We start from the raw sequence: 288,358 nt of genomic DNA, 5'->3' as shown, positions 1-288,358 counted from the left end.
AAGAGGGAAGAGGTGGGATGAACCACTTTCTCTTACCCACAGGCATCCCGCTTATGTCCAGAAGTCTACTTAAAGATTCCTAGAGCTGTAAAGGCTCTATCCCCATCTCTAAATGAGGTCATGACCAAATCATCTTCTCTCATTGGTAAAGCCTATCCAAGAAAAAGATTCCAGGATCTCTACTTGTTCTGGAGTTTTACGACCGCAATTGTCGACAAATCTTTCCTCATATTTGCTTTTAATCATGCTGGCAGCCTGGTATTCACAACCTGAAAGTGGGTCTTAAACTTGCTTAAAACTATAGCCCCAGGGCGCCTGGGTGGCTCAGTGGGTTAAGCCGCTGCCTTCGGCTCAGGTCATGGTCTCAGGGTCCTGGGATCAAGTCCCTCATCGGGCTCTCTGCTCAGCAGGGAGCCTGCTTCCTCCTCTCTCTCTGCCTGCCTCTTTGCCTACTTGTGTTCTCTCTCTGTCAAATAAATAATAAAATAATTTTTAAAAAAACCAAAACTATAGCCCCAAGGACGTACTATATATAGGCTGAAAGGGCCTCACTCAACAAACACTAATGAACACCTAGTGTGCTAGGCTGTATGTTAGGCTATAGGCCTTCAGAGGTAATTTAGGATTTCTTTGCCTTCAAGATGCTCATAGTATAGTAAGAAATTAAAGCACAATATTGGAAAGTCTATTATATAATAGAGGCAAAAAGAATTCACCTGCAAGTTGTTAACTGCTTAGGGTTTGGGAGATGGCTCCATGGACAATGTTATAGACGTGATGGGCTTTGAAGGATGAATAGGGGTTTTCCAGGTAGACAAGGGAGAAACTGGCATTCTGGACACCGAGATCAGTAGGTATGAATAAATGAGGGATGGACAAACATCCCCTCTTATTTTCTCCAAGATCTTACAGATCATAAAGTCAACTTATTATAAGCTAAAAGAATCATAAATGAATGAATAAACGCATAAATGGCACAGCGCTTCACAGAAATATCCAGGGGATTTGGAAACCTTAGAGGTACAAGTGCCCATAGGATCTTTTATTAATCACTTGGTGACTAAGACAGTGTCTAAGACTGATGGTGAGGTCAAAGTTCTTAGCAAAGAGCCCAGCACGTGGTGGCCCTTTGACTTTCACTTATTCATAAACCATCTCAAGAAAAGGGATTCCAACTGAGGCTATGAAAGCTTTAGCTAACTCCATGAAAGATAGAATCATAACAAGAGGAGGGTTGATGGGGTTGATGTAATGAAAGGGAGTCATATTTGTCTGCTGTAGCCCTTGGTCTGTTCTCTAGTGTTTCCGTTACATCATTTAAGTCCATTTTCCCTTTCTCGTCGAGCAAGAAAAACACGCTACAATAACAGCAACTATGATGGCATAGGTGACAACGGAGACTTCCCGTGGATCAGGTTCTGCTCCACACACTTTGTATTTATGAACTCACTTAATCCTCATGATTCCCTGAAGTATATGTGATTATTAGACCCTTTTTAGAGACTGGAGAGTCATCTAAAGGAAACTAGAGTCAAGTCAACCAGTTTATCACTGCACTAACTATTGTCAGTGAGTTGAGCCTTTGTGGGGTGGTCCCAGAGCCCAGATCCCAATCACGGCCCTCTGGGTCTTCTTCCAGAGATATAGGACAAACCAGAATTCTTTTCCTGCCCTCTTGATGCCTATCCACCGAGTTTCAAAATATTGTTGTTGTTGTTACAACTGCCTTCTAGAAGTCCTTTCCTACCCTCCCATCTTCACTTCTTCCGAATATCAGAATAGGGGTGGTGGCAGAAGAGAAGTGGATATCCCATTGAAGGATGTTGTTGGATGATTTGAAAGCAGTTCTGGGCATCTCTGTCTCCCTCGTCTTTTCCTTTTTGCTGGGGGGACTACAAGCCCTACTTTGTCCTTTTGCTTCACCTCTCCAAAACCTCAAAAGAAAGATCTCTCATCTAAAGATGAGAAACTGGGGCATGGGGACAAAAATTTGTGTATCACTCATAAAAGCCTGAGAACATCTGAGCAAGACAAGACAGGGACTCCTATTATATAATTCCACTAGCCCTGTCACTAGTCCAGCGCCAAACTGAATGGATGACAGCCAGGTGGCACATGGGCCTCTCTCTCCCATTACTGCTCCAGCAAAGACTTCGAACATTCATAGGATGTTCTCCTCCACTGAGTTTGAATGCTGCCTCAGAAGACTTCTTTCCCAGTTCAGTGCTTCAAGTAGTCACTACTTATAAGTCTGATTTGACCCATGAGATAAAACTCCTTTGACATCCCTAGATCAGCCATTAGCTGTTTGAGGTCTAAGAGGGCCTTGGGGGGCACTGGGTGGCTCAGTGGGTTAAAGCCTCTGCCTTCAGCTCAGGTCATGATCCCAGGGTTCTGGGATCGAGCCCCCCATCGGGCTCTCTGCTCAGTGTGGAGCCTGCTTTCCCAGCCCGCCCACCCCACCTGCCTCTCTGCCTACTTTTGATCTCTGCCTATCAAATAAATAAATAAATAAATCTTAAAAAAAGAAAATAAGAGGGCCTTGGGTTCCCTCCTAGATTTAGAACCAATGTACCATCTCCAAGGGGAGCTGGGCATTTTCTCATTACAAGGCTGTTGGGCTAGCTAGTGTTTCTTTCCTCTTTTACGGGACGTGAGCTAGAGGAGCAAGTGTCTGAGCAGTGGCCTTACCTGGGGTTAGATAAATGAACTTTATTGTGTGTCAGTGCCTATTAAAAATAAGACCTAATTATCCCCAAAGCTGCTGCTTAGGATTGTACAGCATATATTCAGACTACAGTGTGAATGACACCCCAGAGGGTTGAGCAGTGCACAATCTGTACTACTATCCCTCATTATTCTTTCCCCAAGCAGCTCATCATCTACTTGGGGTAGCGATATCCAAGCAAACAGCCATAATTCTGTCTTATCAGCACTAGCACTGTTACACAGCCACAGAATCCAGCAAAGGGAGAAACCAGCATCTCTCCACCTGAGAGCTGGGGAAGACTTTGCAGCACCAGTACCCTTAAACTAAGCATTGAACAATGAAGAGGAGTTCCCCAAGACAGCAGGAAAGAAGCAGCATTCTGGGTAGAGGGGCCGGAATGTGGATATAAGTGCATAGCAAAGAGTTTATTATGTGTCTGGCAGAAGTGGGGTGTGGGTTGGTGGGAGTTGGCTCCCTCTGTTCTCAGGCTACGCTGGTGATGCCTGGGTGCCTACAGTTGAGTCAGGCCCACCCCAGGAATCCTCTCGTCTGCACTGTACTGCGCAGGGCTGCCTGGAGAGGAAAGGTCCTCAGAGACAAGCACGTCCAATGCAGAGAGAAGATGGAGAGATTTACTTTTCTGAAGGCAACAGCCCCACACCTCACTCCCACAGTACATCAGTGTGTGGAAGTCAGAACGCCAATTCATAGCCCGCGCGCACAGGCCAGGGGCGGGAGGTTTTCTAGGGGTGAGGTGAGAGGGAGGCTGTTCCCAGAGGCTCCAGTCTCTGTTTGTGCAGACAGCATGGAATCTTTTCAAGCCATGACCATGTGGTATCCACTGTTTCCCTCCAGGAAAATTCATGACATGGTGAGGAATGGGCCAGCTCAGTCTGCCAGAGAAGGGGCAGGCATTCTGGGGCGCTGCCCATTGTGGTGGTCAGTGCACTTAAGACAACATAACGGTTCAAAGTGTACTCCTGGGCCAGAGGTAGAGACAATCCCCAGGGTGAGGAGAGGGGACTGAGGAAAGAACCCCTTCCTCAAAAAGAAAGAAAGAAAGAAAGAAAGAAAGAAAGAAAGAAAGAAAGAAAGAAAGAAAGAAAAAAGAGAGAGAGAGAGAGAGAAAGAAAGAAAGAAAGAAAAAGAAAAAGAAAAAAAAATCCTCTCCAAAGACGAGTAAATCCACTCTTAAGCCAGATAAAAATCCCCAGGCACCCGGCCACAGAGGGAAGAGTCCAGCATGTCTGACAAGGGCTCTCCTTTCTCCTGCAGCCGTGGGGAGAAGTGCACACAGAGTACCAGTAACCTCAAGCAGTAGGGCAAATGCTGGCTGGCCATCTGGGCCAGGACTATTACGACAAAACTCGATTTGGGGACCATGTCCCTGTTCCGCTTCTGTCACTGTCCTTGCCTGTGAGTAGTCTGAAGTTCTCACTGTTTCTTGTTCAGATCCACGGCTACCTCCCTCTATCTTACGGTGTTCCTCTGCCACACTGTTCTCCTGTTCTCACTCTCCAAGGGCGGCTCTCCATTCCCTGGGGAGCTCCCTCTTCCCTGAGCTCCTCACACCCCCAGTGCTGCTCCTCCCTCCGGCAGAGCCCGTCTCCCCCTTCTCTGCCATTGGAGATACAGCCCACCTCCCAAAGCGGACTGACCTACTGTTCGTTCTACACCCATAAGCCGTGATCCCGCCTCCTGCTCCTCCGTAGGTCCGTACGCCGGCACTGGATTAATCTGTACCTTATTTTAACCTAAAATAAAATCCAACGGATAACATAAAATTATGCAGGGATGGGGATCTTTCACTGAATTTCAAACTTCTCAATGGTTGGAACCAATCTCCCACAGTGCCTGGTGTAAATGTCTCATACTCAGTCATCAGGTGCCTGCTGGAAGGAAGGGGGGAGGGCGGGAGAGAGGCACCACAGGAAGGACAGGTGGAGAGAAGAAATAAGGGAGGCATATATTCTTTTGGAAGACTACTGTTTAATGAGGGGACTTCTTATTCTTGGAAGCAGACCTTGCAAAAACTGCCTTCTAATGTAGGCATAATCAATTCTGTCTGAAAGAGAAACCCTGTAAGCCAAGTGCTTTCATAAAGATATCTCTGTGTGGGGGCGCCAGGCTGGCTCAGGCGGAAGAGCACGCCACTTTTGATCTCAGGGTCGTGAGTTCAAGTTCCATATTGGGCATAGAAATTACTTAAATCAACAAAAACTTTTTAAAAAAGATATCTACATGTGAGGGGGCATTACGTGTTTGAATACATGAAGAATGTTAAATGTTTTCAATTAAATTTTTCCCGATTTTTTTTTTTCCAGTAAAGACTTTGCAAGCACCTTCACTGTGTCAGGCCCTCCACAAAAAGGGACTGAAACATGGGGATGGGGGAGATGGGAGCTTTGTTCTCTCAAAAAGCTCCAACTCTATAGAAAAAGAGAAGGCATGAGCCTAAATATCATATGCAAGGTCAAAATCTTTACACGTGGTAAGGGATGGTGAGGAGGGAAGTTTACCTCCAGCCTGCAGAGATGGGAAAGCAGGGACTTTCTGTCTTGAAGTTCTGGGGAAGAATTGCAAATCTGTTTGTTTATTGCCAAAGAATGCTTGCCTTGGAAACTGGAGAGTGCCTCAGATTCAGACCCAGTGATAGAGTGTCTCTAAACCGGGTCAGGGACAAAGACAAAGGACAGACGATACCATAAATAACGAACTTATAGGGTAGAAGGAGTCAGCTCAAGTATTTGAGGCTCTCTTAAAGAAAGAGGGAACCAGGGATATAATCATTGGGTGAGAGGTGCAGGAAAACTTCAAAACCAGTAAATCAATTAATTATTGAGTTCAGCACATTTCTTTCTTCCCCGGTCATGTTACAACTTCTTCCAAACTGATTTCCCCAACTTCAGTCTCTCCCTCCTATTACCTACCCTGTACAGTACTGCAAGGTTGATTACTGGGTAATCAAGTACTGGGATGACGTGTTGATAACGTTCTTCCTCTTCTCACAAATGTGATAGTTCCACTGAAAAAGCGTACAAATAAAATTTTGATGGGCCTTCAAAGTCATTTTAGTTGCAGTCTGCTTTAAGGAGCCCTCCAAGTGATTCTGAGGCATGCTAAGGTTTGCAAATTGTTGCCATATGGCTTATCTCTTCTCCCAAGGAAGTGTATCTCCTGAGACAAGAGCCCTTCCTGGTATATTTCAGAATCCCTCCACTCAGAGGCTGGCACATGGCAGGTGTTCTAGAAATCATGGAAAGGTAACATTCATCTTCAAAGGTAACTTGTCGAGTGGCGTGCTGGGTGCAGAGGGGACTAGAGCAGAATTAGATGCATTAATGTGCATTTGGTCATTGTATTTTTCCCTTTTACGACTTATTTATTTATTGCATAACTGGAAGCCTGTACCTCCCACTCACTTTCACACATTTTGCTCATCACCCCACCTACCTATCCTTTGGCACCCACCAGTTCTCTGTATTTATGGGTCTGTTTCTGTTTTATTGTTTGTTTCTTTGTACTTTTTTAAAAATTTTCTGTGTAAGTGAAATCATATGGTATTTGTCTTTCTCTGACTTATTTCACTTAGCATAATACACTCTAGGTCCAGCCACGTTGTCACAGATGGCAAGATCTAATTCTTTTTTGTGACTGAGTAATATTTAGTGTGTGTGTGTGTGTGTGTGTGTGTGTGTGTGTATACATGTATATATATATATATCTATACCTTCTTTACCCATTCATTTATTGCTGGCCATTTAAGTTGCTGTCATATTTTGCCCTTGTAAATAACTGCAATGAACATAGGGGTGCACATATCTTTTCGGGTTAGCATTTCTACTTCCTTTGAGTAAATACCCAGCAGCAGAATTACTGGATCATATGATATTTCTATTTGTAATGTTTTGAGGACCTTCCATACTCTTTTCCACAGTAGTTGCTGTTGCACTGGCAGGGCACGAGGGTCCCTCTGGTCCACATCCTCGCCAATACTTGTAATTTCTTGCCTCTATTCATTCTGACTGGTGTGAGGGGGATATCTCATTGTGGTTTTGATTTGTGTTTCTCTGATAATCAGTGATGTTGAGCATCCTCTCATGTGTCTGTTGGCCATCTGGAGGTCTCCTGTGCATTTGTTCGGAGTCTGCTGGAGGAGACAGAATTGACACAGGCAGCAAGTGAGAATAACACAGCGCTGGGCTGCAGGGGGCAGGTCCTAAAAGCAACACAAGTACAGAGAAGGGGACAAGGCCCTGGATGGCCTAATTCTATGTTTTTTTACGACCGAATTCCACTCTTCCTTCACGGTGCTCGTTTTATTCCTTATCTGTCAAAGAGCCGGTGGCCAGCAAACCAGAAGATAGTGATGTTGACAACATAACAGCCCCATTATTACTTAATGTTACTAAATAGCTAATGCTTATGAGGGGTCACTATGGGTCATGCACCATGTTCAGCATTGTAAATATTAGCTTATTTAATCTTCCTAATGGCCCAGTGATAGATATCAAGGAGAGACCGAAGTTGGAGAAATCAATTCAGAAGTCATTGCAATCGGCTAAGTACCGAATGAGATAATCTTATTAACCGGTTCAACAGAGGTGGACACTGAAGCACAGAGAAGTTAAGTAAAAAACTACTGATTTGAAGTGACAGTCAGGTTTGAACCTCTCTGAGGACCACAGGGGTTGAGAAGGGAGAGCTAGGGTTCCAGCAAAGTGCAGGATGGGACTTCAGACTAAACAGAAATCCATGGACTTCAGGAATAGTCTTTCTGGATGGCTGCTGATCCTGATTTGGCCTTCCACGAGCTTTCTGGCTCTGTGGTTAGCTTACTTGCCCACATCCAGGGGAGACCTCTCTTTTTCTGTATTCATTGTGCTTTCTGTATCCACCAGCCTCCTGCCTCTTTAGAAATTCCAGATGCTTCTAGGAGTGAAATACCGGCATCTCATCACCCTCTCTTCCTTTGCCCCTGGCATGAACAGGCTCCCCTTTAATACTGAGGATCTCTGAGGTCCTCTCCACCATCCTAGAACATTCTTTCTTTCTTTCTTTCTTTTTCTTTCTTTCTTTCTCTCTCCCTTCCTTCCTTCCTTCCTTTTTTTTATTTTTTTTGTCCCACAAGGTATGGAACAACAAGGTCCTATAGTTCTTTTTACCGCTAGATTTTAAAAACAGATGTAATGAGAGTTAAAGTTCAGTGTGATCCCGCGGGTCCAATGCTTTAGGGGACTTGCAGCAACTAAGTATTATGCCATCTCTGACTTACTGTGTGACCTTGGGGCCAGCCACTTGCCCTCTCTGTGTCTCAGTCCCCCGCGGTGGGATCATAATATCTACCGCCAAGCAGTGCTCGGAGCATGAATGAATTATTATCCTGAACGCCCTCTGAGCTTCTGGGACAAAGGTGCTATGTTAATACACAGTATCCCTCTTCTTCTTCTTCTCATTAGTATTATTCAAACCCAGATGGCATTATTATTGCTGTTGATTGACAGCCCCGCATAGCCCCATTCACGGGTGTCAGAGAGCCAGGCGGTAGTTAACACAAGCAAAAACCATGTTTAAAACAAAGCCCAAGGAACACTCCAATAGTGTGTGCCTTGGGTTGCTATTAAAGCCAGAGCAGCTGCAGTGGCAACACGGAGGGACAGGGCAAGGAAATGCATCCCGGAGCACAAAGAGGGGAAAGTGGGTCTTGACACTGATCATATAATCGTGCTGGGCTTTTATAGACACTGGGAGGCCTCAAACAGAATAAATGCTTGAACTTTATCCACGGTTTACAGGCAGCGGCTGTAAAGGTCTTTGTTGCTGTTGCTGCCATATTAATGACCCAGCTTGGGGCGCTGCCGCCGCCGGCCGCTTCTTCCAAAGAAAACAAATCAAAGTGAGTAACTCGATGTCCAGCAATGAGTTTTCCATTATATAAAAATAAGTATAAATCTCTCCCAGTTGGGCAGCCGTACTGCGACGTCGGAGGCTGGTAAAGGGGTCAAGGTAGCTAGACACTTTGAACCCCTGAACCAGCCCATCAAAAAGAGGCTCCTTCTCTTTGTTAATTGCAAAATAAACAGATAAAAATAAACCGTGGTGTTCTGGCGCCGTGGACAGGGTTTGCACCAAAGGAGAGAGGATAGGAGGCAGCTGGGGAGGGGGACTGGGGCCCTGGGTCTGGCTCTCCATCCCTTTTCCACCCTGCTTGCCCTGATAAAACCCCTCTGAGTGAATGACCTCAACAAGCAACCACATGAATCTTCAGCTACAGGGCACGCCTTGTAACATTAGAGAAGTTTATTCTAAGTGGCATCTTGGGCCGATACAATTTAGTGCCTTGAAGGCTTTAAAAACTGATTGTCCATAAAAATTCTGATTGTTTTAACAGAACTTGGGAGTCCTTGGGAGCATTAGGCAGCTGAAAAGTGGAAGCAGCCTGCCCTTGGTGGAGGTTTGGACGATTGGATGAATAATGAGAGCCCCAGGACATGGGAAATGGACGAAGTTGGGGGGTGGGGGCGGGGGGCAGTGAGCATGGGAAATCAAGCAGGGTGGAAGTCCAGAAGGAAGAAAACGGGGCACTGAAGCAAGAGAGAGATCTCGGGAGCTTGCCCCTGGTCAGGGGGGCGGTGGTGATGAGGGCAGTGAAAGGGGTGACAAGGACAGAGTCAGCATCAAGGGAAAGAAGTTAGACATCTGGAGGCCCAGGGAGGCAGCTGATTCCTGGGAGGCGCTGGTTATAGGGTCTGGGACCCTTTCCACCCCTATTTGTCCTTCAGACACAGTGGAAAGAACCCAATGTGCTGCTTTAGCATGGCAATCTTCCAAAAGAGAATTTATTACCCCACCAAAAATAAACGTGTTTCTTTTACCCGAAGGCTTGCTGATGTTTCCCATTCGTCTTCTTCACCAACCCTCTTTCCTTTGCAGGACCCCCCCCCCCCCCCAACTATCTCTTCTTTGCCACCAGGTGTGTGTCCATCCATCCATCCATTCCCTCGGTCCCCATAATGCTACCTTCCAGAAACCATACAAGGTGTTCTCCATGCTGATAATGTCCTAAAGCTGCCCTCTTCCCAGGGTCAGAGACAAACCTGTACCAAGATAAGTTCTTGAGTATGGGGTGGGAGGGGACAAGATCAGGTGAAGGAGAGGCCACTCCGGTTGTGAGATGAGTAGACTGGACGGCAGGGTGTCGGGGGAGGACCAGCTGGTTGGGAGATGTTGTCATCGCCGAGGCTAAGGACCGCCTGGCCTGAGCTATGCCAGAAAGGGGCAAAGAAGACAGACCATCTAGAAGGGCAGAATCATCTAGAGAGGAAGGTGTGGGATAGGCAAGGAGATGGAGCTGCCCAGAATTCTAGCAAGTGTGACTAACCCCCTCCTCCAACTCCCTTCTTCCATAGTCCCTTCCCTTGCAGGGCGCCTCTAAAGCTTGCCATGTCTCTTTGCTTTTGCTGCCCCCAAACCTTCCCCTCATGGGCATGTTCCCAGTGATTCAACCTTTCCTCTGTAATCCCCAACTTTCCTTCTTCAAATCTCATTTCACCCCCTTATTCTCTGCTTTTTCCACTTTCATTCTCTTCCCACCTGGATGCTGCAGTGGGACCGTGGGGCTCCTTCCCTCGCCGGCTTCTAGCCTCCTGTCCTGGGGCTGCTTGGGGGAGGGGCGGGGGCAGGTGGGGGATTCTCCTGGGAAGCAGGATGAGGGAGACTCAGGCGGAAGAGGAGACAGACCCAGAGAGATGAGATCAAGGGTGGACATGAGGTAGAAAACAAAAAAACAAACAAACAAAAACCCTAAAAGCAAATTGGTTTTATTCCTTCCCTGACATAGTCTGTTGGGAAAGGATTTAATGTGGTCCCTGGAGATTTCCACATTCCACAGTGAGAGCTTCCCTTCCCCAGCTCCTCTCTGGGGAGTGGGAGCCGGGACTCCTGGTTCGAGACACTTCAGGAAAGACAAGCAGAGGCTTCAGAGCAAGGGCGAGGAGTCGTTTCTGTGGTTTTTCACATTGGTGGGCCCTGAGTGGTTTATTGATCATCTGCTAGACGTTCTGCTTGGCTCTTGCTCATACAATCTGTCTCCTCTACCCCTGACATCAGCCTTCTGAGGTAAGTATAATTCCACCTCAGACCTGGAGACACTGGGGCGTGTGGAGATTAAGAAACTCTGCCCTGTTGGCGAGAAGCCTCAGCCTGCAGCCTTTCACACGAGGACTCGCACTCCTTCCATTGGCAAGCTCACTCGGTTCAAAAATAAAAGTAAAGCAAACATAACCCATGTACATTTAGCCTAATGTATAGTTAATCTCACCTTTTTTTTCTTTCTCTCCTAAAATGTTAGAAATAGATCTCACTCTCTGAAATTTCCCCTGAAGCAGTTAAAAATGTTTCCCACACAATTGTGATATTTTTCCCCAGATGAAACACTTGGTATCCTGAAAAGGGTTTTGTTGGTTGATTGGTTGGTTGGTTTTTGAAGATAACATCAAATAACGTCTTTCATGAAACCTCATCTTCCAGATCTTTCCCAAGAAAGTTCCTCTGAGGAAATGATCTCTGGGCGGATATGTTGGAATTATTTCCCAGGACTGTCCCAAGGGGCAGATGCTCTGGGAGAAAACTGTCTGCCCCCTGACTGGCAGGGAACCAGGAGCAGTCTTGATGAGCAAGGGCTGGAGGTGTAGACAGGCAAGGGAGTCCGAAGCAGGGGGGCAGAAGGTGAGAGACACGTTGAATGCTGCTGTAATAAAAAAAATAAAACCCTAAAAACGATGAGAGCGGCTTTGAGACAGTAGAAGACAAGCTGGAAGGACCTTGAGGAGAGAACTGGTGAAAATCTAAAGGATCTCAAGGAGACTGTTAACAGCAGCCTGAGGTCCCTCAAGAAAGCAGTCAAAGATTAAAGACAAATGAGGAGAGGCACCTGGGTGGCTCAGTCGGTTAAGTGTCTGACTCTTGATTTTGGCTCAGGTCATGATCCCAGGGTCCTGGAATCGAGCCTGCATCCGGCTCTGGCCTGGGCCTGGGGACTGCTTCACATTCTCTCTCCCTCTGCCCCTGCCTCCACTTGCACATGCGTGCCTTCTCTCTCAAAATCTTTTTTTTTTTTTTTTTTTAAAAAAAGGGCAAATGATGGGGTGCCTGGATAGCTCAGAGGGTTAAACCTCTGCCTTCGGCTCAGGTCATGATCTCGGGGTCCTGGAATCGAGCCCTGCATCGGGCTGTCTGCGTGGCGGGGAGCCTGCTTCCCCCTCTCTCTGCCTGCTTGTGATTTCTCTCTCTTTCTGTGTCAAATAAATAAATAAAACCTTTAAAAAAATAAGGCAAATGAGGAAAATATTAGTGGAAACTAAAGAGAAGATAATTCATTATGTGGTGGCAGAAAGTCTAGCAACATTCTTGCCTGCAAGAGTATGGAAAGTAGAAAATGTACCTCAGGAACTGGGTGGCCTGGCTGAGGAGAGTTCTAGGCAGGCTTAAAGGTCATCCTGGCTTCTTTTTGTTGCTCACATTAAAATTTGACAGGAGAGGGATAAGCTCAAGAAAAAAAAAAAAAAGTTAAATATAAAGCAAGCAGAATCCACACAGTTTGAAAACCCCCTGCCTCTCCAGGTGAAAAGCAACATTAAATTAAGAATGGCTTCTGGACAAAAATAAAATTCAGGGAATAGTAAGAACAACATGCCATAAAGATGATACTGAGATTTTGATTATAAAGTCCTCTGTTAAGTTAAGACATAAAGGAATGCCTTAGAAAACATTGTGTCAAAAACAACCAAAAAAACCTCAAGACTTTTAAGAATCCTTGGCAATTTCAACAGAAGCTGGATGTTTTACTGTGAAGACCTTTGTGAACCCAACTTTTTTGGTCCCAGTTGCATGAACCATAATAAGATTCACAAGAGGCTCCTAAAGATTTTAAGAGAATCATACAAATAGAACTATCATCAGTTTGGACTGAAAGGGACAAAGGAAGTATAAAAAAAAATCTCCAAACTTTCATAGGCCCAGAAAACTACTTGGTTGCAAAAGTGGGCTCCCTTTTACAGAAAAGGAAGAATGTCCAGAGGGCAGAATTAAGAGCCACAGTGAAGAATTGCCAGGGCTTGATCCCTGATGAAGGGACTGACCACATGTGGCCTGCTGAATCTCAGAATTGCTTTAGACCTGGGTCTCCTGTATGCCTCCTGTTCTTACTCTTTTCAAACAGGAGTGTCTAGAGCAGCTGTCCTATGCCTAGGGTCACTTCTGAACTCTGGGTGTGTGGGAAGGGTACAGATATCTGGGCCCTTTAATTCTCAGGCTTTCAGGTAGAGATGAGCTGTGCTGGAGGAGGGATGTCTATCTCTCTGTGAAATATCGTACACCTTCCTTGTACTTTGCATACTCTGCTCCCTCTCTCCAGAGTTGTCTCCTCTTACTTCACTACCTGGTTAACTCCTATTCATTCTCCAAGGTCCAGTTCAAAACCTCCCCAGCTTCATCAGTCAAAGTTAGTGGCTAGGTTTTCTGTCATTCTACAGGACTTATCACCTTGAACTGAAAAGGTTTCCATACTCTCGGTTTCCCTCACTGGCCCATGAGTTCAAGAATGGTAGGGGGGTGCCTGGGTGGCTCAGATGGTTAGACATCTGCCGTCGGCTCAGGTCATGATCCCATGGTCCTGGGATTGAGCCCCACATCTGGCTCCTGCTCTGTCGGGGAGTCTGCTTCTCCCTCTCTCTCCCCATTGTACCCCCTGCTAGTGCTCTCTCACTCTCTCTGTCAGATAAATAAATAAAATCTTAAAAAAAAAAAAAAAAAAAGAATGGCAGGGATGACATTTTATCACTGTCTGTATTTATAGAAACTCATTGCAAAATTAATGTAGGTGCCCAGCACATATTTGATGGTAAACAAACATGAGGAGTATGTATTTAAAGAGAGAGCATGTAAACTTTGAGGAAAGAAAGTGAGTTAAGAAAACTTAACAGGTGTGCTTAATTACGGTGGCCCCAGAGGCGAGGAAATTTATTAAGTGTGGAGTATGGTCCTGTCCTGGAGGTCAGTGTCTTTGATTTGGTGTTTGGAAAATCTGAACTTACTTGCCAGGTGATAAGAGTGTCCAGGGAAGACACAGCTTTGTTTTTTGGGGGGAAGTCTAGGTATTTTGTTCTCCTTGATCTACAGTCCGTGACTTATGCCGTAGTCCCTTCAGCACATAGGAACACATTACAGAACATGAAGGGGGAACCACGGATTCAGGAGATGTGAACATCACATTCCCAGAGACCTTCTCAGACCTAAAATGTTCTGTTTGGAGAAGCCAACTTGGAAACAAACCAATGTGAAGCTCTATGTGACCAGAGACTGGCTGTCTCTTTCTCTGTCACTGCAGGCACTGAGTAATGCACTAAGAACATTTTTTTTTTTTTTTTTTTTCATGGTTGCTGATTGGTATCTGGGAAGGAGGAAGAAGGGAAGGGAGAAGGTTACGGGATATTTTAGGAACTTCACAGGTATAGTGATCTCCAATGGCCATGTCCTCAGACTTTTCTCTGACTATCTGGACATGACTCTGTCCTCCCCAACTTAGTAAGGTTCACTTCTGAGAGAGTATGAGACAGAAGCCCGTGCCTCCTGCTGTCATCGAAAACTCCATCTGAATGCCTAGACCAAAGTCTTGAGGGAAGAGGATTCATGTTGGGCCCAAAATAAGATTTAGTGAAATGACGGATATTTCTGTTCTTTTTCTGTTTGCTCCTTGTGAGAATCTCATAGTCAAGATGTAAGAATGATCACAAATACATAAATATGAATATCCTAGACTACACAGAACTTAAAGTCAACGCACGGAGCCAGATGTATTTTGCAAGATGTATTTTAAGAGGGGCTGGCGAGGGCTCTTCTCCCACTCCAAAAGGCCCTTCAGCACAGAGCTGCCGCTGGCCAATACGGTGGCCTTGTGAAAATTTCGAGAAGCCATTCTTCCCTTCAGGAAGATGTAGCTCTGTGCCAGAGTACGTGGTTTAGTGAATAAAGGGCAGTATGGGTCTCTGGTGTCACTCACACCCTTTCGCTTTACGTTCCATAGTGACAACAATCTACACAATCACAGATGAAAGTCTTATTATCATGGTCCCAAATCCCACCATTTAGATTCCATTCTTTATGACCGGAGGAAAGCATTCCTCCCTCACCAGGGCGGAATCACTCTCCCCGACGACAAGGAATAGTCAGTAGAGACCTGAGCCAGTGGAAGGGCCAAGGGGGAACAGATGGGCTCCTAGGAGGACCTGGGTGGCCCCTGAGGCTCTAGTTGAGGGGAAGAGGGTGGGAGTGTGGGGGCGGGGCTGAAGGTCAGCAGGACCAGACCACATTCACCTATTTCCTTTTACTGGTTTAATGTGGTTACCAGCAGCTTCAAAGTTACGTAGATGGCTTGCATTCTCTTTCTATTGGGCAGGGCTACCCTTGAACTTAACACGGGACCTAACACCTAGCAGAGGCTCATAAATGTGCCTTGAAAAAGATGAAACGAAATATACCACAATTGCCTGTCTGAGAACTGTGACTGATGCATTTTCTTTAGGCAATACTTCGTTCTCTTTAGTTGTCGTTCTTTTTATCCTCCCCGCCAGTTCTATTGACATATAATCGACATACATCACCGGGTAAGTTTCAGGTGTACAGTATAATGGTTCGACTTACCCCTATTATGAATTTTGTTCTCCTCTGCAAAAATTCATAGTCGTCTAACATAAACAACTAAGGCAATAAGCCAAAAGATACTCCCAGATATTGTTTCTGTAAATAAAAAAAAAAAAATCCCCATGTCCCTCTCCTTTATCCCCTTCTCTGGGATGTACCACAATCTCTCAAGTACAGTAAAATTGTTGGCCACACAAGGAGAAAAGACAATTTATCAACTCTGGGTCTTTTCTGTACATGTTGAAATTGATTCAGAATTCTAAATTGTCTTGGGGCTCCTGGCTGGCTCAGTCAGTGGAGCATGTGACTGACCCTTGATCTCAGGGTTGAGCGTTCCAGCCCCAGGTTCAGTATACAGATTACCTAAAAATAAGCTCTTGAAAAAAAAAAAAAAATCTAAGTTGTCTAAACTCTAAATCCTTTCTGAAGGCCTACCAAAGATTCAAAGTCTGTATCTACAGGGGATCCAGCTGTGACCAGAGAAAGTAGTTAAAGACTTTAACTGAATAAATGACTTTAAGTGAATTAAGCTTTGAGCTTGAATTAGGAATTTGGTGGGAAATTGAGATTTGGAGACAAATTCAGCTACCCCGAATCACCAGGAAGATTAAAACTCCCATAAGCTTCAAGTTTTCAGAAGGCTGTGAGGATAACGGAATTGGGAGTCAAATCGTGAAGTTAAAGGGGAGGACTACTTCTCACTGGCTTCTCAGCTCTTCGATCCACGGGTCCTCCAAGCAGCTCTGGCCCAAAACAGCCCTGTGTCAGAGAGCAGCCCTCTGTGATGGCTGGCCCAGGTGGGAGGTGGCGCGTCGTGGCACTGACAGGGCCTCCGTGGCGGGGGCGGGGGAGGGGGCGGGGGCGCAGGCAGGAAGCGGGTGTAGACGGGCACCAGAGGAGACTGTGGTTTTAGGGGATTTTTTTGTTTGTTTGCTTAATTACTTGTTAGAATGGATTTAGTTTCTCTCCCCAGAAGAGATACAGATTTGAGATGAATTTTAGATGTTTTTAGAACAAAAATGCTACTCAGCTGAATTTCTGTTTTTGCCATGGCCATGCTACTGAGCTGAAGGAAAAGAAAGCACAAGTATCCTGTCCCAGACTGAAACCCTTTTTTGTTTCTTCGGTGTCACAGAGCCTTCATTCTGTTCCTTAGGAAGAAATAGTATCCTGAAGGATTCCAGTAAAGCTGGACAATTAAGTAAATATTTTTGCTCAAAAAACATGCCATTTGGTACCATTTTCCTTGATAAATTATCTTCTCCTTGTCAAATAGGGACAAAAAAAATATAACCCTTCTCCTGAGATAGAATCATAATAAATAGAAAGATACAATTGGGGTTTTATACATGTTAAAGCATTTAAACATACTAGACCTTGAAGTAATTAAGCTTTTTTCCATCATATTTTTAACTTTCCTATAAAGAAACAAAAATAGAGCTCATGCTAACATCTCTTCTCTTTTTAAAAGAATGCTGTGAAATTGAGGAAGGAAATGAGACAATTTTGTCCCTAATCATCTTGCCTTAATAGTTGTAAAAGCCACACTTTCACAAATGGTATATCGGGTTATCTTAACTGGCTTCATGCACAGTTAACTCCATGACGGTTATAGAGGACACACTTCATGGAAAAACTGTATCCACTGCTTTCCCCTTATTTCTAAATACACTGGGTAAATACAATACATTACAGTTGTTCAGAGCAGACACTTCTGATAAACAGTTGGCCACGGAGGTGACAAAATGTCAGTAAGCCCCTGGTACTCAGTTCTGCCTGTTGTATGATTCATTCATTCATTCATTCATTTATTCAGTTTGCTTGTGTTGAGTGCATTATGCAGAGAAGAAATAAGTAACTTAGCCTGTAGGATCCGGAGCCAGCTTCACAGCTGAAATGCATTTTGTTTTCTTTTTTTAAAGATTTATTTATGGGGCACCTGGATGGTTCAGTTGCTTGAGGTTCCAAGTCTTGGTTTTGGCTCAGGTCATAATCTCATGGGTCATGGGATCCAGCCCTTATTAAGGTGAGGAAATCCATGCTCCACGGGGAGTGGACTTGAGGATTTTCTCCTTCTGCCCTTTCCCCCATTCTGCCCAAAGCATACTTACACACAAGAAAGTAAGGGGAGAGGCACGATTGAGCCATTGAGCCACCCAGGCACCCTGAAATGAGTTTTGATCAGGTTTTAAAGTAAAGGAGTGGCAGGAAGACCATGTGGCAGAAGGGACAGATGTGTCAGGTCACAGGAGAGTGAAACTGTGTGCCATGTTTAAGGAACAACAGGAGACTCTGCACAAATGGAGGGCCCGACGGTGGAACTGGTGTGCACCTGAATTGCAAAAGATGTTGAATGACAGCCTGAGGAGTTTATAGTTTAAGTTTTAGGGGAAAAATTGTATGAAATGGATTTCCTGTCAATTTGGCTTTCCTTAATTTTATTATTTCTATGTATTCCCTGTTCTCTAAGTACAAAGCAATAAAGGACAAAGTAGGAAAAGAAAAACAAATATAAGACATAGCCAAACTCAAAAACAAGAAAAAAATATCTTTATGGATCATGGCAAAGCAGTGAGCGGGGATGAAGCCACTGGACTTGCGAGGCTCTGGGCCCAAATCAGGCAGCAGCAGAAAGGAACCTAGCATCTGTGGGGTAACAGAGGCAAAGTGTCCATGCATAAGACAGTAGAGGTAGGCAAATGCTCTGAAGCCAGATTCTGGCTGCCTAGAACATCTAAGACCCAGCCTCCTAACTAGGAACTGGTACAGGTTCTATGATTGACTCTGTAATAGTCTCATTATCACTGTAGGGTGTTACATCATAAACCCCGTGATGAACTAAAGGTGCAGTGTCCTGGGTAAAGGCATCCACAAAACTTCTCAAGTGAGTGAAAGAGAGAGCAAAACAAACAAAACAGGAAGCCTCAGGTACAAAATGAGGTTGTACTAAATTCACCCAGATTTAGTGCAAAGAGACAAAGAAATATAAAATTAAAAAAAAAAATAGTTCAAGACATGCAGTATTATCAGAAGTTCCAGTGCATCTCCAATTTGAGTACCAGTAAAAAAAAGACTTGAAGGAGTGATGGAGAAACCATTTTTTTTTTTTTAAAGATGTTAGCTTGGGATTTTCCAGAATTAAAGGAAAACATGAGAATTCTGAGCAAAAATGCACTTTGAGTACCTAGTAGGATAAAGGTATATCTATATAACAGTGAAATTGCATAACATCATCAGTAAAAGAAAAATCTTTAAAGCTACCGGAGAAGAAAAATTGATTACTTATGAAGTAATCTATTATTAACAATGAGACTGAAGTTTCACCTTAAGCTTTCATCAGTAGCAATAGAAACCAAGAAATATTGGAGTCGTATCTTCAAAGTGCTAAGGGAATTTGTTAAGCTTACTCTCAATCAAAATGTGGTATAAAATGAAAACATTTCAGAAATGAAGAGGCTGACAATGTTGCCACCAACTAACCCTCACTAGCAGAGCTCATTATAAGTTATATTTTGGCCAAAAAATAAGGAAAAAAATAATGGAGTATACAGTAATTAATGAAATATGTTAACGTAAATGTAGTGAACTATTGACAGAGTAATAACCTTTTTGTTGTTTTTAAATCAGTGAAAGTAAGATTTCAGAGAATAACAAAATGGAGGAGGAAGGAATTTTATAGACAAATATTATGTATGACCAGAAAAAGAATAAAAATATTGAAAAAGTTTAGGTCTGTTCCTTTTTTTTTTTTTTTTTTTTTGAGAGAGAGAGAGGGGAAGAGGCAGAGGGAGAAGGAGAGAGAGAATCAAGCAGACTCCCCGCTGAGCATGGAGTCCAAGGAAGGTCTCTATCTCAGGACCCTGAGATCATGACATGAGCCAAAATCAAGAGTCGGACACTTAACTGACTGAGCCACACAGACATCCCTAGATTTGTTAGTTTTTAAAAAAAGTATATGACTGTTGAATATTTAAGGATAAATGTAATTTAGTCACTTAAAGGATAGAAATACACAGTATAGATTCTGATTCAGTCAGAGAAAAAGAGAGCGATAAAAACTTTATCACCCTAAAAGCACATAGAAAAACAGAAAAAGAAAGCAATGAAAAAAGCAAAGTTAAATAAAGACAAAAGAAGATTATAATAACTGACAGTTCTTACAAATGGATTAACGCCAACTGAAAGATATTATCTAAATGAATAAAAGAGAGAGACACTCAGGACCATATAGGACCAATAAGAGAGATATACCTAAAACAACACCAATCCAAGAGGATGAAAATAAAAAACTGGGGGGAAAAAAGATCATTCAGATTCCAAAATAATATTGAGCAGCAATGTTGATATGACACAGAATAGAATTTATGGCAAAAAAAGAACAAATAGGGAAAAAGAGAGAAACTATATAATAATGATCAGAATCATCCTCTAAGATGACGTAGCTCATCCTGACCTTGTGTATGCTGAGCAACAGGATTCACATTACGCATAAGAGGGAAACTGGTTATTATATATGTATACTAGGAGATTTGTAACATTTTTCTAATAGAAAATAATGGATCAAATGGACAAAAAAGTAACTCTGTAGGACTACAGAATATTTGAAGGGAAAAAATCTATCAGTTTCTCTGATAGCTATATGTAGAACTCTGCACACCATAAAAATCACAATTTATTTTCACGTTAACATGGAACATTTGTGGACATGATTATATAGCAAAGCAGATTTTAACAATTTTCAGAGAATTTATATTATACTTACTTTCTGATCACTGTTCAATTAAATTAGACATGAGCAAGCCAAGGGGAGAGGTTTTTTGTTGTTGTTGTTTTTTAAGATAAAAACAAACAGACATGTTTGGAAACTTAAAAATTCATCCTAAGCAATTTTGGGGTTCAAGAGGATATCACAATGGAAAGTCCAGAATATTTTAAACTAAATGAAATAGCAGAGTCATATATAAACATATGATGCTGTTAGAGAGAAATTAAAGGATGTAATGGTACATTGATCTACATATTAATACATATTCAGTCCCCTCAAACCCATTCCCTATACCCTATTTTCATAATCATTAATGGATTTGTATTTTCATAATTTGTTTTGTATGATATTCCTTATTTTGATTCTGAACTTTTCATCACTGCTATGTAAAAAAATGAATTAATTAAAAATAAAATAAAAGGTACAATTAGACCCTATAATTAATTTCTATGAAGGCGGAAAGATAAAAGGTCAATGAGTGCATAATCAATTCAAGAAACAAGGGAAGAAAAATTCAGAAAGAGCCTAAAAACACCGGAATGAAGGAAATAATAAAGTGAAAGGCACAAATCGATAAATTTGAAAACAAACTGTAAAATAGTTAATAAGAATAAATCGGATTGGGTGCCTGGGTGGCTCAGTGGGTTAAGCCTCTGCCTTTGGCTCAGCTCATGATCCCAGGGTTCTGGGATCGAGCCCCACATCAGACTTGCTGCTCAGCAGGGGGCCTGCCTCCCTCTCTCTCTCTCTCTCTCTTTCTCTCTGCCTGCCTCTCTGCTTACTTTTGATTTCTCTCTGTCAAATAAATAAATAAAATCTTTTAAAAAAAGAGTGAATCAGATTTTTTGAATAAAAGAAAATCCTCTAGCAAAGCTAACCAAGAAAAAAGGCATAAACAATATTAAGAACAACAAAAGAAAAGAATAGAACCACACCACATTAGAATAGAGATTGAGGAAACCGCAGGAGAAAAGAGGTAAATGTATGCAAATAAATTTAAAAATTCAGAAGAAAAGATTAAAGTTTACTTTTACAATGGGATAAAGAGAGAATAAATACTGAGATGAAGTCAACAATCTAAGCCATATGTCCTAGTTAGTCAAGGTTTAAAAAAAAATCACAAGTCAATGATAAACTCTTTCAAGTGTTTTTTTTTTTTTCATCCATTGGGGAAAGCTTACCTCTTCCAACTTTCCTGTGAGGATAGTGGAACGTGAATCCAGGAACCTGAACCTCTCAGACTGTGGTGCCCTATCTCTGTGCTGAACTGATTATCTCTGAATAAGTTGAACATGAAAAATACATTTCTATCATGTGTAATCCACTGCTATTTAGACTTTTTTAGACTTTTCATGTTACTTGCAGCCAAACCTAAGGTGAACTGATACAAAAAAAGAATACCATAACCAAATGAGGAATATTTATAAAAAATACATCACAAAATCATACATGATATGATAATATGATAATAGAGTAATATGACGGAGTACCCTGGAGTTATGCCACGCTGCGTCCTAAAAGGTGAAAATTCCTAAGGATTCCTATCAGAGTCAGGAGGAGATAGAACTGCACACCATGACCGTTTCTTTTCAATACTGTACTGAAAGTCTAAGTAATACAATAAGATAAAGAAAATAAGTGGGGTGCCTGGATGGCTCAGTGGGTTAAAGCCTCTGCCTTCAGCTCAGGTCATGATCTCAGGGTCCTGGGATTGAGCCCCACATCGGGCTCTGCTCAGCGGGAGCCTGCTTCCCCTCTCTCTCTGCCTGCCTCTCTGCCTACTTGTGATCTGTCTGTCAAATAAATAAAATCTTAAAAAAAAAAAAGTAATAGACGCAAAAATTTAAAAGCAAAAGGAAAACTATCCTTATATGCAGGTCTGATAGTCTGTAAGAGATATTCTAGATAAACTTTTGGAATTGATAAGCATGATCACTAACCTGGATATAAGACCAACAAACAAATTGGAAGTCTACCTGATCATCAGTAACAGATAACAAGGAATATAATTTTTAAAATGTCCTATTCATAAAGATGTATAAAATGCCTGTGACAAAAATGAGGAGATAGTACTGAAGAAAAACAACAACAACGAAAGGCCTATTATATTCATTAAGATGCTTTCATATGCAAGTAACAGATACCCAACCAAAAATGTCTTAAATCAGAGAATTCTTATTATTTTGCGTAACAAGAGGTCCAGTATCAGCAGGTTCAGGGTTGGTTAACTCTGCAACTCAAAGATGTCACTGAACACTCAGGTTCTTTCCACCTTTCTCCAACAGGGCTTTTATCCTGAGATTTGTCTTCTCATGGTTGCGAGTTAGACGTCTTAGCTCCAGTCTATGTGCGAAGTCCTCATCACACAACCCTGTTCTGAAGGAAGTAGAACTATCTCTTTACACATCCATTTTTATCCTACCTTTCTCAGAAAACTATGCCTTCTCTCCTTCTGCCCAGGATGAAGTCATGAGGCCATGCCTACCAGAAAGGGAGACTGAGAAATTATCTCGTATCTGCAGACTCTATCTCAAGTTCTTCCACACCTGAATAAGTGGATGGAAGGTCTCCATTCCTTGAGAGAACTGTCAGCTCCACCCCCCCCCACACACACACCAGTTTAAATCTGTGAATTCAGTGCAATTACAATCAAAATGGAAAAGAGGGTTTTTTCCGAGGGACCTAAAAAGCTCAAAGCAAAATTAATATGGAAGAACAAAGGGCCAAGGATAGCTAGGGCAATTTTGGAGGAACAAACACTGGGGGCACATATCCTCCTGGAGATCAAAACATCCTGTCAAGTCATAATAACTAAGATGAAATTGCTTTAACACAGAAACCTAGACCAATAGAAGACAGAGAGCCCAGACACAAGCCTGTATGTACTTAAAAACTTGATACATGACAGAGGAGGCATTATTCCACCCCTGACACCTGTGTTTCTCAAACAGCAACAGCAAAATCTATGGCTCCCTTTGATAAAAATTAAAATTCCATGCACTCCTCTGCCCTCTCAAAATAATATGCGCTCCCCGAAGGGTTGAGAATTACAGTATTCCCTATATATCACTACAAGCAGGAACTATATTTATGAGCCAAGTGCTTTAATTTTTCTTTTCAAATAATGTCTGATGCTTTGAACTGTGCTTCATTTCCTCCTAAGATTCTGATATGTGCACCACTCTCTTTTCCCAAGTCTCCTCCTGGCTAGGTTAAGAGTCATCGTGGGAGGCAATGGGAAGCTAAAGAAAGCAAAACATGGGCTGACGTGGTCAGATCTGCATTCTGGAGACGTCGTTGAGTAGCCAGAGGATAGAATGTAGAAGGAAAATAGCATATAATCCTGCCCGAATGGCTTTTTAAAATCTAGCAGCAGAGATACGAAATACACACAGAGTAAAGGCTAATGACCTTCCCGTGGCCCATAAAATCGCTTACCCAGGGACTCACAACAGAGGACAGGTATCTTATCTTGGAAAGTGCCAGGAGACTAGAGCTGGAGGATTGGGCTTTGTCACTTCAGGACTTCAGACCTCCCTTTTCTCACCTTTAAAAGTGGGATAATGGCAAGACCTACTTCACAAAGCTCTTACAAGAATGAAATTAGAAGGTCGGTGTGAAAAATGCATTGTTGACTGTAAAATGCTAGCTAGATGGGAGCCAGCACAGAGCACAAAGATGTATATTGTTATCTCTGAGCTACAGTGCTTACTCTAGCAGTAAAATTAATGACACCGACTTCTTTGCTCCTTACCTGCCATAAATTCTTCATGGGAGCAAGGTCACAAAAGGGCAGTTTTATAACTTAGAAAGCAACGCCAAACCTTCCAGTTGGAAGGAGCCTTTGATTTGAAGTTATTATTTCAGCCTCCCACTCGATGGAGGAGGAATCTTGTCTGCAGAGTCCTGCCCCAGGTGGCCATCCTGCCTCTGCTCGAGCACTTCCCCCAAAGGCAGTGTTCCTCTCTCACAAAGCATCCCAGTCCACCCGTCTGGTCTGGTCCATAGGCAGCAGGAATCCTTATAAGTAGAGCTGTGATCAGACTCCTTCTACCCTTTCTCCCCTTTGTAATTCCCTCCCTTTCCCCTCTGACAACTCTTCAAGGGTTTCAAGACAACTGTCAGGGCTCTCTCCGTCCATCTTCTTGGGAGAAACAGTTGCAGTTTTTTCTAACTGCTGCTTTCTTGACATGATTTCCAAGAGCCTTCACTCCACTGGCTGGCCTCCCTGAGTTGCTCTCTGCTTTGTCAGTACCCCCCGGGACTGACAAATCTGGTGCCATCTCCCGGCCACCCCTCCAAATGGAAACAACCCCAATGCCCAAGAGTGAGTCAGGGTAAACAAAATAAGACGTAGCCATATGATAATGGATTGTGTAATTATTAAAACTGTGTTTTTAAAGAATATATAATGAGTTGGGGAAATAATTCAAGATGCAATGTTAATTTTTAAAAACATCGAAAACTCTGCATAAGCCATATTTTAAAAAGTCTCCTCCATAGTCCTCCTTCTTACACTGAAAAGGACCAGAAGGACACACAATAAAATGAAATCAGTTGTGGTCCCTAAATGAGAGCTACATCCCTTTTGTGTTCTTCCTTCTCACCTCGCTACACTTCTAGGTTTCTACAGTGATTATGTTTTGATTTTATAACTAAAAAAAAAATTACAAAAAGGGGTGCCTGGGTGGCTCAGTGGGTTAAGCATCTGCCTTCCGCTCAGGTCTTGGTCCCAGGGTCCTGGGATTGAGCCCTGATTTGGGCTCCCTGCTCAGCGGGGAGTCTGCTTCTCCCTCTCCCTCTCCCTCTCTGCCCTGCTCATGCTCTCTCTCTTTCTCTCTCAGAAATTAATAAATGAAATCTTTAAAAAAAAATTAGAAAGACCCACAAAGCTTACTAGGAAGGAAAGTCCAGAGCAAACCCTGATACCCGGATGCAAGTGGGGCAATGGCACCCCCACCACTCGTTGGTGGGGTGTGGTGGGACGGGGGACACTACACTTCCTTCTGTGTTGCCTGATGAACATTAGTCTTTGTAGCCATGTCAGAACTTTTGCCTCACATTGAGCTTTTTGAACTAAAATCCTCAAGACTTCTTCACATTAACTCTTGTTAAGAGTTTGAATAACTGGGTTTCTTTTTTTCCAAATCAAAATGAAAACCTGTCATTTTTCCCCCATTAAATTCCATTTTGTTTGTTTTGGCTCCTTGTTCAGGCAGACCATATCCTGTTTCTGTCATGCAGTATATTATTTCTACTTCATTTTGTGTCAGCCCTCATTTATACATTGGCATATCGTGCATATCAGTGAAGGATTTTTAACAGAACTGGTCCCAGACAGGGACCAGAGGCACCTTGTTCTATGTACCTGTGCTTGGGTGACTTGGCTCAATCATTCGGTGCTCTCTGCCTACAGTGGTTTTCCCCATTGTGCCTTCCCCCAACTCTAGAGTATCTAATCCTTATCTATTCATCTTACCCTGAGAAACTTTGTCAAAAGAACTGCTGAAAGATTCACTCCGTCTGGGACAATCTGGTGAGTTTTGGTAACCTTTCAAAAAAAATGTAAAAGTATGAAATGATGTTAGTATGACGTGGTTTATTCTGCATGAACTTGTGCTGGCTTCTTGAGCCAGTTACAATCTAACTCTTTATTAACCCTGGTTAGAGTTTGCTGGGATCAGAATTAAACACTTCAGTGCAAACTTTCCAGAACCTACATGTTCTCCCTTTTGACGACTAGGACAGTTGCCCATCGCTATTTCTTTGGTATCACTCCGGAGATTCCTGAAAGATCACTGACAATGGCTCTGTGATTAAATCTACATGCTCTTTCAGTCCCTAGGGATGTAATGTTTCAGAACCTGGAGATGGGAGCTTAGAGAGGCCACGTATTTATTTTTTAAGAAGCTTCACACCTAGAGCTGCAATTTCCTCTTCACTGTGTTCATACTACTCTTTCCAGTTTAAAGATCCTTCTTGGAGATAGAGAAGATGGAAGCTAAGTAGGAGTTGAGTAATTCTGCTTTGTATCTCTCATCTGCTAGGATTACACCATCTGCCCCAAGCACTGGACCTGCCCTTCCCTATTCCCCCTGCTCGGAGCATACATGTACAAAGCCCTTTCTACTGTCCCTGAGAATTTTTTGTAAGTCTTAGCTCATTCTGAGCCCCGGACTTGCTAATGTGAAGACTAAAAACCTCTGATACCCTTTGCTTTTCTGTTCTGGTTCTATGCCTCTCCTTCCCACTTTTTAAAAGTCTCTTTGAAAACCTGAGGAGTGCTGAAGAGCTTCTACTCCTGGCTCAGGGACTTCCCTTTGCTGCATAGTCATGATCACGGGAGATTGTATTGTCCGAATTTCATTGGTGGGAGAATGTTTCTTTAATATGTCTTCTGTCCTCTTATCCTTTAAAAAACAAAACACAACCAAATAAAATAAAACAAAATAACAACCACCAAAAAAAAAAAAAAAAAAAAAAAACCTCTTCAGGTTTGCTTCCTGTCACAGGTGCAAGTGATGTTTTTTAAGTAACTGGTATTGCACATTTAGGCTCACTATGTTCGATTTTCCTAGAAAAATGTATGACGAATGATAAAAAAAACGTTGCTTAACTTGCTTAAGATAAGAATGTGGAGGAGCTGTTCTTCCCAGTTGATTGTGCAATGAGAAAGAGGGAAGAGGGCAGAGAATGGAGGAAGAAGGGACATTAACGTTGAGTGCCAATGACACTCGTTCATGTAATTTTTATATCAATCCTGTAAACACTGTCCTGATTTTGGAGATGGAAAAAAAAATGAAGCTTAGGTTAAGTAAATTAAAATAAAATTGTTTGGGATCCAATAGGTAGAGCTAAGAATTGAACTCAATCTCTCTGATTCTACTGTTCAATCTTTCTTCCCTGCGTTAGAGGTTGTAGGTAAAGCAGCTCACAGGACGATTTAGCCCAGAGACATGTTTTGTGGACCACACGACATTTTCTGAAATTTGAATATATTGCCAACATTTACAACTTAGGAGATTTTAAGTCATCGAATTCCAGAGTTCCAGCTTCTTTTGAAAATTTATGGACCCTTATTTTTCCCCATGGCAACCACTGGCCAAGTTGAACAGGGGTGATCCCTTCTGAGAGATCATGCCCTCTCCAGGTCTCCATGATCTCTACTTCTTCCCTCATTTATATTCTCCCCTTGGTCCTGCTAGGTATTTGAGTTTGCAGTGCTCAGGGCCATGTGCTGCTCCATTGTTTTTCCTAGTTTCAGAGAAAAAGCTTTCTGCCATATGGAAAAGAAGGGAGCAAAGCTTATGAAAATCACAGCCCTGTGTCCTACACTCAATTCAGTCTTATTATTCCCCCAGAAGAGGTGCTCCCAGAAACTCAAGAGGTTCCAAAAAGAACGTACTTGTCTTACTCAGCTTGTTCCAGGCTACTCCATTCCCAATAATGTCCTTGCTTTCTGTCCTGTGGTTTTTAAACCATGAAGTCTAGCAAGGATATAATTTAAGGCCTTAGAACCTCTAAGAGTGGGGAAAAGAGTTTGTTCCTATGATCGCCTAAACAGAGCTCTCAGGCCTAATCAAAGCCTATGCTCTCCACGAGTCTCTGGCTAAACCTGCCATCATGGTTGGACACTAACAGAACATTACTATCCACCTGGGTGGCTCGATCAGTTAAGTGTCTGCCTTCAGCTCAGGTCAGGATCTCAGGGTCCTGGGATCCAGCCCCGCATCAGTCTCCCTGCTTGGCGGGGAGTCTGCTGCTTCTCCCTCACCCTCTGCCCCCTCTCCCTGAACTTGTTCTCTCTCTCTCCAATAAATAAATAAAATCCTAAAATATATATGTATAAGCTAGAATGATCAGGCAGTGGAGGTAACTAAGGCTGGGAATCAGGAAATTTGTTTCATAGTCTTGGTTCTGTTACTAGAAGGATACCAGTGTGTCGGGTATTATAATAATACAGACCTGAGGAAATAAACTAGGGCTAGTAGCCAAACTAGGGCTAGCAGCAAGAATGAAGAATATGGGAGGACATCTGAAAATCATCCTGAAGGGAGAAGTCTGTCTATTCATTGAAGTACTTGATACATATTTACTTTACTACACGTCCACCAAATGTCAGAGACATTTTAGGCAATGAAGGTTCAGAACTGAACAAGACCGACAAAAATCCCTGCCATCAGAGAGTTTACATTTTAGTAGGGAGACACAGACAAGAGAAAATAAAAACAAGGAAATATACATAATGACAGTTGGTGATAAGGATGTGAAAAAATCCAAGCAGGGTAAGGGAGTTAGGGAGCTTTGAGTCTGGGAAGGGGACAACTCAAATAGAGTAGGTGGACCGTCTCCAGCGGGAAGGTGATAGTGGAATGCAAACCTGAAGGAAGTAAGGAAGCGAGCCACGGAGATGTTTGGAGGAAAGCATTCGCAGAGAGGGGAGAGCAAGTGCAGACCCCGAGGTGGGGCCATGCCTTGCATGTCTGAAATGGAGCAGAGGTCAGCATCTCTCAGGTGGAGAAGGCAAGGGGGAGAACAGCTGGCCACGGGATGCGACAGGCCACGGGGCTTCAGACAGGGGAGAACACTTGCTGGCCACTGTGGACACTCTGATTTTTTTCAGATCATCAAGGGAGGCACGGAGGTGACATGCTCGGCTTACACTTAAGATGACTCTGAGAACTCTGTTGAGAATAGCATGTACACACCAGGACAGAAGCAGGGGGTTAGGAGGCCATTACACGGAAGCTAGACTAAGGAGGTACCTCGGAAGTGGTGGGCTGTGGTTGTATGATACACATTGTGTGGACGGTGAAGAGAGCAGGATTTTCAGAAGGATCAAAATAGAATCTGAGAGAAGAAAGAGGGGGTGCATGTGGAGGAGGGAGATTGAATTAGAAGATTTTAAGTCTCAGCAGCCAGAGGATGCCATTAACTGCAATGGGGGAGGCTGTGAGAAGGGCAGGTTTGGGTATCAAGACAAGGAGTTCAGTTTTGGATGCCTTGGGATGCTTATTATACATTCAGATAGAGATTGTGAATGGGCAATTCGACATGAGAATGCACAATTATAAACGTGGGCATCGTAAGGTGTTGATTATATTTAAAATCATGGACTGGATGAGATCATTAAGGCGGAGAGAGTACTTAGAAAGAGGTCCAGGGACTGGGCCCTGGACATTTAAACAGTAAGAAGGGGGAGAGTAAGGTGGAACCAACCAAGGAGACTAAAAAGGAGTATCTAGCAGGGAAGAAGGAAAATCCAAAGAGGGTGGCTTCCCAGAAGCCAATGAAAGAGAGTATATTAAAGAAGGATAGAGTGATCAATTCAAGCAAATTCTGCTGGGGTCTGGCCCGATGAGGATTTGGGATGACCACAGACTGCAGGCAATTATGAGGTGAGGCAATTATGGTGGTGATTTCCACAGGAACAATTTTGGCCATGAGAGCCTGTGTGGGAGGGTGTGGGAGGGTAGGGTGCTGTGAGCTCCCAATGAGACTGAGTTCAATGGAGAATATGGGAGAAGATTAGAGACTATGAGTATAAACAACTATTGAAAGGAATTTTGCTGTGTAAAGAAGAGAAATGGGATGGCAGCTGGAGGAGGAAGTGGGGTTAGGGGAGGTTTCCCGTGTGTGTGTGTGTGTGTGTGTGTGTGTGTGTGTGTGTGTTTGTGTGGGGGGGTTATTTTTAAGATGGCGCCATGTCTGAATGCTCATGGGATAGACCCAGTAGAGAGCAGAGACATGATGCTTTGGGATACAGGGGAGAATTTCTAGGACAATGTCTGAGTAAATGAGCTGGGTGGGATCTAGTGTGTATATGGAGAAGGTGGCCTTTGCAAGGAGAGGGGCCAGCCCATCCACAGGCCAGATACAAATGGGGTGGTACATGGAATGACAGAAGTATGTAGCTATAGCTGGTCTTGTCACCAGGCTGAAAATGCACAGGAAGGGAAGAACTCAGAAAGCCAGGCCCAAAGGCGCATGGAGAGGTTGATAAGGGATCGATGTGTTTAATTCCAGGAACTAAATCTGAGAAGACACTGAGTGGGGGCACCCTCTAAACCATGAGACAGAGTACGCCTGAGGGTCACAGTTAGACATGAGGACTGTGGGAACTGCTGTCCGAGCTGGTGGCCACGAGATGGGATGAACTCACCTAATCAGAGAGAAGAGGGAAGAACACAGGCCAAGGGCTAAGCCTTGCAGGACACCTGCATTTAGGGAGCCATGTGTGCACATGGGTGTGTGTTTTGGGGTGAGAAAGGCAGCGAAGACAGAAAAAGAGCATTGCTGTCTTTGTCAGTTCACACCTACTTTCTTGCCCAAGAGAGTGAAGACAACTGAGCACGACAGAGACGGTGGAAAGAAGAGTATTTCCTGAAGGAAGGAGTCTTCCGCTGGGCGACCAGCCTCAGGGGGGCTGAGGGACTGAGGAAGGAGGTAGGGAAGGTGGTGGCTTAGGAAAGTCACCAGATTTGAGAAGAAGAAGGTCACTGGCTCTCAAGGGAATCATGGAGGAAGCTGGGGCAAATGCCCAGACTCAGGGCCTTCAGATGTGATTAAGAAAGAAGTAGAGACAGTAGGTGGGTGTAAGGTTATACATGTTGAAACAGTGTACCCATGAAATGAACAAACATGTACAATAAGTCATATAATGTCTCTAAAAACCAAGCAAAACACTTTATGGGAGATCTAGGATGATATTGAGAAAAGGACCCATGGACAAGGTATGAGGACCTGGGAGGTGGTAGAGTGCCTCCATGGTCCTGAGTGCTTCTGGCTAGGCTTTCCTTGAAGCATAGCCAGAGGCGTCACAGGGCAGGTGGAAGGATATGGCCTCCTGGTAAGACTGTATACAGCAAGGAAATGGGAAAGCAAAGTGTCCTGTGTCCAAAATCCCCCACATCTGTCTTTCATGTTTTGAAGAAGACAATGTGAACCAAACCATGTAGATACTGAATCTTACAATGCTTTTTTTCTCTGCTTTCTTAAATACTTTTCCCACATGGCTCTAAGTCTGGCTGCAAATGCGTGTCTCAGAGGGGTGTCCTAACAGACTTCTAGTCAACATGAGAAGCCCAAGAGTGTAGTCTTGGGGATGACCCTACGACATTTGGGGAATAACAAATATTGTGCTTTGGGTCCTAAAACATGCTGCTAGTACCTTCTTAGGAAGGCCTTCATGGGACACTGAGAACCAAAAATTTCAACCGTAGTAGAATAAAACATGCCCCTCTCCTCTTGTTTGCTCCCTTATCCTCTTACCAAAGGTCTTGTTAAGACTTTAGGGCTGAAGCATCAGTGAAAATTTTTACTTTTGGGAAGAACTTGTGTTTTTCTTATATTTTACAGATCCATGTATTTATTTATTTATTTATTCATTAGTAAATTTCTTGATTAATACGTTAAGGTGCAGAAAATGAAGTTTAAGAAATCACCTCTCCATTTAAGACAAATTCATTTTCATGAACTGAAACAGATATTGCTGAGGATTTGAAATGTGATAGTCACCGAGCCCTGTGCTTGACATGTGCTACCAGATTTAACCTTCAAAAAAGTTGTTGAGGTAGGTATTTACTGGCCCTATTTTATAGATACTGAAAGGGAGCCTCGGAGACATTCATGAGCCCAAGACCTAGAGCTGGCAAATGGCAGAGTCCCAGTCTGTTCCACTGAATGTGTGTCTACACCGTTGGAATCCCCTGATGGAACTCAGTGAGCATTTTTTTCACATGGCTGCCTTGCCTTCACAGCCGTGGTGATGAGGGGTTTCCCTGTAGGAGGAAGACATCTGGGCAATCCCATCCATTCCTCTTCCTCCTGCCCCAGTGTTGCCGCAGTTCCCCAAGCTTGGAAGACCTTGGCGTTCCTCAGCCACACTGAGAATCTCTGTGAGTAGAAAGAAACTGAGGCACAAAGGGAGCCTCCTGCTGGTGGAGGGCAGGATGTGCAGACAGCTCAACGGCTCACCAAGCAGGCCAGGTCACACTTCTGCACACGGTTGGTCTGGGAGCCCAGGGAGGGTGTCGGGGAGGGCCCTTCTAGAAGTGTGACTTTAGACATGTGATGAGGCCTTGGTTTTCTCAGGTGAAAAGAGGAAGTGATCTCACCTTCCTCTCTGGGGAGGTACAGTGGGGTGTAGGAGGTTGGGAGGGGGTGGGGAAGGAGCCCTGCCCAAGTCACAGAGACCAGGCTGGAAGGGAGGAGATAATGTGGGGAAACCATGGTCCAGGCAATGGGCTGGCTTGGAATTTGCCACCCGGTGAAGGCTGGGGGGATGGGGTCAGGGGTTCAAGCATGTGAGAGATAAGGTTGGTTTCACAGGGACGGGATTTGCCAGGTAAAGTACTTACTTTCCTTTATTTGAAGTGACAAGTGCTCTTGACAGTGCCCTTTAAGGGAAGGAGGAGATGTGGCTTAGTGGTGGAATTTCTGGATGACTGTTCCTGGGCAGCAGGAGTTTATGTTCCCACGCCTGATGATGCATCCAGCAATGCATGTGGCTGGGCTGTTTCTTCACACACTTTTACTTTCCTTTCCTGTAAAGAGTTCCAGCGTTATCATTATGTTTAACAGTTATAAACACTCCCATTTATTACAAACTAACTGAACATCGGCTTTACTTGTATCTGCTTGGGAAATTTGTGCTTATCACCCCCAAGCTGGGCAGTGAGTGAGCTGTACAAACTCTGCTTTCTAAGCCTTGGACTGACTGATTACTATGCAGCCCTCACTATAATAGGACATGGGTCAACCCCTGTTTCCCGATCTCTTCCGCCCTGTTGGAAGATTATCTCTAAGGCAGAGGTTGTGACTGCTAGTGAGTGAGCATCCTCTCAGGTGTGTGGGGAGGTTGTGGGAGTCTCTGAGTGCCGCATGGGGTATGGTCTGCAGGAACAAAGATGTTTGCTTCTTTTTACATTCTGGGCAGGCTCCCGGCCCCAGGAAACTCACAAATCACTGTCATAGTGCTTCTCCTATCACACAGTCCTTATCTGTTTCTTTAGTGGTCTCTCCCCCAAGACTGTGACGCTCTCATGAGCAAGATCTAGATGCTTTCTTCTATCTCCTGTCCCTAACACCGATGTCCCCAACAGGGTCTGGTACAGAGTAGATGCTCAGTGTGTGTTGAGCAAAGGAATGACTTCTTTTCTAAGCTCTGTTTCTGACATGCTTTGTGAGCAGCTCATTTTTGGAAGGACTTTCTTTTTCAAAAATATTTATGCATTTATTTGTCAGAGAGAGAGAGAGAGAGTGAGCGAGAGCACAAGCAGGGAGTGGCAGGCAGAGGGAGAAGCAGACTCCTGGCTGAGCAAGGAGCCCGATGCGGGGCTCGATCCCAGGACCCTGAGAACATGACCTGAGCCGAAGGCAGACACTTAACCCACTGAGCCACACAGGTGTCCTGGAGAGACTTTATCTTCCCTCTGTCACAACCTCATCACAAGTCTTTCCCCACAACTGTAGCACAGTTGACCCTGGAACAATATGGGTTTGAACTGCATAGTTCCAGATACGGGTAAACTTTTTAGAATACATTCCTGTATTCTCTTTCTTGTGGTTTTCTTAATATTTTTTTTCTCTTACTTCCCTTATTGTAATAAGACATGCATGTAATACATATAACATGGAAAATATGTGTCAATCAATTATGTTATCGGTAAGGCTCCCAGTCAACAGCAGATGATGAGTAGCTGAGGTTTGGGGGAGCCAAAAGTTATACATGGATTTTTTTCTTGTGCAAGAGTTTGGCACCCCTAACTCTCGAGTTGTTCAAAGGTCAACTGTACTTCTGTGACTGTGGTGTGTGATTCTGAGGGTTCTGTTAACATTATTCATGACAACTTATAATTTACGACAAAGAGTATTTCACAAATGTTGAGGGAAAAGCCAATCCTCCCTTTCCACGTGCTGACATAATTACACAATCCACGTTTGCTGGGATGCCCATTTGAAATTATGGAAGACACACAAAAGTAGTTTCTCCATTGTAAAAGGTAGCTATGCCATTGGTTCGGTGACATGTACACCTGACCTCCAACCGAAGGCTTGAGGCTCTTGGCTAATAGAAGAAAGGCTCAGTTAGACTAGGATGGGCATCCCTGGGGCAGATTTGGTCCTGAACCAGTTACTTGTCCATTAGACAACTTTTCTCGAATCCTTTACCTGTGGTAGCACAGGGATGAAAGTGAGCTCGTTTGGGCTTACTTATCGAATTATACTAAAGTTCTTTTCTTGTCTTAAAATGAAATGTGTTCTAATATGAGACTACCAGGGCTCACCTTTCTGTGACTCCTAAGATCAAAAAGAAATGTCTGTGTATTAGATGCTTACCTAAACATTCTAATTTGGGACAACTGATAATGGCTTGGAATGCGTCCAATATCCCACCAAACTCTTTGGAGTATCCCCTGGGTAGCGCTCAACAGAGAGAGGGTAAGAGGGCAGGAGGGAGTGGGCCATACAAGCGGACCTGTAACAATACAATCCAACAACACGCCTACACCAAATACCCCAGGGATGATCACAGTTAAGTGATATAACATCCGCACTGAACGCATCAGAGATTTCAAGAGAGGAAAGCACTGCGTGCACCTAGGGATGGGTAGGAGTACACTTCCCAGGAGAATCGGTAACTATCCTGGGCTTTAAAGGGGTGGGGGGTGGAAGCTGATGGAGAGGTGGCTGGGGATCAGATTTCACCTTAGGGAATGGCGGGGGCACGTGGAAGAGTGACGTGGTCCATCTGAATTGGAGAGAAGGCTTGCACCTGGGAAGAGGAAGAGACAGAGCTGGAATGAAATGCTGGAGCCAGACACGGTGCTCTCTGAACACCACAGTCAAGAATTTGGATTCTGAACCAAAATATAGCTTTGAAATTAACAACAGAAACAAAAACAAAATCTAAAAGCAGGGGACAGAGTAGAACACAATTTACTGAGAGGAAACTGAAAGCCAAGATAAAGGAGAAAAGTTAGTAAGAAAATGTCCTATGATTTGCAACATAGAACAGAGACGATCAGACCTTGAAGGGCCCTTCCACTTCATCTGGTCCAAATGCCTTATTTCACAGATGGGGACATTTCAGCTGAAATAAAATCAAAACCTGCCCACGTTCACTCAGCTAGTGAAGGGCAAAGCCAGAGCTAGAAACTAGTGTGGTGTTCTTTTCACCCCCCTTAATAAATTCAAATCTCCAGACTTCGACAAATCGCATCCCAGGTTGCTCAAAGAACAATAATCTTTGAAAAAGCATGGAGAATAGGAGAACTGTTAACAGACAAGAGAGAACAAAGTTGTCCCGATTCTCAAAAAGGGAGAAGGGGGCATATTATAAAAACTATAAGCCAGTCAGCTTGACAATTACCCCTGGCAGAATTCTAGAACAGAATTTTAAAAAGCTATTTACTCCACAAACATTATTATAATAATAGAAACGAAGGGGGAAATAACCCACAATTTCACCACTTTAACCCATCAACTGAACAGATTATTAAGTAGACTCTTTGTAAGTCTTTAGAAAAGCAGAGATCACTCAGAGCCAACCCGAAATCTCAGAAAACAAAACATGTCTTCATTTATTCCTTTTTTGATAGGGATATTAGACTGGTAGAAAGAAGAGGCATCAAAACCATACTTGCTTTCAGCATGGTATTTGACAAAATCTATCACAATCACCTTGTGGGTAAGACATGACCTGGCCGATAGCCAATGGGTACAACCACGGCTGGTGTAAGAATTATACCTAAAGACTGCTGATTAGTGCATACGTCAGCCCTCCGGAAAGCCACGGCGGCGAGCCTGGAGGTCTCTCTTTTACACGTCCCTGACAGGATTTTTGTCTGTGTCTTAGAGGAGATGCCTATCAGATTTTCATACGACACGAACAAGGAGGGAGAGCTAATGTGAAGAAGAGAGGATAACATGAATTATAATAGCAAGCACGGAACGTGTGCTATGTTCCATGAGTTGTGTGAAATAGACGTCCCCAAAATTATTACATTTAAAGTGCACCACGCTCTGAGGCAGATGGTAATATATCTCCATTTCAGAGATGAAAAAACTGATGTTTTAAGAGATTCGAGTCATTAGCCTCAGATGACAGTTCATGAACAGGGGAACAAAATTCTGAATCCTGGTATGCCTGGCCCCAGAGTCTGAATTAAATGAGTCTGTGCAATTTTGACAGACTATAGCCATGAGTTGAAATCTATGCTATATCACAGAGCTGAACCCCTGAATTTTATTTATATATATTTTATATATTTATACTATATAAATATATATTTTATATTAAATGTAGCATATATAAATTATATTTTATATTTTATACACACACACGTGTGTGTGTGTATATTTTTTTTAATGGGAAAGGGAGAAGCAGACTTCTGGCTGAGCAGGGAACTTGATGCAGGGCTCCATCCCAGGACCCTGGCTGAGATCATGACCCAAGCCAAAGGCAGAGCCTTAACGACTGAGGCACCCAGGTACCCTGAATTATATTATTAAAAAATGAGTTTCATAGACAAGGATTGCCTGGTCTGAGCCACCACAAACATGTGAGTGACCTGGGAGCTGGACACAGGCTTTAAAAAGAAAACAGTGGAAAGAGAGTTCACCAAATGTAGGTCCCCTTCATAGAAACACAGTGTCTGAATCAAGGCAGCTGACAGTTTTGTTGGCTATGTGATCAGAACACGTGTTAAGTAAGATAAATCAGAAAAAGGCAACAAAAATCGATCCAGAAACCATGTCATATAAAAAATGGTTGAAGAAATGGGTATTATTTTAGGCTTAGAAGGCCTAAACCATTACATATTTTAAAGGAAGTTATAGAAAAAAGGCAGTTTATTCTGCATTCCTGTAAAAGGAAGAATGGAGACCTATGGTTAGAAGTTATAAAGAGCCACCCTTGGGTTCAACCTAAAGGACTCTCTATTGGAATTCTCTGGAAATATAACAGGCCACTTCTCTGAGTGGTCAGTTTGGTATTACTTTAAGCGTTTAAACAGACGGAACAAGTCGTTGTCAGTATGGAAGAGATTAGTGTGGGAGCTGGGAGGAAGACAGAGGCCATAGGAGCTCCTTTCCAAATCTAAAATTCTAAGATTCAACTTAGATGTTATCTTATCAGAACTTAATTAGTGGTTATAATTCAAATGGTGAAGAGTTTATCAAATGATCCACCAACTAATGCTGAAACAGGTGCAAATATATTAAAACAATTGTTTGTTGGGAAATAGGAGAGTTTCTACTTTAATTCCTAATTTAATTTGTAGCTACCTGAATTTATATCAGCATTATTTAACTGGCAAAACCCCATCTGTATCAGAACAAGAATCAAAAACCTCTCACTTTTGATTATAGTGCACAGTTAAGCCTCCTGACCACCTACCTCTTTTGACACTATGTAGTTAAGAGATCTATAGTTCCGTATAAATGCCTTTACTCCTAAGTACACATTATTCTGCTTTCATTCAGTCTTGACCATTTGGTTGATTTAGGGTAAAGCAGTACAATTAGATTATTGCTACTCCAGACAGCTATTCTGAAATGTGCTTGACAAAAGCTGATCTTGCCCACCCAGAAACAAAGGAATTCTCTGGCTTATTAGAAAGTTTGTGCCCGCTTTTTTCTTTTTTCTTTTTTTAAATCAGAGCTCTCCTTGCCTGTGTGCTGGCGCCATCTAGTGATAATATGGTGAAGTGAGCACATTTTCAGCCAGGGAGCAAAAACCCAGTTTCAGGCAATCTATGAGGGACCACCATTCCTTTCTGCACCTCGGAATATTTGGATTGGAAGAAATATCCAGGAACCAAATATTTAATATGCCTGTATTATCCAGGAAGCTCTTCCCCAAGATCCTACCCAGAGATACTGATTTTTAGTCTATTCGCAGAGTAAGCATTCATCCAGGAGGGCCCCGGCTGAAAGAAAGCCTCCATGGGCAAATGAAAATTAGCGAACTGAATGGTAGAGACCTTGGTGATTTTTCTTTTCTATTTCCTTTTAGGTTCCCCCCCTACTTTTTTTTTTTTTTTTAAAGAATTCATGGCAGGTGAAGACATGCAAAGGCATATGACTAGAAACCTATGGAAATGCTCAGAATAGCTTCAGAAGTAGGAACAGATCTGAAATGAAAGCATGAGATACGACAATGCACAAGCATCCTACAATAGAGGGGAAGAACGTAATGTCCTTTAGGGCAGTGATTTTCCAGAAGTGGTTGTCAGGCAAATTTTGTTCAGCTCTACAGCAATAATAAGCCTTGTCTTAAAACCATTCCATGTTTAGCTCACCGGACTTTGAAGAAGAGGATGTTATATGCACTCCTGCTCCAGTTTTGTGATCATCCAGGATTGTGGGTAATGTTAGGAATATTCTTTTTTTTTTTAAGATTTTATTTATTTATTTGACAGACAAAGATTACAAGTAGGCAGAGAGGTAGGCAGAGAGATGGGGGGAGCAGGCTCCCTGTTGAGCAGAGAACGCGATTCTTCAGGGCTCCATCCCAGGACCTTGGGATCATGACCTGAGCCGAAGGCAGAGGTTGAGTCACCCAGGCGCCCCTGTTAGAATATTCTATCAATTAAAAATATAAGCACAAGACAAGCATCATCCCAAATGCTAACTATTGATGGAGGGATTTGGATTACGTGTTTGCTAAGATTCCTTTTCTACTCTGCGAGTTTCTCCTTCTTGGAGAGGTGAGGTAATCCACAAGATCTGCAAGGAGTGCCTTTGCGCCAGGTTTACCTGTCCCAGAGGACCCATGGTTGGGCAGAGTAAGAGCCTTCTTGTTTCTTCAGTGGCACAGGTGATTGAAAGCAAGCTGATCTGGACCCAAGAGCCGATCATCATTCTCAGCTGCTTCCTGTCTCTTGCATTCTTTGGATGGTTTGTGCATTTACTTTATATCTTTATTAAGTCTCATATCTGGCTCTCTTTTTAGTTTTCTCCAGTAAATAAAAAGTCCCCCAAAGGCAGAGAGTTGACCTGTTGCTTCCTGTGTGTCTGGGCATCATGGTGCTGACATCCCTTAGCCCAGCATCTGATTTGTCTCACTATGACACCAAATCATGTGAGATCTGGCAGCAACACTGGAGATTACCTGGTCCAATTATCTCATGTTTTAGATGTGAAATTGAGGCCCCCCAAATGGGATTCGACTTGTTTAGTATCACCCGACTCATTAGGACCAGAGTTTGGATTAGCCCCTGAGTCTCCTTACTGTTCTGGACTTTAACATGGCATTTCGAGCTTCTCTCCCATAATGAGGTGGGGCGGGAGGGGTGCATGCATGTGCCTCCCCATCTTAGCTAGAAACAGTCAGCCACAAGCAAGAAACTGCTTCAAACAGTGTGTGAAGATTGTCTTCACACATATGCGAATTTTGCCTTCTACTCCATAATATATGTCTGTTTCAACATACATATGTTAAAATTACTTTTTCTAATAAGGAAAATTGATACTGAAGGTGTAATTGGAAAGAGTCCTTTATTCCTTGGCATAATGGCATAAACCTTGGAGTCCAACTAAGTTTAACTTTGGGTTGAGTGCTTGGGGTTTAGGAATGGTGGACATCTTTCCCAGTGTGGTTCTGGGACCCTGAAGCTATGTGAAGGGAGACAGAGGAGGTCTCACAAAGTATGTGAAAGCCGAGATCCTATATTTTTAAATAATGAATGTTTTAACAGCTTTTTTGAGACCTAGTTCACATACCATACAATGCCTCCATTTAAAGTGCCTAATTCAGGGCGCCTGGGTGGCTCAGTCTGTTAAGCCTCTGCTTTTGGCTTGGGTCATGATCCTGGAGTCCTGGGATTGAGCCTTACTCTGGGGAGCCTTCTCCCTCTGCTTCTCCCTGTCTCTCTGCTTGCCCTCTCTCTCTCGTGCTCTCTCAAATAAGTAAATAAAATCTTGAAAAAATAAAGTGCATAATTCAATGGTTCTTAGTATAAAGTCGCTGTATCTTGAGAGAAAGCCTGAGAACAGCTAGTGATCAGTATGTTACAAACATACCTGCCCCACACAGTGCCTTTTAAAGTGGAGGGAAAGGCAATACCTCGTTTTTAAATGCAGTGTATGTGCTGTCCTGCTTCCTAAGGAACTGTAGGGCATTATTAATTTACAGAAACACCCCTCTTAAGCTCCCCAACTCCCCCTCCCACACTGAACCAAAGCTCTATCCATAGACCTGATTTGCTGGGCAAAAGCCATGGACTTCGTGGTGAACTTGCAGAAAAGAACAGTCCTTGAGTTGGTGGGGGAAGGGAGCAAGGGGTCAGGGAAAGGGAAATAGGTGATCAAGGAAGGAACTATGCTGTTTTTTTTTTTTTTTTTTATAAAGAGGAACGTAAACGTATCCTAGGAGAGTACTTGAATTCCAACTGCGATTAGGTAATTGGGACTGGTGTCAGAGATAGATGGGTCGAAACCACACTGAGAAATGGCACAGAGTAGTGGAATAAGAGGTGCAGGCTCTGAAGCCAGGCACCTATCTAGGTTTGAATACTTGGTCTTGGGCCAAGGTAACTGATCTCTCTGAGCCTCAGTTCCCTTACATATAAAAAGGGGTAACCTACTTTATAGGTTTGTTGCGAGCATTCTTTTTGTTAATATACATAAATAGCTTATAACAATGTCAGACACATACTTTGCGCCGTGTAAGTATTTGCTGATTTTTATACCAGGCCCTGTTCAATCCGCACATCTTCTCTGCTCCCCACTCACCCACACACACTCACACACACTCCTTAGGAAACCTGCACCCTGTTCCCTCTCTATGGAATACTCTTTGCCCAGATATCCCTTCTCACACTCATTCCCTTTCCTCTTCCAGACTTGTCCTCAAATGTTACTTTCTCAAGGAGGATCATTCTGATGACGCTCAATATCCCTTACCTTGATCTAGGTTCCTTTTTTCTGTGGTTCTCATCACCCTATATCATACCATAGAATGTACTTACTAATTACATTACATTGTGGGTGTCGCCACAGCCCCAGGCTGAGCACTGCCTGCCCCTATCTCCCCACTCCCCCCGCCTGTAAATTCCACGTGGGCAGGGATTTTTCTCTATTTTGCTCACTGACGTATCTTAAAAGGCTAGAGACAGTGCCTGGGACGTGGAGGGAAGTTGGTAAATATTTGTTGAATGAAGAATTGAAGAGCAATTCATATTAGATAATCTGTTGTAATTTCTTGACCTCCCTGCTCATTAGGAACAGGCGTCAGCCCCACACGCCTGGAATGACCTCACGCGGGCAGGACACCCTCCGGCCCGCTCTTTCTACCACCGAAGGCTTTTCCTTGCCTCCCTCTCTCCGGATTTTTTAAAAATTATTTCTTAGGGAAGTGCTTTCCTGCTTTCTGCTTTTAACCTCAAAGCTTCTCACACTCGTTTTCTAAGTCATTTCTGTTGCCCCTTTCCGGATCGGTCCTATTAAGTCCTTCTTTACAATGCGATGACCAAACCCTTAATGTGGCATTCCTGGAAGGAAAGCCCCAGCCAGGAATGTCACAGCTCCAGAGCCTTTTCAGACTCTCCATCCTCTAATTAGGATGGCCACACGTCTCAGCTGCTGCTTTTGACTGCTGCTGTGAGCTGCATGTTGATGCCCATCATTGTGCCTTAGATAATTTCCCTGAGCAGCTAAAACTAATAATCAGTGGTATTTTCAATAGAGCCTGGCCATTTAGTGGGTGAGTTCTTTAGCACTTCATTTTTTTTTTTTTCGGTTGAATTTAATTTCTGGTCATGTTTCCTAATTAGGAAGATTTACAGGATTCATTTTGATTTTTTGAAAAATTCCTTCCCAGGAATGCTTATCTCGGCTTCAGCAAATGTTTCATCTGCTTATTTTACCTCTTAATTCCTGCTGGGGTTGTTAACGCGTCAGACTTCAACAGCAGGGCTGATTCTGGGGCTGCCTCATTGTTGGCTCTTTTTCAGACCGAGGCTGGGTCTTTATATTCAAGGCGATGGGCACAAATGCAGCTTTTTTCTCCTTCACTCCCTGTACCCTCTTGTGGCCCCTCGGCTCTCCTTTTGCGCCTTCTTCCGGTCTCCGGCTCCTCCTTTCTGTCAAATCCAAGCTTGCCTTCCATATGCATTTCTAGGGCTCCCCTATTTCTGGCCCTAAATGGGGCTTTTAATAATAAGAACAGCTAGAGAAAATTACATTAAAACAACAAACGACGCCATATCTTGCCTCTCACCACTTGCTCGGTTTCCCGTTCTCTTCCTATTGTCTGTAGGTAAGATTGATCTGGTTTGCACAAATTCGCTTGGCCGCTCAGCTACTGGTTTTCCGATTATTTTCGTGCTTCCCAGTGATAGGTCTCCACTGCTCCTTTTCTACTCCCCCCCCCTCCTTTCCCCTCAGGCATTTCCTCCCTCCTCTCCTGGCATTCACAGAGCTCATAAACTCAACCAGGTGGAAGGGGGACTGCAATCGCTCAGAATCCTTGGGCTGGGGTTAGCCTGGCTCTAGACAGCTCCACCCAGAACACACAGAGAAAACACAAGAGATAAAGTAAATTGTCTTCCGTTTGTTTGGTCTTCCTGAGAAAACCGGTGACCGTGGTCAGTGTTCATAGTTTCTACTGCCGTGGCTCTGTGCCCAGAGTTGTGATGCCGAAGGGGGCATTCCCAGTGCTGGACTTGGTGTGACAGGGACAATTTCAGACAGAGAGTCATCTGTTGAAAGACTATGAGAGGCTGAGCCCCCTGTGAGTGATTGAGCCTACCCTTGAGAGAGGTATGGGAGAGTACAGTCCAGTTGTTTCCTGTGAGGATATTTTATAAAGTCCCAGATCCATTGGGTTTCCCAGCAAAATAAGAAGTGGATTATCAGTACAATTCCAAATACCCAGAGGGTCCCAGGAGGCAATTTAAGGATGAGAGATACTGGCTTGGCCACTGAGGCAACCTGAGAGGCCATTCCTAGTGGGAAGGGGTCAACAAGACTTTGGCCAGTTGTTGGCGTAGGTGAAAATTCCGTGACTAAGGGCAACTGAAGAGCCACAGTATTTCAGGTGAAATTTCCCAGTTTTGAAGATGGCAGCCACTTACCGAAACAATTTCAATACTCTTGTGTGTGCTTGAGGTATGAGTTTACGACCCCAGGACTAAATGATCATCAAGGTTCCTTCCCACTCTTGCTCTCAGTGGTCATAACTCAGGCATGATAAGGAAAAAATGAATACTAAAATTTGCGCAGCTATTTTCAGTTTACTAAATATGTTCCCTTCATATTACCTTGAGATATAGCAGTTTATATTTTAAGAGCTGATGCATATTCAAATGCGTTGTGTTTTCTCCATTCCATTCTCTGACCACCAGCCCAGGCAATCCCAAGACTTCAAGAAAATGATGGATAGTCCCAACCCCCTGAAAATTTGAGTACTTTGTCCTAATCTTTCCGGTTAAACTTGCTTTGTAAAAATCCCCACCTTTGAAGAAGAACTAAATAATTTAACCTACTGCTATTCACTTAACAAAACTTGTTAAACGCAGACACACACACAAAAAAAACCCAGTAAACACGGACAAATTTTATTTAATCCTAAATAAAAGATTAACGAATTGAATCTGGCAGTGTATTCAAAGAATAATGAATATATGATAAAGCTGAGTTTATTTCAAGAATGTAAGGATGGATTGGACATTAGGAAATCTACTATAGTTCATTATATTAATAAGTCAGAGTAAAAAGGGAATATGGTAATAGAACTTAAGAGACAGTTAATAAAATTTAATCTCCCTTCCTAATTAAAATTGCATGGTAAATTAATAATAGAAAAGATGACAGTGTATTTTTTTTTAAGATTTTATTTTTAAGTAATCTATACCCAATGTGGGGCTCAAACACACAACCCTGAGATCAAGAGTCACATGCTCCACCAACTGAGTCAGCCAGGCACCCCAAAATAACAGTGTATTTAAAGGATATCAAGAATCAATTAGGGGCAAATGCTTGCCTTGCTACATTATAGACTGAATGCCCATTAGCTCGTCCTATATTTTTCAAAAGTTTTCTGAGGTTTTGGCCAATCCAACAGGAAGAGAGAAAACTGCATTATAGGTGATATGATTGTTGACATAGCAATTCAGAGAGATCAGCTGGCAAATCATTAGAACTAATAAGACATTTTCAGTGTGTTAAGATACAAGATAAATAAATGAGAAATAAAAACAAAGTTTTCCTAATTTACAGTAATGAAAAATATCTCATTTGCAATAATAGCAAAAAACCATAAAATCTCTAAGAACAAACTTCACAAAAATTGTGCAAATCTTTGCAAAGAGATTTTTATGTCTTTGAAATATAAAATACCTAAATACACGAAGAGATGTATTCCTGAATGGGCAGACTCATGAATTTGAAAATTTGGAAGAAGAGATTTAGGAGAGAACTTGCTTTATGAAACAGCAAATATATTACAAAGCTACAATGATATAAATGTGACATAGCACAAACCATGAAAGACTATAGACTCTGGGGAAAGTGCATCTGGGGAAACAAACTAAGGGTTTCAGAGGGGAGGGGTGTAGGGGACTGGGTAGCCGGGATATGGGTATTAAGGAGGGCACATGTGGTGATGTGCACTGGGTGTGACATACAACTAGTGAATCGTTGAACACTACATAAAAAACTAAAAATGTTCTATATGATGGCTAACTGAACATAATAAAAAAATTTTAAAAATAATTGTGACATAGCACAGAAATAAGCAGATAGCTGGTAGAAGAGACCAGAGTGTTCAGAAACAGATAGGCACACACTCATACGTTTAGTTTGTGATTAATGGTGCCACTTCAGAGTAGTTGGGAAAGAACAGATTATTCGATAGGTGATATTGGGCAACTGGTTAACCATTCGCAAAAAGTAAAGTGGGAAAAAAAAGGTGAAGAAACCTCTCAATCCATTTACAAGAAAAAATCTGAGATATCAAATTTACACATTCTTCTTGAGTATATAGTTTGGCAAAATATATCAAAATTTGAGATTTCTATAATCTCCGATTAAGTGATCCTATTTATTTATTTGTTTATTTATTAAGACAGAGAGAGAATATGTGCATGAGTATGTGCATGAGCAAGAGGGGGATGTAGGGGGACAAGCCCCAAGTAGGGCTTGATCTCAGGATGCTGAGACCATGACCTGCACTGAAACCAAGAGTCAGAAGTTTACCCAACTGAGCCACCCAGGCGCTTCCAATTCCTAATTGCAATTAGAAGAATTAATTTCAGTGAGGTAAATGGACAAATGCACAGAAACGTCTATACAATAAAGTTTTCTGCTGCACTTTCTAGAGTAGTAAAAAGTTGAAAACCACTTAAATGTCTGCCACAATGGATTATTTCAAGTGTGTGTGCAAGATATACATATAAACCTTGGACTGTGATGAGTGTACTTCAAAATGATGAAATAGACTCACATATATTGGAGTGAAGGCTATCCACATGATAGTAAGTGAAAGAATCACGTTTTATTTTTTATTTTAATTTTTAAAAATATTTTATTTATTTATTTGACAGAGAGAGCGAGAGAGAACAGCAGGGGGAGCAGTAGGAGAGGGAGATGCAGGCTCCCCCACCAAGCCAGCAGAGAGAGCCTATGCAGGGCTCAATCCCACCACCTGGGATCATAACCCCAGCAAAAGGCTGACACTTAACCATCTGAACCAACCAGGTGCCCCAAGAATCATATTTTAAATCTGTAGGTTTTCTTTAACTTTTTTTTTTTTTTTTTAAAGTATGTGGAGCTATGGAAAAGCCCAGTAGGATATATGACAAGTGTTTCTTTTTCCTTTTCCCTGGGTAGATTTTTTTTTTTTCTTTTTTTTCCTCCTAGAAGAATCTCCCCATTTCTTAGAGCTCTTTATCCAGGTAAGTTCAACAGTGCGCCCTTGAGGTCTTGCTTAGTCTCTGTAGGGGGGCGGCGGGAAAGCAGACACCCTAGCCTAGGTAAGCATGCTCTCATTGAACCCGGCACTTACCTTTGTACCTACAAACCATACTGCACTTCTTTATCAAATTACCGAGTTTTAGTTTTTTGTTTTCCCCCTGGACTCTAAGCTCCGTGAGGGCCCGGACTGCGTATGGGTCTAGCGTTCCAGAGCCTACTACGGTGTCTGGGAAATAACTGTCGCTTATTGCGCCCTTACTGCATGCCAAATACTGTGGCTGAGCCACCCAGGCGCCCCTGTAGCTGGTATTTTAAATGATCTCACCACACCCTTAGGTGGATGCCATTATTCCCTCCTTTCTGAAGATGAGGAAATTGAAAAATAGTCAAGTTTGTCCCAAAAGCCATTGGCCCCGCTGGAATTAATTCCCAGGCCCGACTCTTGGCCGCTACACGCAACTATACAGTGATCAATAAACACCAGACGAAACTCAACCAGCCGCGGCTTGAGGATCAGTTGCCGGGGACGTTGCGGTGGGGACGGAGCACTGGAGGGGTAGGGCGGAGGAGAAGCCCTTTAAACTCCCTTACCATCAAGTTACCCACAAGCCCCGCCCATTAGGACCTGCCCCCGCCCCCAGCCCGGAAGGGAGCGGCTGGGGCGGGACGAGCTTCCGGGGGCGGGGCGGGGCCAGCGCTGGTTGGCTAGCTTCGGGCGGAAGTCGGGAGGGTCGGTGGTCCGAAGACGCTGGCTTGTGACAGGGCGGGGTAGAAGGAAGGCCTACATAAAGGTTGCCTCTCCATCCCTTCGCTCCCGGGGACCCTCGGAAAAAACCCAACACCCCGACCCCGCGGCTAGCCCCTTCCCCCAGGCTCTCTCCGCTCGATTTCGCCACCGTTATGTGGGAAGCGAATCCGGTGAGTAGCCGGGCGGGACGGGGCGGACCCAATGGGCGGGGTTGAGGAGAGAGGGGCGGGAGGGGGTTCCCGGGAACTGCTCCCGCTCACCCGCTTGGGGTTGGGTGTTGAGTTCCGGGGCTCCGAAGATCCTGGCCCTTGCGGCTTCTGTCGTCTCTGGCTTTTGAGCGGCGGAGATGGCTCGGTGGGTTGTCCAACGCCTGCTCGCTCTCTGTTACAGTTACTGACTTGACGTGCTGTGGTTTCTCCGCCTCCGCCCCCCGCCTGCGTTCACCGTCTTTTTCAAACTCTGTTTTGCTTCCTCCTCGGAGTTCCGGGGCTGGGGACCGGTTCCTCTGCCGGTGCCCAGGTGTACCTGCCCAGTCCCATCCACCTAAAGCGAGGGGCTTCGCGGGGCTTCGCCCGCCGTGTCTCGAGGGGGCCTAAGAGGAGCCATCCCTGCTCCTTTTCCCTTCACGGGGGGCGGCCGTTTCAGACTTGGGGGGGACCGAGTGTGGGTTCTAAGCCTGTAGAGGGTGAAGTTCTTAGATTTCCTCCCCCAGTGGACGGCACGGAGGACCTGGAACTTTTCAACTGCAAGTCGTGTCTCCCTCCTCCTCGTTTGACCCCCGGGTTGGCATGGCGTCTGCCTGTATTTTCGTCCGCTTTGTTTTTTCTGCGTTCCTTCGGGGTGCAGCTCTCGCCGGCGTGGAACCCGTTTGCCCGGAGCATTCCATCCATCTCTTGTTAGGGTTGAGATCGCCTAGTAACATGGCCGGGCACACCTTGGGAGCGGGCTGGGGAGGCGGCGGAGTCCCGCTGCAGCCGAGCGGTCGGGCTGAGCGTGGGCAGCTGCCGTGGGCCGAGACCACTGCCCAGATGCACTTGCCACCCGGTTTTCACACTCGCAGTACGCTGGCGCTCGGATCAATACTTGGTTTTTGTTGTTGTTGTTGTTGTTTTTTCCCATTTCTGGACTCTTTTTCCAGATGAGTTGGAGTGCTGATCAGTTCATTCTGTTATGTTTTTAAGTTTTTACCCAGCGGGAACTGGTCTCTGGGTCCGCGCTCGTTGCTTGCACATGGTGGTCGCATCCTGGTCCTTCCTGTAACTGGTCCTCCTCTAAGATCTTTTTTCTTTTTGGTTCATCCATGGAACCCTGCAGTAGTATCAAGCCGCCTCACAGGAAAGTCATCGCTGGTCGCTGGTCTTTTTTTTTTTTTTTTTTTTTTTAAGCAGAAATAGTGTGGAATTAATGGGAATGGGCTCTCTCCTTTGGTATTTACTTTGGCTGTCTGTCACCAACAGGCTTCAGTTTCTGTCATTGTACATGTCCGTGTGCGTGCGAGCGCGCGCATCTGGCCCGTGTGTCTTCAATTTTTATGAACACTCCCTTGCGTCTTGGTTTCTCCAGGACAAATTTTTTAGTCGCCTAAGTATGTCTTGCTCGAAGTCGCATGTTTCAGATTCTTCACTATATTGTAAGCTTCCTGTGGGCAGGGATTTTTGTCCATTTTGTTTATTTTGGTACCTTATTTTGGCACTTTGTAGGCACTCAGTAAATATTCTTAGAGTTAGCAAAAGTGACTGGATTAGTGCTAGAGGGAGTCCTTTTCTCCTGCTCTTCATTATCCCTCCTCCATCACAGAGACATTAGCAGTCGCTGTTGGATTATTTGTATATTGGTAGGATTATAAAGACATTAGTCAATGTCTTATAAATTTGGTTTGTTATATAGCATTATGTCATTTCTTTGTGAGGAATGCTGTTTCTTCTGACATCACCCTAATGATTTTGCTGGATTTCACTAGAGCACACTGACCTTTGTTAATAGACGAATCTTCCACATATAATCCCACATTCTTCTTTCGACCCTATTGTGCCACCCTACTATGTCTTTTTTTTTTTTTTAAGATTTTTTATTTATTTGACAGATAAAGATCACAGGTAGGCAGAGAGGCAGGCAGAGAGAGAGGGGGAAGCAGGCTCCCGGCCGGGCTTGATCCCAGGACCCTGGGATCATGACCTGAGCAGAAGGCAGAGGCTTTAACCCACTGAGCCACCCAGGCACCCCCACCCTGCTATGTCTTAATGTGACTGTGTTTTCTTATTGATACTGGTTTCCTTCCTATGAGCATATTAATTCCGTCAAAAAGGGCAGTTTAGTTTTTAAAAATACAGTCAACATTCTGTGTGTGTTTCTTTCTAGTAATCTGTTAGTTTATATTAATAGAAGTGACATCTGGACAGTTTGTCCAGCTGTGCTCATGGAATGAGAATTAATTTTAATGTTTCTGTAAGCCAAACATACTGGGAATGAAAAACAAAGCAAAACTACAACGTATCCTAAAGATAAATGCAGATGACTTTTGCATTACCCATCAATTGAAATTACTATTTGCCATTTCTTACCATTGAATGAGATACTAATAAATTCTAGTTTGTGAAGCAAGACCACTGTGAACTGAGTTAATTGAGGACTTCTGCCTATTTCTCCCTGTTTATTTTGATAGTGTCTATGGCCTTAATGTACTACCCATGAGCTGCAGATAGACCTCCTCTTGCAAATATACCTTCTGTATGATACTGTATTCTTCTCACAAGTGGCTTTGAGAAAATGTTACACTGATGCTGGCCATGGTAATTCTCAGAATTACCTCTCCATGACATGGTTTGAGTGTGGAAAATGAGCACTGAGCTTGCAACATTTCCTTGGGGGAAAAAACCTAAAACAGGATAACCAAGGAGTTATAAACTTTGTCTCAGTACAAAATTTTATTTTATCTTTCCACACAGTCATGAGGTCAGTGATATCTACTCAAGCTTTTCACTGACCAGGCAGCTTGAGGTAAATAAAGCGTAATGTCCCTGCCAAGGCAGATCTGATTGACAGAAGCAGCAGGCACACTCAGTCCTGATATGAGCTCTTGGCAGTTTGCCATCCACCTGGGGGAGGTAGCCCTTGACTAATGTCCCCCAGCTTAGAAAAGTGGCAAAGTCTGGAGAAAGGAATCAAAGGGGTGTGAAAGTCATCAAAGCAGTGATAACTGCTTTGACTGTATGTACCATGCCTTTATCCTGCCTCTCTCTGCCCTCTTGTGTCATCATCTTATTCTTCTTCGCTGCGATTAGAGTAAATAATAACTATTACGTGTGAGGGAGTTTCAGTTTCCTTTTTTCGCACTGATGAAGGAAACTGAAAGAATGACGAACATCTGTAAGATTACAAGCCCATGCATTACAGTATTCAGACCTTACTTCCCGTGATGAACTCTTCCATACTTCCTTGCCACATGCGAACTCATATTATTAAAAGAATCTGAGGAGTTAGCTGAGGGAAGGGAGAACGATTTTCTCCAGATCACGCAGGTGAGTATGCAGCATAATTACATGAGTGCCTGTGTCCCGTTTTACTGCCTGCTGTTGCTGGGTGACAGCGGTGATAATGTGTGTGTATTGCTGCAGTGCTTTGCCTGCTGAGCCATCTTTGTCTTTGTGATTTTTATATTCACAGCTGCTTCCAGACTCACTTGGCACTATGATTCTTACCTCTCCTCTTTCTGTCAAGCTTCTTGAAAGAATAGTCTTACACTTTTTGTCATTCTTATTCATACCTCTATGCTCCAGCCTCACCTCTGCCCCTAACACCTTTACTTGGTAGGAGGTCAATGAGAACTTTTGAATCAACACATCGGTAGTGACTTTCATGCCTCCAGCCTCTTCTTTCTGCAACATGAATGCACTCGAAGTGTTCCTCAGGACCTTCCCCACGCCCTTTCCCCGGGACTGTACTGCTTTGGATTTCTTCTTTTTATGATTTATCTTTGAATCATAATCTTAATTGCACTAATTTCTATCCCTGAAATATTCTACTGTTAACCTTTGTTTTTTCTCAGACTTTTTTTTTTTTTTTTTTTGGTGAGCTCCAAGGCTTCAGGTATTACTGTAGTGAATATGCCTGCCATATGTATCTTTCCAGTCCTGACCCTATTCCTGAGCCCACTGATGGACACCTCTACTGGTTGTGTCTCTGACAGTTCACAGTTGGCATGTCAAAACTGCACTACCAGAGAAACCAGTCACTGATTCATTTTTCCCACTCAACAAGTATTTACTAAGTATCTATCACATATAAAACATTCTAGACACTAGGGAGGGGCATTACAAATATGGATCAAGTCAGAGCCTGCCCCTCAGGGGCCTTGCAGCATAGTTGGGGGAGTGGAAGCGATACCAGAGGATCTTGGGGGACTAGGAAGGTTTTCTAACCTAAGTTACATTTGAGCTAGGTGTCGGAGTTATAGAACTGGTCCTTAGGGAAGGGCAAAGGAGCAAAATAACCACAGACCCCAAAGGTGAAAGAGAATGGCAAGTACAGTTTGGATGAAGGAGTGAAATGGAAAAAGGGCATATCTGATGAATCTCAAATGTCAGTATGGGCATTTTCAGAGAATGAGGATGGAGGGCTTTTGGGTGGTGGTAACTGAGATCCATGTAATATCTCTTCTGAGTCAGGCAGCATCCCGCAGGCTTGGGGGGAGAGTGGAGGTAGAATTTGTTCCTGGAAATGAAAGTTCTACAGCAGGCACAGTGTCTATGAAGCTGTGTTCTTAGATCCACGTATAGTCATAGGTTCATATCCTGATACCTGTGTCTTGGCATTCTTTCTAATCGTCCCAGTAGTGGATTGAGTTCAGCTTGTGAGTAGTGTGCTGTGCCACTGTTTGGTGGCTGAGGCAGTGCTCAGCAGAGCATGCCCACACGGAGGTTATCTGATACCTGTGTAAGGTAGGAATTAACAAATTATTGTCCTCCCTTTTTCAAGGAGGATGCTAAGTAAAAGTTTGGTGATCTTTCCGAATAAGGAGAGAACCGGATTTTAAATCTAGAACTTTCGGGCTCCAGAGCACATACTCTCTCCAGTCTGACTTAGGATATGAGGACTTAAGGGGTAGAGAAGGGCCTGTGGGGAAAGACACAGGGAGTCAGAGGAAAAGAGGGATGCTTGAGCGGCAGAAAACCACGACTTTTTTGTGACACCAGCTCCCATGTTTTTAGGACTTTTTTTTTTTCTAGTGGTGCAGTGTACAAGTAGCATTAGGGAAATGATGTGGCCTCCCCAGGATGGGCAGGGTAGATGCAGCCCAAGGCCAAGGCAATGAGGTTAATGGTTTCTGGAGTTTCAGAGTTTGTGATACAGGCCGGAGGCAGACTTTCATAACAGGTTTGAAGGATGGAGTGAGTGAAATGCTGAGTATGACCCACCTAGTCTAAAATATGCAGAGTATTGAGGTCTGTGGCTTATACAACTCACCTTCTAAGAGTTGGATCTGCTTTTGAGATCCTGATAGCACCAGTCTATTTATTGAGCACTTACCATAACCTGGTCAGTTCTAAGCCTCAGCGTTTACAGTGGTGAATGAAACAGACCAGCTCCCAGCCTTAGGGGCTGCAGTCTAGTGCAGGGAGACAGACATTAAACCAGTAATTACACAAATAATATTTTACTGCACTTGCAGCAAAACCTCTGAAAGAAAGAGAACAATGACAACGTATAATAGGGGGAGTTAATATTAGGGATATCAGGTGTGTCCGCTCTCTGAATTCAAGCCACTTTTACAGCAATCTGAAGAATTGAGCAAGAGTTAGCCAGATAAAGGTTGGACGGGAGTCGAGGAGGGCTATTTAGACAGCAGAAACAGCATGAGCAGAGACCCTGAGGCAGAAAGGAGCTTGGTGTTGGAGGCAGAGAGGAGGCATGTGTGGCTGGAAGCCAGGGAACCAGGAGAGGAGGCCAGGAGGTAGGCAGGAACTAGCTGAGCATGGCTCTGTCACACATGTTTAGGATTTTGAACTTCATCCTCAGAAGTGTGGGAAGCCATTGGAAGATTTTATATAGGAAGGGAAAGGAACATATCTGTGTTTTTTTAAAAAAGACCATTCTGGCTGCTGCGCGGAAACTAAGTTATGTATTAGGAAGTGCAGAATAATGGCCTCCCAAAGATACCCACATTGTAAGCCCCAGAAACTTTGACTATGTTAGGTTACATAGCAAAGGAGGATTAAGATCACTAATCAGCTGATGTTGTGATTGAGAGATTGATTACTTTGGATTTTCTGGGTGGGTTCAGTGTAATCACAAGTATTTTTAAAAGCAGAAGAAGGGGGCAAAAGAAGTGAGTCAGAGAAAGATGTTGTTATGGAAGAATAGTCAGCAGTGCTGGCTTTGGAGATTAAGTGAGAGGGCCACAAGGCAAGAAATATGGGTAGCTTTTAAAACCTGGAAAGGCCAACAAAACACTCCCCCTTACAGCATCCAGAAGGGAATCAAGGCCATGGTGATTTTAGCCTAGTGAGTTCCATGTCAGACTCCAACAGAGGGGTAAGATAATACATTTGTGGTGTTTTAAGCCTCTAAAGTTGTGGTAATTTGTTCCAGCAGCGATGGAAAACTAAAACAGAGGGCCATCGGAAAGGCTGTTGTAGGACCACTTAGGGAGCTGCAGTGTGGTCCCTGGTGAAGATGAAGGTTTTCTGGACTAAATCAGTGTTGGCAGGGAGAGAGACTCCGAGGTGGATGAGTTCAGGCAGCACTTTGCATGAAGGGTGCTAGGTTTCTGGCATGGGCTACTGGGAGGAATGAAATATTTTCACTGAGATGGGGAGATTGGGAAAGGGGCAGATATAGCCGAGATCAAGATTTGGCTTTGGGCCTGCTATAGGTTTAATGTGCCTATGAAGCATTCAAGCAATAAAGTCAATGAAGCAGTTGGGTATGTGGGTCTGGAGACTGGGCTAGAAGTGGCAGTTTTGGCCTTAGTCTGTGTGGATGGCTTTTAAAATCATGAAGTAAATGAGACCCCTAGGATGGTGTTTCTCAAACTTTTCAGCACCCATGCAGATCACCAATCTTAAACAAGAAAGTAGTATTTAAAAAATTAATGTTTTCATTATTGAAAAAGATATTTTTGCAGCCTCATACAAAGTATGTATTTAACTTGTTTACAGATAGCTTGAGCTGTAGTTGGATCCAGACACTAATTTTTTTTTTTAGAGGTTACATATTTATTTATTTAACACGCAGAGAGAGCGAGAACAAGCATGCACATGCATAAGCAGGGGGAGTGGCAGGCAGAAGAAGAGGGAGAAGCAAGCTCCCCCCTAAGCAAGGAGCCTGATGTGGGGCTCAGTCCCAAGACCCTGGGATCATGACCTGAGCTGAAGGCAGATGCTTAACCCACTGAACCACTCAGGCATCCCTGATTTTTTTTCCCCCTGTATTTCTACTAAATTAGGAAATTCCATGTTTTAATTATAGATTGTCAAGATTTGCAACTGGTGTTTTCTGGCTCTGTCAGATGTTTTAGAATGCCAAGATCAAACACATATTGAGAATGTATGAGAAGATTTCTCCCTGAAGACTATTCCTAGTGTTCAATCAGTTGCCAAATTGACACACTTAAAAGATTAAGTAACTGTAGGAGCAAATGTTTCAACCAGCCTGAACATTTGGAAGATAGGAGCAAATATATTCTTAGTCATTCTTTGATTACTTCAGTCTCTGGAAAGTATCTGTTCATGTTTTGTTGTAACATTTGGATGGGTTCTTTATATATCGACAGTAATAAAATAAGTCTCACTCTCTGATGAGTGAAGAAAGCCATCAGATTCTGGGAAGGAATCACACCCTAGCAATCGAACCATTTGTAGCATAGTTTCGTGACTGGAAAATCTGGTTATTTCGTTCTCCTCCTCACTAAAAATTGGGAGTTTTGGCCTTGAAATGTAGATTTAGGTTATTTCAGATCCTGAGTATATTTTAGCTATATACTTAAGCAGGCCTCTGGAAATCAAGAATGGTTATTAGTGTTATCAGCATCATAAAGAAATATTTTTATTCGATCTGTCCTTTTGGAAACTTGTCAGCACTTTCTTTCCTTGACACTCAAGTAGACAACGGGTGATTTTGCAAACACTGCCATTTCTTTCCACACATTTGAGAGCACATACTGAGTTGTTGAGATTTGGTGATACTTAATTTTCATTATTTCCTTCAGCACTCAGTTACAATCAGGAGACATACTGTTTACTTGTAATTGTTCCAGGTGTTTAAAACGCCTTTTGTTGATGCAGCAACACCTTCTCTTGCTGTTTGTGTAGCTTGTGGTCTGTCAGTTTTGAGTGGGTTGCCCCTTTTCCAGCCCATGTCACAGCTCACAGAAGCATCATCATCTAAATGAAAACTGACTTCCCTTGTGGTGTGAGTTTTCACTTATACGCAGAACAAAAATTTGTTGAGTACTTCTGCCTCCTTACAGAGTATATATGCTATAAAAACTGATTTATGTTTCTCCACAAGTAGTTAACTTTTAAAACAAAGTAAATGCTGAAACATTCATGTGGCAATTTTCTCATAACATGCCATTGATAATATGTGACTTCCAGTTGAGTTATTTAATAAAGAAATATTGTCAGTAGCTTGTTTTTTTTCCCCCCACAATTAAGTTGGGCATTAAATTTGGACTGACAGTTTCTCAGAGATATCAAGATCTTTACCTGTTTTAGCTGAGGAGTGCCTCTTTAGTTAATAATCAACAAAGTGAATTGATTTGAGGCTTTGTTTGAAAATGATGTGAAAGTTTTCTTGGTTTTACACCGCCATATTTGCTGAACACTAGCTGATATGAACTGATCAGCACAGACTGAACATAATGACATAGTGAGCTGGTAACTTTAAAGAAATTAAAGTTTTCATAAAAATCATTATTTCTCTTACATTTCAACTTTACAAGATAGATCTGAACATGAATTTCCCCTTGAAAATGCCTGTGAACTCTACATCATAATTCTTGAGGACCATGTTTCAAAGAATCTGAAAAAGACAAGAAAAGGGGCCAGGAATGAGCCCACAGAACTGAAAAGTTACAGGCTGCATAGACATTAAGGTACAAAGGAAATCAAGAACTTGTGGCCAAAAATCCAAGACAGTCTAGAGAGTATCATTTCATGGAAATCAAGAAAAGAGTAATATAGGACAAAGGGTAAACTGTGGAATGTTACTGAGCAGTCAAGTAAGATGAGGACTGATAAAAGAGCATAGGATTTAGCAACATGGAAGCTCATTGGAAGTCCTAGCAAGTGCTGTTTCTTGTTTGTTTGCTTGTTTGTGATGATGTTGGGAGATATTGGGTCAGAAGCTAGAAAAAGTAAATTAGGGTGGGTTTTAGAGTGAATGGGAAGTAAGGCAAGGAAAATTGTGTATATAGACAGAGAGTTATAGTTAATCCACTAACAGAGATAAAATGAAATCCTAAAAGTATTTGATCTAAAAGAAGATTGAAAAGGGTAGCAAAGAACAGATGGAACAAAAGCAAATAAGAGATGATAAATTTAAACCTAACCATATCAATAATCATACCAAAGTAAATGCTGTAGACATGTCAGTTGGAACATAGATTGCCAGATTAGAGTAAAAAGTAAGACCTGATTCTAAGTTGTCTATAAGAAACACACTTTGAATATAAAGACCCAAATAGGATAAAACTAAATGGAAGGGGAGCTATGGCACTGACGCCAGAAGAGAAAGCTTGAGTGGTATATTAGATTTCAGAAATAATGATATTATCAGGGATAAAGAATGTCATTTCCTATGATAAAGAGTTTGGTTAATTATAAACATTTATATACATGATTATAATAGAGCTTCAAAATACATGAAGCAAAACTAATGGAACTGTAAGGGGAAATAGAAAATCCCATTATGGTTGGAGATTTTAATACTCCTCTCTAAATAATTGCTAGAATAAATAGGTACACATGAGCAAGGATACAGAGGACTCAAACAATACTATCAACCAATTTGACCTAATTCACATTTATAGAACATTACACTTAACAATAGGTGAATACACATTTTTCCCCCAACTACATGGGGGACATTTTACATGATAGACCATATTCTAGACTGTAAAACAAGTCTTAGTACATTTAAAAGAATTCAAGTCACGTACAGTATGTTATCTGATCAAAATGGAATTAAATTAGAATTCAGTAAAAGAAAGACCTGTAAAAACTGCAAGCATTTGGTAAGCAAGTACCACTTCAACCCATTAGTCGAAGAGATAGAAAATGTGAAGACAATGTATCAAATTTGTGATATGCTGCTATAACAGTACTTAGAGGGAAATTTTTTTTTTTTTTTTAAGATTTTTTTTTTTTTTTTTTTTTTTATTTATTTGTCAGAGAGAGAGCGAGCGAGAGCGAGCACAGGCAGACAGAGTGGAAGGCAGAGTCAGAGGGAGAAGCAGGCTCCCTGCGGAGGGCAAGGAGCCCGATGTGGGACTCGATCCCAGGACGCTGGGATCATGACCTGAGCCGAAGGCAGCTGCTTAACCAACTGAGCCACCCAGGCGCCCTTAGAGGGAAATTTAAGGCTACTTTGATCCCTATATTGGAAATGAAATGTCACAAATAAGTGATTATAGCTTCCTCCTTAAGAAACTAGAAAAAAAGGAGCAAATTAAATTCAAGCAGGGGCAAGGAAATAAAATTTAAAATCACTGAAATGAAAACCGAGAAACTGATGAAAGCAGAAGCTGTTTTTCTTTTCCTTTCTTTCCTGTTTTTTTTTTTTTTTTTTTTAAACATCCATAGGATTGATAAACCTCTAACCAGACAAATCAGGAGAAAAAGAATACAAATAATCAATATTGACAATGAGAGAAGTAATATCACTACAGATATTAAAGGGTGATAAGAGAATGTTATAAACAATTTAATGTTAGTACCACCACTTAGATGAAATGGGTATATTCTAAGACACAGACTCCTAAAATTCCCTCAAGAAGAAATAACATGAATAATCCCAACTCTATTGAAGAGTTTTCATATATGGAAAAGGGTTATTACCCACAAAACTCCAGGTGTAGATGGTTTCCCTGTAAATTCTATCAAATATTTAAGGAAGAAACAATACTAGTTCTGCACAAGCTTTCAGAAAATTGAAGAGAAGTTTTTACTTCACAAATCATATTATGAAGCCATCATTACCCTGATACCAAAACCAGTCAAAAGACATTACAAGAAACAATAGACCAATATTTCTTTCCTAATGAATATAGATATACACAAGTAGGCAGAGAGGCAGGCAGGGAGAGAGGAGGAAGCATGCTCCCCACTGAGCAGAGAGCCCAATGCAGGGCTCGGTCCCAGGACCCTGAGATCATGACCTGAGCTGAAGGCAGAAGCTTAACCCACTGAACCACCCAGGCACATAGATACATACATTTTAAGCAAAATTTTAGCAAATTGAGTCTAACATATAAGAAGGTTAATTCATAATTACCAGATGATGTTTATCCTAAAAATGCAAGGTTGGTTTAATATTTGAAGAGCAATCAATGTAATTCACCATATAAACAAACTAAAATGAAAAACCCTATGATCATTTCAGTGTATGCAGGAAAGCATTTGACAAAATTCAGTATCCCTGATAAAAACTCTCAGCAACCTACGAATAGAAGGAAACTTGCTCAGCCTGATAAGGGGTATGCAGAAAATAGCAAACTCAGTAGACCTAGGGTACTCAAATCATGTACCGTCTCAAAAAAGGCCTTTTTCAATAACTGTCCTTTCCCTAGCTCCAGAGAACCAAGCTCTTAGAATAGTTTGTCTAATGAATGTATCTGCATGCCTGAGATCTTGAGCTATGCTATACCAGTTTCCCCAGATAATTTACACTGGCAGTGTGATTTATGGTTAACACCTGCTTTCTCTCTGGAGGTCTGGAATGTCAGCAGCTGAGGTCAGTCATGTAGGGTGACTGTCATATACTTATATGACTAACTCCTAGTGAAAACCCTGGACACCTAGGCTCAGGTGAGCATCCCTGCTTGGCAACATTTTGAAGTGGTCACATCTGGTTTCTAGGAGTATTGTTTCCTGTGTGACTCCACTGGGAGGGAATGCTTGGAAGCTTATTCATGGTTTCCTCTGGATGTCACTCTATGCGCTTTTTCCCCTTTGCTTATTTCATTGTGTATATTTTTACTATAATAAACTGTAACCGTGAGTAGAACAATTTCTGAGTCCTGTGAGTCTTTCTCCTATGAGCCCGAGGTTATGTGGACCCCTGACAGAAGGGGCATCTACAAAATACCTATATCTAATATCAAACTTGAGAATGAAAGAGTGAATACTTTCTCACTAAGATCAGGAACAAATGATGCCCATTCTTTATTTGACATTGTACTTGAGATGATAATCAGTGCAATAAGGCAAGAAAAAGAAGGCATGGAAAAGAAATAACAGGCATCTATATGCTAGAAATGAGTCTATATTTATCTATATATAAAATGCCTACTTAGAAAATCTGGAGTGTCCAAAAATCTAGAACATACAAGAGAGTTTAGTAAGGTTGCCAAATACAGGATACGTGTACAAAAAATAATGTATCTCTAAATACAAGCAACATTCCATCAGAAAGTGAAATTTAAATGCAGTTCTATTTACAGTAATATCAAAAATATGGACTACTTGGACATGAATCTTACATAAATGACGTGCAAGATCTATACATTGAAAACTATAAAACATTACTGAAAAATGTTAAGACCTAAATAAGTCAGGAGATATACCTCATTCATGGGTTGGAATACTCAATATTGTTGAGATGGCAATGATCTAGATCACCATGCCATCCCAATTAAAATTGAAAGGACCAAATAGCCAAGCAGTTTTGAAAAAGAACAAATTTGGAGCACTAACACTACCTGATTTAAAGATTCAGTGTGAAACTACAGTCATCAAAACAGTGTAGGATTGGCAGCAAGATAGAGAAAATGATTATCAGAACAGAACAGAGACCAGGAATAGACCCACAAACATAGGCAACTGATTTTTTTTTTTTTAAATGAAAGGACAGTTACCCAATGAGTTCAGATGTTGTTTAAACCCTTTTTGCCAGTGAGGCTACCATCCTGTGATGATCCATCCATGTGCAGTTTAGGAAATGTTGCCAAGTCTGTCCCATGACCTGCTCTGATCGTTCCTTTGTGGATACAACCTGGTGCTTGTACACAGCCTTCCTGACTTTCATGGTTCATTGTAATTCCAGGAGGGCTTTTCTTGGTTATTCCTGGTTCTCTGTATTAAATTTCTGTATTCTCTACCATTTGGCTTGTATTAGGGCTTTGGGCTTCTTAGTTGTTTTTCCTTGAGATTCTATTTTTTTTTTCCCCAATAGTGTTCTTAGGTATGAGGTTCTCTACTTTCTGTTCCAAATAAAGTCAGTCCCTTCAGACAAAGATGTGGAGCTCTTTGTCCTTATGGTAAGACTTTTCCTTCAGTAGAATTCTTGTACTGCTACACCTGAGTTTGGGGGCGGGAGTTGACTTTTCCCAAAGTGATATCTGGATTTTGGATAGAATGGTTATTGGCATCCCTGGTCTTCTTGAATTGGTATGTTGGTATGGAACTTCTATCTTACAAGCAAACTAGGTTGATAGCAATCAGGACTCAGAATTCTTAACCTACTAGGCCTGGAGTAGAATTTCCACCAAATAAACTGGGACCGGGTGGAGGAGCCAAGAGGTCAGTCTCCTCTGTTGCCTGCTCAGAATAGACCTATACCTTTAGGCTGAACAAGATGAGAAACACTAGCAACCTTCCCCTTCAAGGATGACACTAGCCCAGGACTAGGAGGTGGAGGGAAAGGGAGCCCCTGTCTACACATGATTGAGATAGATCTTCTGTAACATAACTTTGGTGGAATGGGGGTAATGGACTATATCTTAGTCAAATGCCACAGACTCTTGCCTGTTCTGAGATTTAGTAAATTTTCTTGATTAAATGTTTGTCCATTTGCTGATGCCCTTAGGACAATTTCTAGAGACTATATATATATATATATATATATATACATATATATTTAATGATGATTGATGATAATTTTGATAATGTTTTTTAAAATAATGTTCACCAATTAGAATGTGGTTTGGTGGGGAGAAGGTCCACTGAGCTCCTCACTCTGTCATTCCAAAAGTTCCTCCCTATTTTTAATATTTTAATAGCAGGCTTTAGATCTTCTTTCTATAGAGAAAAGGAAGTTTTCTCAAGATATTAATTTATGCTAACGTATTTTGTTAACTATAATAAACTTATGAGAAAGCTTTTAACCAGTCTGGAAGATGACATTATTTTTCTTGTATACACTGGGATTTTGACTTTAAACTCATTTTCCACATAGGCTTTCTATTTGATGATCCAGGTTGACTGTTCCCAGGCCCCAAAAATACTGTCTTTGGAATAGGCAGCATTATAGATGGATTCCACCAGCATACCCACTGCACTTGAAAATTTACAAAATGCTTTTTCACTTTATACTACCTTTTTTCTTCATAACCTGGTATGCAGGAAGTATCAGTTCTGTCAATTAAAAACTGAAAATTGGCATGGTGGCTACACTAATTCAGCTAGCATGTATTAATTATCTATTCTATGATAGACAACTTACACACATTCCTTTTATTGCCTATGAATGTGTTCTAATCTAGATCCATTGCATTTTAAAGTTACTAACTTAAACTTGATTTACTCTTTGAGCCTTATTATACAGAATTACCCTTCCTTTGGAGGGGAAGCTTAGTATAGAAAACCATAAGACTTAGTCTTACGAACTAAGTCTTTGGAAAGAGCCACAGTATATATGAAGCAAAACAACCAAAGTAAGCTTTGGCAACAGGAGAGAAGGTGCAACTGTCTTTATATGAAAATGAGGCCATGGGGGTTGGCAGCTTAATGAAGAAGTGACACTCAAGAATCCTTGGGTGTTTCTTTAATCTTCTTTGTACTGCTAACTCTATGATTATGTTTTTTGTTTTGTTTTATTTCAAGTTTTTAATTGAATTATAGTTAGTTAACATCTAGTGTAATATTAATTTCAGGAGTAAAATTTAGTGATTCATCATTTACATGTAATACCCAGTGCTCATCGCAACAAGTGCCCTCCTTAATACTCATCATCCATTTAGTCCATCTCCCTACCCACCTCCTCTCTAGCAACCCTCAGTTTGTTCTCTATAGTTAAGAGTCTGTTCTATGATTTGCCTCTCTCTCTCTTTTTGCACCTATGTTGATCTGTTTTGTTTCTTAAATTCCACATCTGAGTGAAATTACATGGTATTTGTCTTTCTCTGACTGAAATATTTTGCTTAGCATAGTTCACTCTACCTCCATCCTCATCATTGCAGATGACAAGATTTCATTCTTTTTATGGCTGAATAATACTCCATTGTGCATATCATATATATGTGTGTGTGTATTATTTTTAACTTTTTAAGGAACCTCCATACTGTTCTTCAGAGTGGCTGTACCTGTTTGCATTCAACAGTGTGAGAGTTTTCCCCTTTCTTCATATCCTCATCAATGTCTGTGTTTCCTGTGTTGTTAATTTTAGCCATTCTGACATTCATGGTTTTGATTTGTATTTCCCTGATGATGAGTGATGTTGAGCATCTTTTCATGTATCTATTAGCCATGTGAATGTCTTTGGAAAAATGTCTATTCCTGTCTTCTGCCATTTCTTAACTCAATTATTTGTTTTTTGGGGGTGTTGAGTTTGATAACTTCTTTATAGATTTTGGATACTAACCCTTTATCAGGTATTATCTTTTCCCATTCCATAGGTTGCCTTTTAGTTTTGTTGATTGTTTCTTTGCTGTGCAGAAGATGTTTACCTTGATGAAGTCCCAATGGTTCATTTTTTCTTTTGTTTCCCTTGCCTCTAAGAACATGTCTAGTTGAATTTATTTGTGTATATGGTGTAAGAAAGTGGTCCATTTTCATTCTTCTGCATGTGGCTGTCAAGTTTTCCAAAATCATTTGTTGAAGAGACTTTGTATTTTTTTCCATTAGATATTCTTTCTTGCTTTGTCAAAGATTAGTTGACCATAGAGTTGAAGGTCTGTTTCTGGGTTTTCTATTCTGTTCCATTGATCTATGTTTTTGTGCCAGTGCCATACTATCTTTGATGACTACAGTTTTGTAATATAACTTGAAGTCCAGAATTGTAATGCCTCCAGCTTTGCTTTTTCTTTCTCAAGATAGCTATGGCTGTTCAGAGTCTTTGTGGTTCCATGCAAGTTGTTTGTTCTGGCTCTATGAAAACTACTGGTGGTATTTTGATATAGGGATTGCATTAAATGTGTAGATTGCTTTGAGTAGTATAAATATTTTAGCAGTGTATTTGTTCTTCCCGTCCATGAGCATGGAATGTTCTTCCATTTCTTTGTGTTATCTTCAATGCCTTTTAATAAGCATTCTATAGTTTTCACAGTACAGATCTTTCACCCCTTTGGTTTGATTTATTCCTAGGTATCTTATGGTATTTGGTTCAGTAAATGGGATTAATTCCTTGATTATTAATTCCTTCTGCTGCTTCATTATTGATGTATAAAAATATAACAGATTTCTATACATTGATTTTGTGTCCTGAAACTTTACTGAATTCATGTATTAGTTCTAGCAACTTTTTGTTGGGGTCTTTTGGGTTTTCTACATAGAGTATTATGTCATCTGTGAATAGTGAAAATTTGACTTCTTCCTTGCTGATTTGGATGCCTTTTATTTCTTTTTGATGTCTGATTGCTGAGCCTAGGACTTCTAGTACCATGTTAAGCTAACAGTGTTGAGAGTGAACATCCCTGTCTTATTTCTGACCATAGAGAAAAAGTTCTCAGTTTTTCCCCATTGATGATATTAGCTGTGGGTCCTTCACGTATGGCCTTTATGGTATCAAAGTATGTTCCCTCTATCCTTGCTTTGTTGAGGGTTTTTATTGAGAACAGATGCTGTACTTTGTCAGATGCTTTATCTGCATCTATTGAAAGGATCATAATGTTCCTAACATTTATTTTATTAATGTGGTGTATCACATTGACTGATTTGTGGATATTGAACCATACTTGCGGCCCAGGAATAAATCCTACTTGATTATGGTGAATAATTCTTTTAATATACTGTTGGATTTGATTTGCTAGTGTTGGTTAACCCTTGAGAAATTTATATCCATGGTCATCAAGGACATTGGCTGGTAATTCTCTTTTTTTAGTTCCATTCCAAAACCCTATGTCTTCATCTGGTTTTGGAATCAAGGTAATGCTGGCCTCATAGACTGAGTTCGGAAGTTTCCCTTCCATTTCTGTTTTTTGGAACAGTTTGAGAAGAATAGGTATTAACTCAAGTGTTTGGTAGAATTCCCCGGAGAGCCATCTGGCCCTAGACTTTTCTTTCTTGGGAACTTTTTGATTAATGATTCAATATCTTTGCTAGTTAGTGGTCTGTTCAAATTTTCTATTTCTTTCTGTTTCAGTTTTGGTAGTTAGTAAGTTTCTAGGAATTTATCCATTTTTTCCAGATTACCAAGTGTGTTTTTTTCATAATATTCTCTTATTATCATTTACATTTCTGTGGTATTGGTTGTGATCTCTCTTCTCATTCATGATTTTATTTATTTGGGTCCTTTCTCTTTTCCTTTTGATAAGTCTGGCTAGGAGTATATCAATTTCATTGATTCTTTCAAAGAACAAGCCCCTCGTCTCATTGATCTATACAGCTGTTTTTTTTGTTTGTTTCTATATTGTTTATTTCTGCTCTAATCTTTATTATTTCCCTTCTTCTGGCTTTAAGCTTTATATGCTGTTCCTTTTCTAGCTCCTTTGAATATAAGGTTATGTTGTGTATTTGAGACTTTTCCTGCTTCTTGAGAAAGGCCTGTATTTCTATGTACTTTACCCTTATGACCACTTTTGCCATATCCCAAAGGTTTTGGACTGTTGCGTTCTCATTTTCAATTGTTTCCAGGTATTTTTAAATTACTTCTTTAATTACCTGGTTGACCCACTCATATTTTAGTAGCATGTTGTTCCATGTAGCATGTATTTCCGTGTATTTTTGGTCTTTCCAAATTTTTTCTTGCAGTTGACTTCAAGTTTTATAGCATTGTGGTCAGAAAATAAACATGGTATGATATCAATCTTTTTTTGTGGGTGGGGGGAGTTTGTATTTATTTGACAGAGAGAGAGAGATCACAAGTAGGCAGAGAGGCAGGCAGAGAGAGGGGGGAGAAAGCAGGCTCCCTGCTGAGCAGAAATCCCGATGCAGGGCTCAATCCCAGGACCCTGAGATCATGACCTGAGCTTAACCCACTGAGCCACCCAGGTGCCTCTGATCTCAATCTTTTTGTACTTGTTAAGGCCTGATTTGTGACCTGTATGTGATCTGTTCTGGAGAATATCCCATGTGCACTTGAAAAGAATGTATATGCTGCTGCTTTAGGATGGAATGAAGTCCATTGGGTGCAGTGTGTCATTCAAAGCCATTGTTTCATTATTGATTTTCTGCTTAGATGATCTGTCCACTGCTGTAAGTGGGGTGTTAAAGTCCCCTGTTTTTATTGTATTATTACTAATGAGTTCCTTTATGTTTGTTATTGTTTTATGTATTGGGGGCGTTCCCAAGTTGGGGACATAAATGTTTATAATTGTTAGATTTTCTTGTTGGTTGAACCCCTTTGTTATGATATAGTACCCTTCTTCATCTCTTGTTACAGTCTTTGCTTTAAATTCTAGTTTTTCTTATATAAGAATGGCTACTCTGGCTTTCTTTTGATGTGCATTAGCATGATAAATGGTTCTCCATCCCCTCACTTTCAATCTACAGGTGTCTTTAGGTCTAAAAAGAGTCTCTTGTAGGCAGCATATAGATTGGTCTTGTTTTTTTATCCACTCCAAACCCTGTGTCTTTTTTTTTAAGATTTTAAAATTTTTTATATCTTTTTAAGATTTTAAGATTATTTTAAGATTATATTGGGGCTAAAGTCTCTGCCTTTAGCTCAGGTCATGATCCCAGGGTCCTGGGATCAAGCCCCTCTCTGCTTAGCAGGGAGCCTGCATCCCCCGTCTCTCTCTGTCTGCCTCTTTGCCTACTTGTAACCTCTATCTGTCAAATAAATAAATAAATAAATAATATTTAAAAAATTTTTTTAAAATTTATTTGACACAGAGAGAGAGATGGTGAGAGAGGGAGCACAAGCAGAGGGAGTGGGAGAGGGAGAAACAGGCCTCCTGCTGAGCTGGGAGCCCCATGTGGGGCTCAATCCCAGAACCGAAGGCAGATACTTAACGACGGAGCTACCCAGGTGCCCCACCCTATGTCCTTTTTTTTTTTTTTTTTAAGATTTTATTTATTTATTTGACAGAAAGAAATCAGAGAAGCAGGCGGGGGGGGGGGAGGGGAGCAGCCTCCCTGCTGAGCAGAGAGCCCGATGCCGGGCTGGATCCCAGGACCCCGAGATCATGACCTGAGCTGAAGGCAGAGGCTTAACCCACTGAGCCACCCAGGCGTCCCCACCCTATGCCTTTTTTTTGGAGCAGTCCCTTTACTTTCAGAGTGATTATTTAAAGTTAGGAATTTAGTACCATTGTGTTACCTGTAAAGTTGTTGTTTCTGGTGATGTTCTCTGTTTCTTTCTAGTCTGTTGCTTTTGGTCCCCACCCTCCCCACTACCTCAAAGAGTGCCCTTTAATATTTCTTGCAGGGCTGCTTTAGTGGTCACAGATTCCTTTAATTTTTGTTTGTCTGAGAAATTTTATCTCTCCTTTTCTGAATGACAGCCTTGCTGGATAGAGTATTCTTAGCTGCATATTTTTCCCACTGAGAACGTTGAATATGTCATGCCACTCTTTTATGCCCTGCCAAGTGTAGAGAGGTCTGTAGCTAACTTCATTTGTTTACCTTTGTAAGTTAGAGATTTCTTTTCTCTTGATGGTTTTAGGATTTTTTTCCTTATTTCTATATTTTGCAAGTTTTACGGTATGCCTTGGTGTTGGCCTGTTTTTGTTGATTTTGATGGGAATTCTCTGTGCCTCCTGGATTTGTAAGTCCATTTTCTTCCCCAGATTAGGGAAGTTTTTGGCTATAATTTGCTCAAATAAAACTTCTGCCCCCTTTTCTCTCTCTTCTTCTATGAGTCCTGTGATACAAATGTTACTATGCTCTATAGAATTATTGAGTTCCCTAAGTCTACATTTATGATCCAATATTTATCTTTCCCTCTTCTTTTCAGCTTCATTATTTTCCATAATTTTATTTTCTATATCACTTTTTCATTCCTCTGCTTCTTCCATCCTTGGGGTCATTACATCCAGTCAGTTTCTCATCTCAGTTGTAGCATTTTTATTTATTTATTTTTTTAATTTTGGCCTAACTAGATTTTAGGTCTTTTATCTCTGCAGTAAGGGACTCCCTGGTGTCTTCTGTGCCTTTCTCAAGGCCAGCTAGTATCCTTATGATTATTGTTTTAAATTCTGGATCAGGCATATTACTTATGTCTGTTTTAATTAGATCACTGACCATGACTGGCCATGTTCTTTCTTTTGAGATGAATTCCTCCATCTTGGCATTTTGTCTAGGTCTCTGTCTTCTTCTGTGTGTCCGGAAAGTCTGTTATGTTTCCTGTTCCTGAGAGTAATAGCTTTATGGAGAAGAAATTGCATAGTGTCCAGGGCCTGGTGCTTCAGGGAGTGTCTGGTGTGTGCTGCATTCAGTCTGCTGCTGTATTTTGGCTGTTCTATCCTTCAGGCCAGTTGTCTGCAGAGGCTCTCCTTGCCTGCAGTGGACAGTGTTTGGACCTTGTCAGAGTGTGGCAAGTTTTAACTAGGCATGCTCTGGTCTGCTCGTTAAAAGAAGCCAGATCCTATTCCTTCCAGAGCTGGAACTTTGCAGTGCTCAATGGTCAGGAAACTTGATGGCTGTGGGAATTTCTCCTAGTCTTCCTGGGGACTAGCCCACTGCTCTGGCTCGCAAGCACACTTGCCCTAGTAAAGAAGTACCTGCAGAGTGCAGGGGAACAGGGCTTGGTGTAGGCAGTTTAGACTGTCACTGTTGGTGCTGTGCTGCTTACCAAGGTTAGTTTATGAGTAGGGGTGGGAAAGGGAAATTGTGCCAGTCCTCTTCCTTGCTCTGGGAGAGGGGAATTTGTATCTACAGCTGTCTGGAAAGCCCTCCCAGAAGAGCCTACAGTCTCTCCTCCTGTGTCCCAGGTGTCCCTCACATACCCGCCTTCACCCTGTTGTGTCTGGTCCATCTGCCCACGTGGCTGCACAGTGCACCTGTCTGTATCTTAGGGATGCCAACTGATTTTTAAAACTCCAAACTTTAGGGATCCGGTGTGACACAGACCTATGTTGGTCCTCTGGGGGAGGGTCTTGCCACACTGTCACTGGTGCTGGCTTGTCCCAGAAGGGCAGTTGCATGAATGCTCAGGAGCTTGGAGTTTAGAGTAAAGTGCAGCAAAAAGCCAGGGTCCAGATTAGCTGCCCTCAGCAGGTGTCTGTGCCCCTATGCTAATGAACAGGACAGTGTAACGGTGCCTGCCAGCTCTTTTGTCCCCCGCAGGGCAATGTTACCTCTCCCAGATTCACTCCAAGAAGGGGGAACCATCTCTTCCAGTGCATCGTAGGGGATCCTCAGATCATGTTTGCTCTCAGGCCTCTACCCTCCTCCACAGGAGTACCACAGTACCTGCTGGGTTCCATGCTGTCCATGGTGAGGACTTCTAAACCTCCAGTCTTTGGGCCCTGCTAGTTATAAAAACTCAAAATAATCAGCTTTCTCATTTTCCCAGTCGGTGGTTTTGGGGAAGTGTTTTCCTTGTGCAGTTCCCTGTGTGCTCTCTTTCTCACCTCTCTCTGTGACTAGGGCTCTCTCCCCACTGCAGCACCCATGATCTGTTTCTCCCCCAGATTATGTCTCCACACTTCTTACCCTCCACAGTGTGTCCTCTTTTTTTAAATTTTTTTAAGATTTTATTCATTCATTTGACAGAGAGATCACAAGTAGGCAGAGAGGCAGGCAGAGAAAGGGGGCAGCAGGCTCACTGCTGAGCAGAGAGCCCGATGCGGGGCTTGATCCCAGGACCCTGAGATCATGACCTGAGCCGAAGGCAGAGGCTTAACCCACTGAGCCACCCAGGTGCCCCCATAGTGTGTCCTCTTCTCTCCCTGTAGTATGCGGTTTGTTCTGTCAGTTCTCAGACGGTGTTCAGAATGATTTGATATTTATCAAGATGTGTTCAAGGGAGGAGATCAACCTGGGGTCCTTTTACTACTCTGCCATTTTAACTCACTGGCTGACTCTATGATTGTAGATGAAATTATTGCATTTTTTCTGCTTCGTTTTCCCCCTAACTTTAATTGGAGGATAGTGACTTCTCCTGCACATTGGGCTATGGAAGACAAAAAGTTTTATAGAATTTGAAATGTTTCAGAAATGTTCTATATGGGGCACTTTTCTATAGTACTGCCTTCTCCAAAATAGTGATAAATATGAGTCTGTCCTAGGTCCAACCCAAAGCTATTTATGACAGGAAGTTCTGGAAGGACTTTGGTAAAATACTTATACTTGTAACCTGGCTTAAATTGTGATCTGAGGGACAGTGTGACATAGCAAAGCACACATGATATGTGCATACTGTATAAAGGGTATTTTCTGTTTCCTATTTCTTGTTTTCATTTCCCTTTTCTGGTAGAGAAAAGATAGAACTTATAAGCCAAATGTTTATCTTAACTATTACCTTTAAACTCAACCTTCCACATTTGGGGAGTTATTTTCAGAAGAATAAATAAACTAAGGTTTTTCTTGCTTTCTTTCTTTCTCACAGTAAAATGGCCCAAGAGTGTGAACAATATGAACAATAATAGAAGGAAGAGCTGGAGTTGTGAACAGTTAACCTGGACAACTGATCTTAAATTTCAAATTACTGCCTTTATTTTCTGATTAAAAAGTATAAGGCAAATAGTGGGTCCTATACCTGAAGCTCTTCATCCTAGAGTGTTCTATTTTTCATTTCTTAGCCGCCAATCAACTTTAAAACATGAAGGAAAAATCCAGAAAATAATCATAAAGCATTCCTTGGAGAAGTTTCCAAACATGAATAAAATATAACAAGCCCCCTTCATTGAGCTCAGGTACTGTACTTAGCACTTTACTGCATTATCTCACTCATTTCTAACAATGGCCCAGTGAGGAAGGAGTCTTTAATCTCTATTTTGTGAAGAGGAAACTGTGTCCTAGATACGGTAATTAGGAACTTGTGCTAGGTTACACAGCTTCTGGATGTGGAAGAAGGATGGACCTTCTGGAGGATGGACCATTTTAAGTAATGAAATTTAAAGCAATTATTTTCTAAATCACCGAAATAGTGTACATTCTTTGTAAAAGGAAAGAAGATGTAAGAAATAAAGGTTTTTAAAAATCACCAGTAACTCTGTGTGTGTGTGTGTGTGTGTGTGTGTGTGTGTAGATAAAGAATAAGTGATAGTGTTGGTTAACCCTGGAGAAGGAAAGTGAGAAGATACTAGAAAGGAAGGGATGGTCAAAAACGTGGTTACATTTATCTAGAATGTTTTGACCTTTTTGCACAGGGACTGTTTTCATGTATCAGTTTTATGCAAATTTAATTTATTTAAAAGCCCTGAAGGAATAAGGAGGACACATTCCAGATAAAGTTAATCATCTTTGACTAACCTCATCACTCCTTTTCTGGTGACCCTCTCTTCATCACAATCTCTACTCAAGAATGTTTATTTTCAAAGATAGTGTGGACACGAGTTACGTGATATAGGGAAGATTGTAGGATTGTTGATAATGAAGCATAAGACAGTATACTGTGGCAGTACATGCACAGACTCAATCCAGACTGCCTGTGTTTGGGTCCTGGCTTCCGTATTGTATGATCTCTCTGTGCTCCAGTTTCCTCATTTATAAATTTGGGATAATAATACCTATCTAACTGGGCTGTCTTGAGTCCTAAATGAGTTACTATCTGTACAGCACTTAGTCCCTGGCACATTGTAAGAGGCAGGTATGTGTTCCTACAATCATTATTGTTATCCTGACACTCAGAAAAAGCTATCATAAATTGTTGTATATCCATCCAGACTATCTGTATGTGTGTACATATACACATATAGACATGTACATACACATGCATTCATATATGCGGGAATTTTTTATGAGAATTGGATTATACCATTTCTATTTATTGTAACCTTTTTTTGTATTCAACACTATAGATTATAAACATCTTTCCATGCCATAGAATAATGAAAGTTTAAAACAAATCTAAGATGAATTTGGTCTTAACGAGCTGTGATAGCATGGATTCTTTTGATCAAATATGTGGACATATGATAAGACAGAAATTTCTTGGCACTATATTGAAAATCTGGAGTGCTTATAGATACTGACACAGCTTATTTAAATGGTTGAATGGGCATCGATATATCTTACCTGAGAGTATTATTATTTGTCTTATTTGTTAAGCAGTGATATTATATTCAGCCTTCATAAATGTTTATCTTCAGAGTCAATCTGCCAGAGAGAATGGTATTTTCAAAGGGTCACTGTGGAAAGGACACTTGGAATATAGTACTTTGTAGGAAGAAAAATGATGTCTAAATAATACATTGGTTATTAAGAAAAGTATTTCTTCTGCTTCTTTCTGGCTTTTCAGGAGATGTTTCACAAAGCGGAAGAATTCTTACCCAAGCGGACGGATAGTGAGATGGATGAGATGGACACGTCGGACACCCAGTGGGGCTGGTTTTACCTGGCGGAGTGTGGGAAGTGGCACATGTTTCAGGTACCTCCTTTCTAGAACCTACCAGAAGGGTTTCCGGTCCACTTAGCGCCGCCTGGCTGCCGCACAGTGTGCCAGTGCAGACCCTGAAGGACATCCAGCCTTAAGGACATCAGATAGCTTGACTAAAAGAAAAATGAGAAATCCTTTTCCTTTTCGTTTCCCCAGGTTTTTGTCAGTCACGTATTTAGAAGAAGCAGTGCGCGATCACTGCAGGTACAGAGGGCCAGTGTGACTGAGTTGGGTAGTGTCATTACAGCCGAGCAACTCCAAGTTCCATTTGGTGGGCAAGAAGGGGAAGAGAGCAAGCCCATGTTAAGCACCTTGTGTCTGCCGGGTATTATGTTAGACGCCACAGGTACCTTTTCTTCTTTAGCCTCCCAGCAGCTCCAAAGCCCTGTCTCACAGTCAAAGAGACTGATACTCAGAAAAGGTCACAGAATCCATCCCGAGTCACATGCAGCTAGTGAATCTGAACCCAAACTCAAAAGCTTATGGTCCTGTTTTACTTCCAAGCCTACTTAAAGATTTCATTTGAGCCAGTGAGGAAGTTGTAATTGTTATAATAATTTGCAAAAGTTGTATCAACTTGGAAAGAGGAATTCGAAGCAGTTGCTAGAGTGTCTTTGCTGGAAATCCTGACACTGTTTTGCACACGCTGGCTTAGCTGTGTTTCTCCCTGTGTGTGGGGACTAGAGCAGGTGATCAGTCACTTCCCCTTGTTGCTCCATTCTCTGTCTCTGTGACCACAGAACCGTCTCTGTGGCCAAGCCATTCATGTGAACAGCTGGTAAATGAAACTTTCTGGTTTGTCTTAAAGCCGGATACCAACATTCAGTGTTCAGTTAGCAGTGAAGATATCGAAAAAAGCTTCAAAACAAACCCTTGTGGCTCCATTTCTTTTACTACTTCCAAATTCAGCTACAAGATAGACTTTGCAGGTATGTTTTTTTCCCTAATAGTTGTGTGTTTTTAGTATATTGATACGGTAAAATCTATAGTTCTGAAGATGAGAATTAGTTGATATATTTGTAAGCAGTGAAGTAAATCCTTTTTGTCATACACAGAAATCTCTCTATAAAAATTCAAGATTTAAAATCTTGAGCAACATGACCTTTTATAAAGGAGTATTTGAGTGCTTATCGATACTAATGTATGTGGAGATTGTCGTATATTTTGAATTTATGTAACACTTCTAAGGAACACGAAACACTTTTTAGCTGTTTTTTTCACCATCAGCCTTTTGACATAGCTGGGAATCTTTTTATTTTAAGGATCAATCTGAGAGGTTAGTAACACTAGCTGGTGATGGTTTGAAGACAAAAGTTCAGCTGAAGGACAGAAAACTGTTTCTTTAATGGACATTGCCTTCTACATTTTCTGATTTCATTGTCTCTTTCACAGAATAGCCAGCTAATCTGGAAATCAGCCCCACTTTGGATTTCATCCATGATATATGGGCATGGTTTTAGGTATCTCATGAAAAACCTGTAGAATTCAACTCTTTCAGTTTCAAGCTGGTAGTTTCAGCTGTTGGTTGCATAGAGATATAGAACACCTGGATGGGGAGGATTTTTTTTTTTTAAGATTTTATTTTTAAAGTAATCTCTACACCCAGTGTTGGGCTCGAACTCCAAGGTCAAGGGGTCATATGCTCTACTGACTGAACCAGCCAGGCATCCCAGGAAGGCTTTCTTAATAAAGCATATTTTGGCTGCTGCATGGCTCAGTCCTCTAGCTATTGCATCCCAGCTTCTATGAGCAGTATTGTTATGACACAGTTAGTAGTGTGTTGTGGTGCAGTAGGGTGGTGAAGCCTTCAGAAATCACCTTGGAGGAGCTAAGACCCAGAAATGGTGAAGGGGTTTTGTCCAGTAAGAGGTTGATGCAACCAAATTGCTGATGATTATTGTCTCCCCCAAAGCTTGTTTGATTAGCAAGAGTTATATTTTAATATATTCTTACTCCTGGCTAGCCATCACTTTTTTTTATGACATTAGGCAAATAGATTGCCTTTAAGGGACCCTGATAATTGTCTTTTGGCCTCAGTTGAGACAGAAGGCGTCTGTTAGACCTTTTAGACGTCTGTGTACAAGTGCCTGTTGGAAGCAATATGGAGACACCATGATATGCACACACCAGGCTGCATGACTAGGATAAAGTTTATCAAAGCATTCGGTAGATAATTCAACAAGCCACATCTTCTGAAAGAGTAATTTTTAGTAAATGAGATTGTAGAGAGAGCTTTCTCCCAAACAATGCTGTTTATTAAAAAAAAAGTCTTTATCAAAGAATAAGAGTCACATATAATCATTCAATTTCACCAACCCTCATATAATGATACTACATCAAAGTTACAGGTGTCAGTATTTCACGTGTACTGTTTGTAAAATTAGCCCCAGCCATTCTGCCACAGGCCAACTCAGGGGCTCTAGATAAAAATGGTAAAACAGAAACTCAGAGTGAGCTGCTTTAAGATGACACCACAGGCTTTGCTCCCTGTGCTGAGATGATCTTGCTTTTTCCTGCACAGTGGTGATGCCATTGTAGGCAGAACCTAAGAGAATCTAGAAAGGGAAGAACATACTTTATACCTTATAGCCTTTGCCTGGATGGGCAAACCTCTTTATTTTGGAATGAAATAATGCTAGTTAGATAAGACAGAGGGACTAGCATCTCACATTAAGCCTCAATTCTTAGCTTTGTGGGAACAAAGAAATGGACCTGGTGCTAGTGCCATAGCTAAGGCACAGAAGAAAGAAGGAAATGATACCTTCAGTTAGATAATTAGACTTTTATCACTAGAATCTCTTTAACAAGTATATATTGCATCTAGCGGGTTTTCTATTTTTTTGGTTTGGGTATACAGTTTAGAGAGAAGGCAAGAAATGTACCAGTTTTTGGAATTCTGTGAATTGCGCAAGTTCTCTGGTGGTAACGTATCTTTTTACTGGTCCCTAAATTTTTGGAGAAATCAAAGTACACTTTCCCCTAATAAACCAACCAAAAGATTTGTTTCTATAATTTCATTCTCTTCCGAGGACTCTTCATTTTCCAAAGTTTGGAATTCTGGCACTGTAGCATCTGCTTATGGGCAGTGGGATACAGAAAGGAGTGGGCCCTGCCTACTGTGCTGCAGGAGCCCAACACCCTGTGTGTGAGCGCAGATCATGCCATGAAGCCCTACTCCCTGAGTAGCATTTTTTTTTAAAGAGATTTTATTTATTCATCTGACAGAGAGAGGGAGCACAGGCAGGGGGAGGGGCAGAGGGAGAGGAAGAAGCAGACTCCCCATTGAGCAGGGAGCCTGTTGTGGGGCTCGATCCCAGGACCCTGGGACCATGACCTGAGCTGAAGGCAGACACTTAACTGACTGAGCCACCTAGGCTCCTCCTGAATAGCACTTTTATGTCATGGTAAATAGATACGGTGAGATATCCTTGATAGACTGTGTCTGTCAGCTCTTCCCCAAGCCCCAAGGTTCCCCATCGCCAGGTGGTGTGGCTACACATCTTCGTGACTGTTTACAGCACAATATGTTCCTACCACTTACCTAGTATCTTTGTCTTTGTATACAGAAATGAAGCAAATGAATCTCATCACTGGAAAACAGCGCTTAATAAAAAGAGCCCCCTTTTCTATCAGTGCTTTCAGGTATTGTAAAGAGAATAGGAGTAGAAAGAGTGGGCTTTTCTCCTCTTAGTATTTGACAGAGGAACAAATAGTCTGAAAATGTCTGGGTAGGTTATTTCATGATCTTGATACTGCTCTTTCTGTTACTGAAATTCACAATGGTTGATGAACTAACAATATGATTATTTTCTGCCCTTTTTTCCTTCCCTGTTGTCCTCTTCATTTCCCTGTATATTTTGACATGTTTTCATTTCTTTACGACAGTTACATAATGCCACATGGTCTCCACTACAAGTCCTTGAAATAGCTTACTGAAGTAGGCTTGAATTAACTTGCAGATACTCTGACAGAACCATCCAGTTATGCGGGCCATAAATCCTAGGCAGTTGCCCATTTTGTTTCTACCTCCACTTATCCCCACCGGGGGACTCCTGGGAGTGATTTCCAATCTGTCCTGACCAAAGGAGGCCTGCAGGAGGGGCCAGAGCAGCAGGCCAACAGCACGGCTCTCTGCTCCCGGGGCTGGTTGCACATTTTCCTTTTTGCTCTCACTGGCTGCACGCAGCCTGAAAAGAGAGGCAGAGATGCCCAAGAGAATATGTGTTTGTTACTCATGTGAATGAAAGGGAAGGGGAAAATCTTACAGCATACCTCCTATTTTCTGCCCAAGCGAATATTGATATCCCTGCTGTTGAAAGAATATAGAATCAATCAGAAAAAAAAAAAAAAATGCTAGCATGTGAATTAGAGTGGATACATACTCCTTTACTTTTCCTAGGGAGATATTCTGAAAGCATTAGAGAAAGGAAAGAGATGCTTTAAGTTTTTATCCGTTTGTTTCTTAAGACCTTTGGCTTATATTTTAGCATCATGATTTAAATGTTATTTAGGTACTTATAGAATGAATGCCCTAGTACTTCTATGGAATATGGAGAATATATTATTTTCTTACCAGCCACATCATATCTTTATTCTTGAGTATGAGGAATATAATAAAGAAATTACTTAGCTTCCGAGAGTATGTAATCTGGGCGAAAAATGAGATATAATCATGGACAATGTTAGTGAAATTGTACGTTATTATTTCTGGTGTACTTTGGTGGGGAGAAGCAGCACACTATGGGGTCGAGCACTTTGTTCTGTCTCAGACTATAGAAGCCAAGAGAGGGAGAGAGTAACCAGAATGGAAGACAATAAGCAAGGTAATGATAGAGGGAGAACAGTTAGGTAGGCTACAGGAGAGCAAGGAGTAAAGCAAGTGGCCATTGATACAGATATATTCATTTGTGGCAAGAATATATCAAGCATGTGTTACATGCAAGCGGAGTGGTTTACATTTCCTACTGGCAAGGAAATTACAATTTATTAAGGCTATGGGGTACATAAAAAGTAGCAAAAAAAAAAAAAACTTTTCCAAGGCTAGAAGATATTTCAGGGAAAGTAAAAAACAAAACAAAACAAAAACTCCTGAAAAACAACAAGAAGAACAAAACAAAAACAAAAACAAAATACAAACACTGGGAAAAGTACTGACGCTCTTACCTTCAAGGGCTTATCTCTGCAATATCTGAATCTCTGAGTAGAAGACCTATAACCCATTAGAAACCTATGACCTCACTCATAATAAGAGAACTACAAATTATACCAGACTATTTTTTTTTAATTTTATTTTTAAAGATTTTATTTTATTAGAGAGAGAACGAGAAAGAACACAAGAGGGGAGAAGGTCAGAGGGAGAAGCAGACTCCCCATGGAGCTGGGAGCCCAATGTGGGAGCTGATCCCAGGACTCCAGGATCATGGTCTGAGCCAAAGGCAGTTGCTTAACCAACTGAGCCATCCAGGCGCCCTGATACCAGACTCTTTTTTTTTTTTTTTTTTTTTTTACTATCAAACTGTCAGAAATTCAAAAGTTTGATAATACCCCTTTTGGAGAGGTTGTTGGGAAATAGGAATTCTCTCCATTTTTGGTGGTGATATTAATGAATCCAGTGTTCAAGGAGGACATTTGGACAGTATCTGTCAGAATCCTAAATAAATATGTTCTCTGACCCAGGAATCCCATTTCAAAGATGTTATCCTACAGATGCATTAGTGGGTGTGTAAAATGGCAAACAGATAACCTTGTTTTTTGCAGCATTCTTAACAGTAGCAAAAAGTCAAAGACAAGCTGAATACCATCAACAAGGGACCTTTTACAGAAATGATGGTTCATCTGTACCATAGAATTCTGTGCACCTGCAAAATCAATTGCCCTCATTCATTTAACCACCCTGTATGGAGTGTTTACCCTGGGCCAGGTTTTGTGGTAGGGATGGAGCATGAGGATGCTCTCTACCTACTGATACAGAAGGATCTTTAAGAACATAATAAGTGGGGAAAAAATGGCTACAAAGAACCTGTTTTTGCTATCATTTGTGTAAAAATTTGGTTCGTGATAACCTAAAGAAGTCTGAAAGAATAATACACTGAAGTCTAAAAAAACCTGATTACTTATAGCTGGCGCAAGAGGTGACAATTGGAGAGAGAGGAAACTGTTCACTGTCTGCTTCTTCATACATACTCATTTTTAAAACGTATGATTATAGGATCTTTTAAAAATTACGGTCAGCTTTAAAAAGGAAGCTAAAGAAAAACTTGAAATTTATTACTTTCTTCTAGTAATCTCCAGTCCCCAGGAGATCATTATGTTCTTTTCAGCCTTTTGCCATGAAGCTCTCCAACTTACCATCTTTTTCTGTGTTCCCATCCGGGGGCTTCAGCGTGGTGGGCAGGTTTTCAAAGTTTCATTGGCCACACTAGGTGAATTACCACAGGCTGTGTGGGGGGAATAGAGGGCAGTCAACAGAGAAAAGTTTAGGTTTGAGTTAGAGCTTGAAGGACATTGAACATACGGCTGAAGAGTTTGGACTTTATTTGATAGGCAATATCAATCTGTTAAAGAGGAGGTTTTTTAATCAAAGGTTTTGTTTTCTTCTTGGAAATGCCTTTATTTAAAATATTCCTTATATTTTAAAGAACTTCTGGCAATTTTAGAAAAACATGACAATTAAACAACCATTTTTGAAATTTTGATGTTATTCAAGATTGGCTGTTTTCCATCAAAGTTGTCAGTTCAGCACCCAAAATGCAGCACACAGGAGACATTGAGTAAATATTTGAAAATAAAGAACCAAGGGCTTTAGTTAATTGCATTTGTCACAATAACCCAAACATGAAAATTAAGCTTTGGAGAAAAGGTGGAATTGAATCAACTATCACTATCACCAGCGTCTAATACTGTGTTGTGTCTTTTGCCATTTAAAGTTACATCTGTGAAAATGAGGCCATCCCCATGCCCCCACACTGGGAGAATGTGAACACCGACGTGCCCTATCAGGTAAGAGTGGGGCTGGCCAGCGGCCCTGTGCGGGAACAGAAGGGGCCCCTGTAAAACTATGCAAACTTTTTTTTCAGCTGGTTCCTTTGCACAGTCAAACACACGAGTATAACGAGGTTGCCAGTCTCTTTGGGAAAACAATGGACCGTGGCAGAATTAAAAGAATCCAGAGAATTCAAAACCTGGACTTGTGGGAGTTCTTCTGCAGGTGAGGTGGCATCTGGCCCCGGCTCTCTCTTTGGCCTCTGAGGCTTCTGGAGTTTTAGAGAAGGCGAAGCACCAGTGTTCACCTACGTTGTCTTTTGGTGGTTGCTGTGCCAACTGTGTGTGTGTCTCAGTGTTCCACGTCAGCACGCTCCATGGGGGACAGGGTGAAGGCTGGTGACAGAGAGCCACCCTGGAGGTCAAGGCCAGGCTTACTTGCAGCACTGTGGCTTTTGAGGGGCAGAGCTCTGCGTCAGGCTGCAGTCAGAAACAGGAGGGAGTTGAGGAAACTGTTCAGGCTTGTTGGTGTGGCTTTGGTTGGCATAGCCCTTTATGTGGACTTAGAAGTCTCTGGAAACATTATTGAATTTTCAGAAAAAGCAATTGCACCATCTTGACTGTAGTCATTTGCTTGCTTTGTTTTGGAGGACATTGTAAAATACACCTTCAGATATCCTGCTAGACCCAGTATATGCAGTAGATTTAAAATCTTAGTTGACTACTTAATTAAGATTGGAACCACATGTCGGATTGCTCAGTATATGTTTACCCTAAAAATAAAGCCCATTAGAGAAAACTTAAAGGTGTTGTCCAAATTAACCTGCTGTGCTATATTTTTTAATAACAAATACTATTTAAAACAATGGCTTCCCAAAATATTTTTATTAGATTTATGATACATAATTTCTAATTTTTAAAAATATAGCAGACCTTTTTGAAAAATGTATTTATCTTAGAGACAGAAATCACGTGCCCACACATGCCTACAATTGTGGGGGAGGGGAAGAGAGAGAGAATCTTCAAGCAGACTCCCAGCTGAACGCAAAGCCACACGTGGGGCTCTGTCTCAGGACCCATGAGATCATGACCTGAGCCTAAATCACAAGTAGATCACTAAGCTGACTGAGCTACCCAGGCGCCCCTAAATATGAGCAGACTTTTAATATTTACTCAAGAAAATTTCAAATAATAAGAGTCTAATATAATGAATGTAATACATAATATAATATATCCATCATCCTGACTTAATCTGTTAGGATTTACTGCACATAATCTTTCTCCTTCATTTCTATTATTGTTGTTGCTAAACTATTTCAGAGCAAATCGCAGACCTTAACTCATTTCATTCCCACATACCTGACTTCTGTCTGGTAACAATTCGTGGAATTCTTTCATGCTTCTGATAAGTAGTAATATGGCCTGAGTATATTCCAGTTTTATTGCCATAACAGTTTATGGTACTACAAGGAGTTTTCAGTGTGTATTCTTTTTAGTCTTGAGTATTTGAACCAAGCCAACTTTCATTTCTGACAATAATGAGTTTAGCTGAGGGTAGAAGGTTTTCTTGGGTTCCTGTTGGATGATCCTTTTGTCAAGGAAGATGGAGGCTTCTCTCCCCCTTTAATTCTATTCTCTCATTGAATAAAGTGAGATTTTTCTAAAATGGTCTGATGAAAACTTAATTCATTGTTCTTAATCAGGCCTCTGAAATAGAGTTCAATAATAATTGAACTCATAATTTGAGTTGTCTCAATTCAATCCTAGTGGTACCAGTGAATACCCTTGTTTAAACATTGTATACTTGGGGATTTTACTGGAAATGGTTTCACTCCATCAATGCCCTTCATGATTTTATGTAAAGTTGGTCTGCAGGAATCTGTGATGGTAAATGAACCTGTTACCTGCTCTGACAGTAGAAAATATTGGGTCTCATTGTAAGAACAGCCTGTTATTTTGACATCTCCACGAAGAACTAAAATCCTACTCATTCTCATCATCGTGTTACAGGTGGCGAGGCCCACGTAAGTCCCTCAGGCATCTGTTTCGATGTTGTCCAGGCCTTTTTTTACTTCTCTCCCCTCTTCCAACAAATACGTTGTAGCATCTAGTTTGTGTCAGATGGTATTCTAGGCACACTTGGGACATAACAGGGTACAGGACCATAATTTGAACAAGGAGCCAGGCAATTGAAATGAAATAAATTGAAATGAAAATGAAATTGAATACCAGTGAAAATAAAATGAAAATAAATTGAAATGAAATGAAAATAAAAATTAAGGGTGCCTGGGTGGCTCAGTGGGTTAAGCCTCTGCCTTCGGCTCAGGTCATGATCCCCCGGGTCCTGGGATCAAGCCCCGAATTGGACTATCTGCTCAGGGAGCCTGCTTCCCCCCCACTCCCCTGCCTACTTGTGATCGCTCTGTCTCTCTGCCAAATAAGTAAATAATTTTAAAAATCTTAAAAAAAATAAAAATAAAAATTAAGATGAATGATTAGAGAAGAAGGTAGAAAGGTAGCCAAGAGGCTGGGCATACAGGAGTTTATAGTAGAGCCATTGTGATTTTCTTCAGTAGCCTTACTTGAGTTGGATTGATCTGGAATTGAGGTCAGAGAGTTAGCAGGAGCAGACCGTGCAGGGCCTTATAAATCAAACTGAGGGGTTTGGATTTTTTTCCTGGACAGTAGAAATCCATTATAGAACATGAAGGAAAAGAATGATCAATCTAATTTGCATTTTAGAAAAAGAATATATCAGGCTGTACTGTGGAGAAGGGGTTTAAAGCTGTGGTTCTCAATAAGAAGTTATTTTCCCCACCAGGGGATGTTTGGCAATGACTGGAGATGATTTTTAATTGTCATGTGGTTGGATGGGGAATTAAGACTGGTGTCAGCTAGTTAGCCCAAAGTGGCACTAGTGTGGAGGTTGAGAAATGTTGATTTGAAGGAGTCACAGGTAGAACCAGGGAGACCAATTTAGGAAATTGTTCAGTAATTAAACCAAGACACATTGTGTGGCCTGAACCAAAGTGGCATCTGCTGTGTTGGACTGAAGAGGATGGATTTGAGATACTAAGGATGTAGAATGATGATTTAATGTGTTCACTGGTGTGAGTAAAGAAACAGAAAAGATAACTCCAGAGTTTCTGACTCACTTTGGTTGACTAAAGGAATATGGGCAGGAATAGATTTTGGTCTTTGTCTTTAGGGAGGAATGGGCAGAAGTAGTAGTTGATATACGTGTGATGACTCAGGAGAGTCGTGTAAACTAGAAATAAAGGTTTTGGAATTATTAGAAAATGTGAGGTAGTAGAAGCCATAGAATTGATAAGATAACCAGGGAGTGTATGTAGATTAAGAAAAGAAGAGGACCAGGGGGTGGACAGAGGAAAACTCAAGGCAGAAACTGAGAAGTAACAACCACAGAAGGCAGAAGAAAACCAATAGAAGGTAGAGTTAGAAATCAAAGGAAGAAAGTTATTTAAGCAAGTAGGTGTCATCCTCAGGATCACATACAAAAGAGATGCCAAGTAAGATGATACTGAATATGTCCTTCAGATCTTGCGATATGGTCACTGGTACCCTGGATGAGAGCCATGTTGGTGGAGGCTATGTTAATATTCAACAAATGTACGCAGCTCTTCCAAGAAGCTTGGCAGTAAAGAAGAGGGATGCGAGAAGTTGGATACTGTGGATTTGGGAGGGATCTGAACACATGCAAATTACAGTAGGAAAAAACCCAGAGAGGGAGAGTTTAAAGGATAAGAGAAAGGGAAAGGTAATTGATGTATTAAGGCTCCTAAAGAGGTATGATAGGGTGGAATTCAAACAATATACTAGAATATACAGAAGGAGCTAGACGAGGGTGGCCCAGTCATGTTTATAGATAAGTAGAGGTAGGGGATGAGGAGGGGGTTACGTTATGGGGTTCCTTCTTGAAACTTTCATTGTCTTTGGTGAAATAAGTGAGGTAGCCTACAGCGAATGAAGGGTTAGAGAGGTGTAGATAAGAGGGAGAGATGGGGGAAAGAGGAGATTTGGAATGGCCAGTGTGGAAAATGAGGGAGAAAGAACTAACCTGGGAACAATAGGATTTCCATCAGTGTTGATAGCTTTGTTGGTGTTGGAATATGTGGATTTGGAGTGGAAACCTAGGTATGTTCTATGATTTATTTCAGCAGTCCATATTTAGAGCAGAGAGGGAAAGCAGTTGGATTGATCCAGGGTTGGGAAGGATGGGGCAGCAAGGAATTAAGAGCAGTAAAAGCTGCAATCTCATGAAGAGTGTGGATTCAGATGAGAGGTTCTCAGCCCTGGCCACCTAGCAGAATCACCTGCAGAGCTCTTTAACACAAGGTGATGTCTGTTGCCCATCCTGTGTCTACTGAATCAGAACCTCTGTGTTCTGACACCTGTGTCTTTAACAAGTTCTGCAAGTGATTCAAATGCTCAGCCAGCATGGAGAAACACTGGTCTAAACCTAGGCAAACGGACCTCGGTCTGGAGCTCGAAGTTATTCCTGTTGCAATTTAGTGCACATGGCAACTTAGTCCTTTTGGCTAGTCCCTGCGAGGGTGGGTAATTTTAAGATATCGTTGAGAAGTGGGTGCTGCCGTATTTTCCAGAAGTTCAGAAATGGCTGTCGCATTGGACCAAGGTGGGAAGGGTCATGAAGAACTTGGTGTGGTTTGAATCCTGTGATGTTCCTCAAAGGTTTTAGCTACAGCCCAAGAGGTCCCGGAGCTCAAAGTTAGTCTTTCCAGAACCCCAAGATCACAGTACGTCACGAATCTCCACATTTCATAGGTGCCTTAGTAGTTGGTACTAGAATTAACTATGCTGTGGGGATGCAAAGCTTTGCCTACCCTAGCCCACTCTGCCTTCTACAGGGATATGATATATGCCACGTCCAATCCAGTGACTGAGCAGATTTTCAGCGCTCACACTATGAGAGATTCGGGTGTATTTTCAAACCAGAAATTATTCTAATCTGTGCCTGAGAGGTATAATGGTGAATATGCTAATTTTAGAGTGGTTTCTAGTCATTACAGTTGGTGAAGCTTGACCTTAGGAAGATGTATACTAAAATATTTACTTAGAAAAAAACAGTATAGATTCACAAATGCCCAGCTAAGTAAGAGAATTACCATAGTGGTAGATGACCAAGGCCCTAGACGGTATAACTGGGTTTTTTCTACAAAGTGGTTGACGAACGTTCTTTTACTGGATGCAAGATAGAGAAATGTATGCTGGGTGATAGTTCAAAGGGAAAAATTAATACCCAGTTAAAAGTCTTGGGCTGAGAGTAACTTGAGTGGCATGCTTGCTTTCTTCTTGAGCCCTTCAATAGTTTTATCAGTAATTTGGATGAAAATGTAGAGGGCTTGCTTATCACACTTGTGAAAGATTTAACATGAGACGGGGTAGCCTATTTGTTGTGTGAATGAGTCACGAGATTGGAAGATTGAAACAGTCAAAAAGATTTGATTATCTTTTTTTTTTCTTATGATATTTTCCTTGCTTGGAACAGCAACCTGTGTGCATCATTAAAAAAAAAAAAAAAAAATGTGGTACCTACAGGTCTGAAAAAGAAAGTCAGCAAATTTGTTCTCAGTGAAAACATGCTGGGTTTTTCTGAAGGACATATTTGTTTACTGCACACTCTTATAACCTCATGCTTAATGGTCTGAAAGACTGTCACCAGTAGACCAAACCACATACATTTAAGTTTTGATACATGTTGCCAAATGACCCTTGAGAAAAACAATTTCCACTTCTCTCATTTAAATGCAACTGTCATTCCCCCACAAAGTCACTAAGTTGCATGTTGCTTATGAATTACGCATCTTTAAAAAAATTGCCTTTCAAGATAAAGTTTAATTGAAATCAATCTACTACATTAGGTCTATAAGTCTGCTTTACAAATACAGCCAGCCAAAAAGAGGTCTGGTTTGAGAATTGGAGGTTTGGAGTAACTACAAAGTGATGCCACTGGTAAGCCAGGAGAGCTGGTGCTGGCTGATGATATCTGGACTCTGCTTCTATTTCTTACTGACATTTGTAAATTAGAAGATATCCAGCAGATTCTTGTCAACTAAATGCTGTCCAGGAAAGAAAAGGGCCTGGAAGCTATGCTATATGAGGCTGTTTTCAGTTTGTTCGTTTTTTACTGTTACAGTCAATCCTGCATTGAATATATTTTTATGTGTAAGAAGAGGTTTGTCCATTGGGAAGTGGTTTGAAATGGATGGCTTCATGTTCCTCCCAGCTCTAAGATACAAAACTCACTTTAACCTAACCAATGTTTTCTAGTCTCTGGAGATAAAAAGATTAGGGCATGGTCCCTGCTGAAGGAGTTCAGTATTTAAAATGGAATGGGGAGAAATCAGAGAGGAGATAAATCACGAGACTCTTGACTCCAGGAAACAAACTGAGGGTTGCAGAAAGGGAGGTAGGTGGGGGTATGGGTTAACTGGGTAATGGGTATTGAAGAGGGTGCATGATATGGTGAGCACTGGGTGTTACACTCAGCTAAGGAATCATTGAACATTATATCAAAAACTAATGATGTACTGTACTTTGGCTAATTGAATTTAAAAAAAGAAAAGAATAAATAAAGACTGTGAACTTTATATTATTTAATTGTTTGTAGTGTCATTTTTAGGCATCTGTAAAGCTTGGCTGGTTTAGGCAATCAGTTAAATCTTCACTATGATGGGGCATCATCTGGGATATCTATAGTTTTTAGTATAATTTTCAGTCTTAGGTATCAGTTTTAACTAATAATTTTTGGTAAGATGATAATGTATTCAAAAACATTCAAGATTATTTCTCTTCCAGAGCTGCTTTGTCCACTTATGGTTTACATTAAGGAAGTATTTTCTGTTTCACCCTTTGTGTTGAACTTGGCTCTTCTGAAAACTTGTAATTGTCACTTATGGCCTGTTTCTCTGTGTAATTTGTGCCTGTGTGTATTGTGTTTTTAGGAAAAAGGCTCAGCTCAAGAAAAAAAGAGGCGTGCCTCAGATTAATGAACAAATGCTCTTTCATGGTACCAGCAGCGAATTTGTGGAAGCAATTTGCATTCATAACTTCGATTGGAGAATAAATGGTATCCATGGTGCTCTCTTTGGGAAAGGTAATTATCAGAATTCCAGGTCTCATTGGAGTCCTCTGAGAGATTCCTCTCTCTTTAGAGATTGTTTTGTAAGTCAGGAGTTTGATAGTCATTAAGTTAAAAGTTATTCTATTAGGTTCCTCGCACACCCTCAGAATTTCTGAGCCACAGAAAAGCCACTTCCTCCATGTACAGGGTAGAAGTAAGACTTTGACACCTCTTTCAGATTAAATACTCCCCCAGTCCCAGTCATTCAGGTGGGACAATCATGTCCAAATTAGCTGGTTTTTGCATTAAATTTAATTTCCATGTATAAATCCTTTCCATGGGTAAGTCTCTGTAATAAACTGTTTTATATCAAATATACAGAGAACTATAAAATGCATTCATTGTATTGTGGACAGGTCTAGGTACTAGTACTTTTTGTTTTGATTTTTCAAAAATGGTAAGTAGCCATATTAACGAGCAATGAGGAATAATGGGGAATTCCTCACCTTTCTCTAATGTTGTGAAAGTCCAAGCTCTCCATTTTATGCCCATGACTCAAGGAAATTATGGGGAGAGATGAGGAGAAAAGATAGGGATGGGCATTTATTTTTTTAGTCCTTGCTTTGTACCTTATGTCCCGCAAGAGAGCTGGCTACTACTTAGGATGGAGACATGCTACATTTTCCTAAAGTAGATTAGTTTTTAAAAATAATTACCAAAAAGGCCATTCTATTGATTTAACTGTACAGGGATGGGGAAAGTGTTGCTGTTAATCCTGTCAGTATGGCATAATCTGAGACTTGGCGATTCATTTCCCAAATTTTTTAGAGTAAATATTGCCTTCATGATGTCAGTCTCCTACGCCTCCCCTTTTGGAAGAGTTGATGCTTTATTGAGTTTTCAGATTTCGGTGACAAACCTGTATGAAGTTGTTCTTCTGAAGTGCTCAGATAGGAACAGTACTACACTCTTCAGAAGCCCTTTTCGTGGTTATTGGGTTCTATTATCTCCAGAAATATTCTTGACTTGTCACCCTGTAACATAATGTGGTTTCTTGGGTTTTGAAGTAATCTCTGTAGACCAGTCACTCTCACTGTGCTCAGCAGAGTGCCGGTGGATGCTGGACCAGGGCCGCGGGCTGAGGAAGGCAGTGGAGGCAAATAGAAATGAATGGGAGACCCAAGCAGCTCAAACTCAGGTCTCACCACACGCTTACTCACAGGAACAGTTTGTCTGTGTCTTACATACTGGATTTCTTTGTAAGCTTTCTTTCCAAAACAGAAGTCTGGTCACTTCATTTTGGTGGGAGTAGGGGAGGGTGTTGATGGCATGGAATGGTATAAAAATTTATAAAAAAATTATCCATGGATTTCTGTTCTCTCTCAGAGATCTATGGACAAGGAAATTCCACATCTGTTTTCCTTCGATGATTCCATGTGTCTATTCCCCTAACAATTAGAGTGTTTTTGATTGTGTTTCATACATTCTTCAGAGTAATCCTGGCTTTTTTTTTTTCTTGGTCCTTTTTGTTTAAGGAACCTATTTTGCTAGAGATGCTATTTACTCCAGTCGCTTCTGCAAAGACGACATAAAACATGGAAACACATTCCAAATTCATGGCGTAAGCTTGCAACAGCGGCATCTGTTTAGAACGTATAAATCTATGTTTCTCGCTCGAGTGCTAATTGGAGATTACATAAACGGAGACTCCAAATACATGCGACCTCCTTCCAAAGACGGGAGCTATGTGAATTTATATGACAGCTGTGTGGATGATACCTGGGACCCAAAGATCTTTGTGGTGTTTGATGCCAACCAGATCTATCCTGAGTACTTAATAGACTTTTACTGATTTCACTTCCAAATCTCAGTGGTCAAGGAAGTTCTGTGCTTTTTTTGCAGGAAGATTTGCTCTCCTGTCATCTAGCCACTAAATGTTCACTATCTGATACTTTTGAAACAGATATGAAAAAAAAAGTGGCCTCCATATAAAAAGACATACTGACTTTAAGGTTGGTTTTTTGTTGTTTTGTTTTTGTCCGTTGCTCGTAGTCTTGTTTGTAAAAGATTGATACGATACCGTTGCCATTTGAACACAGGCGAAAGGTAGCACTCAAAAGTGAATCAGCTGAGTCTCAATTACCGTGATCATTCAGAGTCTGTAAAGTTTACGTGTGTGTTATATTTATTCATATATATGTCCAAAAAATAAAAAAAAAACAGACATAACTGTGTCGTCCCTTCAGAGGAATTGATCCTTTGTAAATTGAATCCTGACATTATTATCCACCAATCAATACATTGCCTTGTTGGTCTTCCAAAGCGGGGATTTAAAATCTCAAAGCAGGCTGAGTACCCTTGGAAAAATCAGAAATAAAAATGTTATTTCCAAGCTGCCGGACCAACCAAAAGGAGAAAGTCAAGGTGGAGTGTCCAGCTTCTGATTGCCCAGGGGAGCAAGAGTGCAGTCTGAGACTGCTCATGTCATTCTCTTATCTCCTACGTCAGAACTGACAAGTGCTGCAGACTGTAATTAGTCCACAGTTCACCCACCAGGGCTCTTGAATTCTCATACCATGACTTGCTCCACACAGTGTTTACTGCCTCTTCAACATGAGACACTTATTGCTTTGCCAAAACATGTATTTTTCCCTTTGCTTTGGGGTCCCTACAATAATTACTTGTAAGATTTCTTATCTGCTGCCTACCACACACAGCTATTCAACAGCGATTCCTAATACTCACATTTTTAAGTTGGATCTCCCCATTTTGAATCATTGCAGAAGGCAGGGGGTTCTGGAACAAATCTGGTTTAGCCTTTTGAGTAGTAAATTGACAATCTGCTAACACTTAAAAAGTTAGATCCAGTTCATAATCATGTGTAATGGAAGTTTGTTTACCTGTTCCATCTGTTTTGCTATTATTCTGTTCTAAAGAAGAATAAGTAATGTTGGAACAGCTTCCTGCCCCTAGAGGTGTTCTGGCAGAGGCTAGACAATGACTTGGCAGAAATGTCATACAAGAGTTCAGATGTCAGTTGGAAGAATTGGCCATATGATGGTTGAGTGTTTCCCCACCTTGATTTTCCATGATTCTACCTGAAAAAAAAAAAAAAAAGAAAAAGAAAAAGACACCTGTATCAAGCCTTGCCAGAAAACCTTTTCCTAACTCAGTCTAATACTGAATTCTCTCTCCATTATCCTCATTCAGTTTTGAGTGAGAAATTGTGAACACAGGTTAACTTTTCAGGGAAAAGCCAGTCAGTGTTCCATGCCTATGTTGTTCGTTTTAGTCATTTGCATTGGGAGAACATCTAGAAATCATAAAAAGGAAGCATATAGACCAATATTAGGCATGGTAATTCTTCAACTGCCATATATCCCCAGATTTTTGTTGTAGCTCAGAATACACGAAACTGTACAGTTTAAAGTAAGTAGTACACAGGAAACTGTTATGTACAATACTTTGAAACTAAGCAGCAACAAAGATTTCCTGACTTAAATGTGCACATTAAGAGCCACTTTACATGAAAGGCTGTGAATATTTATGAGGAGCCCATTTTAGAAACATGCAGAGATGATCATGGAAATAATTGGAATAAAAGTCACCAGACTACCTTGTGAGAGATAGCAAACTATTGCTCTAGATTCATTCACAAAAGAACAATGTTAGAGACATTAGGAATTCAGATTTTGAAAATCTTTTTATTTGATTTGTTACTTACACACCAAAAAAAAAAAAAAAAAAAAAAAGGTTACAGTAATCCCTTCAATATGGCTGTCCTTTTTTTCAATTTAACACCATTTCACTTCCCGTCACTGGAACAGAGTAACTGTTGTAGCATTTGGGAGTTATTTTTGTAGATGTGCAGATCTTATCTCAAGGTGTGACTAAAAGCCCAGAGTTGAGGTTTGCATGGCAGTCTGTATGAACTCTGAACTTAACTAGTTGGCTCAGATGTAGTAAATAGAATGGATTGCAATAGACATTGTAAGAAAGAATTCTGTTTTTCTGTTTTTCTTGTCTGACAATGTACTGCCAATTCTTTTATAATGAAGAACTAATTTTGATAAACTTTTCAGTGTGATAGTGTGGCATTAATTGATATTAAAATTCTGTTCATTTTGATCAATAGATTGAGTTGAGAACTCCTAATTAGTATAGAATAGACTGGACACAACCATCTGTCCCCTTTTCCTCTTGTCCTCATATAGTATGCGTGGCGAGAGTAAAGAGAACCTACTCCAGGCTAATGAATAAATGATTTTTAAAATTATACATTGAACAAATTCCAGCTGATAGTGATTTTTCTTTTACACTTTGATGTCAGCCTCAGGGTAAAAAAAAAATGTGTTTATAAGAAACAGTTTCATAAATCTTGTGGTGATGAACAGGAAGGTTTTTATATTAGTGCAACTTTCATTTCTAGACTGTTATGGTGATGCTAAAGCATTTGGAGCCATTTTTGATATGTGAATATATTGTTTTTACATGTGGTGATTAAAGCTTTCCGTAGCAGGGCTTGGTTGTCTGTGTATGCCATATATTTGTTTCTGTGATTTCTGCGTCTCATCTCCATCTTGCATTACTTAAGCCTACATTTGCAGCTCGAACTTAATGGGCCCTTGAGAAGTCTGTTCCCTCTAACTCTTATATAACCCACTTACAGATGGGGGGAAGTCTCTTGTTCTTGGTATAAGTCATTGTGAGCAACAGCTAATCAAATGATCAGTGAGAAAATAATTTACTCTGCTATTGAAAATTCCAAAACAGTTCAAGGCCAAGCGCCTGCAGACAGTGTCCTTTACTCTCGGTGTGCTCCCCCAGCTCAGAGGAGCAATTCTGGGGGGTGTGTCTACATGCATCTGAGGAGCATGCTTCCTGCAGTTCATCCAGCCTCCAGCCTCTCCTGCTATGTCCACAGTAAGTTTTGAAGCAAGTTTGACATTTGACTTGATCTTTAATCTTTAGTTGGCAAAAAAAAAAAAAAAAAGGGAGAGCTATCCAAAGATGTCTTAATTTTACAGGTGAGAGACATGAGAGATGGGAGGATCAAGGCTTACCTGTGGAGGAGAGACAAGATGGCAGAAGAGTAGGGGGCTCATTTCATCCAGTCCCAGAAATTTTAGCTACATATCTATCAAATCATTCTGAACACCTATGAATTCAACCCGAGATGTAAGAAAAAGAACTGCTGGAATTCTACAAATAGAGAAGTGACCACTTTTGCAAGGTAGGAGGTGCAAAGAAGTGAATCTGAGAGGATATATTGGAAGATAAATGGTGGTGGGTGGGGGGAGTCTCTGTAAGCCAGCTACCGGAAAGTGATAGAGCCCCAGGGTCCTAAACCCGAATCTTTAGAAGTCTGCTCCAGTGAAAGATGTCCCTGCCTGAAAGGTGCTCAGGTGGTGAAACGGGCAGAATGCTAGGTAGGAGAGTGTGATCTCAGGATCCCCGGGGTCACAGAGAGAATGAGGGTGCCCGAGCCAGCAGAGTTCCCAAGCACTGAGAGAGGGGAAACCAGCTATGGTCAATGAGCCCAGGAGGGGGCTCTCACTCAGTTTGCTGTAAACCCAGAACCATGGCCTGATGGGGCAGCCACTCTCCCTGTGGGGGCCCTGCAAAGGTCAGAACCATGGCAACCCTCCTCCTTCCCCCAGGAGGATTGGCATGAGTGTGAACTGCAGTAGCCTGCAGAGTTTGGTGCACACAAAAGTGTTTACTGAAGGTTTACTGAAGAGAAGGGGCCATGATCTTTCACCTTCAGGGCTGGAGAGTGGGGCATTGCCATTTTTATTTTCATCCTCTAAAGGCCTGAAAGCCTTTAGGGAACAAAAGCCACATAGAGCAACCCCAAACAGCCTACACAGAGCCTGGCCCCCTGGCAAGGGGCATTGCAGCTCCACCCAGGTGAAGATACCCGAGAATCAGCACAGCAGCACCTCCCCCTGAAGACTAGCCAGAACATCAGGCAAATACCAAGTTTATAGAGCACACAGAATTGCAAAACTCCAGCACCAGGGGTATATAATATATCAAATTCAAAGATTTTTTTTCTGCATGATTCTTTTATTTTTCAGTTTAAATTTTTCCTTTTCTTTTTCCTTTTTGTTCTTTTCAACCTGTTTCTTATTTCATCAACTCTTTGTTCTTAAGTCCTTTATTAACTTTTATTGTTACATTTACATTTTATAGATATATTCAATTTTTGGCTTCCTTTCACTGTATTCAGTGTGTGTGTACACACACACACACACACACACACACACTCATACATATTGCTTTCTTTAAAATTGGGGAGTTGTGTCTTTTAAAAGACCAAAATACAGCCAGGACCAAGTGGATCACCCTATTTTGTCCACCTGGGAGATTATCCGCCCCCCCCGCCATTTATTTGCTTTTGTTTTTTTGTTTCTGACCTCTTCAGATTTATCTAGTGGGTATTTTGTTTGGGTCATGGTTGATATTTTTTATTGTTCTTTCATTCATCCATTCTTCTCTGAGCAAAATGACCAGAAGGAGGAATTCATAACAAAAGAACCAGAGGTAATACACTCCACCACAGATATAATCAATATGGATATAAGTAAAATGTCAGAGCTGGAATTCAGGATAATGATTATAAAGTTATTAGCTGGACCTGAAAAAAGCATAACAGACATTAGAAAATCTCTTAGTGCAGAAAAAATCTAATTAGGCTAAAATTAAAAATGCTTTAACTGAGATGCAGTCTTAAATGGATGTTCTAACGGCTAGAATAAATGAGGCAGAAAGGAGAGTCAGTGACATAGAAGTGAAGATGACAGAAAGGAAGGAAGCTGAGGAAAAGAGGGCAAAGCAACTAATGGACCATGAGGGGAGGAATAAAGAAATCAACAATACCATAAAGTGAAACAATATTAGAATTATTGGGGTCCCAGAGGAAGAAGAGAGAGAGGGGCAGAAGGTATATTTGAGCAAATCGTAGCTGAGAACTTCCCTAGTTTGAGAAAGGAAATGGGCATTCAAGTCCAACAGGTAGAACCCCCCAAAAATCAATAAAAATAAATCAACACCCTGACATAATAGTGAAGCTTCCAAATTTCAGAGATAAAAGAGAAAATTCTGAAAGCAGCTCAAGATAAGAGGTCCTTAACTTGCAGTGGTAAAAACATTAGACTGGCAGAAGACCTATCCACAGAGACCTGGTAGGACAGAAAGGGCTGGGATGATATATTCAGGGTACTAAATGAGAAAAACATGCAGCCAAGAATACTTCATCCAGCAAGGGTGTTTTTCAGAATGGAAAGAGAGATAAAGAGCTCCCAGAACAAACAGAAACTAAGAGAATTTGTGATCACTAAACCAGCCCTGCAAGAAATATTAAAGGGCATCTTGTAAGCAAAGAGAGAGCCCAAAAGTAATATAGACCAGAAAGAAACAATCTACAGAAATGAGGACTTTACAGGTAATACAATGGTACTAAAATCATATCTTTCAGTAGTTACTGTGAATGTAAATGGGCTAAATGTGCCTATTGAAAGATACAGGGTATCTTTTTGATTAAAAAAAAAAGCAAGACCCATCCATATGCTGTCTACTACCAGAGATTCATTTTATTTTATTTTAAAGATTTTATTTATTTCTTTGACAGAGATCACAAGTAGAGAGACAGGCAGAGAGAGAGAGGAGGAAGCAGGCTCCCTGCTGAGCAGAGAGCCCGATGCGAGGCTCGATCCCAGGACCCTGGGATCATGACCCGAGCCGAAGGCAGAGGCTTTAACCCACTGAGCTACCTGGGCACCCAAGAGATTCATTTTAGACTTAAAGACACGTCCAAATTGAAAGTGAGGGTGTGGAGAACAACTTATCATGCTAATGGACATCAAAATCAATCCGAGGTAGCAATCCTGATATCAGACAAATTAGATTTTAAACCAAAGACTATAGAAAGGAATGAAGAGGGACAGTATATTGTACTTCAAGGGTCTAGCCAGCAAGATCTAACAATTATAAATATTAAGGTTCCTAACTTGGGAGCAGCCAATTATGCAAACCAATTAATAACAAAATTAAAGAAATAGATTGATAATATAATAATAATAGGGGACTTTGACACCCCACTCATAGCAATGGACAGATCTAAGCAGAAGATCTACAAAGAAACAAGGGCTTTGAATGAACACTGGACCAGGTGCACTTCACAGATTAAATACAGAGCATTCCATCCTAAATCAACAGAATACACATTCTTCTTGAGTGCACATGGAACATTCTCCAGAATAGATCACATACTGTGTCACAGATCAGGTCTCGATTGGTATCAAAAGATTGGGATTATTCCCTGCATATTCTCAGACCACAATGCTTTGAAACTTGAAACTCAATCACAAGAGGAAATTTGCAAGGAACTCAAAACACTTGTAGGCTAAAGAGCATTCTACTAAAAAATGAATGGGTCAACCAGGAAATTAAAGAAGAATTTAAAAAATTCGTGAAAATTGAAACACAAGTGTTCAAAATCTTTGGGATACAGCAAAGGTGGTCCTAAGAGGAAAGCACATAGCAATACAAGCCTTTCTCAAAAAATTAGAAATGTCTCAAACACACAAGCTAACCTTATACCTAAAGGAGCTGAAAGAACAGTAAATAAAGCCTAAACCAAGCAGGAAAAGAGAAATAAGAAAGATTAGAGAGAAATCAATGAACTAGAAACCAAAGAACAGTAGAACAGATCAATGAAAGTAGAAGCTGGTCCTTTGTAAGATTAATAAGATCAATAAACCCCTAGCTATCCTTATCAAAAAGAAAAGAGAAAGGACCCAAATTAATAAAATCATAAGTGAAAGAGGAGAGATCACAACCAACACCAAGGAAATAAAATTTTAAGAACATACTATGAGCAACTATATGCCAACAAAATAGGCAATCTGGAAGAAATGAAAATCTGGAAACCTTTAAACTACCAAAACTGAAACAGGGAAGAATAGAAAACCTGAACAGACCCATAACCAGCAAAGAAATCAAAACAAACAAACAAACAAAAAAACTCAAAACAAACAAGAGTCCAGGGCCAGACAGCTTCCCAGGGGAATTGTACCAAACATTTAAAGAAGAACTAATACCTATTCCTCTGAAGCTGTTTCAAAAAATAGAAATGGAAGCAAAACTTCCAAACTCATCCTATGAAGCCAGTGTTACCTTGATCCCAAAACTAGACAAAGACCCTGTCAGAAAGGAGAATTAAAGAGCAGTATCTCTGATGAACATGGATGCCAAAATTTTCACTGAGATACTAGACATTAGGATCCAACAGTATATTAAAAGGCTTATTCACCACAACCAAGTGGGATTTATTCCTGGGCTGCAAGAGTGGTTCAACATTCACAAATCAATCAATGTGATACATTTCATTAATAAAAGAAAGGACAAGAACCATATGAATCTCTCAAATAATGCAGAAGAAGCATTTGACAAAATATAGCATTCTTTCTTGATTAAAACTCTCCACAGTGTAGGGATAGAGAGACCATACCTCAATATCATAAAAGCCATATATGAAAATCCCATAGCTAATATCATTCTTAGTGGGGAAAACCTGAGAGCTTTTTCCCAAGGTCAGGAACACAACAGCGATGCCCACTCTCACTACTGTTGTTCCACATAGTACTAGAATTCCTAGCCTCAGCAATCAAACAACAAAAAGAAATAAAAGGCATTCAAATTGGCAAAGATGAAGTCAAACCCTCACTCTTCACACATGACATGATACTTTCTATAGAAAAACTGAAAGACTTCCCCAAAATTGCTAGAATTCATACAGGAATTCAGCAATATGGCAGGATATAAAATCAATGCACAGAAATCAGTTGCATTTCTATACATTTACAGGAAGACAGAAGAAAGAAATTAAGGACTCGATCCCATTTATAATTGCACCCAAATCCAGGAATAAACCAAAGATATCTAGGAATATCTAGGAATAAACCAAAGAGGTAAAGGATCTGTACTCTAAAATCTACAGAATACTTAAGAAAGAAATTGAAGAGGACACATAGAAATGGAAGAACCTCCACCTTCATGGATTGGAAGAACAAATATTGTTAAAATGTCTTGCTACCCAGAGCAATCTACACATTGAATGCAGTCCCCATCAAAATACCATCAACATTTTTGACAGCTGGAACAAATAATCCTAAAGTTTGTATAGAACTAGAAAAGACCTTGAAGAGCCAGAGGAATATTGAAAAAGAAAACCAAAGCTGGGGGCATCATAATGCCAGACTTCAAGCTCTATTAAAAAGCTGTGATAATCAAGACGGTATGGTACTGGCTTAAAAGCAGACACATAGATCAAGGAAACAATAAAGAACCCAGAAATGAACCCTCAACTCTATGGTCAACTTATCTTTGACAAAGCAGGAAAAAATACTCAATGGATAAAGGATAGTATTTCAATAAATGATGCTGGGAAAACTGGACCATTTTCTTAAACCACACATAAAAATAAACTGGTTGAAAGACCTAAATAGACAGGAATCCATCAAAATCCTAGAGGAGAGGTCCTCTTCGACCTCAGCCTCGGCAGCTTCTTGCTAGACACATCTCCAAAGGTAAGGGAAACAAAGCAAAGATTCACTATTGGGACTTCATCCAGATAAAAAGCTTCTGCACAGCAAAGGAAAGAGTCAACAAAACTGAAAGGCAATCTATGGAATGGTAGAAGATACTTGCAAATGACATGTCAGATAAAGGGCTAGTATCCAAGATCTATAAAGAACTTACCAAACTCAACACCCCCCAAACCAAATAATCCAGTCAAGAAATGGGCAAAAGACATGAACAGATGTTTCTACAAAGAAGACATACAAATGGCCAACAGACACATGAAAAAATGTCCCACATCACTCAGCATCAGGGAAATACAAATCAAAACCCCAATGAGATATCACTTCACACCAGTCTGACTAAAATTAACAAGTCAGGAAACAACAAGTGTTCACAAGGATGTGGAGAAAGGGGAACCCTCTTAAGCTGTTGGTGGAAATGCAAGCTGGTGTAGCCACTCTGGGAAACAGTATGGAGGTTCCTCAATATGTTAAAAATAGAGCTACCCTACAACCCAGCAATTGCACTACTAGGTATTTATCCTAAAGATACAAATGTAGTGATCCAAAGGGGCACCTGCATTCCAGTGTTTATAGCAGCAATGTCCACAATAGCCAGACTGTGGAAAAAACTAAGATGTCCATTGACAGATGAATGGATAAAGAAGATGTGGTTCATATATACAATGGAATATTAATCGGCCGTCAGAAAAGATGAATACTTACTATTTACATCCATACTTAATAGTTTCATCAATACTTACTAGTTTACATCAATACTTACTAGTTCCATCATATGGATGGAACTGGAGGATCTTATGCTAAGTGAAATAAGTGAGTCAGAGAAAGACAATTATTGGTTTCACTCATAAGTGGAATTAGAGGAAACAATGCAGAGGATCATAGGGGAAGGGAGGGAAACCTGAATGGGAAGTTGTCAGAGAGGGAGAAAAACCATCAGAGACTCTTAATTATAGGAAACAAACTGAGGGTTGTTGGAGGGGCGGTGGGTGGGGGAATGGGGTAACTGGGTGATGGGCATTAAGGAAGGCATGTGATACAGTGAGCACTGGCTGTTATAAGCAACTGATACATTACTGAACACTACACCTGAAACTAATTATGTACTATATGTTAGCTAATTGAATCTAATTTTTTTTTAAGGCTTACCTTTGGAAACAAATCAGGTTTTTTATTCAGTAAATCATGTCCCAGTCTGTATAAATGTTGGCCTGTTGGTAAGGCTCAGTGTGTTGAAATGCAGTTCTGATGGTATAGAAATGTGACATCTTTACAAGTTCTGTCCCTAGGCCATCCCAGATTTGAGGCTGCTCACCAGGTCGCCAAGGAATAGCAGTGGAAACAGTCTAACAGCAGACATAGTTGTGTTGTAGCCCCACATTGTCCATTTTCCTTGGGGAAGGATGTTCTGTTTTAAATAAACATTGTATTTTGTTTAAAATGAAGTCTATTTCTAGATGAAATTACACATTCTGTACTTGTTAAAAAAAAAAAAGGAAAAATAAAAGGTAATGGAAAATAGCAAGGAAAGGAAAAACAAACAAAGCCTTGTCAAATATTGGTTTTTATTAGAAACTTTAGCACAAGGAGTTGACTTATTTTTACCCCTTTGCACTATATGCAGGAAAGGGTTTGGTGAAATCAAGCTGCCCTGCCTCATTTCCTATGAATAATTTTGTCATCTCATTTGGGGCAACACTGACGGAAGAAAGGAACATTTCAAAGAAATGGGAAATACACAATTATCAGGGGCTGCCTGGTTTTTGTGAGTAATATATACAGGAGACGTGAGCCCTACATATCCAGGAAAGATGTTCTAAATTCATCCATGAAAGCTTCACTTTTTTGCAGAGGTGGTTCACTTCTCACGTTCCAGAGACTGCAGGCTGGAGGGAGGTGAACCTCTGCGGTCTCTCTCTTTCCCTGCCCCCTTCCTGTACTGAGCTACGCCTGACCCATCACAGGTAAAAAGATGTCTTGGTTATTCTTAACACCAAGACAGTAAATTCCTTGCTATTGCAGAGTTAAGTTGCCGGCTGTAAGATTATGTAATCATTTTCTCAGCTCTAATTGCTTGGCTTTCATTCTTCAACACTGCAGGCTGAGAACTTGGCTTTCATTTGAACTTTCTCACTGTGTGGCGATGTCGCTAAGAATTTAACATTGGTTTTAAGTGGCTTCTCATGAGTTTGGAACACAGGGTAATGCCAAGGACATTTGTTTTCCTGCAGCTTTTTAGCTTTGCTGTACCCTCGACCAAGAGGTTATACAGTAATCTGATTCTGACTCAGGCTTATGCTAACCTCACTATGATAAACCAGTTTAGGATAATCACAATCCAGGATTTAACCCAAATCATTTTTTGCAATATTAATTGTAAATCCAGATTGTACTTCTTGGATTTTCTTGTTCCTTAAAAAAAAAAAAAAAAAAAAAAAAAAAAATCCCTCTTCCTGAAGGACTCATTATGCTTTAATGTTTTCTGGCTAACATGTGGAAGCCGCAGGCATTAGAAGCTCAAATTTGATTAACATTCTTAGAGAATTCAGTGTTCAAGCCCAGTTCCTCCTCTTTATTCCTTTAAGAAGGAGATCAAGCACCATCTTGGGAATTGCTGATCTGAGTTATATTTCTAGCTTTGATGCCTGACTCAGCGTAACCTTGGATAAATCAGCAGAGGAGAAGGTTCACTTTTTCAGAAGGTGAGGTTTATGAAAGACTCCTGTGAAAATGAAAAGACCTGACAGAGCATGGTTGGATTTCTCTAGGCAACATCTGACCTGACTGAGGATGGTTTTGAGTTGGGGTCAAGAAAGTACAGTAGCAGGGATCGTGATGCTTTAGGAAGCAAGAGTTTGGAATAGGAAAGGTAGGGAATTGCCCTGCTTCTCCCTGAACCTCTCCTGCCATTCCGTCCCCCTGACTTTTCAAGTTCAGCACTTGGAGGTCCTGGGGCATGCCAGGAAGTGAACAAGTCAAGCCTGGCCTCTGCTCTCATGAAAATCTAAGTCTAGCAGGGAGGAAGGGAGGACGTGTACTGAACTGTAACAAGAACAATATGCTTCCCCAAAGGGGGAGTTCAGGCCACTGTGATAGCTTGTGACAATGGGTCCTAAGCTATCCTAAGCCGCCCCATGAAATGAAAGGTAAGTGGGTGTTTATTAGGTGAAGGACTGATTTTAGACCCCCGGCCACACCCAACGGTGTCACATCAGGCTTTCAGAAGATGAGAGGAACAAGGGGGTGGAGAGGAGGCAGATTGTAGCATTTTTATCATTAAAATTAAGGTGAAAGAATCCAAGCTTCTTTAAGAACCATAATGTGTTGCCTCCAACCCTGCGTCTGGCCCTGGGAGTCAGCTTTAAGGAAACTAGAACCAGTGCTAAGGGGTACATGGAGAGAGGAGCAGAGATTGTGGAGGTCTTTATGCAACTTACAAGGAGAATCAAGATGCTTGTTAGGTAAACTTGTGTATTCTTGCCCCCGTGCCTTTGCTCATGCCTTGCTCCTTCCCCCAGAACACATACTTGCCTACCTCTCTTCTTCCTTCAAAGTCCTATCTATCTGAAGCATGGGCCCTGGAGTCTGGTGACGAAGTTGAACCTGGATCCACCACGCACCAGCTAGCTGGCCTTGGAGAGGTTTCTCAGCCTCTCTGTGATTCAGTTTCCTCATCCATAAGTGGGGATAATAATGCCTACTTCATGCAATGAAATCACTCCTGTAGAATGCATTCATTGCCTGGCAGATAGTAAGCTTCAGTCAATGTTAGTGGGTATTGATCTATAAGATCCTTCCTGTTTTCAGAAGTGTTTTGTAGCTAACTCAACCCTCACGGATCTGGGATTCTTATGGGATTCACGTTGCACTTGGAGTCGGGGCATACTTTTTTTTTTCCCCTTAGCATTTACTTGGCCAGTGGCCTTCAGCCAAAGACCAGAAGCAGTCCTGTAGTTAAGAAGTTGAGGGAGAACACAGACCATAGGGAACCATGGAGTGTCCCAGTAAGCGAGTCTTAGAAAGAGCTTATCATAGGATTTGGGCTTTGGGTGATTTGGTATAGCATCTAAGGAAGTAGCATTTTGCCCTTGAATGGATGCTTTCAGGCAGCAAGGTGAGTCTTTGATTGGGTATCTCAGTAAATCTTATCTGTCTGGCTGGGAAGACGAGGTAGGGGTTGAGCTGTAATTTGTAAAGCAGTAGCAATCTTTCATTTTGGCTGAAAGGTGACGTTTGGTATTCTGCAGGTGGACAGTGACCTTATTTTTGTGTGTGCTTAGACAAAATTATGAAGTGGCCTTGCTTTGTCTCATTTTATCATGGTCTCTAATAACCTTGTCTGAGGTTCAAATTCTGTGAGATAGTTTAGGTTTTACAGGAGAATAACATGACATAGCCTGAGTGCCAGGCCAGTTTCTGAATGTCAGGGGCTGATCTTCTTGTCCTTCTCAACTTGTTAAATAACTCTTTTATCTGGGCCAGTTTCCTTTCTTTGGGGAAATTCTAAGTGAATATATTCATTCATTCATCAACACACTCACTGAGCGTCTATCCGTGCTATTCAGCAGGCCCCATGCTTAGCAAAGGGCACAATGGTCAAAGCCCTACTTTCAAGGAGCACCGAGTCTAGCATGAGAGGAGGTTTAAAGACTGTCTGCTTTAGTCATTCATTTTTTTAAAAGATTTTATTTATTTATATGACAGAGAGATAGAGAGAATACAAGCAGGCAGAGAGCAGGCTCCTTGCTGAGCAGAGAGCTGGATGCGGGGCTCAATCCCAGGACCCTGAAATCATGACCTGAGCCAAAGGCAGAGGCTTAACCCACTGAGCCACCCAGGCACCCCTAGTCAGTCATTTTGATGGTTTTGATGGCATAAATGCCTTTTTTACCTTTCCCATAAAGTCGTACTACAGCCTATGTCTGGATACACTCAGTCACACTAAGCACCCACTCCCGTTGAGACAATGTTAGTTTAATGCCAAAAGTTAGAAAATCTTCCCCAGATCTGCAATCCCCTCCCACTTGGAAGGTAACCTTCCATCACTTGGACCCACATCAAACTAATATTGAAGTCATACACAACAGGTTTTCTGTGTGTAACCTGTAGCCCCCCATGTAGTCACCACAGGAGAAGTGCAAGTGAAAGCTGGATTCTTACATCTCAGTGCTGTACTAGGGACTCATAGTTTTCTCAAAAGAATAGTCTCCGTCAACAAATAATTTAATGTGATTGTGTTTTCTGAACGGCTTTGCTGTTTAGGTCTGTGTGGCTGGGGTACAGAGACTACGTCACTGGGGCTTCCTAGGCAGGTGGGTGCCACTGAGGGTGAGACCAGCAAACACTAGGTGGCAGCACCTGCCTTCAGAACTGGCAGTGCCATCTGGATGTTCCTACCCATCTCTGCACTTTGGAGAGCAGGATAAAGGGACTCTCCAGAAACCATCTGTCTCCTTTCTCCCTCTGCCACTAGGTGGGACAGCCCCCACTCAAGGCCACCGGGGTATGCATTTGTCCCGTAGGTAATAACTGCTGAGGAAATGGGGGGCCCCCTCCCAATAGTGACCTTTTCCAATGTTTTAGTGTCTTGACTGTTTGAAAGTTCTTCTGTACAACCATTCATTCGCGTGATATCATTTCATCTTATTTTCTCTCCTTTTCTCTTCTAAAAAGTTATTTAGTCAAGCAAATAATTATTGGGTACTTTCTGAGTCCATAAACACAAAGACAGTTACTCTTCAAAACTTACCTCTTCAGACATAAAATTAAAATAATATAATATAATATAATATAATAAAATATAATCTCCAGTTCTCTAACTTCTCTCTCACCTCACCCTGCAGCTTTTCATATACCTGTGGTACCATCTCCAGGTGTGCTGTATATCATTCACAAGTTATAGAGCTTCAAAGTCTCACCAGCCTCTTTGACAGAGACAAGAGACTCAGTTTCTTACAATTGTGAAGTTAATACCTCAGAAAACAATATGTGTCTTCTTTGCTTTTTATAAAATGTTTGCCAGAAAAGAGAGGCCATAAACTTGGCTTAAAATTGGAATCCATGACATACCAACACACGGTTTTGAATACTTTCTCTCAAATTCTGAAGAGCTGAACTTGGTACGCTACCATTTCTTTAAAGATATAATTTCATACCATTCCTAAGAACCTGGGTCGGGTGGGGGGGGGTTCAGATAATTTACCGCTGTGGTAGGCAAAACAAACGGACTCCCTGAGGTCAGGTTTCAGCACCAGAACCGGCTTAGATCCCAGTCACAGGCACTGTGATTACCGGCCCAGTGATCCTTTGGTATAACTTCGGTGTGGTGTGGCTATATTTGCCCGATCTTAGCACTGATAGCCTTCATTTAAAAAGTAGGTGTCTTTTCAGTGAACATTTTGAAAATATATGTGTCATGTGTTTAGCATATTGTGTTTGAAAAACAATGTGCTATCGTGAAAAGCAGGTTTTACAGTCAGACTGTTGTATGTTAGAGACCCACCTCTGTCACTTCAAGCCATGTGGCATTAGAGAGTTGCAAGACTCCTCCGAACTGCTGTTTCCTCATCTTTTAATGGTGTTGTAAGAATTAGCTTGAAACCGTGTGAGTATAAAAAGCACTTAGCACTGACACAGGCTAGTTGCTTAACACTGAGATATCATTTTATTACCTGTTGAGTAGTTCCAAGAGGAGGATTTCTCTAAGGCAATGGTGGAAGGGGCCAGAAGGTCTGAGAGAAGTTACACCATAGCGCTGTAGTCCAACCTAGTCCTTTACTTCTCGGAAAGCATAAGAAACATGGAATGCTGGGAAGAAAAACCAAGGCAACATAATAAGGAACATAAATAAGAATATACCTGTGATTTATTTTTTAATATTTATTTATGAGAAAGAGTGTGCCAGCAGGGTGAGAGGCAGAGGGAGGAGAAAGAGAGAATCTCAAGCGGACTCAACATTGAGTGCAGAGCATGATGCGGGGCCCAGCATGGCATCCCTGAGATCATGACCTGAGCCAAAATGCAGAGTCAGACACTTAACCAACTGAGTCACCCAGGTGCCCCAGCATATATCTATGATTTAGATTCCTTATTGTCCATCTATCCCTTGGCTTCCAGACAGATTCATATCTTGTGCATTCTAGACAGCCCTAGTGGACTGGGAACAAAGCAGAGTTGGAGTAAGGATAGGTGAATTTTGGGTGTCCCTTCCAGCCTGAGACCCTCTCGTTGAGAATCCTTTCTACATTCTTCCAGTCAACAATAGCAACAATCACTTCTGACACTTTGGCTTCACCCAGATTATCACAGACTGCAGTTAAGTCACCTGCCATCATTGACTGTCAGGTGCCCAGGCCAGGTTGTAATTCATATTTTCTTCCAGCAGCACCTGCATCCATACCTTGAATGTCCGCATGTGTATTTGTTGGCTTTATGATTACTTGCATTAACCTGAATCCAGTCTTGGCTCTTCCACCAACTTGGCAAGTCACTTCCTCCTCTGGGGTCTCAATCCCCCATCTGTAAAATGAGGAGGTGGTCTGAAGCCCCCTCCTAGCTCTCGTCTTCTGCAGTACACCGCTCTGACTCTCAAAGCTGCCAACAATATAAGTAAGATCAGTTCTTGAATTTATGTTCACAGTTCTCCAGCTTAGAGTCAGAATTGGACCATAAAATGGAGGGTAGACAGAAAACTAAATAATAAGAAAAATATACTAAAATAAAGGGTAAAGTAGCAAAGATTGAGGGCACTTTTAGTATAGCCAGAGGTGTTTTATGGCAAGTTGACCCTCTTGCCAAGATGACCTTGGAGAGTCCAGGTTATTCTAGTAAGAGGAATGATACCACAGGGGGCCATGAGATCTAGCTTGATACTTCTCAGGTATTCCCCATGCTGCCACACAGCTTAGATGACATCCGCAGGCAGGAAACAGGCTCATAGGTAATCTGGATTTTGAGGGATGCCCTCGGGTGTCTGGGGCAATGCAGCATAAGTTGTAACTGACAGAGCTGTAGGTGGTAAATCGTCACTAACAGCAGAGAATGTGATGGGTTTATAGGAGGCAGCTAGCTGTACTTCATGCCCTTACCTCCCATGTGGGAAAGCAAATTGCAGAGGGATAGGATGAGAATGATCTTGACTAAACTCTGAGGACCTACACAAAATCATATCACTCAAAAATAAAGGCTCTGTTTTAGTAATGCAATTCACTTGTTACAAACGTCACAACTGTTTGGGATCTTTGCTGTCGAAATCTGTTCATCTAAGGGAAAACTCATGACTAACCAACAGGTATGTGAATTGTTAAGCATGTAGCCACCTCCACAGGTACAATATTCATTCACCTGCCAGTGGTAACAGTGTACCTTCTGGAACCCAGGGAAGAGAAAATTCATTTGCAGTTTGGACTAACAGAACAGTGAAAAACCTTCAAAAATATCACGTACACTAGTGTGTGACTGGGTGGTGGGCATTACAATAGCATTTGGCAAATTTGAATGAAGTATTTTGGGTGGAAATAATGAAACCAAATGAACCCAGTCATTATCTTTTAATTACCTTTATTTCCTAAAGAAAAACATAACCCTTAGTTTTGGTAATATGTGGTTTCAGTCATTAAAACTACCAAATGAATTCTATAAGTTAGAAAATGTTAATTGTTGCTTTAGTCATTCTACATTTAGTGACCATCTGCTATGTACCAGACAGTCATTCACATACCAGGCCCTTTGCTAGGACTGACTTCAAAGACAAACAATGTATATTCCCTTGCCTTCCAAGAGTTCTTGGCTTGGTGAGGAGACAAATACATAATCAAAGAAATGATAATTACATGTAATAAGTGCTTATCAGAAATACGAATTACTGTGTCATGGGAAATACAAGATGTGCCTGGAGGGTAGAAAAAGGCAAGGTGATGTTATACGTAAATCCTGAAGATGAGAAAAATGAGAAAGTACAAAAAATACAGGCAAAGAGATGAGTGTGGACAGACAAACAGAGCTGGGATGGCGTCTTTGGCCTGAGCAAGAGTAAGCAAGTGTGGCAGCGCGGTATGGTTGTGTTGGGAAAACAGAGTGGAAGTGGAGCAGAATTAAAGGACATAAGGCTGAAAAGTTAGGTCAGAGTCAGACTGGGAAGGGATTTGCATTCCAAGCTAAGGAGTGTGGATTTTGTTTGAGGAATTGACCAAAGTGTTTTTGTTTTTGTTTTTGTTTTGTTGATTATTTATTTATTTATTTATTTGAGAGAGAGAGAGATCACAAGTAGGCAGAGAGGCAGGCAGAGAGGAAGGGAAGCAGACTCCCTGCTGAGCAGAGAGCACCATGTGGGGCTCGATTCCAGGACCCTGAGATCATGACCTGAGCTGAAGGCAGAGGCTTTAACCCACTGAGCCACCCAGGTGCCCCTTGACCAAAGTTTTTAAGAAGTTGAGGCACAGGTTGCAAGACTGGAGGAGTTGAGATGTCATTGATAGGGATAAAGAATATGGGAGATAGAGCATTGCTGGAGAGTTCAGTGGTCATTAATGTTTTATCTACCCTACACTATGCCCATTTCCTGAGAATAGCAGACATACCTGTTTTCCCATGCCCCATGTGAATTCATGAACCTAAATGAGAGCTGCCTTTTCTCTCCTTTTTTCTTTTCTTTTTTTTTTTTATGACCCCATTTCCTTAGATATAATGATTGTTTTAGGGGGTGCATGCCAGATACAAGCTGGTCTAATTATACTGTCCCCTTCTCTTCTCCCTATCTGAGTGTTTGGTCAAAATGGGTATATGACCCAGAGACCTTTCTTGGTAATTCTGAATTTTGAATTGGCATGAAGGAAAAGAAACTTTCTTTTCTGATGATGGATCTGTGAAGTTGCAAATCTAGAGATTCCAGTGGTCATGTCTCATATATGGAAGAATTAGTCTTCAGTAGAGAAAAATGGAAATTAACACATGGGGAGAAATAGGTATGAGGGACAGAAGGAAAGTGAGTTCTGGTGGCCTCTCAGTCCCTGATTCCAGGCATTCCTGAAGCTAATTTAATTTCTCCCTGTCTGACAGGCAGTTTGGCTAACATAACCCAAATAAATTACCCATTTTGCCCAAGATAGTTACCTTTGAGTTTCTGACACTTGTAACCAAGCATCCTGACTAAGGAAGACAGGAAGATACATCTTGATCTTGATTCATCACAATTTAAAAGACTCTTCTCCAGATAGTAAGAGAGCTCAAGACAAAGGGAAGGGCTGGAGATGTAGACTAGAGAGTTGTGTTTGGATAAGCAGGTGTTAAAGCCTTGGAGACAGATGAGGTTGCCTAAGGTAAGTATGAGAGGCAAGGACCAAACCTTGGAGAATGCCAACATCCCAGAGTGTACAGAGGAGGACCTGGCTGTTTGATACCTGGACCCTTTCTAATTTTATCCTTCTCTTCCAACCTCATGGTCCTCAGCAAGGGGAGTGGGGAAGCAATCTGGCAATCCATAGGGTGTCACTAGGTTTCCTTTTATTTTATTATTTTTTTAAAGTGCTCTAGGCCATATCTTCTGAAATCTTCCTCCTATAGCTTTCAGGCATGGAAGTAACTCTAAATTCTTTTTTTCTAGAATGTTCTTTCCTGTATTTGAAATCTGTGATCTCATAACCTTAGATCTGATCTGTTCCTCAGGGAAACCCTCTCACTTCTTTCAGCCATTACTCCTCTGGTAATACCAGATTTTACTGATCTCCTCTAAATGTTGGTTCACATTGTTTATGAAGGGTGGTATCTGGAACAGACATAGTATTTCAGCTCTAACATACCTAGCACAGAGTACAGTGGGACAAAAGCCTCCCCAGTCTGAATAGGATGCCAGTGTTTGCCATACTGAACAACATACTGGTTACTCTGTTAGGAAATATTGTACTTGTGAGCAACCAAAACTTCCTAGATCTTCCCCCCTCCATTTAGAAATTGCCAGGAAACCAGACAAATCTAGAGACTATAATTTTGTGATTGTCTTTGAGCCTAAATAAATGACTTGACATTTGTCCCCATTAAATTATTTTTAATATGAAAGGGTGATCATTGTAACGTTATCTATAAGATTAAATAATTGGAAACAACATACCTAGGCAAAAATGGGAGAATGTTAAATATATTACAGCATATATATAAGATAGAACATCATGTCTATGAAAATGATCTTTCTGAAGTGCATTTAATGACATAGGAAAATGTGTGTGTGTGTGTGTGTGTGTGTGTGTGTGTGTGTGTGTGTGTGTGTTTTGCCATATATTAAGGGCAATGCTGGGCTTAAACCCTATGTAATAAATTCTTAAAAGTCCTTCCACTGGGAAAGGGACTGGCACTCTGGAGGATGGAAGGGAGTGTCCCTGCTCAATTTAATCTTATTGGTATTGATCTACCTTTTCAACTTTAAGAAATATTTTTGATCCTACTTGTATTGCCCAACAATTCTTCTCACTTAAAGCTTGATCTGTCAAGTGATTATACTATTGGGCAAGAATAGAGAGCTGCAGTCAACATCCAGGAATGCACTGAAGTTTTGAATCTTAGGAACCCAGACCTACTGGGATATATGACTTAACCCCTATATTAATCTCTAACAATGCATTATTACAAAATATATCCAGGCTGGAAGGCTTATTAAAAGATCATTTCATCCATATATTCCCCTCTAGCCAAATTTGGTGTTATACCTTTTAGGAAGAACCTTATAACCCAGGGTTCCCATCCATGGCCTGCAAGTTGGAAAGTCCTGAGTTCACTCTGTGCCTCAGTGGAGGATTTTGACCAAAACACAACCAAGACTCTTCTTTCCCATGTCAGCAGAATGGGATTTGCTTTATGTGAAGGTCCTCATGTTATTCTAATGCCAGGAAAAGATGTAGTTCCAACAAGGTACTGTTGCATTCAGCTGCAGCAGAAGAAAGGTAAATTAGAATAAAGGCATTTTCATCTCAAAGAACTTCAGATGGGAATTGAGGAGCCCTGACAGCACAATATGGAAATTAAGAGAGAAAAGCAAGAAAGAAAAAGAAGATTCTGACAAGGAAATCAAGATGCATGTTCATGGATATTTTCCTTTTGATGATAACAAAAGAATGATACATTTACATATCATGTAAATGCTACATGTACTTAACAAAAGTCCATTTTCCTTTCATAGAGTTCTTGAAGGACAGGAGAGATCCATCTCTCTAAACAGCAATAGATGGGGAAATGATTAATGCTCTAGCTTCTGAATACCTCTTCAAATCTGATATCTATAAAATAGTTGACTACTGGGAAGGAAGTTGAACAGAACACAAAGAAGCTTCATATAGGACAGGAAAAACAGTTCTCCCTCCACCTTCCGAATTTTTGGCTGAGACCCCCTGTAATGAAAGACTGATAACAAGAGGAAACAAACAGAAGCTTATTAACAGGTATACCTCATTTATAAAGGGGAGATACTTAGGGAAAAATGAATAACTCCCGGAGATGGCTTAAAATTCAGGCTTACATACCATCTTAATAAGGAAAGAGGATTGGGTGTAGGTCTCTTAGGGGAGAATGAATGAGTTTTAGGAGAACTAGATGGGCCTTCAGAAGAACAGATGGGAAGTATAATAGTGTGTGACACAGTTTCTCTGGGTGTGGTGCTGACTTCTAGTCTCCTCTCCTGTAAGAGAGTCAGTCTTCCATGCCTGATGAGACTCCCTGGGGAGGGGATTTATGACAATTGAGTTCCTTTTAGAAGATCTGTCTTTGGGCAGATAGGGTTGTTCAGAAAATCCTCTCCTTGTATTTGCTATTTTTCAGAGTGCCTATAGTTCAAAGTAATCAACATAGCTCAGCAGCATATTTTGAAGTGGCATATTCTGTTATCCTTCATTAATATTTGCAAATAGAAAAGTATTTCTTGGATTGGAAGTTATTACCTCAGCAATGAGGTAATAAATAGATGTCTTTTTATTTTTTTCATTTTTTAAAAGATTTATTTATTTTTATTGTGTTGTTAGTCACCATAAAATACATCATTAGTTTTTGACGCAGTGTTCCAAGATTCATTGTTTATTTACAACACCCAGTGCTACCTGCAATACGTGCCCTCCTTAATACCCACCACCAGGCTCACCCATCCCTCCACCCTCTCCCTCTAAAACCCTCAGTTTGTTTCTCAGAGTCCACAGTCTCTCATGGTTTGTTTCCCCCTCCGATTTCCCCCAATTCACTTTTCCTTTCTTCTCCTAATGTCCTCCATGTTATTCCTTATGTTCCACAAAAGAAACCATATGATAATTGACTTCCTTTACTTGACTTATTTCACTCAGCATAATGTCGTCCAGTCCCATCTATGTTGATGCAAAAGTTGGGTATTTACCCTTTCTGATGGCTGAGTAATATTCCATTGTATATATGGACCACATCTTCTTTATCCATTTGTCTGTTGAAGGGCATCTCGGCTCTTTCCATAGTTTGGCTAGTGTGGATATTGCTGCTATGAACATTGGGGTACATATGGCCCTTCTTTTCACTACATCTGTGTCTTTGGGGTAAATACCCAGTAGTGCAATTGCAGGGTTATAGAGTAGCTCTATTTTTAATTTTTTGAGGAATCGCCACACTGTTTTCCAAAGTGGCTGTACCAACTTGCATTCCCACCAACAGTGTAAGAGGATTCCCCTTTTTCCACATCCTCTCCAGCATTTGTTGTTTCCTGCCTTGTTGGTCTTTGGAGTTCTAACTGGTGTAAGGTGGTATCTCATTGTGGTTTTGATTTGAATTTCCCTGATGGCTAGTGATGATGAACATTTTTCCATGTGTCTGCTAGCCATTTGTATGTCTTCATTGGAGAAGTGGCTTTTCATGTCTTCTTCCCATTTTTTCCATGATTATCTGTTTTGGGGGTATAAGATTTATTTATTTTAGAGGTAGGAGAGTGCATACATAAGCAGGGAGAGGGACAGAGGGAATGGAAGAAGGAAGGAAGCAGACTCATTGCTGATCTTGGAGCCCAATACAGGATCTGATCTCATGACCCTGAGATCATGACCTGAGTTAAAATCAAGAGTCAGATGCTTAACCAATTGAGCCACCCAGGTACCCCTAAATAGATGCCTTTTTTGTTCTTTTTTCTTCTCTTTTTTTAAAATTTATTTTATTTTTATTTTTTTATTAATTAAATTTATTTATTTTCAGCATAACAGTATTCATTATTTTTTCACCACACCCAGTGCTCCAATAGATGCCCTTTTTAAAACAACTGTTATTGTGACATCAATTTAGTTAAGATCAAATTAAAACATAACAATGATTTCTCTTTGCTCATTTTACCACCTGCTTCTCCCTAAGAAGGTAACTAATTCTGACTGGGGAGCAAACTTCCCTTGTCTTCTAAAACTGAGGCTTTAGAATGAACTTCTCTAGGTTCTAATAGTGATGAAGTGTTTCCCATGATACACTGTAGTCTGTTTACTGCCCTTGGGAGAAAAATCACTGGCCATCTCATAGCTGCCTACCCCAACATCTTGTCTGTGGACAAAGGTGACTGCACTGACCTCAGGAACACTAAATTCCCACAGAAACTCATTTGCCATGAAAATGAAGCACAATGTTTGCATCCTGTTTCCTCAGTCTACCCATGAGGTAATCATATCTAGAGCCCAAAGGGACTCAATAACACTCTCCAAACCCCTAAAGGGTTATTATGTGGAGAATGATGGGCAACTGGTCTCCATCTTCTCTGAGAACAGACCAGAGGGACCAGATTTAAACTACAGCACAAGATGTTTTAGTTAGGTATCAAGAAGAATTGCCTGTTACTGTTTTAAGACACAGAATTGATGACAAAGGGCAGCTGTGAAATTACTTGCATTGAGGATCCTTAACAGGAAAGACAGGCAGATGGACTAGGCAACCTGCCAGGGCAGGTGTACATAGGGGCCACCCTTCATGGGATCTCCCTCTAGGGAGATGTGCATGTGTCCTTAGAAGTGCTCTCATGAGACTGTTCCCAGGTGGGTCCATTCCTTATCTCCTCTAGTAGATGCTAACAATGTTTAAGGCAATGAGAATATCTGGCCTGTCATTTTGACCATAGTAGATACTCAAGACAGATTTTTGGAATGAATAAATGAATTCAGATGAAATTTTTCTTTGCAGTTCCTTAATTCCTCACCTTTTTGTTTTACCTCTTCCTCCTTTCAGCACCCTTCCCAGTTCAAGTGATCTCCCAAATCTCCGAGTTCAGAAATTGTAGAGTCTGGGTTTACTTGTGTTATTACTACACAGATTTCAACTTTCTTTGAAAGCACAGATCTTACTCTGAATATGAGTTCCTTAATAACAGAATAAGTGCTTCCAATTATACACATTATTTCAATGAATCCTCACAATTCTATGGACTAGGTGTCATCATCCTAATTTACAAATAAACTAAAACTTAGAAAGACTGAGACATGTCCAAAGTCAAATAGCTAACAAGGACTGTAAACTCATCTGACTCCAAAGCCCAGCATTCAGACAAGGCCATATGAGCTCTCTCACACAGGAATAAATATGTGGCAGTAAGGGTAAGGGGGCGAAAAGGAAAGACAGAGAGACAGAAAGAGAGAGAAGTACAGAGAGAGAGACCCAAAGACATCAGAATTCAATGATGGCATAGCAAATCCAATTCACCAGGGTGAAGGAAACATGAATTGAACCTTATTAGGAATTAACCCACTACATTCAAGAGCAAGCTTGGGATCCTGCCACCTAAGCCTACCTAACCTTATACCAGCTACTGCTTAGTGCCTGCAAAAAGCAAGCAGGCCCCACTTGTCCCCTGGGATGGGCGTCTCCAGGCACCAAAAGCTATGGATGTGCTTTGGGCCCTATATTTGAATTTATGTCACTGCCCTGCAACCTTGGGATTCTAGCATTGCATCCACTTGCAGAATTCACTCTCAACCATCCCCTTCTGGCATCAGAACCCACCAGAAATAGGATCTCTGCCAACAGTACAGTTTGACAGTTTTTCACTCCTTCAGTTGCATTTTGTTCTGATCTTGGATCATTCATCGAAGGGGGGAATTTTGACCAGACTTGGATCACAGAACCCCAAAGCTGTGATGTGTTTAGCTGCCATATCAGAAGTAGCAAATACAGAAATCTGTAGTGCCCCCCGCCCAGGCCTCACACACTAAGTTCCCCCGGTGAAGTTCTTACTGCTTGGCCACATGGGTTGATCTTCCCAAACTCCTTCTAAAGAAAGTTATAAATTCCCTCCTTGCAATTATGGTGTCATTTACTGGGAAAGTGTGGTTTAATTTGTACGAAATTTTCTTGAATCAAATAAATCATGCTAGAGCGATTGTCTGTTGAAGTTTTATTATACATCCAAAGAAGATGGTCCAGGTAGCTTTTTAAGTTGGGGGCTGGCCTCTTCTACAGCAGGAAACTGACTGAAAAGGGAAAACAGGTTTGCTTTCAATGACCTGTTGGGGCTTCTTATGTATTTATTTGAGAGAGAGAGAGAGAGTGCATGCATGAGTGGGTGGAGGGACAGACAGACTTCCTGCTGAGCATGGAACCCCACGTGGGGCAACCTGAGCCGAAGGCATATACCTGACTGATTGAGCCACCCAGAGCCCCTCAGCGGCCTCTTTTGTCCTGGTTTGTAACAACTGCCATTCTCCATGCGTAAGAGAGACCTGAGCAGCTGGAGCTGGAACTTGGAGCCCCCATTTTGGAAGAATAAGAAACACTGGGGATATACCCACTTTTAACTTGTCGGAGACAAAGGCCTATGGTATACGTTTGTATCCAAGGTAGTATGTTACAGTGACTGGGCACATAGACTCTGAAGCCAGACAGCCTGGGCTCCAGTCCTGCCGACTCCAGCAGGCTGTGTGACTCCTCTCACTTTGGTTCCCTCGTTGGCAGAATAGTGCCCTTCTCCTGGGGCTGTTGTGACCATTACTTGAGCTGATGTTAGGCGAAGTGCTTAGGACACACCTGGAACACAGTAAGTGCCTTACATCTGGCACAGCACCTGGTGCCCGGGGGCTCAGTGACTGCTTGTGAATGATGAGCGGCAGGGTCCACTCTACACCTGTAATCAACCCCGCAGGGTACGCCTACCACTAGATCCAAGCGACAAATTGTGAGTAGGTGGAATGACTGACCAAGCAGAGAGTGAAATATTTTTGGAGTTCTTTATAACAATATTGATTCTCCTGTGTCAGCGATTCCCATGTAGGATCCGGCATATGTACAAGGCACTGGAGGCCTGGGGGAGAAAGGAGCTCTGTGAGTTCTTCAAACAAGAGAAGCAACTGTCCTCTGCTCACCTTACAATATGTTTGCCCATATTGTAAACAAGGTGCCGAGCTCCCCTGGCAGGTGCCCTGAGAGTGACATCTCAGGAGCCACGAAGCCCTCCAGGGCTTCCCAGGGGATGTGCAGAGCCACCTACTTCTCCTATATCTTTTTGGTCTCTGCTTGCCATATTTCTCTTCCTGGTGCCTTCCTGTTCCTCCTCTCCCTGTCCTCCTTGATCCCTTCTTGTGATCCCAAGCCTCTAAGGACTATCATGTATCAGTTCCCAATATTTAGATGTCATAGAAAACATGATTCTGTGATCCACTGGAAGAGCTGTGATGTAAGCCTCACAGCTGTGGGAAATCCACTGACCTTCAGTATGTCTTCAGTACATGTCCTTATGCACGTGTGCATGTCTGCATATGCACATGCATGGAATTTATAAATAATTATACATAGATGCACTTCAAAGACTATTATGCCTGCACTCAGATTGCCCTAAACTAGAAAATTCCTTGCCTCTCCTGCTGCCTGAGGCTTTCAGTTTTCTGTGTTTCTTCTACATTTCCATGACTGTAATCTCCGGAATACTCACATTACACTAAATGTTGGATGTAGTTCAATGCCTAAAAATGAAAGAAAAGAAGAATTTGTCCCATATCATATTTTTCCTAGCATGAGAATCCTTTATATTTTTCAGAAAAGATTTTCCAGAAAAGGTTACCAGCTGATGAAGTTTCTATTAAGTACATCAGTTGACCCTATTTTATACAGACCTCAGTTTTGACATTTGCTGAGGACTACATTATCCCTAACCTTCACCCTGTGTTCCCTACCCTCCAGCCTACGTCTTCAAGGAAGGAGATGGTGTTTCCCAACTATGTATCCCCGCCTTCCCTAACAGCACCCAAAATATAATTTGTTAAATGAAGTAGTGATGTTCATGTATATGATTGATTGTGTGTATGTATGAGAGAGAGAGAGAGAGACTCTGTGTGTGTGTGTGTGTGTGTGTGTGTGTGTGTGTGTGTTGGGAGGGTTGTCTGCAAGGAATAGACACTCAAGAGAAAAAGGAGGTTTATGGTAGGTTTGCCTGAGAACTAGAAACAGAAAATATATCAGGATTTCAGCAGTTTCAAGGTAACTGTCCTTTCTCTCTGCTTCAAAGTCTCCCTCAAGGTGAATTCGCCCATCTCTGCTATCTGTCCTCCTTCCCTTCGGTCCGCACTGAGCCATCTCCTCTATATTCTTCAGCGCAAGTTCTGACAGATTTAGCTCATTCCTACTCCCCTAGTGGACAGCACCCTTTCCACAGGCTGCACCATGGACTGATGCCCAGCCCGGGACTGGGCTGCCCAAAGTCAGAAGCATACATTGATCTAGCCAGTAGCTACCCCCGCCAAAACCATTACCTGGCCTTGTCGCTTTAAAAGATGGAAGGTGGGGGGCTGTGAATGACACAGTTAAAGAGAACAGTAAATACAACAGGAACATTACAATTCATGAAGGGTGTCCCTGAGAAGGGGTGCTGGTACACTCTCACACAAGCAAAAGAATGACTAACTACGGCGTGACTGTTATCCGCCAAGTTTGTTCCAAATCCTCCACACGTATCACTCATTTGACCTTTTATGATGTGGTATTAGGATTGTCAGATTTCGCAAATTAAAATGCAGAGTGGATGCACATGCAATATTTGGGACCCACTTACACTAAGAAATAATTTGTTGTTCCTCTGAAATTCAAATTTAAGTGGGAAGAGTGTATTTTACCTGGCAACTCTAGGTATCCCCACTTTACAGATGAGAACACAAGCTCAAAAAGACAATTTGCCCAAGGACACACAGCTAGGAAGTGGCATAGCCAATGTGGCTTCAGTTCCTGTGCCATTAACACTGTGCCAAACTGCCACATGCAAACACATGTGCGTGTGCAAACACACACACACACATACACATACACACACACACATAATCCCTAATGAGAGAGTCCTTTGTTCTTGTCATCTTTCAAAAATAAAAATCCAACACCAGTGAATCCCTTAGCTGGTGTATTAATCAGGGTCTAGGCAGGAGACAGAAATCACAGCAGAAATCCGACAGGAAATCTTTTTTTTTTTTTTTTAAGATTTTATTTATTTATTTGACAGACAGAGATCACAAGTAGGCAGAGAGGCAGGCAGAGAGAGAGGAGGAAACAGGCTCCCTGCCAAGCAGAGAGCCCGATGCAGGGCTCGATCCCAGGACCCTGGGATCATGACCTGAGCCGAAGGCAGGGGCTTAACCCACTGAGCCACCCAGGCGCCCCTCGAAAGGAAATTTTTAATACAAAGACTCATTAATTCTGTAAAGGGTGGTCAACTCTTAAGAAGGGTATGAGAGAATGCTAAGGAGTGGAGAAGCAGTAAGTACAGGAAGCGGCTATTGCACTGAGGACTCAGGGAAAACTAATGAAGGAAGAAATGTAAACGCTCAGAGAAAAGGGCTTTGCAAGGCTAGGTTCAGACCTCAGGGAGAGTTTCCGGTTGTGACAGGAACTTGCCGCCTGCAGCATGGCGACAGGGAAATAGGTGGAAGATGCCCACGGTTGAGCTGCAAAGGGCAGCCTGCCCTGGCTATTAAATGCTGATGGGTTGTGGCTCCTGACCTGTGACCTACTACACTGAAAGGACAAGAAAAAACCCTTCTCTTCTAGGCTTGCATTGTCCCTCCCACACTCCTATTGTCGAAACCTAACATTAAGCCAGCTGGCAAAGAGAAATATAGCCTGGAGAGCCCAGCTCCTGTATTACAAAGCAGGATACAGACGGTGGGTTTGGAGCTGAAAGACGTTAAATTAATAACTGGTGCAGATGGAAAGTACATTTTTTTTTCATCCCAACGATGGAAAGAAGCCCAAAACATCATCATGCAAAAGGGAGATAGATTGACTAAGAGAGGCATTTGCTCCTAAAAAAAACTGAAGGTTTGCATGAAAACATCTCTTAGAGTAGAGCCATGAAATGCAGCCTGCTGCCAAGGTATTGGATAAGCAAGACAAGGTGTTATGAAGCCTGTTGTGGAAAAATATGCAGAATGCTGAGAGGTTTTTAACAGAGCAAATGCCCAGTACAAAGTTAATAGAGCTGAGAAATTCATTTCCTAAGAAACAGAGTAAAACCAAAGATCAATCATTAGAGGATAGATCACTTTTCCGGAGGCCTCCTTAGTTATGACTTTCAAATGGATGGTGATAAACATTTACTTTGCAGAATAACATTTACCTCCTGAACCCCTGACATTTCTGGAGAGGGTAAGACTGATGTTTGCAGAGGCGGGGGCATAGACTTGATGAACTGTGAAGACCCCATTCACTGCCAGAGGGGAATGAGTCTGAGGATGATGGATAGAGACAGTTCTGCGTATGTGAAGGAGAGTAAATCAGGCATCAGGTCTGTTACTTCAGTCGTGAGATACTGACTGTTCTATATTGTCAGCAGTGACTTCTTTTCCTATAGAACCCTGACTTTCCTGCTTCCATAGCAGCTTCTCTAATTGCAAAGTGTCCTCTCTGATTTGCTCTCTCGACAATCGTGTCTGTCCTGCGAAGTGCTGACTCTCAGCCTTGCTGGGCAAATTGAACACATCACTCTTCGAAATGCCGAGGTTGCCAAGGTCAGTCCAAGGGGCATTCTTCTATATTGAAGGCATGCTTCACCCTCTTGCCTACCCTTGCAGTGGTGTCTCTTAGTATTTATGGAACATCTACCTCCACAGCTGTACCTGGTCCACACTGATTGAGTCAAGACCCAAGCCATTCTGTAGGCATGAAAATACCTCCTACCTTGAGCCAGTGCTTTGCATTCACCCTCTTCTTTAAATTTGAAATCCGGGCTACATCCAGTTCCTTTTTCAAATACCTAAGTGCTTTAGAGATTTTTATATTCCTAATGCTTCCTTGAGGGACAGTATAGTATAGTGCTTAATAGCACTGGCCAGACTTCCTAGGTTCAAATCCCACCTCTAACCTTTGCCAGAGTTTGGGTGAGATTTTAAAATTCCTCCATGTCCAGTTTTCTCATCTCTAAAATGAGTATAATAATAATAGTATCTATTTCAGAGGGCTGTCATGAGGATTTATGTACATATAAGAGACTTAGAGTAAGATCAGTGGCTTTGGGAACTGTCTTCTTGCCCTAAAGATTTAGAAGGCATTGGGCAACTAGAAATATAGGGCTGTGATCTCTGAAAGAAGAGAAGCAAACTAGATGAGTCCTATGATTGTCCAGCTTACTGACTGGAGGCTGTGTATAAGCTGCAGTGCAGGTCAGAGGGATTCAAAAGACATCCTGGGCTCTCATTAAGTTGATCAGAGCTCAGAGTTTGGGGAGGCCCAGACAGCTAGAATTTGTGCTGCAGAGGAGTTCCAGACAGCTGCAGAAGGGTCTGTTCAAGTCTTTGGCTAATGACCTACATTTCTGTGGAGCAAAACTCCATGAGGCTAAGGAAATTATCACCAGAAAGAATAGGCCAAGCAATTCTCAGAGTTCATACAAGGCCAGGGGTAGTTCTCATTCCATCGACCAGAATGGAGAAAGATTATAACACACAGGACATTGGGCAGAGTTCTTAGAAGGGTCATCCTTTAAAGTAGAGGTTACTCTGGACCCACTTAATCAAACTGAAAAAAAGTTTCTAAAGGAATAAATGTATCTTCTAGTAACTTAATCATATACTAAGACAAAAATCCAACATTCTTTAAAGGGTTACAACAAAATCCAGAATGCAGTATCACACAATTCATAATGTTTATCATACAGTGAGAAATTTCCACGCATCCTAAGAGGCAGGACAAGGTGACCCATATCCAGAAAAAAAAATAAATCGATAGAAATAGATTTTTTAAATGAGAAAGATGGAATTAGCAGATTGGGATGTTGAACAACTATTATAGATATGCTTATATACATAAAGAAAAATATGAGCGTAATGAAGAGGAAGCGATATATAATAAAGAACCAAATAGAACTTCTAGAGATGATAAACATAACTGAAATGGAAACTGCATTATATGAGACTGCAAATTATAGAAGTAGAAAAAGAAAACAGAGTGAAATTGAAGGCATGATAAGAGAAACTAAGAAACACACAAAGAAAAAACTTTAAGGGGCACCTGGGTGGCTCAGTGGGTTAAAGCCTCTGCCTTTGGCTCAGGTCATGATCCCAGTGTCCTGGGATCGAGCCCCGCATAGGGCTCCCTGCTCAGCACGGAGCCTGCTTCCCTTCCTCTCTCTCTCTGCCTACCTCTCTGCCTACTTGTGATCTCTGTGTGTCAAATAAGTAAATTAAAAAAAAAAAATCTTAAAAAGAAAAAGAAAAGGAAAAGAAAAAACTTAAACAAACAAACAAGAACAGCGCCTCAATGAACCATGGGGCAATATCAAACATCCAAAACATGTTACTGGCATCCTAAAAACAAGAGAGGAGAGAAAAACTACTTGAGGAAATAGCACCAAAAATTTTCCACCATAAATGCATAGATCCAAGCATCTCAAAAAAAATCAGTTAGTGTAAACATAAGGAAGGCTCCACTAAAACCACTGTATTAAATGTCCAAAACAAGTGTTAGAATGAAAAAAAAAAAAAATCTTATAGCAGCCATAAGAAGAAAAAGAAAAAAAAAAACAGTAGTTCAAAGAAAAAATGACAGCAGACCTCTTGTCATAAATTGCTCAAGCCAGAAGCAGTGCACAACATCTTTAAAATACCAAAGGATTAAAAAAGCCAAAATTTGATTTATATAGCCCGGAAAAACATCTTTCAAAAATGAAGGCAAAATAAAACTTTTTCTCATCTGTTTAAAAGCTAAGGGAACCCATCATCAATGACCTACATGAAAAGAGGTCTTAAATAAATTTCTTCAAGCAAAAGGCAAGTAATAGCAAATAAAAATTTGGATCAATAAAAAGAAGTAAAGAGTGCTGAGGATGGTGGGTATATAAATAAATATAAAAGATATTTTTAATCATATTTTTAAATCTCTAAAAACAATTGTCTATTTATAGCAAGAATAAAAGCACTATGTTATGGAATTAATAAAATATGTAGTAGTAAAATGCCTGACAGCAATTACACAATGGGAAAAAAGAAGTGGAAGTATAGTGTTGAATGTATGGTTGAAGAAGTATGATATTTTTGAAGGCAGATTGTGATAAACAGAAGATGGGTATTGTAAATCCTGGAGAAATTTCTTAAAAAAAAAAAAAAAGAAGAATAGTTAATAATCAAATGATGGAAATAAAATAGAATTATGAAAATTATTTAATTAATTCTAAAGAAAGCTAGAAAAGAACAAAGGAAAACAAAGAACAGATAAGGTAAATAGAAACTGGTAGCAAGATTACAAGCCACTGCCTTTGGCTCAGGTCATGATCCCAGAGTTCTGGGATCAAGTCAGGTGTTGGACTCTCTGCTCAGCAGGGAGCCTGCTTCTCCCCCTCCCCCTCTCCCTCTCTCTCTGCCTGCCTCTTTGCCTACTTGTAATCTCTGTCTGTCAAATAAATAAATAAAATCTTTAAAAAAAATATGAAGAAATTAAATAAAATATAAATGCTGAAGCAACCCAATTAAAAGCCAGAGATTGTTATACTGGATAAAAAGGAAAGACCCAACTATATGCTGGATTCAAGAAACCCACTGTATATATAAAGACACAGATAGGTTAAAAACATAAAAATATAAAAAGACATATCATGCAAATACTAATTAAAAGAAAAGGAGAATGGCTATATTAATAATAGGCAAAGCTGATTTCAGAATGGAGAATATTATCAAAGATAAATAGGGACATGGCGTAGAGATGAAGAAGTAAATTCATCAAGAAGACAAAACAGTCTTAAATATATTTTCTTCTAATAATAGGTATTCAAAATGCATGAAGAAAAACCTTACAGATTTGAAAGGAAAAATTAGAACATGCACAACTACAGTTAGAAATTTCAACATTCCCAGGGTGCTTGGGTGGCTCAGTTAGCTAAGCAGCTGACTCTTGATTTCAGCTCAGGTCATGATCTTGACATGCAATTGATCAAACATTTAGAAAACAACCAGTAAATCTATAGAAAACTCAAAGAACACTATCAACCAGTATAACCTAATTGGTATCTTCAGAAATTCCACCAAGCAAGAGCATAATACACATTTCCTTCAAGTCCACATGAAACATTCACCAAGATGGACCATATACTATTCCATTAAATAAGGCTCAATAAATTTAAAATAATTGAAATCACATTGAGTATGTTGTTTTCCCACAACAAAAATGGTAACATAAATACATCAGGGAAATGCCCAAATAGTTGGAAGTTAGCACACTTCTAAATAACCCACAGCCAAAAAAAATTTTAAAGAAAATTAGAAAATACTTTGGACTGAATGAAAATGAAAACATACACATATACATTTCTGAGATGTAGCCAAGAGTACTTAAAGATTTATTACATTGAATGATCACATTAGAAAATTAAAAAGGTCTTAAATTAATAATCTTATCTTCCACCTTACAAAACTATGAAAAGCAGAACAAGTTAAACCTGAAGTCAGCAGAGGGAAGGAAATAATAAAGGATAAAAAATGACAGAGAAAATCAGTGAAACCCAGAGCAACTATATTTAAAGAAATCAAAATTGATAAACCTCTAACCAGCCTGATCAGTAAAAGGAGAGAAGACACAAATTGCCAATATCAGGAATGAAAAAAGGGAGCATCACTACAGATTCTACAGGTATTAAAAGAAAAATTAGGAAATATTTTGAAAATGTATATGCCAATATATTCAACAACCTAAATGAAATGAAAACCTTGAAAAACACAAACTGAGAAAGCCCATTTAGAAGAAATAAACAGGAAAGTCATTTATCTATCTAAAATTTTAAATCTGTAATTTCAAACCTGCCCACAAACTTCAGGCCCAAGTAGTTTCACTGGTGAATTCTATCAAGTAATTAAAAGAAGGAATAATACCAATCCTACAAAAATGCTTTTATAAAGCAGAAGAGAAGGAATGCTTCCTTTGGTTCAGCATTATTCAGATACCCAAACCAGACAATGTTATTACAAGACAGCTACAAACCAATGCACTTCATGAATATAAACACAAACATTCTTAACAAAATGTTAGCAAATTAAATCCAGCAACATATAAAAAAGAATAATGAACACGGCAAAGTGGAGTTTGTCCCAAGGATGAAATATTAAATTAAAAGCGATTCATCACATTAATAGACAAAACTCAAGCAATGTAATTTATTACATTAACAGATGAAAAAGGAAAACCATATGATCAACTCAGAAGATGCAGAGAGAGGATTCGAGAAAACTAAAAACTCATGCATAATTAAAAACTCTCAGCAACCCAGGAATAGAATGGAACTTCCTCAAATTAATGAATCTATGAGAAACCAACAGCTAATGTCATATTTATCAGTGCACAACTGTATGCTTCCTCCTTATAACTGGAGAGAAGACAAGAAGATCTTCTTTTTTCCCTTCCGCTCAACATTATACCAGAGCTCTTTAGCATTACATTAACATGAGAAAAAGAAATGAAAGAAAAGGGGAAGTAAATTGGAAAGGAAGAAATAAAACAGTATTTATAGTTGATATGACCTTGTATATCCTCCAGAAAAGTGAATCTACAAAAATGGGAATAAAGGGACTAGAGTTTAGCAAGATTGCACAATACAAGCACAATGCACAACACATCAATTGTATTTCTATATACTAGCAATGGATAATTGGAAATTGGGATAAAGACTTATTTACAAAAGTGTCAAAGAACAAGAAGTATTTAGGAATAAGGTTAAAAGTATGTACAAGACCTTTAACCCTAAAAATGATATGTTTATTGACAGAAGACTCAATGTTGAGGTCAGTTGTCCTCAAATTGTTCTATAGATTCAACACAATATCAAGATGATCCTTGAATTTATATGGAAATTAAATTATATGGAAACTCAAAGGTCTTAGAATAGTCAAGACAGGAGTGCCTGGGTAACTCAGTTGGTTAAGGTCCAACTCTTGATCTCAGGTCTTGATGTCAGGGTCGTGAGGTCAAGCCCTGCTCTGGGCTCCATGCTGTGTGTGGAGACTACTTAAAAAAAAAAAAAAAAAAAAAAGAATAACCAGGACAATTTTGAAAAAGAAGAAAATTTGCATATGTTTGCACTACTTGATTTCAAGACATATTAAAAATTACAGTAATCAAGTACGATATTGGAATGGATATAGACAAGAAAATCCAGGGGTGCCTGCCTGGGTGGCTCAGTCAGATAATTAACTGACTCAGCTCATGACCTCAGGGTCCTGAAATCAAGCCCCATGCCAGGCTCCCTGCTTAGCATGCCTGAGAGAGGCCTGACTGAGAGAGTCTCCCTCTCCCTCTGCCCTTCCCACCACTTGTGCTCTCTCTGTCTCTCAAACAAATAGATAGATAGATAGATAGATAGATAGATGAAAACCCAGAAATAGACCCACATAGGAATGATTGATTTTTGTCAAAGCTGCCAATTCAATGATAGTCTTTTTTAACCAATAGCATTGGAACAATTAGCCATGGTAGAAAAAATGAACTTCAACTTGTGTCACATCAGATATAAAAAATAATTCCTAAACATAGAGCTACAATTTTAAAAGTTTAGAAGAAACCATAAGAGAAAAATTTTGTCACCTTGGTTAGGTAGGTACAGGTAAGTACAAATACAAATCAAAAGTACTAATGAATTAAACTTTATCAAAATGTAAAACTTCTGCTCTTGAAAAGACAGTGTCAAGAAAACCAAAGGGCAAATCAAAGGTTAGGTTAAAAAAATTCCCAAACGTGTCTGATAAAGGACTTCTATACAGAATAAAAAGAACTCTTCCAATTAAGTTATAAGAAGAGCAATGACTCATCAAAAATGCAAAAGACTTAAAGGGGCACTTCAACTAAAGAAAATATGTAAACAGCAAATAAGCACAAGACAAAAAAGTTCAACATTACTTAGTCATTAAGGAAATGCAGATGAAGGCCACAGTGAGATGCCATCACACACCTCTGTGTGTAGGCCACAGTTAAAGACCCTGGCAATACAAAGTGTTGGCAAGGATGTGGAGAAACTGAAACTTTCCTACCTTACTGGTGGGAACGCGAAAATGATACAGCCACTTCGGAAAATAGTGTGGTCGTTTCTTTTCCTTTTTTTTTTTTTTTTAAAGATTTTATTTATTTATTGGACAGAGATCACAAGTAGGCAGAGAGTCAGGCAGAGAGAGAGAGTGGAGGAAGCAGGCTCCCTGCTGAGCAGAGAGCCCGATGCACGGCGATCCCAGGACCCTGAGATCATGACCTGAGCCGAAGGCAGAGGCTTTAACCCACTGAGCCACTCAGGTGCCCCAGTGTGGTCATTTCTTAAAACGCTTCTGTATCATGCTTAGCGAAATAAGTCAAGCAGAGAAAGACAACTATCATATGATCTCCCTGATATGAGGAAGTGGTGATGCAACATGGAGGCTTAAGTGGGTAGAAGAATAAATGAAACAAGATGGGATTGGGAGGGAGACAAACCATAAGTGACTCTTAATCTCACAAAACAAACTGAGGGTTGCCGGGGGGAGGGGGTTGGGGAGAAGGGGGTGGGATTATGGACATTGGGGAGGGTATGTGATTTGGTGAGTGCTGTGAAGTGTGTAAACCTGGTGATTCACAGACCTGGGGATAAAAATATATGTATATAAAAAATATATGTTTATAAAAAATAAAAAATAAAACTAAATACTAAAAAAAAAAAAAAAAAAAAAAAAAAAAAAAAAAAAACGCTTCTGTAAACCCTTGCAATCCCACTCTTACACGTATATCCAACAGAAATGAACAGGTAGGTCAGCAACAAAGACTCTCCTGAACCTGAATTTTTTTCCAGCAGCTTTCTTTGTGATAGCTCCCCCACAGGAAACATCTGAAACAATTAGTTAATGGATAAACAAAGTGCGACATACTCATTCATTGGACGACTACTGATATGTGCAGCTGTGTGAGTGAATTCAGGAACGTTATGGTTAGTAAAAGCAGACACAAAAGACTACAGCGTAGGATTCCATTTATATGAAAATCTAAAAAAGCAAAACTACTGTGATGAAAAGCAAGACAGTAGTGTCTACGTTCACGGCTGTGAGAAGAGGTGGGTGGTAAAGGGGCATGGAGGAACCGTGAGAGGTAATGGGAATGTTCTACCTTGCCTGTGGTGGTGCTGACCAGGGATAGACGTTTGTCAAACGCATCAAACGGCACTCTTAAAATGGAGAATGGTTAAATAATGGCATTTGACTCAGTAATAAAAAGATATAGGGTGCCCCGGGAGCTCTGTTCGTTGAGCTTCCTACTCTTCGTTCCAACTGAGGTCCTGATCTCCTCCGTCATGGGATCCAGCCCTAGTTGGGCTCCATGCTCAGTTGGAGTTCGGTTGGATATTCTCTGCCTCTGCACCACCCCCCTCCTTGTGCTCGCTCTCTCTCTCTCAAATAAATAAATAAATAAATAAATCTTTAAAAATAAAGATACAAACTAAAGATACATGTAACAATGTGGATAAATCTCACAGACATTAAGATGAATGAAGAAGCCAGATACACAAGAATGTATACTGTATTATTCTATTTATTTGAAGTTCTAGAATAGGCAAAAAAAAAAAAATAATAATAACCCACCCATGTAGAGTGAAAACAATCAGAGATGTGGTTGCCCATGAAGCAGGGGCTGCAGAGTATCAATTGGAAAGAGGCCTGAACTTTTTGGGGGGGTGGTGGTAATATTCTGTATTTTGACTGAAGTGCGGGTTACATAGGTGTATACATTTGTCAAAGTTATTGAACTGTACACTTAAGATCTGTGCATTTCATTGTGGACAAATTATATCTCAGGAAGGTATTCTTAGAAATTTAAAAAATGCTTTTGTATGCATTATTTCATTTGTTCTTCCCAACAACCTAAGAGGGGAATGCCGTGAATCACACCTCCCCCAACACACACATTTCACATTTCAAAAATCCAATGTTCCAATAAAAAAATACAGGACTTGCCTGAGCTCACACGGCTGGGGTAAGAACTCCACGTCTCCACTCCTGTTCCACTCTTCTTTCGATTAGGTGTGCTCCTGAGTGGTTTTACCTGAACCATGGAACACAGGATAAGTTCGTCCTTTACAAGTAAACAAATGGAATATGATCCTGCACACCCCAGCCAAACCTGTATGTGTTCCGAAACAATAGGACTCCAATAAAAACAGGGACATAAAAATATCCTCTGCAGGGCTCATTCACGTGGGCACAGCACAGTGTTTAAATTACAACCCACATGCCAAGCACTTTCTCCACCCGTTGTTAAGTCATAAAACAAAACCACTCAAACGATAACAGCAGTTGAGCAATTGCTGGTTGAGAAATTCCAGTAGATCAGCAGAGCTGCCTATTGCTGCTGTCATCCAGTGGGTACGTGAGGAGTTTTAGAGACGGGCGAAGCTCTGAGACATCCGTCACTCATTGCGGGTGTCTTAGTGCACACAGCTAGGGCCCTGCATCCTTCCTCATGAATGTTTCTCCGGGTGTGTGGTCATGGTGGGAGCAGTTGACTCTCCTCACTGACATAACACGATATGATGAGAGAGATGAAATGAGCTAGAACCTTCTACTAAATATTAATGTGTAATTGTCCAAAGTCACAAATATTTTGGCTCTGATGTAAAAGACGAACAGCAATTTACCCCTTAGAGTTTTGGAGAGAGCAGGAGACTTCATGGTGTTTTATTCTGAATTTTCCCATGAGGAATCTGAGAAATACTTTTCCTGGTTAATGGATTCCTAGATATTGTTATTATTCATTTGCTTCTTAAAAAGTTTCCTTTGGTCTAAGTTCTGGTCTTTCCCCCTGTACCCCCTCATCATGGTTTAGAGTTCTTGAAAAGCTTCAGAATGAACCCATTCCTTCACCTTTCTACCTCTAGATGGCGCTGTTCTCATTCCGGCTTGGATTTCCTAGTTCACAAAAATGCCGGGGAAGAAGATGGCATAGGCGGTAATTGTCTTGCATTCTTCTTTTTGTGAAGGTTCTCACAGAAAGAATAGTCCTCCCTCCTTTTCTCCCTCTCCTCCTTTTGTTCAACAAATGTTGTTGGGCACTTACTATGTGCCAGGTATTGGAAATGCAGAGTTAATAATGACAGTCCTTCTCCTTAAGCTACATCCAGTAACAGAGACAGATGTGGATCCAGATAATTAAAACATAATTTTTTAAAAAGATTTTTATTTATTTATTTATTTATTTATTTGTCAGAGAGAGAGAGAGAGAACACAAGCAGGCAGAGGTGGAGAGAGAAGCAGGCTCCCTGCCCATCGAGGAGCCTGATATGGAACTTGATCCCAGGATGCCGGGATCATGACCTGAGCCGAAGGCAGCTGCTTAACCGACTGAGCCACCCCGGCATCCTACAACACAATTTTAAAGTGCTAGATGCAAGAAGATGAACTTGGAAAGTTAGGTCTAGATTATGAAGGGACCTGTGTGCCATGTAAGGGGACAGATTTTCCCGAGAGGACAATAGAGAATCTTGTAGTGTTTTAAGCAGGGAAGAGACGGGGTCCGATCTGAGTTTTGGAGGAATCACTTTGGCTTCCATGTGTAGGATGGATTGGGGCTGTGAAGATTAGAGCCTCCTTTACTGGCTCTCCCTCCTTTTCCTGACCTCTGTCACTTAGAGGGTCGATCTGGGGCTTTCTGTTTTCTTCCCTTCTCTTTCCTTTTCTAGCCCTACCTGCTCCACTGCTGTGTCAGGTGGTCTCCTTAGTCCCACGGCTTTAAACAGGACCTACTGAGTGCTGACCCTCAATTTTATGTCCCTAGCCCAGGCCTCTCTCCACTGCCACTTGGCTGTCTGGAACCCAGTCTTTCCTGCCGTAGTAAATATCAGCACGATCCATCCGGTTAGGCACCCTGCCTTTCCACTATTCCCCACACCAATCCAGCAAGCCTGCACCGTCACCAAAGGACATCCGGATCCGCCCCTTCTCTCCATCTTTCCCACCATCACTCTAGCCCAAGCCACCACAACCCCTCATTTGCACTGTTGCAGTAGTGCAATACTGCACTGCCTTACTCTCATGCCCCCCAACAAATCCATTGACTGTACACTAACTGGAGGGATTTCCTAAAGACATAAGTGAGATTATGTTACCCCTTTGCTTAAAATCTATCCATTACCACCCATTGCACTTAGAAAGAAAAAAAAGATTCCCCAACTCCAATCTGAGGACAAAAAGGCCTTCTGTTATTTGGTTGCATCTGCCTTACTTCCAAACCGGTAGCTCGTGGTCGCTCTACTCCAGCCTCCCTGTTCCTTAGCACCCCCAACAATTTGCAGTTTCCAGTTTCTGGAATTCTCAGCACAAGGCTGGCTTCTCCTGCTCCTTAGCTTCCACGTTTCCTCTTCTAGACCCAGCTGCCCTCTGCCCTGGGGTGCTTTCTCTCACTCACATCGATGGGTATGCACCTTATTTAGCAGCTTTCTTGCCTGGCTCTCCCTCTATAATAGAAGCTCCAGGAGACTAGGGACTTCTCTCTTACTCATCGCCGTGTCCTCAGGGTCTAAAAAAGAACCTGGTGCAAAAGGCGTGTCTTGAATAAATGAACGTGGGTGATTTAGGGGGCATGGCAACAGTTCAGATGAGGGATTATGAGAGCTTGAACTAAATCAGCAAGTGACAGGATAGGAAACACAGGAGGTGTCAATCAATGTACATGAAGAAGATTGCATCGGTAAGACTCGGTGACTGAAGGGCATGCGGGGGTGGGCACAAAGGATAAAAGATGTTTCTTGGCTGAGTGGATAATGATGCCATTGATGTAATGCAAAATTCGGGAGGAGCAACAAGGAACCAAGCCTGTGTAGGAGCTGTGGGGCTGGAGAAGATGAAGAAAAACACTGACTTGATCTGTAGAATTGGCTAGGGCTCCATGACAGTTTTACAAATAAAATAAGATAGTAGGTATTTTCATTTGAAATCGAGGTTTTTGCAATTTAGGCATGCATTAAGATATTTCTAAGTCCACTGACTTTTTGTACTTATAAATTCCTTGTCTCCTCTTCTACCTCCACAAATGGGTTTGTGTGGGGCACCCGGGTAGCTCAGTTGGTTAAGCGTCTGCCTTCGGCTCAAATCATGATCCCAGGGTTCTGGGATCGAGCCCCACATTGGGCTCCATGCTCAGTGAGGAGCCTGTTTCTCCCTCTGGCTGCTGCTTCCCCTGCTTGTGCTCTCTATCTCTGTCAGACAAATATGTAAAATTAAAAAAAAAAAGATAGAAATGTGTTTGTATGCAACTTTTTCCCCATTTTTGAACATAAAGTCTTCTGACTTCAAAACACTTAAAATTCCCTGAACCATTTGACTTTTTTCAGATCCGTAATGTACTCTGAGCCCAGGTAGTAAAATGTACTGAAAGAAATGGATGGTCTTAAAGGCAGATGGGACTTGAGAGGTCATTCAGTTCGGCTGAAGAAGAAAGCATCCAGGGTAAAGATGGCCTATCAGGTGCCTGAACCCAGAAAGATCCCAGGAAAGTGGAGGTCATCAAACGCACTGAACACCCCGAGTTTGAACTCGGCTTCCGACTGAGGCCCCAGAAGACGAGAGTATCTGCCGCACGTTGGCTGCTGGTCGTTGCTCGTCGCCACCGTGGCTGTTTGATTCTCCACCTTCACAGCCCTCACTGAAGCTCATCATTTTCCCTCTCAGGGTCGTTCCGGGTGCTGCGGCAGCACTTGCGAAGAAGGCACTGCCTTTCACAAAACTGTTTTGTTTTTGTGTTTTAAAAGATTTGTTTATTTATTTATTTGAGAGAGAGAGAGAGTAAAGCGAGCAGGGGGAGGCACAGGGAGAAAGAATCTGAAGTGGACTCCACGCTCAGTGCTCAGCACCCAGCTCAACACGAGGCTCAATCTCATGACCTGAGCTGCACCCAAGAGTATAGGCTTAACCGACGGAGCCACCCAGGCAGGGGTCCCGTTCTGTCGTTTCAATGGCAGTGTTAGCCTCCCACCTTCATTCCGTCTGATACTTTAGCAAGTGAGTGGTCTGAGTTACTCCATCTCTCACTTCTCTGTTCCTTCTGATATATGAACGTCTTCTCTCCCTTTCCCCTTCTGCTTCCCTTGCAGGACATCTGGCCTCAGCAGGGGTTCTAGATGCACAACACCGGCCACACAAGTAGTTTCGGGGATAGCCTTCTGAAGTGAGAGCTGATGCAGGCTTGGCGTATTTGTCAGCCTTCTCAAACTCTCTGACACGCCGCCTAGGTCTGCGCTGTTCCTCCGCGGGGTATCAGTTGAGACTCTGTGTGTACACAGGAATCCTCAGCGATCAGACAGACCCTAGAACCATGCGGGCACACACTACACATTTGCCCACCCTGGTGCTAGCAGGGGTGACCAGCCCACCTGGTATTTAGGGCACAAGGCAGAAGCACACACCTGTGGGGACCACGTTCTGGGCAAAGGCCATCCTCATTTTCTGAATTCCAGAACAGACAGACTTCTGAGCAAATCGTGCCCTCGACTCCTCTTGGGGGGCCAGATCTTTCCTTCATGAGCCAGACACAGTTCTGGCTACACAGGGCACCTTTTGGTGCAGAAGAGCTCATTTTCTGCTCCTGGCCTCCCAGAGACTGCCAAACCCTAACGGCCATCCGTACAGCCATTTGTGAGCATAGGAGACATTTTCCTCAAATAACTTAGGGATCTTATCTAGATAGAGCCTGAGTCTGTGCCTCCGTTCCTTAAATACCCTTGAGTTGGGAGAAGGTTGACACTGCCTGTCTGGAGATGAAACAAAATCATCCCTGGGTTTCAATCTCCCACATGATTTGACCCCAACTTATATTTATAGAATCAATTGCTACTGCCCCCCCCCCACATTCTGCATTTTAACAGAATGATACTGTTTTTCTCTCATATACACACTGTGCTTTCTGATTTCTAAAAACCTCTTCTTCCAGGCACATATTCATCCCTCCACTTACATCGTCCACATTCCTTCAGCTCTGTGGCTCAAAGTTATCTCCATCCCTAGTGCCCGATTTCAGTAATTCTCTCCGTAAAGAATTTCCTGTTTGTGCCAGTGAAAATGCTTTCCCCCTTCTTAAATTCTGGTTGCTCTGTGCAGATTTCTGTTATCACATGTTACCTGGTAGTTTAGTTACTTGAGTACATACTTTATCTACCTCCTGCCTTCATTAGACTGTAAACTATCCAAGGGAAGGTCATTCTTTGCCATCTCGGTATCCCCCATAGCATCTAAAATAGCCCTTTGCACCTGATAGAAGCTCAATAAACATCTGTTGGGAAATGAATGAGAATCAAGAAATGAGTAGTTAAGGAAACATAAAATGAGTAGTTAAGCCCTGAAAAACTCAGCTGGTCTCTGGGTCCAGAGAGAAAGAGAAAGGCAAGAGCAGGAAATGTGCTGGTTTGATCTCTCTCTGGAGGCAGCCAGCTGCAGTCCCAAAGAAACACTTTCCTTAAAAAACAAAAACAAGAACAAAACCAGCAAACAAAGTCGGCAGAGGAAGTGATGATGTCAACCTTCTATGCCTTCACAGATGTGTCACTCAAAAGCCACAGCTCAGACACCAAAGTCTACATCTTCACCCCTCACCTTTCACCTGGGTTTTCTGGAACAGACGCACACACAGACACACACATGTTTCTGGTAGATAAACATCACGCGTGTTTTAGAAGCTTGTAGGTTTTCTGGTTATTCATCCAGAATATGTGTATATTACGTACCTTTTAGTTCTTTTTTTTTTTTTTTGTAAAGGCCAAGATTATAGGCAAGAACTAATTTTGATTAGGCTTAAAATACCCATGGATTACGACTGGTATCAGAAGTATCTCCATATTGTGATGCTGAAACGTATTGAGCAGGTGGCCGGAAAGCTGGCGCTCTATTCCGGAGATCCCGGGAGCACTGGCCAACTCCACAAGAGCGAGGGGCAGCTGGGAAGGACAGGACCGGAACAAGACCAGCTCTGGCTAGGGCCACAGAGCCGTTTGGAGGGGACAGGGAGTTCGTGTCACAGGGTCATCCGTAATGTACTCTGAGCCCAGGTAGTAAAATGTACTGAAAGAAATGTTGTCTGCATAGATGAGCGGCTGGTCAAGCGCGGGTTTGATCTTCCAGAAGTCATGTCTCCAGTGCTGAATCAGTCCTGAGCATCAGATTTCCTTATGTTACAGACTTCTTGGGGTTTAATTTACAGACCTTAAAATTCATTCAAGTATACAATTTAATTATTTTAACAAATGTACAGAGTCTTGCAACCATCACAATCCAGTTTTAGAACATTGCTATATCTTCATGGGGACACCTAGGTGACTCAGATGGTTAAGCTGCTGCCTTGAGCTCACATCATGATCCCAGTGTCCTGGGATCGAGCCCCACACCCAACTCTCTGCTTGGCAGGGAGCCTGCTTTTCCCTCTCCCTCTGCCTGCCTAAGGCTCTGCCAGCTTGTGCTCGCTCTCTGTCAAATAAATAAACAAACTCTTAAAAAAAAAAAAAAAAAGAACATTGCTATCATCCTAAAAACTCTATTAAGTATATAGGCAGTTGATACAGAATCCAATACCCTGCCAGGGTATTTACTGATCTGCTTTCTGTCTCTATAATTTGCTTTTCCAGGACACTTCCAATAAAAGGACTCATATAATATATATATAATCTGGCTTATTTAAGCATGATTTTTTTTAGGTTCATCTATGTTGTTACATGTACTGGTATTTCATACCTTTTAAATTGCTGAATGGTATTCTATTGTATGGCTATATCACCTTGGGTTTAATCATTCACCAGCTGGTAGACATTTGGATTATTTCCCGTTTGGAGTCATTATGAACAGTGCTACCAGGAACAGCTACTTATAAGTCTTTGTGTGGATATGTCTTCATTTTTCTTGGATAGATTCCTTAGAGTGAAATTGCTGGGTAAGTTTATATTTAATTTATTTTTTTAAGATTTTACTGTTAAGTAATCTCTATACCCAACATGGGGCTTGAACGTACAACCCCAAGATCAAGAGTCACATGGTCTACTGACTGAGCCAGCCAGGTGTCCTAGCTTATGTTTAATTTAAAGAGACAGCCAAACAGGTTCTCAAAGTTTTTTATTCCTGCCAGAAATGTGTGAGTGTTCCCACTTTTTTGTATCCTTATCAATACAAGCAGTCTAGTGAGTCTTCAGTGGTATTGCATTAGGATTTTAATTTGCATTTCCTGATGACTAATGATGTAGAACACCTTTTCATGTGTTTTATAGCTATTTATGTTTTGCTTGCTTATTCAAGTCTTTTATCTACTTTTAAATCAGATTGTTTGTTTTCTTGTTATCAAGTTGCAAGAGTTCTTTTTATATTCTGGATATAAGTCCTTTATCAGATACATATTTTATAAATATTTTATCCCTGCCTGTGGCTGGTTTTGTTAAAGTTTCTTGGTTAATGTTTCTTCAAGCACAAAGATTTTTTAGTAAAGTGCAATTTATTCATTTTTTTATGGTTTCTGTTTCAGAGCCATGAAGACTTTCACAAGGTTTCTTAAAGATTTTTCTTCTCCATTTTCTTTGAAAAGTCACATAGTGTTAGCCCTTACACTTAGGATTATGATGCTTTTTTTTCTCCAAGTATTTTATTAAATTCAAGTTTTAATAATAATTCAAAATAATGTCAAAATAAATTATTCAAAATAATAATTCAAAATAAATTCAATGATACATACAGTGTAGTGTTGCTTTTAGGAATAGAATTTAGTGATCACTTACATAGAACACCCAGTGCTCATCACAAGTGCATCACCCATTTAGCCCATCCCCCACCCATGGTCCCTACAGCAACCCTCATTTTGTTCTCTATCATTAAGAGTCTCTTATAGTTTGCCTCTCTCTGTTTTTATCTTATTTTATTTTTTTTTCCTTCCCCTATGTTCACCTATTTTGTTACTTACATTCTACATATGGGGTGAAGTCATATAGTATTTGTCTTTCTCTGACTGACTTAATTTGCTTAGCATAGTATACTCTAGCACCATCCACATCATTGCAAATGGCAAGATTTCATTCTTTTTGATAACTGAGTAATATTCCTCTGTGTGTGTGTGTGTGTGTGTGTGTGTGTGCGCGCGCACATGAGTGCATGTGTATGGAAAGAGCTCAAGTGTCCATCAACTGATGATGTCGTATACCACACCTTCTTTTTTTTTTTTTTTTTTAGAATTTTTTTTATTAAAGATTTTTTATTTTTTTATTTTTTTATTTATTTACTTGAGAGAGAGAGAGTGAGAAAGTGAGAGAGGAGAAGGTCAGAGAGAGAAGCAGACTCCCCATGGAGCTGGGAGTCCGATGCGGGACTCGATCCCGGGACTCCGGGATCATGACCTGAGCCGAAGGCAGTCGTCCAACCAACTGAGCCACCCAGGCATCCCTACCACACCTTCTTTATCCATTCATCAGTTGGTGGATGCTTGGGCTCTTTTCATAGTTTGGCTGTTGTAGATAATGCTGCTCTCATATCAGTATTTTTGTATCCCTTGAATAAATACCTAGTAGTGCAATTTCTGGGTCATAGGGTAGTTCTATTTTTAACTTTTTGAGGAAACTCTGTACAGTTTTCCAGAATGGCTGCACCAGTTTGTGTTCCCACCAACAATGCATGAGGGTTCCCTTTTGACTATGCTGCATTTTGAATTAATTTTTATGTATGATGTGAGAAAAAGGTCCAGTTCGTGTTATTGCTTATGGATGTTTCCTGTCCTAGGTTGTTGTTGCAAAGATGGTCATATCTCCACTGAATTGTCTTGTTGCTTTAGTTGAAAATCAATTGATCACAAATATAAGGTTTTATTTCTGGACTCTCAGTTCTGGTCCAATACTCTATATGTCCATTTTGATGCCAATACCACATTGCCTTGATTACTGAAATTTCCAGTAAATTTTGCAACCATGTAGTATAACTTCTCTCACCTTTTTCTTCTTTTACAATATTGTCCTGGCTATTCTAGATCTTATGCATTTCCCTATAAATTTAGGTCCAGCTTGTCATATCTACCAAAAATCCTGACTAGATTTTATTAAGTCCCTTCTATAAATCAATTTAGGTAGAACTGACATCTTAACGATACCAAGTTTTCCAATCCATGAACACTTCATCTTCATTATTAAGATTTTACTTCAGATTCAATTTCTTCTTCTTTTTCTAGTTTCCTAAGGTTACTTATTTTAGAACTTCCTTCTTTTGTGATATACATTCAGTGCTGTAATTTCCCTATAAGCACTGCTTTTACTGCTTTCCACACATTTGGTTAAGTTGTATTTCATTTTCATTTAGTTCAAAATATTTTTAAATTCCTCTTTAGATTTCTTTCACCCATGTGTTATTTAGAAATGTGTTGTTTAAGCTCCAAACATTTGGGCATTTTCTAGCTATCTTTCTTTAAAAAAAAAAAAAAAAGATTTTATTTATTTATTTGACACAGAGAGAGGGAGAGAGACAGCAAAAGAGGAAACACAAGCAGGGGGAGTGAGAGAGGGAGAAGCAGGCTCTCTGCTAAGCCGGGAGCCCAATGTGGGACTCAATCCTAGGACCCCAGGATCATGACCTGACCTGAAGGCAGACGTCCAATGACTGAGCCACCCAGGTGCACCTCTAGCTATCTTTCTGGTATTGACTTTTAGTTTAATCTCATAATGGTGAGAAAATACTTCATATGATTTGTATTTTAAATTTGTTAAGGTTTGCATAAAGGCTCAGAATGCCATCTGTCTTGCTGAATATTCCATGTGAATTTGAGAAGAATGTATATTCTACACATGAAGTATTATTCTACACATGAAGTATTATATAAATGTCATTTAGATCCAGTTGATTAATTGTGCTGTTCAGTTCAACTATATCCTTATTGATTTTATGCCTGCTGGATCCATCATTTACTGAAAGAGGGGTTTGAAGTTTCCAACTACAATAGTGGACTTGTCCAATTCTCTTTGCACTTCTATCAATTTTTGCCTCACTTATTTTGACACTCTGTTGTTAGGTGCATACATGTTAAGGATTGTATCTTCTTGGGGAATTGACTCTTTTATTACTACATAATGCCCTTTTAATAACTGTTAATTTATCTTGTTCCAAGTATGTTTTGTGTGAGATTAACATAGCTAATATGGCTTTCTTTTGATTAGTGTTAGCATGGGATCTCTTACCTCATGTCTTTAACTGATATGTGTTAAAATGGGTTTCTTATAGACAATATGTAGTTGGGTCTTATGTTTTTATCTGTTATGACAATATCTTATGTCTTAATTTCTATATTTACCATCCACATTTTAAGTAATTCTTATATAGTTAGATTAATATCTACCACATTTATGACTGTCTTATATTTGTTGCACTTTTTTTTAAAGCCCCTCTTTTAATGCCTTTTCTTGGTTCTTACTGAGAACTTCCTACTAGTCCATTTCTCTACTATCTTAACATCAATTATACTTCTTTTTCAAAAAAGATTTTATTTATTTATTTAACAGAGAGAGAGAGAGAGAGAAGGAGGGAGAGAGCATGAGCCGGGGGAGAGGCAGAGGGACAGGGAGAAGCAGACTCCCTGTGAGCAGGGACACCAACACAGGGCTCCATCCAGGAACCCTATGATCATGACCTGAGCTTAAGACAGAACCTAACCAACTGAGCTACCCAGGCACCCCCAATTATACTTCTTTTCAAAATATTTTAGTGGTTAACCTAGAGTTTATAATATGTATTTACAACTAATCTAAATCTACTGTCAAATGGATCTGTGTTTATAAATTCTCAATTCCTCCCTCTCGTCCTTTATAATATTGCCATCATTCATTTGGCCAAATGCTGTAATCACCCTGTATATCATTACTATTATTACTTTGTACAATTAGTTATCTATTAGCTCATTTAAGAATAAGAAAATTTAAAGGTTTAATTTTATTTATTTTTTAAAATTTTATTTATTAATTTTATTTAGTATTTCACTTATTTCTTGTCTAATGTTTTTCCTCTGATTATATAGATCCAAGTTTCTAAACTATGTCATTTTTCTTCTTTGAAGACCTTTTAAAATATTTCCTAGGAGTGCCAGGGTGGCTCAGTCAGATGGGCATCAGATTCTTGGTTTTGTCTCAGGTCGTGATCTCTGGGTCATGGGATTAAGCCCCATGTGGGGCTCCCCACTCAGCAGGAAGTCTGCTTCTCCTCTCCCTCTGCCTCTCCCCCTCTTCATGGACACTCTGTCTCTGTCTTTCTCTCAAATAAATGGTTAAATCTTAAAAACAAAATAAAAAATAAAACATTTCTTGCAGGGCATGCCTACTAGTGATAACCCTCAGTTTTTATCTGAGAAAGTCTTTATTTCTCCTTCACTCTTGAAGGAAAATTTTGTTGGACATAGAATTCTAAGTTGGTGGGTTTTTTCTTTCAACTGTTAAGATATTTTACTCTACTCTCTTGCTTGCATTGAAGTCCAATGCAATTTTCATCCTTGTGCCTCTACAGGTAAGATGTCCCTCCCCTCCCTTGTCCCCAACTTCTTTGAAGACTCCCTTTGCCTTTAGTTTTCTGAAGTTTAAATACGAGATGCCTCAGTATAGATATTTTGGTATTTATCCTATTTGGTGTTCTCTTAGTTTCCCATAGTTTGGTGTCTATTATTAATATTGGGAAATTCTATGCCATTATTACTCAATTTCTTCTGTTCCTTTCCCCCTTTCTTCTCCTTCTGGAATTCCCACTACACATATGTTATACTTTTTGTAATTGTCCCACAGTTACTAAATATTCTCTTCTTTTGTTTTTTTGGTTTTGTTTTTTTTCTCTTTGCATTTCAGTTTGGACCATTTCTTTTGACACATCTTGGTTCTCACTGATTCTTCCATCAGCTGTGTCCAGTGTACCCGTAAGCTCACCAAGGGCATTCTTCATTTGTGTTACACTATATTTGATTTCTAACATTCCTCTTGATGGTTTCTTAGAATTTCTATTTCTCTGTTCACATTCTTGCACATTGCCTACTTTTTCACTAGAGTCCTTCACATATTAATCATAGTTATTTTACATTCCATATCCCAGAATTCTAAAATCTATGTCATATTTTTGCCTGCTTCTGATGCTTGCTTTGTCTCCTTAGATGGTTTTTACTTGACTTTTAGCATGCCTTATAGTTTTTTGGTTGAAAGCAAACATGCCTTTGATTTTAGGCAACAGGAACTGAGGCAAACAGATCTCTTGTGTGAGGCTTCATGTCAGTCTGACGAGAAGCTGGGCTGTATTTACTGTTTACTGCACCTGCACCTCCCAGGGGTTTCAGGTTACCCTTTCTGTCCTTGTGTTTTTCAGCTCTTTGTTTAATCTGCTGTTACGATATTGGAGCACTGTTGATGTGCTGGTGAGGTTTTGGAGGGAGATTTCTATAGCCTTATGGTTCAATCTCAGTCTTTTAGTGTGTCTAAGTCTCTGGGCTATGACCTTCAGAAGTTCTTCTGTGTCTTTGTAGTGTTTCCTTTAGGTGAAACAGGAAGTCCATAGGGAGCTAGAGCTGGCTTCCCCTGGTAGGTAAGGCTCTGATAAAGTTGGTACTTTGCAGATCTTTGAAGATCTCTGTTATGAAGAACACCCCAGGCATATATAAAAATGGTTACTTTCCCCTCACTTCTGCTTGAAACAGGGGGAAATTTTTGTCAGATCCTCACCTTGAAGATATGGTAGTGTTCCTGAAGGTAAAGCCAATGTGAGTGTGGGGGCTTTCCTGAAACTGCACCTGCAGGAGCTTATCACTCTCAGGCAAATCCACACTCAGCCTCCAGCAATTCATTGAAATGATCATTGAAGTATTCCTGCTGTTTCATGGCTGTAGTAGCTTCTCCTCTGGGTGAAGGTGATGGAGGCTGTGATTCTCTGTATTTGTTTGTCTCTCCAGACGTCAGGCTGCCACTTTGCCTTGTGACATCAAGTTTCTGATGGGTCTTAGAAAAGTCATTTGTTTTGGTTTGTTCAGCTTTTATCCTGTTGAAAGGGGGGATGAATTCAAGCTTTTTTCATGTCATTGCTAAAACTGGAGTTCCACCATTCTTTTCTTTTTAATCTCCTTGTTGTTTGAATCTAAGCTACTTTTCTTGGAGACAGCACAGAGTTTGGTCTTGCTCTTTTTTATTCAGTCTGACAATCTGTGTGTTTTGAGTGTTTAGTCACAATTCTGCCCTCACTCCCAATGTCTGGGTTTTTTCCCCCACATCACCAAACAATTCTCACATATCAGCTGCGTGTCCCACAATTCAACTCAATTCTGACACTTGCTATCTGGAGGCAGCATCCGATTCCCCAGATCTAGGGTTCAGTCCCACACGACTGCCCCCCCACCACTTCAGACCCCAACTGTGAGCTTAGAGTGTTATCCATACTTCTGACTTGCTGGATATAAATCAGAGGTTCCTCTGACCCCCTTCTCAGGTTTGATTAATTTGCTAAAGTGGCTGTCAGAACTCTGGAAACCAGCTTACTCACTAGATTACCAGTTTATTACAAAGAATATTAAAGGATATGAATCAACAGCCAGATAAAAAGATACCTAGACTGAAGGCCCACACAAAGGAGCTTCTGTCCTCATGGAGTTTGGGACCTGACGTGGTGACATGTGAAGCATTCTGGTTCACCAACCTGGAAGGTCTCCAAACCCCATCCTTTTGAATTTTTAACAGAGGTTTCATTACATGGGCACGATTGATTAAATCATCGACCAATGGTGATTGAGTCAACCTTCAGTCCCCTTTCCCTCCCTGGAAATCAAGGGTGGGACTGAAAGTTCCAGCCCTCTAATTATGGTTGGTTTCCTTGGCGACCAGCTCTCCTATCTTTAAGGGATTTCCAAAAGTCCACTCATTAACAGAAACTCAGTGGTGGTGGAAAGGGGCCTGTTATGAATAACGAGACATCCAACTCATCTTTAGGGCTCGTTTTCAGAAATTGAGGACAAAAGACCACATAAAAGATGTCACCATTGCCCTCATCACTCAGGAAATTCCAATAATTTTGGGACCTGTGAGCTAAAACCATGGAAAAGACCAAATATATATTTATTATTATGAATTGCAATATCATAGTAGACCATTTATACTTAGTGAATTATAAGGGCACCTGGGTGGTTCAGTTGGTTAAGTGTCTGCCTTAGCTCAGGTCAGGGTCCCAGGGTCCTAGGACTGAGCCTCATGTCAGGCTCCCTTCTGAGCATGGAGCCTGTTTCTCTCCTCTCTGCTTGTGCTCTCTCTTGCTATTTCTCTGTCTCTCTCTCAAATAAATAAATAAAATCTTTATATTTAGTGAATTACTGATAGGGTTGGATTTATGTCTGCTATTTTGTTATTTGCTTTCTATTTTTCTTATTTTTTTAAATTTTTATCCTCCTCCCTTAATTCTTTGTTTTGTGTTGAATAAATATTTTTTGTATGTCATTTTAATTCTTTTGTTTTTTTTTCTTTTTGCTATGCTTTTTTCATTATTTTCTTAGTCCTTGTTCTAGATATTATGATATGCATTTCAACTTATGACAATGTAATTCTTATAGTAATAAGCCAATAATAATAATTAATTCTAGAAACTGTTCTGTGGGGGCAGAAAATTTTTTTCTTTTTCTCTTCTAGGTTTTTGGCTGATCCAATAATTAAATTGATAAAAGACAGAATAATAGCAGAAAAACAAATTTCTTATGTATAGGAGCCTCATAAAAATATGAGACCCAAAAGGCAGCCAGGTAATTAAGTCTTACAGAACCCAGGGGGCTCAGTTGGTTAAGTGTCCGACTCTTGATTTCGGCTCAGGTTAGGATCTCAGGGTCGTGAGATGGGACCCTGCATCGGACTCTCTGCTTAGTGCAGAGTTTGCCTGGGATTCTCTCTCTCTGCCCTCCCCCAGTTCTCCCTCTCTCTAAAATAAACAAAATCTTTCATCCTGGGCCAAGGAAAGGTATAGGAGTCTGGAGATAGAAAGAGGATGGCCATTCATAAGAAGGTAAGATGAAATGTTTGAAAAGCAAATGTTGCCCTGTTATGCAGGTTAAGTTTCTTAGGTACAAAAGGTATCTCTAGCAATAGCTCTTTTCCTAACGAAGAAGGGGCATAAGTCCTCTCTCCAACGTCAATTTAGGCAGTTGAGGGGAGATAAAGAGCTTTTCCTTAATCTGCAGTTTCTTGAAAGTAATCAACTGAAAATAATCCTTATGATTATTTAAAAGGGGGTGTGTCAGGGTGACAAATTTTGCTCCCCTGCAGTACTGCCTTTGAAATTTCAAATAAGAAGTTTCCCAGTCCAGAAGTTAGGTTGACAGATGATTCCAAATCTCTTTTGAATCAGTCTCTGTCTTGAGAATAGATCAGTTCAGTTAGAGCTGTCTCATTTCAAAAAGCAGTCTTACAGGTAGGCTTCCAAAGTTAGACCTTTATTGTACAAGCGATCAGGTGAGACAAAGAAAAATAAAGATTAGTGGTTGGAGCAGATGATAAACTTGGTGTCTGAGTCCTGAAATCTGCCAGTTAAGAATATCTAAATCTCTAATATTCTAAATATCAGGCTTAGAAACATCTTCACACGGAAGGAGGACAAGCAGGGGTAGTATGACTGATTTTCCTGGTTGGCGGGTTGAATGTCTCTGATGATGGCAGCAGGCATGCTGGTAAACTTTCTGTGTGACCCATTCAACAACAGGCATGGACAAGACTGTAAACATGAGCTATCGTGGCAATTTTTCTGATGTGTATATCAAATCATCTAGCTTCAGTTGGCAAGGCTTCAAAAAAAAAAAAAAAAAAAAGCAGTTTTAGTTCCCAGTGATTCCAAGTCAAAGGATGGGAAAAATTGGAAATATTAGTTTAAAGATTTGTAGCCAAATATTTGAGGAGACAGAAGAATTCAGGATATAGTCCTGTTTAGAGGTAAATAACAAAACCTCAAAGGCAATGGACAGTAATGGAATTGAATAGCCACAAAAGGTGCTACTGAAACATAATTTTTTCTCTCTAAAATCACTTTCATTGTTACCGAAGATAGCCAAATTGAGACTGATTTGTTTGCAAAATAGGTCTAGTTTCAAAAAACTTGGCCTGATTATTTACATAAGTGCAGCAAGAAGAGTAGTTGATGACACTGCCTCTTTTTTTTTCTTAAGATTTTATTTATTTATTTGACAGACAAAGATCACAAGCAGGCAGAGAGGCAGGCAGAGAGAGGAGGAAGCAGGCTCCCTGCTGAGCAGAGCCCGATGTGGGGCTCGATCCCAGGGTCCTGGGATCATGACCTGAGCCAAAGCCAGAGGCTTTAACCCACTGAACCACCCAGGCGCCCTGACACACCCTCTTTTAAATCTGCTTTGCTGGAACTTTTCATAAAGAATCTCAGACTGAACTTTTATTTATTTTATTTATTTTGAAAGTGAGGGAGAGCCAAAGCTCCCATGTGGGTGGGGAAGGGCAGAGGGAGGGAGAGAGAGAATCTTTTTTTTTTTTTTAAGATTTTATTTATTTGTCAAAGAAGGAGAGAGAGAGTGTGTGAGCAGAAGCAGGGGGAGCAGCAGGCAGAGGGAGAAACAGGCTCCCTGCTGAGCAAGGAGTCTGATTCAGAACTCCATCCCAGGACCAGGGTCTTGACCTGAGCCAAAGGCAGCCACTTAACCAACTGAGGCACCCAGACGCCCCTCAGATTGAACTTTTAAAAGCCTCTCCAGGCTAAGAAGTCAAGCCAAAGTCTCCCCATCAGACTTTGCCTGCAATACCTATAGATCTGGGTAATTTCCTCTCTTTGAGGTCCCAAAGATAGCCTGAGATGCCTGCATCCGCCAGGAAGTGACCTTCCTTACACCTCTTTAGATTGTCAGGAAGTTTGTAAGCAATGTAACAGGCTGTTTTTCCAAGGGGTTTTATTGGCTAATGAAGGCAACCTTAGCTCCTTAATGCTGTCTGGCATATCTAATTCTATGCACAGCTCTCTCAGATAGGACATTCCAGTCAAAGCCTTGGTAATACAACAGATGTTTCCAATTTTGTCCTGTTAGAAGGAGAGCAAATTCTTATTGAACTTTTGCATGGAAACTGGGCTGCCATAAAAATAAGAATACTCACTGACCAAGAGTTTCCAAATTCTGGAGGGATCAGGTAGGGAGAAAATGCAATTGTTTCATCTTTGTTTCCAAAGGTACAGTTTACCATGTTATTGCTCTCAGACATAAGTAGCTTAAGAAAAAATTTTCCTTAAATCTGGAAAAACAAAAGTTTCAGACAAAAAGTCATAAAAATTAAAATCATCCTCACCAGTGTATTCAGTCTCATGTTATTAATTGTCTTGCTTGAATCCAGTGTTTCCACGAGTTCTGGAAAATTCTTATCCATTTGGTTTTTTAATCAGAAACCTCTGCTTTCCAGAGTCCTTTCCATGTGGGAAGGAGCATTCTTGTGGGGATGCTTTTGCAAAAGTGTCAGAATAAAACAATGACTGTAAATGTAAGACTCACAAATGGCCCGGGCTAAAAATCTGTTAAGAGCTCATTATAATACTATTAGCAAAGAAATTTGCTTATTCCTGTGACACACAAATTTTAAGATAATAACTAGGGCTTCAAGTGGTAACATTATACCAAGACGTACTAGAATTTCAGGAATTTCATTCAGTTCTGGAATGCTTTTTTATCAGCATAAACACAACATTAAAAAGACTTCTACTACTTCTTATTTGACAATGGTTCTCCTATAATTCAACATATTAAAAGAGCCTAATTAGGAGAGAGAGAAACCTTTTGAGATGTTCTAGGGATCCTCTGGAAATTTTCACAGTTGATTCAACATCAAAAAGACTTCATTTGCAATTTGATTTAGGGAAATTTGTCACAAATATCAAAAGGTTTGAACACTTAACTAACAAGGATTACAGATCATTATGAAACAATATTTCGTTAAAACCAAACTAATGATAAAAGATTTCAAAGGCAAACACAGAAAGTTCATAGTTGTGAGCAAAAGTTACATCTTCTAGTATTGAAGAACTTCTGTTTTTGGGGGGGAATCAAAGATCTGATTAAGACAACATAAAGCACAAAAAAATTATTTATGATAAAAAGCAAACTCTTTTCTTCCTAGGCAGATGACTTAAAAGGTAAAGAGAAACTTTTCATAATCTCTTACCCCAGGGGCGGGCCAATAGTCCAAGAAAACTTTGTCTTTTTAGCAGTTGAAAGAAAATCAAGTTTTAGCTTTATATAAGTACACTCCTAATTTTAAAGCTGAATTTTATAACCATTCTAATATATGCATTCCATCCCAGCTAACTTGACCACACAAGGTCGGATTCTCTCTCTCCCTCTCTTTCTAACTTTCTATGTAGTTTGTCCTTGATTCTTTCCTTTGCCGTCTGATATTTCACTTTCTGACCAAATTACTTTCTTTTCCCCGTATATCCATTTCTCATATTTTTTCTAACCAAAAAAAGCACACTTGACTTTCCTTGCATACAGAAGTTTTTTCCTTATGATTTCTGATAGTATCATTATGTATAGTTAAAAGAATTCTTAACCCTGGGAAACCTTAGTTTCTAATGACAACTAAGAAGTAAGCAATTGTCAACTGTTATACTAGTATTTTCTATGTTGGCAGATTTGTGGATTCATTTCACCATTTTTAGAAACACATGCCCTTCTTTTTAATAACACAGTCTTTCAATGTGGCACAAGATAGGTCTACAAATAGTCCTGAATATCTTTAATTTCTCTTCAATAGGAAGACAAAAGGAGATTAACCTATGTTCATTCAGTAATTAATGTTTTATTGTTTGATCTTATTTGGAAATGCTCTAGCTATTTAATACTTTATATTATTTAACTTAACTTTGTATAACTCCTAAGTTTCAAGTTACTGAAAGGATTTTGGAAGCTATTTTCAAGTACACATACCATAATATGTAACCATTGCTAAAAAGTTCATCTATGAACTCTTGCCCCGTTTGTGTCTATGTGAGTCACTGCTCCCAACAATTATGTTTAAGCTGCTCATAAAAACCTCATGAGACATTAGACAGGGTCAGCCTTCATCCCAAATTGTTTTTCTTGCTGACAAATTTTATAAGCGATGATATGAATTTGAGCCATAAACCCAAGCAGAATACAAGTTACTTGTGTTATAATCAATGTTGATAACTCTAAAGACATGTATGTTTTAATCAAACCAATGAACTTCAACTAGCTTTAATAGTGAATAGTTTTCCACAGATCTGGGTCAGTTTCTGCTATATTTCTGAGAACTTTAGGAATACTCAAGTTATAAGCACTTAATTTTAAACCAACGAAGTAGAGCTTTTTGGTAAATTAAGTTGGCAATAACACCGAGAGACAGAAAAATATCACACATCCGCAATATGCATATACAAACACACATAAACATACAGACTGACACAAACAGAGACCTTACAGCTGTTGTTTTAAATTTTTAGCCATGAGTCAGGTACAATAATCCAGAACTAACTAGCTTATAAAAAAAACAGTTGAATCCAAAATTTGTTTTGGCAGTTGGGATAAGTTAAATTTGCCTGTTCAAATGGCTAAAACATTTTACTCATAGTCGTGGAGAAGACATTTAAGATTTTTCTTTAGTCCGGTATCCAAATCAGTCCTTTCCCCCACTCCTTCTGATAAGAAACTTCTCCCTTAACACTTTCACTTCAAAGAATGGCTCTTAAATCCTAGAGATGGCAGTAGAAAATTTACAGCACGGATTGCCTGGGTGACTCAGCTGGTTGAGCACCTGTCTTCTGCTCCTGATCCCGGAGTCCCAGCTCAGCAGGGAACCTACTGCTCCCCCTGTTTGTTCTCAATCTCTCTCTCTGACAAATAAAAAATTAAAATCTTAAAAAAAAAAAGAAAGAAAGAAAAAGAAAAAAAAATTTACACCAAAAGGCAAGTTTTCTTTAAGGAGTTTTGGGGTATATATGCCTCTTATCAGAGGTCGAGATTCATTACTATTTAAAATCTTCCTTCTTTTTCTTAATTACAGAGCAATTCTGTTTCCAATGACCTGTTCTTTTACAGTACTCATAAGCATTTTGAGATGAATAGGAGAGATTTTGGAATTGGTAAGGATAAGTGAGTTTGAGTTGCTTCTAGAGCACAGTTCTGGTTTTATAGAGATTTGCAAGACAATGAGTTGTTTCTAAGGCCTCGAAGAGTTGAATTGCAGCTTGGATATCAAGACAGTGACCCACCTAGCCAACCAAACTTGCTTCTTTATCTCAGGTAGATTTCCAATTAAAATGGAAATCAAAAGATTTCTGTGCCCTAAAACTTCAGGGTTTAATGCAGTATGCCTTTTTAAAAATCCGTATAAATGGTTCAACAAGAGCCTTCGAATGCTCTCATTCTTTCTGAGTGCACAGTTCAATCTTGGGCTAATTCACCTTAGTCGGGGAAAGACTTTAATATTGCTCTTATCAGTCCCTGAACATTGGCCTCCTGCTGGTCCATTTCCTGATCATTTGTACAAGGGCCTGGGGAAAATTTAGGTTATCTGTTGGGGGTGGGTGTTGGGGAGGGAGGTGCATTCCCCAGGGGACTGTCTGGCTTCTCTAACTATAGTATAATCATGGCTGGGAGGAACACCCCTTAATAGCCAATTGAGGTCTTTGTGAGTCTTTGTGAGTTTGAATGTCCACTAATCTTTTCAACTCTTGTCTAAACTTCCGAAAGTGGAGGTAAAAGGACTTTATAATTGAGAGTGTCTGTTGCTGTCCAGGGGACATGAATACTTTGCAAGGGGAAAGGAGGTTGTCCAGGGTACATGTGCAAAGGACTTTGCATAGGAAGACCTGATGTTGGTAGAGCCAGATTACAGAGTCTTAGAAAGTAAGAGTTATAAGGGACAGAACAGTGAGCCCTACTGCCCATCCCAGGGGCTTCTGCTAAATTAATTCCCTGGTTTTAGTATTTATATGGGTAATCTGTACACCCCAGGCCTGGAGATCAGAATGCTCTGTGTAAATCTTGCAAAGAAAGTGTGGTCAAACCAAGCATTTGGGTGTTGAAGGGGTTTTCTGGGAATGTTAGAGGAATTGGAGGCTTTGGGGGAATTTCTTGAGGTCATGGGATGGATTTTGAGAGAGAGAATTTAGATCAAGGGTCCAGAGATCCAAAAGATCTTCTGGAGGGTCAAGGACAGGGAGTTAGGGATGAGGAGAAGGGTAATTCATGTTGGACATGGATTTTAATTTTTGTTTTAAGTCTAATTTCTATTCTTCCATTTTATTAAGGGAGTCCCTAGGGCTAGCCATTATTTTTTGTACCCAGTTTTAGCTTGGTCTTTTCATGGGTACCAGTGTAAGGTAATGGTTTAGGTTGAGACCCCTCTTTAAAAAATTGTTTTTCTTCTAAATATAGCCAATTCAAAGGATCCATCATCTGGCCATTGGTGAGTAGGTTCTTACAGCAACTCAAACCAATAAGCCTTTTGAAGTCTTAATCATGAGCGCAAAAGGTGTCCCTGTAGGAGAGAGCAAAAGATGCAGCCCTGCCCAGTTCTACAGAGTTCACTCCCAGAGTTCACCCAAGAAAGATCTAGCCATAGATGGGATGCAACCCACATTTCTGTCTGGCCAAATGAGTAAAATGAGGTCTCCAGTTGTCCACGAGACTAATGCACAAGGAGGGCAAGACGACAAAAGGCCTGGATGTGCCGGGACCTCTCAGAACACATTCCCCTAACAGCTGACACAGCGGACAAAGAGAACACTGCTTAAGGGATGCACAGCCTGTTCGACCATCTTCCAAATGCACGTCGGATCGGTACATGAATCCTCTGGCCGGTAGAGGCAAGAGAGAAAATGCTCCTCACCAGTCATGAAACCAAGCTCACAAGACATAGAACAAGATGAGAGGAAAACCTCATTCTTCTTCTTCTTTTTCTTTTTTTTTTCCCCATGTGCCCAGTAACAGCTTTAGCCAAGCCTTGGGTTTCTCAGGCCAAATTAACACCTGAGAGGGACATGCTACTGGGTCGGGGATTGTGTGTTGTCTTACAGTGTGCGTTGTTGCACGGAAATTCTCTTGAGGCTGACCTAGTGTCAGTCTAACCCATTTTGTGACCAACTTCTCCTAACTCGGGAGACTGGCATCAGGTGGCCAGAGCTCTAAGAGCTGTGAAGTGCCGATCGGCGCCCCCACACACTCTCACTTCCGAGATCCCCATGAGCAATAGCCTTTACCTCCTGTGCCAGTGCACTCACAGCAAAGTTTGTCTGCACAGACACCAGTCTGCCAAGAACCATGAACTCGTCAGTCTGTGAGGCGGGTGTGAACAACAGACCTATGCCTCGTTTCTACCCTATGGTTTTCCTCCTTATGGTAAAGGACACACAAGACAGAGGCAAAGGAAAATGAGGACCATCTCTGGGACGAAAGGGATCAATAGAAAATAAGAGTATTCATGACAAATCTTTACCAGAGTTGCTGTGCCCAAGGGAGAGTTCACACAAATACTCTTTCCTGCCAATCTAAATTTACAAAAAGAAAAGGACTCTCACCGCTCATTCTCGCTTCAGTCAGATCCTGCAGGCAGGGATCCAGGAGACTGACGTGGTAAGAATACTTACCTTCTGCTGGCTTTGGTCAGAGGGCCCGGGATCTCTCGGCAGCAACAGCCCCAGAAACAGCAGTATCCAGTCAGCCAAGGGCCTTTGTGGTCACCAACTGCAGGGATAGAAAAACTCTCTCTTCTTCCCTTCTAGGTTGTTTGGTTGGTCCAATAATTAAGCTGATGTAAGACAGAATAACAAAAGAAAAATAAACAAATTTCATAGGTATGGAAGCCCCATAAAAATAGGAGACCCAAGGGGCAGCTGGGGGATTGAGGCTTCTAGAACATCCTGAGTTGAAAAAGGTGTAGGGGTCTGGGAATGTGAAGGAGAGGAAGACTGTTCACAAGAAGTCGGGAGAAGATGTTGGGAAAACAGGTTGTCCAGTTATAAAGACGAGCTTCTTAGGTAAAAAGGTATCTTTGATAATAGCTCTCTCTTCTGGAACAGGCCTCCTTTCCAATGTAAATTTAGGCAGTTGAGGGGGAGGTAAAGAGCTTTTCCTGAATCTACAGTTTCTTAAAAATAATCAGCCTAAAATAATCCTTGTGCCAGAGAAGCATATTTTTGGGGTGACAAATTCTGCCCCCCTGCAGTTTCAATATATCTTCTTTTCCTTTCCCCTCCTTTGTTCCATTATTATCATATCTATTTCCACATATGTTACATACTTGACAATACAGTGTCATGAGTTTCGCTTTATGCAACTTATGTCTTTTAAAGGAGTCAGGAGAAGAAATAAGAAAACATATTTAGAGAGTCTTTTATATTTACCCACATATTTATCATTTCTGGAGCTCTTCATTCTTGCTGTGGATTTGAGTATCCTCAGGCATTACTTCCTCTCAGAATAAAGAATTTCCTTTTGCATTTCTTACAAGATGTGTCTGCTAACAAAATGCTCTCTGAATCTTTCATTATCTGGGATTGTCTTCATTTCACCTTCATTAGTGAAGGATGGTTTTGCTGGATATAGAATTTTTGGTTGACGGAATTTTCCAGCCCTTTGGAATACATCATTCCATGGCTTTGCCATGTTCATTGTCTCAGGAGTGATTCATTTGTATAATTTCTATCTTTTTATTAAGATTGTTTTCACTCGTTGGATTATTGTTGTCACACTTTCCTTAAATTTTTGAATTTTTTTTTTTAGTTCCTTAAACATGTGTATAGTAGCTGCCTTAAAGGTTTAGTCTAATAAAACCTCACATCTTAGAGACACACAAACACAGAGACCATTTCCACTGACTTTTTTTTCTGAATATGGTCACACTTTCTTGTTGCTTTGCCCATGGTACGATTTCTTTGTTGAAAGCTGGATACTTTACATCGTATTGGAAAAGGACTTCAACCACTTCTGTTTCGACCTCCAACTGTCTAATTGATTAAGTTCTTTCCAGCTTTATCTCTTGACTCTAATTGATTAAATTCTTCTTTCCAGCTTTATCTCTTGACTTGGACAAGGGACCCTACAGCCCAACATCCCCTGGTGGGAATGGGGATTACCTGCTCACCCATAAGGACTGCTCTGAGCCAGCAAGCCCCTACACACCAGACCCCAAGACTACGGTCAACGTGACTCTCACTTGCACATACCCACCCACCAGCGTCCCATGTTTTCCTTATAGAACCTGGATGTATTTTCAGCACTTTGGAGATAGTCTTTGAGGAACTAGTCCACTCTTTTCGTGGTGTGGGTCTCACTGAAATAAATTCCTTTCTTCTTTCCCCACCACTCTTCTCTCTGCCTTTGGAATTTGTCAGCAGTGAGCGGCCGAACGTGGTCTGTTTGGAACCTGGGAGCCAGGCACTCCTGCACCCCCACACCCCCACACCCCCACTACAGTATATTTTAGCAACTCTGTCTTGTAGTTTCCCTGCTGAGTGTTGTTTGTGTGTTTAATAACTCGCCTGGAAGAGCTCTGTGAAGTCTGCCTCCCCTGCAACATGCATCCACAAATGTCTCTGCTGTTTTGTTTCTCTTGCTTTTTATTCTGTGACCTAGTTTCCTACAGTCACCCCTCCGTCTGCCTACATTAGTGTTCAGCCAAAGATTACCCAAGGGTTGTCTGCAAAGACCCTGAGCCAGGAAGACCTCTACTCTCTGCTGATCGGTCTATGAATAAGCCGGGGAGCACATTCAAATGTCAAGCTTTGATTCCCCCAAGTCTGCTCAGGCTTCTATGTTTCCATGGAGCCCCGAAATCTCCTCTGTACACCTGGCAGACTCCATGGGCCGGAGATGTGTGAGTGGCTTGGGCTGCTCCTGTCCCTGTGACGTATACATACAGTCTTGGTCAAATGATGATATGAAGGGCAGTTATCAGACTCCCCATGGCTGCTTCTCCTCCCTAAATGTCCTGTTAGAGTCCTTTTTTTTTTCCTTAAGATTTTATTTGTTTATTTCAGAGAGAGAGACAGAGAGCACAAGCAGGCAGAGGGAAAGAGAAGCAGACTCCCCACTGAGCAGGGAGCCTGACGAGGGGCTTGATCCCAGGACCCCAGGACATGACGTGAGCTGAAAGCAAATGCTTAACCGACTGAGCCACCCAGGGGCCCCATCCTGTTAGATTTCTCTGTAGACACAAGTCCATGGTTTGCCATTTCAGACTAGTGGAGCTGCTGGCCCTCTCAGTGCACTGGCTTTTGGGATCACCATTTAAACTGATACTGCTTCAAATTGAATGAGATCACTCTAGCCGTGACAAAAATGTGCTGGTTTTTACAAGCTGTCCTGATTGAACTCTGAAACAACAGAACTGCGGGAGATGGGAACAGCTCCAGGCAAGAACACGACAGAGTCTTGTTGACCTTACTCAAAATTCTGTAATTTTCATGGACAAACACTTCTCAGTTTGTTGCATATCTCCAGTCAATTTCCAGGGTGCTGAAATGGTTGTCTTTTGACAGTTCTGACCAAGCATTGTAATTGCTTTTTTCAGAAATGGTTTATCAAGCTCTTTACAGTCTCATGCTAGAAGTTTCTCTCTGAGAATGAAGTTTTTATAGTGTCTTTCCCAACCTGGGGACGTGATGTGCAAAGAAGGGAAGAGCTCCAGGCTGACAGCTTTCCAGTCTGGACTCTGCCACTTAATTAGCTCTCGCCCTTTGTGGTTTTCCTACCGGAAACCTACAGGGTGGTTTCCACAGCTCCTTCCATTCTGAAAAATGTTAAGTTTCTAATTTACACAGTGGACCTAAAAAGATAAACTGATCTCATCCTTTCTATGATCCTGATGTCATTTTTTTTTTTTTTAAAGATCTCACTTATATGAGAGGTAAAGAGAGAGATGGAGAGCATGTGCATTCGAGCAAGGGGAGGGGCAGAGGAAGAAGGAGAGGGAGAATCTCAAGTAGACCCCCACTCAGTGCAGAGTCAGACCTGGGGCTCGAGCACAAGACCCTGAGATCATGACCTGAGCCAAAACCAAGAGTCATACACTTATAGACTGAGTCACCCAGGTGCCCCAATCCGATGTCATTTTTATCTAAATTTTGTCTGCAAGAAAGTTTATAAGTGTGTGCTTCTTCTAAGAAGAGGTAATGGTCCTTTGACACCAGTAGAAAGGAGAGGCTATTGATATTTTTTCCCCATCTTTCCTTCTTTTCCTTCTCTTCTTTTTTTTAAAGATTTTATTTATTTATTTGAGAAATAGAGAGAGAGTGAGAGAGAGACCACAAGCGGGGGGGGGGGGCAGAGGGAGAAGTAGGCTCCCCATTAAGCAGGAAGCTGGACATAGGACTTGCTCCCAGGACCCCCAGGATCATGACCTGAGTTAAAGGCAGATGCTTAATCGACTGAGCCACCCAGGTGCCCCTTCTCTTGTCTTCTTTCTCTGTCCCTCCTTCCCTCTCTCTTCCCCCACATAATCACTTCCATCCTGACGCGGTGAGCTCTGATGCTCTATCTGGCACCGTACAAAGCTCTTCTTACACAGATTATCTCATTTGCTTCTCACAAAAACCTTCTCAGGTGGGTCCTGTTCATACTACCTTTTCTAGATAAGGAAACTGAAGATTAGCAAAAGTCCCTAGCTGGCTCAAAGCTGAACAGTTAGCTTCTACCTCTCAATCCCCTCCCATTCCATAGCATCCACTGCGCAGGAAAACTGGATCTAAGGTGGCCAGTGACGCGCTCCTGTCTCGAAGAGAAGTGGCTGGGAGCTGAGGGAAGAGGAAGGCTCTCCTGGCTGTGAGCAATGAGCCATGGCTTCCCGCAGACACCGTCAGAGCTGCACCTAGCCCTAGACCTTGGATGGAGATGGCAGGGAAGGCCCTTCAGGCAGAGAAAACCAAGTCAGCAAGCTACACTGTTGCTCGAAAGTCAACGAGGGTGTCTTTACAGCTTCTTTATGGGTGAGTAGCAATAAGCAAGCTTGGTGGTTGTGGAGGGCTTTGGAGGTCAACCTAGCGGATTCTGAATTTTATTCAGAGAACACCAAAGCGGATGTTCCTGGAAGGTTTTGTTGTGCAGGGGAGGGACGTGTCTGGAGCTGTGCCTTACAAATAGCATCACCCCCAGCTGTGTGTAGGCTGTGTTGGGTGGAGGAGGGATTGAGAAAACAGAATCAAGGTCATGGTCAAGAGAGAGGTCCTGAAACCTGGCCAAGGGGATAAATGAGGAGACAAGATGGGGGGCAAGAGGCAGTACAGAAGCAATTCCATAGGACATACGAAGACTTTCAACCTTCAAAATAGAAGTCAAAATCCCATGATAGCTCTGAGATTTTATTTCTATCTTATAAGCTCTTTTAGAGCCTCTGGATTGTGTGTCCAGATCAAGCAGTTGCTGTTTTGATGATTTTTGTTTTCTAATGTACAAGAGATGGCTTAAATTTGCAATAAGTCATTTGAGTTTTCTCAAATTCCAAATTTTCAGCTCATATAATTTGTGATATCTAAAATCTAGTGTTGGTTGAGAATACCAGCTTAGAAAAACCAACACTTTGTTTTTCCTTTACCAAAACAAAACATCTTCCCCAAATGGCAATGTTCCTGACCAGCTTTTGATGATGGAAGCACTGGGTAGCTTGGAGCCATCCCATAATGTAAGTGGCAGCAGCTTCCCTTTGTTGTCACTGCTCTTGGGAGCAAGTGGGCTCCACCGGCCAGACTCAGCTTAAAAACACTTCTTGGCTTATGGAAGGTCCTTGTATTTTCCTGTGTTTCTGATTGCTTTGCTTATTACATTAGGAGCCAGGGCAATGCAGTCGGGGTTTTTGGGCATGTGTATGCATGGGCAAGAAAGCAAACTCGGGAGGACAGAAGAGCTGTCCTTTCCTTTCTCAAACATTCTATACATAGCAGGGCGCCTGGGTGACTCAGTCTGTTAAGCATCTGCCTTCAGCTCAGTTCATGATCCCAGGGTCCTGGGATCAAGGCTCGCATTGGGCTCCCTGCTTGGTGGAGTCTGCTTCTCCCTCTTCCCCTCCCCCCTGCTCAAGCTCTCTCTCTCTCACTCACTCTCTTTCTCTTTCAAATAAGTAAATAAGATCTTTCCAAAAAAATTCTGTAAGAAGCAAAATAATAGATATAAAGCATTAATTTCATTATTTGCACAGGAGCTAATTCTACCTCTATTTTCCTGCACTTTTGGGGGGGCAACACATTACTCATTGTGGAGTCTTTAAATTTTTTTTAACAGAAGTAATGATAGGGCTCCACTGGCCATTAGGGGACACCCTTGATTATGTGGTGTTTTTTTCTTTCCCTGCTCCCTAAGTGGGAAATTTGGAAATTCCTGATAAGAAGAACAATATCCCACCCCAGGTGGCATAAGAGGCCACTTGTAGAGGGCAGGGGTGGAATGAAATCCTGTGTTCATGGACAGGAGTGGTCATGTCACCACTGCCATTGCTCAAGTCACCCTGGACCCTGGTTATCCCCTCCAGGATGGATGGGATGAGCTCTGTGGCTTAGTTCCTTTCCAGCTCCCTAAGAACAACTCCATCTGAATGATGAAGCCCATTCTTGCTGCTGGAGAGAGAGAAGAAAGTCATTGCTCATGTCTTACTCGTCCAGCCTCTGAAAGACTCCAGATTGGTGAACCCCGCAGGAGCAGTACATGGTTTCATAAATATCCTCAAGGAGGTCTTATTTTTCCTACATTGTAGCTTTATGTTTCTTTTCATTTTCTTCTTTTTCTAAGATTTTATTTATTTATTTGAGAGCAAGAGAGAATGGAGAGAGAGCACGAGGGGCAGAAGGAGAAGCAGACTCCCTGATGTGGGAAGCCTGATGTGGGATTCGATCCACCAACCCTGGGATCATGACCTGAACAGAAGGCAGACACTTCACTGACTGAGCCACCCAGGTATCCCTAGCTTTATGTTTCAGTAAGAGCCATGAGCCTGACTTGGCCCCTACAATCTCATAGAAAATGTTTCATTTCCCCCTACCCTTTCCCCCCAAGCCCAACATTTTCAAAGAGGAGAAAGTTGAAAGATATAGATATAGGGCAATCTCCCCTGGAGTCTGCTTGCTCTGGTAGAGCTCAGCAGCCCTACACCCTTCAGCAACTGTTTGACTTGGACTTCTCTGGGGAGATTCTGGGGGGTGGGGCAGGGGCCGCCGTTCTGCATGGCAGCTGGAAGAGTCAATATTGATAGGTCTGTTTGTTTTTTTGGCCTCCACCTGTTGGCAACTCCATAATCATAGTCACTCATAATAAGGAAAAAGGGACAGCAGGGGAATTTCTGTACTGGAACAGTGAATGTTTCCACTGTTCTTCTGGGGAGACAAAGCAAGACAAATGGGCCTTGCGTTGAGAGCAGAACATGAGCAAGAAAACAAAGATGCCAGGAGGGAGGGTGCCATGGAGCTTAAAGGTTACACAGGGAGCATACCTCTGGGAAGAGGCCCTGTGCCCTCCAAGCTTACCTGCTCCCTGGGCACTGAGTCGCCCCTCCCCCACAGCAGAGGAGGCAGAAACTCACAGCATAGGCTTTTTTTTTTTTTTTTTAAAGATTTTGTTTATTTATTTATTTAGCAGACAGAGATCACAAGTAGGCAGAGAGGCAGGCAGAGAGAGAAGGGGGGAACAGTCTCCCTGCTGAGCAGAGAGCCAGATGTGGGGCTCGATCCCAGGACTTTGGGATCATGACCTGAGCCGAAGGCAGAGTCTTTAACCCATTGAGCCACCCAGGTGCCCCTGCAGCATAGGCTTCTAAATGCTACTCACTCCATTGGCTTCCTCAGACCCTCAGCCATTATTCATGATCCTGTGTCTCAGAGAACACTGCCGCCACCCAGGAGCTCCCCATCCTCCTACAACCCTCTCTCCCTCCCTTGGTTCTGAGATTAAGGAGCTTCCCCACCCCCTCTTGTGCCTCCAGTCCCCACTGCCTCCTCTGGAATCAGGGCCTTTGACCCCTCCGCACTCCCCATCTGTTCTTTCTTCATTGACCACAATCTACAAACACCTCTGAGTCTCCTCCGTATTTCTCTTGCCTCCGCAGCCAGCCTCGTTGAGAGCGGTTCTTCCTCCCTGTTCCATTTCCTCACTTCCCATCCACTCCCATGGCTTCCAGCAATACCCCCCCACCCCCCCACCCCACACCCCCACCTCCCACCCCCCGCCACCCCCCACCCACCACCAAATAAAAATGAAAACACAACACAACAAAACCCCTATTGTAGGACCAGCAGAAAGGGAACTGAGGTTTTCTGGGGAAGGATTCAGGGAGAAGGGGACATTTCAGTGGGGCCTGGATGCATGAGTAGGAGCTCCACAGGCAGACAACAAAGGGAAAGGGCATTCCAGGCAAAGCAAGAACTCCCAGCTGTGACTTTTGGGCAACAGTCTGTGTGCCTAGCAGGGATGCATGTGTATGTGTGTGTGTTGGGCGAGACCTGGTAAGGCTGGGAAATCAGCTGGTGGACAGAGAGTTTGTCCGAGAGGGCCTTGTGTCCCAGACTGAGGGTTTTCCTTCAGCTTGAACCTTGGGGGGGCCTCTGGAGATTTGATTAATGCTTTATTAATAAATGTATTGGATTTTTATTATAGGGTCATGCATGCCCACAATTCACTGTATGGAAGAGGCAGGAAAGCAAAAAGGACAAAATGCATGCAGGTAACATGGGAGGGCGAGAGGGGGTGGGGGTTTCAGGGGTGCAACCCCGGAGGGGAGAAAAGCAGGGCTCCTGCCGGCTGTGTAGCCTATAAACGTTCTGGAACCAGGGCAAGGGGCCCAAGGCGACTCAGGAACAGAGGGGCGCGGGAAGTCTGACCAGTCAGGCAGGCTAAGTCAGCAGCAGCCCCGCCCTCGGCACCCAGGCTCCCTGGCAGTCTGAGGTCGCCTCCCGCCCGCCCAGACCCCACTGCGCTGCGCGTGCGGATCCCGGAGGGCGCCCAGGGGGCGGCGGCGCGGACAGCTGGGGCTCCAGGCAAGTCGCTGCCACTTCTGTGGAGCAGGGGGCCGGTCCAGCCCGCGCGGGTTGGGGCGGAGAAAGTGGAGTAGTCAGGCCTGGCAAGAGGCAACGGGACAGCTGTGAGCTGAACCCGCGGCGCGGGCGGGTAGGAGGGAAGGCGGCGACGCCCAAGGTACGTGGAGGAGGAGGGTTGGAGGGCTGCAGGGTGCGCTCTTCCCCTGCCCCCTATGCCCGGGCCGCCCCAGAGGCCGGCTCTTCCACCCTGATCCCCAGGGGCAGCCAAATGCGCGCGTCTGTGTGTGCAGCACATGGAGTGGGGGCGGGGAGGGGCAGAGGAGGAAGGGGAATCTGTGCCCCACCTTGTCCCCCGCAGGGGAACAGAGAGGCTCCCCACTCCTGCCCCCAGGCCTGACCTGGCTCTTGCTCCCTGGTGACACAAATCCCAGAGGGGACTGGAAGAGGACTCAGGAACCCTGGGGGTTGAGATCAGGAAGGACTTCAGGGACCCTTTTGCCACACCCAGCCTCTTTGTTTTACAGATGGGGAAACTGAGGTTCAGAGGGAAGTGACTAGCCAAGGTCACAGATCTAGAAAGGAAAACTCACTTGCGGCTCATTGCTGCTGGGATCTCTTGCCACGTGGACCAGGACAGCAGCATGGCTGTTGCCTTGTGTAAAAACAAAGAACTGAGAAAGACAGACAGACAGACAGATAGACAGAAGACAAAGAGAGAAAGAGAACCTCCCAGAGCAGAGGAAGAGGGTCAGGAAATGGGCTGATACTGGGGCTGCACTTCCTCCCTGGCTGTTCCTGCTGTGGTCTGGCCTTGTGACGCTGCTGGCTGGCCATGCAGGCTCTGGCCCAGGTGTTTGTGCCTGTGCATGCACATGCGCATCTGTTTGTATGCATGTGTGTGTGTGCGTACACGTGTGTGTATGTGTGTGTGCAACACAATGTAGCCAGTCTCCCCTGAGCATTTGGGGAAGCCCATAAAGTCCCATGTCTGTCCACTTATACACAGTGAACTTGTGGGGGACCTGCCCTGTGTTTGACTCTGAGGTTTTTAGAGACAGGCTCTGGCATCAAAGGGACCATTTTAAAGCTGTTATTGTTCTTTTTTCTTTTTCTTTCTTTCTTTCTTTTCTTTTCTTTTTTTTTTTTTTTATAATTTCCTTTAAACGACACATGCATACACACTCATCCATCCAGTGACCAGGTGATTTCTTTGACATCTCAGATTGTTTCCTTTCCTGTAAGAGAAATTTGGTGAGGCCCAGTTGAGTTCAAGCCAGAAAGTGTTCTGTGCACAGGCGGGGGGGGGGGGGGGGGGCGGGGGCAGGGTCAGTGGGAGCTGCCAGTCAAGTCCAGACCTCCCAGCACACACTGCCAGCCTGTAGAGGCAAGGGCAGGGGGACAGGGAAGAAGCAGAGAGGAGGGGGCAGCAGTGGGAGAAGAGGAGGGGGACAGGGTGAAGAGAAAAAGGAACGCCTGAGCCCATGGCACAGACCACTCAGAGGCATGGACAGAGCTCTCTCTGGGGACCCGCACTTCAGGACTGGGGCTCCCCCATGCTCATAGAGGCAGCGCGAAGCAGGGAGATCACCAGATGGACATAACGAGAGATGAGAGCTAGTCAGCCTGATAATATCTCACACAATCCATTCGCTTTTGAGAGGGAGAGGAAGCGTGTTCACCACGATGCCCCTGGCAGGACATGTGGGACAGACCAGTCATTCTCACGACAGCCAGTACACATCCAGGGACAGACACGGGTTTCCTGGCTTAAGCCTTGCTGCAGCCCAGTTGCTCTGCTGTCATTCCCATTTTATAGAAAAATTAACTGAGGAACAGAGAGGCGAAGTGTCATGCCCAGGATCACACAGCCAGGAAGTGGTAGAGGCAGCATTGGAACGGTGTGGCTGTTCCAGAGCCTGGACCTTCAGCATCTCACGACACTGGCCCTCCACTCACCACCAGCATCGGGATAGAGGGGATCCCTCTGTCCCCTTCCAGGACTCAGCATGGAAGATTTTGACTCCTTGTTTCCCCTTAAGAGCTGCTCCCAATGGTCCCCAGAGCCTGACTTTATCTGGATAACAGGACAGCTGTGGTTGAAGGCGGAGTGAGTTGGGGTGGGGGAAGGAAGGATTCTGTGGGCTTGTACCCTGCTCAGGGGCTCCTGGCCCCCAGTTTCTAGGTTCTAGGCCTGGTAACCAGACCAGGTGCCTGGGGACGCAAGGACTCGGTTAGACACTGGAAGAGCCTCTTGAAGGCCCATTTGGGACTGGGGTCCTCAAGGCCTTCTCTGCCTGGGGTGACCCGAGGGGTCCCCATCTGATGGGCAAAGTGACATTCAGGGGCCTCTCATAGCTTGAGGAGTATAGGATTTCTGCTGTGACAGATTCTTGTGGAGACGATGTATTCCCTTGTTGGTTTGTTTTGGCTCCCAGTCCCGGTTGTCTCAAAATGTCAGGGAGGCTCTTTCTTCCCTGGCCTGCTTGTTGACCCATGCTGGATGGGGTGGCAGAGGGAGGCATTTACGGGGGCAGCATCTAAGCACTGGCCAGAGCCTGACCCTGGATGATGTTCCCAGGCACATATAGGAGATGAAGGAAAGTAGGAGCAGCCAGGCTTCCCACGTGGTTCAGGTTCAGGTTCGCTATGCTCTGCATCACCGAACTTGTGCTAAAGACCCTTTATTCGTGGAACAGAGCTGCCCCACCCTGGTGGCTGGGTCTGAGAAACTGTGGGAGGAAAGAACTGTTCCTTTTGTGAGGGAGCTCCCTGAGGTCTGGCCGGCTTGCTTCAGCACCCAGCTCTGGCTACTGGTGCTCCCTGGGTTTGTGCAATTCTTGGCCCTACTGGGCTCTGAGGAAAGGTGAGAAGGCAGAGCTTAGCATGAGGCTGGGGTATACCTGCCCCAGTGTGCTGCCCTCCTCCCGAGGGGCAGGGGGCCTGCATTTGCCTTTCTGGCTGAGCAGCCTCTTTAACTAACCCCCCCCTTTTTTTAAAAACTCACAGCAGTACTGGGGAAGTATGAGGCTGGCTATAGGGGCTCAATTACCAGGGAAGACAAGAAGAAAATCTCTCATTAGCTGGGCGATTGGTTTATTTTCACTTTATTTGTTTTAGAGGTTGCTCCGTGTTGAGTTCCGGGATTTGCAGCTGGCCTAGGTACACGGACGGAGCTCTGCCACGTTGAATCCACATAACCCCACACCTGCACCCAGAGGGAAGGGGAGGAAAACTGACTTCTTGGAGCCCCACCCTGAACAAACACGGAGATTCAGGGTAGTCTCTTGCCCCTGCAGTGGGAGGCTGGGTGCATAGAAATGCATCAGGCATGGCTAAGAGCTGGGCACAAGTGAACCTGTTCAAGACTTATTCCAGTCTCATGAGATAGGTACTATTATTACATTCTTCCCATTTTATAGATGAGGAAGCCAAGGCTCTGAGAAGTGGAGTAAAACATGCCCACAGTCATACACTAATAAGAGGCCAGTCTGGGCTTTGAATCCCTGCAGCCTGGCCCCAGGGCCATGGCCTAAACCATTCCTCAGGCTACACCTGTGACTGTGGAGCCCAGAACCAGAAACACGCTGGTTCTGACCCGAACCAACCACATGTCCTCAGCCTGAGTTTTTTTTCTCTTCAGTGAAATGGTACTAGAAACCTGCCAGTCCGTCCTGGGCGAGCTAATGGGCATGGAAGAGCACCATGGGGAAGGCTCTCATGGTCCCTGCGGTTGGGGTGGCGTTACTCATTGAGAGTTTGGTGTTGAGCTCTATGGGCTGGGACACTTCCCCCTTGTCCATTTCTTGTGGTTTCACAGAACAGGCGGGATTCAAGCCGGACCCAGAAGAGTGGGTCCACTTTGGAAAGGCACAGAGAAAGTGGAGGCTGGAGGTAGGGCCTGGGACAGGACACAAGCACAGGGGTAGAGGCATGTGGGTAGGTGGCAGAAGGACCCTGCAGGGGTCTGTGTCACCAACTCTCTGTGTTGAGCTTCCAGCAGAACTCCACACCCCATTGCTGCCGCTGGGGCTTTTAATGACAGCTGGGAAATGTTACTGGGCCCCGGTGTGCGGCCAGGCCTAGACCACAGGACATTTGCTTCAGCAGCACCCTGAGGCACAAGGCCAGCCCTTTATTCTCTGGAATGGCAGGACCAGGCTGGCATGCCTGTCTGTGGACATCAAAGAGGTCATGGCCAAGGAGGTCAGAGACACTGGCTGGAGGGGCTACTTGTGCCTCTAGCCAGGGTGTGTTTTTTTTTTGCGAGGAAGGCAGAAATGGGGTGTCAAAGCTACCCTGTTTATTACCTGAGCATGACTGAAAGTTAGGGGCATCCTTCCCAAAGGCAGGGGTTCTCTCTGAATAAGACAGCGGCACTGCTATGCCCAGAGAACCTGGCGGGAAAGGGGAGGAGATCCTTGGAAGTTACCTTTGTTTTATCTGAATTATGGCCAAAAATAACCATCAGGGAGATACTGTTAGGAAAGACAAACTATTCTGCCTAAGAATCTTAGATCTTTCTCCGATGCCACGGTCCGTGGTAGATGTGGGGTTTCAGGGCTTCTGGGAGCTTGTATTACACAGATGTCCTGGATAAGGATCAGCTCCACGTGATGGAGGCGGTAGCCTTTGGGTTGGTGTCTGGGTGCACGGACGCTGTCTTCCCTCAGAATCCCCCAGAGAGAAGCTGACCCCCAGCTCTCCTTTATATTACTTCTGTTTTAATGTCTTCAGTGGGCTGAGAGATGAATTTTAGGGTACTGCTTTATTTATTTTTTAGGAGAGAGAGAGAGAGAGCACATGAGCGGGAAGGGGAAGGGGGAGAAGGAGAGAGCATCTCAAGCAGGCTCCACCCATAGACGGAATCTGACCAGGGGCTCCATCCCATGACCCTGAGACCGTGACTTGAGTGGAATCCAAGAGTCGGATGCTTAAGCCACTGAGCCAGCCAGGCACTGCTCTTTTTGAATTTTTTTGTGATAACTCAGTCTTTTTTTTCAATGGAGTAAAACATACAGAATACGAAGTTGACAGTTTGAACCACGTTCACGTGTGCAGTTCGGTGGCGTTAGGAGCACTCGCCGTGCTGTGCAGCCACCACCACCACCAGACCTTTCTTCATCTTCCCAGCTGTTGGGGTTTGGTATTAACCCTGACCCCTGCGAGTTCCACAGTCTCACTCTGTCTCAGCTTCCTTTCTTGCAGTGGCCTAGCCGTCAGATGCCCCTCCACAGGGGCCATCTTTATGCTGAGGTTCCTTGTTACTTTCTGGTTTTTTGAGTTTGTGCTGGCTTTTGTTTTCAGTTTCTGCTTCCGTCGCACGAGCTTCTGTGAGTCTCCCCTCTTCGGGCCTGGATTCTGTGCTGAGCACTTTAGAGCACCTTGTATATTCCTCCCGCCAATCCTGCATGGTAGTTATTATCATGCACCCCCTCAAGGTGAAGAAGGGACTCGGAGATGCAGCATCCCACCGCCGTGGGAATGTCGGAGGCAGACCTTGACGCTGGCCTCTCTGACCTTCCTTCTTTGCCTAAGGTGGGAATGTCACTGTCTAGAATCGAGCACAGCCAGCCCTGCATCACACGTTGGTGTTGACTCTAAAGGTTTCTAGAATCTGCATAGATTTGGGTATGTATTACATGAACCATCTTCTATTAGGATTCTTAACTGGAGCCATTAGCCAAAAAGGATTTGCTTGAAAATAACTTAATTATATACCATAGATAAACTGCTAATGGAATTTACCAAACTGCTAAATTAAGCTTTTCAACTAATTACACACATACTATGAAGTGTGAGGTTAGCTTTGACCGTGAGTCCTTCCCCCAGCAGGAAGATGGTGAGTCCCCTCGGGAGGCAGGCCCTTGGTCACCCTGTCAATTCTTATTCTTACTCATGATGGGTTGTGCTTTTCTGTCCCCTTCTGGTGTCCTGTTGTAGCTTGACTCTGTGTTTACTCACGACAAAGTAATGTATCCCTACGGCCATGATTGTCCTAACTGCAAATATACTAGAATTTGTTTCCCATTTCTGCAGCAGACATTCTTTCTAGAACTTTTATCTTATGCAGTGGGTCTCTGGCGTACATCATCCCCCTCCTTAGACTAGGCCTACCCTTGCTGTGTTGCCCCCCTACTCAGATTTCTGGGATTTGTCTTTGCTGGGGGCTCCGGGTTCTGGGTTTCTCCAGTCCTGTCAGCTGGAAAAGCAGGAAGGTGTCCAGTAAGCCTTTCACCTGGTCCCTATGCAGAAGATCATTTCTGAGTGGTTACCGTGTGCCAGGCACTGCTTCTAATTGAGGACTCAGCATCCCCATTCTACAGATGAGGGAACTGAGGCTCAGAGAGCTTAAACACCTTATCTGAGTTCACACATCTAGTTCTGGTGTAGACACTCCATCACTGACACCCCCTCCCCCCACCCCTGCTGCTGCTGATCCTTCTGCCCCAAACTGGCTTCCTACAAAGTCTAACCCTTTGGGCTGTGGGGTTTGCTGAGTAACAGAGCTCTGCTGACATACCTGTAACAGGGGAACAGAGTTCCCTGACTTCACACTAGGTAAGCTGCTGCAGGCACAGGTCGGTCAGAAGTAGCGGGGTGGGGCAGGCCAGCTAAAAAGTCTGTTCTAGAACTTCCTTTCAAGGAAAGCCATTTTAATGTACTGGACCACAGCTCAAATCAGAAACAAAGACGCAAAAACGAACTGCTAAGGGAAATGAATGTTAATCAGAGAAGTTACTAGGCCTCCATTATGTAATCACACACTGCAAACTAAAAATATTTTTTTTAAACACACAAGCCCTATTTGCTGGAGTTAGAAATAGAATAAAGAGCTCTAATTTGTTCTGAATAACAATCATGTTATACCACATACCACATCTGAATTTTCGGATACACTTTAGGGGCTCCATCAATATGGTTTTTCTGAATATTAATGCCATTCCCACCACCCCCCACCAGACCCCAAAACCTCAACCAAATGGATCAGCAGATAAGGACTGAGCACCTACTGTATGCCTGTGTGCAGCATGTCATGAGGGGAGGAAGAACAGAAGCCCTGGTGCTTGTTTGGACAGCACAGTGCCTGTTAGCCAGAGAGTGGGACAGAGTGTATCTGTGCTCTAGAAGGAAATGGGCTCTGGAGAAGGCATCACAGTGGATGCGAGAACGGAGCTGGGCCTTCAAGCACGGTCCACAGATAGAGGGTCCCCAGGAGTCCTGCGAGAAATCTTCTGTGAGGGTCCTTCTGTTCACTTTCACAGTGTCTGAGGGCCCTTCTGCATTCAAATTAACCCCCCGAAGTGTTGTCCACGCCATAAGCCATGCCTTAACCCTACCAATATTTTTAAGGGCTACCTTGTCATCCTTCTTCTGATCATCACTGACTCAGTTTACCTTCTAAAAGATGTGGGAACCAGGACCCTCTGATTCTTCCTCTTTCACATAGACAGGGCTGCTGTATGCAGAACTGAACACAGCCAGCCCTGCCTGGCCTCTTATGTGTCTATGCTTGGAGGTTTCTAGAATCTGCACGGATGTGGGGGTGGTGTATGGACCATGCTCCGTGAGAATGGAGATGTGTTCGGCCCCCTGCAGAAGGTTCTGTAGGGCTATAATGTGGAAGCAGGCAGGGCCACCCACACAATCTCACTCTCTTCATATGAAGTGACCCACCAGGAAAGTGAACCAAAGCAGACTGAGGAGAGACCTGGGGGATCACTCTTTTAACTGTAGCCCCACTACTGAATTCTCTCACGTCTGCTGCCTGATTTCTTTTCAGCCCTGGTCATAGGACCACAGCCCCTCACATCTGAGATCCTTTCTGCCCCTGCCTGCCTAGGTCCCCACGACTGGTTCTCACTCCATGCAGCTGAGCCCTGCTCTGTCAGGGCTAGGCTGTCCCAGACGCCCTTTAGAAAGAGATGCTAACTAGCCCAGTTGACGCTCATGGCTGACTGCCTTGCCTCCCCCAGGGAGCACACTTGCCCACTCCCCTGCTCCATGCAGTTAGCTCAGAAAGTTCAGGCTGATTGGGCCAAATTCAGGCTCCTGAGCACGCTTTCTTTTTTAGCCTAAGACACAAGTTGAGTGACAAAGCCCTGCCTCGTGTCCCCTGCCTTGTCCTAGCTAAATGCCCATCTGATGGGAGTCCTGATGAGGTCCTCCTAGGATGCAGCTATCTTGGGACCTGGTTCTCCAGGAGCTCGAGCAGGTGGACAGACAGGCCAGAAAGCTCAGATGGAGCAGGGCAGTCGGCAGCAAGTCCATGGCCCTTGTTCGCTGTGGTCCCCAGTCTCCTCATCATATCTCTGCAGCATGTCACAACGATGGGCTGAAGCAGTGGCCATGTGACAGCACTTTACAAAGATAAAACCTTTTGAATGGAGGCTGCTGATGCTTTCTGCAGTCAAGCAGTCTCCATCAGCTGACCAGGCTGGGCTGAATTAGCTGTTAGCTTCGTAGATCATTAAAATAAGTCCATCGGTCATTAAAATAAGGGCTCAGTGCCTTTTATCAATAGGGTGAGCTGCCCAGCCTTGTTGGTGGGGGGAGGGATGGAGGCTTGGCCAGTGACCCGAGACCCGGCAAGACTCTCAGGCAGAAGTGGGAAGTGTCCTCCCACTTAATGAGACAGGTCCCACATCTTTTAGGCTGAGTGACACCCCGGGGAGCCGGGGTTCTGCTTCATCTGAAACAGCATGGAGAATGCCCCACGAGTCGAATGTGAATTGGAGTCTTTGTCATCTTTAAGAAACAATCCTCAGTGGGTCCTGACATTCACAGCTTCTGCCGGCCCCAATATTTGCCCAGGGGTGTGGGGGGCAGAGGTAACCATGGAGAAGGAAGCTTGGAGGATGAAGGATATTGGTGAACGCAGGTAATTGTGGTCAGTTACCTGTCAGCTTCACTTGGTGTGGACTCAAGTCAACTCATTCACTGAGCCCTCCCAGGCCACTGGGCTAGGAGCTGGGACTTGGACTCTCCTCCTTAGCTTAGAGGTGAGGACCCCAGAAGCAAAGCCACTTGCTCAAGATCAGCAGGGTCGTAAGAGTAGAATCAGAGTTCAGAGAAGCTGCTTGGACAGTAAGTCCCCTGCTCCTAGCAGGGGAAGGCCAGCACCCTGGTGATGTTCCCTTGGGCTGACAAGCTCTTTGGACTCTGCTTTTAAGTCTTCACAGCAGAGCAGTGAGGTGAGTACATGCATGTTAAATGAAACGATGACTATGGAAACACTTAGTAAATGGTAAAATGCTCTACAGATAGGATATAATTATTATCTCCAATTTACAGGGGAGGAAAATAAAATCAGAGAGGTTCGGTGACTTGCCTAAGGACACATGGGAACAGATGACAGAGTAAGGATGCCAACCTGGGTCTTAGGACTTCGGGACTGGTGTTTGTTTCTTTGACACCGTCAAAGGAAGACTGGTTCTGGATTTATCTGTCCCTTCCTTGGTTTTGTTGCCCCTCCCTGAAGCCCCCTCCCTCCATACCCACCAACTGTTGCCAAATGAAAATTAGGCAAAGAACCTCAAGGGGTCCAGGCTAATTTTTCCTAGCTGCCTTTTCTCTTCTTTAGAAGACCTTATGAAACGGGGTGATGTCAGGGGTGGAGTGAGGGATTGTGTCTCTCCGCATGAGGACTGGGGTGCAGAAGCAGCTCTAGAGAGGTCGTCCGTGTGCCGCTCACTCTCCCTCATTGGCAGAAGAGCCCAGGGATAGTGGGTGACATGAACCATTTTGCCCTACAGATGAGCCAGCACACTTGTTACAACCTCATAAAACTGTCAACACACATTACTTTAAAATTGTGAGTTAAACGGAAATCCAGGGTGTATATATGCCTGGAACGTGTGGGTACACATGCGGTATTTCAAAAACACGGACATGCTAGATGATGTGTTTGAACGGTCTTGGGCTCGAGACTGAAAAGATAACAAGACAGGTCCTAAGCATCCTCTCCGCGGTACAGAGCCCTTGACTCTGGTACGCTGCCGCCACCCATCTCACGCCCAGGCAGAGGCCGACGTTCTCTGTCACTAACAGTGTCTTCCTTACCTGTTTAATTACTGCTTTCGGTAGAGGTAGGAAATTAGGATTTATCTGACATCTTCCAGATGCAGAAGCTGTGTTGGGAGCATCTGTGTGCATGTGCTCATTTATTCCTTACAACAACCTCGCCTAACTGGTGTTATTGTATGAATTTTTAAGAGGAAGATTCACGTTTCCCAGGTAGTAAGACATGAGACAGCAAGAGATGAGCGCAAGCACGTCTGACTCCAGATCTGCGTGCTTTCACCGGTGGACTGAGAAAGCCCATTTTCATTTTCTTTGTTCTTCACTCCTTGTGTCATCTCATATCTTCCGCTTAGACTCTCTTCCCTTCTGTCAGAAATACACCTTTTAAAAATGTCCTTTCATGAGCGTCTGCTTGTGGCAGACTAGAGTTTTGTCCATGGATAATGCCTTCCTTTCTCTTATCCTTTTTCTTTGATTATTTTCTTTCTTATCTTTAAGTCATCTCTACACCCAATATGGGGCTTGAACTCACAACCCCAAGATCCAGAGTTGCATGTTCTACTGACGGAGGCAGCCAGGCGCTACCGTTTCTCTTATTCATAAAGAATGTTTCCTTCAGGCACAGAGTTTTCAGATGATGGTTTTACTGTCTTTCAGCATGTTGAGTATTTGACCCCCATCTTTTGGCTTGTAATCATTGCAGGGTAACTTGTCTCTTTTTATGGCTGTTTTTTTTTTAAATAAAAAAATATTTTTTTAATCTATTTGAGTGGGGGAGTACAGAAAGAGGGGAGCAGCAGAGGGGTGGGAGAGAGATGGGGAAAGAATCTCAAGCAGACTCCCCACTGAGCACAGAGCCCGACGTGGGACTCGATCTTAAGACCCTGAGATCATGACCTGAGCCAGAACTGAGAGTCAGATGCTTAACTGATTGAGCTACCCAGGAACCCCCTCCTTGGCTGTTTTTAAGATAGTCTTTTTGTTTTTGGTGTTCTGCAGTCTCGTTGACATATAACTGTGGGGATTTCCTTTTATTTATTCTTCTTGAGATTCATTGGCATTTTTGAATATGTGTATTGGTATCTTTCCTCCATTTTAATATTTATTAAAATAATGAAAATATTAATATTTGAGAGAGAATGTGCCTCTGGGTGTGAGCGAGGGCAGGGGCAGAGGGAGAGGAAGAAAGAATCTTAAGTGGTCTCCCCACTGAGCATGGAGCCCGACGCGGGGCTCGATCTCAGGACCCTGAGATCATGACCTGAACCAAATTCAGATGCTTAACCAACTGAGCCAGCCTTGTGCCCTATTTTTCCTCCCTTACAGAACATTTGTAGCCATTATCTGTTTAAATGCTTTCTCTCTCTCTTCCCTTTCTAGGATTCCAAATAGATACCTGCTAGCTTCCATTTTCATGTCTTTTAAGCTCTCTTTCCTATTTTTCTGAGTCTTTGTCTTTCTCTATGGCATTTTGATTATTTTATTTTTTTAAGATTTTATTTATTTATTTGATAGAGAAAGATCATAAGTAGGCAAAGAGGTATGCAGAGAGAGAGGAGGAAGCAGTCTCTCTGCTGAGCAGAGTGCCCAATGCAGGGCTTGATCCCAGGACCCTGAGAGGCTTTAACCCACTGAGCCACCCAGGTGCCCTTGATTAGTTTATTTTGACCTAATTCCCAGCTCACTACTTCTTTCTCAGACTGTATCTAATGTGCTATTAAGTCTGTTCACAGATTGTAACTTCAGTTGTTTAATTTTTATTTTTAAAAATTCCCTTTGGTCCATTTTTTTTTCAAGTCTTGATTATTTCTCATGATTCATTGTTGTTGTTGTTGTTCCTTGTACATATTTATAGGCTTGTCTTTAATTTCTTCAATGATATTGCAGTCATTATTATAGTCAGAACCTGGATATTTCATTATCTGAAGGAGTCCCTGGCCTCTGAATTCCTTCCTTTCTTGCCAGCTCATGAATGCTGCTAGAAACATTTTAAAAAATATTTTTTTTTTATACAAGATTTTTTTGGTTGTTTTGAGTTGGAGGGTCAAAGTACTTAGCCATAATGTTAGAAATAGAAGTCTAGCATATTTATTTAAAATTGACATGTGGAACGTAAGGAACAGTGCAGAAGACCATAGGGGAAGGGAAGGTAAACTGAATGGGGAGGAAATCGAGAAGGAAACGAACCATGAGAGACTCTGGACTCTGAGAACGAAACTGAGGGTTACAGAGGGGAGGGGGTTGGGGGATGGGGTAACTGGGTGATGGGCATTAAGGAGGCAAGTGTGGTGATGAGCATTGAATGTTATAGACAACTAATGAATCGTTGAATACTACATCAAAAACTTATGATGTGCTATATGCTGGCTAAATGAACATAATAAAAAAATAAAATAAAATTGACAAAATTATGAGTGGAAAAAGTAATCCAGTGGAGGTTGGCCTTTGGGACTTAGAGTTGTCCATACTGTACTGAATGTGTTTTATGAACTGAATGTGGTGAACAGTGAATGCACGCCTTAACGAGAAGCCAGTTAGCGTGTCTGCCCAGTGCAGGGGCAGAGTGATGGAAGCTTGTTCTCCTTTGGGCCCTACCCCCAGAGGACATGTTCTGGAAGTAGTATGGCCAAACAAGGGAGTCTTCAAGGGAGCTCCTATCTGAGGGATCATTTTATCTCTAAGGGATTAGGGGCGCCCTGAGGAGAGGGCTTGGTAAGACTTGTCTCCTAGTTGCTGCTGAGTTCTAGTTTTGTCTTACCTCTGCTTGGAATTCAGGGGTCTGTGTTACTCCATCCCAGTGGTCTTCTGGATGAATCCAAAATGGATGTAGAGGTAACCATAGAGCCCAAGCTCTAAGGCCTCAACCTCTCCTCCCCATTTACCACACCCAATCCCTCAGTCCTCCTGATCCCACCTACTAAGTGGCTCTAGGATCCATACACCTGAATGTACTCATTGCCAACTTGGAACTATCACTATCACTATCACTATCTCTCATCTGGACCATAGCATTTCCCCAGCTGCTTTCAGTAGGCCCACTCCCTGTCCCTCCTCTCCCTTCCCCATTTCGTTCCCCGACAAGTAGTCAGAGTCATCTTTTAAAAAATACAAATCAGATCATGACTCTCCCAGACTTTTAGGCTAAACATCAGTAATTTCCTCCCACTGTTTGGGTGAAGTCCCAGATCCCTAACCTAGTCCCCAGAGCACTGGTCTTTAACCTCACCTCTGGCCGATCCTTGCCATGTTAAAATTGTACTCTTCGCCTTGATTTCCTTCCATTTCCTGGACTCATGAAAGCTCTTTCTCCCTGCGAGTATTTGTATCTGCCATTCCTTCTCCCTGGATGTTCTCCATCCTCTTCTTTGGCTCACTCCTGTTCATCTTGGAAGACCCGGCCTTAATGTGCCTTGCCTTCCCTCATCTTCTCCCCATGCTCCTATGGGGAGGATATCCCTTCGCGTCTTCATCAAAGCACTTAGTTCAGTTGTGATTCCATGATTATTTTTGTAATTTCTCTTCTTTGTCTTCCTCCACCATCTGGTGGGGGTCGGATTCATGCACGTCCTGCTCATCTCTGTATCTCTAACACACAGCACAAAGCCCGACATGTGGTAGTTATTGCCCATCTAGAGAATTAATCTGTGAATGGATCTGGTTTCTGTCTCCTTTGCTCCCCTGACACTGCCCTTACTGAGTTCACCTGCGACCTCCTCATTACTAAAGCCAGTGTTTCTTCTCAGTCTTGACATGTGAGACTTCCCATTTGGAACCATTGTCAACCCTCTATCTTTAAACATCCTCCAACTTTCCTTATCCGTGGATTTTGAGGCAGCATTCTTTCCTTCGTTTTTAGCTACCCCTCTAAGCTCTGCCTCTGAGTCTCCTTTGCTCTCTTGCTCTGTATCCCTTAAATGTTCGTGTTGGAGTACCCAGGAGGCCCAGTTGGTTAAGCATCCAACTCTTGATTTTGACTTAAGTCATGATCTGGGGTCATGGAATTAAGCCCCACATTGGGCTCTGCACTGGGTGTGGAGTCTTTCTCTCTCCCTCTGCTCCACTCACCCTTACCCTCCCCTACAGTTTTTGCACATAGTATGCACTCTCTCCCCCTTCAAAGAAAAAAAGAAAATTAGTGTCTTGCATAAATCAAGCCTTCATTTTTTCCTTCCTAGACAATCTGTGATCAGCCTTAGCTTTATCTTGCCTTCAAGCATCACATTTATGCTGGTGAACCCCAAACCCATATGACCAGTCCAGACTCCGCCCCTGAGCACCAGATCCTTCTTCGGCATTGCATTTTGAAATACCTTCTTCCTGATGTCTCACAGACATCTCAGTCTTCACATTTTACAAATGGACATTTTTTAATCTTTCCTGCCCAACATGTTCCTCCTCCATTATTTCTAACCTGGCTAAATAGTTTCCCCACCAACCTAACTTTTGAGGCTAAAAGCCACAGAGGCATCCTGGGTACCTCTGCCAGCTGCACATCCCACGCCCTGCTATTATCCCAGCCCGTCTCTTGTAACCCTGTTCCTCGTCACTCTGCCATCTGCTTAGTGCTGCCCCTGTTCTTGCTTGTATCACCTCTTAGCTGGGCTCCCTCCTGGCCTCTTCTCCTGCAGTCCATTCCTAACACCAGGGCCAGAGATCTTGTCTCAAAGCACAGAGCTTGATCATGCTGCTTCCCTGACTCACCCCCCATGTGTCTCCGAAGCACCTGTACAGGGAAGCCCGAGTTCCTTAGGCTGATACGGAAGGTTCTTCCACACCCCCACCCCATCTTTCTTGCTGGCTTTGCTTCTCTTCCCACCATTCATCTCCCTCTGAATATGCCATCCATTCTCATCATGTGTGTACGGTGTCGAGCATGGGCTCCCCAACGTTATGGAGCTTCCAGAATCACATGGAAGCTCATTAAAACACCACATGCTGGGTCTTAACCACAGAGGTTCTGATTCCGCAAGTCCGAAATGAGGCTCAAGATCTGAATTTGTCCCAGGTCCCAGGAACCGCTGGTGCTGTTGTTCTGGTGGTGACCACTGTGAGAAGCACTGGTGCAGATGGTTCAAGAGTGTGAGTCTTTCCACCGGGATCAAATCCTGCCCCAGCCACTCACTTCCTGTGTCACTTAACCTCTCTAAGCCTCAGTGTACTTTTCCATAATGAGGCGAATAGTATGAGCTACCTCATCAGCTTTGGTGGAGGCCTGAATGTGTTAATCCTCAGAAAGCCCGAGAAACAGTGCCTGGTTTGTTATAAGCGCTCAGGAAATGCTTGCTGCTGCCATTATCATTTATCTTCATATCCTTGGTGGTGAAGGTCTGCAGCTCACAACCTTCTGCTCTTCCCCAGAGAATGAGTTTGTTTTCCAAGGTGATTTTGCTAGCACTCCCCACCCCCACTTTCCTGATGCGTGCCCAGGCCGGGACGCACCTCCCATTGAGGCACTTGCCGCTGGCGCTCACCTACCTCCTGGCCAGGAGTGGGTCTCCCCCACCATGCGCTCTCCGGGGCTTCATTTGTGAGGATGACGTCCCTGTCTGGTACATCACAGGGACTCAAAAATATTTAATGGATTCAGTGACCAAATTGGCATATACTGTAGAACTGAACACTGTGCTGACAAGGCAGTGACACGGGTCAAGTCCAGGGAGAGGACTGGACACTCAGAAAAGGTGGAGAGAACGTGGAAAGTACGGGAGGTTGTAGTCAGGATTACGAGATTATGCTTCAGGAATATGGACCCATGATTTTGGGAACATCTGGATGCACATCATTTAGGATAATCTTAGCTCTCAGCAGTCAAAACACAGCCCCAAAACTCAACTCAGTGAATGTCAACAGCGAGGATATGTATTACGTGTATAGTGAGAAGTCTGGAGGAAGGGGGGCACCGGGGCTGTTCAGCTGAGCGGTTCAGCGATGTCCTCAAGGACCCCTGAGCTCTTTCTTCCCCTGCTCTTCCCTTATGCTTCCCCATCATGGGCACGAAGTGCCTGGGCAAAGACAACATCCAGCAGAGGAAGATTTCCTGCCTCTCTCTTTTTCATAGCCCAGAAAACCATTTCATGTGTCAATGACCAGAGGGGGTGGGCACCCCCTACTTGTTCATGGGTCAGGGGCCTGCATTTGTAGGACGGCATAGGGCCCATGGGCTGGGCATACAGGCGCCTGCTGTGAGTGGTAACACCATGAGAGTTGTGTTGGAAAGGAACAAGGGAGAAATGGATGTTGCTTAAGCACAGTGTCTGCTACAAAACCAGATCCAAATCCCAGCTGGAAATTTATTTGAAAAGCAACAGGATATAAATTAAATGACTTCAAAGGCCTTTTCTACTCTGAATATCTGTAATGAATTATTTGAAGTCAGAGCGAGGAGACCTTTCCCCTGTCTGTTCCATCTGCAGTTCATGCCCGGACCACAGCTGTCCCTCAGGAGCTTGGCCTGGAGCCCAAGTCAAGTCATTGGGCTGCTGGTCAGGGGTGGAGTGGCCTTGACTTACAGCTTTTCCTCATGAGCCCTGCCTGGGTGTCCACCTGGCAGTCAGCACGACCACGTCTCTTCCTCCTGGAGCAGCTGTCCGACCCAGAGGCCTGGACTTCAGAGAGATCTCCAGGAGCATTCAAGCCTGGACTGCTGCCTCCCGAACCCCAGGTGTGTGACGGGCCACTCAGCTTGCTTGCGGTAAGAATCAGAGGTTCCTCGAGCCAGGTGTGGTGGGTACCTGTGAGAAGGCAGGGCCAAATAAGCAAAGGTTCTGCATGATGATGCAGTATTTCTGCTGGGTGGGGGGGTGTCTCTGATTTTCTGGAGCCCCTCTTAAAAACTCTTGTAGTCTGCCCTGCCAACCTACCTGGATTTTGAGTTTCCTGCATGTCTGGTTTGTGGAGAACTGTAGAATAGGGTCTGAACAGGTGAAGGGGGCTGAGAAGAAACTGGTGGGAGAGTCTTTGACCAGGGGTAGCAGACAATGATCGTGGACAGCAGTGGGTATCCACAATGGGCAAGGAGTTTGGTCTCAGCAAGGAACGGGGTGATAACTTCTAGAAATTGACTACTAGCCTGACATCCCGCTGCTTTCCCAGGTCTTCCAGACACACCTATCAGGAGCAGCTAAAATGAAACACAGTAGAAGATTGAGGCCAGATGGCCATCCAGTGGGAATTTAGTTAGGGGTGACATCTGTGGCATCGGCCGGGGGATGAGCTCATTCTTCTTTGGCCACATGAAATATGTTGTATTACATGTATTTTATATATATATATATATATATATATATATATATAGTGTATGTGTGTATGTATTTGTGCGTATTATACGTTTCATGTGTGTCTTAAATCTGCCATCACATTCTCAACTCCCCAAGGGCAGTCATGGACCATTTTCTCTCTCCTAAGTTCCTTACAAGGTCAGTGCTCTGTAATGATTGACTGGCTGAGTTTTTACTGCATAGCTTCACGATTGAACTCCATCAGTCCAGGTCCCAGAGTTTTCATCCTTTGGGTCAGAGTTGCCCTCTGTGCCCTCCCAACCACCTCCCAATCACCTCTGCCAGTGAGCTGGCCGGAGCTATTCAATTGCCATGGCAGCCGTAACAAAGTATCACAAACGATTAAAAATGGAAGAAATTGATCGTCTCCCCCTTCTGGAGGATTCAAGTCCAGAGTCCAGGTGTTGCTAAGGCCATGCTCCCTCCCCAGTCTGTAGGGGAATCCTTCCTTGCCTCTTCCCACTTTCTGGGGGTCTTTCAGCCATCTTCAGCATTTCGTGCCTTGTGGCCACATAAGCCATGCTCTGCCTTCATCATCACATGGCTTTCTCCCTCTGTATCTTTATCTTCACATGACTTTTTAAAGATTTTATTCATTCATTTGATAGGGAGAGAGAGATTGAGAACATAAGCAGGGAGAGCGACAGGCAAAAGAGAGCGAGCAGGCTTCATTCCAGGACCCTGGGATCATGACTTGAACCAAAGGCAAACGCTTAACCAACTGAGCCACCCAGGCGGCCCCCACATGACTGCCTTCTTATTGGATTAGGGGCCTACCACACTCCAAGATGACCTTATCTTAGCTAGTGACATCTGCAATGTCTGTTTCCAAATGAGCTCCCATTTGAGGTCCTGGGGTGAGGACTTCACCAGGTCTTTATTGGAGATCGCCATAAAAAAAAAAAAAAAAAAAAAAAAAAAACAAACAAACAAAAAAAACAAAAACCCAGAACACTAAGTGAGCTCATTCAGGGTGGCAAGACAAGCACATACAGAAGGCATGAATATTGAGTGTCCCTTGGTACTAAGCACGTGTCCTCTGTTCTCTCTCCTCTGACATTCTCCAGGGGAGTCTGTGTGACCTGGGGCCTGGCTGGACACACTGGGATACTGTGCTCCAGGGGACGACTTCCATATTCCTATCACTCTCCCTTTTTATAGGACAAATTGGGGAGACGTCCCAATGGAGGGGAAAAACCAGACCATTTGGGTTCCAGGCAGCCTTAACTATCAAGGGAAGTTGGGGAGCCCCACCTCACCCTGAGAGAAGATGTATCCCTTTCCTGTGGAGAGGAGGAGCTTCTGGATCCAACCATCTCATTGCCGGGCCATTCACAGGGAATCCCAAATAACAGACGCTCAACAACTGGGTTGTTTCCAGACCGAGGAGAACTCGTTCCCTTTGCTAACAGCTGCTCCTTCCTCAATTTAGGGCCCATCAGTACAGAAGTTATAAACCAGAGGTCCGCAGGCCTTTCCATGTGTAGCCTGAGGATGTCCTTTGTTCACAGCGGCTGGTGTATTTTTTTTTACACGGTATTTTTATATCCTTTTATGAACAGGCAATATGTTTACATAGTTCAAAGACAGAATCATTCCAGGAAGATATCTAGTGAAATCTTATCTTGGGCTGTATTTGCCTTCCCTTCCCCCTCCTGGGACAGTAATCAGCTTAATTAGTTTTATACATCCTTCTAGAGTTTCATTTTGCAAATACAAGTCAGTATAAATATACCTGATACCTCTACCCTGTTTTTTCCTATGATACACTTTTTTAAACTTTGCTTTTTTTTTTTTTTTTAACCGCCACTTAGTTTATCTTGGCACTCCTTTCCTGTGAGTATGTTGAGTGTTTTCTGATTTTTTCTTTTTTTTTCTGATGGGGGCATAGTGCTCCATTGTAGGGATGTACCCTGATTAATTCAATCAAGCCCCTACTGATGAACACAGGTCATCATTTTCAGTCATTTGGCGTTTATTATAGGTAATGGTGAAGTGAGTAAGCCCATCATTCCAGCCCCTGACTAAATGTGTATAATGCTGAAAAATTCCGAACTATCTTTGAATTATCAAAAGGACTGGAAACAGTGGGTTCTAATAACCATGGGTATGGACTGATTGGCTGCTGTCTGTAAGGATCCCTGACATTGGGACTAGCCTGTTCCCATCTAATGTTTCCCCACCCTCCCCCGACTTCTGTCTTCTAGAAAGTCAGTGTTGACGGCCATCGAGCATCACCACTGTGCAGTCCTTCTAACGGTGGCTAAAGAAGAAAGAAGAAATCACTCAGGTACTCACGTCTCTTCAAACTGGCAAATGAAAGCCAAGGGTGGTCTTTTTCAAGAAGAAAAGGAGAGGGCGGATGTCTGGATGTCTGTGTGGGTGTGATTCTGCTTCATTTGCTCCTGACATGTTGGCTCACCTGTGTGTCCATGCCATTTCGCCGCAGAGTAGAGGGGAAGGAGCTCTGCTCGCTGGTTGTCTTAGCACAGCCTGGGTAGCTGCTTGGACACCTGGAGTGAAAACGAGCTCCACAGTTGTTCTCTTACATGCCCTAGCTCACCAGGACCCCATGAGGATGTGGTGGTCCTATTTGTGTTTTGTAGACAAGGAAACAGTGCCAGGGTGGAGTCGCTTCACCAGGATTCACAGCACGAGTATTTGATCCCAAGAATTTCTGGCTCTAGAACCTGATGCTTTAGCTGGTATTTCATGCTGCCTCTCAAATTTTAAAAGTGTGACTTAGAGCTATACCTCTCACCTTTTAAGCTTGCCATTAGTGGTGGCATGGTGATGACAACCCTGACAACGGTAAGGGAGCAGCTCTGAAAAGGGGCGAGTTGGGGACATGCCCCAAAGAAAGCTTGTGATGAGAATGCATGTTTGTTCTCCTCACAAAGGTGAGGGCTTGTCCTTTGTGGTCATGCTGTCATCGGCTCCATTGCCCCTTTTGCTCTTCTGGCCCCCTGACATGTACAGAGAGCTGCTTCTGAAGGTGAGGTGGCATGCCAGATGTGTGAAGTAAGGGGAACGAACCTCACCCTGGTCCTAGGAGCCTAGTTGGGCCACCTGGTCAGTATGGTGTGGAAACGGCATTAGGGGTCGGGCGAGGGCCTCCATGTGATATAAGAAAAAAAACTCACAGCAGCGGAGTGAGAAGGTGGGTGGCTTCCAGTCATCTTGAGTCTTTACCATTGCTCGATGAAGGGAGGAAGTGAGGGCCCGGAAGTAGAGACTGTGGGCAGAGATATGGAGCCATCCGCCTGCCCACAGCTCGGGGGGAAGCTGACAGTGGCCGCAGCTCTGCAGCCCAGGGGGCCCCTGGTGGGGAGCCTCAGTCAGAGTTGAAAGGCCGCCTGAAGGAAGCCTCCTCTCTCTTTTGCTGCCCCCATCTCAGTTTTCTCCATTCTTGGCGGGGAGGGGGTGCGGTGTGAGTGAGAGGGTGGGTTAACAATTGAGGTGGGGGGATGGGCCGGGAGGGTGTAGTTCATACGTCATTGGCTCTGGCATACATTTATCTATTTATTTGTGAAACTTTTACTTATTTAGAGAGAAAATACATGAGCAGAGGCAGGGGCCGAACGAGCACGAGAATCTTGGGCAGACTCCATGCTGAGTGGGGGGCCCGATGTGGGGCCCGATGTGGGGCTCCGTCTCAAGACCCCGAGATCACAACCTGAGGCAAAACCAGCAGTCAGCCGCTCAGCTGACTGAGCCACCCAGGCGCCCCTGAATCTGACCTTTGAAGTCACAGGTCAGCAGATGGATCTGCCTGCTGGGGCTTCTTGTCGCAAGGACGCTCCCTTCCTGGCCTTTTGTTGCTGCCCTTGATTTTTCTTCTCCCCTCAGCTTGCATGGGACAGCATCGAACGTCTCTGTAGTTACCACAGAGCAGCGAGGGGCTTTGCTTTGCTTCACTCTCTCTCTCCAAGCGGGAGGCTGACCAAAGCGGCCTCCTGGCAGAGGGAGTGAGGAAGGAGCCAGTTGTTCTGCATTCAAACACGGGTCCTCCGTGCAGCTGGTGAAATTTTCAAAACGGAGGTGTTGCAATTCAGGCCCCGCGAGCACTAGGGATCTGTTGCTTGTGCATCTACAGATGTGTAATGGAAGACCAGTGTCTTCTGGGTAAAAAGCAGAATTCAGTCCTGAGGGAATACAGATAAGGGCCCTTCCCAAGGCCACAGCTGTGTGTACATCTCTGCTGGTGGCTGTGTGCAGATACGAGAGCAGAACCCCATGTCACGGAGCTTAATGACAAGAACAGGAGCACAATACGCAGTCGACCGGCCTCCTTGGGCCTGCTTCGTCATTGGAGAAGCAAGGAAGGGTGGCTTTGGTCAGTATTCCTGATGGAGGGTCAGTACTACCCCCAGAAGCCTGCTTATAAACCCATTCAGTGTGCATGGGAATCACCTAGGGGTCTTGTTAAAAATGCATCTTCTGATCCAGTAAAGCTAGTTCAAGGCTTAAGATTCTGCATTTCCAAGAGACTCCCAGGGGCTGCTGCAGGCCCAGAGACCACAGTGCTTTGAGTACAGAAGCCCTGTAAATCCGTGGGGTGACTTTGACAAATGCCCTGAGAATTTCCTGTGTGTGGGCTGAGGGTGCCGGTCGTGATTCCAAGTGCAAAACCCAATCAGTGAAGCACTGGCACCTGCCCCACCCCGCAAACTCAACCCAACTAAATAGAAATTATTAATACTTTTCTACATAGTCATACTGAGAAGTTTTCAAGGAAGTGATCCCCAAAGCCCAGTGATTGAAGAACTCGTTTTCAAGGAAGAGAAGCCTCAGCGAAATAAAGTGAAATAAAGACAAAATCTTGAAATGATTAGATAATTTCCCCACTCTGTGTCTTCTCTCTAGATTAGAGCATTTCCAAACATACACTTAACTGACAAGAGTCTCAGTGCAACATGTAGTTACTGCAAAAGCAAGGAGACCACCCACAGATTTGTAACAGGCGATTAGGACTTCATCTAACACACACAGTTGCAGGACGACACGTTATTAAATAAGCAGAGGCATGGGACATGTCACCATGTCAATGACCTACTTTCTAGAAACTGCTTTTAAAATAGATCTAATGTATGTATATGCAATTGTGGGACAATGATGAGAAACGTCTTACAAAAAGTAGACATTACAATGATTTGCTTTGGGGTTGCCTTTCTTGTTCACTCTTAATTCTGATATTCCCCTTTGAGATGTATCAAACATTTTCTTTAAAAAAAAGATTTTATTTATTTGAGAGAGAGGGAGAGCGAGAGACAGAGAGAGAGAGGAGAGAGAGAGAGAGTGGAAAAGAGAGAGCATGAGCAGGGGGAAGGGAATGGTCAAGACTGAATGTGTGCCTCCTCCCTCTGGGTGGGATTTCCAGATTGGAGACAATGTTTTCCATGATTCTTCATCACTGCCCTGTCCCGTATTGACATCATCAATTATTGTGACCCTGTATCAAGTTTAACCCATTCACAAGAATAACACACGTCCTTGTTCTATCTACTTTCACGTTAGTAATTTTACCTGACATGTTGTCCATACCTCAATTGGGGCTGTTTCCTCCTTCCTGTCGTCAGATACAAACCGGTAAATGGGTTTGTTATTTCTCCTCCAAATATTTTTTTAAATTTTCTTGTCCTCTGTTTTTTGTTTTGTTTTGTTTTGTTTTAAATTTCTGTGTACTCCTCATATGAAGTGAATAATCTAATCTTATTCATCGTAAGCTGGTTAGGCCTTGACTGCTTCATTAGTGCAACCTGGGAGGGTCACCTCAGGCCACATGGAAGGTGTTTCCAAATCTTCGTTATAGGAACAGGGTTATTCTATAACAGCATGGATCAGAGAGTGTGGAGGTCTCTAAGGTCTCTGACTTTTGTGCAGCATGAAAATACCAGTAGATGGCAGTCTGATCTGTGACTCCATGGAAATAATCCTGGAGGAGAAAGCAGGAAGGTCTGTGTCACTCCTAGTGTCTGCTTGGGTGAGATGTTATGAATCCTCGGGACTTGGAACAGCAGTTCTCCCCAAGCTGGTCCAGAGAAACCAGGTAACTTCAACAAAAAGAAACACAAAAGCCCACAAATACACTTCACGCCTTGACCCCACCCAGGATCATTGGTGACTGAATCTCTGGATTGAGGCCTGGGTGTCTAGAGTCTACAGGTGTCTCCAGAGGAGGGTTGAGAATCACTGTCTCGAGTGGGGTGAACGGTGAAAAGATAGGTCCGCCTCCTAACCTACCAGGCCTACAAATGTGACACTATCAGAAGAAGGGGTTTTGCAGGTGTAATTAAGTCACAGATCTCCAGATGAGATTGTGTTGGGCTGTGCATGGAGCCCTCCATTCAGTGACAAGTGTCCCTATAGACCTTTTGGCCCACAGAAGACAGACACGGAGAAGAGAAGGCCATGTGAGGACAGAGGCACTGACTCTTCTTATGGAACCACCAGAAGCCAGAAGAAGTAAGGACTGAATTCTCCTCAGCACCTTTGGAGAGGCCACAGCACATGGACACCTAGATTTAGGACTTCCACCCTCCAGAACCATGAAAGAATACATTTCTGCTATTTTAAGACACCTAGTTTTTGAGGATTTGTTATGGCAGCTCTAGAAAACCCAGACACTGCCTGAAGGGCCGATAACATTTGGTAAGACGGAAGAAACATAGGAGGTTTTAAAATTTTTTAATTTTTAATAATTTTTTAAATTAATGTATTTATTTGGGGGGGAGGGGCAAAGGAAGGGGGAGAGAAATCCTCAAGCAGACCCCCTACTGAGCAGGGAACCCAACGCGGGGATGGATCCCAGGACCCTGAGATCATGACCTGAGCTGAAATCAAGAGTTGGCCACTTAATCAACTGTGCTCCCTGGGCTTCCCAGGAGTTTTTAAGAAATGGCAGCAAAATGAGTGAGAGCAAGAAGGCGTGGCTGGAGGGAGGACAGATGGCAGGATGGTGAGAACAAAGAATGGCCTTCTAAGATGAGTGAACAAATTCTTCAGGGAGCCCATCACAGAATCCCTGGGCATGGCCGATTCCTGTTCCTGAGAAAGATGCCCTCCCCTCTGTGCTGGTCCATCCTACTTGAGGAAATCACCCTTCTGTGCTTCTTAGGAATGCAAAGGGCCCCAGAAGCCCAGGAAGCGAGTCTGCATCTCCTGCATGTGTGGGAGCCGCTGAGGGGTGCTGAGGCAGGAGGGACAGGGCGATGTTTTAGGGGCACCCTCCTACCTGGCCTGGACACTCACGTTTGGATTCCTATAACTGGTCCCTGAATCCGTTCTGCTCTCACCTCTTCCCGCACCAGCAGTGCCCCCTCTAATGGGGGCTTCACAGGGGAGCAAAGCTGTTGTTTTCCAGTGCTGGAAGTCTGGACGGTATTGCTCCTGCTCCGGGCTGGATCTGCCAAGGTCCTTGACATTGATCCCACTGCAGAGCCCTCAGTGCAGTCATATGACTCCTGAAGAACTCCCAGGGGACCATCCTCAAGGCTCCTGCAGATGCAAAGGCATCTTCATGGGCACGGCACAACGGAACACAGATCCATGCCCTACGGTCCACAAATGTAAGCAGGGGAAATTGTTCATTGACAATGCCCGCGAACTTGGTGTCCTCATTGACTTTCCCGGCTGGCGCGCAGAAGCTGAGGTTGAGGGGGTGGGGGACGCCCCAGACATGGGCTCGTGGATCACTTGGCTGGATCTGGTGTGAGCATTTCCCAGGCATCGTCCTCAATGGCCAACCCAGGGAGGACCAGTAATGTGGGAGTAGGGAGGTCACCTGAGTACAGTCGCCTTCAGGGTAAAGAAGCAATCACACGCTGCCTGGCAAGAGCCATCAGGGGACTGCAGTGCCCTGACCTGGGGGGTGGGGGGAATGTGGGCGCCTGGATTGGGGCAGAGAGAAGAGGAAAGAGAGGCGATTCTTGTGGTTATTCTTGGTCTTCAACTGTCAGCTCTGGTGGGGATGTGACATTGCCCACTGTCCCAGAAACGAGCAAAGGGCGTAAGAACTCTTTCATTTTATTTTCTGGGAATGAATGCCTCAAAAGGAAGGAGGTCACTTCCTTCTATGGACACCACCCCAGGGCACCATTAGGTCAGTGGCTACTGTTTTAATGTTGACGGAGAGGCACCAAAACGCTGGGCGGCGGTCAAAACGAAGCTGTTAGCCTCAGGAGTAATTCTGGGATCCGCCGGATAGGATGTCCTGCTAGAGGGCATGCCCCTTCCTGTGCCAAGGCCCTCACCTCACCGTGACCCTAAGGCAGAGCATAGCCTGGGGAGGGGCTCTTTCCCCAAGTCCTACTTCTGATGGGCCAGAGCTCTCCCAGGTACCAGAGGAGTCCCTGTGGGTGCTGTGTGTCCCTGGGTTGACATCAGAAATAATAAATGAGGCAGCTAAGGAAGAGTCAGCCTTCCGTTCTGAGCACCGCCTCCAGAGTGCCCCGCCCCACTTCCTCACTTCTGCGCCCTGAGCAGCTGGGTCAACTCAGGTCCCTGCAGCCTCGAGCTGCTGTAGTCTCCTTGTTTCTGCGATGTTTCTGTTCGACCCCATCCTCCACACTCTGTTCAGACTGGCCACTGACTGTTTGTCCTGAGGGAGGTTACTCCACCTCTCCGAGCCTTGTGTGTGAACGAGGGTGGACAAAACCGCAGAGGATTATAGGTAGGACCCGTGTAGACAATGTAGTCTGGCAGCTAGCGGAGGGCTTGGCGCATATTAACTGCCTGAAATACATTCGGTTCTGGATCTCTTGGTGACTCCCACTCCTTACAACCTACAAAATCGAGTAATCCTCTTAGAATTCAGTTCACCCAGGAAGCATCTGTTGACTCCTGTTAATGTGCTAGTTGTTTTATGTTAGGTACTATGGTTACAGAAGGAATGAGCCATGATCCCCTACCTCTGAGGGCTAAAAATTTCGTAGGGGAGAGACGTGGTTACAACCAAGGATAATGCCGTGTGATGAGTGGTATGCTAGCAACCAACACGAAGGGCCATAGGAACACAAAGCATAAGCCACCGAGTCTACTTGGTGTGGCATTCGAGGTCCCCCAGCACCCAAGCCCTACTTCTCACTCTAGGTGAGTACCTATGCGTACTGTCTTCTTACTCACATCTTCCCAAATCGTCCTCTCCATCACTCCAGCTCTGGGGCCCATTTCATGCTGCTCCTTTGCTTGAGGTCGTCTCCCCTTACCGCACTCCCCGATTCTGCCTATACTGCAGGACCCATAGATGTGCCCTGTTCTCCACAAAGCCTATCATCCAAATAGTTGTCCTTTATAATAATCTGTTGAAGTTTTTTCTTGAGAAACATGCTGTATTTATAAGCAATGTATGTTTGCTATAAAAAGAACTATCCAACAAAATAACAAATAGTAAAGAAGAGGAGAAAATTTACGCATAGAACCGATAAGCAGAGGTGCTCACTTAATGTTAACATAACATGACACTGGGGTATATTTCTTCCCATCATTTTTCAGGACACACACACACACACACACACACACACACACACTACTTTTCCTCATTCAACCTTAACATTTAACTTTGTCACATGTATCTATCTCCATTAGACTGTGAGGGCTCGAGTAATGGGCTGCTCACTTTTTATTCCTGGCACCTGCCACGTCTTGCTCTAAGGGGTCCCTCTGTGAGTGTCAGCTGAAGAGGACCTCCAGGTGAAATCTGTTTGGCTTTGGAATACAGCATACCCCTCTTTGGATAAAAGCAGATTTCTTGTCCTGTTGCTTGCTGCTTGCTTAAAACTGGTGTGCATTCCTCAAGCACAGGTCTGCTGGGTGACAGGAAGGCAAGAGCCACAAGTGGCTGAGACACGGGTGGGTGATGAAGTGTGTTCTGCGCCCTGCGTCTGCTGCTTCGAAAAGGCAGCTCTACCCCTGGTACCTGGCTGAGGCCCTCCTCTTGCTTTGGAACGACATGGTTGAGTCTGGTAAATCTTTTTTTATCCTTTCTGATTAAAAATAGTGTTGGCGTTCCACTCCAGGGTGGGGAGAGGTGGGTGAGATCTTCTCTAAGAAATCAGTTTGGCCTGGAAACTACTCTTTTCTTAGGTTAAAATTCATGAGCCCTTGGAGCCAGGGTTGGGAATGGAAATAGCTCCGGCTCTATTCCAGAAAGCTCCGCATAGGGAGGCTGGGACCAAGTCAGGAGGAGAATTCACTCCGCGGGCCACAGGTGAGAGCCAAGCAGATCACACAAGCGTGTTTGACTGACATAAAAACGGCCGAGAATGTTCACAGAGCGGCAGGATCCCTTCAGGGCATGTGTGGGAACATGAGAGGCTGTGGTATGTTGAGTACCTTCCCTTTTTTGAAGCAAAATGTAGGAAATTTGTCGGTATAGTTGGCAAGAGAGTGGAGGCAGATGTAAGGGAGACAAGCCCGTTTGCCTTCGGAGATTTTTATTTGAAGATGGCAGGATGTTTGTTATTTAGATGTCTTTTTTCTTTAAAGGATCTGTGGCATAGGGGAGGCTCTAGCTAGAATTAAATATCTCTGAGGGAATTTCATTACAAGATTAAGGAAAAAGATCGCAAGGTTTTGGCTTCTGATGAAAAGCATCTAAAACTAAGTAAAATCAAAGCGGACCCTTAAACAAACAAATTATTGACTGGGGCAATATGGAGAAATCTCAGCCAGAGAGCCTCTTTGGGAACAGAAGAGTAGAGAGGAGACTGAGAAAATATTTAGGGCTCAACCTCCTGGCCTGGGATTTCTTCTCTCTACACGCCAGGAAAAAGAAATTGATGCAGGCTCGTGGTTCCCATAGTTCAAAAGAGACGCGGAGCCCAGGGCGCAGGGAGGCAAAGCCCCTTGTCCCACTTGGTTTGAATCTGGCCGTTTTGGGGACACATTGTGAGTACTCAGACTCAGGTTACTCAACAGTATGAAACCCACACTGCCCCCAGACTGCCTCAGGATTGTCCCCACCTCCTGGAGCCTGGTCTTCAGCTCCTCACACACTTGGAGGCTCCCTCATCGACTCAGGCCCTGTTCCACATGCTGGGGACACAGCAGTGAACCGAAGCCGCAAAGCCTCGGCCTTTGTGGAACTCCCATGGCCAGAGCAGTGCTGTGTTGTAGGGATCGGACATGGGCCTCACGTTTGCTTGTCGATATTCTCGTAGCCGCATCAGGAAAAAGGAAAAGGAACAGCGGAAAATTTAATTTTATTAACATTTCATTTGACCTGCTATAGCCCAAATATCGTTTCACACATAGTCAGTCTACGAATGTGTCAATCTGGTGTTCGACATCCCTTTTTTCTTGCAAGAGGTTATTCTTAATGCTTCTCGAGGGGGACGGGCCACCTTTTGGGTGCTCAGGGGCCGCCTGTGGTTTGCAGCTTCCGTAGTGAATGGAATCCGTACTCACTGAGCGCTAAGTAAAGGCAGGCCCGGTACTAGGCCCTTCATGTGCTCTGTATCTTACTATCTTCCGGACAACTCTATGAGACAGACCCCAATTACCTATGTTTAATGGAGCAAGCAGGTGGCCCAGAGAAGTCAGGTAATTGGCTGAGGGTCACCCAGGTCGTGAGGGACAGAGCTGGGACTTGAACCCAGGGCCATCTAAAGCCCCAGCCTTGGGTTTCTCAAGCAGAGAAGGCACAGAACGAGATCCGGGATGAGCACAGCTTCCCAGGACTTTCGCCCAAGGCTCCCCTCTGCTACCCACAGGTCACACTGCCCAAAGTGCCTTGGAGATGCGGATGTCATTGAAGATGCCTCAGTGTCACATGGAGAGGTGTCTGGGGGATACGTCTTGTCCAGGAGGCATGGCCTGTCCTTACTACAAATAAGGCAGCATAGCCTTCGAAATCCATGCAGCAGAAGTTACAAAAGGCTTTCTGGACTCTCGAGCCCCATATGAGAGTTTGCTACCATTATTAAATATTTATTGCTGCTGTTACCTTTCGGTGGCTGGTGTGCGCAGGGCACTCCCCAGAGCCCAGATCCCTGCTGCGGTGCTGTGATAGCAAACGGCAACTGAGAACAGAACCTGGCGTGAATCTTATGTCCCCAGTGCCTCCCAGCGCCTGGAAGCTTCTGAGCGTCATGTATGGATATATTGTAGAAAAACCCCATGCAGGGGTGTGCTAATTAGCCAGGCATGCTCATTTGCCAGTCGGGCTGGTGCTGAAATCAGTCTTTATGTTCAGCCTTGGGTGGCCAGCAGTGCTCCTGGCTCTTTTGAGCACAACTAGAGGGACGCTTCAAATGCTTAGACGTGCTGGAGGGACCTTCCCACTCCAGTTCCCAGACAGGTGAGAGGCCAGGAAACCAGCCTCCAGTTTTGGTTTTCCTGGTCTGGAAGAGAAAGTGGCCCAGACTGTTCCCCAGGTTCCCGGATATCCTGGTGTCCTTGCTAAATGAGATTACCCCAAATCCCATTCCCTCTCCAAGGCCACTCAGTTCCCACCTTCTGGGCGGAAGACTTTCCTGCTGGCCGGCCCCCTCCAGTCCTCTCCACCTGTAATGTCCTGCAGTCCCGTGGTCAAGCCCGTGCCGCCCAGACAGGGAAGCCCCGTCCTGTATGGTTAAATGCACATTGTGTGTGGCCCTGCTCTCCTCTCCTGTTCCCAGACTTCTGAGAATGACCTCTAGCTCTGATGATGGAGTAGGTCAACTCTTCTCTGTCCCAGAGAAGGATTCAGGGACTGTTTCATTACTGTTAGCATGCATGAAGCCCTTAATTAACTTTTCGCGTGGCTTTGCCCACTGCCTCTCCATCCAGAATATGCCTTTTCTGAGGTTTGGGCTGTTGTCATCTTGGCCTCCAACTAGAATGTCTGCCTGACTTGCTTTGGGGACTCAGTGACAGTGTGTTGCTTATTACTGAGCTAAGGGCTAGTCGTGCCACAGTCCCAATCCATTCCCTTTGGTGCTAATTTTTTTGCATAACTCTCTTCACTTTTATTTCACTGCGGTTACATTTGTATCATATACTCATTCATTAGTTAAAGCCTCTTTCCAGCCCTGGGGGAACTTTTTGATTCTCCACAGTACCTTGAGCGCCTAGTACGGTGCTCAGAACCTGGCATGGGCTCAGTAAATGCACATTTGAACGAACAAGTCAGTGTGGTCCCTTTAGGGGAGGGTGAAGGCAGAGAGAGAGGGAGTTAGGACCTGGGGTGCTCGGAGGCTTTCTGGAGGCTTCAGCTATAAAGAGAAATGAGGTCAGTTACCAAAGGGCAGGTGGAATAATGAGAAAACATCCTGGCCAAGGAGTCAAGGACCTAACAGTCAAGTATTCTCCTGCACTGAGGTTTATTTTCTGCGTAACCTTGAGAAAGTCTTGTGAGGGTTGAGAGACAATTTGGTGCAATTGCTTTATAAACCACAAAGTGGTGTGGTAAGATGTTATTCACCACCCTGAGATCTGGTCCCTGCCTAGCTGTCCAAATATATTTCTTTTTTTTTTTTTCTTAAGACTTTATTTATTCAATTGCAAGAGAGAGAGAGAGAGTGAGCATGAACAGGGGGAGGGTCAGAGGAAGAAGCAGAGTCCCCACTGAGTAGAACGCTGGGCTGGATCCCAATTCCAGGACTCCGGGACAATAGCCTGAGCCGAAGGCAGATGCTTAACCGACTGAGCCACCCAGGCGCCCTCTCCATTGTATTTCTTATTAATTTGATTTGGCGAGGCTAATCTTCTTATTTAAAAAGAGATTTTTTTCCATTACTGCCAGACTAATACCTTGTAATAATAAAAGCATTAGCAAATTCAGAAGAAAATAAAAATAAATTCTCTCTGAAGATTACCATCTAGCAATAATACTATCCATGTCTCTGTGTATAGCTCAAGTAATTTTTCGTTTCTAAATAGATATGACCTAAGCTTCCCAGGTATCGGCAGCTGGGGGCAGACGGGGTAACATTTCCCTCCTGTTCTCCCACTTGCAGACTTTGCGAAGGCTGCTGCCTGGGAAACCACTAGAGGGTGGAGCCTCCCAGCTCTGGGTGCTCGCAGCACCCTTGGCAGGGATGTCAGTGAGGGGTACGGAGAGGTGACTTAGGGCGGGTGGGTATCGTCTTCCAGCACTCGTCACTATCTGAAAGTACTTACAGGGTTTATGGATGTGTTGTGTCTCTCCACTGGACTGTAAGTTCCACAAGGTCAAAAGCTTGCTGGATTTGACTTCCTGCTGCCTTTCGGCACTTCAGACAGTACCTGCACATAGTAAATATGTATTGGATGAGGGAAGGAGCACCCAAGTGCCGTATTACCCCTCGTAGAATAGGAAACGTTCGCTTTGGATGACTTGTGCGTATGAGCTGTACAGAGGCCAAATTCACTGGCCAGATACATCGGGTCTGCCAGATCCAGCTGTAGGTGGAGACGGGGCCTCAGCAGGGTGTGAGAGATAATCCTAGCCCCATTGAATCACCACTGCTACCTCAGTGATTTTAAGCACACTCTCAGACCGTGCTATTTAGCCCGTGGCCAGTGCTTTCTGCAAATATCCTCTCCAGGTCCACGGTCGTAACATCCCCATACTGCACTCGATAAGGTCGCCTACCCAGAGCCGTTCTCCCTCCAGCACCTCTCAGCTTGCTTTCCTGGTGGGGCTCTTAGGCTTTTCTTGGCAAGACTACTGCCTTGCCTTCTTAGGTAAGACAGTGATACTGGTCGCAACTCTGCATGTGTGTTTTAAAGAGGAGCTTCGGCAGTGCGGATGGCATCTGTAGCTTGGGTACAGAGGAGCTTCAAGAGCACTGCTGAGAGCTCGGGCTTTGAGAGGGGCTATTTGGTTAGCTCTAGGCTACCCCTTCCCATGTACAAGGCTCTGCCTTCCCTGGCTGGACAGTGTCCAGACTCAGGCCGCTAAACACACTTCCCATGGCTACCTCTCTACTTCTCCTCCTCTCTAAAACCTGGAAAAAGATGGAACTAGGCCTGTTTTCTACTGGCAGCTCTACTGGGAGGGGCATTTCCTCCAATGTTCCCCAAATTAGCACAAAACCTGCCCTTCCACTGTGGCCCCCTGGTGGAAAACAAGGTGTGATTCATCTCTGTGTGTTTCCAAGTGGAATTCAGATTTCCAGTAGCGAGTGCCCTCCAGACGTGAGGAGTCACACATCCTCTGCCGGGTCAGGACCCGCGAGGTGAGTGATAAAAACCAAAGGTGGGAAGACTGCATCCCCGGCCCGTGGATTCAGGCCTGGGGTGGTTCTGCTGCTCCTGTTTTTAATACCTGTGGGAATCATCAGCAAGTGCTTGGATTAGAAAACCCAAGTCTTCAGACAGGCCGTTTCTCCCATGTCTTCTTGGGAACAGTTTCTTTTGTCTTTTTTTTTTTTTTTTTTATTCCAGCTTTCTTGAAATACGTTAATGAACATATAACATTGCATAAGTTTAAGGCGTACAATAGAATGATGTCCTATATGTATAACTGAAAAATGATTAGCACACTTAGTTTTGTTCACACCTATCACAGCACAGAGTTACAATTTTCCTCCTGCGATAAGAACTTATAGGTCTGCTCACTCACCCACTTTTAAATATGCAATATTGTACATTACACTTGTACGTCACATCCCCAGGATTTGTTCATCGCATAACTAGACATTTGTGATTTTTGACCCCCTTCACCCATGCCCCCTCCCCCGCCCCCGTTCCCCATCCCTGGCAGCCACCAGTCTGTTCTCTGCTTCTATGAATTCTATTTTTTTAGATTCCACCTATAAGAGAGATCATACAGTATTTGTCTTCCTCTGATGGATTTCACTCAGCGTAACACCCTCAAGAGTTGTGTTGTTAGTGTATAAATGTACTACGGATTTTGTGTATTGTTTTGTATCCTGCGACTTTACTGAATTTTTTGGTCCCATCTAACAGTTTTTTGGTGGACTCTTTAGGATTTTCTGTATGTAAAATCATGTTATCAACACACAGATGATTTTACTTCTTCCTCTCTGGTTTGGATCCCCTTTACCTGTTTTTTGTGCCTGATGGCTGTGGCTGGAACTTCTGGTGCTGTGTTGAGTAGGAGTGGTGACGATGGTCTCCCTGTCTTGTTCCTGATCTTAGAGGAAAAGCTCTCAACCCTCCACCAGCCAGTATGATGTCAACTGTGAGCTTTTCATATATGGCCTCTATTATGTTGAGGTGCTTTTTTTATACCCAATTTTTTTGAGAGTTTTTATCATGAATGGATGTTGAATTTTGTCAAATGCTTTTTCTGCATCCATTGAGGTGATCATATGATTTTATAATAATTCATTTCATTGATGTGGTGTATCATATTCATTGATTTGCATATGTTGAACCATCTGTGCAACCTAGAGATGAATCCCACTTGATCATGGTGTCTGATCCTTTTAACAGGACTGAATTTGCTTTGCTAGTATTTTGTTGAGAATTTTTACATCCGTACTCATCAGGGATATGGGTACCCCATTTCTTTTTTATTTAAGATTTTATTCTTCTACTTGAGAGAGAGAGAATGAGAGTGAGAGAAAGCATGAGAGGGAGAGGTCAGAGGGAGAAGCAGACTCCCCATGGAGCTGGGAGCCCGATGCAGGACTCCATCCCGGGACTCCAGGATCATGACGTGAGCCGAAGGCAGCCACTTAACCAACTGAGCCACACAGGCGTCCCGGGTACCCCATTCCTTAAAACCTAGATGACAGAGGTCAGTTCTCCAACATTGAGGAAATTGGTGAAATAAGTAGATATCACTTACATTTGTTTGAGCAATGCCTCTGCAGGAGAAAGTTTGTCATTTGTTCTAGCTCTTTTGCATAGTGCAGAAAAGCCTGGAACCTTTGGTGGTCTGTGTGTGTGGTTTGCTGTTCCACAGTCACTCACAGGAGCCGATGCCCCCATGGAGCATGCCCGCTGTCTTCTGTTGTCCTTCCTCTGCTCTCTGACCTCTTCCCTCACAATGATAAGGATATATTTGTATTTGTATATAGCATTGGAATTCACTTTCACATCTCGTGTTTCATCTGACCTTCCTCCGTTGGAATGGGTAAGCAACGGTTATTTGTACCTTTTCAGAGAAATGAACCCATTTTCCCAGCACTTGAATCCGATTTTTTGATGCCTGCTCAGAACCTTTTAGGACACTGTGGTTCCTGCCAGCCTCTTGATAGAGAAGCTTGAGACCGAGCAAGAATGGGTAACAGAGGAAGAACTCAGGCAGAGGTGTGAGGAGGCAAGGTTAGAGACTGTTGGCCAAGCTGCAAGGCAGGCTTATCTCTGCAGTTCGGAGTCCTCGTTGCCCTTCTTCCCCTTTCCTTTTCTACCAGCCATTAAATTCATGATAAGACGATGCTATCCAAAGTCATCATGATTCCTGCAGGACTGTGACCAGGGAGAAAATGTTTGAATTTAGCTCTTGGAGTAGGGTAGAAGATACATGGCACCGTGGCCCTTGGTTTTCTTATCTGCTATAGCTTAAATCAGAAACGAGAACATAGGCTCACTTTTTTTTTTTTTAATTATTCTTTGTAGATGTTCTTCCATTTAGCTTTGCCAGTGAGCCAGATATTTTGCTAACTGCAGGGAATGAGATGTGATCCATTCTTTCCAAGGCATCTGCAGGTGGTGAGAGACAGAGAGAGAGGTTGAGAGAGAGAAAGAGAGGGACAGAGGAGTACTGACAAGCAAATCTCTACATGACTAATTCCTGCAGCAGGCTGAGTCTAGGAGGCTCTGGGAGCCCTGAGGAAGAGCATGTAAGCATTAAAGACTGTGCCGAGGTCAAGGTGAATGCTCAGAGAAGGTGACCCTTAAATGGAACTCTTCAGTGTTTGTGGGACTTAGCGTAGACAAGGGGAGGGGCATGCCAGGCAAGTAAACGTATGTTTGAAGATGCTGAGGCATTACGCTGCTGAGAGGATAGGAAATCATTTGAGGGCAGCAAATGCAGTGAGGAAGGTGGGAGAAGAGGTCTGTAAAGAGGTGGTGGTCATTGTGCCGATGTCAGATTTATCCTAAAAGCCGAAAGGAGGCATGGTCAGGTCCCCTTGGTGATGCTGTCATGCCTTGCTTAACTGTGTTTGAAGTTTTGAGGGATTTATTTATTTGTTTATTTATTGGAAAGCAGTGTGGTAGTCTGTATTAAGAGCCTTTAAAATATACATATGGGGCGCCTGGGTGGCTCAGTGGGTTAAAGTCTCTGCCTTCGGCTCAGGTCATGCTCTCAGGGTCCTGGGATCGAGCCCCACATCGGGCTCTCTGCTCAGCAGGTAGCCTGCTTCCCTTCCTCTCTCTCTGCCTGCCTCTCTGCCTACTTGTAATCTTTGTCTGTCAAATTAAAAAATAAAATCTTTAAAAAAATAAAAAATTAAAAAAAATGCATATAAAAATATTCATACCCTGAGGTTCAATAACATTACCTCTGGGAATAATACTTATATACTTATAAGTAATAATAAGTAATAATACTTATCACCTACTACATCCTGCTTATTATATCGGATTTTTTTTACCCTCTGTATATTATTTTTTTTTAATTCTTATCACAATTCGGTAAGATGGGAATCATTGGTCCCATTTAACAGGTAGAGAAACTGAGGTTTTAAAGAGTCAGGCAGGCTTAAGATTGAATTCACACTCTGTCGCTAATTAGCTGTTTTCCTGAGACAAATTACTTGACCTCTCTGAAGCTGTTCCCCAAGGAAGTACTATTTAAAAAAAATAATGCAGACCAGAGTTAAATGCAAGCTGAGCTTTTTTGAGTTACCTACTCATTCGGATTATCTCTGCCAGAGCTGACCTCTGTTTGCTTGAACATGTAAGGTGAAATGAAAAAGCCAGAATTGGGTGGCGTGAAGCACTGTGGACAGTCGCCTTGTTTTGGGGGACCATTCTCAGAGTTGCTTGTTCAGGCAACTTTCTTCGTGTACACCCACGTGGCTCTCATCACCTACCTCCTGTGTTTGTATCTTGTCCTCCTGCAAAATTGTAAATTCATTGAGGAAAGGGATAGTCTTAAATATATCTTTGTATCTCTCACACCATCTGCCTGGTCCACGGCTTTCCATGGACGCATGGAGAGCCCAGAGGTTAGTTTTTCTAGAAGCAGTTAGGACATCACAATCCCAAGGAAAACCGAGACTCTGAGAGTAAAGGGCCTTGGTGGCGGCGGGGGCGTGGGATGGAGGGGAGGCCGGACACAGAGATCCATGGATATCTTAGGTTGGAGGTCTGGAAAGGAAGGTTTGGAATTGAGGAGACCTGGGAGAATGTATTTAATGTTCTCATGAATGCTGAGTTGAGAGTCATCTTAGTCTGGGTTCCCCAGAAGCAGATCCTGAGAGGGGGACTCACATGCAAGCTGATGGAATTAAGGCAATGCTCCGGAGACAACGTAGTTAAGGGTGGGAAGCAGGACAAGAGAGAAGTGGCCAAGGGCCGTGTCAGGTGGCGTTCTAGCCTCAGCTTGGTCCCACAGAAGTGATCTAAGCTGTAAATCACAGCTCAGAGTTTGTCCCCGCTGGGCTTTCACGCTCTCCTCCAGTCTGTCATTGGCTTCCCACTGTTTTGAGGTGACCAGCGAACCTGCGCCCTTCTGGCTCTGTCTGTGTGGGCAAAGCCAGGGCTGCAGCCCAAGGGCCGGCCTTCTAAGAGGCACAGGTGCAGGGAGTTAGAAGCAAAGGCATGCGGACGCTGAGGGGAAGGGCACAAATATCCCAGGGGATGTGGGCGGGGCCTCAATAGTGTCACCCCATCACTTCTGTCTCAACTTTGTCCTGCTGTACGCGCTGCCGTCCGCCTCTAAAACTCACTTGCAGCTTCCTCGTCTGCAAAGTGGGGATGGCGTTACTTCACTTGCTCATATCACAGAAGGATAGCCAAACCTGATACAATGAGACAGGGTCCCTAGTCTCCTGCTGACACTGGACCTTTATACAAAGTCAGGTGTCATCACTGTGTCTTTCTCTTCCAGGCCCAGAGGGTCGATGAGCTCTTGGTCCTCACCGGGCCCTTGTCTCGCAGGCGTCAACCCTGACAGCCTTTGAAAAGAGCTTGTTTGTGCTAGAAAGAAAGCAGGCACTTTTTTAATGTTGTTAAATTTTGCAGCAGTTTCTTTAATATACACCAGCCGCCTTGAACTCCATCTAATTAACCACCCGATATCACGCTGGGGCGGTGTTTGGCTTTCATGTGCTCATCAACATCAGCTAGGAAATATTGGAAAGCTAATCATAATAGGACTTAGCTCTTATAAAATGCCTTTTATCTCCAAAGTGGTTTACAACCACTAATTATTAGAGGAATTGGGGTGAACAGCAACCATCTCACAGAGACCTCAAACCATTATCGGGGCCTTTCATGTATCTTATAATAGAGCAAGAGACGTGTGAAGGGGGATGTTTAATAATAGTTGTCCAGACCTGGAAGAGTTATTTTATGGAGGTAGAAGACAGCTGTTCCCTGTCTCCCTTAAGGCGAGAACAAGGAAATTGGACCTAATTGGAGGGAAGAGGAGGCAGGATAGAGCTGTTGCATAAGCGACAGCAGGCAGCGGAGTGGTAAGAAGGCTCTCCCAAAGCCGCTTCCTTCCGTATACCTGCACCTTTATGTGGGCTGATGAGGCAAGTGGCCTTCCCAGTGATCTTGGGTGGGTGACATTACACCACTAAGTCCCACCCAGCTCTGGCAGCCACTGGTTGATGGACGGGCTTCCTGATCTGGAGGGGAGCAAGCCCCCTGAGTTCCATAATAGGAATGATAATCAGGGGCACCCGGCTGGCTCAGTCGGCGGAGCAGGTGGCTCTTGATCTCGGGGTTATGAGTTCAAGACCCACGCTGGGTGTAGGGATGACTAAACAATAAATTTTTTTTTTAATTTTTAAATATTTTATTTATTTATTTGAGAGAGAGACAGTGAGAGAGAGCATGAAAGGGGAGAAGGTCAGAGGGAGCCGACTCCCCATGGGGCAGGGAGCCTGATGCGGGATTCAATCCCAGGACCCTGGGATCATGACCCGAGCTGAAGGCAGTCGCTTAACCAACTGAGCCACCCAGGCGCCCCTAAACAATAAATCTTAAAAAAAAAAATAATGTGCAAAAACAATGAATATTGCTATGCTGAAAAGAAATTAAAAAAATTAAAAAAAATAATAACTATAGCTAACATCTTACGGATGGGAAAGCAGGGCATAGAGAGCTTAAGAAACGTATCTGTGGCCATGTAGCTCGTGCTGTGGGCAGCCTGGCCTTGGAGTTCTTATCCACCACAATAAGAGGCCAGTTGGAGAAGGGGTGGGGTTGTTGCAAAGGCCCCCTGCACTGTGTCCAAGAAGTAGGTAACAAAGGCGTGCAGCACAGGGAAGATGCCCTTTCCAGACTGCTCTGGTTCTTGTGCTTTAAATCCTTAGTCTTGAGCACGTGCGGTGCTGAAAGGGGTCCTGCAGAGCACCATCTTTGTTCCCACCAAAAGGAGCCATTTGCCCGCCTCACTGTCCTGGTCCCACCAGAGGGTCTGCCTAGAGCTGTGCGGAGGAGGGGAGGACCATGCGCATGGATAACGGGCAGGCCACCTATGAAACCCTGAGGTTTGGTCACAGCATGTTTTCCCCAAGTACTAAGATGCATTTAAGGGGGCACCTAGGTGGCTCAGTGGTTTAGGTCATGATCCCAGGATCGTGGGTTTGAGTCCAGCACCGGACTCCCTGCTCTATGGGGATTGTGCTTCTCCATTAGCCCCCTACCCCCACTACTCTCTTTCTCTCAAATAAATAAATAAAATCTTTTTTTTTTTTTTTTAAAGATGCATTTGAAGTGGACTGTGCCCCTGAAGTCTCAGGCAGGGACAGAGCCTAAGGAGACATCAGCTCCCATCGCCTGTGCAGACAGTCCTGGGGAAGATCAGAAAATCAGGACACCCTGTGCAGAAACATCAGCTTCACAATTTCTTCTCAGTGAGGGCTGATTGCTGGTAGCTTGAAATGGGCTGCGACGGGAACCCTGACATTCTATGCATCTTAGTACTCGGTGCTTTGATCCTTGCCCCTCCTGCGCCCTCTGCAGTTGGACACCTGCTTGCCCACCCGCCCCCCCCAACTTCTTTTGACTCTGTCCACTCAGAGTAAATGGCTGAGCCCCTGGATGTATGGAGAACACCTCCATTGAAGCCGGGATGATTACAGAGATTCCAGCGGATCCCCAAGATGCCTTTTGTGCTTTCAATTTCCCAACTGCCTGCTGCAGGAGAAATTCGGGGGGGATCGGGGTGATTTAGTAGCTGCTTTCAAGGGCTCAGCGGGCGTGCAGTGTGTGGGGGGTACCAGCTGCCCTCCATCTCCACCGAGTCCTGAGTAAGGGGGCAATTAGCTCAGAAGCTCTAGGAGGGATTTAAGTTTGATCTATGACCTTTCCGACTGTAGCAGTTACTAAGCGGCTAGAATGACTTCGGAAATCTGGGAAATGTTCCTGGAAATGTTTGAGAGCTGGATTATTTCCATCTGTGTATAAAGGCTTTTATGGAACCACTCTGGAGGGAGAAGAGTGGTCCGCAAGTTCAGATCGAACTGTTCCCCTTGTGATGGCGATGGCATTTCCCCTTTCCTTCTGGGATCTACCCCACCGGTTCCCCTGTATGGCCGTACTGTCCATTGGTCTAATAAGTGTTCGAGGCAGAAAGCTGGGTGCAGCCTTGAGCCCAGAGCAACGCTGGGCTTCACCCAAGTATGAAACAGCCAAGCCAGTCACATGGCTGCCATTTTATTTTTGAAACAAAAGCAGAAGCCCTTCTGTTGTTTTGTTTTCTGTTTCCCTTGGAAAACCCACAGATGCTGTGCAGAGATCACAGGCCAAGCCAGGGGAGAAGGGGTAAGAGAAAGGGGGCTGAATGAATGGTCTGCCCCGTCCTCTTACTTGCAGAGTCCACTGAGCTCCCTACAGTAAGGGACTGAAGATTTTCTCAGGGAAATTACTTAATTTTCTGCTTGTTGGAGTTGCATTTAGAAGGAAGAATCAGGGGGCGCCTGGGTGGCTCAGTGGGTTAAAGCCTCTGCCTTCGGCTCAGGTCATGATCCCAGGGCCCTGGGATCGAGCCCCGTATTGGGCTCTCTGCTCGGCAGGGAGCCTGCTTCCTCCCCTCTCTCTGCCTGCTTCTCTGCCTACTTGTGATCTCCATCTATCAAATAAATAAATAAAATCTTTAAAAAAAAAAAAAAAGAAGGAAGAATCAGGCTCCTGGGGATAGATACAGTAGGCGGGGTTAGACCTGCAAGTCCGGGAATAGGACAAGGTACTGACCTGCCTCTATCATCTCTCTCTTTTTAAATAGATCTATTCAGCTATGGACATACAAAAAACTACATATTTAAGGTGTACAATTTGAGAGACACCTAGGTGGCTTAGTGGGTAGAACATCTGACTCTGGGTTTTAGCCCAGGTCGGATGTCAGGGTTATGGGCTCGAGCCTCACCTTGGCTCTGAGCTGGGCTCCGTGTCCAGGTCCACGCTCAGCACATGGAGCCTGCTTGGGATTCTCTGTTTCTCCCATTCTGCCACACTCTGCTCATGCTCTCTCTTTCTTTAAAAAAAAAAAAAAAAATTATATAATTTGGTAAGTTCAGATATATATTTGTATGTACATATGTATGTATGGATGGATATCTATGTGTGTATGCATATACCTGTATATGGACATACATACACATAGGTACAGATGTACACACATACATATATGCGCATATATATATTTCCATGAAATGATCACACTTAAGACTGTGGATGTATCCACACCCCCCAAAACTCCCCTCTTACCCATTTATAATCTCTCTTCACCCTTCTTCACCCTCCCTTATCTTTTTTCTGTCACTATAAGCTAGTCTTTATTTTTACAATTTTATATAAATGGAATCAAAAACTACATACTCTTTCTGTCTGGCTTTTTTTGCTCACATACCACGTTTTTGTTTTGTTTTGTTTTGTTTTGTCTGCTCACAGTTGAAATAATCAATTTCAAGACTTACCCATTTTGCTTGGATCAATAGTTTATTCCTTTTAATGCAGAGTAGCGTTCCATCATGTGTGTATGTGACTGCTCGCCTATCCCATCCACCCGCTGATGAGTATTTGTGTTGTTTTGGCCACTACAAATAAAGCTTCTGTGAATGTTCATGTACAAGTCTTTGTGTGGACAGAATTTTTTATTCTCTTGGGTAAATATTTAGGAGTGGCATGGCAGGATAGTTTCTTGGGTCACTGTTTAGGCGTGGAATGGCAGGATAGAAGTTTGTTTGACTTTTTTAAAGAAACCTCCGGATGTTTTCCAAAGGGACTGTACCATTTCCCATTCCCACTGATGGTGTGTGAATGTCCATCCAAGAGCTCCATGTCTTTGCTAAGACTTGGTATATCAATCTTTTCATTTTAGCCATTTTTTAAAGCTATTCTTTTCAACGGAGGGCTTGATCTCATGACCCTGAGATCAAGACCTGAGCTGAGATCAAGAGTTGGATGCTTAACCGACTAAGCCACCCACGTACACCTCATTTTAACCCTTCTAAAAGGTGTGTAGCAGTGTCTCATTATGGCTTTAGACTGAATTTCCCTTCTGACTAATGACGTTGAACATTTTCATGTAGCTATCTGATATCCGTACATCTTATTTGATGAAGTGGCTGTTCATGTGTTTTGCCCATTTATAAAGTTGAGTTCTTTGTTTTCTCAGTAATGAGTTCTAAGTGTTCTTCATGTATTCTGGATCAAAATCCTCTGTCAGATACATGCTTTGCAATTATTTTTTCCCTTTCTATACTTAAATGGTATCTTTGGAACAACAGAAACTTTCAATTTTCATGAAGTCCAATTTATCAATTTTTTGAAATATTATGCTCTTGTTGTTCTACCTAAGGAATCTTTGCCTAAGCCAAGGTCATAAGGCTGTTTTCTACTTGTATTTTTATATTTTTAGTCATTACATTTAGGTCTGTGATCCATTTCGAGCCAACTTTTGTATGTGGTATAAGGTACGCATTGACATTCTTTTTTTGCAAATGGATATCCAATTATTCCAGTCCCATTTGCTGGGGAGATTATCCTTTCTCCACTGCATTGCCTTTGCATTCTTATAAAAAATCAGTTACATATATATATATATAGATCTATTTCTGGATTCTCCATTCTCTATTTTGTTCCATTTATCTTTTTTTCTTATCTTTGCGCCAGTACCATAGTCAGTGCCTTTATTACTATAGCTTTATAGTAAGTTTTGAAATCAGATAGTGTTAGTTTTCCAATATTGTTCTTCTTTTTCAAAATTATTTTGGCCATTCTAGGCCCCTTGCATTTCAATATGAATCTTAGATTGGCTTGTCAATTTCTATAAAAAGCCTGCTGAGATTTTGATTGAGATTGAGATAAATCTAGAGATGAATTTAGGGAGAAATGACATCTTAATAGTACTGAGTCTTCCAAACCATGAACATGAATATCTACTGACTTGATTTGGTCTTCTTTAATTTCTCTCATCAATATTTTGAAGCTTTCTGTATATAAGTATCATACATTTTTGTCAGCTATATCCCTAAGGATTTTGTATTTTTTATGATATTGTAAATGGTATTTTTATTTCAACTTTAAGTTTTTGTTTCTGCTGTACAGAAATCAATCAATTGATTTTTGTAGAGAAAGCTTGTAACTCTTAGCCTTGTCAAACTTACTTATTAGTTCTAGTAACTTTTTGTGAATTTCAGCAGAGTTTCTACATAGACAATCATGTCACCTGGGAGTTAAGATAATTTTACTTTTTCCATGCCCAATCTGGTCATTTTCTATTTCTTTTCTTGCCTCAACAGACTGGCTAGAATCTCCAACATAGTGTTAGATAGAAGCATTAAGAGTAGACATTCTTGTCTTTTTCTTGATCATAGGGGAAAAGCATCTGGCTTATTACCATTAAGTATGGTATCAGCTGTTGTTTTTTGTAGATGTCCTTTTTCAGGTTGGGCAAACTCCTTCCTATTCCTGGTTTTCTGAGAGTTCCCACAGGAGTGGATGTAGGGTTTTGTCAAATGCTTTTTCTGCATCTACTGAGATGATCATAAGGGTTATCTCTTTTAATTTGTTAAGATGATGAATTACATTGTTGATTTTCAAATGTTAAACCATTTTCACATTCCTGGGCTAGAACTCCACTTGGTCAGGATGTATTTATTCTGTTTATATATGAGTGTTAGATTCAATCTGCTGAAATTTCCTGAAGAATTTTTGCATCTGTGTTCATGAAGGATATTGGCCTTTTTCTTTTCTTGTAATGTCTTTGTCCAGGTTTGGTAGCAGGTAATCCTCGCCTCATAGAGTATGTTGGGAAGTATGTCATATTTTTCTGGTTTCTGGAGAGTTTGCATAGAACCAGTATTAATTATTCTTTAAATATTTGTAGTATTCTTCAATACAGCCATCTATCTGGTCCATGAGTTTTCTTGTAGGAAGGGTTGTCACTGTCTGTTTAATTTCTTTAGTTGTGTTACCCATTTTACCTATTTGCTCTTTTTTTTTTTTTTTTAAGGATTTATTTATTTGACAGAGAGAGACACAGCAAGAGAGGGAACACAAGCAGGGGGAATGAGAGAAGGAGAAGCAGGCTTCCTGCTGAAGAGGAAGCCCAGTTCAGGGCTTGATCCCAGGACCCTGGATCATGACCTGAGTTGAATGCAGAGACTTAACCTACTAAGCCACCCAGGCGCCCCTACTTATTTCCTCTCGACTCATCTTTGATATTTAGTGATTTTTAAGGAATTTGTCCATCTCATCTAAATTGTCACATTTTCTGCCATTAGATTGTTCATACTTTCTCTTAGCCTTTTAATGTCTATAGAATTTGCAATGTGTCACCTCTCAAATTTCTGCTATTACAATTCGTGTCTTCGCTCTTTATTGATCTTTAAAAACCAGGTTCTATTTTTGTTAATTTTCTCTATTGTTTTTCTGTTTTCTATTTCATTGATTTCTGCTTAGACTTAGTATTTTTTTCTCCTTACTTTGGGTGTAATTTGCTTTTCTTTTTCTAGTTTCTTAAGGTAGAGGCTGAGGTCATTGATTTGAGATCTTTCTTCTCTTATACGTGTGAGATAATTTTTTTCCCTGGGTACTATGTTAGCAATGACCTACCAAATTTGATATATTGTGCTTTTATTTTCACTTAGTTCAAAATACTTTTTCATTTCCCTTTCTGTTTCTTCTTTGACCCACGAGTTATTTAGGAGTATGTTATGTAGTTTTCACATACTTGGGGATATTCCAGAGGTCTTTCTGTTATTGGTTCTAATGCAGTTCGCTGTGGTTAAAGTACGTAGCTTATATGACTTGAATCCTTTAAAATTTATTGAAACTGTGTTATGGATCAGGATATGGACCATCTTGGTAAATACTGCATGTGCACTTGAAAAGAAAGTGTATTTAGCTTTTGTTGGATAGAGTATTCTACAAATGTCAATTAGGTCAAGATGATTGAAAGTGTTGTTTACTTCTGTATCTTTACTGATTTCAATCTACTTGTTTTATTAGTTATTGATAGGCAGATATTAAAGTCTTTGAGTAGGACTATGGATTTGTCTATTTCTCCTTACATTTCTATCTGTTTGGCTTCATGCATTTTAAAGCCCTGTTTTTATGTGATAAGTATTTAGGATTATTATTATCATATTGATGAATTGACTTCTTTGTCATTGTGAATTATTTTTTAATTTTCATTAATATTCTTTGTTCTAAAATAGACTGGGCCTGATATTAATATGCAAACTTTCTTTTGACTAATATTAACATGGTATATATTTTTCTAGCCTTTTGTGTCATAATGTTTAAACTATACTTCTTATAGACAGCATATAGTTGGGTTACCTCAACTTGGAGAGTCTGCCAGACTTTCCCCTTCCTGTGTCCTGGCCTGAAAACTCTCTAGGCAATAATAGGGTGCCTTTTGTTTGTTTCCCATTTGTCGCAAGACAGGCTTTGGGCTAGGGTGAGATGAGTAAGGGCCCTAGGGTACAAAACTTAAGAAGATAATTGCTCTCTGATACACAGTTTTCATAATGGATTTCTCTTTAAATCTCTTTAAATCTTAGGTGTCTCAACCTTAAGAAGACACTCGCAGAGTTATGCAAGTACAGGGCTAGTACCGAGAGTCATTAGCTTAGCCTAGTCCTGACCCTGCCGAAGGCTCATTGTCCTTCATTGCCCGATGGCCAGTGTCTTCAAAAGCATTTTTTAAAAATCTATTTTGTTTGGATTTTTTATTATTTCAGTTGGGAAAGTAAATGCAGTCCCTGTTACTCCACCTTTTCTGGAACTGGAAGCCTGAACTTAATCTTTATGAGATAAAAATCCCACCTATAGAGCTCTCTGATTGAAACAGAAATGTTTTGGGGCATCCCTGCAAAGAATTCAGCCAAAAATTGGTCTTCCTTTATTCAACAGACAATCAATGAGGAGCTACCATTTACCTTATTCTGGGCTAGCAACTGGGGTTAACATCAAAAAAGACTTGGTGCCCATCTAGGCATTGCTTACAGCTGGTGCTTTGGAACTCTTAGATTGGCTGTCTCATGCCACACATCATCTGTGACATGGGTTAGGGAAGGCAGAGAGCCAGAGATAGTCAGATGTAGAACTGACTGATCACCCCTATTAATTGCCAGGCCCAGAATGGCTCAGGAGCTTACTTAAGCTCACATTGCTATGTAGTCTTATTTTGAGGGAGATTGGATCTAACCCAAAATACCCTCCTTTACTGCCTGTTACTGTGACTGAAATCCCACCATTGGAAGCACATTCATTAACGGGGGAGGGGGGGGGTCCATGTCTTCTTTGTGTTTCCATTTTTCAGTGTTGACTCAGAGCCTGCTACAGGGTAATCAATAGATGAGAATGAATGAGTGAAAAACATGAATGGATGAGTGAAGGAATGAGTGATAAATGTTAAAATGATGAACATGTTCCTGGGAGGTGATTTAGGTTACCATCTGTTGGTGACAGACCATTAAGAGTAAGGCCTAGCTGGGCAATGTGGTATAGGTAAAGGTCTCTAATTATACTAGACCTTGATCCAAGTTGTTTAACCTTTCCCAAACTCAGTTTCCTCATCTGTATGATGAGAATTTTAATCATACTTACCTTACAGAGAGATATCAGGTTCTATCAGGATGAAGTATGTTAAGGGGCTGGCAAGAGAAAATCCTCAAGGAATGAGAGGTGTTATTAGTCCAGTCTTTTGAGAACAGCAGGTGGCAATGGGGTAGGGACTACTGGATGGCAAAGACCTTGAGATGGTCCTGGCTAGGTAGCAGGAAGACATAGACAACTCTGCTCATGCTGTGCATTTACAGAAGCTCAGATGTTACCATTGTTATTATCCCAAAGCCCTTCCTAAGCTCAGAGTTGCATGTAGATGTTCTGGGCAATATACATAAGCTAAACAGAAACAACCCCACTCTCTTGGGACTGGTAACTAAGGCAGTTAGTTCCCTCTGGGGAAGAGAGAGTAGGAATGTTAAATCTGTCTATGATTAGGTAATGGGCAGTTCACACTTTGTAGGGATGAAGAGAAACACGCAGTTCCCAAGGAGAGGGGCGGCTGGTCAGAGGAGTCCGATGGGAGCCCATCATCCTGCCAGATGGAAAGAGAAGATGAAGTCTGCTGTACCTTATCTGGGTTCTGCTTCACACAGTGCATTCCCAAGACCAGGAGTCATCTTCTAGTTCTGGGCCCACAGCTCTTGACACATCTGGCAGGTGGAAAATGTTGACTGCAATCATAGATTACTTTGGACTTATGGTGTAACTGAGCCAGACCCCTGGGCTCAGATAATCAGACAAATTCCCCTGCTGATGCAGTGACTTTTCCATCTTTTTTCTGAGCATGGCACAAGAGACACAATTTAGAACTTCATTTTCTGCATTTCCTCTAAGTGCATTATAGTGTGTATCTGTATTTTAATATTCAAATACTATCAAATACTGAAAATGTGGACCTAGCCTACTTCCAGAAAGTCTTGAGATAGAAAACTCCAAGGACTGTGATATTGCCTTTCATCATATTAACCCAATTTTTGTATTAAGAACAATTTCTTCAGTTGAAGTTTCATAAACTCACAGACAGAGGTAGAAGGGACCTTAAATACAAACAGGTCCAGTCTTGTCATTACACAGATGAGGAAACAGAGACCAGACAGGTACAGACTTGTTCAAGGTCATCTAAGCGGCTGAGTCCAGACCAGAAGTAGGTTTCTGCAAACCTTCTTCTCTAACATCACATCACAATGCACCCCTTGAAAAGACTCCTGGAGGGGCTTTCAAAATCAGATCAGTGCATAGGATTTGTGATTCTGTGTTGGCTGGAGACAGCCCTGGGTGTCCCCCAACTACACCTGGCAAGTCCAGGAGAACAGGTAGCTCCTTGTGGGCCTGGCACACTTCCATCTGTCAGCTCTCATCTGCAGGCTCACAGACCCCAAGGAGGTCTGCAGCATGAGCTAGGGGCTCACCACGAGCTTGTTGATTGTGAATGACCTAGAAGATGCTGCATCTGAGTGAGGAGGGTTGTCCACCCTTGGGAGTGCTGAAGGGTCAGGACAATATAGGATTAAGAGCAAATCCACGTTCAATGAGCTTGGATCTAAATCTCCTTTTTTGCATTACCTTGCTCTTTGGCCCTGGTCAAGTCACTCCAATGTCTGAGCATCAATAACGGGATGATGATGATATCTATTTCAGAAGGATGTGAGAAGTAAGTGAGAAAATGTGTATAGAAGACCAGGCAGGCCTGGTGCCTGCCTCCGACTGAACACTCAATAAATGGTGCTCGTCTAGCAGGGTCTGTTTTGTGCTGTCAGTTTAAATGGGGAGAAATTGTTTTCAGGCTTCCTCTACCCAGCCACCTCCTTTCAATCTGGAAATGTCTGTTTTCTTTTCCCCCCTCTTCTTTCTCTGATGGGCTGGCTGATCTCTGTGTGATCACAGCACATTCCCCTTTGTCCTGAGCTGCTAATGAGGAGGTGGCTGCTAAGAGAGGCAGGTACCCTCACTCCATCCACACCACATCCACTGTCTCTCTCATCTTCTGTGTTCAGGTTCTGCAAGAACTTGAAGAAACTGACAAACCCGGATGGCTACCCCTGACAGGAGAATCGTCTCTAAACCCCAGAGACCTGGCCAGGGTGCAAAGGAGAGTGGGGCCTGCCTGGGTCCTGTCGAGGTGGCACTGCGGAGCAAGGCATGGGAATTCTTTCAGACCTGTGACACAGAAGGCAAGGGCTTCATCGCCAGGAGGGACATGCAGGTAAGAGCCCTGCCCACCTGGAATGCCAAATGGCATGGGTCTTGGGTTAAGGGGCAGAAAAAGAGGCTGTCTACTCTTCCCTGGAAGGAGGCATTAGACCAAACTCTGCTGGGAGCCAGATCTCCTGGGTTCACTCCCTTTCTGGCCTTTGCTTGCCATCAGACCCCGAGATTGTTTTCCCTCTCTGTCTCAGTAACTCCCAGGACTGTGGGAAATGGCGACAGCATCATAAGGGACTTGAGTAAGACAATGGAGGAGAACCTTTGGAGACAAAGTGGAAAGGCACCAGCCTGTGGCTTCACTACAGAGCCCCGAGCTATGCCAGGGTGCTGTGTGTGCGTTCGGAGCAGACCCAGTGACAGATGCAACGGCCGGAGAGGAAGGCCCTTCTGGAGCTCCTCTTATCTGACCCTCGCCCTGACGCCCACCGCACTCAGCCCCTTGTCAGTAGGTCCCAAGAGAGATACTGCCGAACCCCAGTGCACACCATTGCCTGGCACTGCGCTCAGCAAACTCTCTGTAACAGGCTAGAGAGTAAGGATTCGAGATCCTGTGGGCTGTTAGCACCGCCATGACCGCTCAACACCATGTTGCTCCTCGAGCTGCCACAAGCAGCATGTAAACAGATGAGCACAGCTCTGTTCCAATAAAACTTTATTAATGGACCCTTAAAATTTGAATTTCACATGATTTTCATGTGTCACCAAATATTCTGCTTCTTTTTTCAACCATTTAACATGATATTGTACGCCTGAAACTAAGACAACGTGGTATGTTAATTATACTTGAATTAAAAAATGTAATAAAAATATAAAATCCATTCTTAGTTCCATGGCCATAAAAAAAAAAAAAAAAAAAAACAGGTGGTGGGTCCAATGTATAGCTCGGGGGCCTAGTTTTGCCAACCTCTCATCTAGTGCCTTTCTACCATTCGTGTCAAAAGCTTACTCTGGGGTCTTACTTAAGTCCTTCATGCTGCAGTCATGATTTCAACTGACATGAGTAAATAAAATGCATCCTCAACCAGAACAGGCTGCGAGCAGCCCTTCCCCAGCCTTCCCATCATTTGCTTGGTCAAGAGCATTTCGGGGAGTGGGGAAGGGATACATAGCCGAGCTGTTGGAAGGGAAGTCTTGCAGTGGTCAAGCTTCCTTTTTTAAAATTTAGCTTTTCAGAATATGCTGAGTATGGGCAGGGGACTGTAGACCCTAGTGGGCTCCAGCCCCGTGTGGGCTCACACTTGGGAGCTGTGAAGAGCTGAGCTGGTGACCTGGCAGAAAGGCAGCTGGTCTTTCTCACCTGGGCCCCACAGGATGGTGTTTTCAGGCTTCGGGTGCTCCCAGAACTCTTCCACCATAGAATAGCTGCACAAATTGAGGGAAAAGACCTGGAGGATGGGGCCCGCTTAGCCTGCAAGTGAGCTCAGAACACCCTTGTTTTCAGTAGTTGACCCCCCAGTGTATTTCTGTCACTGGAACTCATTCCCCAAATCGCACTCCCCATGGAAAGTCAGACTCAATGTGCTTTGAGGAAATCTTGATCTGACATACCCTGTCTGTGAACTTTGTAATCGCCTTCATAGGTCTGCGGTTGTGGTGGCTGGTGGTGGCAGTTTTAATGGCATGCTTAACTTTTGATGATCCCTTCTAAAAAGAAAAGGGAATTCGCATTTGCCAAGGGTCAGCTCTGGGCCACATGCCTGGTGCAGCTCAGCACTTTGCTCTGGATATATCCCAGTTAAGCCCACTGAAGTCCACTTTTTAATGAAGGGAGGAAGAGGTGTGGTAAATTTAAGGTATAAAGTGTAAATTGTAAGACATCCTTTGTATTTGACCTGGAAGGTCAAGCTGAAAGGATTGACCAGGATCCTGGAAGGATCAAGCTGAAATAAACGTGGAGTTTCAGAGATACGGACTCAGCTGCATTCCTCCTCGGTCCTTGCTCCCGACCCAGGCAGGAGAAGGGAAGAGACCTCCTACCTGGCATCCGTGGCATTTTTTCCTACCATCTCTTTTTTTCCCCGAAGCTTCTATGTACTGTGGACAGTGAAGCATTTGTAATGTTTAGTTCTGTTGGCTGAGAAAGTGCCATCAAGAGCAGTTCTGCTGCTGTTCTGGTGGGGAAAGAGGGGCTGGAAAGAAATACGGGGAGAATCATAACCCACTCCTAGCCATCCTGGGCTCTCTGTGGTAACTCTGTGTGCCCCCTGGTCCACCTGGGCATAACCTCCAGGCATCTGTCTGTTGCCCATCACTCCTGCACAAAGCTGCTTTGCCAGGAGGTCACCCCACTTTGGTTGATGACCAGCTCCTCAGACCTGGCTGCCACCACCTTGCTCACCCTCAGCTCCGAGCCCAGCCTCACGGGAACTGGGAGAAGAGCTCAGAAGACACACCCCCACACACAGACACACACACACACACACACATCCAGCCACCAGGAAAAGCCCTCTGAAGCAAGGAATGGCTCTCAAGGAAGGAGAAGCCACGAGCTACCTGGCAGGGCCAACCTAAGGGCTAGACGAAGTGGGTGGAGAAGCAGAGTTGGAACAAGCCCATTCTACAAGACTGCCACAGTGTCTGAGCCCCGACAGTATGGAGTCAGCCCACTCGGGTAGAGCAGGGACCACAGAAGGATAGGAGCAGAGTCCAGGAGAAGCTTTTTCCTTTGAGGACCCTGGTGCAACTTGGAGGGACCCGAGGCAGGCTGCACGGAGGGCAGGGGTGCTAGCCTTAGGCTCAGGCCCCAGGTGCAGACATTCTACCATAGGGTCGGTGGATGGCAGAACCAGCCTGTGTGAACAGACTGGAGGCAGCGGTTTGAGAAATCTCCCTCCATCCTCTAGGAAGAACCTCTCTGGGTTTCATGGGGATTACTCCAGGGCAGAATTGGGGTGAAGGCTGCTTTGTGGAGTGAAGTCTACTACAGTCCTAGACAAGCAGAGTCATGAGGCTGAGGGCCCCAAGCAGAAGTCAGTCCAGCCTCCAAGGGACAGAGAGACATGAGAAGCCAGGTTGGAGGGCATGAAAGAACTCTTTCAGCCCAGAGAGGGAGACGGGGTCAGCATGGGCAGGAGATCTCTCTGAAGAAACCTAGAGCCTCAAAATCTCTGTTTCCTTGATTTTTCCAAGTGAAATGATGACTTACCAAGGCCAGGTACCTGCCTCCCAACACTGCCTAGAGTTCCTAGACTAGCCAAACTGTTAAAAATCATCTAGGAGTTGGCAAACCAACCAAACAGGTCCTATTTGTGCAAATAAAGTTTTATTGGAATGCAGCTCTGCTCCTTCATTTGCAAAGCATCCCCGGCAACTTTGTGCTACAATGGCAGAGCTGAAGAGCTGTGACAAGGACCCAGGCCCAGACCCAGCCTAAAATATGTACTATCTAGTTCTTTACAGAAAAAGTTACATGGTTCCTGGTTTAGGTTAACAAAAAGACTTTCTAGGATTTTTAGAGCAAATTGAACCAAGTTTTAACCCTGAATCTGCAAATTCACATAGTAGTGGTATGTGAATTTGTGTGAGTCTCTTAAGCCCCCGGGGCCATAGTTCCTCATTTGTGAATTATTTATAGTGCCTCCCAGCATCAGAAAAGAATTAAATGAGTGTGTGCATGAGAGCACTTGGCCCTGAGACTGGGACCTGGAAACCCCTCCGTATATGTGCACGCATGTGTGTTGGGAGAGCGAGGTGGGGACTCGCGCCCCATGTCTCATCGCAGTCCTTGATGTCCTCCGCACTGTGATTTTTTTAAATTGTGGCAAAGTACACACCACATGAAATTTACCATCTTAACCCTTTATAGTGTGCAGCTCGATGACATTAAACACATTCAAGTTATGCACCCTTCACCACCGTCATCTCTAGAACTCTCAGCATCTTCCAAGATGGAAGCTCGGTGCCCATTAAACACTAACTCCCATTGCCTCCTGCCCGCAGCTCCTGGCAACCACCGTTCTACTTTCTGCCTCTATGAATTTTACTACTCTAAGTTCCTCGTATAAGTGGGGTCACACAGTATCTGACCTTTTGCAACTGGCTTATTTCACTTGGCGTGATGTCTTCCAAGCTTATCCATGTTGTAGCAAGGCTCAGAATTTCCTTCCATTGTAAGGTTGGCTAATAGTTCATTGTACCTGTCTGAATACTGCATGTTGCTCGTCCTTTCCTCCCTCAGTGGACACTTGGGTTGCTTCATGCCCTTGCATGAAAATAGCGCTGCTATGAACAAGGGTGTGAAGTACTCGGAGTCCCTGATTTCAGTGCTTTAGGGATGTAGCCAGAAGTGCAATTGCTGGGTCACAGGGTATTTCTATTTCTAATTTTTTGAAGAACCACAATACTATTTTCTAGAACAGCCAAACCATCATACGTTGATTTTAAGTGCAAATTGTCTTATGCTTCCTTGGAGATAAGGAAAAGGTGCTCATGCTCAAGAAGGAGCCGTCCAACTCGTCCCCAGCTGGTACTGTGTTTGTTTGTGTCTGGTCCACATCACTGGGGCCATTTTGCTTCTTAGAGAACATTTGGTGATGTTTGGAGATATTTTCAACTGAAACCACCAAGGAGGAAGGTGTTACTGGCCTCTGCTGCATATCCTATAATACCCAGAACAACCACCCTCCATCCCACAACAAAGAAGGAAGCATTCCAAGATCTCAATAGGGCGGAGGTTAAGAAACCCTAGGCTACACCGAACAGCCTGAATGAAACACGTGAAAGCACAAAGCTTTAAAGGTAGATTTCATCTCTTGTACCTCGAATTTGCATCCTGAAGATGTTTGGTATGAGAAGAGAATGGTTGGTGCTGAGATGGAGATCCGAACAGGATGTCATAGAAACCTCCAAAGGAGGGAGACTTTAATTCTGGCTGTGAAGTTGGATTTCTTCTGGTTCTCTCTCTCTTTCTCTCTTTCTTTCTCCCTCTCTCTTTTAAAGATTTTATTTATTTGAGAGAGAAAGAGGATGCACAAGCAAGGGGGAGGGACAGATGGAGGAGCAGATTCCCCGTCGAGCAGGGAGCAGGGAGCCCAACTCGGGACTTGATCCCAGGACACTGAGATCACAACCTGAGCAGGTTCCTTGCACACTGTCTTGTCCAATTCCCCTTTAGGCAGACACCTAACCCACTGAGCTACCCGGATGCCCATGGTTTTCTCTTTAAGGAGTTTCCCAAAGACGTGTTGGAGGCTGTGCATCCATTCATTTTCAGCCGCAAAATGCGTGCTACTGGCCTTGTGGCCAGGAGGGTTAGGGGCTCTGGCTGATGAACAGCAGAAGACAACATTTCTCTGTGGTTCTGGGAGTCCCAGCCATTGGCACTGTTGCAGGATTGCTTCCTGTTCCAGGTCCTAGAAAATGTCCCATCTACAAGACCTTGCCAAGAATCAGCAAGTGTGCTCCTGGTCACAATCAGAAGCATGAGAGTCCAAACCAGTGCTCCCTAGATAAGAGTTCGGGGTCTCCTGCCATCACTCTTAGCACTCAGTTGTTTACTCGTTCATTCAACAAGTATCTGAATACTCCACATGGGTCAGCACTGAGCTCCCTGGGAACAGGATGGTGAGTGAAAATGAACGGGGTCCCTGCCTCAGAGCTTCCAGTCCACTGAAGGAGCAGACATTCATCAACTAGTCGCATCTTTCAGGATACAAAATACAAGCTGACCCGAGACTGATGAAAGAAGGAACATGTGTTTGGGGGACTCACACAGCCTGGCCTGCTCCGGGGGCTGCAGAGCCTAAGTGGGGCAGGAATTCAGAGCCAGCTTGACGGCAATGGAGGGAGGCAGGTCTGCAAGGAGCAGTGGGGTTCTGCAGAGCTCCGTGGGCATGGGACGTGTTGGCATAAAGAGGGCAAGCTGACTTCCTCCCCATGGCTCCTCCTTCTCCTGCCCGCCTTTCCAGATGGGAATGGAAGTGAAACAGGATATACAAAGGAAACAGGATCTCTGGAAGCCTGGGGCATGGTGCTGCTGTCAAGAGAGAATTTTGGTGGTAGCTGGGTAGGCAGGGGATGGTTAATGCCCAGTAAAGAATTCCAGAGAGAACATGGTAGAGGACCATTTGACTCTAGCTGAGGCCCTGAATGCGAAATCAACTCTTTAATCCCAGTGCTGGTCTCCACTGTGACTGTAGGCAAATCTGGAGCCTTGCAGGCTAGCCGATCGGTGGAATGAATCATCTTGTCCCCCCTCACTCTGCTTACCTCAGTTGAAAATGTAGACACCAGGTGCCCAAGAGACAAGACCAGAATGAGCTGGTTTTACATGGCTTGCAGGTCCTGAGAACAGAGATAAATAAGAGATGATTATGGTGATTAAGAATCACAGGAAGGGTAAGAACTACAGGGAGGATCTAATATCGTTTCCCCAGCTTCACTGACAGCAGAAAGAGGAAACCAGCCTGAGTTGTAGACCAGAGAGCCTGGGATTTGGTGATGGAGGGATTTGTGCTAGACTTAGGAATGGAGCCTAAAGGTGGGGTATGACAGCTAAAGAGAGGAAGGGTCCCCACATGTGGGGTGGTTTTGGTGAAAGGCAAAAGGAGGGTCCCACCAACCTCGGCAGCCCCCTTGCAGCCATTTCTAGCTTTAGCACACCATGGATCAGATTGGGCGACCGCAGGCTGATGGCGGGGAGGGAGGGAGGAATGAACCAGAGTCCAGAGTCGCTCGGGCTTTGACTCTCCCTCCCATGTGAAGCCTTTGGTTTCCAATGGAGCTAATAAGCCTCCTCCTTGTAAAATTGACTCACTCCTCACCCCACATTCTCTTATTGTGGCTTTTGAGACAGTTGGTTTATGGATTGTTGATAAGCCTGCGATTCTGCTGTATGCTAAGCAGAGGCACTTCTAGAATCTTTGCACGCACTCTCACTCCCTTCCTTTCTAAAAAAACTCATTCATATTTAATTCAGTTCCCCTAAATGGCTTCCGCATCATCCTTTCTTCCCACTTTGTAATGCATCGCAGTCTCCCTTAATGTACGACCTGCCAAATTAGACCTTATGGCTTATGGGCTAGAAGATTGCCATAGGATCAAGCCAAGTGTTCTTGCAAGTTATGTTATGGGCTTTCACACCTGCCAGCTCGTTTTCATTGTTCCGATGGGTATTTATCTTCCTTCCTACAGCCCCGTGTTCCTTGTCTTCAGCTGTCAGTCACTTGCATGAGGGCAATTTTGTGTAGCTGTCCCTTAGGTAACAGGGAGGAAGGGGGAGGGTCAGCTGGGCCATAATGAACTCCCTTGGGGAGTCCTCGTTTGGAGACTTAGGTTATTAGGGTCTAAGAGAACACTCGCTTCAACGATGCAAATAAGCCTTGGCCTGGGGCCACAGCACATCAGGCAGAAGGCCAGAGGGAAGCATCAGGAACTCAACCACTGGCTCCTCGTCCCAGCAGCTGGTCCCTGCCCTCCCATCAGGCCAGGATTCAGCTTCGGTGTTGATTTATAACTTCCTTGCACACTGTCTTGTCCAATTCCCCTTTAGAACACACATGGTCTTGTGGGGGTTGATCCCTTAAGCCAGGGGCAGTTAACATCCTTCTGGGAATTAGTTGAGAACCAGTAGGAAGCAGAAGGGAGCACAGCCTGGAGTGACAGGTGTGGTTCACTTACATGGAAGAAGGGGGCTTACCCAGCATCCCCTCGGAGCTAAAGGATCGAAATGTGTGTCCACAGAAACTGACAGACTTGATGCTGGGGCCCGGGGATTGTGAGTGCCTCCATCAGGGAAGGCTTCTGAGAGTGTGAAGCCTACCCACATCCGAGCAGGGGAGCTGGCATGGCGGGGCGGCAGGGGGTGCGTGGGGAGAGTAGGGAAGACTGACAGTGAAGCCTCACTCCTCTGTCATTCCCTTGCTGAGAGGCCTTAGTGGGTCAGTGGATCTCTCTGTCTCTCTCAGCTTCTCTGCCTCTTTACCACCTTTTATTGCACATGCACTGGGCCTGTTCTTTCGTTTACTCCCTTGTTTCACCTGACACCATGTCACGCAGCTATTATCCTACCACAGGAGTCAGTTCTGAACCTTTTCCATCCTTTATGGTTGTGAGGAGGGCCAGCTTCAGAGTCAGACCTGGATTTGACTCCTGGCATTGTTACTTATAGGCTGGGGGACCTTCGGGCACGGAACTTGAACCTCACTCTTCATCTATAAGGTGAGATAATAATGACCACCTAAAGGATTGTCATGAGAATTAAATACAAATACACCTGTTTATAAACTTATTGATAAACACGTATTTATAAATCTAGCAAACTGCCTTGCACACCAGTAGGCACCCAATAAATAGTCAAAGCATTCAAGGGAGAGAGAAGGGCGGTAACGGGGTCTTTGTAGGACAGGGCCAACTCTAGACCCTTCCGGTAGCAAGCTCTGCAGTTCCAGGGCAGCCCTCCCTGATGATCTGAATGTTGACCACCGCAGTCTGGATTGTTTGCAGAGGCTCCATGAAGAGTTACCACTCAGCCTGGAGGAACTGGAGGACGTATTTGACGCCCTGGATGCTGATGGCAATGGCTTTCTGACGCCAGAGGAGTTCACCACTGGATTTAGTAAGTTCCAGTGGGTGCTGGGGCCCCAGGGTATTCATCTACCTAAAGCTGTGAGAGGTTCCCGCATCCACTGCCAGATCTGTGGTCTGTATAGCCCAGGCTTCCTTGCCCTCCGGAAGTTTCCAGGCTCTGGATTATTTGGGCCTCCTTTCTGTGTCCATGTGGGCTGTTTGTACCACTGTTCTCTCCGTGCCCACTACACGGTCACGGCCCGATCCCCTACCACCTGAGAAGGGCAAGTTTGGCATAAAAGGGGGAACCAAAATGAGATTTCCAGCCTCTACATCTCCTTTTCTTTCGATGACACCAGTGCACAACACAGTGGGATGGCTGCCTGGTTCATTTCAACCTGGGTCTGGCTGAGTTTTCCAGGTTGAGGGGAGCCCACCACCAGAGGAATTTCTAGAGGGTTTGAATAGAGCAGTCATTCTTAAGGTACCCAGGAGGAAGGAGAACAGAGATTCACGAAAAAGATCGATGATCCAGATACACCATCTGATGAGATATTGATCAGATATTGATCAGATATTGATCAGAGCAGGGACCAGTATGGGTCAATAAACAAGTTTCACCACACATCTGCCTTACACGAAGTACCATAGAGTTTGTCCAGAAGAACCCGAGGCTCCTCCTGAGCTCTAGGGGCTTGCAGTCACCTCAAGAGCATAAGACAGACTGCCGTGTGTTACAGGCAGTGTGAGTATGGAGAAGGCGCATCCAGAGTTGCAGAGTCACTTGTAAACGTGGACCACCGTGGTCCTGGTGGTGGGAATGGCTCGACGATGTCATGGAGCAGTCAGGCTGCTGCTGGAGGTCGATGGAGGGGAGGCTCTGGTTGTGTAGAGAGGAAATCAAGGAAGACATGAGCTCTAAGCCAGACTTCAAAGGTTTGAGGACCACAAAGGTGCCGTAACACTGACATCCATTCCCGGGCTCTAGCATGTCTCAGAATCCCATGGAAGTGACAAAGTCCCCAAACCCTAGAGACGGTGTCCAAAATGAATGCTGTAGTGGTCGGGGGAGCTCCCCTTTTCTTCTCTCAAATGAGCCTCCGGTGATTTCCGGCAACTAAGAAGGATAAGGTCTTCCTGGGTGAGTATTTAGGGATTGCCCGATTCAGATCCTTGTGCCGTGTATCCCCCAGGTCACTTCTTCTTCAGCCAGAATAAGCCGGGTCAGGAAGAGGCAGGTGAACAGGTGGCCCGGCTCCAGGAAGAGAAGGTGTATCAGTCCAGAGGGGAAGAGCACGTGGGCGACACGGATGAAGATGAGGAGACCCAGTTCCAAATGCTGATGGACAGACTTGGAGCCCAGAAGGATTTTGAAGAGTAAGTGGCAACAGTGATTGAGAGGGGTGGGGCCCCACCCAGGAGCCACCTTCATCTGCCCATGCAACATCCACATTTGTTCAGAGCTCAGCCAGGCCCCAGATTCTGGGCAGCCAGCTAGAAGACTTGCCCCTACAGCCTGCCCTTGGCCAGCACTTGTCTCTGCTTTTTGCATTTTCTCTCAGGAAACGGTGCTCAGCCCCTACCTTCCCACTCTCCTCACTCCTACCATATGGCATCAGCACAGTCCTTGGCTCCCTGAGGAACGCTGTGCAGCAGAGGGCCGTGCCAGACCTGGAGGGGCTCTCTGTGCATTTTGCTGGGGTTCCCCCATTCCTGCCAGCTCACTAGCATTTCTTCCTCGCCCCGGAGCCAGCCCTGGGTCTCACGGGCTGCAGGACAACCTAGCCCGCCCTGCAGTGGCATGCTCCTGGCCGAGGCTTCTCACGTGGCGGCATCTGCCCACCGTGCCCCGGAGCCAGAGCAAACCCGTCAGGAAGCCGAGGTGGGAAATTAACCAGTTTTTACCAGCTCACCGCTTGGATAATCAGCAACTCAGCTGAAAATTTCAGATGGCTGGAGCATCAAATAAAACATAATACCCCCATTTCTTTTCCAAAATGCATCTGACATTTAAAATGAAATGAAATAAAAATAGGATGAAATAAAATAAAAAGTGAGGTTGCAGCTGATGGAAACCAGTGGCCTAAAAACACAGAACACTCTTCTCCCTTTTCCTGTTGCCTTTCACCTTTCCATTTCTGGGCCTCTTGTCTTGGCTTGGATGTGTGTTGCCGGAGCGGGAATGGCCTAACGATTGGAACTCTGATGTGTCCCGAGCTTGGGAGAAGAAGGAACTGTGGTTGAGGATGATAAAGAAGTGGCAGGAAAGGAGGGACCTGCACACAACACGCAGGCCAGAGCAAGAATCTGTCGCTCTGTGGATTTTTGAACCAACAATTCGGTAGACTGCGTCAGAGTTGGGAAAGGACAGGCGGAGGCCTGGGAGAGAGCCCAGGGAGAGGCCCTGGATGGGCAGTGTACTTGCCCCTAGGGCGGAGGGGGTGCGATTCCAGGACCCCAGGATCATGACTTGAGCAGAAGGCGGACACTTAACCATCTGAGCCCATGGACGGGTGCAGGTGGGTGGGAAGCATGGTAGTCAGACACCCCACTCAGCTTCTCTGAGGACAAGATGTCAGAGCCCAGGGACCACTCAACGACCCTGGGAAGCCTCCTCCTAGAGGAGCAGGAGGAGAGGGCAGTGTGGACAAGCCATGGCACTGTCATGAGAGAGGGGCACCTCTCCACCCACCTGTCTGTTTGGGGCCAGCCCCCTTCCTGGAAGGGCTCTCAAAACAGAGTTCACCCGATGTTCCTCAGAGGGCCTGTCAGAGGCCAGTGAGGAACTGAGCCAGCATGAGGCATCCTGGAAAAGAAGGCTCTAGGGAAGGCTTCAAGGGTGGTCACAGAAATTGATATGCAGAAAATGGCGGCCAGCACTCTCCATCCCCACGGAAGCCAAATGGAAGGCAGGGGGCGGGTGTTGCAAGAGGGGGATGGCAAGACCACCAGGCCCCAGAGAACATAAAGGAAGCTGTGAAGACTTCGGAGGTCTTCAAAGATTCACTCCCCAGAATGGCTTGTGTGTTGTTCTGGAAGCAGGCAGATGGGTCACCTGACCTCCTAGAATCCTGTCTAGCCCTGCCCCCTACACCCTTTCACAAGGAGCAGAAGCTGTAGACCAGGTGTCTGGACTCCCGGTGGTCCGACTGGTAGAGTGATTGGGCAACTTATGGAACTTGACTTATTTTTCATCAAGGATTGACAGATTCGTCCCTTCTCCAGAAATCTGGGGGCGGGGGTAGGGGAGGTAGTGTGGCCATGACGAGGTGGTTCAGAGAGCTTTGGAAGAGGGTCAGGTGGGTCTGCAAATCTCACTGGAGGCTCTAGCCAACTGTCTGTCCCGGCAGGAGCTTGACAGATGTGAACAGACAGACCGAGGTGGACCTTGATTTTATAACTCATGTACATCATAAGGGCATCAGTCTGACGCAGCCATGGGAGACCATCGTCATATGTCTTTGGGATCCTTGTATCATACCATCTCTACCGTATCTACAGGACAGCAAAGTTCTGGGAATGGAAAAGCTCCTCCCTCCCTATCCCTTGTTTCCTGGATCACCTCTTGTCCTCTCAGCGCTGGGTTCCAACAAATAAGAAGTACTCATTGGGTGATGGGTGGACGAGTGTTCCAGACGAGCCGGAGGATAGCAAGGGAAGGTAGGAGGGAGGGGCAATGGATCAAGTATCCAAGTATCCATGGGGCAAGTATCACTTCTGAGGGAAGTTGCTCAAATATAGGACTTGTCACACAGGAACAGAAAGGACTTTATTCTTTATCCTGAGGGTTCCTGGTGGTAGCTACCCTCAGATCATAGTGGTTTCAGAATTTAATGGGCTGCACACCAGATTGTTCTCAGGTTCTGCGTGATGGTTGGCCGTAGATTTTCGAGTTTCCCCAGAGATGGAGCGCCTGGTCCCCGGTGTGTGCCGCCGCCTCCTTCTTCCTGTCCCCGATCAGTGGGGCCCCGTCTGTCTCTGTTGCTCTGCGATACGCATCTGCCCAGTTAGCTGGTGCTGGGGCTGGGGCTGGGGAGGGGAGGCTCTGGGCATGTCACTCTGTGTCTTTGTCTCTCTGCCTGTCTGCGTCCCTGCCAACTTTCTATTTGTCGTTCCGTGTGTGCACACATGCGCCTTGCAGATTTGCGCCTTCCCTTCCTTCTGCCTGTCAGTCATTCCCGGTGCCACCGGGCCCCAGTGGGGTGCTGCATATTCTCTCCCGTTCCCCATGGTGACAATTGCTTTCTGCCATCCATCAGATGGCATGTCTTTACCTCTCAGCTGTGAGCACTGTCCTTCCTGGGGCGACAAGCTCTCTCCTTCAGCTGCACGGCATTTGTCCTCACACACACCAGGCTCCTGTCCTCCTCTCCTCTTCCTGACATTCTTTGATGCTCCCAGCACGCGGCTGCGCACGCTCAGCGCCACCTGCCCATCGGGAAAAACCAGAGAGTGGAAGCAGTGGAGCGCTGGGTGAAGGGGGCCTACGCAGGAGCCAGGCAGCCCGAGTTTGACTCTTGACTCCGTCCTTTGTCAGCCGAGAGATCGGAGCCAGCTCCCTTCCCCCTCTTCAGAGGGTTAGCAGAGCCTCAGCCCCACAGGTTATCCTGAGGGTCAAATAAGCAAATAGGCGTAGAGTACCTAGCATACAGCCAGCACTCAATAAATGCTAGCCATTCGTTCTGGCTGTCAGTTTCACATCCAGGAACCAGGGTCTTGCTGCACTCGGATATGAATGCCCCCTTTTTCTTGTAGCGAAAGTGACATCAAGCAGCTCTGGTTACGGCTGAAGAAGGATGAACCTCACTTACTGTCCAGCTTCGAGGATTTCCTGACCAGGACCTTCTCGCAGCTCCAAGAAGCTCACGAGGAGAAGAACGAACTGGAGTGCGCCCTGAAAAAGTAGGTCCCGTCCAGCCATTGGCTGTACACGTGTGGGAGAAGCAGAAGCGTGAAGTGTGCTTTCTCACTCTGCAAGGCCTCCCTGCCGCGTTCTGCCAGTGTGGGCACGGGATCTGTGGCTGTCATGGAATGTGGGTTTTTAAGTCCTTGCTCACATCGATCAGGTCCTCACCATAGGCTAGGCACTACTTAAACATATACACCGGCTCATTTCGACTATTCACTGTTATGTGAATTTTATAGACAAAGACGTCGTGGTTCTGAGGGGTGAATGACATGCCCTGGACATACAGCTTGTAAGTGGCAGAGCCAGCCCTCCGAGCAAGATAGCCCAGCTATGAGACTGGTTGGAAAAGCTCTCTCCCTGCCATTAGACAGTGAGGCCCCGACACCCTGGGGTTGCCCCGAACTGGAGACCAGCCCTGGGCTGAGTCTCCTCTGAGTCCCCTCCTGACCACTCCCTGGACCCTTACAGCCTCACTCAGTCCTGCTGCCTCCTGGCCACCAAGGCCTCTGCAGTCGTTCGTGATTTCTAGTTCTCGAGGAGGCAGCCCCAGCAAGGTGAGCTTGGACCTGAAGCCTGGCATAGCCAGCCTTGAGCAGACGTGGGGCCCGCCACATGGATGTTCATCCCGCTGTGGGAACAGGTGCTGCGCGTGTCAGTAGTCCTCACATGCACTTGGCGATGGGAGCCCGCACTTGGTGAAACACGGTGGAACTAAGGATGTTCGTTATCCTGAAGGTGCGGCCAAAATGCAGGGCTGGGTCTGGACAGCCCTTGGAAGCTGTCCTCTGGGTAATTCTGGCATGTGCTCTCATCCCTGCACAGAGTCCTTGACTGTTCCAACACAGACCATGAGCCCTTCCTTGCAAAACTCCTGGTGGCCAGCACGCCTCCTGGCGGTAGGGCTTCAGCATCCAGGCAGCTAGACTTCGGCGTCCTCGCTGACACGGCCTTGGTGGAGAGCACACAGGCCCTGATTTAGAAGGAGGCCCCCACATGTCTTACCGCATAGATCCGCTATCCACATATTGCCCCGAGTTCCTTTGCTTCTCCTGCTTCCTCCAGATCAACTCTAAAAAGAGCTTGTTGGGGTCCACTGGGTATACACAGGTCTGGAAAAAAAGAAACTTCAGGAGCCTGAGTTATGAGGAAGTTGTGGCCAAGTAGTGCTGGGGAGAGCACAGTTTGGCTGGAGGAGAATCGTGAGCATTCCGGGTGAGGCTCCCAAAGCTCAGAGAAAGGAAGGGTGGAGGCTTTATCTCTGCACGGCTTTTAGCTGATGAAGCTGTGAGTCAGGACAGATTGGAGTTTACATCTTGGCTCTGCCGCTAACTAGCTGTGTGACTCAGGCTAAGCTCCTCAACCTCTCTGAGTCTCAGCTTCCTTATGCGTAACATAGGGATGAAAACAAAATCAATATTGGATGCATGTTAAAATAATGATCCTTATTATTTTAAGTAAATCTGTTTGTCAGTCTTAGACGATTCGCTGGCGCAAGTGGAGCGTTTGAGCCTTGGTACGAGCAGTGGTAAACTTCAAAGTTCCCTCTGTCTTTCCAGACAACGTGGTGTAGAGCCAGCCAGCTTGGCATCACCTGGAAATTTCTTAGGAATGCACAGTCTCAAGCGTCCCCCAACCCGTACTGAGTCTGCGTTGTGACAAGATGTCCAGGTGCTTCGTGTGTGATTTGAGAAGTGGGGAGCTGGGAATCAGTTTTGCACTTAAGTCACGTGTGGCTCTGCGACCAGCTAGCTCTGTGACCTTGCTCAAGTCTCTCAGCCTCTGTGAGCCTTGGTTTTCTCACCTGTATTCATTTCTGACCCTCCCTGCACCCCCACTTTCCTCTGACACCAGCATTGATCACCCCAAGGGGCTACACAGTCAGGTAGCACGTCTCAGAGAGGAGGATACTCTTTGGTTGAGGATGAGAGTGGTCACAGCCTAGATGGGCAGCAGTGACCCAACTCACAGCCTGGAATCTTTGCTGCAAGGTGCTTGTCTGCTGGCCTGCACTCCCACAGGGAGAAAGCCATGCCCTTGTCTTGTTGCAGAGCCGGTGAGCCCTCATATTCACCCTGAAGTGGCCTCTTTGAGTGATTTGCTCTAATTTAATGATTATTAAAAAGGTCTTGAGAGGAAAGTCAAGGTCACTCTTGCCTGCATGCTCAAAACAAGCTTGGACATAGGTTTCAGCCATCCATACCCATCCCCCACCGATATCCCTGCTATGTGCACCTGCGCTGGGTCAGCTGAGGGAGTCTCACTCCTGGATGGGCAGCTGTGATAGGACTGGGGATTCTTGGGGCTCCCTGGCCAGACCCACTTCAGGTTCTCTAGGTGCAAAACCAGAGACCCGCAGGCTGCAGTTGAACAGAGCACTAAAACAGAAGGCAGAAGAAACCTGAGCTCTGGTCCAAGCACGGCCACTGACTGCTGTGTGACTGCAACTAGCTTTTCCTCTCTGTGCATCAGTTTTCTTACTGGCAACATGAGAAAATGGGCTTGGTGTTGTTCAAACTTTTTCTGACTGTGATTCATTAGAAGAAATGCATTTTTTGTAAGTCCCAGACACGTCGATGTTAACATAACTGAAAATTTCCTGAAGTGGAGCTCACCCTTACTACATGTGACATACTCTGACATTCTCTATTAAAGTCTCTTTTATTCTCTTGTCTTCTATGAAAGAAACAAAAAGGCTGGTCATATCCGGCTTCTGGATTATGACTGGACCAGATGATCGGTAAGGGTCCTCGGAGCTCAACAGTCAAAGAAGAAACTGGAAACCCTGATGGCATCTAGAATATTTAAATGAGAGTCTTGACAGATAACCCAGGGTGAGGTTAAGTGACTCAGAAACATCTTCTAGGAGATGAGTTGGGGAGTTTGGGGCTGTGTGTTTCCAGGCATCAGAGAGGGAGGAGAAAGGAAGAGCCCTTGGAAATGGCCTGATTAAGGCTGGAGTTGGGGAGATCCTGACTACTGTCTGAACATCTCCCGGGCTCCTCCATGGGCTGGCTTTTCAGGGCAGGGTATGACATTTCAACTCCACCCAGAGAATGAGCCTCTGTCCCAGACAGGGCTCTTGTCATCGCTGCTGGGCGTCCAGCCTGGGCCCCCGGAGACCCGGGACGCTGTCACTCTTGCTCACCTGTAACAAGCCCTTGCTCTGTGCCTGGCTCTAAGTTGAGCACGTAGAACTCAGAGTCCCCATCTTCAGAGAGTTGATCACACTAATAAGGTTGAGCTCATACCCATAAAAATTATGCCACGAAGCTGAGCTGAGAATTTCTGTACCGTGGAGAGGCCAGATGGTGTTGCCATTGGGGTCCCAGAGGCTTTTCTTTCCTCCGCCTTTTGCAGACCACACATCTTGTTTCTGTCTCCAGTGGAGCCCAGAGAAGATGGGACTGAGAGCAGGGGGTGGGGGGCGGACCCTGCCCCCAGGGTTAGAGCTTTGTTGCCCTGAGTGAACCGGGTCTACTCCACCTTCCCTTCAAGGTCTCTCCAGGTTCTGTGGTGGAGGAGTGTGCAGCGGGCTTGAGTGCCTGGGGAAAGCTCCAGATAGCTCCTGTCCTGAGACCAGCTTTGGGGGCCCTCCACAGCTCATTGCCCTGGATTGTTAGGTTTGGTTTGGTTTTTACCTGCATACTGGGAAGAGGGGAAAGAAGCCAGTCTGGGAGTGCTCAGTCTCCCACCCCCTTGTTTTGGGGTGGCGGTTGGGTCAGAATCCTGGGTACAGTGTTCACTTTGGTTGCGTGTCCACCGGGAAGTAGCCACAGCCCCATCAGGCATGGTGGGGACAGAGTCAAATGCAGGAAAACCGGGCTTCAACCCGACATTCCTGCATGAATGTCGGGCTGAAGCCCGGTTCTCCTGCTGAACTTCAGAATCTGGAGGAGCCTCCACATCTCTCCCAGGGCGTGGAGGATAGACTGTAACAGAGCTGAGCTCGCTTGTGTTCACCACACAGGAGCTTGGAGAACTTTACATTTAGCAGGACGCTTACAGTTTAGGTTTAGGAAGAACTTCGGGCCATCAGAGTTACTGATTCCTGAGGCGCCTGGGTGGCTCAGTTGGTTAAGCTTCTGCCTTTGGCTCAGGTCATGATCCCGGAGTCTCAGGATCAAGTCCCGCATGGCTCCCTGCTCAGCAGGAAGCCTGTTTCTCCCTCTCCCTCTGCTCCTCCCCTGCTCACGCTCATGCATGTTTCTCTCCAACAAATAAAACTAATCTTAAAAAAAAAAAAAAAAAGAAAGAAAGAAAAACAATTACAGATTCCCTTGCCATGGAAAACATCTTTCCAATTATCTTTTCCTGGAAGACAAAAACAAAAAAACCAAGCTTCAGCTCGCCCAGGGATGTAGAGTGAGACTATCAAGCAGGCTCTATGCCCAGTGTGGAGCCCATCCCTGGGCTCTGTCTCACAACCCTGAGATCATGACCTGAGCCGAAATCAAGAGTCAGATCCTTAATCGACTGAGCCACCCAGATGCCATGGATTCTGACTTTTGACCAGAGTTGGTATCTGCTGGATACATGGCCCTCGATGGGTTCTTTACCAGGATCTAACCCTGAGACTGGGGGTAAGGATGAATTAGGTAGTATCTGGAGAGTGCTTTGGGATCTTGGAGGAAAAGTGCTTTCTAGATCAAAGACAGGCCATGGGCTGTGCTCAGTCATCTGCCACTCAGCTCGGCATCCCGGGAAGACCACCCAGGCTGCCTGCTTCGCGTCACCCAGGGACCACACTTGGCTTTGACAAGCTCAGCAACACTCCCCAGGGCCTTGTGGGAATCAGTTCCTCATCTGCACAGTCTTTCTTGTCCAGCTGAATCAGGCCTCTGGCACTTTCCTGCCTAGCCACTCTCCAGGCACTGGCTGTCTGGAGTGATGACCCTAGGCTCTGAGATGGTGTCCAGACCAGGGGGGAATGGGTCTTACAGCCTGACAGGCAGCCTGTCTATGATACTGGCTGCCCTGCTATAGCCTGAGAATTGGGATTCTGTAATATGAAGCTGCAGAGACATGAGAACCTTTGGGGGAGGAGGGTGACCTTGTCTCCAGATAGGGCAGCAAATAAGGCATCATATATATGGCAGGGGGCCCTTGCATCCCAACTGTGAAGGACCTGAGCTATGTGGTTCTCAAACGTTAGCCTGCTTCAGAATTACCAGAGGATCTTTGTCTACAGATGGATTCCTAAGTCTCTTCCCTAGAGAGTTTTTGTATGTTTGTTTGTTTTTGCCAGAGAGAGAGAGAGCAAGAGCATGAGAGTATAAGCAGGGGGAGCAGCAGACAGAGGGAAAGGGAAACGCAGACTTCCCACTGAGCATGAGGCCCGATGCAGGACTCGATCCCAGGACTCTGCGATCATGACCTGAGCTGAAGGCAGACGTTTAACCGACTGAGCCACCCAGCATCGCCCCCAGAGAGTTTAAATCAGTATGTCTGAGGGAGGGAGCCCAAGAATGTGTATCTTAGCACACATCCCCAGTGGGTCTGACGCAGGCAGGCCACATACTGCACTTTGAGAAATGCTAGACTGTTTCTCCAGAATGCGTCTGTCTGCAAAAGGTACACTCCAGGGTGACCTTCCAGTCTGGAATTTTAGTGTTGTTCTTAGGGTGAAGAGAAGAAGTTTTTGTTGAGGGATTTAAGTACTGATGGTATGGCCTAATCAGCACATGTTTTTTATTGGTATGTTACCATCTGAGGCAGAAACACAGTGTTATCTGAAGCAAATTGAAAGGTGAGGCCTATCTGGGCTCTGTGTACACCATGAGCATGATTGTACACCTGACTAATGAAAAATGGGTCGCTTTAGAGGATGGGATAAAGCTGCAAAGTTGGTTTATTACAGGCAGCAGAATCTAATTAGGGAGAAACCATCCATCCTGAAAATCCAATTGGCAATTTTACAGTCTTTGCAGAATTTCACACAAACTCTTATGGTTTCCTTTCATTCAGCTTTACTCTAGTCCTGTGTCGGGGTGGGGAGGGGTTGGGGGGGGGGACACGTGTGCTGCATGTACGTGGGTGTGGGACAGAGACAGACAGAGACAGAGACAGAGATAGGGAGGCAATTAGACTGAGAGAGACTGATTTCAGGGGAACAAGAAAACCCCAAACAGGGTTTTTCTAGGAAGAGCTTCTCTTTGCTGTCCAGAGTCTGCAGCTGCCTCAAGAAGGCGGCAGGGGGCAGCAGTGAGTCTGAACACCGCTCGTACCATTCCCACCCCAGCAACCAAGCAGTCTGAGCCTGAACGTGCTTCCATTTTCTTCTCTGGCAAATAGCAGGTTCGTGGAGACTTTTCAGGCCCAGGGTTTTCACTCTGGGCTCAGTGCCTTGGGGTTGAGGGTGGGGGCGACATGAGAAAAGGGATCAAGCCCTTCCGGCGATCTTGGCCCTTTAGCCTTGGTGGGTCTGCCTGTTGGCCACATTCCTTGCTCCAGTTCCTGCTCAGCTCCACAACTGACAGACCCCAGATGGAATTTGGACTGTTGGCTATCCTGAACACAGATGTATGGAGTTTCCAGTGTCAGCACTTAGGATGTCTGGGAGGACACAGTGGTGACATGGATGGAACACGAGTCTGGGAGTCAAAGCCGGGATCTCCTCTGTACTCAGACCCTGGGTACCCACAAACTGGTCCCTTCCTTGCTCTGACCCTCTTTTCCTTTACGTGCAAAACAAGGAGGTTGGGGTTACATGAGCCCAGTCTCTTATGGGGAGGGGGATTCTTCTTCTCTTTACAACAGTCTTTTACCAGATTGTTCAAACGAGGAAATGTGTCAGACCACTGCCAAGGCCAGAGGCATTTCTAAGCTCTATCTTGACTTCAGGCTCCTGTAATTTATCTAAAATGTAGAAAAATGCCATTTGTCCAAGGTCAAGATGACACCTTCATTTAGGAAAGGAAGGAACTACTTTTTTTCTTGAAATGATTTCAGACACCTCTGCCTAGAACCTTGAAGGTTGACCAGATGACTTTCTGAGACCTTCTGAAATCTGGACAGATTCTGTTCCTAAATGAAGGCCAAATGGAAACAGGAAACAGGGGAAGGATATTTTGACCAAGCCGTACTCTATAGTAGGGAGGCTTTGGCCTGTTTGTCATTAGCTGGAACCCCAGTGGTACTGAATTAAAGCTTTACTCTAGTGTGGTACCTTACCTCCATGTGCAGATCACTTTAGAAAAGTTAATTAATTTTCACAGTCCCTGTGGGGGCCTGGCAGGGTAAATTATTGCTAGCTACATCTCACCTTCCAGTTCCTTGCAAATGATCTGCAAAGGCTTCTCAGAACTATGCCTTGTATTATATCTGCACCCCTACTCCTTCCCCACACATCCCTTCCAAAATCTCCAATGCTACACACGTGCTTATCGTTCTCTTTTACGGAGCAGGTGTCTGCCCCAGTCAGACACCCTGGGTGTCATTCTGTCCTCTAAGCTGGACCTGGAGCTTTCCTTCTAGCTTCCAATAAGACTCATTCTTCCAGATCCATCACTGCCCTATGGCATCCTCAGTATATAATTGTTATTTCTTCCCTTCACTGTTGAAAATCTCCCTTTTCTGGACTCAGCATCTCTCCCCCTGAGAACTCTACCATCCTTCCCGCTACTGGAGTAGTGGGCTCTGTCCACTTCCCTCCAGGTAAGGCTCTGTGGTCCCAAAGTTACTATCAGCCCAAGCCAGGGAGGCACAGTGGGGTGGGGTGTACGGCACAGCATGTGGCTCCTTCCACAGGTTCCTTCCCTCCATGCCACGTTAGCAGTGGACTTGGTGTTCTTAGGTGCTAAAATCTTGGTGTACAGAGCCCATCCCATTGGTCTAAATTATTTTACCCAGCGTGTTACTTTGCAAAGGGCTTAACCACTAGTTAATGTGGATGGTGACGTCACGGCTCTCTCTTCTTTACTGATCCGCCTCAGGTTTTGTTCTAACCCAAGCCTTCTGTTCCTTATGTTTCCCCACTCGCACACATGTCTGCTGATGCCTGATTCCTCTTCGTTTGCTACTTGCCTCTTGGTTCAAATCAGAAGGAATCATAAAGCAGCAACTCTTAAAAGGGAGTCCACAAGCTCCTGGAGAATCAGAGAACTCATTTACTTAGAATTTATTAAATGCATCCTATCAGCTATCTATTGTACTCAATAATTCCACATGCATTATCTTATTTAAACTTCACAACTTTACTCTGCAGTAGGCATTAGTATCTGATTTTCCAGAAACGGAAAACCTCACGGTCACCGAGGACATGGGACTTGTCCAAGGCCACAAAGCTTGTAAATGTCAGGATCAGGATTTGAACCAAAGCCTTTTTACTCTCGGTCTAAGGAATTCTGAGCCAACCGTAGCTGTCAACGGGTTAGAATTTAGACTACCCTGGAATATGCTAGAGGCACTATCCAGCCGTTATATGCAAAGGCAAGAAAGTGAGGATAAATGTTGGTGCTCACGACTGTTCCGCTGCCTCCTTCCTGCATTTGTCTCTCTGCCCCAAAAAAGAGCTCAGGTCTCTTTATCTCCCTTGTCTCTGTCCCTCCTCCCCCTGCATCTCCAAATAACTAGGCACAGATAGCAAACAAGGGAATAATGAAATAAATACTGCCCTGGGATGTGGGGGAGTGTTTGAAGAATGGCTAACAGAAATAGGTTGAATATTTATGCCCACATGGTACTAATAGCTCAGAGAGCTCTATTACAGACTGCTGTCTTTGATTCGATATTTTTGCCAGTGGCAGGAACAAAGGGAGGGTAGGAAGAATATTTTGTAGTCATAAAAAAAATACTTTTTAAAATGTATGTATGTAAAGTATGTGAAGTATGTAAATTAAAGTATGTATATATGTATGTATGTATGTAAAGAAGATACAACAGAAATAAACTTTTAGGCATCAAATAACAGCAGCAAAATAGGTAAGGCAAAAAACTTTGAGGAAAACAAAGAAAATTTGATTAAAAAAAAATAAGGTTTAAGAGGATTTTAGCAAACTTATCTAGGATTTGACACATTAGTCAGCAAAAAGTATTGTAGGTACGTAAAATATTTAGGACTACCAGGCAGCAAGGTTAAATTAAGAGATAAATGCGGAGCTGTGTGCTCTGCACTAGAATACACATTTTTCTTATGGAAGTTATGCAAAATATGATAATGTTTTTGATTTCACAGGAAAAGTCATAGATTCCAAGAAGTACATACCCTACCAGTATATATATATATATATATATTTTTTTTTACTAAAATATATTTTATATATTTTTATATATATATATAAATATATAATATATAATATATAATATATATAAATATATATATTTATATATATTTATATATATATATATAAAATATATTTTACTAATACAATAAACTAGAAACCAGTAGTTTTTATATTAAAAAAAAAAAAAACTCTTTTAGGGGCACCTGGGTGGCTCAGTCGGTTGAATGTCTGTCTGCCTTCGGTTCAGATTATGATCTCAGGTCCTGGGATGCAGCCCCGCATCAGGCTCCTTGCTCAATGGGGAGCCTACTTCTCTCTCTCTCTCTCTCTCCCCCCTCCCCCGCCCCGCTCTGTTCCACCTTCCACTCATGTTCTTTCTCTTTCTCTCTCTAATACATAAAGAAAATCTTTAAAAAATAAAGATAAAAACACTCCTCTAAACAACTTTCAGATGAACTAAATCATCAAAACCTACAAACTAAGACAATATATTAGTTACCTTCTATTATGATTGAACATTTAAAACACCAATAAAGGGCGCCTGGGTGGCTCAGTGGGTTAAAGCCTCTGCCTTCGGCTCAGGTCATGGTCTCAGGGTCCTGGGATCAAGCCCTGCATCGGGCTTTCTGCTCAGTGGGGAGCCTGCTTCTTCTTCTCTCTCTGCCTGCTGCTCTGCCTACTTGTGATCTCTGTCTGTAAAAGGAATAAATAAAATCTTAAAAAAAAAATTTTTTTTAAATAAAATAAAAAATAAAACACCAATAAAGCTTGGAAGGTCATTGAGGACACCGGATGACCAGTTGGGATCCATTAAGATAATGTCATGCTGGAAAGACGGACTGACTCTAACAGAATTGCATCTGAGATCTTGCTCTGGTGTCCAAAAAGCCAATGACAGAAGCACAAGGCGGAAGAGAGATGATTCAGTAGCACCATCTTTAAAAGAAAAACAATCACACAGACAAAAGATTTAGAGGTTTTACTTGACAAATGGGTTCGGCATTCATCAAGTGTGATGCGGCTGCCAAGAAAAGTTAATGTGATTTTAGGCTGCAGGAATAGATAGGCAGTGTGTAGAGCAAGACGGGCCTAGTCTAGCTCTAAGCTGTGCTAATCAGATTTCACACACTGGGCATTCGGTTGAGGGCTCCATGGCTCAAGGATGCTAAATCAGGGCACATTCAGAGAAAACTAAAGAGGAAGGTGAAGGGAGTTACCAAAACAAAAAACAAAACAAAAACAAAAACAAAAAAACACCAAAACCAAAACCAAAACCAAAAAAATCCATGTGAGCCATGGTTGGAGGAAAAAAAGAGGCATGGCATAAACCCAAGGCAAGTCCTTGAAGTCTTAGTGCTGTTTTCAAATATATAAAGGGTTTTTATGCAGAAGAGGGACAGAGCCATAGAAAGATATATTTCTGTGAGCCAGGACACTCCAAAGATGAAAGAGCTGTTTAGAGATCCAGCCAAATTTCCTCTCGCTAGAGGTGTTCTAACCTAGTTTGGGTAAATACACGGCAGAGACATTGTGGCAAGGGGTTTAACTCCAGGGAAAACAGGTGGTTGGATCAGACAGAACTTCCCACCCTGAAATTCTTCAATTCCTCTGGAATCTGGTGTTCCCCCAGTAAAGCCTTAAATTGATTTTGTATAGATTTTCTGCATTCACCTTTTGAGCATAGACCCTGTGAATGACAAAGCGTCCGGGTGTCCTAACCTCATGGTGACCGCATCAGCCCAGACAAGACCGTTTTTTTCACGATTTCAAAGGGAAACGTTCAAGTAAAAACATTTGATGTTCTAAGACTTCAGAGAAGGGGTCAGCGAGGTTTGCATAGGTGGGGAAATCCTCACAGAGAAGACAAAAAAGTGTATGTGTGCATTGGGCAACGCAAGTGGTTTTTGAAATTGTGGTAACAGAGATGTATGTACTAAGCCAACGTAACAGGTCGCTTCTCTCCTTTGGTGGAGAAATACGATGTGCCTGCTGGTGTGCCACATGCCGCACGCACAGACCTTTTTAGAGTGTCTCTCACGATTACCCTTCCCGTGGCCACTGCAGAGCTCCCCGCAGATACAGGCTTCCGGCTCTGCAGCTCCCGCTCACACGCAGCCTGCGTCTCTAACAGACGCATCGGACAGGAGCTTTCATTGACGGAGCTGTCCGTTCTTCATTTTCCTGATCACCTCATACCTTTTCCAAGCCCGGCAGCACTTTTATCCTTGAAACCGAGACCTTCCTCCCCTTGGGGAATGATGGGAATGATGGCTCTTGCCCTCCACTCTCCCTGACTGTAATGATGATATCAACAATCCTTCACATTTATTTAGGGCCTTGAGATTCCAAATGCTTTTCATTCCCGCTCTCTTGTTTGTTCATCATGCTGGTGCTGGGGCAGGTGTGGGGGAGCTCGGGGCAGGTGCTACTCGGATGTAAGGAGGTCTGAGCACTCAAGGTCACACTGAGGTTATGAGTGATTCCGGGTTCAGAACCCAGTCTTTTAGAGCCCTGAGCTAGTCGAGTGGTGTGAGTGGTGTGAACAGCAGCAGAGGCCCTTCACTCCCTCTCCATTTCTGGGGCTCATGTGTCTGACTCAGGCTGGTCATGAGCTGATCGATCCTAGGGGACTCATGCTCTGAAGACCTTCAGGCCTGGCCAAGTCCCCTAGGATACCAGCTTTATTCAAAAGCATTTCCAGAGGTTTTGTTCCACAGATAAGTGTGGTTAGACTGGATTCTGGCTCACTGATGCCCACCTGGAACCCCAGGGCTTCTTTGCAATGGACCCAACCTTTGTTAATGAGGGCTAGAAGGAGGCACCATTTGGAGGCAATGTCTGCCGTCCCCTGATTTGTCTTTTTTAGCCGTCTGCAAAATTACTTACTTTATGATAAGCAAGCTGACATGCGAGCCTGAAAAAGAGTTTAACGTAATCAAATAAAACTTAGAGCAAAGTTAATATAACGCATTTAATGATGGTATAGAATTGATGCCCTGTATGGTTATTAAGCATAAATGGTAAACAGCTATAAGCTGTTCATCCATATAATGGATGACTATAATTGGTATTGCTTTATCAGAGCAAATTAATTTTTAAGTTTCTCTCATCTCACTTTATTAGTCCTTCCGTATTTATGTAGCTGGAATCACTGTGTGAAGTTGTCCTTGACACCGCTTGCCATCTAGCACCGGGATTTCTTTGAACATAGGAAGGTAATTCTGGGGAACAAGAGAAGACTTTCTTTCTGAAAGTCCACTCAGGCAGTGTTCCCATCTGCCCTTGAGATGTCCCTATTCAACAGCAGCTAGCTTTGCTCCTTATTGCTCGCCAAGATTTTCTCGTATTTGTTACGAGCTGGCTAATAACAATAGTAACAATCCAAAGCATCTGTCATTTAGCAAGAAATTTCTTACTCCTAGCCAACCAGACATTTCCTACGCCCAGCTTGGTGGTAAAGCCAGGGCTCCAGCTTGGGGAAGTGTCCCTTCTCTGAGTGCGTCCTGAGGCCATTACCACACTCACTCCAAGGGTTTCTGGCTTTGGGAGAGGGGGGGTCCCGCCAAAAAAGGGAACTTAGAGGCTTCTGCTTCGATATGAGTGACGTTGGCCTTGAAGACTCACACCAGTTCCTTGTCTGGGTCAGTTTTGTGGTTCTTATAGAACTGGAAGGATGCCAATCAAAATGGCTCCTTAGTCATGCTCTGTCTGTGCATGAGACACGGGTAGCAAGAGAGGAAGGGACTCCTTGGGTAGCGGGAAAGGCCTGGCCTGGATCAGAGTCCTGCATGGACATTGGGAAGGTGAGGCTTTGAATGATGAAGGGCGTAGAGGAATAGACGCGCTGCTGTCCTTGATGTTTTGTTCAGAAATCTCTCGAGTACCTCTTAGAACTGAAAACCAGAGCGCATTCCTTCGTTATTAAAGTCTCCTTCCTTGAATAAAGGGAACAGGGGGCCTGCCACCATTTGAGTTTAGAATGGCAAGTGCCAACTTTTATAGTATATGCATGTTCAAATCAGACCTTGAGATCCAAGACATCAGCCTACTCCTGGGCCTGGATTCCCCTTAACAGGTGAGAGAGAGGCCCAGGGTGCACTGAGCCAAAGATTTCACTGGCAGGCAGAGAAGTGGGGTCACAGTGCAGTCCCCTGGAAATGGGGATGCTTTGGCCAGATAAATTCCATCTCAGTTCAAATGCTCAGCCTTCCTCTTTGATTTTGGATGTCTGTGTGTGGCATTTAAAATGGTGGGGGGGGGGGAGCATTTAAGGAGGACCTATTTGGGGAGAGAAGGAGGAACAACACCAGGGATGACCTATAACCTTCGTTCCCATAGCCAAGTTTGTCTTGGTGTCTGTATAGGAGCAGAGTCTCTGGGTATTTACTTTCTGTCCTGTGGGGCTCTTCAGCGTAGGGAGAATATGCTGGCAGGGGCATGAGGACATCTCATTATCACCGCCACCTTGAATCAGCCCGCCGCTTCTCATGCTGTCTGCCTGGGGCCCTGGACCCGAGATGGCACGAGCACTGGGCAGGTGTGGCTCCCCTTCCTTTGGAGGGGGTGTGGTGTCAGTGGTTGTCAGTGTCATGGAATCCTTTGACGTCTTCTGAGAAATGTGCATCCCACAAGCACACAGTTCGGGAGAGCCCTCTGACAGTGCCGTTCAGAGAGTGCTGATGTAGCCAAGTAGAAAGAAAGCATCCAAACCCGGAAGGAGAGCAGCCAAGAGCCCAGACAGGAAAGAAGCCCACACAATACAACTTTATGGGCTCACTACAGGTGGAAGGACTAGCGGACAATAGGGAGGTCCATCTACAGAGGTTGGGGCTCCTTGTTGAAATAAAGTGAGGTTAAGGAAAACGGAGCCAGAGAAACCTCACTGAGGAGTGTGAGGGTCATCTAGAAATGATGGCCTCCTCGCCTGGGAGGAGAAGAAGGTCCCGCGAGGCCTGTGTGGTCCGCTAATCCTGAGGAACTGATCCCACAGCTTTGGGGGACGGGACCTACATAGTCGCCCCCCACCCCCCCAGGCTCCTGATGGGGCCCTGGTGCGCAAGCTCCAGGACTCACACTGTGGGATAAAGGAAATTGGGTGTAGACTTCATCAGACTCTCCTTCTGCCACCTCTGCAGGAAAATTGCTGCTTATGATGAAGAAATCCAGCATCTCTATGAGGAGATGGAACAGCAAATCAAGCATGAGAAGGAGCAGTTTCTCCTCAAAGTAAGAGTGCACATCGGGTCTCGGCTCTGAGGGCCTGGCGGAGAGCTCGCCTGTTCTGCCCCCCACCCAGTTCAAGACTGCAGGGTTCCCCCGCCCATGGCACCGTGGGTTCCCTGTTTCTCTGCTTTATTTAGATTTTCCAAGGCATCTGTCCCCCTCAAATGTGGCATTTAAATTCCATCTTTATTTTTGTTGATTGGGGTCTGTCTCCTCCTACTGACGTCAAAGCTCCCTAAGAGCAGGAATCTTTGCTTCACTTGCTGAAGTGTCCTCAGCACCGCAGCCGTGCTTGGAGCACAGTAGGTCCTCAGCAAACTTGTGCTGAATCACTGAATGAACAAGGGACAAAGGAATGAACGCATAAATGAACAAAAAGGTGAAGGTACAGATGTTGCCCGTCACAGCAGCTTGAAGATCAGGTCTGACGCTAGCTGCTCCCCAGAGCCATGGGACAGGCCCACCGGATGGGGTCCATTGCATTCTGTGCCCAGCAACTCCCCTCAGGGGGCCAACATTAGAGTCTACGCTTCCCATCCTTTCCCTTAGACACCTAGAAAATGTCATACCCAAGACAAGTCAAATCCCACCCTTCTTGGACACTGTGGGAGAACATTTGGAAACTTACATGCCTTGTTTCTAGTTGGCACTTAGCCTCCTAGCAAGCCCTGCTGTTTGCCTTGGGGGGGTCAGAACTGGTGAAATCCACCCCTTTTCCAAGCTAAGCAGGGGCCTTTTGGGAACATATTTATAAAACAAAGCTGTAGGAAGCTTTCTCCTCTATTTTTGGATTATCCACTTGGTGGGTTCTCGGCAGAAAAGTCTTTAATCTTGAAGGGTAGCCTTCTGCCTTTGTTCAGGCTGTTATTACAATTCCATAAGCAGGGGCTTAGAAACAACATTTATTTCTCCGGAGGCCAGAAGTCCCAACTCAGGGGGCTGGCGTGATGGCCAGACTCTCGTGAGAGCCTACTTCCTGGGTTTGGCTGTGGCCTTCTCCCTGTGCCCTCACAGCGCGGAGGGGCAGGCAAGTGCCTGGGGGTCACTTTTATAAGGGCACTAATCCCACTCGTGAGGGCTCTGCCCTCAGGACCCACTCACCTCCCGAAGGTCCCACCTCCTTGGGGATTAAGTTTCAGTATGTGACTTCCGGGGATACAACATAGAGACCATGTCACCCTGTGCCTCTCAGAACCAAACCTGGGCCATTATCACAACACCATCCCTCCTCCTCAATGCAAGTTGGTTTGAATTTTTAATTTTACACTGGTTGGATTATCCACACCAAGGTTCTGTTTCTCACAGATGCCATTCACATTGAGGTGGAGTTGGAATGCTTTCCAGAAAAAGCCAGTCATATTCTCCGACTAGATCCCTCTGAAGGCTTGTCAGTATTTCCAGACTCTCCCTTCCCTCTTTTTTGGGGCTTTTTAAAAAAAAAATTTTTTTTTAAGATTTTCATTTATTTATTTATTTATTTGACAGAGAGATCACAAGTAGGCAGAGAGGCAGGCAGAGAGAGGGGGGAAGCAGTCTCCCTGCTGAGCAGAGAGCCCGATGCGGGGCTCGATCCCAGGACCCTGAGATCATGACCTGAGCTGAAGGCAGAGGCTTAACCCACTGAGCCACTCAGGTGTCCCCTTTTTGGGGGCTTTAAAATATTTGGCCTGTTCCCTGACCTTCACCATAGTTGGGTAAATATAAGAAAGATAGTACCCAGATACTTGTCACCCAGTGGACCCTACGATAGTTTTCTGAGAACAGCAGACTTTTTCCTCCCTGCAGTGGGAAAGCCACTCTCTTGACCCCACATGATCTACTTCTAGGTCAGGACTATAGGTCAAAGGTCCTAGCTAAGGAAAGAAGCATGCTTTCCAGAAACGGAAGGTGGGCCAAAGCATGGGAACTGGGAACGGGAGGAGGTGGGAGGAGAAGCTTCAAGGACACATTTGTGTCATGTAAGGTGATGTCACCACGCTGCTGTACCCCTTCACCCACCCTCGGCTCCCTCCTTCCCCTGCTTAGTACCCCTTGCCTTTCAGACTCAGTGCTTAGAGGTACACTTTGTACGGGAATGTGGGAACAGTGAAGATGTGTTTGGCCTGGCAGACACCGGCTTTTGCCTGGTCCCAGGGGGAGGACAGTGGTGGTACAGTTTAGGACAGCATGGGAAGGGCTGACCCTTCTGGACAGGGCTTGGAGCCTGGCGCTACACAGAGCAGTTTGACCGTGAGGGAAATGTGTGATCGCTTGCACGCTCCGGCTCCGGAGTAAGAGACTCCGTCCAGGCTCTGCCGGCCCCCTGTGGGGATGGCAGCATTTGTACTGGAATTCAGGAGCTGCCCGCCTGGCCCCCCTCACTCCAGCCCGGTTCACAGGGTGCCCACTGGGAGCACTGCCCCAAACTGAATGAAGCAGGACTCCTGGTGGAAGGGTTGAGAGCAGGCGCTGCCTGGTTCGATCCTGCTCCTTCCGTTGCTTATGGCTGACAGGAGACCATCACAGGCTCTCGCGGAGCTCTCTACCTGCCTCAGGAGCCGGGTGGCACCTACAGAGGATGAGCCCAGCCAAATCCTGAGCTTTTGAAACCAGGTGTCCAGTAGCCTGTCCCCTGGGAGTGGTTGTGTGCCCTCCACTCCCCTAGGGGCGCCATCGTGCCCAACCCTCCTAGTCCCCTTAAGCGAGCAGCATCCCACTCTGTCCTCCTGGGCCGGCAGCCCTCCAGGGGCTCTGGTAGTGAGTCATATGGACCTTATAATGGTTTCTTCTCTTCCTGCACATTTTGCATCTCCTTTCTGCCTTCAGGAGAGTGGAGAGCTGCAGGGGGCCTGCAAGTGTTTGTTTCTACCATGTGAGCAAAGAAATGAGGACAGCTGGGTAAGGCCAGGACTGCAACCCCAGTGCCCTGGTGCCCAGCCAAGGGCCTTTGCACCAGACCAGGCTCCATGAGAATGTCAGCCATCCCAACAACCCACATGGTTCTCTCTTTGCCCACCCCAAGCCCCTTCACACTGCATCGTCAGCTTCCAGAGCAGGGAAGCCCAGTCGTAGGGCCAGAGGGGAGAGGCTGTCGAACACAGGGGCAGCGACTTCCTGAAGAACAGGGCTGGGACTCCTCCATCATGGCAGGAAACAGCGAGGACCTATACCCTCGGGGGGAAGAAGCGATGCCCTGTGTTTTCCCAGCAATGGCAGTTTAAGGGATCGAAAGATAGTACCCAACGTGGAACAGAATATCCATTTTGGAAGGATATTCTGCCCCTGTCCCTATTTACAGAGGGGGAGGTGGGGGTCTGGGATTCACACTCAGGCCCCTGTTCTGTTCTCCGTGTTCAGGACTCCACTGCTAACGGACACTGCCTCTCTCTGGAGGGGGTTTGGGGGAAGGGGAGGCGTGGCACACAGTCCACCAGGTGGTACCTGGTGTCATGGATGACGGAGCACTTACGGTCTCTCTGTCTCGCTGGGCCTCACTGCCCCGCCAGGCAGGGCCCCGCAGCCCTGGAATATGGTGGGAAGGGCCCCAAAGACCGAAAGGATGGGTGGGCCCTGCTGTTGAGCAGATACGAGGTCAGGGGGAGGGGAGGGAGAAATCTCCATCCCACGTGCATTTGGGCTTCACCTCTCCTTCCTTCCGGTCTGGCAGGACACAGAGCGGTTTCAGGCCCACAGTCAGGAGCTCGAGCAGAAACTGTTGTCAAAGGAGCAGGAGCTGGAGCAGCTCATCCAGAAGCAGAAACGGGTATGCCTCCCTGGCCGCCTCGGAGCACGGGCTCCCCACCTCCTCCTCTGCTGGCCCTTGCCCACCTGCCCGTCCACTACACTGCTTCTTGCTGGAGGCCTGGGGCTGGTTGGTTTAATCCGAGAAGAACTATTGAGCTGCGTGAAAGATAGCATTTGAAATAACAGGTGATGCCAGGAAAAAGCCTTCACCTCTCCTGAGCCAGGTGTTCAGTTTGGGAATGTTGCCAAGAATTCTCCCTCGAGGTATCTGAAGACATCGTCCTATAATTATGCCCAGGAGCCACCAGAATGCCAACGTGTTCATTCATTGCCTGCTTCCTGTGTCAGGAAAGGGGTGGGGTGGGTGGGGATGCTGAGATACAAGGGACATAGCTGCTGATGTTTTGGGGAAGGCTGCAGACAGTGACGTCTTCCTGCCTTCCTTCCTCCCATGGACACAGATACCTCCAGTAGGAAGAGGATCTTCAAAGATCCATTTGTTCATCCCTTGTCTTCCTCTGTGCCCTCAAAATGTCCATCAGCCTTTTTTTTGTGGCTGCTCCCATCACCCCCCAGGATGGAGGCAGACACCAGATGGGCCTATGATGCACCTGACCCCCCAGGAGGTAGTCTGGGTGGTGCACTGTATAGGGCTGGCTAATGACCCCAGGAAGACTCATTCCCTGGGCAAACTTCACGCTCTCAACCTCCTCCCCAAAGCAAGGGCCCATTGGGGAGAGACGCCAGGGTGCCACTTGGCCTCCCGTTTTATTTTGTCTGGCACTGGAAGGAATCCAGCCCTGGACAGACCCAGACATATTGCTCTTGCTTGCATAGAGAGGGCTATTTTTAGCGACACATTAAAATATGCTTGAAGCTGCCCCACGCTGAAGCTAGACACTGTCCCACTCCTGCTGCTACCCAGCCTATGGATTTTGATTTCTTCCTTCTGCAAGCAAGACCATTTCCACTCGGGGAAAGGCCGGCTGCCTTCCCCTTCTCCTGCTGCAGCCCTACCTTCTCCTGCCCCTACTCCTTGTCGCTATTATGCATTACGTTCTTACCAATTAGACTTATCCCTCAAATGAATGATTGCCACTCGATTTAATTACTGCATGCTTGCCTGATTACACAGGCCTCTTGAGAATCACACAAAATTCCTTGTTGCTGCCTCCTCCTCCCCTTCCTGGCCACATTCATTAAACTAAATTTATTATGATATATTTGCTTTGGTTTGATTCCTCCTCTGGTGAGAGGGTTGGAAGCTCTGCAAAGCAGAACCACCAGCCAAGAAAAGCTGCACTTACACAAATGCAGAGGTTTTTTTTAGCTGCTTTAGGGACAGGAAACAAGGTATGTGTTTGGTTTGACCTGTTTTTGCTGTTTCCTAAGACTTTCCAGGGTTTCTGGCGACCCTACAAAGTTTCTCTAAATTAAAGGAATTGGCCTTATTTAGCTGAGAGATGAAAAAGGGACAAATGGACTTACTGTCAGCATTCAGAACTGGGAAGGATGGCTTTAGGGAAAATGCCACTTAGCTGCCTTCCATGTTCAACAGGGCTGAGGGAGACCATTGGCTGAAAGGGTACGAGAGAGCGAGGTTGGCTCTCAAGACCACGGATGAGAGGATCGCAGCTAGCATTATCGTCACTGGGATGCGGGACGCAGATGGAGTGTTGACCTTCCTTTCCTAGCAGTCTTTTTGAATGGTGCCGCTCCCTCTGGACTGTTCAGGAGCCCTGTGGAGGCAGGGGAGAGATGAGAAGTGCTCTGAAAGCTCCTGCTGTCTCCAGAAGTACATCTGTGTGATTTAAGGAGCAGGACAAAACCCATTGAGGTTTTGTGGGACCGTGAGGGCTGGCCATGAGGGCTCCCGCCTGTAGGTCGAGAAAGTGAGGAGAGGTGGGGGCAGGCCAGACTGGATGGTGGCTGCTTACCTTTCCCTTCTGCTCCCCCACTTTCTGTTCCAGCTGGAAGGCCAGTGCGCCACGCTCCAAAATGATGAGCATGAAACCAAGGCTGAGAATACCAAGCTGAAAGTCACAAACCAGGAGCTGGCCCGGGAGCTGGAACGGACGTCCCGGGAGCTGCAGGACGCCCAGCAGCAGCTGGAAAGCCTCCAACAAGAGGCCTCCCAACTCCACCAGGAGAAGGAGATGTGAGTCCGGCCTTCACAGGCTCCTGTCACTGCTGACCGGCTCTACCCGCTTCCTTTGAGCATGCCATCTCCTCTCTTGGAGACCCTGTCGCCTTGCCTCTCCCATGAGGCCCGGGGGCGGGGGATGGTCCTTGCTCCCTGAACATCTCTGCTGGGATGCTGAGGCCGGTAAGCAGATTGTGGCCAGCATAATCTAGGATGCATAGGACATCTACAACCCTGTTCTTGGAAAATTTATTATGCGATGAGAGAGACGTGTTATCCAACCAACAAATATAAGATGGTCCTCGGGAAAAGGTTGCATGAGCAGACAGAGCACAAGTGACTGTCATTGTGTATTTTATTTCTTTTAAAGACTTATTTATTTATTTATTTGAGAGACAGAGAGAGAGAGAGAGAGAACACATGAGAGCAGAGCAAGGGGCAGAGAGAGGGGGAGGGAGAGAAGCCGACGCCCCGCTGAGCATGGAGCCTGATGAGGGGCTCTATCTCATGACCCTGAGATGATGACCTGAGACGAAACCAAGAGCGGGATGCTTAACTGACTGAGCTACACAGGCGCCCCTTTTTATTTTATTTTATTTTTTAAATGTTTAAAGATTTATTTGAGAGTGGAGAGAGAGGTGACTGTCATAGTTGAGAGACGGTAAGAGCCAGGACAAGAGTGAAGCAGGTAGGCATCTTAGGTCAGCATAGAATCTGTTGGAGTGTGATAGTGCCCAGGAATCCTCAGTCCAGGCTGCTCACTCTCTCCTCCATGTGGGTCCAGTGTGTGGGATCCCCACGTCTCTCGGGGTCCCGTTTGCCACTAAGCTGCACTGGGCGTGACCTCTTGGACAGAGGAAGGTGCGAGGAAGGACCTGGGGCTGGGTCCGCGTGCTAAGCCTGAGCAGTTGCTGGAGGACCGGCTATTTATCTCGTCTTGGGAGCACTGGCTTCTGAGAACAAACACACTCCTTGGCGTGCCCAGGGATGGGGGCTTCCCCCTTGTTTATTCGTTCATGCATTTACCCGTACATCCGTTTACTTAGTCACTTGTCAAACATTTATTGAAAACTTCTCTGCGCTGGTTACTGTGTTGTGCATTCTGTGTATCGCCCCCATGTCAATAATTCGACATAATTGCCTATAAACCTGATAGCATCCTGCCGTGGCAGGAACTGTGAGTATCCACCGCACGGATGAGGAAGCCAAGGGTCCGGGATCTTAAGGAACTGGCGCACGAGGCTCAGTGCTAGATGCATCTGGCTGCCTCCTCACAGCGCATGATGAGTCAGCCAGAAAACACTTGATTCGGGAGTTGGACTGGCCATCGCTCACGCATTACTCTCTCAGGCTCCCATTGGCTCCCTTCATTCATTCTGCAGAAGGTCACGTGTGCCTGGCCCTGTGCCAGGTATTCCTGAGGCTCTAATTTCCGAGGGCAGTGTTGTTTAGCAGTGCTTAGTTGTAGAAACTTTCACCTTCTCCTTGTTAAGTGAAAGCCCTCCCTCCCTCTGACCCTGGCAACATTTGGGTCCATGGGCCCAAATCCCATTGTTCTGCTGCGCTGCCTGGGACTGATTGCCTGGGGTGAGAGGGAGGAAATGTGTTTGCATGTGGAGTTTTACCCCAATAAGATTTCTCTAGTTGAAAAAAAATGTATTTCCGAGTAGCTGACTTAAAACAAGCAAAACCCTCACTCCAATTCTTGGATGACCTGTGGCAGGACAGTGTATTTCATTGCAAACGAGCAAAATCAGTTCCTCCTCAGTGAGTGCAGGCTAACAAGGTGCAGGCATTTAACTTTACAAACAAAATTAAGGATTCAGCCTCTTAAAAATTCAATCAAGTTCTAAAACAACAAACATCTGAAGGCACAAGCATTAGAACAGCAAATGGAAATAAGCAGCCAGTGCTGGGGTATCAAATCACAGCACGAGGATTAAAATCTTTCTGAAGTCTTATCTTAATTAACCAAGCCAGAGACACAATCTCTGGAGGTTGGGAATTGAAAAGGAGGGTTAGGAGGGAGAGACACATGATTTCAGAACCTTCGTGGCTTGTTTTCAAAAAGCGCTCAATGCTGCAGTCAGAGAACGTGCCCAGAGCCCCGGAGTGTCCCATCTAGGGAGGTCAGGAGACAAGGGCAGTGAGAGCCTTAGCTTGTTCTCTGTAGAGCAGAATCCCAGACTAATGGTACTGATGGAACCCGAGTGCTCTAGCCCAACTGTTCATTTTATGAACGAAGAAACCGAGACTCCGTGAGGCATAAAGCCACATGGTTAGTACCAGAAAACAGGGACCGAGCCTAGTCGTCCTGACAGCAGGCGCTCCCCCCACCTCCAACATCTTGCTGCCTGATGTTGTACCAGAGCAGCTGGGAAGGGATAGGATGGAATTGGGAGATAAAAAGACTTAGTCATTTATCAGCTAGGATTCTGAATGGGCCAAATTAATTTTTCTCTTCTCTGAAGATGCTATGGGAAGGAGAACTTGATTTTAAAATAAGATAAAGAAGGAACAATCAAGCCAGAGAGATAATATAAAGATGAAGGTCAGCTGAAAAGCAGTTACCTCTCTATTTTGCTAATGAATTTCTGTTTGGGGTAGGTAGTTTATAACAAGGCACAGAATTCAAAAGGCACAAAAGGATATACACCCCAAAAGAGGCCTGCATGCCCCCTGTCCCGCCCATGACTCCAGGCCAGCAATCACCCAGAGGCCAGCAGTCCTGGTTTCCTTCCAGAATGTTCTATGCATACACAAGCATGCGCGCGTGTGTGCGCGCACACACACAGACACACACACTTTTCATTTACAAAGTAGTAGCACACTGTTCTGCATTAGCCTGAATTTTCACTTGACAATGTATTTTGGAGACATTCCCTATCTCATCCCTCTCCAGAAAACAAAGCCAACAGCAAGCAATTCTCTAAAGAGACTGTAAACCTCTCACCAGTCACTCCTATGAAAAATACCAAGTTCTTTCCCTCTCAGTCCACGCATTGCCTAGCATAAACCTTTACGACGTCTAGTTAAAAGGACTTTGAAGGTCATTTGGTCATATTTCCAAGTGTCATTTGGTTTTTCAGGAATGCCCTTCTTTTTGTTAACACACAAAAAGCCTGAGTATTTGTGGGTATCTAAATAGATGTCTGTTTCCCAGACAAATAGGTAGACATATGTTCACGTCGATGTGTAGCATACGTGCGTATGTACGTGCGTGTTTGTGTGGCTTCAGTGGCCAACAGGCGCTATGTAAACAGGGCGGAGACGGGACTGCCTTCCCTTTTAGGAACTGCCTCCTAACAAACACCCTGTGAGAGCACAGACCTCCGATTCCCAAGGAGTGATTGTCCTTAGTAGGGTGAAGCTGTCTGCTTCTGGTGGTCATCCGAGCTCAGCTCAGCGCTGGGACAGAGGAGCCACAAAGCCATCTCAGCTCCCCGGGTTGAGCAGCAGTACCAGGCAGCTGCGCTCACGTACTGCTCATCACAGCAGAATCCTAGACAGGGACTTGGGGACCCGGTTTGGGTAATGGAAAATACATTGTTTTCCCTCAAGTTGAAATTAAATATAATTGGTAATAAAATGTTAGGAATTTGCAGCTCTGCAGGAGCGAGAGAAGTTTTGTTGCTTAATTAGGATTGTCTGAGGTGAACTTAGGATTTGATGCAGTCTGTTTTTGTTGTGCATTGACTTTATAATTATTCCATAAGGGGGAGGGGAACACCAATACCTTTTAAGGAATCTGATTATGGTGAGTTTGGCCCAAGTCTGGATGGATCGAACAAGCAGGTGCTATTTTCACCAGCTCAGTAATGACATTGAGGGTTGGGGCTGGGGTGGGTGGGGCCGGGGCACATGATGACGAGGTAACTGGTCCTTCCCAGCCTCGGTGTGGGTATGATCCCGGGAGCCCGGACAGCCTGTGGAAGTGCACACATTTCTGAGGCTGAAAGATGCTTCCTACACTAGAAGTGGTTTGGAAATCTAGAACTATGGACCTTTTGCAGTAAGCTTAGGAGTGATTTAAACATTTCTAAACTGGTGCAGAGCATAGAGGAAGGATGGAGGCAAAGTTGTGAAGTTCAGCAAGGCTCATTTTCTGATGTCACCCCGTTCTGCTTTTTTTTTTTTCTTTCTTCCCTGGGTAGTGTTGAATACCTCCGGACTCACCCCTTCCTCCCTCTCTTCCTTCTTCCCTCCCCCACTCTTCTTTTGTTTCTTGCTGCTATTTGTTGACTGTGCCTTCAGGCAGAGCCCTGGGTTGCATAGAGAAATGCTAACACACTGGACCAAACCCCAGAGGACCAAACCTGCCTCACTGTCGGAGTCACTCTCCAGACGCCCCAGCTACCTTTCAGCTTCTCCCTCCCCTTCCTCAAAACTCTGGATATGACTGATAACCTCACACTGAGATATAAGCATCTGATTGTAGTTGATACATTTACTCTCTGCTTGCTGGCTAGAGATAAGAAATCCGAAGTTAAAGAAATGAATGGCCAACAGTGGAAATTCCAGAGATCTAGGAACAGACGGGAGACTTCCGGGGGAAAACAGGGAAGGAGGAATGATTCTTTTGGAGCTCCTGGAAACGAACACAACCAGCATTAGGGAAGAAAATACAAATTCTGCTCTTATCCTCCAAGATGGGGCTGGAGAAGAATATTTATTCTAATTCCTGAATTCTGGGCTGTGCAGGAGCACCTGGGCAGGGCGCCCTGTTCATGGGTTTGGGAGTAGGAGGTCCTAGTCTAGATTAGAACCCTGGCTCAGTCACGGATTGTCTGTGTGACAAGGGGAGAATTACTGACGCTCTGATGGTGTGTGTCCCTGAAATGGGGATAATTTCACCTTCCGAATAGGACATCTGTACTGATGAAGTGAGATCACGGCTGGAACCATGTGCATGCGGCAGGTGCTGCCCGGGGGCTGAGGGGAGACAGATTCCTCTAAACCGCACCACCACCACCCCCCGTCCCCAGAGTGGGGTACTTCCTGCTGGGTTCCAGTGGGAGGGTCCTGGGCATCCAACTTTGGCACAGCCCCTCCCACCGTGGCAGAATGGAAGCTCAGAAATGCTGTGTTTGCTCTTCCTCAGGGAAGTATACCGCGTGACAGAGAGTCTGCAGCGTGAGAAGTCAGGGCTCCTGAAGCAGCTGGATTTCCTGAGGTGCGTGAGCCCCATGTGTGCTCTGAGAGCACATTCCAGGTGCCTTGGTGGGAAGGGCCAATCTGAGAGTCTTCCCTGCCTCCATTCTGGACAGTCAGAGCCACCGAGAGAATGCCCTCATTCCCCTTAACCCCCTTGTATCTCGTTTGGTCCATCCACACACACACTCGCATCCCTCTCATCTGGACCTGGGCAGGTAGGCTCTGCCTCATTTTCGTGGCATTTCTCACATCACCTTGTGCGGTGCTTGGTCCGGTAGCAGGGGAACCGGATTTCTTGAGCTGCTACCCTGCGGCAGATTTGGTACCCTTTCATCTTCAGTGAAACTAAGGAAAGGAGGGCAGTGGCTGACAGAGAAATTAACAGAGGAGGAAATTGATAGCAGAGAAACGAAGTCATTTACCAAAAGAGCCAGAGCTACGCACTGCGGAAGCCAGAACTGAGACTGGTATCTGGTTGGTTCTCTAGATTCTGCCGTATTCTCGCAATGTCTGTTGAATGAGTAGATAAATCACGGATAGAGCACAAACAGAGCAAAGGACTTGGAGTTTCTCGGCTTGTTAGGACTCACTGTAAATTCAAAGCTCATTGTCCTGGGATGTGCCAAAACCAAACCCAAACAAACCCTGTGTGTGGAAAGGTGGGATTTTCACTTTTGTCTGTGAGGTTTCCAAGTTCCTGTACCTTCTGTCTGCCCAGCACCTCGTGGGAACAGTGATGAGGCATGAGGTGATTTTTCAGAGTGCGCGGAGTGGACTTGAAACACCCCGACTTGTTCTGTTCTGTTTATTTCTTTATTAGAGAGCAAGTAGGGGAAGGGGCAGGGGAAGGGAGAGAATTCCAAGCAGAGAGCCTGATGCGGGGCTGCATCTCAGGACCCTGAGATCGTGACCTGAGCCGAAATCAAGGGTCAGATGCTTACCGGACTGCTGCACCCAGGCATGCCAGTTTTTACTTTGTTTTATTGGAAAGCCAGGTGAGGTTACCATGTCTGGCATCTGGGACGCCACCAAATGAGAAAGTGCTTGGAACTCAATGGGATGTGGCCAAGTTGTAATCCATTTGAGAGCAGGTCTTGATTCTTAGGGAGGCTTTAGTGGAAAGAAGAGAACAAGATGAACAAGGACAAGTTTTTGAGATATTTTTTCCTTTTTTCTATTGTACTCAGAAGAAAAGAACAGATTCAAGCGAACGAGCAGAGGAGAATAACAAGGTAGCTCTGTACACATGGTTCTTTTTGATGGAGACTAGCATTGGTGCAGAATCACACGCCTGAAGCCTTTCCGTGCTGCCGCATGTTTTGCAAGCTTAGATTTTGCAGCTGGTGGCAGCCCAGATGTGGCAGTTTTCCTCCACAGTGATATCACCAGGTAGTGACAGAGCAGTGGGGAAATGGAGTCAATAGTGAGATAATGCCAGGGCAAGACGTAGTGGAAATGTGGAGCCAGAGATTGGGGGGCGCAAGGGGGGTGGCATTGGGACAGTGGGGGGGATGTGACAGGGTGAGGAAGGGATGAGTGGAAACAACTTCAGGACACTCAGGAACACGTGCTTGGGAACCCAGCATCTAGACTGTAGGGCTCCTTATAAAACTTGAGTGAGATCAGGTCACTCTCCTGCCATTCCCCATCCCCCCATGGCTTCATATCTCTTTTGGAGTAAAATCCCAAGTTCCTACAATGGTCCACAAGACCACAAATGGTCAGGGCTGTACTTCCTCCCTGACTTTCTCTGCTCTCATGTCCTAATGGCTCTCCTCTGAGCATTCTGATGCTCTCACTTCTGTTCTTCACACACGTCCAGGAGAGCCTGACTCCAGGCTTTGCCCTTGCTATCTCCTCTGCCTGTAACACTCTTCCCTCAAATATCATCACAGGTCCCTTCTCTTGCCAGTCTTTGCTCAGATGTGCCCTCTGTGACCGCCCTACAGAGCTACCACTGCGTCCTCTAACACTCTTTTTTCCGTGTCTTTGCTTTATCTTTCTCAATAGCAATGACCCCAGCACTAAAATAAGATGCCCTGGAAATAGGAAGTCCCTCTTCTATTCATTGTTCGTAACCTTGATAGCTAGAGCTGTGCTCCACTTGGAGTGGGTACTCAGGGAACGTTTGTTGAGTGACTGCATGATTGCATGAAATGAACAGTTCGGAGAGAAGGTGCCCCCAATAGTAAGCTCAGAGAGAGGGCGCCCCCAATAGCAAGCTCACAGGTGCACCTAGAACTTCTGGCTGCCCTCTGGGGGAGGCTTTCCTTAGTGGTAGCATCCTGAGGGGCTATGGGTGTTACAAGGTCATCCTGTCTGTCCCCCTGCTTTCAGCTGATGGCTACACAAACTACCCGTTGTCACTGTCCCTAAGGAAAGAGATTCCACACGTTCCCTGTGCCTTCCATGTCAAGTTCTTCTCTGCACCTTCCTCCCTGGCAAACTGACGGCTATTGGATCTACCAACCCCAAAGACCGTGTCTAAAGAGATTCCCCTTTTCCGTTTGCAGGGAAAGAAACAAACATCTTCGGGATGAACAGGACATACGTTTTCAGGTAACTGCCCTGTGCTCCTTTTCCTGACAAGATTTGGGTCCCCTGGCACCCAGAGCCCATGCTGGGACTGGCCCAAGAGTGTCTTGATGTCTGGCTCCTCCCTTCTGGGAGAGCAGACGATGGCATAGTTTGTTTGTTTTTTGTTTTCTGGGGGGTTTTTTTGAGAATAATAAAAACACAGAGTGGCCTTCTGAGTAGCAGTGTGTGAATTTTCCATGAAGTAATGCACTTACCTCTTGGAGTATAGAGACTAAAATGTTTGGGAAGTCGCAGATCATGTGGACATGGACGTAGATGTTATCGAGGAGATGGCAGTCAAAATACCGCAATCCCTTTTAACCAAAATGCTCACACGTTTTTGGGTTTTTTTCTTCATTAACATTTGTAATCTCTTGATGAAAAATGTTGCATTTTTATACCATCATAGAACAAATTAAAAATGTATATTTCGCTATTAACATAGTTGATTCTAAGTACACATTTTTACTCTGTGGGGACCCCTGTTCCTCCGTGCCTGAATGCTGCACTTACATACTCTACCAGAGAGCGGAGAATCCTCTGCTGACTTACAGGTCTTTACTTGGAGCCACACTAAACAAAATCCAGGCTGCCATATTCTATTCATCTTCCCCTTTAGACAGGAACCACTGGATGCTCAAAGGGATGGGGAAAGGGGGTAGGATTCACCAATGCGATTTCCTAATCATCAGGATCTAGTACCTTGTGAATTTCTCCTGTGTCCTGGGGCAAGTGCTAAGCCTCTCCAAACACACCCTCTGCTCTCACACAAGGAAAGGGAATCCCTATCCTCTTTTTCTATATTCTAGGGATTTTTGAGAAAAACTCTTGGAAAGAGGAGGGCCATAGGCTCTGAGCCCTGGGCTGGACAGTGGCCTGAATGTGGTCAGCATAAGGCAGCTGTTTTACAACTACAAATCCCTGAGGGGGCGGGGGGGGTGTGTGTGGACCGAGTTCTACCCCCATTTCTTTCCTGTCCCTGACTGGCAGGAAACTTCTCTTCCGCCCACCTCCGTTACTGTCAGAGCGAGGCTTCAGCCTACACATGTTTGTTTGATGATGATAATGGTTATAATTGTTTTAGAAGTAACACTGAATTTATTTGAAAACGTCCAACCAAAGGTCACCCTAATCCTTTAACCTCACTTCCCTTCACCTGCCAAACTCATTTTGCTTTGAAAAGGAAATGGAATTGAGAACCCTAGTGGGGAATAGAAGAAAGCGGGATAAAATCATGTGCATGCTGAATAATAATTAAAGATTAGTTCGGAATCATTATAGCCGTGACTTCAGGGGCCCCGGGAGCACGGCAGCCCCTCCTTCTCTCATTAAGAATCATTGGGAATCATGGGGAAGGCTGGTTAGCCAGAGATTCTGCCTATGATCTAACTCCCCCTCATGTCCCGGAAGACACCTGCCAGGGAGTGCTGTGAGCTGGGTTGTAAGCCCCCACCCGCCGCCGCAGGGCACGGGACTAATCGATCTTCTGAGCTGGTCCCTTTCTCATTTCTGGGGCTTTGGAAATAAAGAGAAGTGGGAGCCACACAAATGAGTGGGATTTAAAGATGCACCGTCTTTTCTGCCCCTAAATACTTTCCAATGCATTCCACGTAATCTCTTCCTGTCATCTTGCAAATCGTCAGTGCTGGTAACGAAGGGTCACAAGGTAGATCCCAGGCTCTAAACTGTGCATTGATTTGTTCTATTGGATTATTGGGTGGGAGACGGAGGGATCCTGATGAGAAACAATAGCAAAAGGAAAGAGTAAGATAATGCTAACAGTGAGACCAAAACATTGCTTCTTGCTTCAGAATTTGGTTTCGAGCCTGAACTTGGAGGTGGGAAAGTGGAGCCCTCTCTGCTCAAACACATTGGGAGAGATCAGCAGGCGCAGGTCTGAGGGCATTTTGTGTTTCTACAGAAAGATAAGGCAGCCAAGGCAAACACAGCTGCTTCCAAGGCGAACTGGAAACAGAGATCTGGCTCTGTGATAGGCAAATACATGGATGGCAGAGGGATTCTGAGGAGGTAAGTCACCCCCGATTTCTTCATTCATCGTGTGTTCCTTGGTCTTGCTCTCACTGGGCTCTCACTGGGCTCTGAGTCCAGGGGCTCTCAGGAAGTGGCCCAAGGTGGGGAAGCCCAGAGTCAGTTGCACTCATTCCCTTCAAGTCTCAGAGGGCACGTTCCCTCTTATTCTGACATCCAGGTGGAAGGAGAACTGTGCAGGGCGGGCCCCGGGGGCAGGATCGTCTTCTTGTGTGTGTCTGCAGATGGGAACCGAGGAGGTGCCGTAGATCAGCAGAGGAGAGAGACAGGCAGGACGAACATGGTTGGAGGGGGGTGGGGGGGGGTGGGGGGAGTGGAGCGTGGCTGCAAGAGTCTCTGCTGGGCAGAATGGATGCACCTGGTTTTTCAGGGACATGACTGGCTCTGAAGCATAATTGAATTGTGGGAAGGCCCCCCACCCCTGCAAACTGAGCTCCTTTCCAAACAGGAATGGGGCCTGTACTTGGCAGATTCCTCTCGAGGCTTCACATTTAATTATCTCAAAGATGACAATTTTTGTTGTGATTAGACAGCACAGTAATCGAGTTTGAATCCCCAGAGGGGTGGCTCATCGTCCCTAAAAGAGACAAGCCAAGTCTTCCACCGTCCCTTCTTTTTTGGCATGTGTTCCATCCACATAGATGGCCACAGAAAGGTAAAGGCAACCAGACCCCTAAGTATCAAAGCCAGGGAGAAAAAGCATGAATTTGCTCATCCAGGAGACCCTGAGGACAGTAGGCATGAAATACACAATACGAGAAAGGAAGGAAAGTGACCCTGAAGATGTCAATGGGCTCATTGGTCAAGTCTTTGGACACAATCATCCTTAATTCTTTCTCTAAAGAGCTCAGCAGAGGGGGGCCTGGGTGGCTCAGTTGGTTGAACATCCAACTCTTGATTTCAGTTTAGGTCATGATCCTGGGGTCCTGAGATCAAGCCCTGTGTCGGGTTCCACACTCCGCTTATCCCTCTCACTCTGCTCTTCCCACTGCTTTCTCTCGCTCTCAAATAAATAAATAAATAAATAAATAAATCAACCTTAAAAATAAAATCTATCTTAAGAAAAAATTGTATCCTTAACAGAAGGATACAATTTGGGATCCAGTTTTCTGCAGTAATGGTTGGCCTGTTGCTTGCTCTGCACAGAAAATATTCATTCAACAAACATTCACTGATTGCTTAATCTGTACCAGACATTCTTTGAATTCTGTGAACTCTCCAAAAGTAAATTAAACATGAGTTCTGCCATCAACATCCATTATTGAGTGCCTACTATGTGCAAGATATTATGCTACATGCGAGGTATACAGTGGTGAGCAAAAGAGACCGTAGGTTTTGTAGAGCTTCAGGTGGAGGAAAGGAAACAGACAAGAAGCAGGTAGGTTGCAAATTGTGCACCCTGGATTCCAGAACAGACTTTGGCAGAGGCCACTGCCCTCTGCTGCTCATATGTAGCACTTGGTGGCAAAACCAAAAATAAATGCTGTTGTGCTGATCTAAGGGTCCTAGGAGATGTCAAAGGTGTTTGAGAATTTCCCAAATCCAAAGCTTTTTCCAAGAAATGCTTCATTTTAGGGCTGTTTCAGTGGCCGTTTCTTTTTTCTGTTTGTAAGGCCTTTCGAGAAACATGCTGTGTGTGTATGTGCACTCTTGTCTGCTTGGGCACGCACACATGCACTTGTGTGTGTAAGCAGAGTGGAAGTTGTTGGAATACTAATTGTGTCTGCAGGGGATAAGCAGTCCGTAGGCTTGTTAGACTGTAGAAGAAATGTGTTGGGAAGAAGACAGTCAGCTTCTATTAAAAACTATGATTTTTATAAATAAGTGGGAAGGTCCCTGAATTGCTACAGAATTCTTTATTTTGTATCAAGGGACCCAAATTAAGTCACCATTTTTGTGAGCACTCTATCTTAATTTATCTTTCAGAGTTGCACTTAACTTCAGAACAATGATACATGCAGTTTTTTTCTTTTCCCTTCCTATTACTGCTCCTTAGGAAGAATAAATAGTATAAGCCAGGGGCCAAATGAGGGGAGCCTCCCTGTTCTGCATATTCCGTGACCTTCACCTCCCTTCTGTCTCCTTTGGCCCTGGCACCTCCTCACCTGATTTGCTTTCTGTTCTCCTTCCTAATCCTTCCATGTGTGTGTGCCTGCGTGTTTCTGTTGGGAACTCGAGTTACGTTTAAAACCTTTCTCAGCTTTAATTGTCTCCAGAGACCTGAACTCCTGTGCCAGGAAGGGTCTACAAGGCTTTTGCCCTGAAAACCTTCTGAAAATACAGCCTGAGCATTGACTCACATCTGGTTGCCCAGTTCCCTCCACCTCCTTCTGCTTTTCCTCGTTCTTAATGGTCAGATGCTTCTGGAAGCAAATATGCACATAGGCCTCCAAGGTCACTTACTCCTGACACTGACCCTGTGGCAGGGACATTGAAAGAGGAAGGTAGGAAAGGCAGGTAGAGGTACCCAGCCTGGCTTCTTCACCCATTCACAAATGGGCAGCTGCTTCTGAGCTCTTCCAGGATCAGCAGTCCCCCTCACTCACTTAGCTGAGGGCTGTTCTTTGAACACATCTGTTTATGTGCATTGTCTTATGAGTGACGTAGGCAGGCCGCAGGAGCCACATTTTATGGTGAGGAAATTGAAGCTTGGAAGAGTTGAAGTGTTTTCCCTAGTGGCACAGTCAGTAAGGGCTGGTATTGGGACCACAGCCAAGGCCACCTGATTGTTAATTGAAGATGCTTTATTTCCAGATTTTTTATATTCCTTTTGTCACATCCTTTACTGCTCCTTTGTGGCACTTATCACAGCTTGTTGCAGTGTATTTAGTTGTGCCATTACTGCTTCAGCCCCCCCACTGAGCTGAGCATTCCGTGAGGACAGGGCCCTGTCCATCTGTGCTCGACTGTGTCATTAGCTAAATACCTGGTCGTAATCATCAACACCACCTTCCTCATCATCCCCCCCATCATCATCATCACCACCACCTTCCTCATCACCACCACCTCCATCACCATCATCACCGCCACCTTCCTCATCACCACAACCTCCATCATCATCATCACCACCACCTTCCTCATCATCACCCTCTCTATCATCATCACCACCACCTTCCTCATCACCACCACCTCCATCATCATCATCACCACCATCTTCATCATCAACATCACCACTTCCATCATCACCATCACCACCGCCTTCCTCATCACCACCACCTCCATCATCATCATCACCGCCACCTTCCTCATCACCACCACCTCCATCATCATCATCACCACCACCTTCGTCATCATCACCACCACCTCCATCATAATCGCCACCACCACCTTCCTCATCATCACCACCACCACCTTCCTCATCATCACCACCACCTTCATCATCAACATCACCACCACATTCCTCATCATCATCACCACCACCTTCCTTATCATCACCATCATGTCCATCATTATCATCACCACTACCTTATCACCTTCGTATTCATTAAACACTTTCAGAAGTGTGTTGGGTGAATGAGCTAGAGAATGCAAAGTCTGTTTTTATTTCCTTCCCTGGAGCTTTCCACCCCCAAGGTGTAATGCTTTTCTGTTAGTTGTTTATCACAGAGCTATTAGACATCTCTCTAGTTCCCATATTGACATATTTTATGATATTCTCCCCATTTCTCTTTCTTCCTTACCCCGTAATAGCCAGTCAGAGGAGGAAGAAGATGTGTTTGGCCTCCCAAGGAGGAGAAGCTCACTTGGCCTTGGTGGATATCCCCTTCCAGAAGAGGAGCCAGGGGCTGAGGGTCCGCTCCCCAGGGCACTCCGCAGAATCATCTCCATTGAAGAAGACCCCCTGCCCCAGCTCCTGGATGGCAGCTTTGAGCAGCCATTGAGCAAATGCTCAAAAGAGGAGGAGGTCTCCCAGCAGAGGGTGGAAGCACAAAGCCAGCAGGCCAGACCCTTGGAACCCATGCCTACATCTCCCCGAAGGCAGCCTGTTGGAAAAGAAGCCTTGTCTAAGGTAAGGACGCATCCTATGTTGGTTTCTTGATGTCACTTTTATGCCTGTCCCCTGCATTTGAACCCAAGAGCCTCAAAGGCAGCTCAGGAAGTCCGATGTGGCTGGTCTTATGAATCACCCTATTTGCCTCCATCAGATACCAGCTTGCCCTGTGGAACTGAGTGTCACCAGGGAGGCTCAGGGGTCCTAGTAAATTCTCTTTATAACTTCTGTTGTTTGCCCTTGTGTTCTCTTTTTCTGATTCGGATCAGAAGCATTTATTGAGTGACTAATTTAGACAGACACCTTGCCTGGCTCTTAGCATAACATATCACATGCTTTAAAAATTATAAATCTTCTTATATTTTGTAACTGTTCTCAGCAAGGCCAATCATTGCTCTGTAAAGCTTACATCGTCATCCCAACTGGCTAACCATCCTTTCATTCCCAAATGCCCTGCCTATTCCTCCCTAGAGGGTGCTCCTCCTGTCCCTCATCCCGCCTGCACTCCCCACCAGGGCTTCCTGCTCAGTGTTGTGGGAGAAGCAGGCCATAGTAACCATCTTCTTCTGGTTCATGGTGATGATGTTCCGCACCTTGTTTGTGACCCAGGCCCAGGTATAGACTCCTCCAGTTTCTCACCTCCCACTGGGCACTCTGAAAGTCTACAGAAACACCCATGACAGTGTGAAGGAGACTCCTCCCTGTACACAGGCAGCCCAAATGGGTATTTGGGCATTTCCAAACAGCTCATGTGGCAAGAACTTGTCCTACTGGGGCATGTGCACCAGGACTCCTTTCCAACCACTGCGGGGACTTCTTGGTGCCAGTTGTCATTCCTGGGCCTGGATTAAGATGCCTACATATCCCTTCTCCAAAGGACCCTGGGCCAGGGGATGAGTAAGAGCTGGATGGCACCAGTGGTGGGTAGCGACCCCTCCCTCCTCCACACCCTTCCACGTTCCCTTCCACGCAGACCTACACGTGTGGGCAGGGGACCCACTGGGGTTTTAAATACCCAAGCTCTGCTCCCAAATGTAAAAGTGTCGAGAGGTCAGTAAGAGATAGGGTGAACGGAGAACGAAGCCTCCAGGGGTGCTGGACCACGTGAGCAGATGGGGTGTATCCGCAGTGTCTTCCCCTGTGGCAGATGGGAAAGTAGAAGTACAGAGGAGTGAGGTCTGGTCTGGTCCCCCAGGGACAGGAGCACAGCCTCTTCGCCCTGTGCTCTCTCATGGGTGCTGACTCCATCACGTGTGCTACCAACTAGTCCAGGACAGGAGCTGCTGCAGACGGGAAGTGTGCTCTCAGAGAATCACGGGGCAGCTTCCCCAGAGGGTCTGCCCTTTACAAGAGCTCTGTGAGGCTGGCTCTCCCATGCAAGGCTGCGGGGGCATCAATTGGTATAGCCTTTCTGGACAGTAGACTGATAATAAGAATTGAGAACTTAGAAATTCCACATCCTTTAAACCAGTACTTCTACTCCTAGCAATCTTTCCTAATAACCAAGTTCAGACAAAAATTTAACTCAAAAATGGTCATGTATATTAGCAAATACTTGAAAAAATTCAATAGAATATTATAGCACTGTTAAAAATCACATTTTCAAGGGGCACCTGGGTGGCTCAGTCGGTTAAGCATCTGCCTTTAGCTCATGTCATGATTCCAGGGTCCTGGGATGGAGCCCCGTGTCCAGTTCTGTGCTCAGTGGGCAATCTGCTTGTCCTCCGTCCTCTGCCCCTCCACTCGTGTGTGCACAGGGACACTCTCTCTCTCTCTAATAAATAAATAAAATCTAAAAAATATAAAATCACATTTTCAAGAAACTTTTCTGACTTGGAGACATATTAATAATTTAATAATATATGAGAAAGAATAAAATTGTGTATAATATTTCAAATCGCATTCATTCATCCACATAGAAAAAAGCCTAGAAGAAATGCATCGAAATATGAATAGTGCCCACTTCTGGGTGGCGAGACAAACTATGAGTAACTATTAGTTTCTTCTCTACTTTTCTGTTTCTCCTAATTTTAAAAAAATTGCCATGTGTTACTTTTATTTTTTTAAAGCTTATTATTACTTCTTTTAAAAGTGGCAGGACAGAGAATGAGAACAGATCTTATTCCAGCGCCCTCCCCCCAATCTGGTTAGGACGCTGAGGATTGTCCCCCAGAGGGGACACAGGCCTATGAGTGGACATGAGTTGGAGTTCACAGTGCCTGGAGGTGGGGCCTGCCCAGAGCTGGACCATCAGGGTGTTGATCTCCTCTGGCCTACAAAACCCCCTGCTCCTTCTAGAACAGGGCTGACACAGCCTCTGCAGCCAGAACCATCTCCTCCTGCTCTGGGCTTCACATTCTCTGCCTGGTGACAGGCCTAGGGATACACAGATTGCTGCCCTGAGATTTAGTCACACAAATGACAACAGGAGGCTTGAGGCTGAGCAGGGACCCGCAGAGTCGATGCCCTTATGCATTAAAAGAATGTAAAAAATGGAGTAGAGGGTATAGTTTATGAGTGTGGATTTTTTTTTTTTAAGATTTTATTTATTTATTTGACAGAGATTACAAGTAGGCAGAGAGGCAGGCAGAGAGGAGGAAGCACACTCCCTGCTGAGCAGAGAGCCCGATGCGGGGCTCGATCCCAGGACACTGGGATCATGACCTGAGCCGAAGGCAGAGGCTTTAACCCACTGAGCCACCCAGGCGCCCCATGAGTGTGGATTTTTTTTTTAAGATTTTATTTATTTATTTGACAGACAGAAATCACAAGTAGGCAGAGAGTCAGGCAGAGAGAGGGGGGGAAGCAGGCTTCCCGCTGAGCAGAGGGCCCCATGTGGGGCTCGATCCCAGGACCTCAAGATCATGACCTGAGCTGAAGACAAAGGCTTAACCCACGGAGCCACCCAGGTGCCCGTTTGTTGGTCTTTTTTTTGAAGTTCAGATTAAACCCCTGTAATTGACCTTGAATTCCCTCTTAAGTACTGTGTGGAATTGATTTCTCCCCAAAAGGCTGTTAATGGCTTTTCTCCAAGGCTCAAGTACTGCAAATATCTGCCGCCACTCCATTATAGTATTTGCTGAACTAGAGGAGCTAATTCCCCCAAATCCGCTTCTAAATAGATCCAGAAGAGCTTCCTCATTTGGCCAGGCAGGGCTGGGCTGGGCCTGTAGGCAGGATTTGGGCGAGCAAACAAGCAGTCAGTGGGAAGGAGCGATCCTGCGGGCAAGAGGACTCTGGTTGCTCTGTGGCTCCGGCTGTCCTAGAACAAGTCCATTCCCCACCAGGCTTTAGGGTCCCAGACTAACTCACCGGCCGACATGCTCCCAGCCCCTGCGGGCCACGGGGGCAAGGAGAAAGAGCCCAGTGACTGTTGAGTCTGGAAAGCTCCGCCCAGGGGTCTGATCCGGCCTGGTGGATTTCCCAACCTACTGAGTGGAGAGCCTGTTTCCCAGGCAGACGGGGCCCTAACTGGAAGCTGATGAGGCGGAAGGAGGAGCACTGTGCAAGCAGGCAAGCAAGACCGTGCTCCATTCAGCCCAGGCTTTCAGTGATAGGGCAGAGATAAAGGCCCCCCTAGCCTGGGCCATCTCTGCCCCGTGATTTACCTATGTCTTCTTTCTCCCCTTCCCCCTGCAGACATCCCACCTGTCCTTCCCCTGCACAGAGAATCTCTGCCTTCTCTTTAAGCCTCCACTCACAGTGTGTCTACCCCCCTTCTGCCATGGACCTTGGACTCCCCCTCCCCCTCCACGCTCCCAGAGCAGTTGGAAGCTTGTGTTGAATTATTTGTTTCTGTGGCTGCCTCCATCCATCCACGGCCACCCAGGCCTGGCTCCCCATCCCCATGTCCTCTGCCCAGGGTCTACAGGACTGTAGGCAAACCACAAATGTTTGAGTGAGTGTCTCTCTTCCCTCCTGCTGATACTAGAAGGAGACCTTGTGCCTAGAGCCCAAAGCTCCTTGTACCCAACACCGGAGTGCCCTTCCTTGTGTGGTCCACAGGCCAGGTCCCTGCCTTCCCCTGGACCCTGTAGGGACTGGTTGAAGGACAGGTCGTAGCAGGAGGTGGGGCTGGTGGTCATGCCAGCAGTCTGTCTGCCAGCAGTCTGTCTGCCATCCACAGGAGGAAGCCTCCCCCTCCATCCCAGACCGGCTCTTCAAAATTGTGCTTGTGGGCAACTCCGCTGTGGGGAAGACGTCCTTCCTGAGGAGGTTCTGTGAGGACCGGTTTGCCCCCGGCTTGGCAGCTACTGTGGGTGAGTTCTTGCACCACTCTGGGAAGGGGAGGGAGAAGAGAGCCCAGGAAGGGACTGGGGGTCCGGTGGGAGTGGCCGTGGGGCCTTGCTGGTACAGGGCCCCTGACCCCCCTTATTCCCCAGCGAGGCTGAAAGAGCAAGGTCAAGTCCTCCTCCTGCACAGTGCCAGCTGCTAAGCTCATTCCACACGGAGTGGAGCCCCTGAACACTTCCTTCATCCAGCCTGAGGGGAACTGCAGCCAGCAAAGGTGGACTTTGGGCCCACGCTCCCCTCTGAGCTCATCTCTTTTTTTAAAAGATTTTATTTATTTATTTGACAGAGAGAGACACAGTGAGAGAGGGAACACAAGCAAGGGGGAGTGGGAGAGGGAGAAGCAGGCTTCCCGCCGAGCAGGGAGCCCGATGATGCGGGGCTCGATCCCAGGACCCTGGATCATGACCTGAGCTGAAGGCAGACGCTTGATGACTGAGCCCACCAGGCACCTCTAAGGCCATCTTTTTTTTATCATTTTTTTTCCTCCATTTTCAGCACGGCTTTATGCTTTTCCTGAACTGTGCACCCCAACACCACAACCCCTGCTTCCCCAATGGGCCAGCAGCTTCCTGCCCTGCCCCTCCCTAAGTGTGCACATATGTGTGCGTGTGTGTGTAGAGGGGTGCGGTGGAGGACAGTGCCCTGGGTGACTCCTTTTACCAGCACATGTTACCCATCTGCGGCCCAGGCCTGCTGGGTGACAGCTGGATTTCATCGTGGAAGCTCATTAGGCTCAGCTATTAATGGATGATCTTGGCTTAATGTGTTCCCACACTCGAGTAATATTTTATTCAGATAGAGGCCTTTGCTCTCTTCACCCAAAGTTGCTCATTGCATTAGAAGATGTGACAAGACCCAAGGGCGTACTGACTTTTTAGCTTCTACTTTTTGCTTGAATCACTCAAGCCCAAAATAAATCCACTGAGAGATTACTATGTACCATTTAACCACAGTGATAAGGCAGCTGTCCCAGAATTTGAAAACATACTGATGGGATAAGCATATTTACCTTGGGGCTTTTGTATTTATCACTTCAGTCTGTCTTTGCACAACCCTGCAGGGAAAGAAAGTACTGTTATCAGCCCAGTGGACAGATGGGGAAACTGAGGCCCAGAGAGATTGAGAGCTTGTCCACATTCCCTCAGCTCATTCAGTGCTGATATTGGTCCCTCACTGGCCCCTTCTGTACCACTCCGCAGTATCTCCTGAGCATACGGAGTTGTGCGTGCTCTACCCATCGAGGGGCAAGGACACTTGCCCATCCTGAGAGGTGGGCATGGTTTGGTATAGGCAGGGGAGGCTATTGAGGTTCAGTGGGACTTAAGGAGCCTGGGATTTTCATCTTGGCTCTGCCACTGATCAGCTGTGTGACCTTAGGAGGACATGTTACCTGTGGGTGCTTCGAGTTTTTCCTCCTGGAAGATTCGAACTAGGTCACCGAAGACAGCTTCCAAGCCTGGTTCTCTGTTCAGACCATCTTGGACCTTTGGCTGTCTGACAGGCTGGCTCTATAAGACAGGCTTCCCCTGCTCCAGAACCCTGCCTGGGGAGGCTCCATGATCTTTCCCTTCCTTCCAAATTTGCGCCTGGAGGAGGGTCTCTTCCCACATGCTTCAGGCATCCCATCCTTACTGCTGGGTCTTTTCCTCCATTGGTATCACATCTGGAACATTCTCCTGTCCCCTCCCTCCCGTCTCATTCCACCCAAAGACTGAGACCCCCCTCCCCAGATGAAGAATCAGGCCCCTAACAGGAAGAAGGGGAGCCTATGACCCAAGCCTGGAGAAGTCTGGCCTTGCTGGCCTTGAGTGGCCCAGTGTCCTGCAGGAACCAATGGCTGCTGAGGGAGGACTCACCTTCCGGGGGGCGTTCCATGGGGGAGGCCCCCACAAGTCAGGGCTCCAGCACTGGTTCGTGGGAGATGGGATGGGTGCCAGCCCCTCGGCCCTCAGGGGTGTCCCTCTGAGTGACGCGCACGGCGCACCTCCCCCGTAGATGAAATCAAGGAATCAGGGGCCGTTTACATTTCCAACCTGTAGCCCTGTGCTGGAAGCCTCTGAAAAATGAAAAATCAGACTAATTTGCACTTCCCAGGAGACCAATTATGGAAACACCTACAATTTAGGAAGGGAAAAATATCAAAGATTCCAAATCAGGAATGCCCTTCATCACACTGCGCAGAACATGCTGGAACAGCAGCTGAAATTAGTCTCCCTGCCACACAACGTGCCTTGTTCTGGTACACATGTCAGTAACAGATGTCACACCAGCCACCAGAAAGATGCTCCCTTTAAAGAGACAGAGGAGCCACAGAATTCTGCTCTAGGGGGACAGAGCTGTCTCGCCCTAGCCTGGGGTTCCGGCTATCCACCCCCTGTCAGGAGCAACCCCACCAGCATAAACAGAGTCCTAAGAGAGACTCAGCAGTTCCCTAAATCTTTCCAGCCCCATCAAAAGGGATTTCAGGTTTCCCACTCCCTCATATGGACACGATCCCTCCTGGACTCTTGGCTTGAACACAATGTAAATGCTCTAATATGGCAGTGTGATTTGAGGTCCCTGCCCACCCCACCTTAGGACCAGTGGATTCCTTCAAAGGCAAGTGCTTGAGCCCCGTGGGTGTCCTGGAGATGTCAAATGATGGTTTCTGTAGAACGCTGGAGCTCATTTTGTACGTGACAGGACTGATTAATAGAAGCTAATCCTCCCTGGAAACTGGGACTCCGAGTCCTGTGCTCCTTCCACTGCCCCACATTGGTTCACAGCCCCCTGCCCTCAGTCACAGGCCACCGCCCAAGAGGTTTCTTCCAGAAGTTTTTTCCTAACAGAATGCACTCCTCCCTTTTTGGCCACCAGTCTTTCTATCCCACTCCGCATCTCTGCAGAGAAATCCTGGAGTTTTTCTCTACCACAACTTTCAGCACCCCCCCAACCAAATCCCCCCACTCTAAATAATATCTCGAGCCTGTCTTGTCCAGAAGGGTTAATGTCAGTCTTGGAGTCCATCAGCCCAGCTATAACCCACACTATCCCCCGACAAGACACGACGCAATTCTCAGTGACCGGGACCCCTGACGTCCAACTGTCATTCAGGAACCAGACAGATTGCAAGTTGGGCGTCACTGCCATGTGTTTCTTGAGTGCTACAGCTGAACTTCAAGATTATGAACCTCTGACCTAGCCCTCTACACCCTCCATCATCCCTCATTTGCAGATGAGGAGTGAAGACACCCCAAAATGACATAATGTCATCGAGGTCGCATAGCGAGTCAAGGCAAAACTGAGACTGGGACACACAGTGTGGGTTGCCCAGCTCCTGAAATGTTAGAACTGCCTGTGGTCTTAGAAAGCAGTTTATTCTAGGCTCTCTGGTCCTACGTCATTGTGTGTTGCCTGTGCTATTGGTCTCGGACTCCTTGTGTCTCCTGCCACCGCCCCCGGGCTCCCCCTTGGGCTTCTCAGTTTCCCGGGCCTCTCTGTCTGAAGTTGCAGAGACAAGTACATCATGTACCCAGCTGGGGGTCCCAGCAAGCTCACTAAGGCACAGAAACCACTCTGCTCCTGGTAAGACAAGCTCCCTGTCCTCCAGCAAAGTATTTGGCCAGTGAGATAGAGCAAGATCATGACCACAGCCAAGACCCATGGGGCACCACCTGCCCCTCCGCCTGCCTGCCTTTCTGTTCAGGAGAAGGCTCTGTCCTGGGGGCTTTGGACCATCACCTGCTTCAGATCAGACCCTGAAGGTGTGTCAACAATGGTTGACTTTCTCCTGAGTTGTTATCAGAAAAGGGCGTCTGGGTGACTCAGTCGTTAAGTGTTTGCCTTCAGCTCAGGTCATGATCCCAGGGTTCTGGGTTTGAGCCCCACACTGGGCTCTCTGACTGGCAGGAAGCCACTCCCCCTGCTTGTGTTCCCTCTCTTGCTGTGCCTCTCTCTGTCAAATAAATAAAATCTTTAAAAAGAGAAAAGGAAAGGAAAGGGAAAGAGAAGGAAAGGAAAGGAGGCAGCTCCTTCAGTCGCCCAGAGCACAGACTGGGACAGCATCCCAGATTCAGCACCACTAGTCATAATCTGTTTTGTTGGGAGCTCTAAGCCCTGGGCTTTCTAGGTGAAATGAGGCTACCAGGTGTCCCTGGGTACAGGGCACCGTTGCAAAAAGAATGGGCCTCAGAGCTGGGCTTGTAACTCGCTAATGCCTGTGAAGCAGAGGGCGTTCAGAGTCCCTGCTTCGGGACTTAGGTCTGACATTCTAGAAGTGGACGACTCTCCCTCCCGCCTTCTTGCCACTCCTGGGCCCCTAGTGCCCTCGGCTTTGCCTGGAGACAGTTGCTGCGATGCCCTTTCCTATTTACTGCCTCTCTGTCATCTCTTTTGTTTCTGTGTCCAAGCTTCTATTGCTGTCCCTTACTGAGCCTTCCACAGCAATCTGTTAGGATGGCCCAACCCCTTCCCCTGGGTCTTTTTGAAGGTGGCAGGGGATGCCTTCTAGAACCCAGATCAGATACCATGAGGGATCAAGACTTTTTGAAAAGTGCTAAACATTTGTGAACATTCTTACACGATGTAGGAAAGAGGAATGTGTTCTTAGAGAAACTGCATTAAAGTCCTTTTCTCTGAGGGCCACTGTGGGGTACAGACCTCGTCTCTCTGGTGCAGGACTCTGGGTAGGGTCGAGGCCACAGAGAGATGGTTTTGACTGGCTCAGTGGCTCGGATTAGGAGCTCAAAACCCATCTCAGGGGTGAATGCTGCTTTTGACTCCCTCCCTTGCCACCTCTCTTCTGACCCTCCGTCTACCTGCCACGGCTCCCCCACTCCTCCTATCCTTTGCTTTGGCTGATGGAAGTCTGAAAGTATGATCCATCCCCCAGGAATAATTGAACTTTGTTATGAGAACTTTGAAAAGGATTTTAGGGAGTAGCGGGAGAAAGAAATAGGAGGATGGTCTCTTCCTCCTTCATCTTTGCAATGAGGGAGTAAATTCATGAAAAATAACAAATATCTTCACCTTGGTGTATCATTTCTACATATGGGATCTCACTTGAGCCTTATTATAGAATCCCTAAAGAGGATGTGAATTACATTGCAGCGAGGAAACTACAGTTCAGAGAGGTTAAGCGATTTGATCCACACCCCGCAGCCTGCTCAGAGGCAGAGACAGGACCAGCGCTCAGCTTCCGCACCTCCCCGTCCAGGTCCCCACATCCCCTCTCTGGGGGTGGGGGGCACCTGCTCAGGGTGGTTTGTCACCCCTGGCCTCACAGGCTTCTGGACATGCAGGGAGTCTGGGCATAGTTCTCTGATCTGGAAGTGATAGGCTCCCTCTGCCTTGCAGGCATCGACTATCAGGTGAAAATGATGCACGTTGATGGCTCATACGTGGCCCTGCAGCTGTGGGACACGGCGGGACAGGAGAGGTGAGGAGCGCCCCTGACCCAACCCTGCCTCCTCCACCGCCCACCGAGGGGGCCGCCAGGATGCCTTGCAGCCCCTGACATGTGGCCCTCGGTGACAGGTACCGCTGCATCACCCAGCAGTTCTTCAGGAAGGCCGATGGCGTCGTCGTCATGTACGATGTCACCGCCAGACAGTCATTCCTGTCGGTCCGGCAGTGGCTGAGCAGCGTGGAGGTGAGCTGGTGACCTTCTAAAGCATTGACGCAGATTCCTGCCTCCCCCTTGTCCCTGCCCATCTCCGGCCCGGCCCTCCACACTTCCAAAACCTGAGTCCAAACCCGCCTTCTCCAGCAACACACAGGTTCCCCTGTCCATATGGCCGTTCACCCAAGCCCAGCCCTCGGTACTGGGGTGAACGAGACTGACTCAGTCCCTGCCTTCACAGATGTGGGGACTTGAGAAACAGATCACACCCTTGACTGTGTCATTACCGTTGCCATCAGTGCCTCGAGGGAAGGGGCTAGGATTGGGGAGGGGCGCAGAACGGCAAGAAGACAGTGTTTAAGCGGAGTCCCACCCGTGTTCTTCCCTCTCTCGGCCCTCTGTGTTGCTCTGGCTCCCGTGGGCCCAGCTATGCCCAGCCCAGGAGGGGCTCCACACAGTGCATTGGGACCTCTGTCACAACCCTCAGCAAGAGGGGAGGCTGATCTACATACAATGTGAGAGTCCCCTGGCTCACCGAAAGGCCACCCTGGGCGGGCCCACAGGCAACAGCCCTCTTCTTTGAATTCTAGATTAGCTGTAAAACTCAACTCCCTTGATTTATACTCACAAGAAGTTGCTTTGCAAGTGTTTTGTACTTTCTGGCCACCTGCATGTTCTTCCTTGACCACTCAGATGCAGCCTTCTCAAAGCCAAGGCCAGGGTGGACAAGGCACATACTTATTTGAGAGGACCTCCGAGGAGTCTTTAACAAAACGATGAGCTAGGATGCCCCACCTCCTTCTACCTGCAGAATCCATGTGCTGCTCATGCATTTGTCTAAAGCACAGCCAGGCACTGTTCTAGGCTCTGGGAATGATAGCAGCAGGTAACAGACAAGGTTCCGGTCCTTGTGGAGTTTACCTTCATCCCTCTGTTCCAGCCCCGAAGACCTGGCATAGTCCTTACCTGCTTACCACACTGTAACACGGCTGTGAAGGACACAATTGTCAGCCCAGCTCCCTGCCTCTGGGTCTCCTGAGAATGACCCTGTGCCTTTGCCACACTGTGTAACAGGCACCTGGCATGGGGCCCCGCAGAACTAGCGCTCAACGGATGTGGGAGGCATGAATGGATATGGTATCCTTGGGCGGGCAGAATCCTGGAGTTGTTCATTTCTTCATCCTTTTGGCCCTAAGATCTGTGATTCCTCCCACCAAAATCTGTTTCTCTTGGAGTTTGGATTGGCTGGGCCATTCCTTTCTTCTGTGAATCCACATCCTTCTCATTTCCAGGAAAAAGAAGGAACAAGAGTGGAAACCAGATTCAAAGGTTTCTCTGAAATTCGCTTCATACAAATTATATCTCAAAATGATGGTGCTTGAGGAACTTACAGTAGAGAAAATGGAAGTTTTGACATGTAGCGAATGGCTCCAGGCCAAGCTAACAAAGGAGGCAAATGGGATGGGTAATCTGGAAGCAACAGGACAGGATTGTTTGTTTCTTTTTAATAGTGCGGCCCATTTATCTTCCTCACAGGAAACTAAGCCCCAGGAGTGACACTGGGGATTAGCTATCTGCTGGTTCTCAAACTTTCTTCTTGGGAACCCTGGGAACATAGAGACTCCCCCCAGGAACTGGGGAGAGCTGATTCCCCAGATCACTGAGAGCCCTTTCTGCTTCGCTCAGTTTTCTCAACTGGAAGTCCAGGCCCAGTTTTGTTAGACAAGAGGGTTTCCCTGTGAGAAATTACTGATCTAAAACAGCCATCTCATTCTCAAAGGAAGACGTCGAGGCCGTGACCTTCCCATTCTCTTCCCAGCTATGTACAGTGTTTTTAAGTTTTTTTTTTTTTTTTTTTTTTTTAATTTATTTGACAGACAGAGATCCCAAGTAGGCAGAGAGGCAAGCAGCGAGAGAGGAGGAAGCAGGCTCCCTGCCGAGCAGTGTGCGTGATGCGAGGCTCGATCCCAGGACCCTGGGATCATGACCTGAGCCGAAGGCAGAGGCTTTAACCCACTGAGCCACCCAGGTGCCCCAGCCAGCTATGTACCCATTGTCCCCAGATAGCAACATCTTGAGATAGACTGGAGCAGGTAGAGGCAGTTTAAGTAGTCTGGGATGAATAGGGATGGAGAGAGGAGGCAAACTTACAGAACCTTGCTCTTTGCCCTCAGTAGGGCTGCTGCTTCTGAGGCCCTGGTTGTGTACCCAGAGCCCAGGATCTCGCTGGAGAGGTGGAATATCAGGTTGAATTTGGCAGCAGTGAGGCCAAGAAATCCCAGAGGGCCACCCCTGCAGCTGGAAGCACGAGCTTGGTCATTCTCCCGAAAACCGGGCCAAGCCCCGGATGTCCGGCGTGTTCCCAAGTGCGGTAGGGCTGAAAAACACTGTCAACATATACCCAGCAAGAGACCTCAGGGAAACCCTAGTGTCTCGATGGCCCCCTGGGGAAGCCACATGGAAAGGCACTTAACCCAGAATTCTCCAGGTGAGGGTGGGACTTTTCTGTATCGTTTGGCCTTTAATGTTCCTTCTCAGGAGTAAGAGCAGAAGGTTCGGGTAAACTCTAAATGGGGATGCCAAACCCGGACGGTCAGGATCACCTGGGGTGCTTTCAGACAAAACAGAGGCCAGGCCTTATCTCCTAAATAGAATGATTCAGGGCCTGGAAATACATTGAAGGGGGAGAAAAAAAAAAAGAAAAAGATAAAGAAAAAGAAAAAAGCAGCCGTCCCTTGGGTGATTTGGCTTCTCAGCTGCCATGATCCAAGCCTGAAAAGTGCTTCTCGAAGTTTAATATGCACAGGAATCTCCTGGGCGCCTCGCTAAAATACAGAATCTGACTCCGCAGGGACAAAACCTTAGGTAGGCCCCGAGGTTCTAACAAGTTCTCAGGGAGGCCCGCGCGGCCAGCCAGGCCGAGTACCACCCTTGGAGAAGTGAGGCTCTGAATCACTTGCAGAGATGTCTGCGTGCCTTCCCCCAAGACTCTCCTGCGTGTCCCCCAAGACTCTGCCGTGCATCCCCCACCTGGTCTGGCACGGGGGAGGTGTTGGGGTACCCGGTGCAGGGACCCAGCCCAGTGGCCCAAAGATTGGAGACAAGTGTGGCGGGGGGTGGGGGGCGGTTATGTGAACGCGTGAACAAGTGTCAGACGGTGGAGTGTGTGTTGAAGGCGCAGAGCAGTGGGATCGTGAATGCAATTATTCTCGAGATTCTTGAAAAGCTGAAGTCATTCTGCCTTGGCAACCAGCAATCAGGGGGGTCAGGTGACAGATTAAAACCTGACACCTCATTTGATCAGAGGGAACTGAAAATAATAAGTACTTTGTATTTGCGGAGCACCTTATTTTTCCATAGAACTCCAAGCACTTTGCGAACTCCCTCGCCCGGAGAAGGGGGGGTGGAGGGGGAGCTTTAATAACAGGCTTCAGAACCTGAAGCCTTATTATTAAGTGAATGCTGGCCAGCTGTTCGCAGCGCCCCTTCCTCCCGCAACCTGAAAAGCAGTATAAGAAGAAAGGGCTTAAATTGCCACAGATTATACATGCCGAAGACTCACCCTTGGAAGAGGTTGTGCGGGGTGGGAACAGATGCTGGGGGTGGGGGTGGGTGGCGCTTTGGTCCCTGAAAAAGAAGTTCGTATCATCCCAGCTCCCAGGAAACTGGCCAGTCACCCATGACAGAGTGGAACGGAGGCTCTGAAAGGTTCCTCCTGACCCCCACATTCTTACAGCGCATGGCCTTTGATCCTCTGGGGGAGGGGGTCAGGATGGAGGAGGAGTAGGCACAGATGAAAGGACCCTAGAAGATCCTTCCAGTCCCCAAAGAACCCATATCCTTTCCCGTGAGAGAGAACTGACTAAGGCCTGTGCTGCTTTATGAAGTGGGAGAACCCCCCCCCCCCCATGGCTGGTCCCCTGCCCCCCCACCCTCGGTTTTCCTCCCCCCCTACCTTGCCCCCAGGCCTTCTGTCAGTTTACATTCCCTATATACCTTATAGCAAATCAAAACAGGTAGCCATTCCAGCCACCTGGGTATCCCCAGCCCTCCCCTACCTCCTTCTCATCCCTGCTGGGGAAGACTGGTTTAATCTAGAGAAGAAACAGGTGGCACTCTCAATGTCCCATGTTTAGACCATAGGACCAACTGGACATCTGGAGACTTTGGGGCCTGGATCAGGGAAAATCAGATTTGGCACAAGCCTGAATGGGCTGGTATTTTCCTCAAACCCAGTTTGTAGGTCCCCAATGTCTGCAGTCCGGGCATGTTGAACTTCTTGTTTCAATCTTTTGGCACTCTGGTGGCCCTGTATTCTTAGGCCTGTAAGTCAAGGAAGTGGAAAATGACAGAAGTCATTAAGCCAACAGAATCTGCATCTCCAAACTGGAAAAAAAAAAAGGGGGGGGGGATTAATTTAATGCGGCCTCTTGTTTTATAGATGAAAAGGCCTGAGATCCAGAGAGAGGAAGTGACTTCTCCAAAAGTACCCCCAGCTTGCCAGACACCCAGCCAGAGCTAGAATCTAGGGCCCTGCCACTTCATTATGCTGCATTATACATTATGTGACAAGAGAGTCACATGGTCTGTGGTTGAAATCTGCTTCTAAAAAATAGGTGTTCATTTCTCTTTTCCATCCTTCCCACTTCGCCTCAAAGCACAATGCTCCGTTATAGCTCAAAGGGGCCAGGCCCCCTCTCCTCTCCCTTCATGGACCACGAGCTAATTCTCGAATGAGAATCTCTGTCATTGGTGGCCATGTTCAGTACAGAGCAAAAAATAGCAGTTTGATTTTTTCCCCCATGTTCCAAGTTGAGCTTGAAGTGCTGGCAGTTTAAAACGACTACACAAATAAATCTTGTTTTGACTCATAGTCCAGGGGATGGATAAATATGGAAACCCCCAAGATATAATTTTGCAGTCATTTTTTTCTTAGCATAACTACATGCTTTAATGTGCTGAGAAATTTTTTTGTTCTGGCTCCAGGGAACTAGCAGCACTATCCTGGCTAAGTGCTTTTTCTTGCCTCCCAGCAATTGGATATTAACACACACACGCACACATGCACACACACACAGACACACACTACAGCCAAGCAAACCCAACAGCTGCACGTTCTGAGCTGAATGCCAGTCCTCGGCTCCAAGTTGACAGCTCATGTTATTTAAAGTCAGAGGTGGGTAATCTTGTGAATTTCAACACGTCTGTCTTCCAACAAGCTCAAGTTCAAAGAAAGGCAACTCAGACGGTTGGAGGTATGGAGAGGCTTCTGCGCCGGGTGACAGCGATAGGAACCTGCTGCATAGGTCCATCTCATAGCTCACTGAATAGAGTCTTTGAAAAGGGGTGGGTCCCCCCTCACCACAGAGGTTGTGTGTCCAGCTAAACAACTTCGATTCCTTCCCTCTGCCCTGCCATGCCAATGGCATCTATAGAAATGTCACCAGAGGTGGGATGGACCTTCAACAGGAGGTTGGACCTTCAACCCTAACCCTAACCCTTTGGACTTTAAACTTGGAACAGGAAACGTTGCTTCATCTGGTGGGTCAGATCGAGCCTCTTTGTGCCAAGCAGTACACAGGCAGAACAACTAGCTGGGTACGTGAAAAGCATAAGGTTTGGGCAGAGAGCTGAAGACTTGAGTTTCAAGTCAGAGAGGACCTCGAGACATCTATCTATCCCAGCCCCCATCCTCCCCCTGGCCTTGTATCAAAGCCTGTTGTTGGGCCCTGGTGATGAAGACTGACCCCCAGGAGGGATAGCACTCTCTGGCCTTGTGCGTGTGCCTACTTATTTTTGCCATCTCTTTGGAGTTAGGCCTAATTCTTCATCAGTGGTGGGCCAGGGCCTGTGGAGGGGGAAGCCAGTTGTCCACAGTATTCGCATTAGAGAGGAACAATGAGGAAAAACAGAAGCCACAACTCTAGCTAGGGGGTGGGGGTGGAGTGGGGAGAGAGGTAGCTTTTTTCCACTCCTTCTAAGGTGTTTTATCTTTATATCCAGGCATTGCTTTAAAAAAGAAGACTGCCCCCGCTTTCCCTCAGAGGCACCCCTGTGTTTGTGGGTGCTCAGGGCTCAGATGCTGGGCTTGTCATTCTTCCCTATCTGACCCCATGTGGCCATTTGGCACCCACCACCACCTTGGCCAGCGAGGAGACTGAAACCATCACTCATTCTAAAATACCTGTATCCGGGTTCGAATTCTGCCTGGGGATTTCAAGTCCGATGCTCATATTTTCAGAGTTTCCATGTCAAGAAATCCCACAAGCCTTAGTCATCCCTCACACATAAATCTACAAATAACTCTCATGTGCTCTACAACAGCAAGCCTTTTGGCCCATTTCCCTGCTTCCTCCTCTTTTTTTCCTTTTCTCTGAAAAAGTCCTCGCACAAGTTTCTGTGGCACCACACAGTCCGAAAATGGGGCTATTCCCATTCCCGAACACTCTGGTAATAGGGAGCCACAGCAGGTCTCCATGCCGGAAGTCATTTCTCATTTGCAGATACTTGGAACAGAGTGTGATCCACTTAGCGCCTCAACTACATTGTACATAATCTGATCTATTTCTGATGGGTTGGAAGACGCATTCCAAATCAGGCAGCGCCTTTGCGCTATCATCACCCACATGAGTTACCATCTGACCATGGGTAAATGGAGATACCACTTTGAGAGGGTTCTAGTTAATAAGACACTAAATAGCAGAGAGTTCCCTGGAAATCAGAATTTAGAGAAAACCGTTGGAGAATCATGAACCTGTATACTGTAGGGTCCTCATAACTCAGAAGACTTTGCTGTTGTTCTGTCGGATTCTCTGAGTCTTAACATTCTCATGGAGGAAATGAGATTTTTTTTTTCCCACTACAGAACTGCAGTAAAAAGGAACGTGTACATTGAGGAGCCGTGGAGGCTTAATTTCAAATCTAATTGCATTCAAACTTAAAACATGCACCCCTCTCAGATGGACGTGGGACATTTATTTAAAGTGGTGCGATCTAGTGGTTAAACTCTTGGCAAAACTATAAGCGGTTGTCGGCTTCTGCCATCCCCCAACCCTCTATTCAGTAGAACATTTTAGCTACAATGAATAACTATTGGTTACCAAATTATTATTAAAAGCCCCTAATTAAATATCTCGCTAAGTAAAAATAAACTGCTTACATGTGAATATTACCATATTAACTCACTTAATAGCTGTGCGCTGTGGGCCCTTTGTTTGCCCTCCTGAGAGGCGCATGAAGTACACACATTTCACAAGGGAGGACACCCCAGGATGCAGGACTCCAGGGAGCAGGCCCGTGGCTGTGTACCACGGTCACCGGAGGAGTAAAGAAAGTTGACACTGTGAAAACACCTGTTACTTGTTACACTTCTGTTCCTCCAGAAGTGGAGTTTCTAGGGCACTGAGCTCTTCCCACGCGGGTTTCTGTCCAACCCCCCATTGCCGGAGGTCTCTACTGCCCTGCACGGTCACCTCAGATTCCATACACAACAATCATAGGCTGGGTGCTGGGGACCCAGTACCATGAATCAGAATGGGACCCAACCTTCAGGGAGCTTATGTGCCCAGTATAGGGCCCCAGTATAAGCAGCCGCTAGAACTGCTCCGAACCACATTGTCTTAATTCCTTTGCTTCATTCTGGTTCATTTTGACTAAGTCTGGTCACTTAGGAATGTTTTCAGGGATGCTGTCACCCCTGGAAAGGGACACATAGTTCACCCGTGTCTGCTGTCCCCTCATCCTGTTACCCACAGCACAGCTGGGGAGCCTGCGTGTCCCACCCAGCAGCGATGAGTGGGGGTGGGAGTCACTGTACAGCCCAGTCTGGGGGGCACTGGGAGGCAGGCCTGAGGCACCTTGCAGAAGCTTTGTAAACTGAGGCTATCGGAGAAGGTGACGTTCCGTTTCCGCTTTTGGGATGACCCTATTCTTGCCTGGTCTATTGGGGCAGCAGGGGACTCTCAAGCCAGACTGTAACTTTCCCACCAGCATTTTAAGCCTGCCCTTCTGGGGTTTCCTTATGGATGCTTCTCTCATTTAGGGGATTATCTGTTCTGCAGGAAGCTGTGGGAGACTATATTCCTGTTCTTCTGCTGGGCAATAAAATTGACAATGAGAAAGAGCGGGAAGTTCCGCAAGGCCTCGGAGAGCGGCTTGCCAAGGTAAAGAGCAAACGTTTCTGACTCTCTGGACAGGGTGGGACCCTGAGGGCAGTCAGGCCTGTCCCCAAGAACCTGGGAAGGAACTTTCTCTGGAAGCCCCCTGGGAAGGAAGCAAGCAGGCAGGGTTGGTGTCCTGGCGTCATGGGAGTGGCCCATGTCCTGCACACGTGGTACTTTCTGTAAAAGCCACGCACTGCAAGATAGAGTTGGCAGGGACTAGGGTAGGGGGAGTTTTCCCCGACTCTCTTCCTTGGGACACAGAATGATAAATTGTTAGATAGTAATAGGTTACTTACTTAAATCCCCTATCTGATACTCAAATCCGTTCTTTTGCATTTCTACTTGATCACCTCCAGGGATGAAACACTCGCTATCTGTAAGACAGCTTGTTGTTCTTTGAACAGCTCTGTTAGAGAGCTTATCCATTCTATCAAGATTGAGCCCCGAGCTGTGAGCTTGAGATAAACTCAGAGCATGCACTCGAAAACACAGCATTAAAATATAAGCATCAGCCCTCTTACCCAAGCTGGGGACCTTTAAGGCTCAATGGAAATAAGGCAGTAAACGGTGCTCGTTCCTTAGCTGTCTCTCCTGCCTCCGAGTGGTTTTCAGGAAACTCTATGTCTGAGAAAATGGGGGATTCCAAACTTTTTAGTGTGCTTGTTCTAAACAGGGACTCACGGCCCCTGAGGCTAGGCAAACAGGCACAGAGGCTAAGGGTCTAGGAAAAAAAGGAGGAAGAAGGGTGACGAGGTAGTTAGCTGCCTGTCTGCCCTCCCTGACCCCCAGTACTGAAATTCGAAAGAACTCTGCCTACAGATTTCTCATGTCTCATCTGGCAGAAAACTCTGACCAGAACTGATGGGGAGCTGGTCTTCATTTACCTTGCTTGAATGAATTTTCAGATGTTTCACCAAAGTAGTATTAATATGTTTGATTATAGGGTGCTGTCCCAGGCCCACCGACGGTGACACAGTATAGACATCTGCTGTGTCTCTGAGACTCAGAATCTCTGCATCCCAAAATACATCTGGATCCAAAGATTTTGATTAATGAACAGCAGGCTTGTGTTTTTATCACCCCATTTTTTTCCCTTTTGTCTCTTTTTGGTCAGTTGAAAGCAATCAAACAAACAAAAACGAGGCTCTGAGCCACTAGTATTGATCCAGTTTCTCACAGGTGTCCTCACTGGTGGAGTCAGGAAGCCAGCTACAAGGCAAAGCTTGTCTTCGAATTCTAGATCTTGTGAAGTCTCCCTCCCCCCATCATGGAGGTTTTATTCTTCCGAAGACTATACCAGAGTCAGGCTCCAACAGCAGTGCCTACGGGGGCTGGGTGAAGAGAACCAAGGATGGAGCAGGGGTCCCTGGGGTAGCTGGGAGCCGGTGTCCCAGTGTCCGTAGAGTCCCCTGATCTGCAAACCTCAGCAGAAGTGTCCTAACTCGGCTGCCTGCATCCCCACAGGGCATCAGCCTCCCTGCCATTAGCACTGTCCCTACCGAGGAAGCAGGAAATCTACTAACAGGATTGATAAATGGGCATAATGATGAGCCTTGGCCAAGAGCCCCCACCATGCAGGCAGGATGGCTTCTGCCTACTGAGGGGATGGACAGTTGTCCTGTGGCACCAACGCTGGCAGCCTAGGCAGCTGGAATATTCATTAACTGGTGTGATGGAGATTTTCTACTGGAGTGCCTTAGGGACACCTGCCCCAGGGCCAGTGTCCTGCGAAAAGCCCCGCCATTAGCTACATAAGTCACTGAATGAACAGACCCTGTCTGTACTGTGCCCTTGGTTTCCCTGCCTGTGCAATGGGAAGAACGTGGCCCGTCCCAGCCTTCGTATCTTTGCCTGCATCACAGGCTGGTGTGAAAAGGAAACAAGCATGTACATACCTGAGAGCAATTATGGGAACGTGTAAAGCACTAAGGTGGCATGCTGTTTTGTGATTTACAATTGTTATAGCTCACCTGGGAGATGGTTACAGAACTTGCCTTAGGGAGCCTAGGGCATCGAGGGGAATCAACCTTCTTATACAGAGGGGGGATGGGGAGAGGAATGAAGAGGGTCTTCGAGGGGAAGTGAGGGATGCGGAGAGATGCAGACAGGCTGTTTTCCCATCTCCCATGGTTCCCTCGAGCTCCCCCAGCACTCTGTTTCTGTCTCCTCTGCTTTATGATTCCAGGAGAACAATCTGATCTTCTATGAATGCAGTGCCTATTCCGGTCACAACACCAAAGAGTCCCTGCTCCATCTAGCCAGGTACAGAGGTGTATCCCCGCAGACGTGATCTGGTGGGAAGCACCTGCGTTCACCTCTGTGCAGACCCTACGCCCCCGCCCTCTGTCTTCTGGAGCCTTCTGGGTAAAGGGGCTGGAGGCCTAGACTTTTGTGTGGGGTTCAGGGACAGCCCTCTGAAATACAATAGGGACAAAAAGGAAACGCTCCCCTGCCTCTCACCCCCACTGCCGCCTTCTTCTGCAGCTTAAAAGCTGCCTTTTCCCCAGGGATCTTCTTTTAAAATGCAAATCCTTCTGGGAAAGGTCACATCACAGGTCCCTGAACACTGGCCAGTATCTTAGCAGGGAATCGTTGGCAGCCAGCTGGGAATAACAACAGTTACAATACAGACTCTAGGGGAGAAGGCAGAAGCCAGGGAGGGAGGCGCTGTTTGGGAGGAACTAGAGGCACCAAGGGGACAGTCTTAAAGGGTTAGTTCCACCTAAAGACTGTTTTCGTAAGCCTCTCCCTACACCAAAATTTTAAAAATCCCAAAAATCCCAAAGAAGAAGGCCCTATTCTCAATACTTGAACATTCACTCATTTATTCACTTATTTATAGGCATTCATTTCATTCCATCTACCCACCCACCCATCCATCCATCCATCCATCCAGTCACCTACCCATCTATCCAGAACCACTTTATCTATGCATTGGAGAGGCTGTGGAGTCATGGAATACCCTGTAGGCTTTTCTCTGACACTGATTCGTAGGCCAAGTCTAACTTAGGAACATTCATCAGAGCATCCCTGCTGACTCAGGTTGTTGTAAATATCCAGAGAGATGCTAAAGGTGAAAACACATTGAGGCTATCAAGCAGGGATAAGATCCTTCGCACTATTTTTAATCCTTCACCTCCTACATTTAATCTGGAACTGTAGCGACATGGGACAGAACTCCTATAGGGTTAATAACGCAAAAGTATACTTTTTGAGTCTCTACTGTGTGCCAGGTACTAGATAGGCTACAGAGACACAGAGACAAAACATACAGTCCTGGCTTCAAGCGGATTTCTCACCTGAGGGAGCCACCCTCAGAAGGGTGAAAGCACCTTCTGATGCAGGGTGATGGGTTTATAATAGAGAAATGGCTAGAATGCTGTCAGGGACACTTACACCACCTGGAGAATCAGGCGAGGCTTCTTGGAAGAGGTGTCACGAAAGATCCATGTTGCCTAAACGTTGTCTTTACAAATTATGGTTATATACCTGTACTTCCCAGAGGGACACTTTGAATTCTCTGATGCTCTGGTGAGGCTGAGTTCCTTCCTTACCATCCAAATGGCCTGTAACCCCAGGACCTAGTGCTCTCCACTACTGATGTTATACCTTCCCCTCTCCCAGGATCCTCAAGAAACAAGAAGATACAGCCAGGGAGGACACAATACAAGTTGACCGCCCTGCCAAAAAGAAATCTTGCTGTGGCTGATAAGAGTCCTCCCAGCCCTGCTCCATGTGGACATGAGGTCACAGGACTTACCCTGATTCTTGCACATGGGTTCCTGCTTGGATGCTGCCACCACAGCCTGCCTAAGCCCTTGTTTCTGTCAACGACTTGCCTCCACCAACAGGAGGGGAAGCACATCCAGCCAGGAAAGCTGCTCCTGGAGCATTTTGGAATCTTCTTTATCTTCTCTCTCTAGACCCAGGTGCCCATTTCCCACCCCTTCCCCCAGCTTAGTTTTGTGGGGAAAAGAAACAGATGGGCTTTTCCAGAAAAATCACCACATGCCTTCCCCACCTCCCTTCTGCTCCCCTTGCCCTTAGGAAATGCAGCACCGTGGTTGTCATGGCAACCACGAAGGGCAGACTTGCTGCTTCCTGTAGGCCAAAGACACAGGACCAGGGCGGTGGGTCTTCCTTTGGCTCCTGTTCTCTGGATATCAATGGGATGCTCTTGGCATATGCTTCATAGACCTCGAGATGCCCACGTGGTGTTGAGAAAAGCATCCACATTCTATTGCACACCCCACCCGCAGGGATCCTGCTCCTTGCTGGGCTGTAGAACCCCGTGTCTCAGCAGCCACCATGCCTCCTGTATTTGTCCCCTCGCAGTCTCTGGAACATGCCTTATGAGAAACCCACACCCTTTCCTCTCAACCCCCCACCCACAGCCCTGACTCCAAGGTGGACTGTGGGTGATAAATGTGTGCCTGGGGTGAGTGAGTGGGCTTAGTTCCTACTTAACTTTGACTAAGAGATGAGAAGAAAACGAGGGGAAAAACCCATCTGCTGCTAAACAGAGCGACCATTTCTGGTGTATAAATAAGGTATATATAGCTCTGTAAAAGCCATTTTCCAATGTTTCTCAAAATAGCTCTTCGAAAAATTGTACATGATGATTAATGGGGTAGATTGACATGCAGGCAGTGAGGCCCAGCACTGGGTCCATAGTTACCGACTTCATTTTATTTTATTATTTTATTTCCAGAAGACTATATTTAAAAAAAGAAAGTGTGGCCACGTTGTGGACATATAGCTGGTGTTTCAGAAGTGAGCAGAGTGTAGCTGCAGACTTCAGCATCCCTGGGATGTTGCATTAGGGGCATGATCTGGGCCCGTATGTGGTCTCTTCATCTGGGTGGTGATGAGTTCCCAGCCCCAGCTGGGCTCCAGCATCCCTGGCGGGCCGTCAGGGGAGGGCATTCTTGGCTTGGGTGGGAGCCTGGATGAAAAGATCATAAAGCTCACCGCCCCCTACCACTCATGTGCTGCAGGCCCAGCCCTACAGGAAAGTGAGTGGTATCCATACCTAAGTGGCACAACATAGGAAGGGAAAGAAGCACAAAGTGTCCACAGGCCTCCAAGAAGATTCAAGACAACGGTATACAGCCAGCTTGGTAGTAGAGTGTCTGCTGGTCAGAGTTCCTAAGGGTGTTCCCTGTAGCCTCCTCCCCAGACTCCTAGAAGTGTCAGAGTTCCATGGGTCACCAGGCAAGTGCCTACCTCCTTTTCTCAGGCTTTTCTCTCCCTCATTTGGTGCTTGGAGGCACCAGGGAGCCCATGGATGGTACAGCACAAAAGCCAGCACTGAGCCCCAGGAGGTGCCCCATGATCTTGGGGGAAGGCAGCTCCCTGTCTGATCGACCATCTCATCTGTAAAATGAATGCTGGGCTCTTTGATGGTTCTGGTTCTTCTTGTTCAAGGTCCTTGTGATGATAGCTTCATCTTCTAACTTAGGCTAGCCTTGCCTTCAGTCCAAATTTGAAGGGAACTCACAGGAAACTCCTTTCTCTAAGAAAGGACCATGGCAATTGTCTCATTCGTGGGATGCAGGGGGTGATGGGTCACCCAGAAGTGGCCCTCCAGCATCTGTGTGGGTGTGTGTTGCTATGTGAATATGTGTTGTTGAGCAGGGCGGGGGCAGATAGAAGGTAAGGATCACCATAAAGAAAGTAAACTGAATCTCCTGCTTCTGAAAACAAAAAAGCAGAGATGACAGTTGGAACTTATGGGGCAAGTTGGCTATACCTGGAGTTTCCCAAGCCCGCAGATGCCTTTATACCCTATACCAAGTCCCTGGCTTGGGGCTTCATTTTTCCATTTAGGAGAAGAGCATTCAGGATTTAGAACAGGGTGGAGTGATCCTAGTGCCTGATCCCATAGCCCACAAAACCTCAAAAGTCCAGGCAGAGAAGAGAGGGCAGCGAGGGTCTTTAGGCCCCTGCTGCTTTCTTCTCTAACCCCACTTGAAACAAGTATGGAGGATGGGACCTCAGAGAGCCTCTGAGAAGTTCTGTGTGCCAAGGTCAGAGCCTCCCCTTCTCTCCAAATTCCCCGTAAGCTATCAAGGTGATCCAAGTCACCCCCGTGACTGTGAGCCTGTCCCAGGGCCTGGCAGAGTGCTGTCAGAGAAACCTCTGGCTCCAAACCATTTACATAGCTGTAATGACCTTGAAGTCACCTGGCCAGGGTTCCTGTTCATCTGTAGATTGGAGGTTTCAATGTCTACCTCACACGGACACTTTAAATATTAAATGAGGCAATGAATGTGAAATACTTAGCACAGTGCCCAGTACACATAGGTGCTAACAGGTAGGGGCTACCTTTGTTGTCAACATTGAGTCACTGCCCAGACCACTAACCTCGCCCTAATTTCAGATTGAGAACCAGCTAACACTTACTAAGCCCTATAAGTGGGTGTTCTCATAAACACTACCTTATTTGAGTACTCAATTGCTGAGCCCATTTCCTTGGCATATGAGCTTGTTTCTGGCATTGCTCTTAGCTCTGCTCTCCTTTGTTCCTGTGGGTTTCCTGGTTTTCCAGTCAGTACCATATCTCGTAGTGTATGTAGTCTGCTTCCGCATAATCTAATTCACTCTGCTCCCTGCTTGTGGTTCTCCAGGACACAGACAGCACCTGAGACCTACTGTTAGGGTATTTACCTAAGAATGACCTCTGCTCGCCACCAGCGTTGGCTCCACATTTTCTTCCCTATTCTGACTCCTTTCACTTCTTCTGTCATTTGTGGCTGCCCTCAGCCCTGTGTTGCCAAACCAGGGGCTTCAGCACCGAACCAAAACTCTGGTTGTTTTTTGTGATATTTGTTTTTAGATATATTTATTTATTTTACAGCACAAGAGAGAAAGAGCAAGCGTGCACAGGGTGGAGGGGCAGAAGGAGAAGGAAAGGGAAACTCAAGCAGACTCCTTGATGAGCCATATGTGGGGCTCAATCTCATGACCTGAGATCATGACTGGAGCCAACACTGAGAATCAGATGCTTTAACCGACTGAGCCACCCAGATGCCCTGCCCCAGTTGTTTTGCTATTTGTCTACCATTTATTTGCTTGATGGTCTTTTGGGGGTCTTCTCTGTTCCTCTGTAATATATTAGCTTTCTTCCACCTCTCTCCATCTGATACTCTTTGTCTTTCCTTAACACTTCAACCCAGTCTTGGACTCCACTCTTCCCTACTCTACCTCTTGAGCCCATTCCAGGTCACACCTGTACGTTCTATCAAAAATAGCTCAACCCTTTGTCCTGTCACTAGCAGCCAATGCTCTAAAGGATCTTAAACCAATTTCAGCTAAAGTACTAATGCAAATTGTGGCTTAAGGGCCATATGTATACTTTAAGAAAGAACTTTAAAGGAGGCAAAATGCTAGCTCAAGGGAATAAATCCTAGTGGTCATGGGGTTCAAGTATTTAGGACAGAGCTGCCTTCTCCTAAAGTGGTTTGCTTCAAGGATTTTGGGACTCTATTTCTGGGTTCATATATGTTTATAATTGTTATGTCTTCTTTATGAATTGACCCTTTATCATTATAAGGTGTCCTTCTTGCTTTTGGTAACAATTTTTGTCTTACAGTCTATTTTGTCTGATATTAGTAGAGACACTCCAGCTCTCTTTTGGTTGCTGTTGCTATAACCTTCTCTATTTTTGTACTTTCTCCCTATTTATGCTTTTGAATCTAAACTGAATCTCTTGTAGACAACATATAGTATGATCATGTCTTTTAATATATTCTTCCAATCTCTGCCCTTTCACTAGGAAGTATACTCTGTTTACATTTAATATATTGGGTAAAGTAAGATTTATGCCTGCCATTTTGCTATATCTTTTCTGTATTTCGTACGTCTTTTTGTTCTTCTGCTTCTCCATTACTGCCTTCTTTTGTTAGTTATTTTCTAATGTATTATTTTAATTATCTTCTTGTTTCATTTAGTATTTTTTTAATTTATTTTCTTGGTTGGTGCCCTGAAAGTAACCATTAATATCTCAGTTTATAACAATCTAGTTTGGATTAATACCAACTTAAATTCAATACCACACAAAACTTTGCTCCTGTATAGTTCCATTCCCCTCTCCTGTATGTTTATATTGTCACAAGTTACATCTTTATACATTTTCTTCCCACCAACATAGATTTATTTTTATTGCTTCTATGCAGTTCTCTTTTAAATCAGATTTAAAAAGAAGTTACAAAAAATGCATTCATACTATTTTCTATATTTAATTATGTAATTACTTTTGCCAGTGCTTTTTATTTCTTCATGTTGATTCAAGTAACTATCTAGGGTCTTTCTCTTCACTAGTATTACTTCACTAGTTTTACTGCTAAAGACCACTGCTCTCAGTTTCATTTAGATGAAAATGTCTTGATTTATCCTTCAGTTTTGAAAGATAGTTTTGTCAGATATTGAACTTTTGCCTGACGGGGTTATTTTCCCCTTGCTACTTTGAATATACCATCCGCTGTTTCTGGCCCCATGGTTTCTGATGAGAAAGTAGCTGTTAATCTTATTGAGGTTCTTTTGTATGTGATGACTTGCTTCTGTCTTGCTGCTTTCAAAATTCTTTGTCTTTGTCTTTCAACAGTTTGATTTTGATGTGTCTAGCTATAGATCTCTTAGAGTTTATCCTACTTGGAGTTTGTTGAGCTTCTTGGATGGGTAGATTGATGGCTTTCATCAAATTCAGGGAGGTTTTAGTCATTATTTCCTTAAATATTCTTTATATCCCTTTCTCCCTCTCCTTTCCTTCTAGAACTCCTGGGATGCATATGTTGATATGCTTGATGGTTTTCTGAGGTTTTGTTCACTTTCCTTCTTTATTTTTTGTGTTCCCCAGACTAGATAATCTCAACAGCCCTATCTTTAAGTTCAGTGATTTTTTTCTTCTGCCTGCTCAAATATGCTATTGGGAATTTCTAGTGAAATTTTCATTTCCATTATTGTATTTTCAACTCCAAAATTTCTGTTTGGTCCCTTTTATAATTTTTATATCTTTATTGATTCTCTGTATTTGGTGGGACCTTATTCTCAGATTTTCCTTTAGGTCTTTGAACATATTTAACATAGCGGGTTTAAAGTTTCAAAAACCTCACTTTTCTAGCCATCTCTACTGTGCACAAAACAAGTTCTACTTGTCAGTTCTTGCTTCCTTCCTCACACTTCACACAACATTTCCAGGATTTGTCTCGTGCCTTAGCTCCACTTCTAACCTCCTCCCTAAAGCCTTTCCTATCTTCTGGATTGGAGGAGGGATATGAAACTCAGAAATCTTTCAGGTCTGAGAACTGTCCCCTCTACCTTGAGCTTCTGGATGTCTTGCTGCAGACGAGCTGCCCAAGAAAATATCCATCTCTTTGAGGAAGTGAAAGAAGGCCAGAAACCCTCAGGCAGTGTTCCCTTTCCTGCCAGGAAGCCAGACATTTCACAAAGTTTCACTCAGAAGGGATAGGTGGGAGAATACTACAGATCATAAGTATTTAATTACTTCAAAATAATGAAATTACAGTATGCAAACATACAGAAACAAATATTTAAGTAACTTCTTGCTGACTGGGCTTACGAGCACTGTCACCTCTCCTCCTATTATCTGGGGGAAAAGAAATTGACTGCACAAATCCCAACAAAGTTCAGTCAAAATCTATAAGATTTTACCCTTTATTTGTTATTTCTTCCCTTCTTTCCTTGGGGGTGTGTGTGTCAGTGTGAAGGGTAAGGATGATGATGGTTAACATGATGTAGGATCTTTCAAAAGCTCCCCCACTTCCTACCTCCATTAATGTCCCTATTAATAAATATGTTAATTACAAACAGTAACAGTAACAAAGAACATCATAACTCCAACTTTCACACAATTCAGTGGAGCCAGTTTCAGTAAAGTGTCCTACTTAAGAAGAAACTTCCTGGAAATGATGGGGGTTGGGAAACCATATGGTGCTTGGCTGAGGACCTGAACTCAATGTAGAAACTGAGAAGCACTTGTTCATTAATGAGGTTGTGTTCATTTATCATCCTGGGGCAGGACTGAGTCAAGTCCAAGAACAGACGCCTCTGTCAGGGCTGGAACTTCAACACTTTGGCTCTGATTAGGAAGTGGTACTTGCAGGCTCTTGACATACCACCAGGAGACTCTCCACCCAGAAAATGAGGACACTTAGGGCCAGTGAGGCATGTGCCATCATAATGAATTATGACTGGATCCATCTGACCTATAAAAGTAAATACTACCCATAAAAACCCTGCAATACTAAGCAAAAATGTCCAAAGAACATGGACAGAAGGAATGGGATTTTTTTTTTTTTAACTTGGAATCAAAACATGTACAGCTCAAGGAGCCTCCTAATGAATTTGAGTAAGATGACTATGGAAGTAGAATTTATTGAGTATGTGCAGCACCAGGTCAAGGACAGAGTGTCAGGGTATATGATTTAACATCCAGTGTATAGGCTCCCCAAGGCCATTCTGTAATGGTGTTTGTTGTATTGTGCTTATTTATACACAGTGCCCACAGGGCTGTAATGAGTGAAATGCACTGGACTGAACTCCCGAGGGCAGGAGCATTCATCTCTGCCTCATGCTTAGTACAGTGTCTGACAAACAATGGTTGCCTTATAGAAGCAGTTGAGAACAGAGCATCATTTCTCAAGAACAAGGCCCACCACTTGGTGAGCAGTCCACTGGAGCCCCAGTTCCCAGAGGCTAGATGGCTGGGCTTCTGGGGTCCGGTAGACCCATGGGGTTGCCTCCCTGGTTCAAAATGAGCTGCTGCTTCTGGCTCTTAAAACAGAGTGCTGAGAAGCATTCCAGCTGCTGTGATTCAATTGCATTTCAGACAGTGTGATGCCCATCAAAGCATTCCATCTCATCACCCCAGCAGCCTCCCCAGCTGTTGCTAGTAGCAATCCATTACCCTCAGGCGGCTCAACAACTTAATTTGACTTAGGCTCCATGCTTCTGTGCATAAAAGATGCTTCCCTGCCTGGTTTTCTTCCTTTCTGGTATGGAACTGACCAACTTTACCCAGGCTGTGCCTCTCACAGATGTTTTCTCTAATCCCTAACGATCTGCTCAGAATAAGAACATGAACACAGTTGTGTGACCTTAGGCAAAACCTGGAGCTTCTTGGTGCTCTGAGCCCTAGCTTCCAAATCCATAAAATAGTGTCCTCTGCCCTACTGTCTGCTAGTGTGAAGGTCAAACAAGAACTCTGGGGAAGGATTAAGTCAACTGAAAACCTGTAGACAAATGTCAGCTATTACATCATCTGTCTCTCTGTGCAAAAGACATAAAAACAGAATAAGCAAGAAAGAAAGCTCCACACTTTTGGTAACCAGGAGAAGCTGGGGCCTCAGGGGAGAGCATCTCCCATTTCTCTGGGCTAGCAGAATAAGGAAAACTTGCATTCCTTCAGGCTACAGAATTCTGTCTAAGAATGCTTTGTATCTTTCCACTCTGCCTTAAAATGGGACAGGAACACAGCGTCGCAGACTACAGGGTTCTCACTGGCATGGTTCTGGTCTCATTCAATTTTCTATTTACATCATAAATGCTAGGTGTGTAGATTTGTTGCCCAGTCCAGACTTCAGATAGTGCACTAATTGACCCACTTTACACATATGGTTTATAGACTCTTTCATTTTGGGATGATGAAAACCTCTGGAGTTGGAGGGGAATGATGGTTCCATGCAATATTGTGACTGTACTCAATGTCACTGTACAGTAGTAAATGGTTAAGACTGCAAATTTTATGTTTTGTATACTTTACCATAATACATTTTTTTTTCAGAAAACACTTTCACAAACAATTATGTTCCACGAATGAATATAGGATTCACTCTCTTCAATGCCCGAGTATTTTTTCAGAAAACACTTTTACAAGCAATTATGTTCCATGAATGACTATAGGACTGATTCTCTCTTCAGTGCCCAACAATGAGGGTTTTATCAGAGATAAGGGAGCAAGAAAGGAAGACAAGCTTACTTAACACCCTTGATGCTTCAGTGTACTCAAGGGGAAGAAATACCCAGAAACCCACCAGTATACAGTAGCATTTCATAAAAATGCCGTGACCACAATCCCCCGGATCCCTTTCCCTTAAGGGTCTCCACCAGCTCCACCCCACCCTGGATTCTGCTGACACTTCTGCCCCTGCTCACCCTTCTTCTCTTTAGGAATTTGGCTCCATTCCTTGTAGATAAGCTCCTGGAGAAAGGACTTCCATATCTTCTGTGCCAACAGGACGGGCTAACGTGGTCCCGGAGTGTGGACTCAATAAGAATGTGTTGAATGACACAAAAAATGAATGGCAAAGGCCTTTTATTATTCCTGAAATTTTGTTGCGTTGACTACAGTGGGAAACACACTCATTAGCATCCAGAAATACTTTGGTTTAGCAAGATCGATGCAGTAATCCTTTATAGTAAGGACACTAGGAACTAGCGTAAGAGGACTGAAGTAGGAGAGAACCCGAATACTGTGTTCCATGATGAAGGGCTGACTTGGGTGTTACACTTGTTCTGAGTGACTTCACAGGCCAGATTAGGACCAGCCAGCACCGAGCATGGGGATTGCAACCTATCCTAAGGAAGTTTGTCCCTGTGAGCACTGCCCAGCAATGGAATAGGCTGCCTCACCAGATAGTGAGTTCCCTAACTCTAGAGGTATTCAAGCAGATGTTGAACACTCTGCTTTTAAGATTCCCTCTACCTCTACCCCACCAAACCTGAGAGTCTGGGATTGTTTTGAACCGAGACTAGAGTAAAAGTATACGGGATAAGGCGTGCCTGGTAGTCTAGATGACTTGACCAGAATGCATCCGTGGACCAGGAGAATGTTGAGCCTGTCCATTTCTGTACTTCGTCTTCCCACTCACCCTTCTCCACTTTCTCCCCTGCCCCACTTCTGCCCTACTTTTCCCTCCCTTTCCCATCTTCTTTATCTTTCTCTCTTTCCACCACCCCCTCCTCCAGCCGGCTCCTGGGGCAGGGAGCTGGAAGCACCTGGCCCCAAAGTCTCCCCATGCTTCTGCAGCTTGCCTGGCATGGGGAGAGGTGCTGCGTCTTTGCTCGCGTCCTGCCAGTTCCTTTATTGTGGCAAGTGAAATTACCAGCTTCACACTGCGGGTCTATTTAAATCAGGCTTTCATGTCTGATGGATTTAAAAATATGCTAGAAGTCAGCATCTTAAGTACAAGAAACACAAACAAGCAGATGAGGCTGCGTTTTCCTCCCTCTGTGCCCACCCCACTCTCTTCCCTTCCTCCCACTCTCTTCTGCCCCCTCCCAAGGCCGTGTTCATTCACGAGGCCCATCTCCCCCCTCCCTATCCTTCCCCTTCTCTAGCTGGCACTGCAGTCTTCAGCCTGAGCAATGGCTGGGAGCCTCCAGGGTCTACGTTCCTGCCTCAACTCAGCGGGACACAAATAAGGCCACTGGGCAGTGAACACTGGCACCCTCGCTCCCAGTGTGGCTGGCGGGAGGCAGGCGGGGGTGGTTTTCTGCACGGACCATTGTGTGCAAATGCGGCCCCAGATGGAACCCAGAACGGGCTCACCCACCTCCCTCCTGTCCCAGATGAGGAGGCTGTGGCCCAGGCAAAAGGGGTGACCTGCTGGGTTCAGAGGTCCGTGAGCAGCTGTGCTGGCTCCTGGCCCACTGCCCTGGGAGTCCATAACCTGCCTTCCCAAGCAAGTTTGGGGCAGCTTTCCGGGAAGGATATTTGCTACCCAAGAGCCCTACGGCTCCCAGTCTCCCAGTAATCCTCGCATGAGAGTTTCTCAGGCTCCAGTCACAGCAGGGTACCTGCTCTGTCCCCTCCCCCGTTATTCACTGGGGACCCTCTCTGGGGCCTTGTCTCACTTTGGTTGACCTAGCCCAGTTTTCTCCAGCTATAATTTAAGCCATAGTCCCTCTAGGCCCTGGGTGTCATCTCTTTGAGACTTGATAAATGCCCTCCCACCCCCAGCATGTCTTCTGCCTGTGGGGCAGCAGCTGGCTCTGGGGCTACAATGGGGAGACAAGGAGAGCTGCCTCACCTGGAAACGGCCAGACCACTCTGCCCATGGCTCAGGCAGATGCGGTGGTTCCGGCTGGAGGTCCTCAACCTTGGATGCCCACTTGGATCACCTGGGCAGTTTTTCTTTTTCTTTACTAGCTTATTTATTTTTATTTATGCTACTTCTACTTATTTCGGGATTTAAAAAAAAATAATGCCGAACCTCGCTCCCCCTACACACACATCAAAATTTCCGATGTAAGTAGAAGTTAAAAGAGCTTTAAAAAATTTAATACTACCATTATTAACAGTAAAAGACTATGGAATGGAAAGGCACCTGGGTGGCTCAGTTGTTAAGCATCTGCCTTCGGCTCAGGTCATGATCTCAGGGTCCTGGGATCGACCCCCCACATCAGGACCCCTGCTCAACAGGGAGCCTGCTTTCCCCTCTCCCACTCCCCCTGCTTGTGTTCCCTCTCTTCCGGTCTCTCTCCCCCTCATTTTAAAAAATAATGGCATGGAATAATAGTGAAAAAGCTTCTTTCTGCTTGTGTGTGAATATTTTCTTGACCTTGGATCTCTCTGGTGTGCCTCCGTGCCTTTGCCCATGCTGTTCCCCTCTGGCTGGATTCTTGAAGAGAATTCCAATGGCCACGCAGCAGGCCTTCAGTGAGGCCAATGGCCTAAGGAGTTTCTGAGGCCTCTGTGGCATTACACACCCTCTCAGTGACCAGGCCTTTGAGAGCAGCCACGTGCCGATGCTCAACACTCAAGAGGGGCAGCTGGGGCTCAGGAGCGACGTCGAATCCATTGTGCTATAGAGCCCTCACACACGTACAGATACACACAGAACCATACACACGCACCACACACTCAGATACTCAAACACACACACTCATGCCTGACCACACACACCACATACACACCACCACACCACACACTCAGACATATCACACACACCAAACACATACCACACAACCCACATGACACACTCAGACACCACACACTCACACATGTACCACACACCACACACTCACCCTCACAACCACACACCACACATCCACTAAACACCCATGTACCCCACATACCATAGACTCAGACCCCACACACTCATGCTTGTATCCAACACAAATACACCACACAGCCACACACCACACACACTGAGGAAAACGCACACTCCACCCATTCTGGTTTCATCCCAACTCCTTCCCCAATAGTCCCCACCACTGATGGCTTGAAATACTTTCTATGAGAATTAGAATATGTGCCATCGTGCCAAGCAATACACTATGCCCTTGGACCATAAAAAAGGAGCAAAAAGTCAAGGATCCCAAAGTCAGTGAGACTTACCTCACAGAGAGACAGGAAATGAGAGGGACAGGGCAGAATGCCCTGGGATGCGGGAAGTCAGTGAGACTATAGTTGTCCCTGGGTTTGGAGTTGGGGGGAAGCTGCCTTTTGTGCCCTCAGGCAAAGAAGGAAGGGGAACAGTGGGGAATAGTGATGACAGGAAGGAAGTGAGAGAAGGCAGTTTGGGGATCCAGCAGGGCCGGCTGCCCGACTTGTGGGCAGATGTGGGAAGAGGATTCTGGGGTCAGGAGTGGAGAATGAATCTGGGGATGAAAGCGGAGGAGGCCAAACCTTGAGAGCCTGCCTGCACCAGAGAAGTTTAAATGCTACCTGGTCAGTCATGAGGAAATTGTGGAGGGTTTTAAACAGGGAAGTGACAGATTTGTGACTCTGGGCAAAAAGACCGGTAAGGCTTTCTGGCGCTGGCCCCAAGACCCTGTGCTGAGAGGACCAGGGTGGTGGGGGGGGGGTAGGGAGAAAGAACCTCATAACCAACCGCCTGCCTCAACTTTCAACATGACCTGTGTTTGCCCATGAGCCAGACCACATTTTCAACCTTGGCCTTTCCTCTCTACCTTCCCACAGCCCAGTGTGGTCCCAGGCTGGCCATTCCTTCTTCCTTCTGGGATAGGGAAACTGAAGAGCTCCATCAAAATCTGACTTTGGCTCCTTGTCCTGCTTCTACCCTTGCTAGGACCTGCACCCCCACTGTACACTTGCCTTTCAGTGCAAATAATATGTGTCCTCCTTGTAAGGGACAAGGAGTTAATGATTTCTTTGGAAGTCATGGAGCACAACAGATCACATCTAAGGAAGAACTGGGAGAGAATGCCTCCATGAAGCCATCATGTGCATATTCCAGCCCACGGGTTCTGTACATCTTGGCACCAAGACCCCGAGGCTCTAAGGAATGAGTGACTTACAGCGGACACCCGGGCCCTTGTTCAAACCGGTTCCAGGATGCCTGAGAGGACGCTTATACTGGACCACAATCCTCAATAAAAACCCCAGGCCCCAAGCAAAGATGAGACTCTCTCCTTTTCTTTTTGGAGTCTCCCACATGCTCCGTCTGTATCTGCTCTCTGTAACTTCAGTAAACTCTGTTCTTACTTCCTGCTGGCTTGCATTTGATTTCTATTCTGCTCCTAGCCAAGGACCTTGGACCCTGCTGGCTGTGTCCTTGGTCCCTGGTAGCCTGCCTCAACCCCATACCCTGAGTCACTAAATCTCAACCACGGATTTTTTCCGATTAAATCCAGCGAGCTTTAGGAAAGGTGGTTTCTCGGAAGGAAGTGGGAGCTTAGGGATTATACCCTGCAAACCTCAAACCAAATAAAAGTAGATCTTGTGTCATCCACTACTTTGAATTCTCCAGGTCCAGATTTCCTCCTACGCACATAAATAGTCAAAGCTAGATGTGATCTGGGGACTGGGCAGGAGTAACAGGAAACCCAGGAGTGCCCAGAATTTTTGAGTTTACCAGATTCTTCTACGACACCCTCTGCGGATCATCTTCCGTCTGTGCAACTGGGGAATTAGTGGGCATGAGGACCTCCTCCAGGACCAGGCCGTAAGCAGAGAGCGATAGGATATGTCCAGCCCCCCAACTCTGAAGTTAGGGGCCAGAGTCACGGCACTTAGATGTGACCCCATTGTTGGCCCTCCACTTCCATCTGCTGCTTATCAATTCCAGTGCCCCCCCCACCCCCTGCCCATTCAACCCAGATCCCGAACTCCTCTGCAGCCCTCCTCCTCCAACCCCTTCCCTCACCTTCCTCAGAAGCCCACCTCTCTCCAAGTCCTCCTTGTTTGGGGATACTCTGGGGAGCGATGCACAAAATCTAATCAGAGATCGTCAATAAGCAATATTAGCAGAGCCAGAGGAAGTCCCCGTCTGGATGAGAGTTGGTCAGCCCCAGCTAGCAGGCAGCCAGGACCCTTAATTCCATTTCCTCTTTGTTATTAAAATGATTTTCCAAGAGATAGTCCCACTGCAGGAGAGTCACAGACTAATGAAGTGCAGTCAGGCACCCGGAGAAGACCCACACCCGGGCCTCTTGTCCTGTTTCCCTTGGCTGCTCACCGGCAAAGCGT

The 288,358-nt window shown here is 44.6% G+C and overlaps 2 protein-coding genes across 13 annotated transcripts; both read left to right on the top strand.

Moving 5' to 3' along the window:
- Positions 1-46,784: 46,784 nt before the first annotated feature.
- PARP11 (poly(ADP-ribose) polymerase family member 11) lies at positions 46,785-90,307 on the top strand. 8 transcript variants are annotated; one of them, XM_059184541.1, is made up of 9 exons: positions 46,785-47,012; positions 69,902-70,015; positions 71,563-71,691; positions 72,509-72,629; positions 75,267-75,342; positions 78,627-78,699; positions 78,777-78,907; positions 85,668-85,819; positions 87,322-90,307. In XM_059184541.1, the coding sequence occupies exons 3-9, from the start codon at positions 71,566-71,568 to the stop codon at positions 87,636-87,638; spliced, it is 996 nt and encodes a 331-aa protein (XP_059040524.1). In that variant the 5' UTR covers positions 46,785-47,012; positions 69,902-70,015; positions 71,563-71,565; the 3' UTR covers positions 87,639-90,307. The 8 variants fall into 8 exon arrangements, with proteins under 8 accessions (XP_059040524.1, XP_059040523.1, XP_059040522.1 ...); XM_059184540.1 differs by having other exon boundaries at positions 69,709-70,015; XM_059184543.1 differs by lacking the exon at positions 46,785-47,012 and adding an exon at positions 47,090-47,196.
- A 62,172-nt stretch (positions 90,308-152,479) lies between these two features.
- Positions 152,480-287,380, top strand: CRACR2A (calcium release activated channel regulator 2A). Of its 5 annotated transcripts, none has more exons than XM_059184535.1 (20): positions 152,480-152,747; positions 156,397-156,463; positions 173,210-173,487; positions 205,144-205,352; positions 213,797-213,908; positions 215,053-215,236; positions 218,615-218,761; positions 233,125-233,215; positions 236,859-236,954; positions 238,906-239,093; positions 244,180-244,251; positions 246,746-246,791; positions 248,731-248,837; positions 252,549-252,867; positions 256,976-257,108; positions 262,477-262,558; positions 262,657-262,771; positions 270,802-270,903; positions 273,089-273,165; positions 274,528-282,764. In XM_059184535.1, the coding sequence occupies exons 4-20, from the start codon at positions 205,179-205,181 to the stop codon at positions 274,610-274,612; spliced, it is 2,130 nt and encodes a 709-aa protein (XP_059040518.1). In that variant the 5' UTR covers positions 152,480-152,747; positions 156,397-156,463; positions 173,210-173,487; positions 205,144-205,178; the 3' UTR covers positions 274,613-282,764. The 5 variants fall into 5 exon arrangements, 4 of the variants coding, with proteins under 4 accessions (XP_059040518.1, XP_059040517.1, XP_059040516.1 ...); XR_009356591.1 differs by lacking the exons at positions 152,480-152,747; positions 156,397-156,463 and adding exons at positions 156,829-156,933; positions 286,850-287,380 and having other exon boundaries at positions 274,528-274,832; XM_059184534.1 differs by lacking the exons at positions 152,480-152,747; positions 156,397-156,463 and adding an exon at positions 156,829-156,933 and having other exon boundaries at positions 173,210-173,457.
- Positions 287,381-288,358: the final 978 nt, after the last annotated feature.

Source organism: Mustela lutreola, chromosome 8 (genome assembly GCF_030435805.1).
Source record: "Mustela lutreola isolate mMusLut2 chromosome 8, mMusLut2.pri, whole genome shotgun sequence".
In the NCBI taxonomy this organism is placed as follows: Eukaryota; Metazoa; Chordata; class Mammalia; order Carnivora; family Mustelidae; genus Mustela; species Mustela lutreola.
This window is presented reverse-complemented; position numbering and strand designations above follow the sequence as displayed.

Bases quoted from the DNA above. Each gene is read 5' to 3' on its own strand.
- CRACR2A (XM_059184535.1), top strand. From the start codon at position 205,179: ATGGCTACCCCTGACAGGAGAATCGTCTCTAAACCCCAGAGACCTGGC. The intron at 246,792-248,730 runs GTAACTGCCCTG...GTGTTTCTACAG, and splicing joins AACAGGACATACGTTTTCAG to AAAGATAAGGCAGCCAAGGC. The intron at 262,772-270,801 runs GTGAGCTGGTGA...TCTGTTCTGCAG, and splicing joins AGTGGCTGAGCAGCGTGGAG to GAAGCTGTGGGAGACTATAT.
- PARP11 (XM_059184538.1), top strand. From the start codon at position 47,044: ATGGGCGGGGTTGAGGAGAGAGGGGCGGGAGGGGGTTCCCGGGAACTG. The intron at 71,692-72,508 runs GTACCTCCTTTC...TTTGTCTTAAAG, and splicing joins GGAAGTGGCACATGTTTCAG to CCGGATACCAACATTCAGTG. The intron at 85,820-87,321 runs GTAATTATCAGA...TTTTTGTTTAAG, and splicing joins TGGTGCTCTCTTTGGGAAAG to GAACCTATTTTGCTAGAGAT.